The sequence below is a fragment of the Phoca vitulina genome, unplaced genomic scaffold, assembly GCF_004348235.1.
Source record: "Phoca vitulina isolate PV1807 unplaced genomic scaffold, GSC_HSeal_1.0 scaffold36, whole genome shotgun sequence".
Lineage (NCBI taxonomy): Eukaryota > Metazoa > Chordata > Mammalia > Carnivora > Phocidae > Phoca > Phoca vitulina.
The window spans coordinates 16,464,155-16,712,021 of record NW_022589739.1 but is presented as its reverse complement, the minus strand read 5'-3'; the positions used below and the strand labels follow the sequence as shown (position 1 = coordinate 16,712,021).

The window sequence follows — 247,867 nt, the reverse complement described above, 5'->3', positions numbered from 1 at the left end:
CCCCCCCCCCCCCCCCCCCCCCCCCCCCCCCCCCCCCCCCGCAGTCCCTCTCCAGCCAAGGGAGACTTTCAAAGACGCAGCCATGACCGGCCACCCACAGAACGTTGTTCCAAAACTGCCCCTCTGCCTGACTCCCCCACTCACACCCCATTGCCCGGCCTGTGCCCTGGCTGCAGCCTCCCCAGACCCCAGGCTCCTCTCGAGGCCGCCGCCTCCCCCACCCTCAGACCTTGTTCACGCCGCTCTCCGGCTGTCTGGAAGGCTCTTCCTGCCCTCTCCGGGAGGCAAGTGCTGATAATCAGGCCTCTAGAGCCAGGGCCTCCATCCCCGAGCCCAACCCCCACCTCTCCACTCCGAGGCCCCACCCCCTTCTTCAGCGTTCCCACCCTGTTGTTTGTGTTTCCTCCCTGGCCCTGAATTCTCGCTGCCTCTCTTAAGAGCCAGTGGTGGAGTCTTGGCCTCCGTCCCTGTGAGGTTGAGGCTCATTCTGGGGAAGACGGTAATACTGGGGGAAGCCAGGCGGGTCTGGCTCCAGGGCTCCTTCTGCCGGTTACCGGCTGTGTGATCCAGGCAAGTCCTCTAGCCCCTTTCCGTGATGATCAGGTACAGGCAAATCGTGGGGCCACATACGGCCCCATCATGCAGGGTGTTGGGTCATGTCTGAGAAAACATTTGCCTCAGCCTGTAAAAACAGTGGATGTTGGGTGCCCCTTTTGTTTTCAGAGTGTTGGAACCACAAGAAGAGTGTCATATGGTGATCCCAAGCATGAACTCAGGACTCACTGCCTGGGCTCCTATCAGCAGTGTGACCCGGGGCAAGTCACCTAACCTCTCTGCTTCCTACAAAATCAATCTAGTAGCCTTCACATTATGGGGTTGTGGGAATTAAATGGGCCATCCCTGTGAAGCCCCCAGAGGGGCCCCTGGCTCAGAGTAAGTGCTCGGCACAGTTCAGCTGATGCTATGTTCATCCAGTCCAACCCCCTCATTTTGTGAAGACACTGGGTCTCGTACATGTACACATGGTTAGTTAGAAGCCCAGGCATTCCAGAAGGTCAGAACTGCGAGGGCCCACTCTGAGCCCATCCCTGGCGGTACCCACCTTCTCTGACAGATGAGGAGAGAGGCCTAGAGAGAGACAGTGACCTGTCCAGGGCACCCATCCTGGCTGGGGGTGCGGGGAGGCACCGGCCCTGCTCTTGTTGAGGGGGGAGTTGTGCATGGTCTGCAGACAAGCCGGGAAGAACCTGGTCTCCCAGCAAGCTTGAGGAAGGGGTGAGGCTCTAATGATGCTCTGGTGGCACTCAGTTTTCATAAACTGAGTCATCGGCTGGTGCCGTCCCAGGGCCTGCTGGGTAGGTGCTTTTCCCATTAAATTCTCACAGCCAGCCTCTGCAGGAGCCCTCATTAGGCCCATTTCGCAGATGATAGAAATGAGCCTCAGGGAGATGCCCCAGTCACACAATTAGAAAATGGCAGAACTGGGATCCACACCTACCCACTCTTGTGCCCTTTTCCTCCCCCTCCGCCTCTTCTCTCCCCCAGGGAAAAGCCACCTCTGTAGACCCCTTGACTGGCTAGCCAATCTCCGCTTGCATCCCCCTGTAACTGGGAGCTCATTCCCTCACAGGGCAGCTCTTTCAACGCCTCTTGGAAGAGCCTTTTGTCCCCCAAAGCTAACCTACCGCCCGTTCCATAGTTCTGCAGGTCTCCATACCCCCCACCTCACCAGAGCCTGGGCACAGAATCTTCTCTGCTCCAGTCCAGAACACCCTTATCTTGACTGCTTCTGTGAGTAACAAGGGTTCCCAGGTGAAACTCTTACAATAATAATAATTTCTTTCAAAAATCTCAGCAGATCTAATTGGCTAGCTATTGTTTGAGAAACCTAAAGGAAGCCCCTTGGCATGGGGAGTGGCTGGTGTCTTGGGGGAAAGAGTCAAATAACCATGTCTACAAGTTCCCCTACTCCCATCTAGCCAAGAGGCTGTAGGGAGGACTGTAGCCAAGGATTATAGGGAGAGAGATGAGTCAGACACTCAGAACTTTCAGGTTGGGAGAGGTTGCTAATGGTATTATCCTGAGAGTGCAGGAAATGGGAAGGTCACAATGGACTTCCTGCAGACACATGGAAAATGGTGATACAGAGGACAAGATTACCTTTCAGTTGCTCTTAATCCCATGACTCTCTGAAACATGGCCTGTATTTTGTTAGTATCCTGGATTTTATTAAGAACCATCCAGAAACGGGCACCTGGGTGGCTCAGTTGGTTAAGCAACTGCCTTCAGCTCAGGTCATGATCCTGGAGTCTCAGGATCGAGTCCCGCATCAGGCTCCCTGCTCAGCAGGGAGTCTGCTTCTCTCTCTGACTCTCCCCCTCTCATGCTCTATCTTATTCTCTCTCTCAAATAAATAAATAAAATCTTAAAAAAAAAAAAAATATATGTGTGGACAGATTAAATTATCCACGAATTTCACTTCAGGATAGGGAGTATGGCATTAATTTGTTATAGAGAGGGGAAATTGGACCTGATTGGACCTCAGGTTTTGATCATGTTCTTTTTTTTTTCAAGTCATTGTATCTTTGAATCTTTACCTTGCCTTGCTGTGCTCTCACGTCTTGGACAGAAGTGGTGATGGTGGGCACATCTAGTCTTGTACCAAATCTTAAAGGAAGTGCTTTCAACTTTTACAAAGATTTTTTTTTTTTAAATCACAAATGGCTGGGGCTCCTGGGTGGCTCAGTTGGTTAAGCGGTGGACTCTTGGTATGGGCTCAGGTCATGATCTCAGAATGGTGAGGTCCAGCTCCACCACCACTCCCTGCTGAGCGTGGTGTCTGCTTGAGATTCTCTCTCCCTCTCTCTCCCCACAGCTTGCGCTCTCTCTCTGTATCTAAAAAAAAAAAAGAAACAATCACAAATGGATGTTGAATTTTATCCATTTTTTTCTCCTGCACCAGAGATACATTTCTTTTTTTTTTTTAACTTAATCGAGAATATTTATTTCTTTTTTTTTTAATTTTTTTATTGTTATGTTAATCCCCATACATTACATCATTAGTTTTAGATATAGTGTTCCATGATTCATTGTTTGTGCATAACACCCAGTGCTCCATGCAGAACGTGCCCTCCTCAATACCCATCACCAGGCTAACCCATCCTCCCAACCCCCTCCCCTCTAGATCCCTCAGTTTGTTTTTCAGAGTCCATTGTCTCTCATGGTTCTTCTCCCCCTCCGATTTCCCCCCCTTCATTCTTCCCCTCCTGCTACATTCTTCTTCTTTTTTTCTTTCTTAACATATATTGCATTATTTGTTTCAGAGGTACAGATCTGAGATTCAACAGTCTTGCACAATTCACAGCGCTTACCAGAACACATACCCTCCCCAGTGTCCATCACCCAGTCACTCCGTCCCTCCCACCCCACCCTCCACTCCAGCAACCCTCAGTTTGTTTCCTGAGATTAAGAACTCCTCATATCAGTGAGGTCATATGATACATGTCTTTCTCTGTTTGACTTATTTCGCTCGGCATAATACCCTCCAGTTCCATCCACGTCGTTGCAAATGGCAAGATCTTATTCCTTTTGATGGCTGCATAATATTCCATTGTATATATATACCACATCTTCTTTAGCCATTCATCTGTTGATGGACATCTTGGCTCTTTCCACAGTTTGGCTATTGTGGACATTGCTGCTATAAACATCGGGGTGCACGTAGCCTTTCGGGTCCCTACTTTTGTACAGAGATACATTTCTTTTGATATGATGTCCCACATTGACAGATCTTCCTTTTCTATCCATACGTGGTGATTGCTTTTCTAATGCTAAATAAACCCACCTGGAATTTCTGCGATAAACCCATCCAGATGCTGATACATTTTCCCGTTTTACATATTGTCAAGCTCCATCTGCAGGCATTTTATGTAGGATTTCGCAAGCGTGTTTGTGAGTGAGGCAGGCCCATCATTTTCTCTGCTTATGTGGTCCTTGTCAATTACCACCTGTCGGGTAACGGTTGTTGGAAGCACCCCCCCCCCCCCCCCCAGATTTTCACCTACCCAGGGACCGGACGCCAGCCTCCCCGCAGAAACCGTGTGCGGGGAGCGCCCCCTGGCGGCCCTGGGGCGCAAGAGCCTGAGGAGCCGGGCGGGGTGAGGGCCAGATGACAGCACACGAGGTGGTGCCAGGGCTCTGCGGTCTTTGCTAGGCCTGGTGACGAGAGCAGCTCAGCTTCAGAGAAGGGGTGACAAGGATCCAGAGTGACACAGCAGTCCCATAACTACAGAGTTCCAACCCTTCTGAGCTGTACAGTTCCTGAGTCTTAATCTCTTTACCTATAAAGTGGGGATAATCTATCTGCTTTCAGGAAAATAGGAGGAACCTGTCAAAGCACAGAAGTCAGACTTCCTAGAGAATAAGGAAGGTGTCCTCTCTTGGCCTCAGCATTCTTGTTTTCTTGTCTGTTACAAGCCCTTGATAAATGGCAGCTAGGGAGAAGGGGATTCAGGACTCGTGGTAATTGTTCAGCATGACAGTCTGCCTCAGGGAGGTCTGTGTGAAGGAAGAACATATGTTCATTCATTAATTGTAGTTTATTATTTAATCATTGTTCATTTATTCAACAAATATTTATTGGACACTGGTAGGCAGAATAATGATCCCCAAGAGACGTCTGCACCCTCATCCTTGGAGCTCACAAATAGTTTAGGTTACAAGGGAAAAGGGAAGTAAGGTTGCAGGGGGAATGAAGGTTGCTGATGAGTTGACCTTAAAATCGGAAGATAATCCTGGATTATCCAAGTGGATTATCCAAGTGGGCCCAATGTGATCACAAGGATCCTTAAAAGTAGAAGGAAGAGCAGGAGTCAGAATTGCTGGTTTTGAAGATGGAGGAAGCTGAAAGAGGCCAGGAAAGGGATTCTCCCCAGAGCTCCAGGAAGGGATATAGTCCTGCTGACACCTTGGGTTTTTTTTAAAGATTTTATTTATTTATTTGACAGAGAGAGACACAGCGAGAGAGGGAACACAAGCAGGGAGAGTGGGAGAGGGAGAAGCAGGCTTCCCGCTGAGCAAGGAGCCCGATGTGGGGCTCGATCCCAGGACTCCGGGATCATGACCTGAGCCGAAGGCAGACGCTTAACAACTGAGCCACCCAAGTGCCCCGACACCTTGGTTTTAACTCCGTGAAGCTTGTGTTGGACTTCTGACCTACAGAACTATAAGAGAATAAATTTGCATGGGTTTAAGCAGCCAGCTTTGTGGTAGTTTGTCACAGCTGTGGGAAACTAACAGCATTCTTCCGGGCACAAGAGCAGATGTGAAGGGTTCTGGGGAATTCAGAGCTAGAACAAGGTAGAGTGTGAGGAGCCACCATGTTGAGAAGCTCTGTGTCCCAGGACTAGCGGGTTGAGAAGGGCTTTTCCAAGGAAGTGACATTTCACCTTGTATCTGAAGATTATATCAAATGAAGCAAGAGCTGTGTCATCTGGGTCGCTCAGTTGGTTAAGCAGCTGCCTTCGGCTCAGGTCATGATCCCAGGGTCCTGGGATCAAGCCCCGCATTGGGCTCCCTGCTCCACGGGAAGCCTCCTTCTCCCTCTACCTGTCACTCCCCCTTCTTGTGCTCTTGCTCTGTCAAATAAATAAATAAAATCTTTAAAAAAAATGAAGCGAGAGTGGAAAAATGTTTCAGGCAAGGAAACAGCATGGTGGAGGGCCCAGGGGCAAGAGAGAGTGCACCGAACCTCAAGAGGCCCCAGCAGAGTGAGAAATCAAGCAGGAAAAGTCAAAGGAATACAGGTCAAACTGCCAGTCCCAGAAAGCATTTGCTTTTTATCCGAGGGCAATAGGGCTAGATTTTGAGAGGGGCCAAATTATGACCAGATCTGCCTTTCGGCTGCTGTAGGGTGGAGAGTGGATCCCTAGGAGGCTCCGGCCCACCTGAGAGCTCGTGGTAACCCAGGCCAGACTGGCGCCATGGAGAAGAAGATGGACAGATGAGAACTGACTGGAGGTAAAATCAATGGAACTTGGTGATGGACCAGATGGGTTGTGAGGGAGGAGGAGAGTTTGAGATGCATCATCACCTCCCACCTTCTGGTGTGGGCAAATGAGGTGATGATAGTGCCATCTACTGAGATGGGGACATGGGCGAGGGGGCAGGCCTGAGACGTGCCTGCAGCACATTCAAGCTGAGGTGACCACCGAGGCAGTTGGATACGCATCAGGAGTTGGGTGAAGGCCTGTTGGAGATTCAGGGTAGACTCTGGGTCCTTGCAGTGAGAAAAAGAGGTTTCTCAACCTCAGCACTATTGACATTTTGGGTAGAGCAGTTGTTTGTTTGGAGGTAGGCCTGGAGTGTTGGCCTCATCTGCGAGGTCAGAGCTGGCTCACAGGCCCACCATGTTCCAATCCAGGGGAAGGGGAGGGTGAGCACAGGTGAGGCAGGGTTCAGGTGCGCTCCCCATGGTGTCCACTGTCATCTAAGAAAGCCTGGTCACAGGGCCATGCCTATTTGCCACGGAAGCTGGGCAGTGTAGGCTAGGGAGGGGGCAGCAGATTTTGGCGGACAGCTGTAACCTCCTAAATGATGCGAGCGACGTGGGGGGGGTGGCGGTTGGAAGGCATTTCCCGTGAGGGGATGAGAGCTTGTGTGGAGACTCAGAGGCAGGAGGGAGCCCCGCAAAGCAGGACTGCCTGTGGTTCTGCCCGGATCGAGTCCGCCAGCGGGGAGGAATGGGCCTTGTCCTGAGGGCAGGGAAGGCGTTTGGTCAGCCTCCTGACTTCCCACCCGGGCTCCTTCCTCCTTGAAGTTGTGTCCTTCTTGTCGTCTCCCACAGCTGGGACTTTAATACTCCTTCCTTCCTTCCTTCCTTCCTCCCTCCCTCCCTCCTTCCCTCCTTCCTTCCTCCCTTCTTTCTCTCTTTCTCTCTCCCTCCTTCCCTCTCTCTCTCTCTTTCTTTCAAAGATTTGATTTATTAATTTGTCAGAGAGAGAGAGCGCACAAGCAGAGGGAGCGGCAGGCAGAGGGAGAAGCAGATTCCCTGCTGAGCAGGGAGCCCAATGTGGGACTCGATCCCAGGACTCTGGGATCATGACCTGAGCCGAAGGCAGACGCTTAACCGACTGAGCCACCCAGGCGCCCCTTGATACACATTTCTGCCTCACCCTGAAGCTGTTTCGTTTATTTTCCTACTTTGCCAAGATGGCTGACAGCTCCTGGAGGTCAGGGCCACAGCCTGATCCTCAGTCCTGATCACTGACTCCCCAGCCTCCTAGCTGGTGTTCGCGGCAGACTCCAGTCACCCCTGCACACCCTCTAATCATTGTCCCTCAAGGCTACTAATCGGATTCCCCACCCCCAACACGGTTCTGTACACGTCCAAATACTGTCCAGATTTCCCAATCAGCGTCTTTCACAGTTTCATCATCACTGACCCCCACACTGATCCCACCCTGAACCCCCGGCTTGGTTCCCCAAGGCTGACCAACCCTGAGGCCCAGACCCTGGCGAGGAGGCTGTCTGTGACCCCGCGCACACCCCCCGATCCCGGGAGTAAGTGCTGGTGGGGCAGGTGTGCATGGGCAAGCCTATTAGAAGAGGCCATTAGCTGGGGTCGTGAGTGTGGAGGGGGCCACAGCGGTGGGATGACTGGGAATGACCACATGACCCTGGATCAGTCACTGTCCTCACTGAGTGTCAGGTTCCCACTTTGCACAGTGGGGATTTTGACCTCACAGAGGTGTCGGGGGGTGAGGGAGTGGTGGAGAGAACTGGGTGGGAGAAAGGCTGTCAGACCCCCCCAGGCTCTGACCTGGTTGTTTTCCAGGTCCCCAGTGCGAACTGACTTCCGGGGGAAGGGAATCCATCTGCTGACCGTCAGTCCAGCTCCATCTGTACTCACTCCAGAGCGAATGATGACAACGACCACCCGTGTACTGCACCCAACAGGCGACACTGGATCCTGACTCCACCGCCCACATGGGTTCAGTGCAGGGGCCGCCCGCAGGCTCCTCCAGGGGGCAACGGAGCTGGGTTTGGAGGGTTAAAACACATCCCTTGCCCAGTGGGCTTCATTCCTAGCTGCGCATTGGGATCATCTGAGGAGCTTAAGAAATACCCAGATGTCTGAGGACACCCCAGGCCGATATAGTCAGAACTGTGGAGATGGGGCCAGGAGCCAGGCCCTTCCCACCGCCGCCCAGGCGATTCCAGTGTGTAGCTGGGGTTCGGGGGCACGGAGCTGGGTGGGGTCGAAGATATCCAGAGCAGGGAGGATGCATTCTCAGCACGGAAAGCGTCAGATGTGGAGGCGGCTCACCCTCCCGCGTACGGCCCGCCTGTCCTCAGGACACCCTCCGGCCCCGGGCACAGATCAGCCCGGCGTTGTGCAGCGCCTTCCACATGAGCAACATCTCGTAGGGCGCGAAGCCGTGCACGACCAGCAGCTCGCGGTACAGGCAGGGGTCGAAGGAGGACTTGGCGGCGCCGGGCAGCTGCAGGCCGAAGGGCCGGATGCCCTGGTGGCCGCTGGGCGCCAGGCCGGCGCGCTTCAGACACATGCCCATGTAGGCGTCATCGATGGGGAAGAGCGGGGTGTGGCGGGCGGCCACGCGCAGGGCCCCGGCCGTGTGGCGGGACAGGAGGAAGCCGCCGCCGCTGCAGTACACCGGGTAGGCCTCCCCGGGGAAGAGCTGCGGGGGCACAAAGTACTTGCTCCTGCTGTCGCGGATGGGCACCGAGCCGTCCATGAGCTGCCCGGCGAAGAGGTGGCGCTCGGGCTGCTGCGCGCCCAGGAAGTGGAGCACGTTGGCGGTGTGCACGAAGACGTCGTCGTCACAGCTGAGCAGGAAGCGCGCGTGCGGGCGTGCCCGGCCAGCCAGTCGAGCAGGTGCAGGTGTTTGAGCGTGAGGTTGAGGAAGGTGTCGGTGAAGGCCCACTGCAGCATGTCGCCGTGCTCGCGCGCCTCCAGCTCCACCAGCGCCGCCAGGCGGCCTGCGCTCTCGGCGTCCTCGCGCGGGGGCGAGCCCAGCAGGAAGAGGCGGCGCACCTGCCGCCCGTGGTAGCGGCGCTCCTGCCCCCACGTGCGGCGGATGAGCTCGCGCCGGTCGTAGTTGGCGGGCGACGACTTGACCGCCAGCAGCAGGAAGACCCCGTGGCGGCCCGCGCACTTGGCTGGCGCGTCCCAGAGCAGGGGAAAGTGGTGACAGTGGCGGTACCGCAGGAAGTCCTGGATGCGTGCGGGCAGCTGCTCGAAGTCGACCGTGGCGTTGACCGAGTCGTTGGCCACACACGGGGACCCTGAACTGAACGCCGACGGCTGCACAGCCGCAGGGGCCGCAGGGGCAGCCTCCGTAGAGCCATCCCACATCTTCTTCCGCTGGGACCTGGAGGCTTGGAGGAACCAGAGGTGCAGGGCCAAGAAACTCACACCCACCAGAACGAGGGTCAGAGTCTTAGGATTCAGGGACCTGCGGCAGGGAGAAGCCATCTGTGTGGGAAACCGAGTCAGAGGTGAACCAGGAGTCATGTTTGACATCAGTGGAAGGACACTCTGACCCCATCACGAACCAGGCCTTTCTCAACTTTGCTGCTACAAGGTCAAAGGAAACCACAATTCAAGATAACACGGAAGCATCTCGTGTCTCCCACGGTCTGGAGTGCTCTGACCTTTAGAATCTCATTGTCTCTCCACATCTCCCCATGCCACCTAGGCGGAGCAGACTCACGTCAAAGTCAAAATCTTCATCTTCCCGGGAATTCTAATCCTGCTTTTCCACCTCAGCAAATGGTACCACCATCCACCCAGTTGCTCCAACCAGAAGCCCGGGCTCTCCCCACATTCCACTTATATCCATGCTCCATATCCTTGAGTTCCTGCTTCCCAGTCTCTCTGTGCTTATTCCCTCCTCTCCATCCCTGTCAGCCCTGACTCTCTCTGATCCATTTCCCCCCCTTACCACCCTAGTCAAGGAAGCATGAGGTGATAGCATTGGACTCAGACCCAGGTCAGATTCTGGTGTCCCCACTTACTCGTATCCTCTTGAACAAGTCACTTCTGATCCCTAGGGCTGAGTGTTGTCTATAAGAAAGGGTTACTAGAGGGGCGCCTGGGTGGCTCAGTCGTTGGGCGTCTGCCTTCAGCTCAGGTCATGATCCCAGGGTCCTGGGATCGAGCCCCACATCGGGCTCCCTGCTTGTCAGGAAGTCAGCTTCTCCCTCTCCCACTCCCCCTGCTTGTGTTCCCTCTCTCGCTGTCAAATAAATAAATCAAATCTCTAAAAAAAGAAAAGAAAAGAAAGCGCTAGTAGATTCCTACTTTGCAGGGTTGTTGGGAGCATTAAATGAGCATAAAGTAGCCAATCAGCGAGTGGCACTGATATTATGACCTCTTCCACTTCCTCTGGCCCCACTTCTTTTTCTTTCTGCCTGGCGTTATTTTGTTCCCCAAACATGCCAAATCAGGTCTTCTTTGCTGTGTATCTAACTCCCCGCACCTGCCCAGCTGCACCTCAAGCCCTGCTTTCATGAAGAAAGACAAACTCCAGATCACAATAGCCTTTCCTGTATTGACTCCCTGTGAATCCCATCACACTGGGTTCTGTCCTTAAAACACACTCTGCTTTGTTTCAGAGATGCTACTCTCTCCTGCCTTTCCTTCTCCCTCTTTAACCATGTCTCTCAATTCCCTTTGCTCATTTCCTCCTCTTTCCACCTTTAATAGTGGGAGGTGCCCAGGCTCTGTCCTAGATATCTCCTTTGCCTGAGGACCTCCGAGCTCCAGTGCCATATGTCCATCCAGCCACCTATTACCTAGCAGCTCCACGTGGTGGCCCACAGCCACTCCGGGTGCAACCTCTCATCTCCATCCCCAGAGTTGTCCCAGAGTGTCACCACCCACTGTGTTTTTTGTTCATGCCCCAAACCGTGATTGACTCCCTCCTTGTCTTCATCCCCCCACCCAAGCCCAGTTGATTTTAATCCCTAAATGTTTCATCAACCTGTCCACTTCCATTCCCGCTATCAACAGGCTAATCCAAACTAGCATTGGCTGCTCAGATGACACAGCCTCCCGCTCGGTCTCTCCACATACTTCCATGCTCTCAGTAGATCCCTCCTCCACAGTAGCTGGATTACCTGTGACCCGTGCAGATTTCATGCTACACCTCATGCTCTTTTCCTCAGCTTCCTACTGTCAGCCCCCTGCCCTGGCCACCAGCCTTAGCCTGACAAAGCTCTTTCGGCCTTGGAGCTCCCCTGCCTGGATGGACCCCCTCTCCCTCCTTTGCCTCTTGTGTTCTTGTGTTCCTGCTTGTGTTCCCTCTCTTGCTGTGTCTCTCTCAGTCAAACAAATAAATATAGTCTTTTTTTAAAAGATTTTATTTATTTATTTGACAGAGAGAGGGAACAAGTAGGCAGAGAGGCAGGCAGAGGGAGAGGGAGAAGCAGGCTCCCTGCTGAGCAGGGAGCCTGATGCGGGGCTCGATCCCAGGACCCTGTGATCATGACCTGAGCCGAAGGCAGCCACTTAACCGACTGAGCCACCCAGGTGCCCCATAAATAAAATCTTAAAAAAATATATTTGTTGAATGAATACTTGGCCTAAGTATATGCTCAATAAATATTTTCAGATTGAGTCATTTCCATATAGTAGGTGTTACTAGATTGAATTGTGCTCTAGTGCTTGTGTATTGTAGTCTATGCACAATGTCTAGCACAAGACGGGCACAAAGCAGGTGTTCAATGAAATAATGGCAGTGCCATGGGGCGCCTGGGTGGCTCAGTCGTTAAGCATCTGCCTCTGACTCAAGTCATGATCCCAGGGTTCTGGGATCCAGCCCCGCATTGGGCTCCCTGCTCAGAAGGGAGTTTGCTTCTCCCTCTCCCTCTGCCACTCCCCCTGCTTGTGTGTTCTCTCTCTGTCGAATGGATAAATAAAATCTTAAAATAATAATAATAATGGCAGTGCCAATAACTACCCAAAAAAGTGAGAGATCCTTGCAGAAGTGTTGGTGCAATCACAGTCCCATTAGAAATACTAGAGGTAGGCTCCTGTAGCTCTCAGTGTATTCCTGCTTCAGCATTTGATGCACTGAGACGGGAGGGACAGCGAGATGGTCTAAGTCTACTTAATCATCGCTCTAGGCTCAGGGGCTTGTCCTGTGCCTAGCACATTTGCGGCAGGCCACATTTTTTTCAGTGAATGAAAGATTTAAAAAATGAATGAGAACAGAATTTGGAGTCTGAATAACTGGGCCTGAGTCTCAACTGCTTTAGCTGTGGGACTTTGTGTCAAGTCCTGAATCTGTGTTTGAGTTTCAACTGAGAAATCGAGAAGGTTAACACTCATCCCTCAGTGCAATCAGGAGGCATTCTCTATCTTCTTTCTCCCTGCCCAGAATCATTTCTAGAAAGAAAAATCATCTCAGTCTTTTTTTATTTGACAGAGAGAGACACAGTAAGAGAGGGAACACAAGCAGGGGGAGCGGGAGAGGGAGAAGCAGGCTTCCCGCCAAGCAGGGAGCCCGATGTGGGGCTCGATCCCAGGACCCTGGGATCATGACCTGAGCTGAAGGCAGACGCCTAACGACTGAGCCACCCAGGCGCCCCTCGTCTCAGTCTTAATGCAACAGTAATTCTTGTCTCAAGGAAACTTGCATTTACTTTGATAAAGCTGATCCAGGAAGCTGAATCAGAGCCACCTTTTGGTATGAGTAAGGAAAAGTTTGGGCCGGGTCCTGTTCCTGAGGGTGGTGCTGCTGTGTGGAACTGTGTTCCTGGATGCTGACACTGTGGAGCTTTGGGTGTCCTCTGTAGTTCTTTTTGCTGGATTTCCCCCTTTTCTCAGTGCACTCTTCCAGATCGCCTGGAGTCCTCACACCTTAGGCTTTCACGGCCTCTGCCGGCCCTGATCCCTCATCCCTCAGGACTCAGCTCAAGCACCACCTCCTGCAGGAAACCTGGTACGAGCTCAATTCAACGTGTCCTTGTTACCGTGGCTGCTGAATAACTAAGTTGGTAAAAGAGGCCGTACGTGCCACGTAGGTGACCCTTTCAAGCCTCACATTCCTCATTTGTGGGAACATGGGCAAGTCATTTATCTCAGTGCCTCGGAGGATAATAGGATTTGATTTGTGTAAGGTGACCCCTGCATGGCATGCAGTAAGTGGGTACTACAGTAACATTAGCAACTAACTAACACAGAAATGTTTATGGGGCAGAAGAGGATCATATAAAGTTCCTTTGTGACCCTGTCACTTCTTTCTCCATTTATTGTTCCATGCGTATGTTTCCTTTCCTTTGCAATGCTATTCACTCTGCCTGGGACTCTCTTTCTCATGTTCTAGGAACAGGAAAAGTTTCTGTTGGTTATTCCCTCCTCTGGTTTCATGCCGAGATGGATGAATGGAACACAGATTCCTGGGTTATCCACCAGCCCCCTACCACCCTAAGGTATTCCTGGGGAATACATGCACAGTGGATATGGCAGGCAAACAAATTTTTTATTACTTTTGGCCCCAACTCCAAGCATGGAACCTTAACCCGGAAGTTTTGTCCTGGTTCCTTTCTCTCCCTGTCCTTCCTCTGGTTCTTGCTTCCCCCTCTAAGGAGAGGGGTGGCTGGGAGGGGGAGAAAATGCACCTCCTCACCAATGGGAAGCAGCCCAAGCCCCCGTCTTACCTCGAGTGTCTGAGAGAGAAGAAATAGACAGGAGCCGTCCCCAGACTGGGACCTACGTTCAACACCCTGCTTTTCACAAGCTGAGGCCCCACCCCCGGGACTGGGCTTGGTTCAATATTCTTGAATCTGACCAGTCCAGGACATCCATCCTCCTTGGAGGGAAGGTGAAGTGGGGACAGGTACAAGCTTCCTACAGTGACAGCTTACCCTTTGTGATGAGCTAAATGCTCTCTCTTCCGGTTTTGTTGACTCCACCCACGGCTGCCTTGGCCTCTCCGGCAGTATGCCTGACGGAATCGCTTGAATGCTGTATTTTCATGATCAGTTCTCCCTGCTGGACTGAGAGCAACGCCAGGGCCTGGGGCCTGTTCTGTTAACATAGGGTATGCTCTGGGGAACGCCTGGGTGGCTCAGTCCGTTAAACGTCTGCCTTCAGCTCAGGTCATGATCCCAGCGTCCTGGGATCAAGTCCCGCATTGGGCTCCTTGTTCAGCGGGGGGCCTGCTTCTCCCTCTGCCTCTGCACCTCCCCCTGCTTGTGTTCTCTCTCTCTCTGACAAATTAATAAAATCTTTTTTTTTTTTTTTTAAGATTTTATTTATTTGCGAGAGAGACAATGACAGACAGAGAGCATGAGAGGGAGGAGGGTCAGAGGGAGAAGCAGACTCCCTGCTGAGCAGGGAGCCTGATGTGGGACTCGATCCCGGGACTCCAGGATCATGACCTGAGCCGAAGGCAGTCGCTTAACCAACTGAGCCACCCAGGCGCCCTAATAAAATCTTTAAAAAAATTTAAAAATATAGGATATGCTCTGAAATCTTTGTTGGGGAAATTGTATGTAAAATGTTCATACAGGCATATTTTCTAAAGGCATTAATGACATCCGAGCATACTGTTATTTGGCAAATGATCATGGGCTTCATGCCATTATCACTGTGAGTGGTCAATCAGACTCGGTCTTGGTCCTCAAGAGCTCACCATCTCTTGGGAGAGCCAGATATTGAATATTTATAAAGGGGTGGGATGCATACAAAACACAGAGAGGGAACTTGGAGAAGGGAACCTGAGCGAGCCAAGGAAGACTTCACATTAGAACTGGATAATATCAGTTATCTAGTGCTGTGTCACAAACCAACCCCAAACGTAATGGCTCGAAACAACCAGCATCAATTATTTTTCAAGATTCTGCGGGTGGCCTGGGGGCCTCTTGTGCTGGGCCCGCCTGGGCTCGCTCCTGTGGCTCTAGTCAGTTCATGGGTCAGCTGGGGACAGCCGGGCCTCGCACTCTTTGTGCTCCTTCATCCTGGGCTGCCTCACGGCATGGTGGTCTTGGGGTTCCAAGATGGTGAGGGCAGCGGCTACAAGGCCTCTGAGGCCTGACCTTCAGAACTTGCATTATATCACTCCCACCACATTCTGTTGGTCAGAGTCACAAGACCAGCCCAGATACTGGGGAGGCACTGTAAAAATTGATGGCCATATTTAACCTGCCACATGGGCTTTGGGATGGTAAGGAGTTTTGCCAGTAGCCAAGGAGAGGGCACTCCTGGGCAGAGCTACAGAGGTGGGAATAAACAGGACGTGTCTGGGACACATTTCAGGCTTAATGTGGTTGGAGGGGTAAATATTGGGAGTTGAAGATACACAGATAGATTAGAAGTACCCTGGGAAGGGCTTTGAATGCCATACCTGGAGTTTTAACTTGGTCCTTTGAAAGTCTTGACAAATCTCTGTTTTCAAGAGTTCATTATAGTAGCCCAAATGGTGGTACAGTGTCTGGAGAGGGCAAGACTGAAGGTGGGGACCCCAGAGGCAGATGCTGAGTGGGGTATAGGCTTGGGAGCAAGGTATGGCCCAGCCTAAACTGGGCAGGGGCTATCAGAATGGCAGGCTGGTGTCCTTGGAGATTGGTGCTTTATTGGATATTCTATGAGAGCATTCACCTCTCAAGCTCCTTGTCCTTCTTGCTAATTAAGAGGGTCCTGGGTCCGTGGGGAGTAACTGGATGAAAGAAGAGTGTGGGATGAGGATGAATGGGAAGTGAGTGGTAGTAGGAAGAAGGAAAAGGGGGGACGGGGCTTGAGTATAGGTTTCAATGGGGATGGTAAGAGATAGCTGGAGGATTAGGGAAGCCCAGACTTCCTGGAAACTGGCAGGTGAAGGCTGAGAGACGATGGGAGCACCAATTAAATCTGGGGCGTAGGAGGGCAAGAGTACAGCCCCAGGGAGGGACCTGGCTGGATTTTTTTCCCAGACTGAGAACTCCTGTCGCACTCATGGCTGAGAGTCCAAGGCCTGGCATGGAGCCGACCACCACCCAAGTGGGCAGAATGACAATGTTGTTAACTCATTTTAAGTCCCCTAAAAACGCATCTTTTCTCCTTAGCAGAAATGTCTTTTGGGAAGTTTAGGGATGAATTGAAGTGGCGAGAGAGTTAGATGGGGTAAGTTTATTGGAGTAAAATGAAGACTTTAGGACAGGCAACTATGGCCGCTCTAGGAAGGTTCTGGAATGGCCGGGGGGAACCTAGTGAGATATATGTAGTGGATATCTGTGGCAGGGTGACTTCAGAAATGTGTGTACTGTTCAGAGGTGGAGTTATAACAATCTTAACTCCTTTCCAGCCTGCCTCTTTACAGTGGGTAGATGTTTTAATCTATTGTAAAAAGTCTCAGTCCAGTGCTTGTTCCGCCACACCCTAGTCTGAAAAACTGGAGTGAGATAAGGCAGAGGAACCTGTCCCCATCTCCAAGACAAACAGGTTCTGTGAGCACAAGGTGGCATCTGACGACCAGGAAGGGGAGGAAAGTTGGATGGCCCCTTGTTCCAGGTCAAACTGGTCAATGGGAGAGGGACCTGGAAGAGAGGTTGACTCCTCAGTGTTGTCTACAAGTTTTGAGATACCCCTGGCAGGCCCAGGACAGACATTCTTACAGGAAGGATCCTATTCAGAAAGCCCATTATAATTAGATTCATGCTACACCATGGTGCTAACCCTTCAGACAACCCTACAGATCCAGAATCCAACATTTAAAGTTAAGTGACTTGGCTACAGACACCTCTTCAGTGGGGGCCCAAGATCCTAACCCAGGTCTTCAGACACCAAGGACATGAGGTATGTAACTGTACCCTGTCAGGACTTAATGCCAATGGGCTCCCCTGGGAGCCTGCTGCCTCAGGGCGGTGTTGGGTCCGGGCTACTGCCTCCCCCCCCCCTCCCCGCCCCACATACCACGTGGAGCACAGAGCTAGCCATACACAGACCCTGAGGAACTAGAACACAGGCTCTCATCCTCAGATTCCTTTCCAAGTGAGTGGTGATTCTCTTTGTTTGGAGGTGCCCTGCCCTTCATAATTCCTCTACCTAACCCTTAAATGGTTTGGTTTATAGGACTCAGCCTGAGACCCTCTTCTTTCCTTCCGTGATCTCTACTCCCATGGCTTGAAGTATCATGTATGTTTTTCTCAGAGTTCTGTCTTCAACCCAGATTGCTCAGCTGAGCTCCAGATCCACAGTATTTTACTACCTTTTAGCTCTCCACCAGGATTCTCTCTGTCTTCACATTCAATGACTCCCAAACTTACTTGCGAACTCACCCCCAATCTGCCGCTTCCCATTTAACTCAGATGTATTTGATCTTCTATCCCTGCACCCACACTGGCTCCCTTTCGTCCATTTTCCACCCTTTCAGGAGCTTTCCAAATTCAGGTTCTCAACGTGGCTTTGAAAGCCCTGTGTGACTTGATTCCTGCTCATCTCCCCAGACACTCACTTTTTGCTCTCTCTGCTGTAACCAGCCTGTCTTTCTTTTCCTAACTCCTCTCACCCTTCAGTTAACATAACATTCCTCTTTAGAGAAGTGTCCCCTTCTCCAGTTTCCTCATGCACACTCCCAAAGCTCTCTGTTCCCTCCCTCCATGACACTCACCCCAAATGTAACTGGTAGTTACTTGGTGGGCACTAGAGTGTAAGTGCCTAGGGCAGGATGTCTTGTTCTCCATCTGCTCCTAGCACCTAATATGGACATAGCTTTCCAAAGTTTGCTGAGTGGATGGCACAGTGCCATATGGTTCCCACATAGCAAGGCTCGAGAAACGAATCCTTTCTCTTTTTATGCTTTCTCCACATTTGAGAATCAGCCCTATTCTGGGGCGAGGCTGGCTTACCAAGTGAGACAGGTCCTGCTTTCTCTAGCACCTAGGTAGACCTGTATTCCAGTCCAGGGCTAAAGCAAGAAAAAAAAAAGCTGGGGGGTGGTGGGGGGAAAACCCCACCCCCGGCATGCTAGAGCTAAGCCCCATCAGCTCAATAGAAATTCACTCAAATGGTGAATGCCTGTGTTTGGAGGGTGTGTGTGGCAGGGTAGCTTTAGAAAGGCATGAACTACTCTGAGGTGGAATTAAAGCAATCCCAACCCGTTTTCAGTCCTTACTTTTACAAAGCAGAGTCCAAATCACTTTGCAAATTTGCTTGTATTCGTTGGCAGCCTGTTGATTCAGGCAAGGCTGTCCCTTCCTGACATACAAAGGAGGAACTAGTTGACCCATCTACCATATGGTCAGCAGTGATTCAGACTACCCATTCCAGAGGGTTTGGCTAGGAAAACTAATATTTGAAAAGCCATGGTTTGGATTACTGAATGAGGAGTGGGAAATTCTAGTTATGTTTTACATCTTGCAGATAGTGCTTTGGCCATTGCGAAAGACAGAAACCAGACATACCACGGCTAGTGCAGTATGTTTTTTCTGTTTTGAAGCTGTAGGGTTCATGTGTTTACTCCGGAGGCCCTAAAGTTGAGAATGCTGTGTACTTATAGATCATAAATGTTTTAGCTTTTGCTTTGCAAATTACCTAGGCTTGGAGTAGAAAGGTATTGCACTATAGTTCAAAACTCTAATGATAAAGATCCTCCCTGTGAGCAGGACTGCTGCTGGCCTTATACAGACCCTTTCACCTAGAAGCTGAAAAAAGGTGTCCCAAGATGCAACCCTACCAAGGCACATACCTTGACAAGCTGAGCACAGGTTAGATTTCGGCCTCCACTAACTCCCCTCCCTCAAGTGGGTGCCTTGTGCAGTGCACAGGCTGTGCAACTAAACACAGTGGCCCTACCTTTATATAAATGTATATATTAATATAAACCAGGGTAAAACATTACCAGAAGTCTTATTTCAAAACAGTTATCATTTTTAATACTTTCACCTAGAGAAGTAATGAAATATAGCCTAGGTTATAGCAGATTAGATAAAAATACATATTTCTACTATCTTCTAGAAAAATGATTGTGGCACTGGCAAATCAAATAGAAAAAGTGAATAAGCAGATCTGAGATCACCTGAAAATGGTTAGTTCCTCATAAAGATCCAGTACAACCTATGTTTATTAAGTAATTGCTAGTAGAACAGACATCTGCACCAAAATGAAACTAGGAACCTTAAGATTAGCTTGAACGGTTTATCTTTTGGCCACATTAACGACTCAGAAATATTAAATGTGTGGAAATGCTGGACAGTAGACAATGCCTGATCAATACATTAAACAGAAATTGATAATACCTATTTATTAAAACAGACTCACTAATTAATTGGTATTAAATAATTTAGCTCTAAAAAGAAAAGCCAAAAGGAAACAAGGACTAATTGTGGAAAGGACTTCGAACTTTTCCTTTTAGAAAGTTAAAAAAAAAAAGTACCCATGACTGTGATGGCTTATTAGTTCCCTGACAACTGCCACATGACACATTTTATATGGCATGAGGAAAGATGGTCAAAAGATCTCAGCTTTTTGGAAGTCAACTTAAAAACTGAATGCAACTAGCATTTTTGGACTTTACAGTATGGAATGTAATTCCCTTCATAATGAAAACAAAATCATGTAATTTTATTCAAAGGTTTAGGCACTTTGCAGCAGGCCGTTAATGATCTAGTAAAACTAGTATGAAGAAATAATTTTATAGTGTAAATATTTAAACACAAATCCTATCACATTCAACAAAGAAGTGTATAATGTATAAAATATTTGTATATGTAATGTATAAAATAAAAGTGTTAAATGTATAAAATATTTTCTTTCTGATGAATACGCACTGGAATCATCCCGCAGAGAAGCGCAGTGGCAAGTACTACACTGGGCTTGCATTACGGAGTTCATCTGTTGAAGACCTAGAGAAGAGGTGGCAAACTCTCACAACCAGACAGTGAATCTTTGAGGCATCACAGGCCACATACATCTCTGTTGCATTTTCTTCTTTCTTTTTGTAAGTTTAAACAACACTTTTAAAATGTAAAAATTGTTCCTAGCTCGCAGGCCATACAACTGCAGACTGAATTGATCTGTGGGCTGTAGTTTGCCAACCCCCCGTCTAGAGCCATAGATCATAAAACATTTTTATCATTTTAAGGTGCAGATGATCTCAAAACGAGTATCTGTAGTGAACTATATTTACGTGCTTATATTTATGTGACTTCCCTAAGAAATGTGCTCTGCTGCAATCTTAGTTACTTCTCCAAACTCAAGGTAAAAGTGATGTTCTGCAAAGACGCTGCCACAAGTTTCAAATAAAGCTTCTTTTATGACAATTTTGTGAATAAATTACCAGTGACTAAATCTAGTTCAAGTATCAGCGTTGTATTCTTTAAAGCAACGAAGCAGGTCTTGTTAAGAAGGGTTGAAAAGGAGTTGTGAGCGAAGTGTGACCTGTGGTTGCTGCTATAATATCGACAGCTGCTGAGCTAAACAGAGTGGGGCAATTTTAGGTTATCTGTGACAAATTTTTTGTTTTTAGGGTCGGCTAGGAGGAAATACTCTTGTGATCATTTTCTACAATAGCTGCCAATCAAAACAGGTAGTAATTTCCTGGATTTAATAATAAAGGAAGGTCTTGTGAAACAATACTGGCTATTAAAAGTGAATTAAAATGGGGGTTGGTACTGCTTATTGCAAATGGCCAAGTGTATGTCTGTTACAGTAGAAATTCTGTAGCTAACAATACTGCTTACATTCTTTAGTGCTCGGTCTTCTCCTTAGCTGCTCTGATTGCCTACCAGGGAAAGAATTGTTGCTTGGTGAAACCTGCTATCCCTTACATGTTTTCCACTTTTCCCTCAATGATGTCAAACCAACGTCAAATCCAACATCAAAGTTTATGGTCCCAAGCCAGGGTTTTATCTTCAGTTTGAATTTCAAATGAAGCAGTTCTTTGTATCTGTGTCTAGGTCATTTCCAAATAAAATAAAATACTGAAACATTAATTACTAAACATAAGTTTATCTACTTTGACTTATTTTTGATTAAAGATATTTGACTTAAAGATTATTTTGACTAAAGATATTTGGGCCTGTTAATAAACATGTTCTTTCACCACATTAAGAAATTGTATTATGAAGAAACATGTAGATCTGGATTTGAAGTGGTACATTCATAAATGTGCTAATCTATAGAATGCTGATATGTGACAGTTCACAACTGATGACTTCCTCATTTTCACTGGAAATTAAGGTTACTAAGGGTTAAAAATGCTAATCAATACATGTAAGTGAAAAATACTAGAAAAAATAAAGAAGGGAAGCAATCTCAAAAGGCCTGTAAGAAATGAAAGATGTGTTTTTGTTAAGGAAAAAAGAAGAGCAATTTTGTCCTCAAGTAGTTGCACAGAGGTTGTTTAAAGGTTGTTCCAGAATGAGGAAGAGGAAAGGACAAAATCCCACATGGGCATAAAGTTGTAAAGGGTCTGCAGAAGAGGGCAGGGGGTGGAGGGGAGAGAAAGAAGGGGGGGAATATCTTATTCATGTGGGCAAACTGGCTATGATTAAATGCATTTATTTATAATTTTTTTTTTTTTTAAGAAATGAGCTCAATAGTATATGGATGCAAAGCTAGAGGGTGAAATTCCCTATTAAAAGGACACAGTTTCTTGGATTATTGGAAATTTGTCAAAGTCATAGCTGTCCATGTCCTGGTAGAATGTGACCAATCATAACTCCAGTTATCTTAAAATGTTGAATGTCACAGAGACAACTAAATCTCCTCGTCAACTGCATTATAAAGAACTCTCATCAAATCTTTAATCATGGCCATTTAAAGCCTTTTGTCACTCATAGATACTGTTTTACTCTGATGTTTTCCTGAAAACTCTTGTAATCAGCTGCAGGTTTAATCTTCAACAGAAGATTGTCTCAGGGACCCACAGTAAGATTACAGCATTACTCTGGGGTACAGGTTTCTGATGTCATTGTTTAGGTAATTTTAAGATCATACCCTGGACTAATGATTTCTAGAACAAATAGAAAAGCTCATAGGTTCATAAAACTGCAAATCAAGAAACACCTGAATTTATCATATGGCACTGAGTAGACTGATAAAGAATGATTATGATTTCTTCTATGACCTTTGCTCAGAATATTGCTAGTTCTTTAATGTTTCATTTTCTGGGTTTAAGAAACCCCCTTTCTCTTAAGCTATCTATAACATAGCAATTTAGTAGATTATGTCTTTGTAAACAAAAATGAAACATTTATCTTTTCTCCCTGCCTGATCCATCCAAAATTTGGAAACCCTTACTGAATGGGTTTTTTTGTTTTTTTTTAAAAGATTTTATTTATTTGACAGAGAGAGACACAGCGAGAGAGAGAACACAAGCAAGGGGAGTGGGAGAGGGAGAAGCTGGCTTCCCACGGAGCAGGGAGCCCGATGCGGGACTCGATCCCAGGACCCTGGGATCATGACCTGAACTGAAGGCAGATGCTTAACGACTGAGCCACCCAGGCGCCCCTGAATGTTATTTTCATGGCAATATAGTTATTTGAGTAAGTTCAGTAAGAATTTGTTTTTCTTATAACAGGACACAATTGGAAACACTGGTTATATTAGGCTTTGACTGGAGTGTCATGTGTGAGAATGGTGTGCATAGCATCAGAGATGACCAGGTTTAAGAAACTAAGGTGGACTTTAAGGAGCCAGCGCTTATAAAACCTTCCTGGAAAATCCACCTGGCACCTGGTTTACAGGATTCCCAGCCTTATAGGTGAGTAAGGAAGGCTACCTCCTGGCAGGCCCAGAAAACTTAAGGTATTTTGGGGACCTTGAGAAGGAATTCATCCAAATCTGTGGGTACTGCAAATGAAGTCTGATGGCAAATTCTCCTAGCCTTGAGCCTTTTAAAAGTCCAATCTGATGGGGTGCCTGGATGGCTCGGTCGTTAAGCGTCTGCCTTCGGCTCAGCTCATGATCCCAGAGTCCTGGGATCGAGCCCCACATCAGGCTCTTTGCTCAGCGGGAAGCCTGCTTCTCCCTCTCCCCCACTTGTGTTCCCTCTCTCGCTGTGTCTCTCTCTGTCAAATAAATAAATAAATAAATAAATCTTAAAACCAAAACAAAACAAAACAAAAAACCCCATCAGGCCAAGTTTGATGAGACTAGACTTGCTTTGCAAACAAAAATAGTCTTACCTCAATTATCTTTGATAAAAGTGGGGGTGATTACAGATAAATTTTATGTTTCAATAGAAAACTATAACCCACCATTGTGGATTATCAGATTCTATTCCTGTTCATTGTCTTTGAGCTTTTTTCACCTCTTTGAAAGCTGAATCCTGCCATCTTGTGCATTTTGTCAGTAATTAACTTTTCCAACTTTCTTCCACCCTCCTGACTTGGCACCATTAAGAACTAAAACTGCCTGTTTCTTAAAGCCCTGCAAGCTGAAGGGAACCTTAAAGGCTTTATCCCAACAGTTTGGGCCACTCAGGAAGTTCACCAGAACAGGGTCCTCTGAGCTCCAGGAAATGCCCATGACTGTGAGATTACCACTACCATCGTGATGACTCTGCCATCTAAAGATACTTCAAGACCAACATGTAGAAATCATCTGGACTGACTGCTCTCTGAACTCAAGAAACTGAGTTTATAATCCGTTTCAACTATTAGTTTTTGTTTTTCCTTTTCTTTCTCCATAAATTTATGCCTCTTTCCCTTTGCGTATCTCTTACCTCCCACCTTCTAACCTGAATCTTTTCTCCACAACCACTATCTCAGCTTCTGCTCCTTGAAACACCCTGGGAAGTTTTAGATGGGGGAAATAAAGGAGTCCAGAATACACCACTGTGGCATAACAATTATTTTGAGCTAAGGGCATTGAGAATCTACAGATGCAGGAAGAGGCTTTTCTGAATTCCCTTTATCTGCCTAAAAGTAGAATCTCCCCCAATGAACTCAACTGTTACAAATCCTCTCCCTGGGACTTTTGGTACCACAACTAAGCAGACATTGTCACAAAACTATTATACCTCCCTTCTTTCTCCTAAGGGCCCATTTATCCTTTCTGAAAGCCATTCGTTTTCCCCTAAGTGCCCTTTCTCCCCTCCCCTAATTAAGATGGCATATGAGCCCCAAATCCTGCTTTTCTCTGAGTTCTTGTGTACAGATGTGAAAAAAAATCTACATTTTCTCTTGCTAATCAGTTTAATTCACAGGCCCCCAACTACTGGATCTAAGAGGGTAGAACAGAGGTTTTTCCTCCCCAACAGGAGAAAATGTTAAGTCAAATAGCATGCTCACATGAACCTCAGCAAAACTGGCAACGTCTCATCTAGCAACTACAGTTAGACATTTAAGTTTCCTTATTCTTAAAGGAAGTCCAACAGTTTAAAAAACAGCATTGAAGTTTCCCATTCAGGTGGGCTGTGACTTTTTTTTTTCACTTTACAGCCCCCTCTACAAAGGGGTTTAGCTTTTAGCCAAATTTTACTCATTATTTCCAAATGTTTACAGCATAGTGAATAAGCTGTAATTTTAGATACTGAAAAACAAGACAAAGTCACTAAACTAATTATATTATGGCACTGATAAGATGCAAAATGTAAGACACAGGTAGATCTACAAATTGCCACTTACTTACAAATTCCAATTATAACTGATTCTCTTTCAAATATCGGTTTTATATAAATACTTATCCAGTAGCACATCATAAACCACAGGGTTAAAAGAATTTCTTCCGTCATGTAAATGTGGAATCGAGAGCTAAAACTGTTCAACTTAGCAACAAATTACTTTTTTCAAGAGCAAAGTAATATGGAACCCATAGGACTCATAAGAAAACCTTAAGCTGGGGGCGCCTGGGTGGCTCAGTCGTTAAGCATCTGCCTTCAGCTCAGGTCATGATCCCAGGGTCCTAGGATTGAGCCCCGCATTGGGCTCCCTGCTCGTTGGGAAGCCTGCTTCTCCCTCTCCCACTCCCCCTGCTTGTGTTCCCTCTCTCGCTGTGTTTCTGTCAAATAAATAAATAAAATCTTAAAAAAAAAAAAAAAGAAAAGAAAACCTTAAGCTAAATCATTATACTTTAAGGGGCATTGGCTAAATTCTGAAGGAACTGGCATTAAAACAGAACTTAGTTTTGGGGCGCATGCCTGGCTCAGTCAGTAGAACACATGACTCTTGATCTCTGGGTTGTAAGTTTGAGCCCCACATTGGATATAGAGATTACTTAAAAATAAAATCTTAAAAAAAAAAAATAGAACTTAGTTTTTTCAGGAATTTAAAGATTTTCATGCGTTGTGTACCTAAAGTTTTTGGTCTCTTGATATTGACTCCTACCTCCTTCTCCTTAGTATAAGAAAAACCTTCTTAGTGTAAGGAAAGCCTAGTTTAACAGTCCTAGAAATTGTGCATTTAGGGTAAACCATAATATTTTATCTAATTCTGCTATACCAAATACCACTATCTGGGGTTCTCATTTGTAAATTATTCAAAGCCTAATGTTTCTCATCAATTTATCACCAATCATCAATTTATACAATATCACAAGGATAAAGGAGATCAATTCAGGTGTTGGCAACGTTTCATGAAAGCACCAAGGTGGGGAGGGGTGGGTAGAGTGACCAACCAGATTAGTACAACCACCTTTCATATAGTTTTTCCTTAAAAAAAGAGTCAAATTGCTTTCAATTTTCTGTGAAGATGGCAGGATATTAAGATGTGCAAGCAAACTGCTTCTTTCATATCCTCTTAAGGTATTAGTATTTTCTGAAAGATAATTTGCTATAGGACCCACAGAGGAGCACCTTTCACATTAGATGATATGTAAACAAACTTTCTGCCAAGAAAATAAAGGGAAGGGGGGGGGGTAGTAATTCAAGCTATAATGTCTACCCAGAATCCTAGAAGGGAAAAATAAAGCCATTGAAATAAAGTCAATTTAGTGATATCCGGAAGGTCAGCAGTATTTCCATAATACTCACTATGGCACAGAAACAAAGTCTTGAGTGAGCAAATACTTAGGCTGCTAGAAAGACAGCCACTGTGAGGCAGAGACTAACCTGGAGTTAAGAGTCTGGATTCAGTCTCTGCTTTCTGTTCAACACTTCTAAAATGCTTTCTGCTTTCATGTTGCTGTTTTCACAGCAGAAACAAGGGTCTCTGAAGAACTGGCCACAGCATTACAAACCATCCAGTGGTGCCCATGTTTCTCCACTGAGGTGTTGGACAACTTTCTTCAAGTGACTACAACTGCTCATTCAGCAAGCTGCTGAAAAGGACCCCAGCGCCAGTGGTGGTGGTGGGGGGGGGAGGGTCTCCACATCTCATCTGACTGTGACACACAGAAACTCAGCTGCATCACACCTAGCTGCACTGTCAAGAAGCTGTGCCTTTGTTGCCATATATAAATTCTTTACATAGAAGTGTAACTTGAATGAAAAGCACAAAAAGACAATGGTGTGAAACAAATGAACTCATTAAAAAAATGTAAAATGGCTGATAGCCTAGGTATCTACACTGAAATGTAGCCAGAAGTCAGAATCTTGTGGCAAAAGAACAGTCTTATGGGCTGTGTGTTGGAACGGCTTAGATTTAGATTTTCTTAAGGCAGAGCCAAAGTTCTTTAGATTTGTTTTGGCAAGTGTTTTTCTTGCTGGAAGATCATAAAAGTAGGCAGAATTATCTGCCTAATGGCATGCTGGCATGCTAAGGTAAGGAAAATAGTACTTCGACTAAAACTAAGGCTAGTAGGTGAAGAAAAATGACAAAATTTGTATTGGTTTTAAATTTGTACCAAGGAGACTTACTGGATACTGGAGAAATGACAGGAGTGTTTCATACCTTTGCATAAGAAAAAAAAAGATTTTCCTTTTGAAGTTGTAGCTTCAGGATTTAATCTGGGTCAATGTCACCATGTGGTAAAAACAATCTGGATTTTATAATGCATGAGCAGGAAAAAGTTGCAAAAATGCTAAATGGTATGGGGCTACAAATATGGTGATACATCAGCAAAGGGGTGAAATCAGGTTTTTACTCCAGACAGGTGTTATGTTTGTGAAAAGTGATTCAATTTGTTATACATTCAAACCCAAATTAGAACTAGCTGCCTTACAATGGTATTTCACTGCCATTTCTTAGCACTTTAATTTTGGTGAGTTCTGTTACAAGTTCAAGGAAGTTAGAGCTGTTCTCAACTCTTGTATCTAGTTCCTTCAAAAAATGAAGAGGCAGATATTCTAATAAGCTTTAGGTAAATAGGATCCTGATCATTTTAGCTCTAGTTAACCTGAAACATTTCCCTGGGCATAATCATAGCCTCTCTGAAAACTGGAAAAAAATGGCATAATTTAAAAAGTCGGAGTGTAACAACATTCACTGGTAACTTCAAATAAGTTAGGTGAAGAGGATGGAATATGGGGGGTAGGCCAGACCACCAATCATGTTTGCCTAGCCATAAAACCAGTGACAACTTAAAGATCTGCAAAGATCAAAGAAAACTGAGAAACCACCCTTAACTGGCTGGAGCTGTAACATTCTACAGGGGTCCTCGTGGTCTTCATAAATATTACAAGGTGACCCACCCACTCTGATTGGCTGTGCTGCACACAGAAACCCCAGAGCCCACTGCAAATCTGGGATACGGCAAATATGGAACCTAGTAGCAGGTTGGAGCTTGCTTATGACATACTGACTAGCACAAAGGCAGACAATGAAGAACTATCAGAATCCCACAGACAGCTCTTTTTCACCTTGGAAAACCATTCATGAGGTTACTATGACAAGAATATAAATCAAGGCTGACACCGCTAAGTGCTGGTTCCACAGCTGGCCATCTGGATATGCGGTTTTGCCAATACTTAGCTGTTTTGATTATTTAATCAAATATTAAGCAAAGTATAATTCACATGCAACCCTTATCAAAAAAGGGAAAAACGTTAATTTCCTATGATCCGCACAAACTGTTAACCTGTTAAGAAAAGCCTCATTTTTCCAGCATTCAAGTGTATACACACACATCATGTCTGTTTCTTTTTAAACATCTTAGGGTGAGGGTGAGGAGGAGAAGAACAATGAGATAAAGACACAAGCTAAACATCCAACAAGCCCCATTCCTTATTCTCTGTGTGACCGGCAGCATTACTCAGAAAGTCACTCCTTTACTCCGATGGTCATAATATATTTGAATGTGTAGATCTTTAAGGATTTGCTTATTCATTTGGCCAGGTCTATGGTAGGTGCTTTTTTGTTTTCGTGGTGGAATAATCATCAGTGCTTCCTGAGAGGCTCAAACAGGATCACTGGCCAGATTCCGAAGAGAAACTGTTTGGAAACAAGTTAGGACAAAATGAAAGAAGGTAACTGCTGCATGTTATCCCTGAAAAAGAACCAATGAGCTAGGTGTGCTAACAACTATCCTGGTATTAGTAGCCTGAGTATGGCATAGTCTTTCCAGACTTGCACCAGATCTCAGAAATTATTTTTATTTAATTTACTTAAATGGATTAAGCTTCTATTTTGTCAGGCATGGAGCTGGGCATTTTAATCATCTCAGATTCTGGGGCACCCGGGTGGCTCAGTCGTTAAGCGCCTGCCTTCAGCTCAGGTCATGATCCAAGGGTCCTGGGATTGAGCCCCGCATCAGGCTCCCTGCTCAGCGGGAAGCCTGCTTCTCCCTCTCCCACTCCCCCTGCTTGTGTTCCTTCTCTCATTCTGTCTCTCTCTGTCAAATAAATAAATAAAATCTTTAAAAAAAAAATCATCTCAGATTCTTAATGTAGCTATTGACAGCTCCATTTTATTGTTGAAAAAACTAAGGTTTAAAGAGAACAGACTTGCCCAAGGTCACAGAGCAGCACGTGGAAGACCTGGTTCAAGATTCGAGAGCATCTGGTTCCAAAGCTTGTACTCTGTCTACTACCTTTCCACCCCATCCCCTTCTTCCACCTGTAGCCCATCCTCTCAATACCAAACCTCTCCTAACACATCCACACATGCATGCACACACCCATACACACCCACCCCTAGGAAGGGAACTTACCTTTACTTTTGGCCTGTATCTCAGGTAAAGAGTTCTTGTATATAAACTGAAAGAAAAGGGGAGGGGGGAAAGCTCTTCAGATTAATTTTTAATTCATACAAACTTTCTTACTGACAAATTTAACCACAGTGCCTCTGTATACACACAAAAAAAGCAATCCTAGTAGATTCTTTGTTCATTTAGCAACCTTTTTTTTTTTTTTAATTTATTTATTTCAGAGAGAGAGAGAAACAGCATGAGAGGGGAGACGGTCAGAGGGAGAAGCAGGCTCCCCCTGAGCTGGGAGCCTGATGTGGGACTCGATCCCAGGACTCTGGGATCATGACCTGAGCCAAAGGCAGTCACTTAACCCACTGAGCCACCCAGGCACCCAGCAACCAGTTTTTGAGCAGCTACTCTATGCAGAACACTTGGTAAGATGGTAAGGAAGACAGAAATGAATACTCGGACTGTGACCTCAGGATGTTTGTAGTTTAGTAGGGAGCACTCCACTCATACTTGATGATTCATATCATAATTGCCAGTTTCATGTTTGAAGATAATGGTAGCAAGGATTAGAGTATTCTTAGAATGTTTTGGAAGTAGTTATATCAGCTCTACAAGGATTACAATACAGGTATGAGATAATCAGGAAGGTAATGAAAGTCTTCCTCACAGGAGCCTTTAGAATAAGTAACTTCTGAAGATGAGACTGGATTCTAAATCAGTGCATATGGCAAGTAAATCACTTGGCTCAAGATTGTTACACAGTTATGAAGTGATGGAGCAAAGTTCCAAGGTCAGATATTTTTACTTCCCTGTGTTAACTCTGTTTGAAACAAACATTTGTACAGTACTTAAGTCTTTTTTTTTTTTTTTTTAAAGATTTTATTTATTTATTTGAGAGAGAGAATGAGAGACAGAGAGCATGAGAGGGAAGAGGGTCAGAGGGAGAAGCAGACCCCCCACTGAGCAGGGAGCCCAATGCGGGACTCGATCCCAGGACTCCAGGATCATGACCTGAGCCGAAGGCAGTCGCTTAACCAACTGAGCCACCCAGGCGCCCCCAGTACTTAAGTCTTAAAAGGCACATGTGTTATATTAAATTCTCAAATCATCCCTCTGAAATATTATTTGCATGCTTCATTCAATGAGGTACCCAAAGAATCAAAATTTCCATAACTGAAGCTTGAATATCCAAGCTTCTTTTATTTTAGTTATTTACGATGAAATATGTCTAAAACATATTCTATCTTCTCTGCTTCCTTAAAAAAAAAATCAAAGTAAAACATTTTAACATTAATAGAAAACAAAACAAAAAAAGTAAGTCAAAACCCTGCCACCAAATATAGTCAAAATGCTTCATTTTTTTCTGTATTTACTTTAACCCTTGTCCCTATACAAATTAATTTTACACAGGGTTAATAATTACCTACATATGATTTTAGTCTGTTTGTTTCATTTAAAAATCCAAATAATCCAAATATCTTTCTACGTTGTTATAAAATTTTCACATTTATAATTTTAAATGGCCGAATAAAAGATATACTATAATTTAGAATTCTACCCTATTAGGTAATTTATTTTTCTTCTATCATTATTGTTGCTTTGCTAATTAAGGAACACTGTAATAAACATATTTGAGTTTACACACACATTTTCATTTTCCTTTTTCTTTAGGATAAATTCCAAGGAATATAATAACTGGGATAAAAAATATAAATATTTTATTTTCACAAACACATGTATCGAATTTCTTTCCAAATGGGTTACATCAATTTACACTGACAAGTAATGTGTGATGATAGCATTTCACTGCAATGAAAGAATACAGAAGGAAATTTCAAAATACTATAGAGCTCACTTAATGGATATAAAAAATCTCATTGTTTTATTTAAAATTTTTTTTTAAAATAGGTAATATAATCATTTGTTAAAGATTTGGAAGAGTACATAGGAAAAAGATCTGTCTCCTACCTGGTACCTTTAGCCCAGAGAGAAATGCTAGTACTTACCAGTTAACATATACCCTTACAAAGATAATTAACTATTTATGAGCATATATGTATATTTAGCCCTCTCCTTTTCACAAACATGGATAGCCTACTGTTTTAGAAGGTATTTTGATTACCAGTTAGATGATCAGTTTTCTATTTGCTTATTTACACTAAATATCTCAACCCCCTCACCCCCACCATCATCTGGAGGTGATGTTCCTCATCATACTCCCATCTATCAGCCAGAGCATCCATTGATAAATAATACATATCAACTATCTCTAAGATGGTTGCCAAATGGTGTCATATCTTCCCCTCTCCTTTTTTATTTTTTTAATTTAAAAATAGTTTCAAACTTACAGGAAAGTTGCAAGATTGATATGAAGAATTCCTATATCCCCATCTCCCAGATGCCAAATTGTTATCATTTAACCACATTTGTTTTGCACACCCACACGTGTATATATTACAGAGTCTGAATGACATGATGCCCATCACCTCTAACTATTCCAATGTGTATCACCATAAAACAAGGACAGTGTCCTAAATTACTATAATACAACCCTTCCACTCAGGAAATTAATACAATACTAACATCCAACTCAAGACTTCATTCCAATTTTTTTTAAAAGATTTTATTTATTTATTTGACAGAGAGAGACACGCGAGAGTGGGAACACAAGCAGGGGGAGTGGGAGAGGGCAAAGCAGGCTTCCCGCTGAGCAGGGAGCCCGATGTGGGGCTCGATCCCAGGACCCTGGGATCATGACCTGAGCCGAAGGCAGACGCTTAACGACTGAGCCACCCAGGCGCCCCCTTCATTCCAATTTTGTTGACTGTCCCAATAATTTCTCTTTTTTCCTTTCTGATCCAGGTTGCTATCTAGAAACATGCACTGCATTTGGTTTTCATATCTTACAATTTTCTTCTAACTAGAACAGTTCTTCAGTCTTTTCTTGTCTCATGAACTTGATAGTCTTAAAAAGTATAGGACTTGCATTCTGTAGAAGGACCTTCAACATAGGTCCATCAATATTTCCTCATAACCAGACCTAGGCCATGCATATTTGGCAGGAATACTACAGAAATGATGCTGAGCTCATTTCAGTGTATTTTATCAGGAGACATACCATAATGACCTGCTCTGTCATGGCAATGTTAACCTTAAATGCATGGTCAAGTTGGTTGCTGCCAGTTTTCTTCACTGTAAAGTCACCATTTCCCCCTTTGTATTAGTATTTCATGTGGAGATATTCTAAATTACACCAATATGTGTTCCTCATCATACTTCCATCTATCAGCCAGAGCATCCATTGATAAATAATACACATCAACTATTCTAAGATGGTTGCCAAATGGTGATCATTTGTGACCACTGTTTCTTCTACATTTTTTTTTTTTTTAAAGATTTTACTTATTTATCTGACAGAGAGAGAGAGACAGCAAGAGAGAGAACACAAGCAGGGGGAGTGGTAGAGGGAGAATCAGGCTTCCCGCTGAGCAGGGAGCCTGATGCAGGGCTGGATCCCAGGACCCCGGGATTATGACCTGAGCCGAAGGCAGACGCTTAAAGACTGACCCACCCAGGCGCCCTCTTCTACATTTGTTATGGGGCATTCTTTTGTAAGGAAGAGCTTCCCTTCTCATTTATTTGTATTAGTATGCACTCATAGATTGTCATTTTATTCAAAGGGTTATAACTTGAAATTCTTGCTATTTAATTTTGATATTCACACTATCTCAGGTTTAGAAGGCCAAAGCTTGCCTTTCAGCCTTCACAGGGGTTCACAGAGCTAAGCAATACATGTATGTGTAAGCACATGTATACATATATATTTATAACTTATACAACACACATACATCTAACTTTTTCCATATCTATGTGTACATTTATGTTGATGTCACACACTCATGAGTTCATACTAATACTATTTTTTAAGATTTTTATTTATTTATTTGAGAGAGCGAGAGAGCACAAGCAGGGGAGGGAGCAGCAGGCAGAGGGAGAAGCAGACTCCCCACTAAGCAGAGCTTGATGCGCAGCTCAATCCCAGGACCCTGAGATCATGACCTGAGCTTAAGTCCGACGCTTAACCGACTGAGCCACCCAGGCGCCCCTAATAATTTAAATTCTAATCTAACCCCCTCAAGATTCCATCTAGCTTTCCCTCTTTCCATATTTGTAAATCCCTTCTGAGACAGTGGAGAAATCGGGCTTTTGTAATCTCCAATACATTTACTTATTGTTTAATCAATGAATTTACTTGTTCAGTGTAACCCATTTCCTAACTCCAGCCACCTCCTCCACCCACCCTGCCATATCCCTTCCCCTCCTCACTCTGCTTCCCTGAACTGCACAGCAGCCACTTCCCCATCACCACCGGATCTGACCTCCTTTCCTCATTCCTCACACACTGAAAGCGGCCACCACGGCACAGCACTTCTCCCCGCTCAGTACCCCGCCTCCCTGAAGGGTTTCCATACCAGGAGGAGAGAAGGTGAAAGGGAAAGGGAAACGGAAAGGGGAAGGTGAAAAAGGGAAGGGGAAAGTGGGAACCCTAACGTTTAAAAAATAGCATATGATGAGTATACTTTCACTTCTTATTTATTATAGAACTTTACGACTGTATTGTATTACACTGCAGTAATGTCCTCAGGACTTCTTGGGCAGTGTTAAGGTGCTAAGTTTATAATTCTCAGGCTCATTTTATAGTTATTATTTCTCCTCTTCTATCATTTTTCAATTTCCTCAAACATTTCCTATCCCTTCCCTTTTAAATTGGCTATTTCTAATGTGCTATGGGCTGAGAATCCAAATAATCAATGTAGTAACAGGTTGCAAAAAGTAAAATAAATATACTCACAGTCAGAGTTTAAGAGCTCTTCCATGACTAATAACCTTGAGCTCTTCAGAGCATGAATTCAATGATTCTTATTTAGCTGCCCAGAAGTTCTTTTTCTATAATCCTCAGGTAGTTATATTTTAGATAATTCACATTCCCTAAATAAATTGATCTCCAGAGAGTTGAGATGCAAATGTTATTTTGAGGAAGTATTCTACAAATTTCAGTTGAGTAAATTTTCACATTGGTTCAAAAGAAAATTTTCTTCCCCTTTCTAAAATTTTTCAGCTCTCTCAACTCTTGAGAAGAATTTGAGATTAAACATATTCTGACCCCCTAGTAAAGAGATCAATATGGGCGCCTGGGTGGCTCAGTTGGTTAAGCGACTGCCTTCAGCTCAGGTCATGATCCTGGAGTCCCAGGATCGAGTCCCGCACTGGGCTCCCTGCTCGGCAGGGAGTCTGCTTCTCCCTCTGACCCTCCCCCCTCTCATGCTCTCTCTCTCTCATTCTCTCTCTCAAATAAATAAATAAAATCTTTAGGAAAAAAAAAAAAAGAGATCGGGGCACCTGGGTGGCTCAGTTGTTAAGCGTCTGCCTTCGGCTCAGGTCATGATCCCAGGGTCCTGGGATCGAGCCCCACATCGGGCTCCCTGCTCTGCGGGAAGCCTGCTTCTCCCTCTCCCACTCCCCCTGCTTGTGTTCCTGCTCTCGCTATGTCTCTCTCTGTCAAAAAAATAAATAAAATCTTTAAAAAAAAAAAAGAGATCAATAGGTACACATTCATTCATTAAATCATTTAATAATATATACTGAGTGCTTACTATCTGATAGCTATTGTTCTAAGCATTTGAGAGGGTAGCAGTGAATAAGATAAAGTCCCTTATCTCAAGGAACTTTAAGTCTAGCTGGTGGGGGCAAACAATAAAGCCTGGTAAGTGGAGAATGATATGGAGGCATTATTTGAATAGTGTGATCAGAGAGAATTCTAGTTTCATTTTGGTTGTAAATGATTAACCTCCAACAGACTCTTGAGCAAGGGAAGAAAACTGGCAACCAACTTATCTCAGGGAAGGAACAAATTAAGCTGGGAACTTCTGATATACATGCTTTCCCAGTCTGCTACTTAGGGGATCTGGCTGCTTTTTCCCCTCTAAATTTGTTCTCTATAAACAAAGATATGTTGACAAACAACAACAAAATATTTTGATAAAGAAATGGAAATGTTTACATTCTACTTGCTCTAAAAAGGAGATGAATGATTACTTAAAATGTAGGTCATGTGTCAGAGGTCAGTTAGTACAACTATCTCACTTTAAGGATGAGAAAACTAGGGACACCTGGGTGGCTCAGTCGGTCTGCCTTCGGCTCAGGTCATGATCCCAGGGTCCTGGGATCTAGTCCTGCATCGGGCTCCCTGCTCAGTGGGGAGCCTACTTCTTCCTCTCCCTTTGCCTGCCGCTCCCACTGCTTGCTCAGTCTCTCTCTGACAAATAAATAAAACCTTAAAAAAAGAAAAGGATGAGAAAACTAAGCTTCAGAGAGGGGAAGGGACTTGCTTAAGGTCACCCAGGGGCAGAGGCAAAGCTAGAACATAAGTCCCTGATTTTTGTCTCTGACATTTTATATTTACAACATCCTATTTGAAGGGTAAAGGAAAAAAAATACTTCAATACTATGCTAAAAAAACTCTCTCTTTCCTACCTGAAAAGGATGTGAAGATAAGAACCAAGGCCAGTTAAAATATGCCACCATGCATGAAACTGTGTGGTAACACCTATGATAGGTGGCACCTTCTTTCGAAAGTTCCTGTGTAAAGAGGGGGAAAGAAATCACCGTATTATTATTTTTTTAATATTAACAACTAATGCTGACAGCCTTTGAGCAATTTGAAATGTTATTCTCAGATAGGGCAATTATTTAATTTCCTTAAGTCTGCTGTAGTCTGCATATTGTCTTCCAAAGTATATTTTGAGGAATAGTGTTCCTAGCAGAAGTTCCATGAAGAAATGATTCTGTGTTCAAAGAAAACATAGAAAATAGTACATAGTTTATTGCTCTCTTGGAAACTGCAATGTCTATTAATAGAAAGAAGGCTTTGAGAAGTCCTATCAGAACTATACAAGAGTTATTTTCATTTTTTTTAAGGTAATGTACTAATGGACAGAACCCTTTCTTCAAGTAATATCTTACTAACACTTTATGGAACAAGTGTTTCCTGGAACACAATTTGGGAAACATTGGTCTACTTAGCTATTCACTCAAGAAACCAGATACATGCTTTTCCTTGCCCTACACACAATCATCATCTTGATGAGCACCATACAGTCTATAAAGTACTTTTGTAAATACTATTTCACTTCATAGTGAGTCTTTGAGGTGGCTATTATTAGCTTTGCTTTACAGATGAGCAACCTAAAATTCAGAGACCGAGTTGCCCAAGTCACTCAGCCAAGGCGCAGCTGAGTCTCAAATTCTACATCTTTCGATTAAGTGTGTACCATAGTAATATTCTCATTTATTAGAAGGGGAAAAAATCAATGTAAAACTATTTCTCTAGATATCCCATGAGTTTTTGAGACAATTACCATCTCTAAGAACCTACTTTATTTCTTAGTGGCTCTTACCCAGAGGAGGATGACTTATCTCAGCAGTGTAAACGCTCTAATGGGGCTTCTGCTGGGTAATATGGATTCAGAACCACTCATTCAGAACTTAGTTTTCTAAGCAAGGTATATTACTTGTTTGTTTGTGTACATTTAAAATATATATATTTACTTATTGAATTTTTTATTTTGGAAAACTTCAAACATGTGCAAAAGTGGGCAAAATTATAACGTACCCATTATCCAGCTTCAACAATTATAACTTACAGCCAACCATCTAGACTCTCATCTACTTCTCCCCCTCCATATTTTGAAGCAAATCCCAGATATTGTATCATTTTAACTTTAAATACTTCAGTATGTGTCTCTAAAAGATTAAAACCTCTTTAAAGGTGTGCCTGGGTGGTGCAGTCAGTTGAGTGACTGACTCTTGGTTTCCACTCAGGTTGTGATCTTGGGGTCACGATCTCAAGGTCATGAGATCAAGCCCCAAGTAGGGCTTCACACTCAGCATGGAGTCTGCTTGCGATTCTCTCTCCCTCTCCCTCTCGTGCTTGCTCTAATAAGTAAATAAATAAATCTTAAAAAAAACCTCTTTAAAACATAATAATACCATTTTCACATATAAAATATTAACAATAATCCCTTAATATCACAAAATATTCAATTACTGATTAAAGTTCCAATTCTCATAAGTTTAAAATTTTGTTTTGCAGTTTGTTTGCTTGAATCAAAATTTAAAAAAAATGAACACTCTGCATTTGGTTGATACAGTATATCTCTTAAGTCTCTTATTTATTTTTAGGTATTTTATTTCCTCTTTCTTTCTCTTTCCTTCTTTCTTTCTTCCTTCCTTCCTTCCTGAGAGAGAGAGAGAGAGTGCGCCCATAGAGGGAGGGGCAGAGGGACAGAGAGACTCCCAAGTAGACTCTTGGCTGAGCGCAGAGGCTGACACACAGGCTCCGTCTCACCAGCCCACGATCACGATCTGAGCCAAAATCAAGAGTCGGACACTTAACCGAATGAGCCACCCAGGCGCCCCTTAAGTCTCTTTTAATCTCTACGTTCCTCTTCCCTTTTTTACCCCCTCTGCCATTTATCTTGTAGATTTCCCACAATCTGAATTTTGCTGATTGCCTCTCTCTGGTGCTTTTCAATATATGTGTTTATGCAAAACTTTAGGGCACAGAATTTTGAGTTGGAAGGACCCACTAGTTTAACCTCTTCAACATGTTCATTTTATGTAAATTGAGGCCCAGAAAGATATTTATCTTAGTGACAGACTAAGGTCCACAGACCCAAAATTCAAACTCTAGTCAATACAAAATTGCTGACAAGATGGTAAAAGGAACACTTGCCTTTCTTAGAAAATAACATTAAGTATATTAAAGTACAAAATTATATGCATGTATCTTATATGCTTCTTACAAATTAGTATTTTTTCAACACAGGAGATTAGGCAGATTTCAGAGGCCTAATTAACATCTAATCAACTCTGTAATTCTGTGATGCATACACACAAAAATTCCTACAGATATTATGTAATAGTCTTAGGTCCAAATTTTTAGGTTAATTAAGCAAGTATTCTCAGAATTTAACTTCAACAATGGGAAAAATTCACTTCATAGCACTAATAATTCTATATGCCTATGAAATTTTCTGCTTAATAGATTGCTTCCAAAAATATTTCTTAAAGATTGAAAATATATCTTACCTCAGTGAATCACAAAAGATGTTATCTATGTTCCATAATAGAAATCCCATTAAAAATATACCCAAGGATGTATAACCCAGTCCTCTGAGCCATGGATAAACCCTGTGGGGAAAAAAAAGAAAGCAAACTGAAATTTTGTTAAGTCATGTGACGATCAGAGCTTGAAGCTACTGCTTTCATGAGAAGGAAAGGTTTTCGTTAGTATAAAATAAAGATTTTATTTATTTATTTGACAGAGACACAGTGAGAGAGGGAACACAAGCAGGGGAAGCGGAGAGGGAGAAGCAGGCTCCTGGCTGAGCAGGGAGCCCGATGTGGGGCTCGATCCCAGGACCCTGGGATCATGACCTGAGCTGAAGGCAGACGCTTAATGACTGAGCCACCCAGGTGCCTGGTTTTCATTAGTATTAAAAGCAAACTTATCTATTAAATTCTCTAATACATTTGCCTATTACATTTAGCCATTAAAAAAATGAGAAAGAATATGCCATTAAGACTGCTAAGTGTTTCAAGAAAGTAAACTGAAGGCCCCCAATAACTTTATCAGTCCCCTGGAAGAGGCAGGGGGGTGCTGGAACAGAATTAACATTGAGTCACCTGCTCTGGGTCAGGCAGGCACCACAGTCAACTGCATACACAAGCAAATGAATAAAATCTTCAAATAAACCCTATAAGGCAGGTATTAGTCTTTGCACTTCACTGATAAGAAAACTGAAGCTTAGTGAGTTACCCAAAATAAGAACAGTAGCTTATATATTTTTATAGCTTCAATGATGTATCACTGACTTACATTTAACTGAATATATTTCAAGTGTACATTTGATCGGTACATTTGTATATATCCATGAAACACTACAATCAAGATAATAAACATATCCATCATCTCCAAAGCATCCAAAAAGCTAGTTTGCATTTTTTAGAATGTTATATAAATGGAATAACACAGTATATCCTCTTCACTGTATGGCTTCTTTCACTTGGCACAGTTATTTTAAAATTCATCCATGTTGTTATGTGTATCAATACTTCATTTCCTTTAATTGCTGAGTAGTATTCCATTGTATGGATATACCACAACTTGTTTATCTGTCCAAATGTTGGTGGACATTTATGTTGTTTCCATTTTTTTCTATAACAAATAAAACAGCTATGAACACTGATAAGTAAGTTTTTGTATGAACGCATGCTTTCATTTCTATTGGGTAAAAAGCTAGGAGAGGAATAGCTGTATTGTACGGCAGGTGAACGGCAGGTGAATGTTAAACTTCTTAAGGCACTGTTAAACTGCCTTCCTAAGTGACGGGATCCTTTTACACTCCCACCAGCAGTGCATGAGTATTGTTCTGTATCCTCACCGACACTTGGTGTAACACGGGTATTTTTTTTTTTTTATTTTAGTTGTACGTTGTAGGTGTCAGCGGTATCTCACTGTTGTTTTGATTTGCATTTCCCTAATGACTGTTGTGGAACATCTTCTCATGTGCTATTTGCCATCCATGTATCTTCTTTGATAGTTTGTTGAATCTTCGCATGTTTAAAAAAATTATTTGCCTTCTTATTGAGTTGTAAGAGTTCTTTATATAGTCTAAACATTAAGTCCTTTGTTGGATATATATTTTGTATTTTCTCCAAATCTGTGATTTGCCTTTCACTTTTTTTTTTTTAAAGATTTTATTTTATTTATTTGACAGAGAGAGAAAGAAAGAGTGAGCACAAGCAGGGGGAGCAGCAGGCTCCCCACTGAGCAGGGAGCCCAACGTGGGGTTCGATCCCAGGACCCTGAGATCATGACCTGAGCTGAAGGCAGACGCTTAACTGACTGAGCCACCCAGCGCCCCTTGCCTTTCACTTTAACAACGTCTTTTGAAGAAAAAAATTTGTTATTTTGATAAAGTTCAATTTATCCATTTTTTTCATTATAGTTGTGTTTTTTGTATCCTATTTAATAACTTCGCCTAACCAAAGGCTGCAGAGACTTCTATACGTCCTTCTAGAAGTTTTATAATTTTAGCTTTTACATTTAAGGAAATGATTCAATTCTAGTAATTTTTGTAATGGCATTAACTTTTATAATGGCATGAGTTTAAGTTCATTTTTAAAATAAGAATATCCAGTTGTTTCAGCACAATTTATTGAAAAGATTATCCTTTCCCCCACAGAATTACCTTTGAATGTTTACTTAACATCAGGTCAGTATGGATGAATGGTCTACTTTTGGATGTTTTATTGATCTATATTTCATTCTTCAATTCATTCAATCATTCAATTCAATTCATTCAATCAAGACAATACCACATTGTCTTGATTAGTGCAGCACAGAGTAAATCAAGGAGTGTAAGTCCTCTTTGTCATTCTTTTTTTTTTTTAAGATTTTATTTATGCATTTGAGAGCACACGTGGGAGCATGGGGGGGCAGGGGGAAGGAGAGGGAGAAGCAGGCACCCCACTGAGCAGGGAGCCCAATGCGGGGCTCGATTCCAGGACCCCTGGATCATGACCTGAGCCGAAGGCAGACGCCTAACTGACAGAGCCACCCAGGCACCTGTGTCATTCTTTTTTAAAATTGTTTTAGTTCTTCTAGATCCTTTGCATTCCCATATAAATTTCAGAATCAGTTTCTTAATTTTTACCAAAAAGCCCACAGAGATTTTGATTATGATTGCATTAAACTTATAGATCAGTTGGGGAGAACTGACATCTTAACAATATTGAGTTTTCTAATCCATGAAAATGGTCTATCTATCCATTTATTTAGGTCTTCTTTAATTTCTCTCAGCAAAAAACTGTTCATTGTAGTTTCCCATATGCAGGTCCTACATACAGTTGCTAAATTTAATCCTTAAACATCTGATGTTTTTTGGTGCTACTGGAAATTGTATTTTTGAAATTTCACTTTTCAATTGTTTGCTGCTAGTATATAGAAATATGATTTTTGAATATTCATTTGAATTTCATGACCTTGCTGAATTCCAACTAACTACTTCTAGTAGTTTTTTGGTACATGTCCTATGACATTTTCTGTACATGATCATGCAATTTGCAAATACTATATTGGACAAGCCTTCAACCAGTGTAATGATGAATAGAAGTGGTGATAATAGATATTCTTGTTTTATTCATCATTTTAAAGATAACTTTTTTTTAAACATTTCATTACTACATGTATTAGATGCTGTAGAGTTCACAAGTTAAGAAAGTTCCTGTCTATTACTAATTTGTAAAGGGTTTTATTTTGTTTTTAGTTTGTAAATAGCTGTTGAATTTTATAGAATGCTCTTTCTAAATCTACTGCTATCTTCATGTACTTTTTTTTTAAGTATGGTGAACGACAAGAATAGATTTTCTCAAATATTTTCTTATTTTTAACTGTAAGTATTTGTATATAAATGAATGAAAAAGGGTAGTTTAAAAACCACCAGGAAAGCACAAACCTGGCTGTGCATGGAAAAAGCATTATTGCCACTGTTTGAGAAAGGTTCTCAGAGAAGATTAGGTTAAGAGAATCACAGTCTGTCTTCAGCTTTTCAGAGTTTATCATAATCCCATTTAGGGGAGGCAAGAATGAGTCCCAGGAAACACAGGGCTCAACACAGTGAAGGCATCTGGCAGGGCTGCAGTGTGGGCCAGGTGCTGAGATGTAACAGAATATGATCAATGGGAGTAGGGTACTCTCTATTTTCTGCATCTAAGCTTACTTACCAGGGCCAATCTTCAGCTCTCAGCAGTAGTTCAAAGCAAAATTCTTCTGTGGGGTGAAATGAATGTCTTTGGTTATCCAGGCAGCAGGGTACAGAGGAGAGAGCAAGAATTTCATCAGCACATGGTCCCTACAAGCTAAGTAGATAAGATTCTGGGGACAGACTACCCATTATTAACAGGTATGAGAATGTGTAATACAGAAGGCCCTCAACATATCTGGGTCTGGAGTCACACTGCTTCATTCTGGACTACCTTCCTGACTAGTGTATAGTTATCATCTGAGAAATTCTTTCCCTACCTCTTCACCCTGAGAATTGCCTTTACCTCTCTCAATGTTAGATTTCCTATGTCTTGTATCTCATGTCTTCCTCCTTTTTGGTTTACTCTCTCATTATACATCCTTCAGTAGGTTTCTGAGTAATAGTTTATGGACTATAACTTTTTTTGAGAACTCAAATATATGAGTTGATAGTTTGGTTGGCTGCAGGATTCTAAGTTAGAATTCTAGCTGCCAGTTTTGTTTTGATAAGTCGCAAACCATTCTGATTCCTGATCCTTTGTATGTATTTCTGCCTTCTAAGTCTACAAACTTGTGGAATCTACCTTGTCAAGAATTCTGAAACTGGCATGGGTCTATTTCTACCCATTGTGTTGAATAGCCAGTGGGTTGTTTCAATGTAATAATTCATGTCTTTCAATTGCAGGATATTTTCTTAAGTAATTTTGGTAATGATCCCTTCTCTTCCATTTTATCTGCATTGTCCCCTCCCCTTTTTTATGCTGGTTCTTGTATCTGGCCCAGTAATACTGAGTCTCTTCTCCATTTCTTTCTCATCATCCTGATGGCACCCAGGTGTGTGTGTGTGTGTGCGTGTGCTTCTGCCTTTTCTGCTGTGAAGGCCACAGACTTGAGGAAACACTTCACTGTTTCTACAGCAGTGGTGATGAGTGGGCCCAAGGGTCCTGAGGCCTCATGCTATCTTGTTTACTCTAGACCACACCATGGGTTTAGTGCCTTTCCTGTGGTAGATTCTTACTGGTGGATGGGGGATGATGGACCATAATGCAATCACAATGTGTGTTCTGGAGAAGGAATTCCAGTGGCTTCTTTTAACTGTAGCTTTCAAACCATTCACTTCAGTTTTCCATTTTACTGTATTTTTAGTATCTTCGGGGGGGGTGGTGGAGATTCTCTGAATGTTCTTTTTTTTATACTGCATCCTACTCTTGACTCACAGATATAGTATATTTCTAGAAATATGAATGGATTAATGATATTTGTTGTTTTGTTATTTTTGAAGTTTTCTTCTTCATGCATAAGTTGTTTGTTCTAAGTTGATTTTCTTCCCCCTTATTTGTTTTGGTCTCTTTCATACTGGATGCATTCATCATGTCTGGCACTGTTTCCTCATTCTTTTTTTTTTTTTTTTAAAGATTTTATTTATTTGACACAGAGAGACACAGTGAGAGATGGAACACAAGCAGGGGGAGTGGGAGAGGGAGAAGCAGGCTTCCCGCCGAGCAGGGAGCCCGATGCGGGGCTCGATCCCAGGACCCTGGGATCATGACCTGAGCTGAAGGCAGACGCCCAACGACTGAGCCACTCAGGCGCCCCTGTTTCCTCATTCTTAAGAATGGGAAAATAAAAAGATGACCACAAGCTCTAAGCATGTGGTTGAGGCCCTTAGACTAGTAACCTTTATTGCAGGGTTATTTTGCTGCGCCAATTGTTAGGGAACCCCCAAATCAGTATCGTTAGATCTTTTAGGCTTCTCATATTCCCTAAAAGAAGATTCTCTCAATTTTCTGCTTAGAAGTTTTTACATTCAACATTCAAAATGCATAAGGTCATCCAATTTCTCTGATTTCACCATGGTATTCACATGCTCAGTTGTGTCTGGCAAAGCCCAATCTAGAGACATTGCTCACCTTTACCAGAGAATAAACCTACAGGCTCCTGCAGTTATTCAGTGGTATGGAATAGGTGAGGGGATGTAAGCATTTAACAGCTTCTTAAGGCTTTTAACCAGTCCTCTTTATGTTAAACCCCACTTCCATCTGCTTTTCCAAACTGTCTGTTGCTGTTAATGCTTGATACTTGATACTTGAGAAAATTCTGATGTAAACTGGAGGTTCTTTGTTTAAAATTCGGCTTTCTTGGATTAGCCATAATCCATCTATTTTTCAGCTTTTAAAATTTTATTGAGTCTTCTTGTGGGTTTATGCTTTATAAATAAATTCCTTTGTTGGAGTTTTAGTAGGGTTCGAGAAGGGAGCAAAATTAGATTGAAGATGTTGATCTTTAATATTATATGTTTTCTTTTCATTAATGTCTGACCTTTAGTAGTCCCATTCTTCATTTCTATGTGGATTGATTCTATTGATCCTTTTTCTAATTATTGAAGCTGTATGCTTAGTTCATTATTCTTCAGTTTCTCTACTTCTAATATAAACATCTAAGGCATAAATTTCCCTCTAAGAACCAGTACTTTGTAGTACTTGATTTGTAGTACTTTCACTATGATTACTTTGTAAGTATTATTTCTACCGTGATTTTTTTTTTCTTACTTGTATTTACAAGTGTGGTTTTAAGTTTCCAAATATATGGGCTATTTTGACTAATCCTGTTTTGACTAATTGTACTATAGTCAGAGAACATGTTATACTTTAAAGTTTGGTGAACCTTGCTTTAAAACTAGTGTCTGGTAGATTTAATAACTACTCCATGCATGCTTGAGAAGACCAAGCTTCTTTAACTTAAATATATTACATCAACTTGTTATTGTATTATTCAAATTTTGTCTATATCCTTGTTCATATGGTTACTGTGTTAAAATATTTCAGCATGATGGAGCATTGATATACTTCTCTTTGTAATTCTGTCAATTTTTGCTTAAAATTTTCCATAAAAGATTTAGAACTGCCTTTTTTTTCCTGGTAAATCAAATATTTTAATAATAATGTAGCAAACACATTTGTTTTAAATAATGCTTTAATTTTTTTTTGTTATTAAAATAGCTAGTCCAACTTTCTTTTAGTCAGTATTTGTGTGGCACATATTGTTTTTATACCCTTTTCTTTTAAAAGTACTGTGTATTTAGGTGGATTTTTTGAGACTAATCAGGTGGTTTTATTATCAAATGTAATAATTCTACGAAAACTCAGTAGTATTATAGTAAGTATTACTTTCTTTCTTAAAGTCTTTCAGAGCTTTGGGCAGACAGCATCTTAAGCACCAAGAATAAACAACTCTACTGATCTTAAGTGCCAGTTGTCACCAATTTTCATACAAAATGGTTTTTTTGCTTTTTCCTACTGCAGTTAAATGGCCATTGCTAGTCAGGTGAAGAGAATGTCTGGCTCTCCACTCAAGGTATTAAAGTAATGCTAAGTAAATGAAAATAGCCACATAAAGCTGCATGACATATCCAAGCCAAGGATAATAACAGTATCTTAAACAAGCATTTAGTTAATCAAGTCCTGTCTTCCTCTTTGGAGTTACATAATGCAGCAGTACTAGCTAGCTAGAGTCTAGTATGGCACTTTTGTAGCATAAACATATAGTGCTGAACACTGAGAGCATCAGTACCTGCTCTAACCACTTCAGTGTTTACCTCTCGGTCCAGCATGCTGACGATAATAGTTTTAATCATTTGACAGTTAGGCATGGAGACAAAGGTTTAAGGCTATATCTTAATATATATAAGCATTCACTTCAATTAGTATATTGCTTTCTAGAATATAACTATTGAAATATTCTCATTTTGTGATATTAAAAACTATGGAATTTCTTTTATTAAAGTCCAAACCATCAGTGATGGGAAAAATACAATATAAAATAACACATATGAAGCCACAATGTTCCCTTACAATTTAAACTAGAAATTACTAACTACACATAGCTGCTTCATTTTTGGTTTCACATTTTGGCTCCTAGTTCATTCCTATTTACAACTGGTACCTGCTGAGAAAAGAGATACAACTCTTAAGCTATGTATATTTTGTGGTGGGTGTGCAATGTACTGTGTATTTATGTTTTAATCACGCTTTTTATGAATAGCACATAGCTGGATTTCTTTTCCCTGCTTGAGAGTTTTTGTTTTTTAATTGCTTAGATTTGTCCATTTATATTTACTGTGATTATTGATATATTTTGAATTATTTCTACCCCTTTAGTTTCTGCTTTGTATTTGTTCTGACTTCTCTCTGCTTCCCTTTTTACCCTTCTTTTCTTAATTTCTTTTGGATTCACTTTATTTTTTTTTTAATTTTTTAAGATTTTATTTATTTATTTGGCAGAGAGAGACACAGCGAGAGAGGGAACACAAGCAGGGGAAGTGGGAGAGGGAGAAGCAGGCTTCCTGCTGAGCAGGGAGCCCGATGTGGGGCTCGATCCCAGGAAGCTGGGATCATGACCTGAGCCGAAGGCAGCTGCTTAACGAGTGAGCCACCCAGGTGCCCCTGGATTCAGTTTATATAATTCCATTTACTCCCTCATGTTTTTGAAAGTCACTACAAAATCAACTACTGTTTCTCATGGTTATCAAAAACACACATGTAAAATCTAAAATCAATCACTGTCTGTACCTTCTTCCAAAATAAAAAGGACCTTAGGAACTATGTAACTAAGATTATCCTCTTTCATCTCATATTATTTTGTCCACCACTTCAGTTTCATTTAAAAATATATCAAAATGGATATTAAACAGTCACAATATTTTGTTCAGATAATCCCACAGGTTTATCATTTTTTCTCCACCAGCTAAAGTAGTTCCTAAAGGGAAAGTCTTTTAGTGAGGTATATTGGTAAACTTTCTCCATTTTTAAAGTTTGTTTTAAAATGTCTTTATCTTGTCCCTGTTTTTAAAAGATATTTGGGTATATAATTCTAAGTTGATGGTTAATTTCTCTCAGCATTTTGAAGATAATAGTCTACTGTGTTTTGGCTTCCATTGTTGCTGTTGATAAGTCTGTTGCTGACTATTCCTTTGTTAGTAATATATCTTTTATCTCTGGATGTTGTAAGATCTTTCTCTTTGGATTTCAGCAATTTCAGTATGCTTTTTCTACATTCAACTGCAAATAGTATCTCTATTTAGAGCAGAAAAGAATTTAATATTCAATTCCAACCAAAATGATGAATGAGCAAGGATTAGGCTCTCTAGGAATGACTCATGAACCCTACCATAGAATTATCTTGCCAAAGTAACTTTTTTCTTTTTCACATTTAGGAAGCCAAAGAATTCGGAGGCCTCTGGACCACTGTTTCACCCAGCATCATATTGTAACCTTAGCTATAATTCATATCAGGAAGCTATCATCACACTTGTTTCCAGAGCCATGATGCACACCTTAGATCCATTCTAGTAAACGAATGCCTTACATACTACCATTTCTCTTCCCCACTTAACTTGGTTCTGAATTCAATCTTATGTGAATACATGTGATTGGCAGAACCTGAATGTATCTGGAAACTTATCGGCAAAAGAAATAAGGGAAATACAGCTCTTAGCTTTCTAGCATCTACATTATACCTACTATCTCTTTGAGTATCTATTCTGTCCCAATTTTTTGCTATTCTTTCCCTTGGAACTGCAATAAGAAGTGTTATTACTCTATAATGCTTTCTGGCTTATTTCTTTAGACTTGCCTTCCAATTTAATTAATTCTCTCTTCATCTGTGTCTAATCTACTTTTTAGCTTATCCACTGAGTTTTTTATTTCAATATATATTTTTTAATGTTAGAAGTTCATTGATTCTTTTTCAAATCTGGAATTTCACTTTTGATAATCTCCTGTTCCTTGGTCACCTTTTCATTTTCTCTTTCATTTCATTAAATATTTCCTAAATAGTTACTTTATATTTCAGCATCTGATTTGGGGGGTTTATTTCTACTGATTTGTGTTTCTCCTGACTTTTACTTATGGTAGTTTATTTCCTCCTCTGGTTTTGGAATTGATTGGCACACTTGTTTGATCTCCATCCAATCTGCAGAAATCCTAAGGGGCTTACATGAAACTACATTTCTTTAAAGATACTTTGGTTTTGCTTCTCTCAGATATACTGGAGCTCTAGGAATGCCGGATCAGTTTAAGATAATTTTACACCTTGAAGTTTCCCAAACAATAAAGGTAATGTGTATTTGAATCCAAAATCTGTGGGAAGGCAGAACAGTGACTACAAATTCAGAGGGGAGTCATTTTTCCTACCTAAAACTAATGCTAAAAGACAAGGTGCCTCATAACTGCTCATGATCTCAGAACTCATTTGTCAGTTTAGTTTTCAACTCCTTCTTTGCATTTGATGCTTTAGAATTTTCTTTACATTTTTTTGAGCTCAGCTATGCATTTAAAAGGATGTTTGTTGTGGTTCATCCACAATTTCTAGATGTTTTGTTACAAAAGAAATTTTCAGATATATATTTTTAGAGTAAAAAACAAAATAAAACAAAAACAAAAAACAAGTTCTAGAGTTTCAATCTGATTTTAAAATATCTTTACTGACAAGCACTATTCTGAGTTCCAGAGGTTACCATGATAACGAAGACTTCAAGAAACATAATCTAGATGGACAAGACAGATAGGTAAACATGAACAATATTAAATGAAATGATCACCAAAAGAAGCTGTGGCAAGACAGATAAAAGAAAGATGTTTTATCTCCTAGGACTTCCACTGTTACACACTTTTTACAGATCTGTCATTTGTGTTTCTAGAAGCATTGGTATCTTATCTTTTGGACTTGATTTAGGCAAGAACTGTATTTTATGCTTCTTTACACTTCCCTAAGGTGCCTAGATTAAAAGCAGAATAAATTAGGAACTTCTGTTTCTGGGAAGATGAAACAGACACACTTTTCCCTGTTCTCCCCACTAGGTGTAATTAAAAATCCTGAACATTACATAAAAACAAACATAAGAAGACTCTGAAAGGTGGAGAAGGCCAACTGGCTAGAGACTTTGGGACCTGAGTTACACTACAGTGATAAGTTCCATGTGTTTTCTTTTTGCCTCATATATCCCAGAGTTGGAACTGAAGATGCTAGCAACCCAGAAATGCCACTAGGTACAGACAAAAAAAAAAAAAAAAAAAAAAAAAAATCCTAACAAAAGCCTGCTCTCTCTAGCCAAATGACCAGAAAAGAGGCAGCCTAGTAAGAGTGAAAATTTACATAGTGTCTACTATTCTATAGCCAAACACCCCAGAAAAAACTCTAGCCTCACCCCCATCCATGCTGCAAAGACTGAGTGGGGAGTCTAGACTTCCTTCCTCATCAGGTCATAAGAAGGTGGGACTATAACAAAAGATCTAGCATTCATGTTATTGGTGTCCTGGAAGGAGAGAAGAAAGAAGGCAGGGCTGAAAAAGTATTTGAAATAATGCCTGAAAACATTCAAATTTGGCCAAAAAAACTCCTCCCAACAACAAAAAAAACCCACTATAAACCCACAGATTCAAGAAGCTAAGCTAACTTCAAACAAGCTAACCCAAAGAAATCCACATCAAGAAGACACATCACAGACAAAATTTTGAAAACTAAAGACAAGGGGAAATCCTGAAAAGAGTGAGAGAGAAGCAACACCTTTCCTATACTACAGGAAATAAAAAATTTGAATGACAGGATCTCTCATCAGAAAACCTGAAGGCCAGAGAAAAGTTGCACAACATTTTTCAAGTTCTGAAAGAGAATTGTCAACCTAGAATTCTGTAACCAGAGAAGAAATCAAGATACATTTTCACATGAAGAAAAACCTAGAGGATATAATGCCAACAGATCTACCCTAAAAGAATGGCTAAGGAAGTTTTCTAAACAGAAAAGAAATGAGGAGAGAAGGAATCTTAGAATGTTAGAGAGGAAGAAAAAGGAAAGAGTAAAAATATGAATAAACATAATATATTTTTCTTTCCCTTTGAGTTTCTAAATTATGTTTTATGGTGGGGCAAAAACCATAATATTGTCTGATGTAGTTATAAATGCATATAAAATGCATATTTTAAGTGGTGCAGGGTGCACTGCTGTAGGTTAAATTTTTCCCCTCAAAAAGGATATGTTGAAGTCCTAAGTCCCAGTACCTCAGAATGTGACCTTATTTGGAAATAGGGTCATTGCAGATATAATTAGTTAAGATGAGGTTATACTGGAATAGAGTGGGTTCCTAAACCAATATGACTGATGTTCTTATAAGAAAACAACCATGTAAAGACACGGAAATACAGGACAACACCATGGCATAACAAAGGCAGAGGCAGAAATTATGTGGATAAAAGTCAAGGAGTGCCAAACATTGCCAGCAAATCACCAGAAGCTAAGAAGTAAAGGATGGATTCCCCTACAGGTTTCAAAGGAATCATGGCCATACTGACACCTTGATTTCTGACTTCTAGCCTCGAGAACTGTGAAACAAAAAATAAAACTATAAACCAATATCCTTCATGATTATAGATGTAAAAATCCTTAACAAAATATTAACAAGTATCATTTGGCAACATATAAAAACAATTTTATACCATGATTAAGTGGGGTTCATTCAGAATACAAAGATGGTTCAATATTTGAAAATCAATCAATGTAATAACACCATACTCAGAGACTGCAGAAAAAATCGTACGATCAAATCAACTGATATTGAAATGTCTGACGAAATTGAACAACTTCCTCAACTTGATGAAGAACATCTACAAAAACCATACAGCTAACACTGCACTTGAGTTAATGGTGAAAGACTTAATATTATTTCCCCTAAAACTGAAAACAAGGCAAGGATATCTACTATCACCACTCTTATTCAATATAGTCCTGGAAGTTCTAGAGAGAATAAGGCAAAAATAGAAATCAAAAGCACATACATTAGAAAGGGTGGTAAAAACTGTCCCTATCTGCAGCAAATCTCAAGGAATCTATAAGTCTTCTAAAACTATTAAGTTCAGCAAGGTGGCAGAATACAAGATAAACATAAAGAAAACCAACTGTATTTCTATATAATAGTAATGAACATGTGGACACCCAAATTTAAAAATAAAATACCATTTACAATTGCTCAAGAAATGGAAACTCCAAAATGTCAATGAACAAAATCAAAGATGATCAAAATAAATGGAGAGACATGTGTGTTTATAGACTGGAAGACTCAACATAGTAAAGATGTGAATTCTTTGCAAATTGATATGCAGGTTTAATACAATTCCTATCAAAATCCCAACAAAAAATTTAAATATACACATATTTAAATATATATTGTAAAATTTATATGGAAAGACAAATGAACCTAAACACCTTTCTTCAATTGTGAAAAGAACTGAGAGGAATCATTAGTCTACATGATTTGAAGAGTTGTTTTATATATAGTTACAGTAATCAAGAGTGTAGCACTGGTGGAGGGACAGAGACACAGATCAGTGTAACAAAATAAAACACCCAGAAATAGATCCACACAAATATATATGAATCATTTTTGAGGAAAGAGCAAAAACAATACAGTGGAGAAATTTCAGATAGCCTTTTCAACCAGTGGTCCTGGGGCAGATGGACATTCATAGGTAAAAAAAAAAAAATGGACCTTGACCTAAGCCTTATACCTTATATGAAAATTAATTAAAAATAAATCATGAACTCAAATGTAAAATGTAAAACTATACAGAACTTTTAGAAAACAAACAAACAAACAAACAGGATAAAATCTAGGGTTAGGGAGAGAGTCCTTATATGTGACACCAAAAGTATGATCCATAAAATGAAAACTGATAAATTGGACTTCATCAAAATTAAAAACTTTTTTGCTCTATGAAAGACTCTGAAGAGTATGAGAAGACAAGGTTTAGTCTGAGAGAGAAAATATTTTAGCTACATATTTGATGAAGGATTAGTATCTAAAATATATAAAGAACTCTCAAAACTCAACTGAAAAAAAAGAGGAACAATACCATCAGAAAATGGGTAAAGACACGAACAATCATTTCAACAAAGAGGATATACAGATGGCAAATAAGTACATGAAAATATGTTCATCTTTAGACATTAGGGAAATGAAAATTAAAACCACAGTGAGAGATTAGTGCATACCTGTAAGAATGGCTAAAATAAATAGTGACAACACGAAATGTTGACAAGAATGCAGAGAAACTGGGTTACTCATACACTGCTGGTGGAAATGTAAAATGGTAGAACCACCTTGGAAAACAGTATGACAGTTCTGAGAAAAACTAAACATATAACCGTGATACAACTTAGCAATTTCACTCTGGGCATTTATTCCAGAGAAAGGAAAATTTACATTCACACAGAAACCTATAAACAAGTGTTCACAGCAACTTTATTCTTTATAGTCAAAAACTACAAACAATCCAGATGTCATTTAACAGGTCAATGGTTAAACTGTGGTACATCCATATCACGGAATACTACTCAGCAATAGAAAGGGATGAACTATCAACACACTCAACAACATGAACTTATCTCCAGTAAATTAGGCTGAGTGCAAAAGGCCAATCCCAAAGGTTATTATATATACTGTATGATTCCATTTATATAATATTTTTGAAATAAAAAAATTATAGAAATGAAGGACAGATTAGTGAATGCCAGGGATTAAGGATAGGTGGTGAGAGGATGGGGTAGGAGAGAAGTGGGTACAGCTATAAAAGGACAACACAGGGATGCTTGTGCCAATGGAATTGTTCTGTATCTTGACTCTGCCAATGTCAAATCTTGGTTGTAATGTTGTACTATAGTTTTGCAAGACATTATCAGTGGAGAAAATTGGTAAAGGGTATAGAAGATCTCTATTATTACAATACACGTGCTTCTACAATTACCTCAAAATAAAAAGCTTAATTAAAAAAGGATAAACCCATAAATCATATTATTTATTTATTGAGCACATGCTGTATGGCCAGGTCCCATGGAAATTACTCACATGAATATTTATTATTTAATCTTCATAAACTCTATAAAGATTATGACTATTTCCTAAATCATCTCTCTGGAGTACTGATTCTTTCTGACATTGTCTTCCTTAAATAGTGTATTGTAAGAAGGGTTCTGAGTCAAGTAGTTTGAGAAACAAAAACAATTTTTTACTGTAGGGATTTTTCAAGGCAATATACTAATGTACACTACAAATATTCAAAAGGAGGCCATCATACAGTTTTCCTCAGATTAATGTTGGAACTTTTGTTTTTACAGGATGCCAATTAACACCTTGCTTAAAGAACTAATATTTATTATCTTATACCACAATAAATACTGGCCTAAAGTTTTCTATCAATATCACTGCTAGAGTTGGGTTTTATGTGTTATTTCAATTTAGGCTATAGATTTATTGCTTGAATGTAATCTAATCATACTGTTGATCCAAACCACTTACCATGTAACAATATAAATAGATCGAAGTACTAATGTGAAGACCAACACTCCATACATGACCTGAATAAGAAAGGAAAAATGAAGTTAGTAAAATCATTATTCTTTGGCAAAGGAAGTATATTTTACCTACAAAAATAGCCCTCTCAATAAAATGTAAAGATTATCTTTTGTTACATTTTAAAGAACAGACTTTTTGCAAATATCTTCTCCCATCCATAGGCTGCCTTTTAGATTTGTTGTTGCCTTTACTGTGCAGAAGCTTTTTATTTGATGAAGTCCCAACAGTCTATTTTTGCTTTTGTTTTCCTTGCCTCTGGAAACATAACTAGAAAGAAGTTGCTATGGCTAATGTCAAAGAGGTTACTACCTGTGTTCTCCTCTAGGATTTTTATGGTTTCAAGTCTCAGATTTAGGTCTTTAATCATGTTTAATTCATTTTTGTGTATGGTGTAAGAAAGTGGTCTAGTTTTATTCTTTTGCACGTGGCTGTCCAGTTTCCCCAACACCATGTGTTGAAGACAATGTCTTTTTCCCAGTAGAAATTCTTTCCTGCTTTTTCGAAGATTAATTGACCATATGGTTGTGGGTTCATTTCTGGGTTTTCCATTCCATCCCACTGATCTATGTGTCTATTTTTGTGCCAGTACCATACTGTTTTGATTACTACAGCTTTGTAATATAACTTGAAGTCTGGAATTGTGATGCCCCCAGCTTTGCTTTTCTTCTTCAAGGTTTGCTTTTGCTACTCGGGGTCTTTTGTGGTTTCTTACAAATTTTAAAATTGTTTATCTGATATAGGGTTAGTACCCGAAATACACAAAGAACTTATAAAACTTGGGGCACCTGGGTAGTGCAGTCGGATAAGCTTCGGCCTCTTGGTTTCAGCTCAGGTCATGATCTCAGGGTCATGAGATCAAGCCCCGAATTGGGCTCCATCCTCAGTGCAGAGACTGCTTGAGATTCTGTCTCCCTCTCCCTCTGTCCCGCCCATTAATGCTCTCTCTCCCTCTAAAATAAATAAATAAATCTTAAAAAAACAACAACCATAAAACTCAACACCTGAAAAACTAATAATCCAGTTAAAAATGCACATAAGACATGAACAGACAATTCTCCAAAGAAGACATACAGATGGCCAACAGACACATGAAAAAATGCTCAACATCACTCATCATCAGGGAAACACAAATCAAAACTACAATGAGCTATCACCTCACACCTGTCAGAATGGCTAAAATCAACGATACAAGAAACAGCAGGTGGTAGCAAGGATGTGGAAAAAAGGGAACCCTCATGCACTGTTGGTGGGCATGCAAACTGGTGCAGCCAACTATGGAAAACAGTATGGAAGTTCCTCAAAAAGTTAAAAATAGAACTACCCTACGATCCAGCAATTTGCACTACTATGTATTTACCCAAAGAATACAAAAATACTAATTCAAAGGGATACATTTACCCCAATGTTTATAGCAGCATTATCTACCATAGCCAAATTATAGAAACAGCCCAAGTACCCATCGACTGATGAATGGATAAAGATGTGGTATATAGAGGGAGAGCTAGGATGGCAGCATAGTAGGAGGACCCTAGGCTTGCCCTCGAACACAGCTAAGTAACTATTAAATCATTGTGAGTACCCAATAAATCAACCTGAGGACTGATACAACAAACTGCACAATTAGAAGGAGAGAGAAGGCCACATTATGGAAAGTAGGATGTGTGGAGACATGGTTTGGGGGAGAAAGACCTCATGGGTGCTGCAGAGGGGAGGGAGCCCTGGTCGCGGAGAAAGGTGAGAGAGAAAGGAGTGCACAGTGATACACACAGGAGAATACCTCCCCAAAGCTATTGGTTGGGAAGATGAGAGGGGCTGATTTTCGTAAGTTTTTGCAACCAGCAGGGCTCAAAGACTGGAGTTTTGGAGGTCCGCAGGTTTGTTTGGGTTAGAGACCCGAGGGCACTGCCTTGCTCCTGGAGAGAAGGCAGGCAAGTGTCTCTGGGGCAGAAGGCGTGATCTGAGGATTACCTGGGGCACATGGCAGGGGTGTGTGTGACTGTTCCCTCTTCTTGGAGTGCATCTGTGAGAGGTGGCATTGCCACTCCAGGGACAAAGGAGCCAACAGGTGCCATCTTGCTCCCCTTTCCCTCACCATAGGCCCAGAGACACCTGCTGAAGGTGGCTAATTTGGACACTGACTATTTAGCCTGCTTTGCTTCTGCTCTGGTGCGGCTGCCCTTCTGGGTCAAACCTGCACTGGTCCCAGCACATTGTGACCCTCACCCAGAAGCCCTGCATGGGTCCCTGCCACACCAGGTACCTAAAGTTTGGAGTTTTGAAAGTGAGCAGGCTTGGCTATGATTGACCCCAAAGTGCACTGTACTGCTCCAGGCAGGCTAACAACCTAGAGACAGAGAGTGTGAAAACAGTGATTGAAAAGACACACGGGACGCACAAGGGGAATTATTCCCTCTTCTGGGAGGGCTTCCTGAGAGTAATGAGTGTGGACTACCCTCCCAGGGGACAAAGGAGCTAGCTGGCACCATTTCCCTCCCCTACCCCTTAGCATAAACCAACTTTAGTAAACAGCACAGCACTTGTTGCCTAATGCTTACACCAGGTCCAATCTGTCTATACTATTCTGGTACTGCTTTTCATGGGCAGGTGTGCCTAAGGACCAGCACAGTGGGCCCCTTCTCCAGAAGACAATCACAATCCACGCCCCCCCCCCCCAACCAACACACACACACAACACATCTACTAACCAAACAGTTCTGCAAAGCTTTAGTTCTAGTGGAAATGGCATCAGGTCTCATTTAACAAGCAGACCAGAGCACACCTTGTTAAAACTTGCCACACTCTGGCCAAGGTCCAAACACTGTCCACTGCAGGCAAGGAGAGCCTCTATAGACAACTGACCTGAAGGACAGAGCAGCCAAAACACAGCAGCAGAGTGCACACAGCACATACCAGAGACACTTCCTGAAGTGCCAGGACCTGGACATTATATGACCTCTTCTTCATAAAGCCATTACTCACAGAATCAGTATACATAACAGGATTTTCTAACACAGAGAAGACAAAGACCTAGACAAAATGCCAAGATGGAGGAATTCATCCCAAAAGAAAGAACAAGAAAAGGTCACAACCAGAGATCTAATCGAAACAGATGTAAGTAATATGCCTGATGCAGAATTTAAAGCAATAATCATAAGGATACTTGCTGGGATTGAGAAAAGCATGGAAAACATCAGAGAGACCTTTACTGCAAAGATGAAAGAGCTAAAAAACCATCAGGCAGAAATGAAAAATGCAATATCTGAGAATCGAAATTGACTGGATGTAATGACCAGAAGGATGGAAGAAGCAGAGGAACAAGTAAGTGATATAGAAGACAGAATTGTGGAAAATAATGAGACTGAACAAAAAAGAGAAGGCAGAATGATGGATCACAAGACTAGACTTAGGGAACTCAGTGACTCCATCAAATGTAATAACATTCACATCACAGGAGTCCCAGAAGAAGAGAGAGAAAGGGAGGAAGAAGGTATATGTAAGGAAATAATACAGAAAACTTCCCTAATCTGGGGAAGGAAACAGACATCCAAATCCAGGAGGCAAAGAGAACTCCCATCAAAATCAATAAAAGCAGGCCAACACCAAGACATACTGTAGTTAAATTTATAAAATTCAGTGATAAAGAAGATGTGGTATGTGTGTGTGTGTGTGTGTGTGTGTATTACTGTATATATATATGCATATATGTGTGTGTATGTACACACACACATTAGAATATTACTCAGCCATAAAAAAGAATGAAATCTGGCCATTTGCAATGACATGGATGGAGCTAGAGAGTATAATGCTAAGCAAATAAATCAGAGAGACAAATACTGTATGATTTCATTCATATGTGGAACTAAAAAAATGAGCAAAGGGAAAAAGAGAGAGAGAGAGAGATGCCAAACCAAGAAAGAGACTCTTAACTATAGAGAACAAACCGATGGTTACCAGCGGGGAGGTGGATGGGGGGGATGGGTAAAATAGGTGATGGAGATTATGGAGGGCACTTGCTGTAACGAGCACTGGGTGTTGTATGGAAGTGTTGAATCACTATATGGTACACCTGAAACTAATACTACACTGTATGGTAACTAACTGAAATGTAAATAAAAACTTAAATAAAGAACAGAATTTTTTAAGAAAGATTTATTTATTTTAGAGAGAGAGGGAGAAAGCCTGAGTAGGGGGAGGGGCAAAGGGAGAGAATCCCCAAGCAGACTCCCTGCTTAGCACAGAGCCCCTCTCAGAGGATCGGGGGATCGTTATCACAACCCATAAGATCATGACGTGAGCCAAAACCAAGAGTCAAACACTTAACTGACTGAGCCAACACCCAGGCACCCCCAGAATTTTTTTAAAATGTGTAATTATGTAATTAAGAGTCATGCTGATCTTTGAGGAAAAATTAAGAGCCTACTTCTGAATAACCAATATCAGAAGTCCTATGCCAGTTTTAAATCTGAATGGTTACATGAAATTTTAAATATCTGGTAAAATCTGAACAGATGCTCTAATTTTGCCTCACTCCCTAGATCCTTCCTTTTTCTTTAGCTTCACTTTCAGCAAATGATTCTACTTCCCATTTTATAACAGTATAAATCTGAACTCTTCTATTTTTATTTTTTTAGAGAGGGAGAGAAGGGGGTGAGGGGAAGGACGGAGGGGGGGGGGGAGAGAGAATCTTAAGCAGGCTCCGTGCCCAGCTCGAGCCTGACATGGGGCTCAAACTCACAACCCTGAGATCATGACCTGAGCTGAAATCAAGAGCCAGATGCTTAACTGACTGAACCACCCAGATGCCCCCTGAACTCTTTTAAAATTCTCCTCCTAATTGTTTCTGCATTCATATGCAATTTCTCCCTACATTCTTTCTCCCATTCCTCATCTCCAAAGAGATGCCCATTTCTTTTTGATTGATGTTAATATATTCCCATGTTCTTTATTCTGTATGTTCCCACATCTTCCTAGACTTGGCTCCATCAACTCTTTCTCTTCTATACTGAGCACTGGATAGGTACCACTACCAGGAAAATTGAACCTAGTGGGAAATTTTAACTTTTAAAAGTGTGAAATATTATTTAAAAATTGCATAGAATAGAAATGTACAGCTTTACAAGTATTCATAAAGTCAATAGCTGGGAAAGTACCATTCAGGTCAAAAACAGACCTGTTAACATTCCAGAAGTACTACATGTGTCTCTTCCCAATCCCCCTCCCAATCCTCTTAGAGGAAACCATTCTCTTGTCTTTTATAATAAACATTTTTTTGCTTTTCTTTACATATTTACTAACTTAAACTGGTCTCCTAAATATGAATTCCTAAATACTGTTTTTTGAATTTTAATAGAACTGAATTTTAATTTACAATAGAATAATAATGCACACATTTGTTTTCATCGTGTTTTTTAAGATTCAGTTACATTGTGTATATAGCCATATTTCATTCATTTTTTTATATTAAATACTATTTAAATGGGTAAAAATACCACAACGTATTTACCCATTCTTGTGTTCAACATTTTGGGGTTATTTCCAGTTTTCACTGCTATGAACATTCTTACATATCCTAGTGCACATGTACACAAGTTTATCTAGGGGATGTACCCAGGAGTGTAACTGCCAGGTCAGAGGTTATATGTATTATCAAAATAACTAAAAAAGCTGAACTGTTTTCCAGAGTGGTTTTATCAATTTTTACTCCAACCAATATGTTTCTTTTGTGCTACATTCTCACCAACCTATGATATAGTCAGATGTCTAAATTTCTGTCAATCAATGAGGTTTTTAACATATATTTCCCAGGTTACAGGTTGAACACTGTATGTTATGTTTACTGGCTGTTTGATGTCCTCTATTGTTCAAACCTATGTTTTCATCTGGTTGCCTATCATTTTATTATTCCTTTTTTTAAGTTTAAAAAACTTTTAAAACTGAACACACACACACACACACACACATGAGTGGTCAAAAGATAAACATGGTTTGATGATTATCACAAAACAAGTACGTTTGTACTTTTTGACTTTTAAGTAAAAAAATGGACCATTGACGGCATACCATAAATCAACCTCAATACGTACCTCTCAAGCCTTATATCCTCTCTTCCCCAAGATTCACCACTATTCTGCCTTCTAATATTAGAGTTCAATTTTGCCTGTTTTGAACCTCATTATAAATGGAACCCTGTAGTATCTGTGTCAAGCTTCCTTTACTCAATATTATGTTTGTGAGCTAATTCAACTTGTTATATGAGCTGTGGTGTATTAGTTTTCACTGCTATTTAATATCTACTTCATTTGTATCTAATAATTAATAATGCCTAATAAATTAAATATAATTTATTTAATAATTGTTTCATTTAAAATATTTAAAACTAAAAATATTTACTAATAATTTTCATAAAACTAGTATTATTTGAATAAGCATATTTTATTTTTATTCGTTATATCCTTCTAATATTGAGGGACCTATTTCAATAAATAGGTAATAATTATTGCAAAAATTACTTTAGGTTTTTTTTGCTTAAACAACAGAAATTTATTTCCTTATAATTCTGGAGGCTAGAAATTCAAGATAAAGGTGCCAGCAAGTTTGGTTTCCTCTCACGGACTTTCTTTTAGGCTTGTAAATGGTCATCTTTTTCTGATGTCTTCATATGATCTTCTTCTGTATATAACTGTGTCCTAATCTCTCTTTTTAAGGACACTAGTCATATTGGATTAGGGCCTATCCATATGACCTCATTTTACCTTAACTCTTTCAAGGACCTGTCTCCAAATTCAGTTACGTTCTTTTATTCTTTTTTTTGTCCTATTAATTCCAGTATAATTAACAGTGTTAAATTAGTTTCAGGTGTACAATATCACTATTGTAATTCAACAATATCACAATTGTTGAATCACTATTCAACAATTCTATACATTACTCAATGCTTATCATAGCGTACTCTTAATTCCCCTCACCTATTTCACCCATCTCCCTTCCCCCTCCCCTCTGGTAACCATAAGTTTGTTCTCTATAGTTAAGAGTCTGTATTTTCTTTTTTCTTTTTTTTTGTTTCTTAAATTCCACATATTAGTGAAATCATATGGTATTTGTCTTTCTCTGACTTATTTCACTTAGCCTTATACTCTGGGTCCACCCATTTTGTTGCAAATGGCAATGGTTCATTCTTCTTTATGGCTGAGTAATATTCCATTGTATATATACCACTTCTTTATCCATTCATCAGTGGATGGACACTTGGGCTGCTTCCATAATCTGGTTACTATAAAAAATGATTCAATAAACAGAGGTGCATATATCTTTTCAAGTTAATATTTTCATTTTCGGGCGCCTGGGTGGCTCAGTTGGTTAAGCAACTGCCTTCGGCTCAGGTCATGATCCTGGAGTCCCGGGATCGAGTCCCACATCAGGCTCCCTGCTCAACAGGGAGTCTGCTTCTCCCTCTGACCCTCCTCCCTCTCATGCTCTCTGTCTCTCATTGTCTCTCTCGCAAATAAATAAAATCTTAAAAAAAAAAAAAAAATTTTCATTTTCTTTGGGTAAATACTCAGTAGTGGAATTACTGGATCATACAGTAATTCTATTTTTTTTTTTTCACGATTTTATTTTATTAGTAATCTCTACACCCCATATGGGGCTTGAACTCACAACCCTGAGATCAGGAGTCCCATGCTCCACTGACTGAGCCAGACAGGAGCTCCCAGTAATTCTATTTTTAATTTTTTGAGAACTTCCATATTGTTTTCACAGTTGCTGCACCAGTTTGCATGCCCACCAACAGTGCATGAGGGTTCCTTTTTCTTCACATCCTTGCTACCACCTGTTGTTTCTTATATTGTTGATTTTAGCCATTTTGACATATGTGAGGTGATATCTCATTGTGGTTTTGATTTGCATTTCCCTGATGATGAGTGATGTTGAGCATCTTTTCATGGGTCTGTTGGCCATCTGTAGATCTTCTTTGGAGAAATGTCTGTTCATGTCTTCTGCCCAGTTTTTAATTGGATTATTTGTTTTTTCTGGTATTGAGTTGTGTAAATTCTTTATATATTGGATATTAACCCCTTATTGGATATACCACTTTCAAATATATTTTCCCATTCAGTAAGTTGTCTTTCTGTTTTATTGATGGTTTCCTTTGTTGTGCAAAAGCATTTTATTTTGATGTAGTCCCAACAGTTTATTTTTGCTTTTGCTTCCCTTGCCTTAGGAGACATATCTAGAAAAATGTTGCTATGGCCAATGTCAGAGAAATTACTGCCTATGCCCTCTTCTAGGATTTTTATGGTTTTAGGTCTCACATTTAGGTCTTTAATCCATTTTGAGTTTATTTTTGTGTATGATATAGACAGTGGTCCAGTTTCATTCCTATGCAAATAGCTGTCCAGTTTTCCCCAACATTATTTGTTGAAGAGACTTTTTCCCATTGCATTGAATATGGTTATTTTATATATCCATTCTACTGCTGCTGGACATTAGGGTCCAATGTTAGATATCTATAATAACCCTGCTATAATCACTTTAATATGTATTCTTGGTATACATGTTCAGAGATTTCTATTCAACCCTAAGCCTAGGAACTAAATTGTTGGATCACAGTATGCATAATTTCAATTTTAGTAGTTTACACAAACTGTTTTCCAAAGTGGTTATGCCAATTAACACTCCCACCAATAGTGTATGATGGTTGCTTAACATCCTTGCAGTGAGCACTTGATACTGTAGTCTTTTTCATTTTAGCCATTCTGTTGGGTTTGTAGTAGCATCTCAGTGTGTTTTTAATTTTTCCTTCCATGATGACTTATAGATTGAGCACCATTTCACATGTTTATTGGCCATCTGAACACAATCTTTTGTTAAGTATCTCTTAAAATCTCTTGTCCATTTTTCTATTGGGTCTTCTACTTTTATTGGTTTGTAGGAGGTCTTTATACTAGTCTTCACTTGGTAATATGTGCTGTAAATATCTTTTTTTTATTTGTTTCTGTTGTGTTGTGAATATCTTAGTCCACTCTATAGCATTATGTTTTCACTCATGATGTTTTTTGATGAACCCAAATTCTTAATTTTAAGATAAATGATTAGTGTTGTCTGTGTCTTGTAATGATGGCATAATTATCCATTTACTTAGGTACTCTTTAATGTCTTCAAATGTTTTATCACTTCTTCCATTTATAAGTCTTAGATATTTATGTTAGATTTAGTCCAAAGTACTTCATATACTTAGATGATTATTGTTAAGTAGTACTTTCAAAAATATTTTCTACCTGTTTGATGCTGTTTTATATATATAAATACAACCATTTTTTGTACACTGTTTTTATATCATGTGACTTTTTAAAAATCTCTTCAAATTTTAGTAATTTATCTATAGATTCTTTCGATTTTCTATGTATACATTTGTGTATCACTTGTGATATTTATAGTTTTATTTCATTCTTTTAAACTTAATAATTTTAATTTCTTTTTCCTGCCTAACTAAGCAAGCCAAACCCTCCAGTACAATGTGAATAGAACTGCTGATAACAAGCTTTGCTAATTCATGCTCAGGGAAAACTTTCACTGGTTCAAGACTAAGTGTAATATTGGCTGTAGGCTTAAAAAAAAATTTTTTTTAAATAATCTTTATCAGATTAAGAAGATCTTTTTTATTTATAATTTGCTGTTTTTTTAAATAATGAATTAATATATTTTATCAAATACTTTTTTCTGCATCTCTTGAAATAATTACACAACTTTTGTCATTTAATGTTTTAATATGGTTTTTTTTTTTAAAGATTTTTTATTTATTTATTTGACAGAGAGCGACACACAGAGAGAGGGAACACAAGCAAGGGGAGTGTGAGAGGGAGAAGCAGGCTTCCCACGGAGCAGGGAGCCCGATGCGGGGCTCGATCCCAGGACCCTGGGATCATGACCTGAGCCGAAGGCAGACGCTTAACGACTGAGCCACCCAGGCGCCCCATTAATATGATTTTCTGATACTAGTTAATACTCCTGGGATATAACCAACTCAAGCATGATGTTTTATCGTGTGTGTGTGTGGTGGATTTGGTTTGCAAATATTTCGCTTAGGACTTCTGCCTAATTAATTTTAACTCTTTCCTACTGTTCTTACTGGTATTAAAGTTTTGCTAACCTCATACATGAGTTGGAGAGCATCTGTCCCTTTTGTTCTGTTCTCTATAAGAATCTGTTTAAGACTGGCATTATTTCTTCTTTTACTGTGTGGTTGAATATTCTAGTGAAGTTATATTTGTGGGAAGATTTCTGACTACTGATTCAATTACTTTTAATGGTTATAGGGCATTTCAGATTTTCTATTCTTTATTAAGTTTCTTCAGGTTATACTTCTAGAAAATCTGTCTACTTAAAAAAATACAACTTTAAATTTAATGGCATAAAGTCCTTCATAATATTCAATTAATTTTTTAATGCCTCTAGGATTTGATGTGATCTCCCCCTTTCATTTCTGATATTACTTGTGCTTGCCTTTTTCCTCCTTGATCAAATTCGCTAAGGATATACGTTAATTTTACTTGTCTTTTTGAAGAAGCAACTTATGGCTTTGCTAATTTTCTCTATAGTATATTTGTTTTCTACTGTATTCATTTTTGCTTTTTACCTTTCCCTTGTTTCTTGAAATATATGCCCAAACTCCCCCTTTTAGGCCTTTCTGCTTCTTCTTCTTCCTCTTTTTTTTTTTTGGTATACACATTTTAAGGCTAGATATTTCTCTCCAAATATTAATTTTGGAGAGTCCTACAAGTTGTAACATGTATTTATTTTCATTATGATTCAATTCAAAGTACTTTCCAATATCTATGATTTCTTTGATCCATGTGTTATTTAGAATTATATTACTTATATTTAACATAATTGCATTACAGTTAGAAATTATATTCTGATTCTAATCCTTTGAAATTTAAGATGGTACGTGGGCAAGTATATGGTCAATTTTTGTAAATGTTCTCTAAGGGTTTGAAAAAAATGTGCTTCTGCAATTGTTGGATGCAGTATTTTACATTTGGCTTATGGGTCAAGTTTCTTTTTAATTAGTTAATTAATTAATTTCAGGGAAAGAGAGAGTGCATGAGCGGGGAGGGGGGTAGAGGGAGAGGGAAGGAGAGAATCCTCAAGCAGACTCCCTGCTGAGTGGGGAGCCTGACACGGGGCTGGATCCCAGGACCCTGAGATCATGACCTGAGCCAAAATCAAGAGTTGGCTGCCCAACTGGCTGAGCCCCCATGGGTCAAGTTTCTTAAACATGCTGTTTAAATATTTTACATCTTATATCAATTACTGAGAGGTATGTATTAAAATCACCTAAAATTATAGATTTGTCTATTTTTTTCTTTTAGTTCTGTCAATTTTTGCATTATATATTTGGGACATTATAATGTATTAGAGACACATAGAAATTTTAAATTATTACAATTTTCTGATGAATTGAATATTTTTAACACTATGAAATAAACCCTTCTTAACAAGAGAAATGTTTTTCCCTTAAAGTCTATTTTGTTCTGTAATAAAACAACTATACCACATATACATATAACACAATTATGCTTAGTGTTTGCATGGTATATATGCTTTTCCATACTTTCACTTTCAACCTTTCTATATCTTTATATTTCAGGTGGACTCTTTTATAAAGCCTTGATATGACTCCTGCCTACTACTTGTAGTCTCTCTGTAACAGTAGACTCCAACAAATATTTATTAAGCATTGTATTAGACCCTGAGGATATAATGGTGTGGAGTAAAGGATTAATATCAAGCATCGTCTTGATGTAGGCCTGGTTAAGAATGACCTCAGTCTCCCAGCCTTGAATACAAGAGTTAAGATAAATGGAAAATGTTATGTCTGCTTTGGTTGTGAAGGACTGCACCTAGGTTGGAGGCTTTGGGCCTGCATGAGTACAGTATGAAAGGTGCTCATTATAAAGAATGGTAGGAAAAAGGGACTGTAGCTTCTATGTGTTATAATGACCTCCACAACACTTAGCTCTCATCCCTGGCAGCTGTACATAACTTATGTGGATGAGAGGGCAAAAGAATCTGTACATATAAATAGCTCTGGATCTCCTGATAAGATGAAAATGTTATACCTGCTGTATTCTCTACCATGTATCCCTTTACAGAGCTAAGTAAACACAGCATTAGATTAAACCTGATTAGAGGCTGACTGCCAGATTAAATCCACAAATGCAGCCATGATGCTCTAATGGTGAACAAGGAAGGCATGATCCCTGCCCTCACAGCAATTACAACCTAGTGTGGAAAGAGGTAAGTAATCAGGCAATTAAAAATGTAGTATTTAAACTCTGTGACAGGGACTGTACAGAGTACTTTGTAAGCATATATGAAAGCCACCTAGACTTACGCAGATCGGAAAGACTTTTATGGAGGATATGATTTTTAATTTTATAATTGAAGCATTACTAGAAACATCATTAATAATCACTGAAATATTATTAAGAGAAGCTAGAAAAGGGGCGCCTGGGTGGTTCAGTCAATTAAGTGTTGGACTCTTGATTTCGGCTCAGGTCATGATCTTGTGTCTTGAGATCAAGCCCTTGTGTCAAGGTGTGCTCTGGGTGTGGAGCCTGCTTGAGATTCTCTCTCTCCCTCTCCCTCTGCCCCTCCCCACCCCCTGTGCACGTGCTTTCTCTCTCTCTCTCAAAAAAAAAAAAGAGAGAGAGAGAGCGATTGGAGCTGGAAGAAGGTAACTGACATTGCTTATAGGAAAAAAGAAAGTATGTCTAGAATATATTGCTGGAGGGAAGAGTGGGAAAAATGAAGTCAGAAAGGTAAAACCAGAGGTCAAGTCTGGCTTTTCAAGTCATGTTGAGTTGAACTTTACCTTTTTTTTTTTTTTTTTAAAGATTTTATTTATTTATTTGAGAGAGAGAGAATGAGAGACAGAGAGCATGAGAGGGAGGAGGGTCAGAGGGAGAAGCAGACTCCCCGCCGAGCAGGGAGCCCGATGCAGGACTCGATCCCGGGACTCCAGGACCATGACCTGAGCCGAAGGCAGTTGCTTAACCAACTGAGCCACCCAGGCGCCCGAGTTGAACTTTACCTTATAAAAAAGGGAAGTCAATGGAAGTTTCAGTGATAGTGCAACATGATCACTCGTGTCCCTCTCTTGCTGGATGGAGAATGAATTAGAGGGAGTCAAAACCAATGGAAAACCAACCAATGACAGGTAACCTAGGTAATGGGGCCTGAACCAGGGTAATATCAGTGGGAATAGAGAGAAACAGATTAGAGAGCTATTTAGGGCTTGGACTGATAATAATTTGATATGGCAGGTGGGAAGAGTTGGGAAAGTCAACAATGGCCTGGTTTATGACTTTAGCAGTTAGATGCATGGTGAAATTGTTCCTTAGGTTAGGGAATACAGAAAGAGAAGAAATACTGGAGAGAAAAATGGTGATTTCATTTCTAGATATGTTCAGAGTTTGAGGTGTCAGTGAGATATCCATGTAGATATCTCTGAGAACAGATGTTAGATATCTGGGTCTAAATCTTAGAAGAAAAAATCTAAGCTGAAGAAACGAGATTTAGGAATCATCACCATACAGAAGTCAAGGGGAATGGATTGTTCAAGGAGTCTGTTAAACACATCAAATAATAGGTAAGTTTGAACCTATACTCTCTGGCAGTGCACTGAGGCTTTTCCAAATTAATTTTCTTCTTTCCACAAGTACCTCCACCCCATACACTCTGATTCTCTCCTAGGATCTGTGGCAGACCCTGCTAGTGACCCACTCAGTATCCAATCTCTCCTTTTATTTATTTTTTGTCTTAATAGAAGACTGATTTTATTTAGCCAACAATATGTCCAGCTATAAAAGCTTGATTTCTCAGTCTCTCTTGCAGCTAGAGGTAGCCACATGACCTTCACAACTTTTTTCTGTGCATTTTCTAGTATTAGTCATTTTTAAAATAAAAGATAATAGAATACATACTTTTTTTGCTCCTTGTAATTTTCACCTAAAAATATTTTCATTCTGATAATAAATTAAATTCCAAAGTAATCTGCTACAGGGGCATCATCATATCATAGAAGGAATATGGGCTGGGGCGCCTGGGTGGCTCAGTCGTTAAGCGTCTGCCTTCGGCTCAGGTCATGATCCCAGGGTCCTGGGATCGAGCCCCGCATCGGGCTCCCTGCTCCGCGGGAAGCCTGCTTCTCCCTCTCCCACTCCCCCTGCTTGTGTTCCCTCTCTCCCTGTCTCTCTGTCAAATAAATAAAATAAAATAAATCTTAAAAAAAAAAAAAGGAAGGAATATGGGCTTTGGAATAAAAAAGACCTGGGTTCAATTTTCAGCACTGCTAGTGACTAGGTGAGAAACACTGGACAAATTATTTAACCTTTCTGACTCTCAGTTATCTCACCTATAAAATGAAGATGGTGGGGCGCCTGGGTAGCTCAGTCATTAGGTGTCTGCCTTCAGCTTGGGTCATGATCCCAGGGTCCTGGGATCGAGCCCCGCTTCGGGCTCCCTGCTCTGCTAGAAGCCTGCTTCTCCCTCTCCCACTCCCCCCGCTTGTGTTCCTTCTCTCTCTCTGTGTCTCTCTCTGTCAAGTAAATAAATAAAATCTTCAAAAAAAATAAAACAAAATAAAATGAAGATGGTAATTTCTATACAGGTTTATTGATATTTAGTAAGATAATAGGTAAATCAATCTATATAAACTATATGAAAGAGGGGTGCCTTGGTGGCTCAGTCAGTTAAGCCTCTGCCTTCAGCTCAGATCATGATCTCAGGATCCTGAGATGGAACCCCGCATCAGGCTCCCTGCTCAGCGGGAAGCCTGCTTCTCCTTTGCCCTCTGCCTGCTCCTCCCCCTGCTTGTGCTCTCTCGCTTGCTATCTCTCTCTCTCTGTCAAATAAATAAATCTTTAAAAAAAACTATATGAAAGAATATATAATACTCAGCACGTAGCAGATACTAAAAAATGTCAGCTTCTTTTCCAAGTGTGCATACATAGTAAGTTCCTTATATCCCTAATTTGTGATAAAATGGCACAAATAAAACATAACAGGGGGAGCCTGGGTGGCTCAGTTGGTTAAGCGTCTGCCTTCGACTCAGGTCCTGGTCCCAGGGCCCTGGGATCGAGCCCTGCATTGGGCTCCCTGCTCGGCGGGGAGCCTGCTTCTCCCTCTCCCTGCCGCTCCCTCTGCTTGTGCTTTCTCTGTCAAATAAATAAAGTCCTTAAAAAAAATAACAGAATAAAATTTAAATAAATCTGCTTAAGTTCCTGTTTTTCAATCTGTTTATATAATACATTCTTTCTTACAAACCTTGAGGGTTAAGTTAGAAGGGAGAGTAGTAAAATACTGATGCGTCCTGTCTAGAAATAATCTCTAGGAGACATCTACTTTGGCAGGAAGATTTTAAATCTCATCTGAGATATTCAATTATTGATTAATCAATTGGCTTAAAGAAGGTTCACTAACTTCTTAAAAGTTCTTTTAACCTATTTTCATGTATACCTTTTTTGTTGTTGCTTTCTTACTTAAAATATATTAGTATTTCTACTGAATGTGGCTGGCATATGATTCTAGTATTACCCTTTGCAAGGCCATCAAATTAAATAAATAGCATTTGGCTCTCTTTTGGAGATGTGTGGATCACCTTGGATTTAATATAGTAAAGTAAAACTGTTAATCAGTACTTTCTCCTTCAGGGAAGCTAATCTGGTTAACAAGACAATCATCCTGGCTGTGACAGATACTTTTAAAGTGTTTATTAACTCTTTCCTTCCACCACCACTTATCTATCTAGTCCCTACTCAAATATCTCCTTTCAGAAGCTTTCTGTGATTATCATAGGCAGAAACTTAACCCCGTAATCTTACACCTTCATATGTACTTTATTGTCACACTATTACCGTATTTATTGCCTTGTGCTTTACCTTATGTAGTATTTTTATATTATCCTTGTTGAAAGAAAACCTCTCCTTGTTTTAAACATTTTATAATGAGGAAACTGAAGAACAGGCACAGCATGTGCATGGATAACAAAGTGGCAAGAAATTGAGATTCCAAACTTTAAGAAATCAAAGTGGTAAGAAATCAAAATTCCAAACTCTCAAGCCAGAGTTCCTTTATATTAGATAACATTGCTCTTCCCTCCTTTTCCATTAATTCTAAGATCTTGAAACTTACTGTAAATTTAGCCACAAATTCCAAAACAATTTTTCTAATTACAAATTTCAAAACAATTTTTCCAAATTTCTGCATATAAGATCAACAGTGATATAAAAGAATGAGAGCGATATTCCACAAACTTAGACAAAAAGAAGATTCTCAGAAAAAGCAGTTCTCTTTTCTTAAGAATGATACTCAGAAACTAATTAGGAATAGATTTTTTTTAAGCCATTAAGTATAAATAAAAAATATCAATTCTGGGGCACCTGGCTCACCTGGCTTGGATGAGTCAGTAGAGCATGCAGCTCTTGATCTCAGGGTTGTGAGTTCAAGCCCCACGTTGGGTGTGGAGCTTACTTTTTTAAAAAGAAGAAAATTAAATCTAATTACTTAACAGGACAGCAAAGAATATTCCAGATTAGACTTTGGGGCAAAGACCTCTTCAAATAAAACATTACAAATAGCGAGAAATACTACTGTATTACAATAGTAGGCCATCTTCCCTATTTTGTTTTTCAATATTAGAGGAAGTAATAATTTAGCTATATGCAATAGTTATATTTTGTAATCCTATCCTGAGTCATCTAAGCAGACAGACTGTACATGTCTACATTAGCACTGCTTTTACATACTATACTATAAATACTTTTTTTTACAAGTCTATCTATCCAGTGAGCTCCTTGAGACCAGTAACCATGTCTTACTTGCCTTGGTTTATTAATATTAGTTAACATTTACTGACTGCTTACCATGTGGTAGGGGCTTTATATGCATTATCTCATTTATTTTTAAATTTATCTTATTTTTCAAAAGATTTTATTTTTAAGTCATCTCTATACCCAACATAGGGCTCGAATTTACAACCCTGGGATGAAGAGTCATATGCTCTATTGACTGAGCCAGCCAGGCACCCCAGCATCACCTCATTTAATCTTCAGACAACCTTAGGAGATTATTATACCAATTTTAGAGATACAGTATAATGAGCTCCTCAAGAGCAGAGACCCCATTATTTTATTCACTAGTACTTCTCTTATGCCTAGTCCAGCACCTGGCATACTGAAGGCTTTAAAAAGTGGTTGTGGAATAATGAGGAAACCAAAGCTCAAAGAAGTTGAGTACTTGTCCAGGGTATACAGTTAGTAAGTAGAGACTCGATTTGAATCCAGGTCTGCCTGATTTTAGATACTGAAATTTTTGCTCCACTGCCTCTCTATTTCCAACTTCAACCTCAGAATTTGGTACTGAGAATGTACACAGTGGACATCTGTTGAATGAATGAATGTCTTCTACCTTCAGACTACTTACCCACTTCCCCCTACCATTCCTCTACTTCTTCACTTCCCTCCTGAGAGGCCTAGTATATAACCCATAGCTGTAAGCTTTCATCCTCCCTCCCTCCCTTCCTATTAGCAAACATTTACCACTATCTACAGAAAAGAAAATATGTATTACTGAAAAAACACATGAGAGTTGCAGCATGGGAAGTTAGACGAATAGTTTGTTACTTTTATTACATAAACACACTGTAAAATAGGTCTAAAACACAAAATGGAAAATTGATCATAAACTAACAAAAATTAACCCCCAATTTCCGAATTTTGTTTTTTTGTGCTTATGATTTTTCTTTCTTATAAAGACAAATAAGAAATTTATAAAAGTGAAGTATTCTTCATATAAACTTCATCCTCTACAGTGTGTCAATAAATCTTTTTTTTTTTTTTAAAGATTTTATTTATTTATTTGACAGAGAGAGAGAGAGAGAGAGTGCACAAGTAGGGAGAGCAGCAGGCAGAGGGAGAAGTAGGCTCCCTGCTGAGCAGGGAGTGGGGCTTGATCCCAGGACCCTGGGGGTCATGACCTGAGCCAACGGCAGATGCTTAACAACTGAGCCACCCAGGCGCACCTCAATAAATCTTGCTAAATAAAGAGGTAATTCCATAATGACATACTTCAAGCTAAAATAAACAGGAAAGTGAGGACGTCCTCTCTTGTAATATTGACTTTAGGCTCGCCTATAGAAAAGCAAGGCACAATAATGTAGTTTTGGAATTTAAGAAACCGGTTTCAGTTAGATGATTATTATCTAGCTTAAGTTTAAAAAGATACAGGAACACTTACTTTTTATAAAAGCACAAAATATTCTAAAACTACAAGGCTTCTGATACTCCTGAAATGTGTCCTTATTTATTGTTTGTTTGTTTGTTTTCTAGTTTGTTAAAAGAATTGTGATAGGAGTCAAACAAATCTAGGTTACAATCCTGGCTCTGCCCCTTAATAACTGTGTAACTGCTGGGCAAATTCTCAGTATCTCTGAGCTCATTTCCTTTAAAATGTGAACAGTAATCCCTGATTTGTAGGACTGCTGGGGAGATTAGAGTCTGTGCAGTAATGGTCATAGCACCAGGCACATGATAGCACTCAATTAACAATGGCTCTCTTTATTTAGGGTCTGCTACCTTATTTTCCTCTGGTGTCATTATGGGATAATCATTATTTTCTACAGCAAAGTTTCCTATGTCTGCTTTCCTCAATGTAAATAACCTCCCACATTAAAAAACTCATAAAATATTAGGAGGGGAAATATTCAAGGAATTTTCAGTCTATCTTTTCTAGAAAATAATGTCATAAAAAGGACCTTGTATGTGTATGTGCATGCATGCTTTCTCTTTTTTTCTTATAAGAGCAATGCTACACCTGCATTACTGACTACCAAAGCCAGCCGGGCCTGGGCATTGGCATCCTTTAGGCACTTGAGTTTGCAAACTCTGTTTTAAACACTTTCATAGGACATCTACCATTTCATTTTCAAAAACTGTATCACATATAATTTACCAGAAAGGGAAACACAATGCAGGCAAGTACTGTTAAACAATCAAGTGTGTAATAATTTTTTAAAATTACCTGATGGAATATAGGCTCCTTTACCTTAAGGTAAACCTACAAAATATTAAAAGAAACACATGTGAATGAAGTGCATTATTGAAGGGGAAGAAAACTTATTCCAACCATTCTGCAAATCCCAAACCTCTCTTGCTTCCCTAGTCCTGCTACTTAGATCTGACTCTAGCCATGTAAAACCAATCAGATTAGGTGGCGTGCCACAGAATGGCTAGTACCTACAGGTGGGTCTCCCCCAGTGCTAGCTTTACCATGGTAAACTAAATGTTTCAAAGCTATAGTAGATTACTCTGGCCTCTTAGCTTCTACATCAGCATCAAGGAAGGGCAAAGGTACACAGTTAGGAGGGGTGAAGATGTTCTGTTGACAATGTCTGTAACACATTTTTTCTACAACACAAAGAACACTGGACTGACAGGTGATAAATTTCAGAGTCTGCCACTTACTTGCTATAGACCTTGAGCAAATCACTTAACCAAAAGACTCATTTTTTCCTTATCTGGATAATGGGAGTAACAGTGGTGAGGAATAATAAGCTAAATAAAATACATGAAAGTATTTAGCATATAATGCATGCTCAGTAACTGAAAACATTTAAAACAAATTTCTTGTGCTTTCTTTTACTTCCAAAACCTCTAACACACTCACCTAGATGCATAACTCATCACCTAAATGCATTCCCAATTACACATATCCTAGTTTTAGGCTCCAATATCATTTGGGTGATTAAGTTCAATGCCTATTTAGGCTTTAGCATGCATTTACTGCCCTGTAGGAGTATGCCTTTAAAATGACATGGTAGAGAGGAATCAAAATTCAAATCATAATCCTGAAATGGCTCCCATCACTTACAAGACAAAGTCCAAATTTCAAAGCTTTCCATGATTTCACTCCTGACTTTCTGCCTGGCCTCACTGCTCTCCTCTTGTCCCTTTTTCATCCTAGGCTCCAGAAAGTACAGTGCTTCCACATCTTTAAACATGCTGCTCTTTAGTTTGTTCAGAAATCTTCCCCTGCTGGCAAACATTCATCTTCTAAGATCCCGCTCAAACTATCCCTCTTTCTTGAAGCCTTTCCTGGTCCCTTCTCCATTCAGCAGGAGCAGCCATTCACCCTCCTTTGTGCCCTCACTGACCATGTATAAACATCATGTAATTTATTGGTTTGTTTCTCTCCCCTGCAAGGCAGTCATCTCTTTGACAGCAAACGCTGTGCTTAGATATCTCTATATCCTCATTTAATGTAGAGCTGACCTCACAAAAATTTTATGTAATTTTTCAATTCAGCTACAAAATTTCTTATTTTGGGAGGAAGTTCCTACCATCACACAGTAAGAGCAGATTATTTCCTTTAAGCATCCATAGAGCTTTAATAGTAAGATTTATATGAGACACTATATATCTGTAACTCTAAACTCAGTAAGGAAGAATGCTTTTCATCTCTGAAATGTGTTGTTTCAAAATACTAATTTCCCTTTGCATAGTTTCATATTACCACTGCTATTAATAAAAGAAATGCAAAAGGACATGCCTCTTAAAGATATTTTTTTAAGGCAAAAGAATTATGGAGTCCTTACTGTGTGCCAGGTATTAATTTTTACAACTAATATGAAATGTATGCTGTTATTATCTTCATTTTACAAATGAGCAAATTAACGCAGGGAGATTAAGTAACTTGCCCAAGGTTCCCAGTTATTAAGTAACAGTGTTGGTCCAAACTCAGATCTGACTGACTCCCAAGCCTGTAATTCTGACCACATCAGTTCTGAACTTACAAAGGGGTCCAGTTTTGACTTTGCCACCAATTCTCCATATAAACTTGGCTGGCCAGGCAAGTCACTAAAACTCTCTGGACTTTAGTCTCTCTCTTTTTTTTTAAGATTTATTTATTTGAGACAGAGAGCACAGAAGGAGAGTGAGGAGAAGCAGACTCCCCGCTGAGCAGGGCGCCCGATGTGGGGCTCGATCCCAGGACTCTGGGATCATGACCCGAGCCGAAAGCAGCCGTTTAACCAACTGACCCACCCAGGCGCCCTGGTCACTTGGGTCTTTTAATTGAAATTTTTATAGGTCAAACTTCAATCTTTATTTTACTCATCCTCTCAGAGGCAACTAATACTGTTATTCCTTCTAGAAATCTCTTTGTACTCTGTTATATTGGGCTCTCTTGTTTTCCTATATCTCTGATTACTTATTCTAGGTCTCCTTTGCTAGCTCCATTTCTTCTACCTGACCCTCAAATGTCAGTGTTCCCATGTACGGCATGGTAATTATAGTTAATACTGGGTTGAATACTGGCAATTTACTAAGAGAATAGATTTCATGTGGTCTCATCTCTCTCTCTCTCTCTCACATACACATACACACACACACACACAAGAAGATATGTTAATAAGCTTGCCTAGAGTAATCATTTCACTATGTATCAAAGCATCATGTTTTATACCTTGAATGTATATAGTTTTTTTTTTAAAAGTGATGACTCTTACTGAAATCTTTAGGCATTATGAAAGTTTGCAAACTGACAGGCTGTGAATATCAAACAATATACTCTTTTTTAACTCTGTTAAAAAAAAAAAAGAAGTGGGGGCGCCTGGGTGGCTCAGTCGTTAAGCATCTGCCTTTGGCTCAGGTCATGATCCCAGCGTCCTGGGATCAAGCCCCGCATCGGGCTCCCTGCTCAGCGGGAAGCCTGCTTCTCCGTCTCCCACTCCCCCTGCTTGTGTTCCTGCTCTCACTATCTATCTCTCTGTCAAATAAATAAATAAAATCTTTAAAAAAAAAAAAAAAGAAGTGTTCCATAGGGTTGCATCTTTGGTCATCTTAATGGTTCATGCTATCTCTGTGCCAGTTCATCTATTCCCACATTTCTAGTACTATCTATACCCTGACAATTCTCAAATCCACATCACATGCTTAATCTGTTAGAAACAAGATATGACTTACTGTGGTCACTATTAAACTGAATAGAACTAAAATAAAAAGCAGATGGTAGTTTACAGAGTTCTTCATCTTGAAACATTCAAACCTTTTAAAAAAGAGAGAAAGAAAGAAACTTATTTTAGAATATATAACTAGTAAAACAAATAGAATGCTGTCTTACCACTTGTAGACACACCTTTGGGTCTAGTGATGCCCATCATTTCCTCCCACCCAAACTCTTATCTCAGGGAACTTGCACCACCTAGAGCCTCCAAGAGGCTGGGGAAATCAGGAGAAGGCACCTGGCTTAAACTGGGTCAATGAGAAGCTCTCTCCTGAAAACTTGGGAGTTTGGGAGTCAGAGACTGAATCAATTAAATGTGGAGAGTCAAAGTATAAAGCCTTATGGATTGAAAGTCTGATGCTGACATTTAGGCAGCTAAATTGAATGGACGAGAAGATGAATGAGCAGAGAAGTGATCTGCATGGAGGGAAAAATAAAGCAAATTCAAAGACGAGACCATGCAGAGAAGAAGGAATGGAGAAAAAAAGGGTGGGAGAGAGAAGCTGCCCTTGAGTTGTAGTAAGGCCGTACTTCCTGCTATTGGGTTTCATATAATTTCCTCATGTCCTTAAATAAATTCCTCTTAACTCAAGCTGGCTTGAGTAGGTTTCTAAATCTTGCAATGAGCCATCCCTGACTAAGGCACACTATTACAGAAAATATCACTTTATTATAATTGTCTCTTTATGGGTCTCCTCAACCAGACTGTGAACTCCTGTGTGCAGGGATAAAATCTTTTTCTCATGTATCTAATCACTAGGCTAGCAAATACTCAGTAAATAAGGAAATATGAACAAATATTTGACCATTGGTTAGGTATCCAACCTTTGAACCTATGTTTTAGTAGAAGCAGCAGCAGAGTTCTCAGTTTACTCATTAATTGGCTGTGGGAACTGGACCCAACTCCTATTTCCTTATCTCTACAGAAAGGTGGTTGGCCCAGATGATTTCTAAGATCTCTTTTACCTTCAAATTCTGCGACTTGATGACTCATTTAAAAAAGCTCACCTGAAAGTATTTTTCTAGATCAGGGGCAGCAAACTACTGCCCAAAGACCCAAGCTTGTTTTTGTAAATAAAATTTTACCAGAACAGTCACACTCATTTGTTTACATATTATCTATGGCTGCTTCAATGCTACTGTAGCAGTTGAAGAGCTGCAACAGAGACCATAGGCCCATGACACCTAAAATAATTACTACCTGTCCCTTTACAGAAAAAGTTTCAGATGAGCTCTTTTATTTTTTTTTAAAGATTTTATTTATTTATTTGAAAGAGAGAGAAAGAAAGAGCAAGAGCAGGGGGAGGGCCAGAGGGAGAGAGGGAGAGAGAGAGGCAGACTCCCTGAGGAGCAGGGAGCCCAACGCGTGGCTGGATCCCAAAGGCAGATGCTTAACCGACTGAGCCACCCAGGTGCCCCCAGATGAGCTCTTTTAAGTAATATATTTTCTCAAATGATTCTGATTTTTAGATATCTTTAGAAAAAAATATTCTTGGGGTGCCTGGGTGGCTTAATCAGTTAAGCATCAGACTCGTGATGTCGGCTCTGGTCATGATCTCAGGGTCTTGAGATCGAGCCCACATCAGGCTCTGTGCTGAGTGTGGAGCCTGCTAGGGATTCTCTCTCTCCCTCTGCCTCCCCACCCTCTCTCAAAAAAAAAAAAAAAGGGGGGGGGGAAGAAGAAGAAGAAAATATACTTGAGCTAGTATTAATGATCATATTGAAAAGAGATAACCATCATATAAAGAGTTTAGAGAAATTTTAAGTACTAGTGCTAGGGAATTAAGCGCATACTTAGAAGGTAAGTTTATTAAATTTGTAATTCAATTTCCAACTCTGACACTTACCAGCTACATGGCCTTAGGCAAGTCACCTAAGCATAAGTTCTGCTTATATCCTTAGACAAGTTACTAAATCTCTCTGTGCTTCACTTCATCATCTATATAATGGGGATAATACCCATTTATCTTGCACAACTGAAAGAATTAGAGATGATTTGTGTAATACCTACCACAATTACAGGTACAAAGTACATAAATATTTTTAGGGCATAATATATAAAATTTTTATCTACATTTATAACTCAAGGACAGGCAGATTATACAAGTCAAATTGAAGTAAGAATATTTAAACTGGCCCTAGGGTTTTGAGACCATAAAAGTTAATAAACAACATTATTATAACTTCGACAGATTATACTCCACAGGGAGATCACAGAATTTATAACCTTTTACACTATTACAATCTCCCAGTATAATGTAACAGGGTTAACTATATTACTTAATTTACTATGAGGTGAAAATGAATTTTAAAATATATTAAACAACTGAATTTTAAACATAAGTACTTACATGCAGTACACAAATATACAACAGCTATAAATCATTGGGAGTTCATCCAATAGCTATAAGAAACAAAGAAAGATAAGAGGACTTAAATATTGTAGAGGTGCAATTATTATACAAATCAAAATAAAACATCAGAATGATTATGACAGTCACCTCTTATTATCTAATATCTTTTACTAATTCTTTCATATATTTAACATCTAATTACTCTGAGTGTTGGGCAAGGTCATTGAAAGGACGTGACCATCAATTGACCTGTGAGCTGGACCCAGGCGATTGGAGGCTCCTCACCTGCTATCCTTGGAAGAGGAGTTCTGCTTGTCTTTCTTGTTCCCAGAGGCTGTTCCAAGGACAGTCTTGAGATAGTGATGTGGTGTTGAAAACACCTGTACAGTATACTTGACTAAACCAAATTAAGGCCTCTTTACAAACTTTTAAGATTTGGTGGGCAGGGGCTCCTAGGTGGCTCAGTTGGTTAAGCGGGTGCCTTCCGCTTGGGTCATGATCCCAGGGTCCTGGGATTGAGCCCCGCATTGGGCTCCCTGCTCAGCGGAGAGCCTGCTTCTCCCTCTCCCTCTGCCTGCGTCTCTGCCTACCTGTACTCTCTCTCTATCTCTCTGTCAAATAAATAAATAAATAAAATCTTAAAAAAAAAAGAAAAGATTTGGTGGGTAGGTGGGGGACCTATTGCTGCCACCCAAGATAAGCCTTGTATATAGGTACTCTCTGCTTATTAAAACTGCCACCTACCAACCAGGAGTGGCCTGCCTCTTTCTTTCACCTTTCCCCGCCCTCTGCTTATAGGGGTTGGTTTACTGTCATTGAACAAACAAGCTTGTCCATCTATCTATCCTAATGTACACACCTAAGCAGGACGCCTGACTCACTGGACCACTCAGATCATTCAGTACCACAAACTATGATATCATACCTCCAGGAAAGAATGATGTCTACCATCTATTGGTCTGTGGGTCCTATCAATATTCTTTTGCATTTTCCCTTTTCCTAGAACACCTAAGATGGATAAAATATCTGCTAATATATATAAGAAGGGGTATTAATGGCTGGGAAAGTCATTTAGTTAATCTAAGTAACATATGTTTCTGAAAAATATTGTTATTAGCAATAATAATAATAGCTATATGTATTAAATTACAAGCTAGACACTAGCTAAATGTTGCAGATAGGTTATTTCTAATCCTTAAGCCAATCCTATAGAATTTACTTATTCACTAGATATGCATTTAATTAATTATTTAATAATATATCTACTATGTACCAGGCAATGTGTTAGTTGCTGAGGATATAATGAAAACAAGATGCAGTCAATGTCCTCATAGTCCATTGAGGGAGGGAAATGAAAAACATGTGATTAAATATAAAGATTCCAAAAGAAGGGGGACACAGAAGCCAGAGAAGGTGGTGGCAGGAAATGAAATGGGTTGGTAGAGAAATACATTCTAGGAAGAAGGAAGAGAGTTTACACAAAGTAATATATTCTGATAAATTACTGGAATAATGAAATAGCAGCATATGTGCAGGGTCTTATGGTTAAGTGTCTTGCATTCATTATCTCATTTAAGTTTAACAACAATTCTAAGGTAGGTCCTATTATCTCCATCCCAAGATGAGAACTCTGAGGTTTAGACAATTTAAGTAATTTGTTCAAGGTCACAGAGCTAGTAAGTAATGGAGCCAGATTTTAAACTGAATCTGGAGCATACCTCTACATTATGTTGCCTCCAAAATGTTTCACTTGAATCACCTTCACATGTTCAAAAAAGTTGGCATGGTATCACAATATACTGCAGATAAATCTGTCACAAGGTTTATGAAATACAGAAGATTCCTCTATTTAAAAGTCTGAACCACAATTTCCTGGCTTTATATTAAACATCTTTTGCATTTATATCTTATTTCAGTTTTCATGTGTTAGCAAAATATTTGTGTCATTATTTGGCCTTTCCACAATGTAGTATGGAGGTACTTAAATGGCCCATTTTGGGGGATCTTCTATTCATGTATTTGGAGGATAGGACATAAATAGATCTGCTGTCTCCATATTATCCCATAGGTCTAGCTATACAATCTATAAAGGCAGTTGAAATAATTGTTGTCATTCTTTTATTCATTCATTCGACAAATATTTATTAAGCACCTACTATGTGCCTGGAACTATGCTATGTGCAGGAGACAAGATAACCCTTGCTCTCATGATGCTTGACAATCTAGCCAGGGTGAAAGACACTAGACAGTTAACTGCACAAATAAATATTTAATTACAATTATGATAAGTGCTATGATGGAAAAGTATAGAGTACCATGACCAAAAAACAGGGGTCCTCATGTAAAGAGTCATGACGATTTTCCCTAAAGAAGTGACACAAAAACTGAGTCCTGGAAAATATGGATATGAGTAAGGTAAAGAGGGACTGAGGGGAAGATGAGAACCCCTAAGCAGTGGGAACATCATGTGCAAAGGTCCTCTTGCAGGAAGGGAATTTAAAAAACTGAAAAATGGGGGCACCTGGGTGGCTCAGTCAGTTGAGCGGCTGCCTTTGGCTCAGGTCATGATCCCAGGGTCCTGGGATCGAGCCCCGCGTCGGGCTCCCTGCTCAGTGGAGAGTCTGCTTCTCCCTCTCTCTCTGCCTACTTGTGCTCTCTCTCTATCTCTCTGTCAAATAAATAAATAAAATCTTTAAAAAAAAAAATAAATAAATAAAATAAAAAAAAATAAAAAACTGAAAAATGTCCATTGTGATTGAAGCTTAATTAATGATGAAGAGAAAGGATATGAAATGAGACTGGAGAAATAAGCAGCAAATAAATCAGGCAAATGTTTTAGGCTGAAAGGGATTCTTAATTTTATCTTAAAAGCAATGGGAAGCCACTGAAAAGGTTTAATCTAGGTGGCGGTCTCCATCAGGTTGGGCAGCGACAAAATACCTCAGACTCGGTACCTTAAACAACAGAATTTATTTCTCACAGTTCTGGAGGCTAGGAAGTCCAAGATGATGGCACAGATTTGGTGCTTGGTGAAGTTTCTCTTCTTGGCTTGCAGATGGCTGCCTTCTCACTGTATTCTCACATGGTGGAGAGTGAGAGAGAGCAAGCTCTCTGGTCTCTTCTTATAAGGGTGCTAATCCCATCATGAAAACCCCACCTCATAACCTCATCTAAACCTAATGACCATCTTAAGGCCCCATCTCCAAATATTGTCATACAGGGGACTAGAGATTCAACATATGAATTCTGAGGGGACACAATTCAGTTCATAGTGGTGGTGGTAGTGTGTTTAAAATACAGGTTTTATTATTTTTCAGGTATGGCGAGGCCAACAGATCAGGAGATGACTGCCATTGAAAAGATAGTTATTCACAGTTCCTAAGAAGCGACATCCCATGCCAAGCAGGGCCACACGGGAAAGCACCAGCATCAGTCAGGAGGCAGAATGAGCAAGGGGAAAGCATGGATGACATGCTTTACAGTGGTTTCCCAGAGAAAGGCAAGGTAAGAGAGGGCAATCAGGCTTAGCATTGGCTAATTCGAATAATTTCAGCAGGCTCTAGGGTCTAGGGGCTATCTTTAGTTGTCTAGTACCTGGCCCTGGGGTGATCAGAGCAGAAGAATACTGTCTCCTGGAGTGTAAGAGTCAGAAAAAGAAGGTAGTTTAAAGTATGGGCTCTGGATTGGTTAGTCTGAATATGAAAGGTGCCGTCCAGGGTGAGTTATTTGCTGCATCTAAGAAATGGCCACCCCTGGAAGGGACAGTCTCTCCCTAGTCAGTGAGGCTCCAGATGCCAGAGCATCAAGAATACAAAAAATAAGAAAATATAGTTATAATGGACTGAATGTTTGTGTCCCACCCAAATTCACATGTTGAAACCCTAATCCCCAATCCAGTGGTATTTGAAGATGTGGCCTTTGGGAGGTAATTAGGATTAGATGAGGTCATGAGGGTAGGGGCCCTCATGATGGGATTAATGCCCTCATAAGAGATACCAGAGAGCTTGGAAGAACCCAGTCAGAGAAAGACAAATACCATGATTTCACTCAAATGTCGAATTTAAGAAAGCAGAAAACAACGGGAAAAAAAATAAAAGAGAAACAAATCAAAAAACAGACTCTTGGGGCGCCTGGGTGGCTCAGTTGGTTAAGCGACTGCCTTCGGCTCAGGTCATGATCCTGGAGTCCCGGGATCGAGTCCCACATCAGGCTCCCTGCTCAGCAGGGAGTCTGCTTCTCCCTCTGACCCTCCTCCCTCTCATGCTCTCTGTCGCTCATTGTCTCTCTCGCAAATAAAAAAAAACAAAAAAAATCTAAAAAAAACCAAAAAAACAAAAAAAAAAAAAACAGACTCTTCACTATAGAGAACAAATTGTTACCAGAGGGGAGGTGGGTGGGAGGATGAATGAAATAGGTGAAGGGGATTCAGAGTACACTTAATGTTAAAAATAAATAGGGGCGCCTGAGTGGCTCAGTCGTTAAGCGTCTGCCTTCGGCTCAGGTCATGATCCCGGGGTCCTGGGATTGAGCCCTGCATCAGGCTCTCTGCTCCGCAGGAAGCCTGCTTCTCCCTCTCCCACTCCCTCTGCTTGTGTTCCCTCTCTCACTGTGTCTCTCTCTGTCAAATAAATAAATAAAAATCTTTAATAAATAAATAAATAAATAAATAAATAAATAAAGAGTACACTTATCTTGATGAGCAATGAGTCATATATGGAACTACTGAATTACCATATTGTATACCTGAAACTAATATAACATGTATGTTAACTATACTGAAATTAAAACAAACAAAGGTCATTTAACACACACACACACACACACACACAAAAGGAGTGGCTACCTGTAAACCAGGAAGACAGCTCTCACCAGACCCAACCACGCTGGGACCCTGATCTCAGACTTCAAGCCTCCAGACCTATGAAAAAATATATGTCTATTGTTTAAGCCACCTAATCTACAGTATTTTTGTATGGCAACCCCAGCTGACTAATACAATAATGAACATATGGTGCCAGATCAGGTTCGTGTGGAGTGTTCTGCAGGGAAAGAGCATAGTTGTGGGAGGGCTACCTAGGAGGTTACAGCAGTCCAGGCCAAGGAAAGTTGCTACTTGGATTAAGGTCACAGAACTGGGAATAGATATAAGTGACTAGACTTGAGAAACATTCAGGAAGTAAATTAAACAGGGATTTGTGATTGATTGATACAAAGGTGAGGGAGAAGAAACTCCTAAGGATAACTCCCAGGTTTGTTGCCTAAATACTACAGTTGATGACAGTACAGTTTACAGAGATTGTGAAAACAGAGAAAATTACAAGAACAATTTCAACATGTTGAATTTGAGGTACCTTGTGAGACAGCCAAGTGGAAATGTCAATCAGGCAACTAGAAATACAAATCTGTAGCTCAGAAGAAAAGTCTGGACTCTGGGTGTTGGCTGCTTGTTTGTTTAGAGAAACTAAATTGAACTGAGCATATGTTAAAAGGGCATGGATTTTAAAATCTGGGAGATACAAATAAAGAAGTCTTATTTCAAAACCGTAAGTAGCAAAATTATGACTGGTAAAAGAGCAGAGTTCCAGGGTGGGGGTGGGGTGTGTGACTGAAGAGGAGTCTAGAGAGGAAGGCAGGGGCCAGATCGCAGCCTGTGGTGCAAATTCATGAGCCTGACCTAGGGGAAGTATTAAAGATGTTTAAAAAGTGGCATGCCTGGGTGGCTCAGTTGGTTAAGCGTCTGCCTTCGGCTCAGGTCATGATCCCGGGGTCCTAGGATCGAGTCCCGCATGGGGCTCTTTGCTCTGTGGGGAGCCTGCTTCTCGCTCTCCTCCCTCTCCTCCCCACTTGTGCTCTCTCTCACTATCTCTCTCTCTCTCAAATAAATAAATAAAATCTGAAAAAAAAAAGTGGCATGCATTCTGGAGGGCAGAGACTGCATTTTACATGTCTCATCTCTAACACTTGCACAAAGCCTAGCAAACAATGCTCAAAGAATGAAAACAATTAGTTTTGTTTGTAGGGACAGTATTTCTGTTCCCGTGTGACAAATGGATAGGGGAGGTAGGGACACCAATTAGGAAACAGTTACAGAAATCTGGATTGGAGATAATGGATTAAGGTCGTGGTTGTACAGATTGCTAGAGCTAGATGTATTTGAGCTTTCAGTGTTTTCAGAAGCGAGAAAGCAGGAGAAATTAAAGATGAATCACAGGTTTTTGGCTTGGGCTTTCAGTGTAAGGTGGTTCCATTCATTGAGATAGGGAGCAAAGGAGAAAGAAGGGTAATATTTATAACCAGAATATCTGTTGTTTACATTATAAAGTCTGAATTAGCTTACATTAATTACCTAGCATTTAAGCAATTTTTGTTTTTGTATTATAAAGAAAATTATAGGTGAACACACATTTTTCTTTGGTTTTATTTTCTAGGATAAATATATTTATTTTTACTTATGAGAAAAGGATGAATACATTTTTTTTACTAGCATCTACTTCTTTTTTCTAATAACAAACATATATGCTCAGTAGAGAATACTTAGAAAAAGCAGAAGAACACAAAGAAAAATTCCACATGGCTGAAGAAATTAAAAAATTGCCTTTAACTTTACCCACCCCAGGATTATCAATAACTGTATATATGTCAGTTAGTGAAAGCAAAAAAGAATGAGTTGAATGAGTGAATAGATAAAATCTGGGAGAAGTCTCCTAAAAACTTGAAGCTTTTACACTCCAACCACCAGCAATGCAAGACAATGTCCTAAGATAGGTAAAGGAAACACAAATAATAAAACAAAATGTAGGTCCTCATCTTGTCTCTAACTTTCTGTGTAACTTTTAGTAAATTTACTTCACCTCTCTTAGGCTGTTTTTCCATTTATAAAATTTGTAGATTGGACTACATTTTAAAAATCCCTTCTAGGGGCACCTGGGCGGCTCAGTCAGTTAAGTGTCTGCCTTTGGCTCAGGTCATGATCCTGGGGTCCTGGGATCCAGCCCCATGTTGTGCTCCCTGCCCCTGCTCAGCGGGGAGCCTACTTCTCCCTCTTCCCCAAGTTTGTACTCTCTCTCTAATAAATAAATAAAATCTTTAAAAAAATAAAAATCTCTTCTAATATTAAAGTTCTATGATTCTAAATTGTTCTTTGGCACCTTTCACCCCTTACTTGAAGTCCACTCCTAGTGTCTCTATTCCTTCTCTAATATTTGCCTCAAACCCATTCCCAAATGCATTGCTCTTGGCTAGCTGCCAAAAGGATGTGACACATTAATCATGAGAAAGGAGTTAGTAATAGCTTAAAATATTACCCTTCACAGAGGCACAGATAATAGTATTCAAAGGAATGAATCACTAACAATTAATAATGGTGGTTTCAGACATTCTAACTGGCTAAAGAAAAAGGAAGGAAACTCATACTTATTAAACACTTATTTACCAGATCCTATGATGACACTTTCAATGTGTCATCCATTGGCATCCTATGATGCCAATCAATTGATCCTCACAATACTCCTATAGGTATTATTAAATCCATTAGAATAGATGAGGAAACAAAAGCTCAGGAAGATTAAGTGGCATATCTATGCTCAAACAGCCAGCAAAGTGGTAGCAGAATCGGAACTGGAGTCCAAGCAGCCACCTAGCAATAACAAATCTGAAGAAAATACCATCTAAGCTCCAAATCATTCTTTTTTTTTTTCTTAAAGATTTTATTTATTTATTTGACAGAGAGAGATGCAGCGAGAGAGGGAACACAAGCAGGGGGAGTGGGAGAGGGAGAAGCAGGCCTCCCACCGAGCAGGGAGCCCGATGCAGGGCTTGATCCCAGGACCCCGGGATCATGACCTGAGCCAAAGGCAGACGCTTAACAACTGAGCCACCCAGGCGCCCCAGCTCCAAATCATTCTTAAGACAGAACTGTCAATATCTGCTTGTGCTCAGTTTAGGCAGAAGTAAAGAATGGGCCTCCAATTTCTTTACAGCTACAACCAGCTAAGTTCAGGTTGGTGAAATGGTTCACTGACCACCAGGGTCTAGTAAGTGGCAGCACTGTCATTTCGTACTTTGCTTCAGTGACTGTGCATAAAAAATAATGGATTAACATAGCTGAGACAACTTTATCCTGAAAGGAGACAAGAAGCCTTCAAGGAATATTCACAACCATTTTATGTTTAAATTAGAGAGATGGGGAAGTTTTTTTTTTCTAAAGATTTTATTTATTTTTTGACACAGAGAGACACAGTGAGAGAGGGAACACAAGCAGGGGGAGTGGGAGATGGAGAAGCAGGCCTCCTGCGGAGCAGGGAACCCGATGCGGGGCTGGATCTCAGGACCTTGGGATCATGACCTGAGCCAAAGGCAGACGCTCAACGACTCGGGGAAGCTGTTTTAGAAAGTCCTTCAATACTGAGGATTCTTCCCTCCTAAATCATTGGGAAATTGGGTCATATATTATTTCTATCCAGATGGGCAAGCACATAAAACCACAACTTTGTAGAACCCAAAGAGGCAAGAAATAAGGCATCTGTATAATTTGTCCCCAAAGCTGATAGAGTAGTATTACAGTAATGATAAAGCACACAATCAAAGACCTCAGGATCAAAGGCCATCTGGTCTATTGAAATGCTGTGTTATTTTGGTAACAATCTTACCAACAATTAAGTTTATATACAAATCAAAGTGTGTCCCACTTCTGCTCCAAATCTATTAATGGCTTACAGGGGATAAAGTCCAAAAGGCTTAGATCTGGCCTCTGGTTAGCTTCCCAAACCATATCTCTTACTATTTAGTTCAACGCCTACTCAGAGCAGGTACTCAATAATGTAACAAATGTTAGCTATTATCACTGTTAGAACTGTCCCCATCATCACCACATATTCCCATTCCATCCATGGCTACAACTACAAAGTACTACTTGCAGTGCCCTGAGATGCCAGACATCCTCTCAACTCTAGGTTTGAGTTGGCCTGGCAAATTCCTATTCATCTTTGAAGATGCAACTCAAACATGTATCTGAGTCACCTGTGTGAAACCCCTTTTCTCACCTCCCTTCCTTAAATAATTTCTCTTTCCATTTCCATAGGATACTGTAGGTCCCTTTACCACTGCATTCACTACCATATTACCTTCACTCCAGGTAGATTCACTCGAGACCACAGATTCCTTGAGGAAAGGACTATATCATTTTTACCTATGCAGACCTGTTGCCCAGGTACCAATTTTTGAACTAATGAAAGTATTTGTCCAGGTGCGTGGGCACCTCCAAGGACAGGGGACTCAAGATCTCTGAAGGAAGCTCTTACCATCTACTAGCTCAGAAAATTCTTTCTGATGTTGAGCAAGATGTCTCTGTACCTTTAATGCCACTAGGACCACAAAGAATAAATTGAATCTTTTTCACATGTCAACCCTTCAAACACTGATTCATAAAACATTTATGTAGTGCTATGTGCCCTAAAAGTATGGGATACACCAAGGTCAACCAGAGAGAGTCCCTGCTCTTAGGTAACTCACATTCTGATACAGAAGAAAGATATAAATATATTTATAAAACAAAAGATAAGGGCAGTAACAGAGAAGCACAGAGGGTTGTAGAAGAACATATGAGGGGTACATATCCAACCCCGGGGCCATGGAAGGCCTCCTAGAGGAGCTGCCGCTTTGGCTAAGACTTTAAAGGATGAACAGAAATTGTCCAAGGGAGAGAGGGAAGTGCAATAGGGCCAGACATGAAAAATGCATAGAACTGAGAGAGTCTGGTATGTACAGCTGAGTGAGCGGCATGTCTTCTCTTCTTCAGGCGAAATATTCCCAGTTCCTTCCCCTCAATCATCATGACTAGAGTTTTAGTTCTTTCACCATTCTGGTGTTTCTCATTTGAACATAAACCAGGTCAGTCCTCAGAACTGAAATATTGTCATGATCTATTCAGCACGCAGTAGGGGAGCCTATCCCCTCCTGAACTCAGATACTTAGTTTATCCTTGTCTTAGCACACTCATGCAGTTGCTTCTTTATATATGTGACAGACACACACTACCTTCCAGGGTTACTGTTTTAGGAATTACATGATGGACAACAGGAATGATCCTAGAAATTTAAAAACTTACCTAAGTCTTAGAAAATATGTGTTTAAGGGAATGTCAGAGGTAGCCATATGCACAGAATTGGAGTAGATATGTTTTGTATATTGTTCTGGTTCTCTGTTACTGTGTAGCAAACCACCTTAAAACTCAGTGGCTTAAAATACCAATATATATTTTGCTGATTAACACGCATTTTGAGCAGAACTGAGAGGGAGCAGTTCATCTCTCCTTCACTCAGGGTCAGCTGGGACAGCTCAAAGCCTGGGGCTGGAATCATCTGAAGAGTCACACACTCAAATTCTGGGCAGTTGATGCAGCTGCAGCCTCGGGACCTCAGGTGAGGTTGTGGTAGGAACATCTATACATGGCCTTTCCACATGGCTGACTGGCTTCCAAGGGTAAGCATCCCAGGACTAAGGATAAGGAAGAAGCTCTATTGCCTTTTGTGGGTCACTCCTTGAAGTCATATAGCTTCATGTCCACCATAGTAACAGTCTTGCCCAGATTCAAGGGCAAGGAACAAAGATCCCACCTCTTGAGGAGAGTCAGTGTCACATTGTAAGAAAAGCAGGTGGGATGAGATATATTGGTGTTAACATCTTTGGAAAATACAATAATCTGCCACATAAATAAAACTCAAAACTGAATTAAATACCCACCCCCCCAAGAACAGAAGGTAGTCTGCTTTAGGATGAAGGGTATTCAGATTGGCTTATTATCATTACTACTCCTCCAGAACACGTTTGGAGTCTTTTAAAGTCTCTTTTCTTTTAAAGCAAGCATAAACTTGTATTTTCCTTATTACAAAAGTATTTCAGGGGCACCTGGGTGGCTCAGTCGGTTAAGCGGCTGCCTTCGGCTCAGGTCATGATCCTGGGGTCCCGGGATCGAGCCCCACATCTGGCTCCCTGCTCAGTGGAGAGCCTGCTTCTCCCTCTCCCTCTGCCTACTTGTGCTCTCTATCTCTCTGTCAAATAAATAAATAAAATCTTAAAAAAAAAAAAGTATTTCATGTTTATTACAGAAAATCTGAAAAACATAGAAATGCAAGAGAGAAAGAAATATAATTCCCTGTAATCCCACAATCCAGGGATATCTACTATTTAATACTTTAATGCATCTCTTTAGTTATTTACTCATGTGTTTAATTAAATGTCCTTCCTTCCCTCCTTACACCCTTCCTTCCCTCCTTACGCCCTTCCTCCCTTCCATTTACATATTTATTGGGCAGATGCCATGTGCCAGCGCTAGTCTATATGCTAAAGTACAGTGGTATTTAAGACAGGTGGGATCTCTGCTCTCAAGAAGTTTACATTCTAGTTGGGGGAGACCAGGCCAGTGTGACTGAAGTGTAGTAAACAATGCAGAGGAAGAGTAAAAACTGAAGTTGTAGAACTAGACCAAGGCCAGATCAAGTAGGCCATAGTAAAGAATTTAAATTTCACTTTAAGTGCAAATGGATGTCTTGGGAGAGTTTTCAGCAGAAGAACAATACGATCTGATTTAAAATTTAAAAGACTACCTTGGATGGCTGCAGGGGCAATGGATGACTATTACAGTAGCCAGGAAATGAGACAGTGATGGCTTACACAAGGGTAGGCAATGTGAAAACAGAACACATTTTCCAGTTATATTTTTAAAATAAAACCAGAAGAATGGCTAACAGATGTGATGTGAGGAATGAGGAGAAAAAAGAAATAAGGATGATTCTAGGTTTTTAGCTTCAGCAATTGGGTGGATGATGGCATCACAGTGGCTACTAGGCGAGGAACTGGTATGGAAAAAGAAATAAAGAATTACATATTGCCCATATTAAAGGTTGAGATTTCTACTAGACACTGAAGTGGTATGTCAAACATATAGTTGATTATACAAATCTAGAGCTCAAAGATGAGGTTAGAACTGAAGACGGATGTTTTGAAATCATCAGCATAAATATCAATAATCATGATATTATATGAGATCACCTAGGAGAGAATATAGAGAAGGTAGCCCAGGACTAAAAGAGTGGCTAGGGCCCCCTCTTCCTCAGCACTGCCTGCAGAGGTGGCAGCCATCTCCTACTCTGCATCATGGCTGCCCTCAGACCCCTGGTAAAGCCCAAGATCATTAACTTTTTAATGGACCAAGAAGTTCATCTGGCATAAGTCAGACTGATACATGAAAATTAAGTGCAACTGGTGGAAACCCACAGGTATTGACAATAGGGTACACGGAAGATTCAAGGGCCAGATCTTGATGCCCAACATTGGTTACAGGAACAACAAGAAAACAAAGCTGCCCAGTGGCTTCCTGAAGTTCCTAGTCCACAACATCAAGAAGCTTTAAGTGCTGGGGAGCCTGGGTGGCTCAGTTGGTTAAACATCTGACTCTTGGTTTCAGCTCAGGTTATGATCTCAGGGTCGAGATCCCTCAGCCAACTTTGCACTCAGCAGGGAGTCTTGCTTCTCTCCTTTTCCCTCTGCCCCTCCCCCACTTGTGTACACGTGTGCACGCATACTCTCTCTCTCTCTCAAATAAATAAAATCTTAAAAAACAAAAAAGAAGCTTGAAGTGCTGACATGCAACAAATCTTACTGTGCAGAGATTGCTCACAATGTCTCCTCTAAGAACCACAAAGCCATTGTGGAAAGAGCAGCCCAGCTGGCCATCAGAGTCACCAATCCCAATGCAGGCTGCACAGCGAAGACAATGAATAGATAGCTTATGTGCATATCATATTTGTTTTAATAAAACCATAAAACTACACACACACACACACACACACACACAGAGTGTCCAGTGAGGTAAGGAAGAAGGCTGAGGGAATTTCCTTTTATATAAAGGAAAAGTGGGAAGCCCAAACAAGTGTTTCACAAAGAAAAAAGCAAATATTGTGTGGAATGCTACTGAGAGGTCAAATAATAAGATAGAAATGTATTTACTGGATTTAGCAAGATGAAGGTGACTGGTGACCTTGACAATAGCAGTTTCTATGAAATGAAGGGAAGGAATACCTAACTGGAACGGGAGGAAAAGAGAGGGAGGTAAGCATAGACAGAGCAGAGACATTCAAGTGGTTTTGATATGAAAGGGAACCAAAAAATGATTCAATAGCTGGACACAGGGTCAGGGAGAAGTAATTTTTAAAGGAGGGGAGTTATTTGAGTATGTGTGTAAGCTGATAGCAGTGAATGAGTATAGTGACTTTCTAAAGACTGGTGGAGCAAGTGACTGCGCTGGAGTATGTAACTGTAGGCTTGAGTCTTTGAGAGGAATTGGGACATTTCTTCCACAATAATAGGAGGAAGATGATAGTGGTAAAAAGATGAGGCAGTTTCTTACTAACTTCTTCTATATTCTTAGTGAAATATTGAAGATATCACTGAGGAGAAGGGGATATGAGGCAAAAAAGATATAAAAAGAAATCTAAAAAGAGCAGCAAGTGTGAAATAATAGTTCTGGAGAATGGAAATTGAAACTGTCAGGGAAATGTAACAGTACTGTCTTATGGCACTGAGTGGTTATTCGAGATTTTTGTTCAATAATTTAAAAGTGAGATCATTTAACAAAGGGATATAATTTCTATGAGCAATATTTATCTACTCAGTTCAGGCACAGGATACACAGATAATTGAGCTTGATCAGAGTTGAATATTGCTCAGAAAGCAAGGGGCAAGGACTTTAAGGATATTTTATGGGTGGGTGGGGGTTATTATCATTTTGAGCCACAGATTACAAACTTTGTAACAAAGGAAAAGAAGTGAGGCAAAATGTACTTCCTTCCAGTCTTTTTTTTATTGTTTATAAAATTGATATCACATTACATAAAGTTTTGTCTAACATTTTCCCATTTCAATAGTCTTCAAAATATTATTTTATTTATTTATTTTTTAAAGGTACTCAACCAGAGATCATGTTTCCTTTATTTTATTGTATGTTTTAAAGTAAGCCCAATGTGGGGCTCGAATTCACGACCCTGAGATCAAGAGTCACATGTTCTACTGACTGAGCCTGCCAGGCATCCCTCAAAATATTATTTTAAATGGCAACAGTACATTTCAACACATAGATATATCACAGTATATGTTAACAATCTCCCTTCTGTGAAACATTTAGATCATTTAAAAATCTTTATCACGTGTAACACTCTCACATGTGTAACATACTTATAAAACATCTTTTCCCTGTCTCTGATTACTTTTTTAGGAAGTATTCCTAGGAGCGCAATTACTGGAGTCAAAGAAGATGTATATTTTTTTAATTAAAAAAATAACTGAAACAGCTTCAAGGTACAGAAAAGTTTGAAGGACAATACAAAAAACTTTTTTTATCTCTGAACCGTTTGAGTAAATTGCTGACATGAAGTTCCATTATTCCCAAGTACTCTAGTGCATCTTTCCTACAAAGATATTCATTTGGATTATATGCCTTGACCAAATGGAATTTATCACAGGAATGCAAGGTTGATTCAACATATGGGAACCAATGTACTAGACCATACTAATACAATAAAGGAGAAAAACCACATGGTCATTTCAAGAGATTCAGAAAAAAAAAATCTGAAAATTCCAACATCTTTTCATGATAAAAACACTCAGCAAACTAGGAATAGAAGGGAACTTCCTCAGATTTAAAAAGGGCATCCAGGGTGCCTGGGTGGCTCAGTTGGTTAAGCGACTGCCTTCGGCTCAGGTCATGATCCTGGAGTCCCTGGATCGAGTCCCACATCGGGCTCCCTGCTCAGCAGGGAGTCTGCTTCTCCCTCTGACCCTCCCCCCTCTCATGTGCTCTCTCTCATTCTCTCTCTCTCAAATAAATAAATAAAATCTTAAAAAAGAAAAAAAAATAAAAAGGGCATCCACACAAAACTCCAGCAAATTCTATAATTAATGGTAAAAAACTAAAAGCTCTTTTCCTAAGATCAGGAACAAAACAAGGTTATCTGCTCTCTCCACTTCTATGCAGCAGTGTACTGGAAGTTCTATTCAGGGCAACTAGGCAAGAAAAACAAGTAGAAGGCATCCAATTGATAAGGAAGACATAAAACGATCCCTATTTGCATATGACATGATTGTGTACACAGAAAGCCCTAACAAATCCACATATGCACACACAAACTACTACAGGTGAAAAAACAAGCTCAGCAATGTTGCAGGATACGATAACAATATGCAAAAATCATTGTTATTTCTATAAATTAGACTTGAGAAATCAAAAAAACAAAATTAAGAAAATTCAATTTACAATACCATCAAAACTGTAATACTTATGAATACATTTAACAAAAGAAGTCAAGATTTGCACACAAACTATAAAACATCATTGAAAGAAATAAGAGACTTAAATAAATGGGAAGACATCCTATGTTCATGGATTGGAAGACAATATTAAAGATAGCAATACTCTTCATAAGGTTATAAATTAGCATAAAATCATCTAACTTAAGTTTTTAAATATTTTATTACCAAAATAATGTTTATTGTAGATCATATGCAAAATAGAAGTGAATACAAAGAAAAAAATAAAGAAAGCAATACTCTCCAAAGTGATCTGTGGATTCAATGGAATCCCTTTCAAAATCCCAGATAATTTTTGCAGAAATTGATAAGCTGATCCGAAAATTCAAAGGATGTTATTAAAAAAATGAAAACACAACCCACAGAATGGAAGAAAATTGTAAACTATGTATTCAGTAAGGGTCTAGTACCCAAAATACATAAGGTACTCTTATAACTCAATGATAAAAAGGCAAATAACACAATTTAAGAATGGGAGAAGGATCTGAACAGACATTTCTCCTACGAAGATATATAAATGGGCAATAAGCACATGAAAGATGTTCAACATCCCTGGTCACTAGGGAAATGCAAATCAAAACCACAATGAGATATCACTTCACATCCAGCAAGATGGCTATAATCAAAAGGAAGGACAATCACCAGTACTGGTAAGGATATAGAGAAAATTGATGGTGGGACTGTAAAATGGTACCACCACTTTGAAAACCAGTCTGGTAGCTCCTCGAAAGGTTAAAGGCAAAAAAATAAAATTAAAAAAAATTTTAAAAAAAAGGTTAAATGGAGAATCACCAGGTGACCTAGCAATTCTACTTCTAATAAATATATATCCACACAAAAACTTGCACACTAATGTTCATAGAAGCATTGTGCATAAAAGCCAAAGAGTGGAAGCAACCCAAAGTCCATTAATTGATAAATGAATAAACAGAATGTGGTATATCTATGTAATGGAATATTATTCAGCCTAAGTCAAAGAAGCCAGACATAAAAGGTCACACACTGTAGGATCCATTGCTATGAAATGTCCAGAATAGGCAAATCCACAGAGACAGAGAGTAGATTAGTGCTTGTCAGAGGCGAGGTGGAGGGAGTAATGAGGAGAGACAGTTAATGGGAATGAAGTTTCTCTTTGGGGTGATGAAAATGTTCTGTAATTAGATAATGGTGATGGCTTCACAATTTTGTAAGTGTACTTAAAACAACTAACTTACATACTTTAAAATGGTTAATTTTATGGCATGTGAATTAAATCTATAAAATAAAAAGATATTCACCTATGTATCCACAATACTACCAACAAAGTCAGGATATTAACATTGATTTACCATATAATCCTCAGACCTCATTTAAGTTTTCTAAGTGTCCCAATAATATCATAAATGTAAGCATACACACACACAAAACCATCCAGTCCAGAATCATACATTGTATTTAGTTGTCATGTCTTTGTGGTCTCCTTCAATCTTAAACAGTTCTCTAGTCTTTTATTATTTATTATAAATATGTGTTGAATATCAGAATCAATCCTAAGAATTAATTCTTATACATTTAAATAGCTGTAATTAATAATTCACAGATCCTTCTGGAATAGCACTGTCCAATTAGCAGCCACTAGTCTTATATGGCTACTGAGCACTTGAAATAAACCTAATCTAAATTGAGATATACACCTTATTTCAAGACATGAAACATTTCATTAATAAATTTTTATACTGATTACATGTTGAAATAATATTTGAATATATTGGGTTAAATAAAATATATTATTATAATTGATTTTACCTATTTCTTTTTAACATGGCCTTTCTTAATGTGGCTACCAAAATTTTTTAAATTACATACATACTCATATGATATTTCTACTGGACAGTGCTGTTCCATGAGTTTCTGGGTTAGCAATTGGAAATAAAGAGGTCAAAAGACTGAGGACTAGATATATGGCCTCCTAGAGTAAGGACAGTAAATAAAAATCCTTGCATAGCTCTAAAATTTTGCTAGCTAGAGGAATCATCCATTCAAATGCATGCCATAAAAGAGACATGAGGAAATACAGGCATCGAAGAATACATTATCTTAGTGAACTGTCTTTTTAAAATGTCTCCAGGGGTCTGTACTCTCTAATCCTGCTCTAACATTATGCATGTCTGCACAGAGGAGGACAAAAGCTACAGTGCTGTCACTTGTTTTCTCTATGGACAGCTAACTTATTTGCTCGCCTCTTTATTCCACCTAGTCAGTTTGAATCCTCTGGCCTAAATTACAATCTCCAGAGATTTGTAATCTCTTTTTTTCCCTTTGGTCTCTTATATCAATAGCACCCTCTAGTAATGTACTCTTTCCTCAAATCTGAAGTGTCTCTGGGTGAAGAGAAGTAAGCATTTAGTTAATTTTGTTATTACTGACCTGCATTTCATATTTCAGAGTCATGTGGAAGCACCAGGATCCCATTCCTACCACTGAAATTAAAACAAACAAATAAAAAAAGACGATTAGCATGAAATTCTTTGGGGCTGGCCAGAGTGACGTGAGAAGATAATAAGACAATGCAAAGCACTGAATTTTAAGAACAAAGTTTATGAAATCTATGGCAGGATACAGCAGACTCTGCATAAGTTCTATAATTGATGAAATTTTGGTATAGAAAAAAAACCCCGGGCGCCTGGGTGGCTCAGTTGGTTAAGCGACTGCCTTCGGCTCAGGTCATGATCCTGGAGTCCCTGGATCGAGTCCCGCATCGGGCTCCCTGCTCGGCAGGGAGTCTGCTTCTCCCTCTGACCCTCCCCCCTCTCATGTGCTCTCTCTCATTCTCTCTCTCTCAAATAAATAAATAAAATCTTAAAAAAAAAAAAAAAAAAAACCCAAGTACAGAATAAATTCTAATAAATTCCTTCCACTAAGTGGATTTATTGAATTAATTAATATTCTCCATTTTTTCTGTAAAATATACTACCTGATACTCAGAATAAGCTTTTTTTTTTTTTTTTTTTAAAGGAGACAGAAGTTTATTGACTACACTGCAAGGGAGTGGTGGACAGGGCAGCAAAGGAGAGACTGCCTCTCAGGATAAGCTTTACAGCTTAAACATTACAGGATAATGCTTACAGCTAGTTAGCTACTCTAGTACTTCCTTGCACATTTATCCAAATAGCTGAATTGTATACTTACTAAGAGCCAGACAGTTATATTTGTTCCCAAACCTGTTAATGCCACTGTATTAAGTTATCAGAAATATGATTGCAAAAAGTGAGCTGCTGTTTCTACAAAAACTATTTAAAATGCTTAAAACAGACTCAATAAAAGAGAGTTGCTAATAAAAATTGCTGTTGAATTAAGTGTGGGTAAGATACCTGTTAGGTTGAGAAAAATAGTAAAAATCTAGAGATTCCATATTTAGGTCTCAAAGTTCTTCCCAAGTGCCTCTATTTTAAATAAACTATTTTCATTTTAGGGTTTTTAAAAATTTTTGTTTTTTAATGCGAGAAAAGCTAAGTAGAACTATAATTAGGATCCCAAAGCCATGCCATATATCAAATAACTGTCAAAGATTATTTAACTATGTTTTAATTAAAAAAAAATTTAAGGTAGGTATATACATAATTTTACAATAATTCTGTTTTGAATTTTTAAAAATTAGCTGACCAAATTATCAGTCCCTATTACACCTGACAAAAAGGCTTCTACATTAAGTTCAATTCAACAAGCATTTACTGAGCACCTCCTATTTGCCAAATTCAGTTACAGTTACAAAGATAAGATCTAATCATTGGCCTTAATAAAGCATATAGTCTAACGGAAGAGACAGGCAGATAAGATGCCAGTAGGTGGAGATATGATAAAGAGATATACAGAGTACCATAGGAGAACAGTAGAGGGCACTTATGAAGGAAGAGAAAAGAAACCAGGGGCGTTAGCCTTAAGGATGTATAAGAGTTGGCCTAACAAACATGGTAAATGGAGGTGTCACTAAATAATTTGTACAAAGCCACTTGAGAAAAATTTCAAAAATTTGTTACTCTTACTTTTTAAAAAAGATTTTATTTATTTATTTGAGCACGCATGTGCAACACGAGTGGGGGGAGGGGCAGAGGAGGAAGAAAAGGGAGAGAATCTCAAGCAGACGCCAAGGTGAGCATGGAGTCCGGGACAGGGCTTGATCCCATGACCCTAAGATCATGACCTAAGCCAGAACCAAGAGTTGGATGCTTAACCGACTGAGCCACCCAAGTGTCCCTTGTTACTCTAGCTTTTTTTTTTTTTTTTTTAAGATTTATTTACTTATTTGAAAGAGAGAGCACAAGCAGAAGGGTCAGAGGAAGAGGGAGAGAACCTCAAGACTCCAAGCTGAGCACAGAGCCCAAGACAGGGCCCGATCTCACGACCCTGAGATCATGACCTGAGCAGAAACCAAAAGTTAAAAAAAAAAAAAAAAAGAAACCAAAAGTTGATGGCTTAACCAACTGCACCACCCAGGTGCCCCATTACTCTTGCTTTTTTTTTTTAAAAAATCACTAAATACATTATCACATTATTTTTTACTATTCAACATGAGATGACAGAAGTAAACAGTTACTGCACTCATTTTACTAAAGAAATAAGGAGGCAGGGGTGGGTGGCTCAGTCGGTTAAGCATCTGCCTTCAGCTCAGGTCATGATCCCAGGGTCCTGGGATCAAGCCCCACATTGGGCTCCCTGTTCAAGCAGGGAGTCTGCTTCTCCCTCTCCCTCTGCCCCTTCTCGTGCCCTCTCTTTCTCTCGCTCATTCTCTCTCAAATAAATAAACAAAACCTTAAAAAAAAAAAAGGAAAAAGAAATGAGGAAGCAGAATGGTTGATGTCTTTTTTCCAAAGGAGAAATTAGAAAGTGCAAAGGTGGGTAAATTAATGGAAGGAAGGGGGAGCCCACAAACTCTGTGAGTTAAAGTCATATAATATACTATGAAATAAAAAAAATAAAATGCAGTGGGATGACTATTCATTCTGAAAAGTAGACTGGCCACTTAATCGTGCTTTACTCAAGAACTGTTTTTGTCCAAACCTTTTCAAATATGCTCTTGTACTCTTTATTATATATATGCATTAAAAGTCTGATTTTCAGAGATCTCTACAACTTACTTCAACAATCTACTTAGAATGCAAAGAAATGTATAGAAGAGCATCACCTTTCTCTACACAATGTTTTCTATTTTGCCGCTTTAAAGCAAACATCAGTTTTTGCTAAAGTTTATCAGCTTTATTGAGATATAATTCACATACTATAAAATTAATTTAAGGTGCACAATTCAATTGTTCTTAAATGTTCAGACTGCGCAACCATCATCATTATCTAATTTTAGAACAGTTTCATCAACCCAAAGAGAAATCTGATATCTATTAGTAGTCACTCCCTATTTCTACTCAAATCTCCCCACTCCTTAGCCCTAGACAACCACTAATGTATTTTCTGTCTTTATAGATTTGCCTGTTCTGGACTTTTATTATAAATGGAATCATACAATATGTAGTCTTTTCTGTCTGGTTTCTTTCACTTAGCATTATTTTCAAGGTTCATTCATATTATAGCATATATCAATAATTCATTTCTTGCATGGATGAAGAATATTCTATGAACTTACTACATTTTATTTATCCATTCACCAGTTGATGGACCTTGTTACAAATTGCATGCTGTGTCCCCACCCCACCAATTTATATGTTGAAGCTGTAACCCCAAATGTGATAGTATTAGGCATGGAGCCTTTAGAAGGTAATTAGGTTTAGATGAGGTTATGAAGGTAGGGCCCCCATGATGGGATGAGTGTCCTGAGAAGACGAGGAAAAGATAGGACCTCACTCTCAATCTGCCTGCATGCATCAGGAGAGGCCATGTGAGGACAAGCAGAAGGCAGCCGTCTGCAAGCCAAGAAGATCTCATTAGGAACCGAATCAGCCAGCACCTTAATCCTGGACTTTCCAGCCTCCAGAACTGTGAGAGATAAATGTCTGTTGTTCAAGCCACCCAGACTATGGTATTCTGTTATAGCAGCTCAAGCTAAGATAGACATTTAGGTTTTTTCTGCATTTTGGCTATTCTGAATAACACTACTGTGAACATTCACGTGCAAGTTTTTGTGCAGACTTGTTTTCATTTCTCTTGGGTATACATACCTAAGAGTGGAATTTGTGGGTCATATGATAACTCTGTGTTTAGCATTTTGAAGAACTGCCAAAGTGTTTTTCAAAAGCAGCTGCATCATTTTACACCCCCATGAGCAATATATGAATTTCTCCACATCCTCCCAATATTTGTTATTGGCTGTCTTTCGGATTATAGCCATCCTAATGTACTGAAGTGGTATTCACTGTGGTTCTGATTGGCATTTCCCTAATGACGGCTGCATGCCCCCCTCTTTTTTTCTTGTAGAATGCTCTATATTATAGACTTGTCTATTTTTTAATGGACTTTTTAAAAGCAGCTTTAGGTTCACAACAAAATTGAGGTACAAAGATTTTCCATACAAACTCTGCCTCCTCACGTGCACAGCCTTCCTCACTATCAAGATCCCCTACCACAACGGTACATTTGTTACAACTGATGCACCTACATTGGTATATCATTATCACCCAAAGTCCACAGCTTATATTTTATGGTTCACTCTTGGGTATGGACAAATTTTATAAAGACATGTATTCACCGTTATATTATAGAGAATGGTTTCATTACCCTAAATTCTCTTTGCTTTGCCATTTCATCTCTCTTTCTATCTGAACCCTGGCAACCACTGCTCTTTTTACTGTCTTCATAGTTTTGCCTTTTTCACAATATTATATACTTGGAATCATATAGTATATAGCTTTTTTTCAGTTAGCAATAGGTATTCTTTCACTTAATAATAGGCATTTAAGGTTCCTTCTTGTCTTTTCATTGTTTGATACCTCACTTCTTTTTAGCACTGAATAAATATTTCATTGTCTAAAGGTCTAACAGTTTACCTATCCACTCACCTACTAAAGGACATCTAAGTTGCTTCCAAGCCCAGCCTTGTAAATAAAGCTGCTATAAATACCTGTGTGCAGGTATTTGTGTGAAGATAAGCTTTCAACCCTTTTGGGTAAATACCAATAAGTGTGACTGCTGAATCATATGGTAAGCGTATACTTAATTTTGTAAGAAACCATCAAACTGTCTTCCAAAGTGGCTATACCATTTTGCATTCCCACCACTAATGAATGAGAGTTCCTGCTGCTGCACAACCCCAAGTCCTTTTTAACAAATATTTACTGGGCCCTCAACAACATTCCAAGCATTTCCTCTGGGATAAATGAGTGAACAAGAGAGATAAGGTTCCTGTCCTCAGAACTTTAAGCCATTAAAAATATGAAAGGGGCCATTTCCGAACACAGGAACTACAACCTCATCTGGGGAGTCAGAAGAGGGCTACTGGGGGAAGTAACACATAAGACAGGGCTTGAAGAATAAACAGAAGTTAAGCAAGTAAAAGGATTTTTTTTTAAACAAATGAGACCATTCTATGTAGAAGGATCCTGCAGATGTAAAGTCAAGGTAGTGCATTAAAAAAACTGAAAGAACTTGGCTTACACCATGAACAATGTTGGAATAGGGATCCAGTCAGTGAGTAGATTGGCATGATTTGTAGGCAGCAGACTAAGAAGAGCATTTAAAGTCATGTTAAAATCTGATTCAGATTTGGACTTTGTATTAAAGACTAAGTTGTTGAAAAACTATACACATATACCCAAATGTATGTATACACACATATACACATGCATACATACAGGGACTAATATAATCAGTTTTGCATTTTTAAAAATATTGCTCTAATTACAAGGCAGGAAAATGTCTAAAGGAGTGGTCTCTCAACTTTGATAGCAACAAAAAAAAATTTTTAGCAACCCCATATATGATATTTATTTACAAACTGTATATACACTACTGTGTTAAGATACTACATATTTTTTAAAACACATAAAATAGAAATTTAGATGAGGTAAAGAAAGAGGTAACATATATACAAATAGAAGTTACAAAGTTTTCTTGGTGCACTTCAACAGATCATTTTCCTTACCACTTGGGCTGTGAGTATTCTACTTGGCAGCCACTAGTTTAAATGAGAGACTAAATTTGCAAGGCATACATGGAGCTTCATAATCTGGCTCTACTCATTTCTTTTATTGCAGCTTGTAGTTCAGTCACACCTGACTGCTTACCTGACTGGTCTGTTATCTCACACTATCAACTTCTAGTCTCCTCTGCCTTTGCTGGTCTTGTGATTACCCTGTCCTTTCAGCCTGGAATACTTATACCCTGCCTCCAATCCTATAATCTGTGTCTCTGGTTATTGAAATGTTATACAACTTTGGGGCACCTGGTTGGCTCAGTTGGAAGAGCATAAGACTCTTGATCTTGGGGTAGTGAGTCCTAGCCCCACGATGGGAGTAGAGATTACAAAACGAACAAACAAACAAAAAAACCCTTAAAAAAAAAACCCACGAAATCTTACACAATTTCTAGATCCAATTAACTTTTGCTCATTCCTGTTAGCTTCTTCTTTTCAAACAATTTCAAACTTCAGAAATGTTTAAAGAATAGTAAACTGCAGTGTATGTTCTACTCAGAATCAACATTTCTTTTTTTTAAGATTTTATTTATTTATTTGACAGAGAGAGAGAGCGCACAAGCAGGGGGAGTGGGAGAGGGAGAAGCAGGCTTCCTGCTGAGCAGAGAGCCTGATGTGGGGCTCAATCCCAGAACCCTGGGATCATGACCTGAGCCGAAGGCAGACGTTTAATGGACTGAACCACCCAGGTGCCCCAGAATCACCATTTCTAACATTTTGATATCTATATCCACATATGTGTGTGTATATATAAATGTATGTATATATATGTGTACATATATAATTATTTTTATGAACCATGAGTAAATTGGATACATATGTCCCTTTACCCTTAATACTTCAGTGTATACCCCATATCCATTTTAAATGTCACCTCCTAAGTCAAATCTTCCTCTGCTTCCTCCTCCATTAAGACAACCATAACAGGGCATGTAAGAAATAGTGTTTGGCTAGGCCAGTAGTTATCAGATTTGGAGAATTCTATTTTACTTAGAGGCCCTTGTTCTAGAAAATCCTGATTTAGTGGATACTCTGGTACCCGTATTTTAAAAGCCTGCCAATGATTTTGCTGAACATCAAAAGCCAAAGATCATTTTTAAATTCTAAGATTCATAAAGGCATGATCTAGGTCTCTATAGTTCACTAAAGAATCTCCAGAACCTAGCACAGTGCTGAAAATATAAAGAACACTTATTAAGTACTTGCTAATTGGTTGATTTTTTTTTTCCTCCTCAATGATCCAGCACTTCACATTAGAGTATGTGTATTGGTAGTAGAGGGTGGTAAGGAATGTCCCTGAATTGAAAAAATAATAGGGGAAATAGTTCCAAAGAGGAAAAAACGTTATTTGGGTAGAATGTGGACAATAAGAACAGAAAGGCTTGCCTCACAAGGTGACATTTGAGATAGAACTTAAGAGAGATTTGTAGGCAGATAAGGCGAGGGAGAAGATACAAGTGGAGAACATATATGCAGTCTGAGTAAAGGTATGGAGATGTGGACAATACTTAGGAATAAGCATTTCATTCAATAGGACTGAGTATCAGGAACAGAAAATAAGGCAGAAAGGTGAGCTGGGAGCACATATAGTGTTTTTTAGTTTGCACCTGTAATACCAGTGCCAGGCATGGCACTTTATACACTCTACCTCCAGTCGTTTCAAAAGATCTACAAGGTATTCCCACATTATTCCCATTTTGTACAGGAAGAAAGTGATGTCTGGAAATACCAAAAAGCTAGTAAGTGGCAAAGCTCAGATTAGAAACAAAGTCCGTCTGCCCTAAAGCCTTTCCTTCTGTCACACCTACTCCTGGAAGCAATTAAGAGAAATATCAGAATTTTGTAGGGCAGCAAATATCCAAAAGAAGAGAACGTTTACTTAGGAAAAGAATGCATGGTGTCCCATGCCACCTGTGAAGTTAGTAAGGAGAAGTCTAGGTGAAAAAAAAAAAAAAATACAGGTTCTCAATTAGAATGATGACAGCAAAAATGGAAAGAAAGAAGCTATTCTAGAGATCACAAAGATAGAACCTGAAGACTCGGCTAATGAAGGGATATGGGAGTTCTGAGAGGGGGAGTAAGGGGACTAGTCAAGGATGAAATTGTGGTTTTGTGCCCAGGACCTACGGAAACTTGTGGCACAGGAAACAAGGGCAGGAGGTGGTCTGCAAAGGGAAGGAGAAAAATAAACTAGGATGCCCAAAAGCATGCCTCTAATGTGAGCCAGATAGGAAACTCAGCCACATGCCCACATTTCACAAGAAATCAAAGGAGAGTTCAGGAAACATTTTGGTCACCTCCCCTCTAATCAATGGTTAACCCAGATGTTCTCCAGACACATTAAAATACTGGAAAGAAAATGAGGGGTGCCTGGCTGGCTCAGTCGGTAGAACGTGGTACTCTTGATCTCGGGGTTGTGAGTTCGAGCCCCATGTTGGGTGTAGAGATTACTTAAAAATAAAACCTTCAAATATATATAACAGGAAAATGAGACCAAGAGGATTAACAGTGATAACTGAGTCTCTTAAAATAATTTATCATACTGACTATACCCAGATCCAGGGGAAAACTATGATGTGCTTATGTGCTTTAATGGGGGAAAAGGGAGTAAAAACCCTTCTAGCTGTAAATCTCAATAAGTCACAAAAGCAAAAGAACGATTTTTAAAACCCCACCAAAATTAGTAATATCTATGTAGTTTATTTTAAAGACTTTATTTATGAATATGAATCCTTTTTAAATATATTTTTTAAAAGACTGTTTTTACTTACTTGACAGAGAGAGAGTGAGCACAAGGAGGCAGAGTGGCAGGGAGAGGAAGAGGGAGAAGCAGACTCCCCGCTGAGCAGGGAGCCCAATGTGGGGCTCAATCCCAGGACTCCGGGATCATGACCTGAGCCGAAGGCAGCCGCTTAGCCGACTGAGCCACCCAGGCGCCCCCTATGAATATGAATCTTAAAGTGAAAAATAAGTTTGTAATTTAAGGCTGTCATTAAATTGTCTTGACAAGATACAGCTATCTAGAAATTATTCCTCAGAAACTACTGTTTCTGGTGTATAAACTTTAATGAGTCAAGGCTGATCCAAAACTTAAGAAGGAATTATTCTGTGGTAAGAATATGAATCAAGACAGAATTAGAGGCACCAAATAAAATCCTTTCAAAAGTCAGATATGGAAATATAAGGCACATATATAAGACTCAAACTTATTTTCATTAGATAAGAAATGAGGGCAAGGTATCATTTCAAGTTTTATTATTCAACTCAGGAAAAGACAGGAAAAAATATTCTGCAGATGTTCAATATTATCTTTTTCGCAACAGAACATATTTTCTATAGTTTTAAGAAGGCTATCAAAAGAAAAATCTCCAAATCAGTTTTGGAACTTGTTTTTTCCCTTTTAAATTCTGAATTACAAAGGTGGTAAAAAACAAATTTAGTAAGCATATTCTCCCAACCACAATGCTAAAACCTGATAAAAAAAATCAATTAATGTTCCCTTAAGATTAAAGTACATGGCTAGTTCACTTAGATTTTAGGTCAGTAAGTTAGAGATAAGGGTATGTCAGGAAGAGTTTAAGACTGGAACTCGTGATGACTAGGGGGTGAAGCCCCAGTTCTGCTCAATGGGCAATCTTAAATCCACATGTCTGACCCTCAGTTCTCACCTATAAAATGTAAAGTAATATTCTCCTCTTTCAATACTATGAGACTATATATGACTATTATGTGCTCTTTAAGAAAAGTTATCAGATTTTTACAGATTAAATTCCAAAATCGATATTTAATCTAAGTAAATCTATATAAATCTGTAAGTCTAAATATAAGTCTAGGGGCGCCTGAGTGGCTCAGTTGGTTAAGTTACCAACTCTTGATTTTGGCTCAGGTCATAATCTCAGGGTTGTGAGATCAAGGCCTGCGTCAGGCTACATGCTGTGCATGGAGACGGCTTAAAATTCTCTCTCCTCCCTCTTCCCCTCCCCCCACCTGTCTCCCCCTCTCTCTTTGAATGAATGAATAAAAGTCTATATTTAGTCTAAATCTTTAGCCTAAGATAATTCTCTGGCTCTGTGTGAACACTGAAGATTCTCATTTTTATCTATCAGTATTCCATATTGCCATCACCTCAGGACCAACACTCTCCTCCCCTCCCTGAAGCAGCATGTCTCCTTCTAACAAGCCCACAATTGGGCTCTTGTGCTCTAGGATATCATCTGTTCTCCTAAATCTTCAATTTATTATCACCTTTCTCTCCTGCATCATTAATGTCTACTTCTCTAATGGATTGTTCACATATTCGCTAATATCTCCAAAAGCCACCCTTCTGCCCCATTACCTACACCTCTTCACTTTCCTGAGTTTTCAAAAGAACTACCTCCACTTCCTCACCTCTCTTTCCCATCTATTCCTCAAACCCATTCACACCAAAAACAACAGCCCTTTTCTGTCTTCATCTTACTCAATCTCTTAGTGGCATTTAATAATTGAAAACACCTTCCTACCTAGTTTTCTGTAATGCCCTATTCTCCTGGTTTTCTTATCTCATGATTGCTTCTTCCTAGGTTCCTTTGTTGGCTCCTTCTATCCTTAAGGTCTAAATCAGGGGCTGTAGGGGCGCCTGGGTGGCTCAGACGGTTAAGCGTCTGCCTTCGGCTCAGGTCATGATCCCGGAGTCCTGGGATCGAGCCCCACATTGGGCTCCCTGCTGAGCGGGGAGCCTGCTTCTCCCTCTCCCTCTGCCTGCCACTCCCCCTGCTTGTACTCTCTCTAAAAAAAAAAAAAAAAAAATCTTTAAATCAGGGGCTGTAAATTCAAATGCCCAGAGAGGCATTTGAGTAAAATAGCTAAGTGAAGAACAATAAGGGAACAGTAGAGACTGTGGTCAAATATACAGACCATTCTAAGAAGAACAGCTTGGGCTGATTTCTCCCATGAAGACATACAAGTTCAGTGATGTTGCATCTTCTTTTTTTTTTTTAAGATTTTTATTTATTTAACAAAGAGAGAGAGAGAGCACAAGTAGGCAGAGCGGCAGACAGAGGGAGAGGGAGAAGCAGGCTCTCCACCGAGCAGGGAGCCCGATGTGGGGCTCGATCCCAGTACCCTGGGATCATGACCTGAGCCGAAGGCAGTCGCTTAACCGACTGAGCCACCCAGGCGCCCCGTGATGTTGCATCTTCTAATTATTCAGAGAAGGCAAAGACCTGGATTTCTTTTTTTTTCTTTTTAAGATTTTATTTATTTGAGAGAGAGAGAATGCGAGAGAGAGCATGAGTGGGGGGAGGGGCAGAGGGAGAGGAAGATGCAGACCCCCCTCTCCCTGACCCCCGCCGAGCAGGGAGTCCCACTTGGGGCTCAATCCCAGGACCCTGGGATCATGACCTGAGCTGAAGGCAGATGCTCAACTGACTGGGCCACCCAGGTGCCCCAAAGATTTGGATTTCTATGGGAACTCTCAAATATGGGCAACTAATTTTAAAACGGTTAAATTTTAAATAGGGGCCTATTAAGATGTCTGCATGCCAGGTTCTACCTCTGGGTGATGAACTTATGGTATTTATATTAATCTTTGGCCATCTTCCCTTCCTAGATTCATTTCCTGGATGATCTCATCAGTTTCCACAGCTTTAAATACCAACATTAGGACAATGATGCCTAAACCCCGCTATGAACTCCAATCTCATATATGTTAACACCTTCATTCAATGTCTAACAGGCATTTCAACTCAACATAATAAAAACAGATGCCGGGGCGCCTGGGTGGCTCAGTTGGTTAAGTGACTGCCTTCGGCTCAGGTCATGATCCTGGAGTCCCTGGATCGAGTCCCACATCGGGCTCCCTGCTCAGCAGGGAGTCTGCTTCTCCCTCTGACCCTCCCCCCTCTCATGTGCTCTCTCTCAAATAAATAAAATCTTTAAATAAATAAATAAATAAAAACAGAATGCCAGATCTTCTCTCTAGACACTTGCTCAAACTAGAAACCTAGAAAGTAATCTGAAAATCTTTAACTCCCACATTTAACACATTAATAAGCCCTAAAGGCACTATCTCCAATATATGTCCTGAATCATCTACCTCTCTCCAGTCTCCACTGTCCTACTCTAAACCACTATCACCTCTCACTTGCGCCACTGCAACAGTCTGTTAACTAGGTTCCCAGCTGGCACTCTTACCATCCACAATCCATTCTCCACAAAGCAGTCATGGTGATCTTTTAAAAACATAAATAGGATCATGTTACATTCTTAGAATAAAATCCAGACTCTTTACTCTGGCCCTGCATGATCTGGCTCCTGCCTAATCTCTCCAACCTCATATTCTGCCACTTTCCCCCTTAACTACTAAATAACATTAGGGGAGAGTTAGAAAGTAAACAGATAATTACAATATGGTATATATTTTTTTTTTTTTAGATTTTATTTATTTATTTGACAGAGAGAGACACAGCGAGAGAGGGAACACAAGCAGGGGGAGTGGGAGAGGGAGAAGCAGGCTTCCCGCTGAGCAGGGAGCCGGATGCGGGGCTCGATCCCAGGACCCTGGGATCATGACCTGAGCCGAAGGCAGACGCTTAACTGACTGAGCCACCCAGGCTCCCCTTACAATATGGTATATTAAATGATATAAGTATGGTATATTCAATAGTTACTCTGAATGTAAATGGGCTAAATGCCCCAATCAAAAGACACAGGGTATCAGAAACTGGATAAAAAAAAGCAAGACTCTACGCTGTCTGCAAAAGACTCATTTTATTTTATTTTAAAGATTTTATTTATTTATTTGAGAGAGAAAGAATGAGACAGAGCATGAGAGGGGGGAGGGTCAGAGGGAGAAGCAGACTCCCCGCCGAGAGGGGAGTCCGATGCGGGACTCGATCCTAGGACTCTAGGATCATGACCTGAGCTGAAGGCAGTCGCTTAACCAACTGAGCCACCCAGGCGCCCCGCAAAAGACCCATTTTAGACCCAAAGACACCTCCCAATTTAAAGTGAGGGGGTGGAAAACCATTTACCATGCTAATGGACATCAAAAGAAAGCTGGGGTGGCAATCCTTGTATCAGACAAATTAGATTTTAAACCAAAGACTGTTTTTAAGAGATGAAGAAGGATATTATATCATAATTAAAGGGTCTATCCAAAAAGAAGAACAATTGTAAAATTTATGCCCCTAACAAGGCAGCAGCCAATTAATAACAAAATTAAAGAAACACATAAAAAATAATACAGTAATAGTAGCAGACTTTGGCACCCCACTCACGGAAATGGACAGAAGATTAACAAGGAAATAAGGGCTTTGAATGACACACTGGACCAGATGGGACTTCACAGATATATTCAGAGCATTCCATCCTAAAGCAACAGAATACATATTCTTCTCAAGTGCACATGGAACATTCTCCAGAATAGATCACAAACTGGGTCACAAATCAGGTTTCAACCAGTACCAAAAGACTGGGATCATTCCCTGCATATTTTCAGACCACAGTGCCTTGAAACTGGAACTCAATCACAAGAGGAAATCTGGAAAGAATTCAAATACATGGAGGCTAAAGAGCATCCTACTAAAGAATGAATGGGTCAACCAGGAAATTAAAGAAGAATTAAAAAATTCATGGAAACAAAAAATGAAAACACAATTGTTCAAAACCTTTGGGATGCAGCAAAGGCGGTCCTAAGAGGGAAGTATATAGCAATACAAGCCTTTCTCAAGAAACAAGAAAGGTCTCAAATACATAATGGAACTTTACACCTAAAGGAGTTGGAGAAAGAACAGCAAATAAAGCCTAAACCCAGCAAGAGAAGAGAAATAATAAAGATCAGAGCAGAAATCAACGAAATAGAAAACAAAAGAACAGTAGAACAAGTCAATAAAACTAGGAGCTGGTTCTTTGAAAGAATTAATAAGGGGCACCTGGGTGGCTCAGATGGTTAAGCATCTGCCTTCAGCTCAGGTCATGATCTCCAGGTCCTGGGATCGAGCCCCATGTCAGGCTCCCAGCTTGGTGGGGAGTCTGCTTCTCCCTTTCCCTCTGCCTCTTCCCCTGCTTGTGCTCTCGCTCTCTCTCAAGTGAATAAATAAAATCGTAAAAAAAATTTGAAAGAATTAATAAGATTTGATAAACCCCTGGCCAGACTTATCAAAAAGATAAGTAAATAAGTAAATAATAAATAAATAAAATCATGAATGAAAGAGATATCACAACCAACACCGAAGAAATACAAATAATTGTAAGAACATATTATGAGCATCTATATGCCAACAAATTAGGCAATCTGGAAGAAATGGATGCATTTATTCCTAGAGATGTATAAACTACCAAAACTGAACCAGGAAGAAATAGAAAACCTGAACAGACCCATAACCAGCAAGGAAATTGAAGCAGTAATCAAAAATCTCCCAACAAACAACAGTCCTGGGCCAGATGGCTTCCCATGGTAATTCTGCCAAATATTTAAAGAAAAACTAATACCTATCCTTCTGAAGCTGTTTTAAAAAACAGAAATGGAAGGAAAACTTCTAAACTCTTTCTATGAAGCCAGCATCACCTTGATCCCAAAACCAGACAAAGACCCTACCAAAAAGGAGAATTACAGACTAATATCCCTGATGAACATGGATGCAAAAATTCTCACCCAAATACTAGCCAATAGGATCCAACAGTACATTAAAAGGATTGTTCACCACGACCAAGTGGGATTTATTCCTGGGCTGCAAGGTTGGTTCAACATCCGCAACTCAATCAATGTGATACAATACATTAATAAGAGAACAAGAACCATATCATCCTCTCAATAGATGCAGAAAAAGCATTTGACAAAGTACAGCATCCTTTCTTGATTAAAACTCTTCACGGTGTAGGGATAAAGGGTACATACCCCCAATATCATAAAAGCCATCTATGAAAAGCCCACAGTGAATATCATTCTCAATGGGAAAAAACTGAGAGCTTTTCCCTGAAGGTCAGGAACGCGGCAGGGATGTCCACTATCACCACTGCTATTCAACATAGTATTAGAAGTCCTAGCTTCAGCAATCAGACAACAAAAAGAAATAAAAAGCATCTGAATTGGCAAAGAAGAAGTCAAATTCTCACTCTTTGCAGATGACATGATACTTTATGAGGAAAACCCAAAGACTCCACCCCAAAATTGCTAGAACTCATACAGGAATTCAGTAAAGTGGCAGGATATAAAATCAATTACAGAAATCAGTTGCATTTCTGTACACTAACAACAAGAAAGAAAAAAGAGAAATTAGGAAATTGATCCCATTTACAATTGCACCAAAACCATAAGATAACTAGGAATAAATCTAACCAAGGAGGCAAAGGATCTGTACTCAAAAAACTACAGAATACTCATGAAAGAAATTGAAGAAGACACAAAGAAATGGAAAAACATTCCATGCTCATGAATTGGAAGAACAAATATTGTGAAAATGTCTACGCTACCTAGAGCAATCTACATGTTCAATGCAATCCCTATCAAAACGCCATCAACTTTTTTCACAGAGCTGAAACAAATAATCCTAAAATTTGTATGGAACCAGAAAAGACCCCGACTAACCAGAGGAATGTTGAAAAAGAAAAGCAAAGCTGGTGGCATCACAAGTTTGGACTTCAAGTTCTGTCACAAAGCTATAATCATCAAGACAGTATGGTAGTGGCACAAAAACAGACACATAGATCAACGGAACAGAATAGAGAGCCCAGAAATGGACCCTCAACTCTATGGTCAACTCATCTTCGACGAAGCAGGAAAGAATATCCAACGGAAAAAAGACAGTCTCTTCAACAAATGGTGTTGGGAAAATTGGACAGCCACATGCAGAAGAATAAAACTGGACCATTTCCTTACACCACACACAAAAATAGACTCAAAATGGATGAAAGACCCAAATGTGAGACAGCAATCCATCAAAATCCTAAAGGAGAACACAAGCAGCAACCTCTTTGACCTTGGCCGCAGCAACTTTTTGCTAGACATGTCTCCAAAGGCAAGGGAAACAAAGGCAAATATGAACTATTGGGACTTCATCAAGATAAAAAGCTTTTGCACAGCAAAGGACACCGTCAACAAAACCAAAAGACAACCAACAGAATGGGAGAAGACATTTGCAAATGACATATCAGATAAAGGGCTAGTATCCAAGGTCTATAAAGAACTTATCACACTCAACATCCAAAAAACAAAGAATCCAGTCAAGAAATGGGCAAAAGACATGAACAGACATTTCTCCAAAGAAGACATACAAATGGCCGACAGACACATGAAAAAGTGCTCAACATCACTCGGCATCAGGGAAATACAGTCAGAATGGCTAAAATTAACAAGTCAGGAAACAACAGATGTTGGTGAGGATGAGGAGAAATAGGAACCCTCTTACACTGTTGGTGGGAATGCAAGTTGGTGCAGCCACTGTGAAAAACAGTATGGAGGTTCCTCAAAAAGTTGAAAATAGAGCTACCCTATGACCCAGCAATTGCACTACTGGATATTTACCCCAAAGACACAAATGTCGTGATCTGAAGGGGCACCTGCACCCCAATATTCATAGCAGCAATGTCCACAACAGCCAAACTATGGAAAGAGCCCAGATGTCCACTGACAGATGAATGGATAAAGAAGATGTGGTATATATATACAATGGAATACTACTCAGCCATTAAAAAAAATGAAATCTTGCCATTTGCAACAATGTGGATGGAACTAGAGGGTATTATGCTAAGTGAAATAAGTCAATCAGAGAAAGACAACTATCATATGATCTCACTTATATGTGGAATTTAAGGAACAAAACAGAGTATCATAGGGGAAGAGAGGAAAAAAGAAAACAAGAAGAAACCAGAGAGGGAGAAAAACCGTAAGAGACTCTTAATCATAGGAAACAAACTGAGGGTTGCTGGAGGGGAGGGAGGTGGGTAACAGACATTAAGGAGGGCATGTGACGTAATGAGCACTGGGTATTTTATAAGACTGATGAATCACTGACATGAACAGACATTTCTGCAAAGAAAACATCCAAATGGCCAACAGACACGTGAAAAAGTGCTCAACATCACTCGGCATCAGGGAAATACAAATCAAAACCTCAATGAGATACCACCTCACACCAGTCAGAATGGCTAAAATTAACAAGTCAGGAAATGACAGATGTTGGCATGGATGTGGAGAAAGGGGAACCCTTCTACTCTGTTGGTAGGAATGCAAGTTGGTGCAGCCACTCTGGAAAACGGTATGGAGGTTCCTCAAAAAGTTGAAAATAGAGCTACCCTATGACCCAGTAATTGCACTACTGGGTATTTACCCCAAAGATACAAAGGGGCACATGCACCCCAATGTTTATGCAGCAATGTCCACAACAGCCCAACTATGAAAGAGCCTAGATGTCCATCAACAGATGAATGGATAAAGATGTGGTATATAAACACAATGGAATATTATGCAGCCATCAAAAAAAAAATATGAAATCTTGACATTTGCAATGACATGGATGGAACTGGAGGGTATTATGCTAAGCAAAATAAGTCAACCTGAGAAAAACAATTATTATATGATCTCATTGATATGAGGAATTTGAGAAACAAGACAGTGGATCATAGGGGAAGGAAGGGAAAAATGAAACAAGATGAAACCAGAGAGGGAGACAAACCATAAGAGACTCTTAATCTCAGGGAACAAACTGAGGGTTGCTGGAGTGGAGGGGGGTGGGAGGGATGGGGTGGCTGGGTGATGGACATTGGAGAGGGTATGTACTATGGTGAGCACTGTGAATTGTGTAAGACTGATGACACTGGACCATTTCCTTATTAAGATATAATGTATTATTTGTTCAGGGGTACAAGTCTACGACTTGTACATATATTATATCTTATACATTATTATACAATATACATTATATTGTATATATATTATACAATTATACAATAATACATTATATCTTAATAAAAATAAATTTTTAAAAAAAGCTTCCCCTTCCCATACCATTTGTTTGTTTGCTTGTTAGTATCAGTACAAACTTGTGGATTCTTTTTTCATACCATGTATTGTAACCCAATTCTGTCATTTTTCATTTGGAAGTTCAAATTGTCCTGGCTTGGCCAACTGCCCTCTGTGTTATTTTGACATGATTCCCTCATTTTTTGGACATTTTCTTACTTTCTGGCATGACAAGATGTGCCAGACTCATCTTGTATTCTCCTTGCCTCATCCCAGAAACGATCATTTCTCCAAGAAATCTTCATTCCTTCAGTAGGAAAGATTTTTAGAAACCAAGACCTCAACACTAGATGTGTTTGCTGCTATTTAATACTCACTGCTTCCAGGAAGGTAAGATGTGATTTTATTGGAAGATAAAACATGTGAAATCTTTTTTGTTTGTTTTAATTATGCTGATACCTGACTCCAATCTAATACCACAGGGTTCCTTCCTTATCTTCCCCCATCCAAATTTATATCTTTCTTCCACATGAGAATCCTCATTCAACAATATAATTTCTATAAATTTCCTCATTTGCTTAATCCTAAAAGGCATATAAAAATAACTTTAGAATTGGTATACTCATACCACTACCAATAATAAACAGTAAATAAATAAATAAAAGTAAATAAAGTTAGTAAAGTAAGGTTCAAGATTTCATTGACTATCTTTTGTTTTCAAACTGGGGACATATAATGAAAATAACATTTAAAGTTAATTGGATAAATACTTTCACTTTCCTCCTCTGTGGTTATTTTCTCTATTTGATAAAGGGTATATAGTACTTTTTTATATTATTATTACAACTTTTTCTTTTTACACAAGATTTCATTTCACAGCAAAACTGAGCAGAAGGTACAGATATTTCCCATATAACCCCCATTCACCCACATGCATAGCCTCCCCTAGAGGTGCATTTGTTACAACTGATAAATCTACAATAAAACAACATTATCACCCAAAGTCCACAGTTTACATTATAGTTAGTCTTGGTGTTGTACATTCTATGGATTTGGACAAATTTATAATGGCATGTACCCACCATTACAGTATCATAGAAATATAGAATAGTTTCACAGTGCTAAAAACCTCTGTGCTAAAAATAAATAAATAAATAAATAAAATAAAAACCTCTGTGTTCTGCCTATTCATCTCTCCCTCCCCCAAACTCCTGGCGGCCCTGATCTTTTTACTGATCTTTTCACTGTCTCTATATGCCTTTTCCAGAACATCATAGAGCTGGAATCATACAGCATGTAGTGTTTTCAGACTGACTTCTTTCACTTACTAATAGACATTTTAGGTTCCTCTTAGTTTTTTCATACTCTGATAGCTCACTTCTTTGTAGTACTGAACAACATTTCATTGTCTGTAAATACCACAGTTTATCCATTTACCTCCACAGGACTTCTTGTTTGCTTCCAAGTATTGGCATTATAAATAAAGCTGGTATAAACATCTGTGTGATTTTTGTGTGGACATAATTTTTCAACTCTATTGGGTAAGTAACAAAAAGCATCACTGCTGAATCATATGGTGAGATTATGCTGAGTTTTAGCAAGAAACCACCAAACTGTCTTCCAACGTGGCTGCTCCATTTTGCATTCCTAGCAGCAATGAATGAGAGTTCGTATTGCTCCACATCCTCAAAAGTATTTGGATTTTGTCCATTCTAATAGATGTATAGTGGGATCTCACTGTTATTTTAATTTGCATTTTTCTGATGATATATGATGTGGAGCATCTTTTCATATTATTTACCATCTATACATCTTCTTTGGTGAGGTGTCTATTAAGGTTCTTGGTCCATTTTTTAACCAAGTTGTTTTCTTAATGTTGAATTTTATATTTACATTTTGTATACAAAGAGTTCTTTATGTATTTTGGATAACAATTCTTTATCAGATGTTATCTTCTGCAATTTATTTTTCTTTGTATTCAAAGCCAGGGTCCCTCCCCCTAATTTCCACTACTTCCTGTTCTGCCTGACCTAATTATATTTTTTGAGTATGTAAAATCATAATATGGTTCCAAAAATAAAAACAATACAAAAAAGTATACTCTGAGAAGTGTTAAACCCTCCTGTATCCTTTTACATTTATACTTTCACACTCTGCATCTTTTAAAGCATATATGGTTTTATGTTTGTTTATTTATTTATTTTTAAAGATTTTACTTATTTATTTGACAGAGACAGACATAGCGAGAGAGGGAACACAAGCAGGGGGAGTGGGAGAGGGAGAAGCAGGCTTCCCACTGAGCAGGGAGCCCGATGAAGGGCTCGATCCCAGGAAGCTGGGATCATGACCTGAGCCGAAGGCAGACACTTAATGACTGAGCCACCCAGGCGCCCCTGGGTTTTATGTTTAAAGCTTACACGGGATTTTAATTTGTAATAAATATCCATGTGTCCATTTAATTTTGAATCACTGGGTATGTATCTTCACAGAAAATTCTTTAAAATGTAAATGCTGAGGGGTGCCTGGGTGGCTCAGTCGGTTAAGCAGCTGCCTTCAGCTCGGGTCATGATCCCAGGGTCCTGGGATGGAGCCCCAAGTTGGGCTCCCTTCTCAGGGCGGGGGTGTCTGCTTCTCCCTCTCCCTCTCCCTCTGGCCCTCACCCCGCTTGTGCTCTCTCTCTCTCTTCCAATAAATAATAAAATCTTAAAAAAAGATGTGAATGCTGAGTCAAAGGGTAACTGCATATATAGTTTTGTTAGATATTGCCAAATTCAGGCACCTGGGTGGCTCAGTTGGTTAAGCGACTGCCTTCGGCTCAGGTCATGATCCTGGAGTCCCGGGATCGAGTCCCACATCGGGGTCCCTGCTCAGCAGGGAGTCTGCTTCCCCCTCTGACCCTCCTCCCTCTCATGCTGTCTCTCATTCTCTCTCTCGCAAATAAATAAAATCTTAAAAAAAAAAAATTTTTTTTTAAAGATATTGCCAAATTCACCTACAAAAATTTTGTACTCTCACTAGCAATGTGTGAAGAGTGCAGATTTCTACCACAGCCTTGCCAAGAATATGTTGTCAAGCATTTCACTTTTTGCCAATCTGACAAATGAGAAATAATACATCAGTGTAGTTCTCGTTTGCATTTCTTTTATTATGAGTGAACTAGGTATCTTTTCTTAAATATGTTGGCTATTTTTAATATATTTTTTGGAGAATTTTCTGTCCGTCTCTGACGACTTATTTCTATCGGATTTTTGGTCCTTTTTATCCTCAATATTTAAAAGTCATGCTGAAGGGTGCCTGGGTGGCTCAGTTGGTTAAGCACAAAAGTTAGGGATATTAAACCTCTACCTGTAGTGTACGTCATAAATATTTTCACCATTTGGTCTTTTGCTTTGGACCTCGCTTATGGTGTTTTTTTGCCAAGCCAAAGTTTTTATTTAATTGGCCAACATTTTCCTTTATTACATCTGGATGTTGAATCACAGTTATAAAAACTTTCCCCACACTCTGGATATAGAAGAATTCACATGTATTTTCTTCTAGTACTTACAAGATTTTAGTTTTTGTAATTAGGTCTCTGATCAACTTAGAACTTACTCCTATGTATAAGGTATACATATATCCATTCTATTCTTCATACCATGTATTAAAATATTCTTCTTTCTCCCAGTGATTAGAGATACAATCTTTATCATATACTGAACTCTAATATGGACTTGGGTCTATTTATGCCTTTTTATTTTTTTAAAAGATTTTATTTATTTATTTACTTTAGAGCAAGAGAGAGCACAAGTCGGGGGGAGGGCAAGGGGGGAAGAAAAGGAAGGATTCTGTGCTGAGCACAGAGCCCTACGTGGGGCCTGATCTCACGACCCTGAGATCATGACCTGGGCCAAAACCAGGAGTCTGACACTCAACCAACTGAGCCACTATCTATATATAAAAATATATTAATAGGAGCCCCTACTTATGCCTTTTTAAAAAAAAAATTCCAATGTACTATCTATTGGAATACCAGTACTATATATACTATTTTACCAATGCAAGTTTTAGAGTATACTTAACATAGGAGGACTAGTTTATCCTTATAGCTCTTCCTTTTTAAACATTTCCAAGATATCTTTGCATGTTTATATTTTCATACGAACTTTAGTATCCACTTGTCTTAATGAAAACAACTTACTGGTTTTTCTATTAGTATTATTTATTTCAATAAACTAACCTGGGGGTGCGGGGGTGGCTCAGTCGCTTAAGCGTCTGCCTTCGGCTCAGGTCATGATCTCAGGGCCCTGGGATCGAGCCCCTCATCGGGCTTCCTGCTCAGCAAGGAGCCTGCTTCTCCCTCTCCCTCTACTCCTCCCCCTGCTTGTACTCTCCCTCTCTCTGTCAAATAAATAAATAAAATCTTTAAAAATAATAATAAATTAACCTAGACTAATGGACATCTTTAAGTTGTCTATCCAGAAACAACTTTTTTATTTTTTCAGATTTATTTTCATGTCATCAAGTGTTCTACTAGTTTTTTTCAGAGATACTAAATATTTCTTATTAAATTTATTCCTAGATATTTTATCTTTTGAGATGGTATTTTAAATGGGGTCTTCTTTACTATTATATCTAATGGGATATTGTTTGTATGTATGAAGCTTATTGCTTTTTACAATTTTAAACCTGATACCTCACCAAATAGTTGCATTGAGTTAGCTTGATAATTGATTCTCTGGACTAGAATTTTTAGGAATACTATGGTATCTATTAACAAAGATAGTTTCCTTTCCCAATTCTTAGGTCTTTAATCATTTTCTCTGGTATAAATACACTGATTAATGTCTCTAGTGCTTCTAGTACTTCCACACTGAGTAAAATGCTGGCTTTAGGACTGAGATATTATATTACCATGTTAATACAGTATCCATCAATTCCTAATTTCTTGAGTTTTCTTTTTAATCAGAAATGGGTACTGAGGGGCACCTGGATAGCTCAGTCAGTTAAGCGTCTGCCTTCAGCTCAGTTCATGACCCCAAGGTACTGGGATTGGCCCCGCATCAGGCTCCCTGCTCAACAGGGAGCCTGCTTCTCCCTCTCCCTCTGCCTGCCGCTCTCCCTGTTTGTGCTCTCTCTCTCTCTCTGTCAAATAAATAAATAAAATCTTAAAAAAAAAAAAAAAAGAAATGGGTACTGAATTTTGACAAAGGCTGTTCCAGCATTTATGAATATAATCACATGGTTATTCTTCTTGAATTTACTACTGTAATAAATTGTATTTATTGTATGTATTAATGGATCTCCTAAATTTGAATGATCCTGCACTCTGGGGAGTAAACTCCAGTTGTCATGGTCTATTATTTTCCTAATGTGGGCCAGATTCTATTTATTATCTACTACTTTTTAAAATAAGAAAAGAGAGAATTAAATAAATTTAAATATCTTATTTAATAACTAAAAAAAAGCTTTTAAAACCAAAAGTTCTTGGGGCGCCTGGGTGGCTCAGTTGGTTGGGCAACTGCCTTCAGCTCGGGTCATGATCCCAGAGTCCCGGGATTGAGTCCTGTGTCAGGCTCCCTGCTCGGCGGGGAGTCTGCTTCTCCCTCTGACCCTACCCCCTCTTGTGCTCTCTCTCTCACTCTCTCTCTCAAATAAATAAATATAATAAAATCTTGAGTGGTGGGGGGTGGGAGGGATGGGGTGGCTGGGTGATAGACATTGGGGAGGGTATGTGCTATGGTGAGCACTGTGAATTGTGTAAGACTGATGAATCACAGACCTGTACCTCTGAAACAAATAATACATTATATGTTAAAAAAAAAAAAAAGAAGATAGTAGGAAGGGAAAAATGAACAGGGGGGAAATCGGACAGGGAGACGAACCATGAGAGACTATGGACTCTGAGAAACAAACTGAGGGTTCTAGGGGGGAGGAGGGGTGGGGGGATGGGTTAGCCTGGTGATGGGTATTAAAGAGGGCACATATTGAATGGAGCACTGGGTGTTATATGCAAACAATGAATCATGGAACACTACATCAAAAACTAAAGATGTAATGTATGGTGATTAACATAACATAATAAAATAAAATTAAAAAAATAATTAACATGACATAAAGTTTTCTGGGAAAAAAAAAAACAAACCAAAAGTTCTTCTGTTTTTTAAGTTTGGCACAAACTGATTTGACAGTAAAACCTGACGTGATTGGACATAAGACTATGATAATTATTTAGCCCAGTTAGTGTAAATATTCATGTTAAGCAGCAAGATGAATAGTTCACCTATGGTGTGCTGCCCCAAGTCTTGGTGGGCTTAGTAGGTATACTGTCTACAATCTACTAATTTTCTATAATCTATGAATTTTCTAAATCTATTACAATCTATAAATTTTCTAAAATCCAAAAGCAATCTGAATTCAGAAATATTTCTGGTTCCAAGGAACTCAGTAAGGACTTATTAATCTTTATTAGTGCTATAACTGGAAGAAATATTTTTTAAAAATTGAGCTAAAGGGCTTTCTCTGACTTTCAAAGAATAAATTTCATAAGGATGCCTTCCATGAAGAGATACTGATACAAGAGGCCCAAGAATTTCATTATGATGCCTCTATTGTGCAGTATTTTTTGTCTCCCTTAATCACCCCTAAACCTTCTTCAGTTGGAAAAAGGTTACAGGAAAAAGTAATTTAGAAAATATGTACCTCCATATATTCACAGGAATATCAGAAGACAGGAGATTACCACAATATGTGGAATAGTTACTCAAATCATCATATCTGTATAAACATAAAAAAAATGACTTTTGGTCATTAATATGCAAATGAATTCACTTAATAAGACATTGATCCCTGTTAAGGAAAATCCTAACTCAGGGTGACAAATAGGATTCATCAATCTTCAACAATTGGGAGTGGCTGCCTGGATCCTAAATGTCAGGTACAATGGGAAAAACAGCTATATCCCACCAGAGAAGAGATATAGCTTCTATACACAATATTGCTTATTTCAAGTCTTCTGTATCTATATTCTCCTCTACTGCTTTTCTTCCTTCAGCCCCACCTGAGATGTAAACACTCAATGTCTCTCATTCTCTCTCACACAGTGTGCACATTCCTACATTTCCTGTATCCACTGGTTTTTAGTTTTTAATCAAGTATTGAGATATAACATTAAATTCACTCAATGTATGACTTTATGAGTTTTAGTAAATTTAAAAAGTTGTGCAACCATCACAATCCAGTTTTTGTGATAACTGCATCACTCCAAGAAGTTCCCTTATGACCATCTGCAGTCAACATCCAGTCCCACCTTAAACCCCATGTAACTGATGATTTCCTTATCTCCATAATTTTGCCTTTTCTAGAAATTTCATATAAATAGAATCACATAATCTGTTTTCTTTTATATCTTTTAGTTTCTTTCACTTGGTGTATTTCTGAGGTTCTTCCTTGTTACATGCATCAGCAGTTCACTCCTTTTTGTTTGATAATAACTTATGATCTCTGCATTGATATTCATATTAGTCCTTAATTTTCCTTTTTTACGGCACTTATATCAAGTTTACGTAACACTGTTGTTTGCTTCATAAAAAGAATTTGGAAATTTTCCTTTGTTATTCATGCTTTGAAAAAATTTATGTAATACTGGGACTATCTGGTCTTTGTGACGTTTTAGTACAACTCTCTGTGAAACTATCTGGGCATGGTATTATTTTGTGGAGTTCCTTGACAACTTATTTTATTTTTTATACAGACATTGTTGGTCTGTTCAAAGCTTTCTATCTTTCCTGGGGTCAGTTTTGGTAAACTATTTTCTTTGTAAATTATCCAATTCTAAATGTATTTACATAGAGGTTTTATTTTTATTTATTTATTTTAGAACAAGTCAGCAAATAAAAATTCCGGTTTATTGTTGGACAACATTGTTTCACACATACATCAAAAAAGCCAAAAAGAGGTTTTAAAATTTAATTCCTTTGTTTCAGTGGATATTTCCCTTTGTCATTTATTATGTATGTTTATGCTTGCTTCCTTTCGTAAGTTAGCTAGTTGCCTACTTTTTCTTTAAAGAAAAAAATGGGTTTTGATGCATTAATTAGAACTATGTTTTTCTGTCTTCTGGTTAATTTCTGCTTATGTCTTTATAATTTCCTCCCTTGAACTTTCATTTGGTTTACTTTGTGGTCCTTTTTTCTTGCCTTTTGAGATCTTAATTAATATTTCACTTTTTGGGAGGCACCTGAGTGGCTCAGTTCATTAAGCGTCTGCCTTAGGCTTGGGCCCTGATCCCAGGGTCCTGGAATGCAGCACCACATCAAGCTCCCACAGGCTCACTCTCGGGCCTTCCTGCTCAGCAGTGAGTTTGCTTCTCCCTCTGCCCTTCCCTCTGCTTGTGCTCTCTCTCTCTCTCTCAAATAAATAAAATCTTTAGAGGTGCCTGGGTGGCTCAGTCGTTAAGCGTCTGCCTTCGGCTCAGGTCATGGTCCCAGGGTCCTGGGATCAAGCCCCACATTGGGCTCCCGGCTGGGAGGGAAGCCTGCTTCTCCCTCTCCCACTCCCCCTGCTTGTGTTCCCTCTCTCGCTGTGTCTCTCTCTGTCAAATAAATAAAACCTTAAAAAAAATAATAAAATAAAAATAAATAAAATCTTTAAAAAATATATTTCACTTTTTAATCTTTTAGTATTAAGTGTTTAAGCCTATGGATTGTCCTCTGATGGCTGCTTTATCTGATAGGCAAAATTTTTGTTACAACTCTATTTTAAGGATTTTATAATTTCACTTTACATTTTCCCTTTCAATCAAGAGTTAATAGAAGATTTTAAAATTTTGAAAAGGAAGAACCTTTTTCTGGTTTGAATTTGTTGTTAATTTTTAGCATGGATGCACTATGATCAGAGGATATTATTTTATTATTTCTTCTTCATGGAACTCACTCTTTTGTTCTTACGAATGTTTTCTGCACACTTGAGAAGAGGGTACATGTTCTATTACCAGGGTATGAAGGTCAGCATAAACCATGTGGTTTACTTTACTGGTATGTTGTTAGGTCTTAGAAATCGTTGATTTTCTGTTGTTGTTCACTTCAGCTGTCTTGTACTGAGTGTGGCATACGATAATCTTCTATTACTATATTTCTGTTTATCCTTGTATCTTTTGTAGTTTCTGCTATATAAAAATGGTATTTGTATTATTTGGTGCAGAGATATTCATAACTGTTATATTTTCATTGTGAATCATGGTTTCTAGAATTATAAACATTCAATATAACATTCTAATTAATATAGTTAATATAAACATTCTAGAATTATATCACATTTAATGCTTTTTAATGGGAATTCTACTTTATATGATATCAAGATCACTACCTCTACTTTCTTATAATTTCTAATTTTTCTGAATCATTTTGCTTTAGGTGTATCTTTTATACAAAGCATAAAGTTTGGTTTTGTTTAGTAAGCAAATTTGAAAATGTTTCTTTTGACAGTTAAGCTCATTTGTATTGACTGATATGACTGATGTGTTTAATCTCAATCATATTTCTTACATAATTGTTACACATATTATTTTATATTTAATGTATTTCTCTAAGTGATAAGTCTTTTTTGCTCTTTAAAAAACTTCTTTTGGTATGTAGAAAAGGCATTTTTTTGTTCTAAGGGTTTCTTTTGTACTTAGGCAGTTTATAGTACCCTGAGTCCCCCTTTATTTTCTTACTTGACCTTTTATAATCCAATTTGTTACTTTTAAATCATATTCTTTAGTACTCAACTTATTACCTAGGCAACAGTCAATGAACTTATTCTACTTTGCCCTTTCCTTCACTCATTTAAAAAAACTTCATTCTTTCTACTTATTACACCATATAATGTGTCCATATATTATCCTTCAACCCTATCCCACCTGTATTAGCCTTAGATCTATAGTTAAATATATTAAAGGCTCATCATCAGACATTTTGCCAAAGTTTTCCCAGTCTTGTCTTAGTTGGGTGAACATCATTCTCTAGTATAATGTAGTCAGCAGAACTTTCTGTGATGATGGACATGTTCTATATCTGCATTGCCCAATCGGGTAGCTACAAGCCACATATGAGGATTGAGCAGTTGAAATGTGGCTAGTGTGACAGAGGAATTGAATTTTACATTTTATTTAATTTTAATTAATTTAAATTTAAATTGCCACATGTGGCTAGTAGCTACTAAATTAGTACAGTGTTCACAGATTCATGAGGAAGGAGTCATGTATATAATAGTCAGTGAGACCTGCGTGTTTAAAACTGTCTTTCTAGAACCTAGATAGCTGAAAAACAACTTGATTAGAATAGAAAATCTGTGGCTGACACTAAAACTGCTGTTCCACTGGTGCCCTTCTGTGTTTTGCTGATGAGGTCAAATGCTGGCCTAATTTATTTGCCCTAGTCAGTAACTGGGCCTTTTTCATTAGAGCTTTAAGAATTTTTTTTTCATTTTTAAAATCCAGTAGTTTTACAAGGCTATGTTTCAGAGTTAACTATTCCAAGTCAGTTTTAAGAGGCAAAAATGGACCTTTCAATACAGATTCATTTCTTTCTTCTTTCATTTCTAAAAAGTTTTTTGAATTATAATTTTAAATGTAAGTTCTGTTTCACTGTTTGTTTTTTTAAGATTTTATTTATTCATTTGACCAGAGAGAGAGACAGCGAGAGAGGGAACACAAGCAGGGAGAGTGGGAGAGGGAGAAGCAGGCTTCCTGCTGAGCAGGGAGCCCGATATGGGGCTCTATGGGGCTCAATCCCAGGACCCTGAGCTCATGACCTGAGCTGAAGGCAGATGCTCAACAACTGAGCCACCCAGGCGCCCCCACTGTTTTGTTTGTCTTCTCCAGGGACTCCAATTATATGTTTATGAGGTCTTCTCTGCCTCTCTTCCATTTCAATCACTTTCTCTCTGGCCTTTTTTTAAATCTCATTTTCATTCTTTTGCTTATTTCTCTGCCTTCTTAAGTAGCCCTTATTAAATATTCAACACATTGTAATTCAGCCTCAATATCTTTCCTAAGTTGAATCAATTCTATTTCTTTTAGAAGAAGGGGGTGTTATTTGTTTCTAAATTTTGATTAATTTCTTTGAGGTTAGTTAATTTAGCTAGGAGTTTTATGCTACAGTTTCCTTCCGCTTTATAACTAGTTGTCAGGGAAGGATGCCCATGAGCCAAAAAACTTTGATTTTCATTTTGTTTTCTTTTTACAGTAATTTTATATGGTCCATTTTGCAGGAGTAAAGACTTTGGGGGGCTTAAAATTTCCTAGCTCAAGACTGCCCCCTTCTGTCAGAATAGTGAGGTTCAGTGCCCTTTTTCATATATACTTACTTGGGTGATAGAGGGAGTGAAGGGGGAAGGGTCTGATAAGTTTTACAGTTCCTTTGTTTCCACAGGATCTTAATTCCTCCCCCTAGCTTCCTTCTTCCCCTTCACTGACATATCTCCAAAAGGTCCCCCCCCTTCCTTTTTTTAAATACTTTTTTTTTTTTTTTTTTAGAAAGAGAGAAGGAGAGAGAGAATCCCAAAAAGGCTCCACATTCAGCAGAGAGCCTGACGCAGGGCTCAAATCCCAGGACCCTGAGATCATGACCTGAGCCAAAATCAAGAGTCAGACGCTTAACCAACTGAGCCACCCAGGCACCCCAGTCCCACCCCCTTTCTATTTATCTCTTTCCCAGAAGTGGTACCTTTCCAAAAATGCCACCTTAGGTCTTACACACTTTTAAGTCCTTTACCTCTAGCCAGTACTGTAATCTACCAGATCTTAGACTGCTTTCAGAAATTTTGCATTTAATGTGAAGCTTTATTTTTTTTTTCAGACTTAGGTTCTCAACCCCTCTCCTCTTTTTCATGCAGTTTTTCAAACTTCCCCAACTCTAAAACATCAAAGATAGTTCTGTTGGAAATTGGTGTTTTTACTTATTTAAAAATGATTTGAAGTTCATAGTATTTTTTCCTCTCACAGTAAGGCTGAAAGTATTGAATAAGTGTGGTACTATGTATTTTCTTTCTTAATCTGTATGGTTTTCTGGGAGGATAAGTGGACAAATTCTAATTTAGGAGGACACTATTATCCTAGGGCAACCAGGAAGTCCCTTAAATCTTTTTATTCTTATTGTTATTACTGATTGTGATTTGTCAGTATTTCATAAACATTCTTAAAACATCCCTGGAAATAGGGGCACCTAGGTGGCACAGTCGGTTAAGCCTCCAACTCTTGGTTTTGGCTCAGGTCATGATGCTCAGCATGGAGTCTGCATTAGAATCTCTCTCCCTCTACCCCTACCCGCCTATTCTCTCTGTCTCCAAAAATAAATAAATCTTTAAAAAAAATCCCAGGTAATAAGGCAAAGAGATAAGTTTGTAGACAAGTCTTCCTTTTGAAGTAACTTTCTTAAAACAAATAACTTTCTTAAAACGTCATGGATATGAGAAATGGATTCCAAAATTGAAGTCTCTCATATCTAATGATTAATTACGGTAGAATCTGATATGACACATTACAGCATCTGATATGACACATTATAGCTTATTGATTTGTAGTAATTAAAAGTCCTTTCTAGGGCGCCTGGGTGGCTCAGTCATTTAAGCATCTGCCTTTGGCTCAGGTCATGATCCCAACGTCCTGGGATCAAGCCCCGCATTGGACTCCCTGCTTAGCGGGAGGCCTGCTTCTCCCTCTCCCACTCCCCCTGCTTGTGTTCCCTCTCTCGCCGTCTCTCTCTCTCTGTCAAATAAATAAATGAAAAATCTTAAAAAAAAAAAAAAAAGTCCTTTCTACCTATATATAAATAATATTTTGGGCTAAAACAAGAAATTGTGTTTAGAAGGTTATATAGAAAAGAAACAAACTAGAATCACCTTTGTTATTTTTCTTGTTAAAATGCAAGAACATGACAGAGAATTTCCCATCTTATGCTCTCGTAAAGTTCATTTATCCATCCATCCAACACTTACTGAAGACCACTAAATTGCCAGTCAATAGGGATACAAAGATAACCAAGACACAGTCCCTGCCCCACAGACAAGGTAGAGGAATATGAGTAAGTTGCAAAAGGTTAGATACAGTACAATATTCTTTTAAAAAGTTTGAAAATATGCAAACCATATTATATATACTTTTAAGTATACATATATATGTAGTACAAATACAAAAACACCTGAGAAAATTATAATCAAATTAAGTATAGAAGTTAACTCTAGGAGGATGAGCTGGGAGGATGAGGGGAATAAAATCAGGCAGGAATACAAAGGTAGCTTCAATTTTATCCATAGTAGTTTATTTCCTTAAAAAAGAAAAAAATCTGAAACATATATTGCAAAACACTAACATCTGACAAAGCTGAGTGGTAAGACACATGGGTATATTTGTTATATTATCTCTATTCTTTTCTGTATGCTTGAAATATTGAATTTTAAAAAACTGTATTCAAAATGTAGTTCAATTTACTGGAGTTTTAAATCAGAAGTTTCAGAATATGTTCAAGTTGTGTAATAAACAACACAAAATTAAGAACCAATTTTAGGTATGAATGAGAAAAATAACCCATCCGAATACTGTACATCATTTTTAGATGAAGTGTTACACATACCTGTGAGTGCTAAGTAAGAAGCAATGTACCGCTTTTCCAGTCCATCTCTAACACTCTGAATTGCACCAAAAATTGGAGGTATAATCATAATCAGATTACTCACTGTATTCCCTATAGGAGAAGAACACAAGAAAATAATTATATTAGTCAATACCACTTTAAATAAAAAAACATGAATTTGGCCCTTAATTTAAATAGGTGACTTCCGAGAAAGATGGTGGAAACATATTTACAAGGTGCTAAAGGAAAATAATTCCCTACTCAAAAAAAAAATCCTGTAAAACGATCCAATTAAAATAAAGATAACTTCTGACAAGTGAAACTAAGATTTTTTTTTTTAAGATTTTATTTATTTATTTGTCAGAGAGAGAGAGAGAGAATGAGCAAGCACAAATGGGGGGGGGAGCGGCAGGCAGAGAGAGAAGCAGACTCCCAACTGAGCAAGGAGGCCGATGCAGCACTCGATCCCAGGACCCTGGGATGGTGACTCGAGCTGAAGGCAGACGATTAACTAACTGAGCCATGCAGGTGTCCCAAAACTAAAGATTTTTCAATCAGAACATCCACTAAAGAAAAAAAATTTTTTTTTTAAGATTTTATTTATTTATCTGACAGAGAGAGAAAGCACGAGAGACTGGAACAAGCAGGGAGCCCAATGCAGGGATCGATCCCAGGACCCCGGAATCATGACCTGAGCTGAAGGCTAATGCTTAACTAACTGAGCCACCCAGGTGCCCTTTAAGGTAATTCTAAAGATAAAAAGAAAAAGTATCTCAAAAAGAACGTCAAAGAGCAAAAAATGAGTTGGAAAAGGTAGCCATTCAGACTGAAAGAATGGTCCAAGGATACACTAATGACAAGATAAAATATAGAATTGTTACTTTTGTCTGTTGAATCAAATAGCAACAAATTGGGGTATGCATTTTGCATGTCTTTCTGAAATTTCATTTTGTGGTAATATTTTTAATTTCTTGTTTCTAGCAATGGATCTTCATCTGATTTTTGTTCCTCTCTTTACAAAAACAAAAACAAACCTCAAACATGAAAAGCAAAGAAATAATAAACACCCAAAAGCAGAAATAAGTAGTAAAATGGGGAAAGAAATGGATAAACTATTTTATAAATAGATTCTGGGTAGAATAAAGTAGCACAAAACATTCAAAATTCCAAATGAATGATTTTCAACACAGGATTTTCAACACAAGTATCAATTAATGGACATATACAGAACACTCTACCATATAGCATATACATTCTTCTCAAACACAAATGGAACATTTGGACAGACCATATGTTAGACTATAAGTTCTCAACAGACTTAAAAAGATAACATAAAAAATACCTCCTCCAAGCACAACAAAATGAAGTTACAAATGAATAACCAAACAAAAACAAAAATTGACAAGTCTGTGGCAATTAAATGACATGTTCTTTTCTCTCCTTTATTTTTGGGGGCTATTTGCCTTCCCAATATCACTCTCCCTTTTTTCTTAATAAAAGAATCCCAATGTTTAACCTGAATACATTGCTACTTAGCTAAGAAAATTACATTTCCAAGGCTCTTTGCAGCTTGGAATGGCCATGAGACTTGGAGTTCAAGATAAATGGAAGTCTGCCATGATACTTTCAAGAAAAATAGAGGTTACACCCTTCTTGTCTCTGCTTCCCCTTTTCTGCTATAGGAAATGTGGACCCAATAGCTAAAGCCATCTTGGTCTCTGAGGGGACAATGGGAATCTAAGCCCATGTTGGGGAGGAAGACCTTCTTCTGCCCTATGGTCCTCCTAAGTGGACTTAGAATCAAATTGACAGGGGCGCCTGGGTGGCTCAGTCAGTTAAGAATCCAACTCTTGATTTCCACTCAGGTCATGATCTCAGGGTCATGGGATCAAGCCCTGTGTAGGGCTCTATGCTCAGCACAGAGTCTGCTTAGGATTCTTTCTCTCAGGGCACATGGGTGGCTCAGTTGGTTGGGCGTCTGCCTTCGGCTCAGGTCATGATCCCAGGGTCCTGGGATTGAGCCCCACACCAGGCTCCCTACTCCGGGGGAAGCCTGCTTCTCCCTCTCCCACTCCCCCTGCTTGTGTTCCCTCTCTCGCTGTGTCTCTCTCTGTCAAATAAATAAATAACATCTTAAAAAAAAAAAAAAAAAAGATTCTTTCTCTCTCCCTCTCCCTTTGACCCTCCCCATACTCATGCTCTCTCTCTCATTAAAAAAAAAAAATCAAATTCACATGGGACAAATTTATAGAAGAAAATCAAATTTAACAGTTATATGTATGGAGAATCCACACAGACATGAATTTCCAAAGACAATGAGGCAGCATGAAGCTTATATGATCAAAGGAGAGGGGTACAGTCAGAGAACACAAAGGGGAGAAAGACCACCAGCAAGAAAGTGAAAGGAGTTGTTTGGAAAAACAAGGGTGCCCTATTATGCAGATCAGTTATGAAGGTAAAGGGAAGTCTCTCTTGATAGCTCTCTTCCTGTTATAGGCTCTCCTTTCTAATGTAAATTTAGGGAATTGTAGGGGGAGACAGAGAGCTTTCTTTCTTTTTTTTTTTTTTTAAAGATTTTATTTATTCATTTGAGACACAGAGATATGGAGAGAGAAAGAGAAAGAGAGAGAGCATGAGCAGGGAGAGAGGCAGAGGGAGAGGGAGAAGCAGGCTTCCCGCTGAGCCAGGAGCCCGATGTGGGGCTCCATCCCAGGACCCTGGGATCATGACCTGAGCTGAAGGCAGATCCTTAACCATCTGAGCTACCCAGGCGCCAGGACAGAGAGCTTTTTCTGTATCTGCTGTGTTGTAATTACTTTTTTAAAAATTTATTTATTTATTTTAGTGGGGGGGGCAGAAGGAGAGGGAGAAGAGAATCCAAGCAGACTCCCCGATGAGTGTGGAGCCCAACACAGGGCTCGATCTCAGGATCCGAAGATCATGACCTGGGCTGAAATCAAGAGTCCGGCACTTAACTGAATGAGCCACCCAATTTGAGTTAATTACTTTTAACTCAAAATAATCTTTATACCAAGATGGCCCATCTTGGGCAGCCTGCCCTGGGCCCCTACACCAAAAATGGCTAAGCAACAAAATGAGAGAAGCTTGTGTCCCTGATACCAAAGAGCTGCCATCCAAACCCCGAACTGCCTCTCTTCAGACTGAAATAAATCTACATCTTCTTTAAGGCACTAATTTTCACATATGTGTTACAGCCAAACCTAATCCTAACTGATGCAAAATATGTCCTTTATCAGTGCACCTTATTTCATTTGAATTAAAAATGCTAACAGCCTCTTCTCTGTGAATACAAAGCCTGATACCATCCTGAAACTGAAAGACAAATGCCTGGTCTTTGATACATTACACATCTTTGGTAAATTTAATGCTGTTACATGAATGATAAACCTAAATTAATACAAATGTTTTTAATAAAGAATGCTTTCATTTTTTATTTTAATAATGTTAAGATGCAAAGAGAAGTATAAACATGAAGTTAATATCTTATGTCAGCTCCCCCCCTTTTTTTTATTGAGAGAGGAAGGGATAGGGTGAGTGGGGGTGGGGGGTTGGAGATTGGGAGGAGGGGCAGAGGGAGAGAGAAAGAATCCTAAGCAGACTCCCCACCGAGCCCGGAGCCTGATGCGCAGCTCAAGCTCACGACCCTGAGATCTTGACCTGAGTCGAAATCAAGAGTCAGAAGCTTAAACAACTGAGCTACCCAGGTTACCCCTATGTCAGCTCCTTTTTAAATTACAGTTGATACATAATGTTCCATCAATTTCAGGTGTATAACAGTGATTTGACAAGTCTATACATTATGCTGTGCTCACTACAAGTATACCCACCACCATCTGTCACCATACAATGCTAATTACAATACTATTTCCTATGCTGTACCTTTCATCCCTGAAACTTATTCATTCCATAACTGGAAGTCTATATCTCCTACTTCACCCACTTTGCGCATCCTCCTTGGCAACCAGAGTTGTTCTCTGTATTTATGGATCTGTTTTTACTGTTTGTTTTGTTTTTTAGATTCCACATAAGTGAAATCATATGGCATTTGTGTTTCTCTGATTTATTTCATTTAGCCTAATACTATCTAGGCCCATCCATGTTGTCACAAATGGCAAGATAACACTCGTTTTTATGGCTGAGCAATATTCCATTATATATATGTTATTTATATATATATATATATATATATATATATATATATATATACCATATCTTCTTCATCTATTCATCTATGGATGGACACTTGGGCTACTTCCATCTCATGGCTGTTGTTAATAATGCTGTGATAAATACAGAAGTGCATGTATCTTTTCAAATTAGTGTTTTCATTTTCTTTGGGTAAATGCCCAGTAGTGGGATTACTGGATCATATAATATTACTATTTTTTAATATATTTTTTAATTTGGGGGTATTTTTTAAAGTAATCCCTACATCCTCACAACCTTGAAATCAAGAGTTGCATGCTCTACCAACTAAGCCAGCCAGGTGCCCCAATTTCTCTAACTTTTTGAGGAACCTCCATGCTGTTTTCCACAGTGGCTGCACCAATTTACATTCCCACCAACAGTGTACGAGGGTTCCCTCTTCTCCACATCCTCACCAACACTTTTTATTTCTTGTCTTATTAATTCTAGTCACTCTTGCCTTTTCATTTTGTTGATGGTTTCCTTCACTGTGCAAAAGCTTTTCATTTTAACGTAATCCCAATAGTTTATTTTTGCTTTTGTTTCCCTTGCCTGAGGAGACATATCTAGAAAAATGTTGCTAAGGGTGATGTCAAAGAAATTACTGCCTATATTTTCTTCTAGGAGTTTTATGATTTCAGTTCTTACATTTAGGTCTTTAATCCATTTTGAGCTTATTTCTGTGTATGGTATAAGACTCAGTGGGGAGTCTGCTTCTCTCTCTCTCCCTCTGCCTCTCCTCCTGCTTATGTTCTCTCTTTCTCTCTGTATCTCTCTGTCTCAAATGAATAAGTAAAAAATCTTTAAAAAAAAAAGAAACAAAGAAAGATGTTGGGGCGTCTGGGTGGCTCAGTCAGTTGAATGTCAGACTCTTGATTTCGGCTCCGGTCATGATCTTGGGGTTGTGGGATAGAGCCTAGCATCAGGATCCGTGCTTAGTGGAGTCTGCTTGAGATTCTCTCTCCCTTTCCCTCTGCCCCCCCCCACCACCCCACGAGCATGTTCTCTCTCTTTCTAATAAATAATCTTAAAAAAAAAAAAAAGGAAAAAGAAAGATCTCAAATAAACAACCTAATTTTATACCTCAAAGAACTAGAAAAAAAGTAAGCCCAAAGTTAGGAAAAGGAAAGAAATAAAAATCAGAGTGGAAATAAATGAATTAGATTAATGAAATGAAGAGCTGGCTTTTTAAAAGATAAAAACTGATAAACCTTCAGCTACACTAACTCAGAAAAAAAGCAAGAGAATTCAAATAAATAAAATCAGAACTAAGAGAGAACATTACAACTAATACCACAGAAACAAAAAGCATCATGAGAGACTACTATGAACAATTATATGCCAACAAATTGGAAAACCTAGAAGAAATGGATAAATTCCTAGGTATACACAATCCACCAAGACTGAATCAGGAAGAAAAAGAAAATCTTAATAAAACAATAACAAGTAAGGATATTGAATCAGTAATCAAAAACCTCCCAACACAGAAAAGCTGAGAACAAGTAGTTTCCTTGGTGAATTCTAAATATTTAAAAGGATTAACACCAAACCTTCTCAAACTGTTCCCCAAAAATAGAAGAGAAGGGAATACTTCCAAACTTGTATTCATGAATCCAGCATTACCCTGATACCAAATACTATGTGACATCATATATATATGGAATCTAAAAAAGCCAAACTCAGAGAAATAGAGAATAGAATGGTAGTTCCAAGGGTTGGGGGTGGGGAACTGGAGAATGAGGACATACAGGTCAAGGTGTACAAACTTCCAGTTATAGGATTAACAAGTTCTGGAGATTTAATGTACAGCATGGTGATTACAGCTAATAATATTATATGATATACTTAAAAGTTGCTAAGAAAGTTCATCTTAAATGTTCTCACCACACACACACACAAATGGTAATTATGTGACAGGTAATTATATGACAGGTAATTATGCAATGCTATGCTGGTAATCATTTTACAATATATGTTTATCAAATCAACACATTGTACACGTTAACCTTATATAACATTACACAGCTGACCCTTGAACAACACAGGTTTGAACTGCACAGGTCCAATAAATACAATACAGTACTCTAAATACATTTTCTTTTCTTTATGAGTTTCTTACTAATATTTTCTTTTCTGTAGCTTACTGTATTGTAAAAATACAGCATATAATACATATAACACAGAAAATATGTGCTAATCAACTGTTTACGTTATTGGTAAGGCTTCTGGTCAACAGTAAGCTACTAATAGTTATATCCTGGGGGAATCAAAAGTTCTATATGGCTTTTTGACTGCATGGGCATATCGGTGTTCCTCAACTCCATATTATTCAAGGGTCAACTGTTTCCAATTATATCTCAATAATACCAGAGACAAAATCCAAAAATTATACATATATTTCCAAGTAACTTAACTGAATCCTAGAACAAAATTCAAGGCTATTTCTGGTATACCAAAAATATCCAGCACCCAACAAGGTAAAAAACACAATGTCTGGCATCCAATCAAAGATTACCAAGCATATGGGGTGCCTGGGTGGTTCAGGAGGTTGGGCGTCCAACTCTTGGGTTTCAGCTCAGGTCATGGTCTCGGGATCATGGAATTGAGCCTCACACCGGGCTCGGTGCTCAGCAGGGAGTCTGTTCAAGGATCCTCTCTCCTTCTCCCTCTGCCCCTGCCCCCTGCTTGCTCTCACTCTCTCCCTTTGAAACAAATAAATAAATCTTTAAAAAAAAAAAAAAGATTGCCAAGCATTCAAAGAAGAAACATAACCCATAATGAGACAAATAATCCAGTGAAACCAATCCAGAATTGGCACATATGTTAAGAGTTAGCAGATAAGAATTAAAACAGTTCATATAAAAGTCTAGAAAATACAAACTAACCTATAGTGTCAGAAAGTAGAACAGTGGTTGTGGGGTAGAGATGAGGTAGAGCCAACAGTGGGATGGAAAGGGAGGACTTACAAAGGGACATGAGAAAACCTGGAGGTGATGGGTATGTTCAATCCCTTGATTGTGGTGATGGTTTCACGTGTATAAATGTCAAACCTTAATTTATACACCTTAAGTATGCACACTCTGTTGAATGTCAACTATACCTCAATAAAACTGTTTTTAAAAAAGTTTTGCTCCAGGGAGTAGAATTAGAGGGTAGAGAGAAAAAAGGGAAAGGCACTGCTTTTTGGTTTTATTACAACTCTTCTACCACTAGCTGGATTTTTATTTATTTTTTAATGTACTGGATTTTTATACTTTTAACACACCACTTTGATAAAATAAAAATTAATTAAAGAAACTTTTAGGAAAGGGAATAAAACAGTTGGGGATAGTTTCATAGATGTGAATAAGATTTGAGCTAGATACTGAAAAGAGAGAAAGGAACTAAAGTCTACTGTCGTATTAAGTACCAAGTACTGGACTTCACTTTATACATGTGCTAACTTGCTAATACATGTGCTAACTTGCTAACAACCTTGTGAAACACTGCCCCATTAAGCAAACAATAAAGTCAGGCTAAGAGATTATTTTTTTTAAGATTTTATTTATTTATTTGAGAGAGAGAGAGAGCAAGAGAGACAGAGACAAGCACGAGTTGGGGCGAGGGGCAGAGGGAGAAGCAGACCCCCTGTTGAGCAGGGAGCCTGACTCGGGACTCCAGGATCATGACCTGAGCAGAAGGCAGACACACAACCAACTGAGCCACCCAGGCACCCCAGGGAAGAGATTACTTAATTTACCCAAGTTCTCACAGTAAACAAATGGCAGAGCCAAGATTTTATTCCAGGTCTATCTGTCCTTACAGTCAATGTTCTTACCCTTAAATGTACTAGCACAATGTTTGTACAAAGAAGGTCCTTATTAATATTTTAAAAATTATACCAAAGAGGGTGTGCCTAGGTGGCTCAGCCAGTGAGGCGACCAACTCTTGATTTTGGCTAAGATCATGATCTCGGGGTTGTGAGATCGAGTCCTGTGTCCGGCTCAACACTCAGCGCGGGAGTCCGCTTGGAATTCTCTCTCTCCCTCACCCTCTACTCCTTCCCACAATCATGCTCTCTAAAATAAATAAATAAAACCTTTTAAAAAAATTATATCAAAGAGTATTCTATTAAAAATGTTTTAAGTAAATTCCCAATTGCACAAATAGCAAAGTAATTTGCCTAGGTGGAGTGTGAAAACATAAGGTGGGGAACTAGATAGATTGATAGTTATATATCCAAATGACAGTTTTCTATAGCTTTAAGTAAACCTGCGAAAGATGCTGAAACCTGCAGAAGATGCCATTCAGGAGGGCCCTAGGATTCAAACTAATGAAAATCTTTACTGATGGCTGAAATAAAGGAATTGAAATATGCCCAAAGGTACAGATAATATTAAATTCAGCTGAGAAGTCAATACTATGAAAGTCAGAAACACATTTCAAATGACCTGGAGACAGGAGGTAGGAGAGTCTTACAAACTACATAAAACTCAATTAAGGACAATGCAAAGTTTTACAAATTAGAATGAGAAACTGCAAACCACAAATATAGGCTGCTGTGAGAGACAGAATAAGGACAACTATAAGAGAAAGATCCAAAGAGAGAAAGATGACAGTAGACTATTCCTGGGGAAAATCTGAATATACTACCTCAAAGCAAAATTTAGAAGTAAAAATGGAAAGAGATGGGTAGTGGTCATCCTTCTCTCTGCTTTAATTCTGCTTCTCTTTGGAATGTTTACCTATTTATGGAACCCTACTTTAAACAAACATAGAACCTAAGTACTGAGAGAAGAGACTAAAATAAAGGAATCATTCACTTAATTAATGAAACACACCATATGAGAATGGCATGAATGCAGTCTTCAAATATCTGAAGGATTGTTAAACTACGGGTGATTGAGGCTTCCAGCAGCTGTAAAATATCAAAATTAAAATCAATGAAGTTACAGAGAAGCAGATTTCTACTCAATATAAGGCAAAACATTCTAAAATTAGAGCTGTCCAAAGAAAGCATAACAAGCTGCCTTATTAGACTATGAACTTTTTTGGACAGGGGCCGTATCTTATTCATAATTGTAATGCTTTTCACTTGGTACAATATCAAGGACAGAGCAGGCACTCAGGAAAGTCTGGGGGAATGACTAAATCCATGCATGCATGCTTGATGAAACCAGAGTATAGTAGTTTCTCCCTTATCCTCTGGTATTATTCATAAAATAATGTGTTTCTTTCTCTTTTGATTTAACAGTGGCTATAGCAGATGGCAGCTTGTTTTGCTAATAAGGTTTACATACAGAAAGAGATGAAAGAACGGATGAATTAAGAAAGAAAAGACAAAGTTTTACAGGATATTAGACATACCCTTTTTTTAAACAAAAGTATTAAAAATATCTTAATTCAAAAAAGAAAGTAAAACTGAATATAAAAATGACTAAAAGAGGGCACCTGGGTGGATCAGTCAGTTAAGCATCTGCCTTCGGCTCAAGTGTCCTGGGATCGAGCCCCACATCAGGCTCCCTGCTCAGCGGGGAGTCTGCTTCTCCCTCTCCTTCTGCCCCTCTACCTCCCCACACCCCCCACCCCGCTCCTCTGCATGGGCTCTCTCTCTCTCAGGCTCTCTCTCAAATAAATAAATAGAATCTTAAAAAAAAAAAAAAAAAGTGACTAAAAGAAATATTAGAGACCTGATTTTTACATGTTTTTTATAGCATCCTTTTTTTTTTAAAGATTTTATTTATGTATTTATTTATTTATTTATTTGAGAGAGTGTGTGTGTGGGGGGGGGGCAGGGTGGAGCAGAGGGAGAAGGGCAAGCAGACTCCATGCTGAGTGGGGAGTGTACCGGGCCTTGATCCCATGACTCTGAGATCATGACCTAAGCTAAAATCAAGAGTCAGACGCTTACCCAACTGAGCCACCCAGGCGCCCCTATAGCAAATGCAGCCTTGCTGTGAAACATAAAAAAATTCACACTCCAAAATTTCCTCCCACCTCTCTTCCCCTACTTACTTATTTTTATTAGTCATTTCCACATCGTCAAGGCCTATATATTTCACATTGTCAAGGATTTACGTTTAGTTCTGCAGACCACATTTTCCACCCTTGTGGGTTTTTTTTAATGACAGCTTTATCAAGATATAATTCACATATCATAAAACTTAACCTTTTCATGTATAAAATTCAGTGGTTTCTAACTTATTTACCTATTTGTGCAACCATCATCACTAATTTTAGAACATTTTCATCAGCCCAAAATGAAACCTCAGACCCATTAGCAGTCACTCCCCATCTCTCCTCCCCACAGTCCCTGGCAACTACTAATCCACTTGCCATGTCTATGGATTCGGCTATTTTGGATATTTCATATAAATGAAATCATATAATATGTAGTCTTTTGTGTCTAGCTTCTCTCACTTAGCATAATGTTTTCAAGGTTCATCCATTTTGTAGCGTGCATGTATCTATAACTTCATTCTTTTTTATTGCCAAATAGTCCACTGAGTGGATATGCCACATCTTATTTATATATTCATCAGTTAAGACATCTGGGTTGTTTTCCACTCTTTGACTATTATAAATAATGTGCTATGAACATTCATAATACAATTTTTTTGTGTAGACATGTTTTCAATTCTCTAGGGTATATTCCTAGGACATGAATTCCTGTATCATATGGTACTTCTATGTTCAGCCTTGTTTTTAGCCTCAAATCTCAATTTAAATGGATATTGTGCCTACCACTAGTCTTTTTCCCCATGACTTTTCTTCCCATTTTGCCTTTATGTTTTTTAACCATGATCTACTTGTTTAGATTTCATAATCCATCTTCATGTAGTTTTTCAGAGAGTTATACATATTGTATTCCTTAACATCTTGAGTGTTTGAGAATATTGTGCTCTGCCTTTATTCTCAAAAGATGACTTAGCTATAAACTGTTGGGATCTCTCCTTCCTTCAAAAGTTTGTAAGTATTGTGCTGTTGTCTTCCAGACTGAACATTACTATGGAGAAGTTTGAAGCTAGCATGGATTTTTCCCTTGTAGAAGACTTGCTTTCTTGACTAGACTCCTGAAGTATTACTGCATTATACTTGAATCTGTGTATTTGGGTAGATAATAGGCCTTGAGATCAGATAATGATGCTGTACCCGCTGTATCTCTCTATACAGCTAAGAAAACATAGTAATAAAGACATTTTTGACTCCTGAGTCAGACTGACAACTTGAATCTTTTACTGAAAGTTTTAGTGCTCCACATGTAATTTTCAGTAGCATCAAAACACATCACATACCTAGATACAAATCTAACAAAAGAGGTTTAAGACTAAAACTCCTGACAGGTTTTTTGGGTGCAAATTGAGAAACTGATTCTAAACTTTATATGAAAATTCAAAAGGCTTGGGGCGCCTGGGTGGCTCAGTCGGTTAAGTGGTTGCCTTCGGCTCAGGTCATGATCCCAGGGTCCTAGGATTGAGCCCCGCATCGGGCTCCCTGCTCAGCGGGGAGCCTGCTTCTCCCTCTCCCTCTGCCTGCCTTTCTGCTTACTTGTTCTCTATCTCCCTGTCAAATAAATAAATAAAATCTTAAAAAAAAAAAGAAAAGAAAATTCAAAAGGCCAAGAAGAATCCAGACAATCTCAAATAACAACAGAGTATTTACACAACTAGATATCAAGGCCTATTTGCAAGGATAGACAAATAGAACAACAGAAAAGACCCCAAGAACCAACTTGTACAGTCACCTGATTTATAACAAACATGGCCCTGCAGTGTAGTATAGAAAAAATAGTCTTTTCAATAAAGGGCACTGGATCGACTAGATACTTACATGGGGGAAAAAAAAATCTGGACCCCAAATTCACAATTTTTTATACAAAAATAAATTCGAGATGTACTGCAGATCTAAACACGAAAGGTAAAACAATATAACTTTTAGAAGAAAACACGGGAAAATATCTTGATGACCTTGGAGTGGCAATGAGTTATTAAAACAGGACACCAAAGGTTTAACTACAAAGGCAAAAAAACTATAAAGTCAAGAAGCTAAGATTATAAAGTCAAGAAGAATAAAAGGTTGTTTTTAAAAAGCTAATTTAAAGAATAATAGATATGAAATTGTAAATAAAGAGATATATAAATATTAGCTAATTTAACTTTACTGAACAAAAAGAATGCACATAAAATGATCACAGACTAAAAACTTCTGCTTAAAAAATGGTTTCAGTTGGGGCGCCTGGGGGGCTCAGTTGGTTAAGCATCTGCCTTCAGCTCAGGTCATGATCTCAGGGTCCTGGAATTGAGCCCTGAGTCAGGCTCCCAGTTCAGCAAGGAAACTGCTTCTCCCTCTTTCTTTCCCCCCCCCACCCACTCGTGCGCAAGCGTGTGCACTCTCTCAAATAAATAAATAAAATCTTTTAAAGAAATGGTGTAAGTCAAGGACCAATCAAACTCTAAGTAGAAGTAATTTAGCTTTTATTTTCTACCATTCATTTATATTAATATTTTAAATTATAAGAACAATATAGCCACACTGTAGAAAATACAGGGGAAAAAAGAAAAAAAATCCATTACTTTACCACCTTAAAATATCCATTTTTATCATTTTGGTGTTTGGGGAACCCTCACCAAACCACAGAGTAATTTGAACAAGAAAAGTTTACTATAAAGAATCATGAAAGAATTGGAGTAATGAGGGATTGGCTAGTAAGAAGTAAGAGAACTCTTCAGAATATAGGAACAGCAAATGTAAGGAATGGCCACTATTCCTAGGTTGGAGATAGAATACTAAAAGAAGAGGTCCCAGCCAGGACTGAGATCTACACCTTGTGGGAGAGGGCAGGACCGCAGCTCACAGAACAGCAGAAAATTTGCTGTAGTGCCACAACTGCAGAGCTTACTGAAAATCATACCCTTAAGAACTTGTTCTTCATATGCCCTCTAGGGAGCCAGAGAAAGCGGATCTCATGGAGGGGGGAGCTACTGGCCAGTAGCTGCTGATTGCCATGCTCTGCAGGAGCTATCACTGTAAAAGCTGACCAAGCTTTAAGATCTGGGCACTAGAGGAAGCTTCATGCACTGTCAGAGAGACACTAGATAAGCCACTTGTACTGCAACAGCCAGGCACTGGAGGAGCCACCAGGCCAGCACCCCAGAACCAAGAAAGAAAACCCCTCCCTCTTGCAATGTCTCTCCAGTGCCCTCTATTGGCAAAGTTTAACATTCAGCCAGCTAGCAAAGGAAACCTATTTAAAGGGTCCAGGTCCATTTTCACAGAGCATGCAATGAATCAACCTGGAGCTGATAACTAGCTGAGAAGTTGATAACGAGCGCAACTATAAAACTATGTTTTCATTAATCATGGCTGGGTATAACTATGGTTGCTGAAGGTTCCCCCAATACCAAAATGATAAGAATGGATTTTTTAAGATGGCAAAATGGTCTTTTCTCTTTTTTCTATATTTTCTACAATGTAGTTATATTGTTCTTATAGTTTAGAATTAAAATATTAATAATATAAATGAATGATAGAAAATGAAGGCTAAATTACTTCTAATTAGAGTTTACCTGGGTTTGGGATGCTTTTTTTACCAGAAGTAAAAACTAGAGATTCATTCATATACCACACAATAAGTACACTAAAACATTCAAGCAAAAAAATATTTTTTTATAGAGGGAATCCTCCTTGAATATAGACTTAAGGAATTTTTTTAAATCTGAGAACTACAATATTTTCATACCCCCGAACACAATTTCTTTGTATTCTCCCACCAAATAAAAATTACAGACGTTAACAACATTCCCATAATTTAGAGATTTCTTAATAAGTAAAAGCAAATTTTGGTAAATGAAAAGAAAACTCTAATATCAAAAGTAAAGGAAAGAAAGTCAGGGGGAAAAGGCAATATGCAAAGGTAAATTTGAAACAACTCTCAATGGATAACAGTAGGAAGATGTCTGCATGACAGGAGGTGGAGCCAGTGCGCTCAGCAGTCTTACCGGTTCTGAATTTTGCTGGATACAAGAAAGCCCTGGGGCAACTGGGTAGACATTGAGAGCTCAATTATATTTTCAAGAGTATAACCACCACCCAGAATGGAAGATAAAAAAAACGGAAGCATTAAAACCTGGTGAAGCTGAAAAAATGATAGGTATTACTTCATTGCCACTGTGAGGAGCCCTCCTGCACAGTCAGCAAATGATCTCCGTGAGAGCAGGAAACTGGTTGGAGCTTGAAAGCAACCCGACACTTTCCCCAAAGCAAGTTCATTTTGTCAAATATTTTACTGCTTATACAAATGTTCAAATGATGTTAAAGACTCCCAGAACTTCAGAGACTTTGGAGCTGAAAGAAGACAGGCAGATCATCTAATTTAATCTCCTCAATTTATATCAGGCAACATTTTATTCATACCACTTTCTAGTTGTGTTAACTTGGGAAACTTATTTATGCCTAAGTCTTAGTTTCCTGGGACTCCTGGCTGGCTCAGTTGGTTAAGCGGCTGCCTTCCGCTCAGGTCATGATCCCGGGGTCCTGGGATCGAGCCCGCATGCAGCTCCTTGCTCAGCGGGGAGCCTGCTTCTCCCTCTGCCTGCAGCTCCTCCTGCTTGTGCTCTCTAACAAGCAAATAAATAAGATCTTAAAAAAAAAAAAAAAAAAAGACTTAGTTTCCTGACCTGTAAAATGGGGGGGGGGGACCCAAAATATTGAAATTCTTTAAAGAAGTATGATGAAAACAATAAATATGACCCAAAAAGATCATTTCTGATATGACAAAGATCCACTGAACATTATACAGGAATTTCCACAATCTTGCTATGTTAAGAATTAGGTGCTGGAATTTAAGAAACAGAACAGATGAACATAGGGAAAGGAAGGGAGGGAAAAATAAAATAAAATAAAATCAGAGAGGAAGACAAACCGTAGCAGACTCTTAACTACGGGAAACAAACTGAGGGTTGCTGGAGAGGAGGTGGGTAGGGGGATGGGGTATTGGGTGATGGGCATTAAGGAGGGGACTTGATGTAATGAGCATTGGGTGTTATATGCAACTGATGAATCACTAAACTCTACCTATGAAACTAATAATACACTATATGTTAATTAATGGATATAAAATAAAAATAAAATAAAATAAAAATTAAGTGCTGCCTGGGAATTAATTGTCTTGGTACTTAGATCAGCTCAGAACAGTTGTCAGAAGGGAGAAAGTTTGCCTTCCAATTAAAACAATAATAAAGAAAAACAAAGAAAATTGTAGTATAAGCTATTCCACCCAGAGTTTTAAAAAATCACACAAATGCATATTACAGTATTAGGTACTCCTTAGTAGCTTTTAAGACAGATATCAGAATAAAAACAGGAAACCAATACAGGTATGTCTTACTTTAAAGAATTTTAAGTACAAATTCAGTTCAATTTGACAAACATTTATTAACTATTTCCTATGGGTAAGTCACTGAGATGGGAGATGAGAAGAAAGGTTTAGCAAGTGAATAACCCTGGTTCCTGTTCTAAGAAAATATATATACAATTTAGTAGGAAAGAGAGACAGGTAACCAACTAGCAAGGGAGAATGGCAGGACCAACGAGCACCCAACAACATACTCAGGGGAAGGGAGGGAACCCAAGAAGAGATTCAGTAAGGAGCTAGCACTGGAGCTATGCCTTGAAAGAAGGAAAGATAAGAAGTATTTATATCACTACTAATACAAGAGTCATTCTATTTTCTTTAGAGTACATATAATAGCTTCAAAAAATTATTTAATTTATGAAAACTGGTTTTACATTATTTTTTTGAAACATACATTTTATTTTCACTTTACTGCATGTATGTTATAATAAAAATAAAACCATTTATTATAAAATAATAAAAATGAAAATGTTCATATTAAGTTCAAGAGGAAGTACATTTTAGGTTTGGGAAGAAAGGCCAAGTACACAGTGGTCTCTTAAAGAGATAACAGAAGACCTTGGGAGCTCCACATTAGTTACGGCTCAGGTAAACTATAGTCCATTAAGATGGAGGTCACAGGGAAAGGGACAGACTCATAGCAAAAAAAGAATATTATCTTTATATAATGCTGCTTTGAAGAAGGCTCAAAGATGAGAGCTAAACAGTGAGAATAAACAATTAACAGAAAAGAATGATACAGAAGACATGAATTAGAAGAACAAGGGAAATAAGATGGTCCTGATCTCCCTGGAGAAATACTTAGTGAAATGAAGATTCCAGATTTATCCACAGGTCAAAAAAGGGGAAGTTTCCAAACCATATTCAGGATGAAGAGGCATTTTGAAATAACAAAATCAGAAAATGATTATTTTGATAATCCCTACTTCCTCTCCATTTTCATTGAAACTTTCTTTTCAGGGCCCAACTCAGTAAGTTTTGCTTAGTCACCCTACTGAAAATGATCACTCCCTCTTCTTATAGCACTGACTGTTCTAACCCCTCATCTGGCACTTAGTACAGATTGCCCCGCACAGATAGCTCTCTTTTCACTAAATCAAAATGTAAGTACTTACATCTATCATCTTATGTTAAATTTCTTAAGAGCAGCAGCTTTACATTTATTCACTCATTCAAAAACAAGTCTTTACTGAATGTCTACTATGAAAAGCACTATAATGGAATACAAAGGAAAACCAGACAGACTCTGCCCTCATGCAAATTAAACTAGTGCCAAAATTACACAATAGTAAAGATATTCAAAAACTAATAGACATTATTTTAGAAGCAATTCAATTATGATGTAATGGAGTAATTCTTTACTCACAAATTAATCTCATGTATCAGATTTATCCTTTACTCAAAACTAGTCTCACTATAATTTTTCACTCACTCTTCATTTACTTAGAGCTGAAATGCATCAGTTAAAAATCATGACTATACCAGAAGGGAACATCAACAAAACTAAAAGGCAGCCTATGGAATGAGAGAAGATATTTGCAAATGACATATCTGATAAAGGGTTAGTATCCAAAATCTATAAAGAACTTATCAAACTCAACACCCAAAGAACAAATAATCCAGTTAAGAAATGAGCCAAAGACTTGAATAGAACTTTTCCAAAGAAGACATATAGATGGCTAACAGGCACATGAAAAGATGCTCAACATCACTCATCATCAGGAAAATACAAGTCAAAAACCACGATGAGATACCACCTCACACCTGTCAGAATGGCTAAAATTAACAACACAGGAAACAGATGTTGGTGGGGATACAGAGAAAGGGGAATCCTCTTACACTGTTGGTGGGAATGCAAACTAGTGTAGCCGCTCTGGAAAACAACACGGAGTTTCCGCAAAAAGTTAAAAATAGAACTACCCTATGATCCAGCAATTGCACTACTAGGTATTTACCCAAAGCATACAAAAATACTAACTTGAAAGGATACGTGCACCCTGATGTTTATAGCATTATCAACAATAGCTAAATTATGAAAAGAGCCCAGGTGTTGTCCACAAAAGCCAAATTATGGAAAGAGCCCAAGTGTCCACAGATAGATGAATGGATAAAGAAGGTGTGGTGTGGGTATGTGTGTATATATATATAGACTAAGCCACCCAGGTGCCCCGAGCACCAGGTGTTTGTAAGTATTGAATCACTAAATTCTACAACTGAAACTAATATTACATTGTATGTTAACTAACTGGAATTTAAATATAAACTCGGCGGGGGGGGGGGGGGGGGCGGCGCGCCTGGGTGGCTCAGTCGGTTGGTGTCAGCCTTTGGCTCAGGTCATGATCTCAGGGTCCACGTCAGGGTCTCTGCTCAGTGGGGAGTCGGCTTCTCCCTCTCACTCTCCCTCTGTGCTTTCCTTCTCTCTCTCTCAAATAAATGAATAAAATCTTTAAAAATAAAAATTAAAAAATAAAAACTTGGAAGAAAGGGGTGCCTGAGTGGCTTAGTAGGTTAAGTGTCCAACTCTTAATTTTGGCTCAGGTCAGGATTTCAGGGTCATGAGATTGAGTCCTGCATCAGGCTCTGCAGTCAGCGGGCAGTCTGCTTCTCTCTCCCTCAGCCCCTCCCCCTCCATGCTCTCTTTCTCTTTCTTTTTCTCTCTCTCAAAATAAATAAATCTTTAAAAGAAAAAAAACAACAACAACATAGGGGCAACTGGGTGGCTCAGTCGGTTAAGCATCTGCCTTCGGCTCAGGTCATGATCCCAGGGCCCTAGGATCAAACCCCAAGCCAGGCTCCCTCTGTCCCTCCCCGTTCATGCACACGCCCTTGCCCTCGCCCTCTCTCCCTCTCTCTCTCACTCTCTAATAAATAAATAAAATCTTTAAAAATCAATCAATAAAAACTTGGAAGAAAAAAACCAATTAGCTAAATAACACAGGTTTCACAATAAATTATTTGACATAGTGTCTATTGAGTTGTAATCTACAGAAGACTTCTAAGTGCAGAAACAATAACCATGAAACAATACAAAAGTTGCTAGACAGGGTATATTGGTATTTCTCCTAAGAACAGGTTCCTGGCCCAATCTGTCATAAAGAATGTTTATTTCCTGAATTTGTACCTCAAAATATATCACCATGGGTAGGGGAGGGTATCTTTAAAGCGGCTGGAGAAGCTTTAAATAACTGGGGTATTAAACTGGCTGTGTAACATCCCAGTTATTTACTGATACTACAATGATCCATTCCTCCTGTAGGAACAGTTGACAAAAACAGAGAGAACTGAAATTCATTAAATATCTATTTTGTGCCAGACACTACACAATGACCTTTAATTACAGAAACTGTATAATCCAGAAAAAAGAATAATGTAACAAATACACCCCCACCTACAACTGATCATTACTTACATTTTGCCAGTCTGCATTAAGCTTTTTATTTTAATAAAGTAAATGAACTATTACTGATATAATCAAAGTCAACCATCTCTCCAGTCCAATCCCCCTTCACACATTTCCAGAGGTAATGGCTAGTGTTAATTTGGATGCATAATTGTAATTCATATGTATGTCCATAAACATATAGTTTTGCTTTGTGCTTTTTATTTTTATCTAAATAGGATAACTCTAGGGCGCCTGGGTGGCTCAGTTGGTTAAGCGACTGCCTCCGGCTCAGGTCATGATCTCGCAGTCCTGGGATCGAGTCCCGCATCGGGCTCCCGGCTCAGCGGGGAGCCTGCTTCTCCCTCTGACCCTATCCCCTCTCATGCTGTTTCTCTCTGTCAAATAAATAAATAAACAAAATCTTTAATAAATAAATAAATAAATAAATAGGATAACTCTATCACTCCGCAAAGTTTTTATCAATAAAAATTACAGTTGAGAGATCCAGTAGATAATTACAATAGTTCATTCCTTTCAACTGCTGTACAGTATGCTATCATAGGAATATACCAAATTTTATTTATCTATTCCCATATCACTGGACGTTCTAGGTTGTTTCTATGTTTTTTTTTAATTATTAAACAATACTTCAGCGAACATCTTTATGTACATTTATACAAGTATCTTGCTTACTGCTTTATATGCATATAAAACAGACTTCCGGGACGCCTGGGTGGCTCAGTTGGTTAAGCATCTGCCTTCAGCTCAGGTCATGATCCCAGGGTCCTGGGATCGAGTCCCACACATCAGGCTCTTTGCTCAGTGGGGAGCCTGTTTCTCCCTCTGCCTGCCTCTCCCCCTGCTTGTGCTCTCTCTGTGTCTCTCTCTCTGACAAATAAATAAAATCTTAAAAACAAAAAACAAAAAACAAAAAAAACAGACTTCCTAGTTGGGGAAGAAGAAAAGGAAAAGAGGAAAGAGATGGAAAGGAGTCCTGAGCTATCACAAGAGGCAGAAGGGCAATGAGCAAGGGGTGGGAATGTTCACTAGAATTCCCTTACATTCATCCTCACTATCACTGCCATATTTCAGGCCCTCTTATCTTAACTTGTATGAGGTTTAAAAAAAAAAAAAAGGTAAAGTAAGTGAAAAGTAAAAGAACATATGTTCCATGAATTACTTCACATGACGGGGGTGAACAAAAATTTTTTTCACTTTTGATAGAGAAATGTAGGCTTGATGTATTTTTTTTTTAATTTAAAGTAAGCTCATATAGAATAAAAATAGTTTATCTTCTAAATCACTTTTTAAAGAATGGAAGTATTCATTACCTTCATTGAGAAAATCAGGCCACAAAATATTACACAAGGCACAGTCATATATTTTTATTTTTAAAATATGTGTGTGTGCAGAGAAAAAAAGAGAGAGAGAGAAGACAGTATGGAGGATGTACAGCAAACAATTAACTGCTCCTAAGAAACGGTCCATGAGGTCACAGGGGTGGATGACACAGGAGTTGGGTAGCACGGAATCTAAGCCACCGCCTATGCAGATCAATAGTGCCTCATGGGCTTGCTTGGGCCAGGTCTGATTTTTACATTTCATTTTGTAATGTAATGCTGAGCAGAGTGATTACTGGTGCTTTTCATTTTCTTTTTCTGCTTCTTTGTATTTTCTACATTTCCTTTCACAACATTTTGAAGAGCTGAATTGTTTAAGTACTTCCCCAAGTCTAAACTATATACTTCATGAAGATTTCACCAGTTTCTCCCAGGCTTAGCACTGTGCCTGGCATACTGAAAGTAACCAATCAGTATTTGCTGACTGATTCAAAATTTTCCACAATAAGAAAGTAATTACTCTCTAATAAGAAAAACAAGAAAAGTGGTTTCCACAAAGGAAATCCATATGAACATAATTTTATGAACATATGAACATAATTTTAACATCAATTAAAAAAATACCACATACCATAATGGAAGTTCATAGAAAATGGTATCAATTCATTAACCCTTGGCTTGGTATAATTGATAAAAATTTCACAGAAGAGATGGTATTTCAGTGTGCCTTAAAGGGTAAATAGGAGTTAAACAAGTGCAGAGAACAATATTCGAGGCAGAGATAGCACACGAATGTACAAAGCAAGAAAGAACATGGTGTGCCTAGGAAACCATGGCAAGTAACTTTTATTAAGTCTAGGAGGCAAGTTGTATTGGGAGGTACATACAGCTACTCTGATAAAGTGGAACAAATATAAACATGGACAACATGTCTATGCTCTCCCTACCAAAGTGCACAAAGTCTGAACTCTATTCGAGAGAGAGCAAATGGGGAGCAAATGATGCAGAGGAATGATAAAGAGACAAATAACTTTAAGATAAACTTGAGAGACTGGATATGGTAGAAAGGGGACAAATAGGATATGATTGCAATAATCCAAATAAGTGATGATAAGGAACTGAACTAAGATGGCTGTGAGATGGGAGAGAGGGAAGAGAAGCCATGAATGACTAAGAGAGTTTTCTATGATGAAAAAATATATTCCCAATTGGTTACACAAAAGGCAACCAAAAGCATGCAAATACATAACTTTGCTGAAAAACTAATAAAATGTCAAAAGTGTTAAGAAAGTTACTCACTTTCTTTCCATAGAAGGAGGAAATAACTCTAAATATGCAGGACCATCATCATAAATATTCCCGAAACAGATTTTTCATTATAATGAAATAAGGTGCTTAGCATGGTGGTTGACACATAGTGCCAATAAATATGACCTGTTATGTTAATATTGTTTTTAACGTTGACAAAAAATTTTTCCCTAGAAATCTGTATATGCTTTAACAAGTAGTGGTTCCTCCTTGAAACACTTTTATTAAAATTTTAAATTTTTAATTGAAATATAGTCAACATATAATGTTAGTTTCAAGTGTACAACACAGTGATTCAACAATTTTATACATTACTGAATGCTTCCCATGCTAAGTGTATTACAGTATTATTAACTGTATTCCCTATGCTGTATGCCTCCTTAAAATCTTTTCATGAGTTCTCAGAATTTAAATCTTCCCTGTTGCCTATGGCATAAATAATTTCATCAGATCTAATTGCTGAAAAAGTCATTAAATAAAAGAGGAAGCACATAAACTACTCAGCAGTGGTAGGGAGGTCACCAATGAGGATTTTAAACATGTCTGTGCAAAGTAGGGCCCATTATCTGAAACAAATTCTATCTTCTTACTTCCTGCCAAAATACTGAATACTTTCTTGGCTGTCGGCTCCGAACCCCAACAACACACTCCAAAACACATGACTAAGACTGACACTTGTCAAGTTTTGGTATACTATCAAAGAAGAACACCCACAATTATCTAGAAAGGCTATTATTAAAACAGTCCTCCCTGGGGCGCCTGGGTGGCTCAGTCGTTAAGCGTCTGCCTTTGGCTCAGGTCATGGTCCCAGGCTCCTGGGATCGAGCCCCGCTCCGCGGGAAGCTTGCTTCTCCCTCTCCCACTCCCCTGCTTGTGTTCCCTCTCTCACTGTGTCTCTGTCAAATAAATAAAATCTTAAAAAAAAAAACAGTCCTCCCTTTCCCAACTACATATGTTGGTGTAAATCCTAAATTTCTTTATACACTTCAATTGAAATAACATATTACAACACAGATAAAATGCAGAAGTAGATATGAGAATCCAGCTGATTTCCATTAAGCCAGACATTAAAGACACCTCCAAAAACTGTAAAGCAATGCCACTCTTATCACTAAATTTTGTTTTGTTTTTTTCATAAAAATGTTATTTATATTAATGATGTAGTTTTTTTTTTAAAGATTTTATTTTATTTATTTGAGAGAGAGCACAAGCAGGAGTGGGGGGGCGGCAGGCAGAGGGAGAAGCAGGCTCCCCCCTGAGCAGGGAGCCCAACGTGGAACTCGATCCCAGGATCCCGGGATCATGACCTGAGCTGAAGGCAGACGCTTTACGGACTGAGCCACCCAGGCGCCCTAATGATGTAGTTTTTGAATGTTGGTGAGGTCTGGTGCCAAATGCCAAGAAGTTATTCTTTTTTTTTTTTTAAGATTTTTATTTATGAGAGACAGAGACAGAGCGAGCACGAGCAGGGGGAGAGACATAAGCTCTTCTAACTGAACTAGCCAGGTGCCCCAAGAGCTTTAATAATCTGTCCCTAAATCACTTTGCCATTACCACCATGTGTTCTTTGCACAGCCATATTAGATTATCTGTTCCCCAGAAAAGCTTTGCACTTTTATCATATATGGATTTGAACATATTGTTCCCTACTTTAGGTACATAAATATAATAATTTAATACATCAAATATTACTGAATGCCTACTTGGCTAGGCACTTGTTCTAGACATTGGCAAAATTTTACCCATCATTTAAAACCATCTAAATTGTTACTTCCTCAGTAAAGCCTTAAATAAGCAAGCAGGAAATCACCTAGAGACTGTGACAGAGTTAGGTGCTTACTCCCCTGCTAATACCACTTTGTTGATTTTCTGTTTTTTTCTTCACTAGTCTTTCTGGTTGTCAAGGATGATGTCTTGATGCCAATTCCAAAGGCATACCATATACCTTGTAAATAGTAGGTGCTCTGAATATAATTGTGTACGATAGGGTCAATTTACAGCTGAACTGGGAAAACTCTATCTTCATCTCTAAGGACATCTGGGTATCTGGCTCTTGGACAAGATAAGGTCAATTAGGGACACCTTGGTGGCTCAGATGGTTAAGCATCTGCCTTCGGCTCAGGTCATGATCCCAGGGTCCTGGGATCGAGCCCCACATTGGGCTCTGTGCTCAGCGGGGAGCCTGCTTCTCCCTCTCCCTCTGCCTGCCTGTCTGCCTACTGTGATCTCTCTCTCTCTGTCAAATAAATAAATAAAACCTTTGAAAAAAAAAAAGATAAGGTCAATTAGATTTATGATGTGCTGTTTAAAGTCCAAAACTCCCAGGTGACCTGTAAACCAGTTTGTTTACTGACAGGTTTTCACCTGATAGAACTGGTTAGCCAGCCTGGCTTGACTACATGACCAGAGCAACACAAAAATACCCCACTATGAACTGCCTTGAGCTCTCCACAACCCAAAATTTATTACACAGATCTTGGTGGTTCAATCCAGGGATGAAATGGACCTGTATACAAATTAGGATTCCAGACAGTTTCCCCTTGATGTCCCCCACATTCTTAATGCTTGTCCACTCTCTCTTTCTCTTGCTACACCATATCCTTTAACTTTAAATAAAAGCCTTAGGTGAATATGCTCTATGGAGACTCATGAGTCCTTTCAAATACCCAAACTTGTGAGATCTTTGCAATAGTATTTTCTGTACACTTTCATGAGTGTAAAAATAAGCCATATGGTTCAGCTCATATCCTTGTCAATCTTAATAAAATACATATCCTTGTCAATCTTAATAAAACAAAAATTTCTGTATTTTATACTCCTATATAGTCTATAAATACTTTCACATACACTAACATTAAATTCCCAAAGTAACCCTGTTAAGAAGTAGACTAGAGAAACCCAGACTTAAATGATTAAATGACTTGTCCACTTTTGCTCAACCAGTAAGGGGCAGAACTGGACTCAAGCCCAGGGTATAGATAGGTCTATCAATTAAACTAGGCTGCCTCCCAAGTCTGCAGCAATTACACGCCTGTGCTATTATTTGAGGGCTTAAGGTAATATCTCTACATCTTGATGAGACTTATTGGAATAAGTTACAAAGGCATCTGTATCCATCTATCTAGTAAAGAGGTTAATAATAATACATAATGTTGGTATCAAGAGGTTGAATGTATTCATTCCTTCACTCCACAATTATATGACCACCAATTATGAGGCTAAGACACCGTGTTAGGTAGAGCTTAGTTGTAGCAAAAAATGAGACTTTTAAAACAGAAAAATGAATACTTTTTCAGTTCATGGATGAAAAGGAAGTTTAAATTTCAGTGCATAATCTGATATTCTAAATTCTTAAGAAAGCCATTACCCAACATTTTATATGGTACTTTAGAGTGCATAAGGTCATTACTTTGTTTAACTTAATACTCAAAACCAACCTATAAGTATTTTTAATCAAATCTGACAGCTAAGAAAGTGAAATCAAAATTAAGCAATTTGTCCTAATATATACAAGATCAGACAGCTTGAACAAGGTAAAGTCAGGATTCAAATGCAAGGGTACTAATAACCTGTTTTCTTTCCATTTTTATCAACTATTTCTTATTCTTATGTTGATTTGGATTGAAATGTCCTATTACATTTTTTTAAAAATCCACAAAATGAGGGGCACCTGGGTGGCTCAGTTGGTTGAGCATCTGCCTTCAGCTCAGGTCATGATCCCAGGGTCCTGGGATGGAGCCCGATGTGGGCTTAGCAGAGAGTCTGCTTCTACCTCTCCCTCTGCCCCTCCCCTCACCACGCTCTCTCTCCCACTCTCTCTCAAATAAATAAAGTCTTTTAAAAAAAATCCGCAAAATGAGGGGCCCCTGGGTGGTGCAGTTAGTTAAGCATCCAACCCTTGGCTTTGGCTCAGGTCGTGTTCTCGGGGTCGTGAGATGGAGCCCCATGTTGGGCTCTAAGCTCAATGAGGAGTCTGCTAAGGTTTCTCTCTCCCTCTCCCTCTGCCCCTCACTGCACTCATTCTCTCTCTGAAGTGGATGAATGAATCTTTAAAAAAAAAAATCCACAAAATGAAAAAAATTAAGTAAAACATTTTATTTTATAATTATGAATAATTTAGAATCTAAAGTAAAATAAAGTAATTTAAATGTCTTAGTGATTTTATCTCTTTCTAATTGGTGGTTATAAATATGTTTCTTAAATATTTATTGAATTAAATATCTTTAACCTCCTGGGAATTTCAGTTTTCTGCAAAATGAAATAAAAATAATTCATTTCTTTTAGTCAGCTTCCAAATCAATATGAATAATGAAAACAAATCATTGAGATATGTATTTTCTAAACATGAAAAGCTATCTGAGTTGTGGAATTGTTTTTGAAAATGTATAATTAGTTGTTAATGTTTAGCAGTATCTCATTCTTTAACAGTGTAAGCAACTAAATACTTGCTCCAATAGAACACATTGAGTAAAATATAAGTTTATGAATTTATTTCATTTAAAGTCTTAAACAGTGCTTAATTTAAATCAAATTCCTAAGCAGTAGAGAAAAAATTAAAGATTATAAGACAAGTTTTTAAATTTTTTGAATTCCCAAATCTCTCAAATGAATTGTTCTAGGGGCGCCTGGGTGGCTCAGTCAGTTAAGCGTTGGACTCTTGATTTCAGCTCAGGTCATGATCTCAGGGTTGTGAGATCGAGCCCCTCATCACACTGGGCGTGGGGCCTGCCTAAGATTCTCTCTCTCCCTCTCCCTCACCACACCCCTGTTCTAGTGCTAGTTCTACCCAAATAACTTTGGGTCAATTTCCACTGGAACAAGACTTTTTTTCAGAGTATTCATTGCCCAAGTGTCAGCTTTTTTTTTTTTTTAATTTATTTATTTGACAGAGAGAGACACAGCAAGAGAGGGAACACAAGCAGGGGGAGTGGGAGAAGGAGAAGCAGGCTTCCCACCGAGCAGGGAGCCCGATGCGAGGCTCGATCCCAGGACGCTGGGCTCATGACCTGAGCCAAAGGCAGATGCTTAACAACTGAGCCACCCAGGCGCCCCTGAGTGTCAGCTTTTAAAGGTCTAAAAAAAAAACTGCTTTAAAGAAAACCAGAGAAAATGAGATAGGTCAGCCAAGACAAGTGTCCCATGTAGCAAACAAAGGTTTCTCTGTGATCCAACTAAAACAGCAATGCTCTTACAACCACACATACATATAACTGGAATATTTCCATGGTCTTTTCCATTAACCTTTCATCTAAATACTGACTTTATTTTAAAGTTGATTTTTATTTTAAAAAAGAATGAGAATGAAATAGTGAAAAAAATCACACAAATTAAATAATAAAAGAAAAAGAATAAAGCAGAAGAGTACTAGTATCTATTGAGTTTATATGCCTGGAACTAAATTAGTGACATTATTTACATAATCTTTCTAATATAAAATATCACCTTGTGAGCTGGGTCTTATCATTCTTAGTTTACATATCAGTAAATTGAGCCACAGCAAGATTAAGGAATTTTCCCAGTGTCATATCGCTCCCAAGTGGGAATATCTAGATTCAATCTCATGTCATTTCTCTTTAACAAGCTGTGTTCCTAACACCACAACATGCAAAAAGAAAAAGCAAAAGGAAAGAACGAGAATAAGAGAGACACAATCGTAAGTGTTGGTCTATCCTAATAAATCTTAAGAGCCAAGCAAGCCATGTAATTCTGGCAACTATACTAGACTCATCTGAATGTCTATAGAATTTATTCATTTGTGATCCATATGACTAAAGAAATGATACTTCTTTTTTTTTGTATTCTAATCCTGTTTATTCAACACAATCCCTTCACTCTACACAACAAAGTACAAACACAACAGCGCCTAAAATGCTATAAGTTACAAAACTCAAAAAACAACAAATTTATAGTACTGACTGTACAATAAAAGCCAAGAGAAGCAATGTACATGTTGCCCAGGTAACCTGCAAGACCACCCTGAGCAGCAGCTGCAGCAGGGGGTGGTCCGTGATGACCCTGCTGAGCTGGCTCTCGTTATGCTCACCAATTTCAGAGGAAGGGAGACATGGGGTGTGCGTGCGCGTGCGAGTACACGTAGAAACAGAACCATTTCTCGGAACTAACATGGGCCATTTGACCACAGGTGTGGGAAGAGGACTCGATCAGGGGAGCAGGGCCAGGCGAGCAGGAACGACAGCTGCACCCAGGTGCACCCTTTCCTGAGGGACCCTGCAGACCACGAAGCGAGGGCAGGACCGGGACGCCCAACGGGCCCCCAGTCATTTGTGGAAATGAAACAGGTACCCCACCCCCAGGCTGCGGCCACACTACCACCTGGAGCCCTGCTTTGTCCCTGCTGGCTCTGCCACTGGATGCACTCTCTTAGGAACTGGAAATGTGGGAGCTTTCTAGCCAGAAAACTGGAGGGCATGCTTACAGGCACAACCCCAAACCATGAATACTCCTCTGGAACTCTGCCTTCAGAGGAAACGTCTCAGCTGCTGTCTTCAAAGCCTGCCCTGAGTGAGGAATTTCTTTCCGAACAACTCTCCTTTGGCTAGAGAAGTGACAAAGCTGAAGTGGATGGGATCAAAGTCACAGGGCGCAGAGCTCCAGGGGCCCTGCTTATCGGGAGGAGTTGGAGCTGGAGCGGCTCCTGTGGCGGCTGCGGCCAGGGGAGCGAGACCGCCGGCGCATGAGGGACCTGCGCCTCGGGGAGCGCGTGACCTTCTTCTCATTCGTGGGGGCGACCGACGCCACCTGGGAGGTGGTGGCAGCATCCTCCTTGGAGGGCTGAATCGCCTGGGGGGCGGCCGAGGCCAGGGGGCCAGCACAGCGGTGGCAGTGATCTCCTGGCCGTCGATTTGTCCTCCATCCATGTGCTCCAGTGCCTTCTCGGCTTCGTCTGGGTTCTCAAACTCCACGTATGCATAGCCTTTAGCCAGATGGGGGTGCATCCTTTCTACAGGCATGTCAATCATTTTAATTTTCCCATAGGTAGAGAGCATTTCCATGATGTGGTCCTTGGTCACATTCCTGGTGAGCCTCCCGATGTGGACTTTGGTGGGCTTAGGGGAAGGACTCCGCCTTTTCCTTTCCTTTTCATCTCTTTTGGGTGGTTTGGATTTGGAGCGGGAGCACCTCCTGTTACCATGCCTGTGCCTAGAAGGACTTGGCGAGCCAGAGATGCTGCTGGAGCTGGAACTGCGGGATGTGCTGGAGCTTCCCGAGCAGCTAGACGCTGAAGAAGAGCTTGAGCTGCTGCTGGAGCCCGAGCTGGAGGTAGAGCCGGACCGGGACCCGGTGCTGCTGCTACCACTGGAAGCGCTGCGTCTCTTCCGAGTTTCATCCCTGCCACGATCCTTCTCCCTTGACTCCTTGGTGGCCCCTTTATCTTTAGAACGATCCTTGGACTTCTCATCAGAGCGGTCTTTGCGTTTGGTAGGAGAAGGAGCCATCTTCCCGCCGCCGCAACCTCCTCCCGCTCTCCTCGGCCGCTAAGGCCGGCGCCGCCAGAAATGATACTGTCTTAAGACAATTCTTTCACTGCTGAAACAAATCATTTATCTTTTCTGCTAGTCACCTTTTCACATTTTGAGTTTATACCTCATGTATCACATAACCTATTGGGAAAAAAAATCCATCAAACAACATTGCAAAGTACTATACATGTAGTAGGTATTTAGTAAATATTTGTTGAATACTTTATATATTCACAATGCCCTGAAATCAGTAAGTACTTGAATAGTTGATAATGTGATCAGCCTTCAGTGACACCGGACTTCAAAAGTTCTGGTTTTAGGGGGCGTGGCTGGCACAGTTGGAAGAGCATGCGACTCTTGATCTTGGGATAGTGAGTTCAAGCCCCACGTTGCATGTAGAGATTATTTAAATAAATAAACTTTAAAAAAAAGTTCTGGTTTTATAGTTCAGTCTGAAAAAAGGTTCTGCTTTAATATGTCATGATCAAGACATACTACTGGTTATATGAGTTGATTCATCATTTCTCTAGTATCTCCACTAGTAAGTAATGGCTTCAAAATGACAACCAGGCAAAAAATAAACCTTTTTTATTCTATAGATTACAATGGGCTGAATATGTCAAGCGATTTCTCACTGGTTTAACTAACATTTACTGAGAACTTAATCCTATCTTAGACACCGTGCTAAGTTCTATGGATACTGAGTTAAAGCTAAAAAGTTTTTTAACTTGTGGAATTATCAATATAGTGGAGAATATAGACATATACATAAATAATTAAAATACTATGTGGAACATATACACATCATTCATTCAATAAATATTTGTTGAAAGCCTCATGTAGTAAACACTGTAACAAGCCCTGGGATACAGCAATGAACAAGATCTGAGGGCCCCACCCTTCACTGACTTTACAACCTAACATGGCCTCAAAGACTTCCCAAGTCTACAGAACAATGAAATCATCGTCAAAAATCATAAGAACACATAAGGAAACACGCAGCCATAAAGGAAGAACACAAAAACAAGCAACAGAAACAAAGATGAAAGATACTGAAATTAATGGATACAAGATATTAAATATGTTTGATACATTTAAGGAAATAAAAGAAAGCAACAAAAAATAACCAAAAAATAAAAAAATTATCACAAATTGTCAGATTTGTAAAAGAAAACCTTTGGAAATGAAAAATATAAAAATTAAAAATGCTAAAGAGAAAAAATGAATGTGAAAGAAAAAAAAAATAAAAGGCTAAATTAACCAAGAGATGAGAGAAATAAAGCAGGACATTCCAGATCAGAAAGAATAATGTATGCAAACACAGGAAACTATGAGGCTGCATTCTGTGTTCGAGAAAATAAAAGCTGAATTATACTGCTGAAATATAAAGTGCAAGTGTTTAGAAAGGCAAGAGATTACATCAGAAAAGTCATCAAGGGCCAGTTTGTGGAAGTCTTTATCCATTATACTTCTCAACTCTATATTCCACATGTGCCAATACTGATTATCTGAAGTTCTTATCTTATATATCTGTAAGTATACATTTTTATGTGTATATATAGTTAATAGTATTTCTAGTTTTGAAATGTATAAATCGTTAGCTAAAATAAATAGCTATTGAGCAATATGGCAGACACCCCAAAAATCCTCACATTACAAATACCTAGACATACTGGATAAAGCTTAATAATATATATATATATATATATTTTTTAAAGATTTTATTTTATTTATTCATGAGAGACAGAGAGAGAAAGAGAGAGGCAGAGGGAGAAGCAGGCTCCCAAGGAGCAGGGAGCCTGATGTGGGACTCGATCCCAGAACCCTGGGATCATGACCTGAGCCGAAGGCAGACGCTTAACCATCTGAGCCACCCAGGCGCCCCTAATAATATATTTTTCAATGCACAGTTCAACTCCTCAAAGACTAAAGGTAATTCCCAGAGGGAAAAATTGAGAAGAACCTGAAAATCTATACGGAGGCTGGGTTATGACTGTCCTACAGAGAGAAAGAGGTAGGGCAGTGAATTGCCTGTCTCATTATCATAGCAAGTAGAGTTTCAAATGCTCGCACAGGAATAGGAGATAAGGCACTGGACCATGGAAGGATAGGAAGTGGATCTGAGATCATCTATATGAAATGCTTGAAGGACTACCTACTCAGTAGTTAAATGAAATAGAAAAGTAACCACCCAATAGCACAGAATAACAGTAAGAAAGTTGTTCCACAGTGATCTAGTTTAAGGGAAAAACCAAATAAAACAATAAAAACAATTACCTCGTTTTGGAAGTATAAACACAAGGTTTGTGACAAGCATATTCTAAAGTGGCCACCAGGGGGTGCTGGGGTGGCTCAGTCGGTTGACAAGTGACTTGATTTCAGCTCAGGTCTTGGCTTAGGTCTCGATCTCAGGGTGCCATGGGATCTAGCAGAGCATCCACTCTGCACTCAGCCAGAGTCAGCTTGTCCCTCTCCTTCCCCTTCACCCTCTGCCCCTCACCCTGCTTGTGTACACTCTCTCTCCCTCTAAAATAAATAAATAAAATATTTAAAAAAAAATAAATAGGGGTGCCTGGGTGACACAATCAGTTGGGTGTCCAACTCCTGGTTTCAGCTCAGGTTGTGATTTTTGGGGCATGGGATCCAGCCCCCCGTGGGGCTCTGAGTTCAGTGTGGAATCTGCTTGAGACTCTCTCTCTCTGCACTTCCCCACCACTTCCCTCTCACCCGCTCTCTCTCTCTCCCTCTTAAATAAATAAAGTGGCCACCAGGATCCTCACCCCCTAGTATCCAAGCCCTTGTGTAACTCCCTCCCCCTTTGTATGTAGGCAGAACTGGTGACTTGCTTCAAACCAACAGAATACAGCAAGATGACAAGATATACATATTTATGTGTATGTGATATTATATGAGATTGTAGCACCCATCTTGCTGGAGTCTCTCACTCCCTTGCTGGCGTTGAAAAAGCAAGCTACCACACATTGTTGGGTTGCCTATTTTGGGGGTCTCATGCAGCAAGGAACCCAGGGCAGACTCCAGTAGCTAAGAGTAGCCTCCATCCAAAAGCCAGCAAGAAACTGAAGCCTCAATCCTACAACCACTGGGAACCAAATTCTGCTAGTAAAGTCTTCCCTCGTCAAGCTTCAGATGGGACCACAGCCCCAGCCAACACCTTGATTACAGCCTTGTGAGACTCTAAGCAAACGACCCAGCTAAGCCAGGCCCACACTCCTAACCCATAGAAAATGTGAGATTATAAATGTGTGTTACTTTAAGCCACTATGTATGTGGAAATTTGTCATGCAGCAAAGACTAATACAAGGTGGAACTACATACTGAATAGAGTGCACTCGCTCTCTCTCTCGCTCTATCTCCGGCAAATAACATGTAAGTTAGGAGGAGCATATACAAAGTTAAAGTAGCTTCTTTCAATTACCTAAAAGAAGAGAAGAAATAAGTTTGGATTTTAAGTATGTATTCAAAAAATATTTAAATAAACACCAGAAGAAAAGAACTAGAACAAACCAGTAGCTTCCAAACCAGCAGAGGGGAGAAGGGAATAAAAAACGTTATCACTGCCAAAAGAAGGCAAGAAATATAGATGTAGAATAAAAAGCATTATAAAAAAGGGTGGAGGAATCTAAAACTAATGATGTAATGTATGGGGATTAACATAACAATAAAAAAAATTTTTTAAAAAAAAGAGTGGAGGGGCGCCTGGGTGGCTCAGTCGTTAAGCGTCTGCCTTTGGCTCAGGTCATGGTCCCAGGGTCCTGGGATCGAGCCCCACATCGGGCCCTCTGCTCAGCGGGAGGCCTGCTTCTCCCTCTCCCACTCCCCCTGCTTGTGTTCCCTCTCTCACTGTGTCTCTCTCTGTCAAATAAATAAATAAATAAATAAATAAATCTTTTTTTAAAAAAAGGGTGGAGGGGCGCCTGGGTGGCTCAGTTGGTTAAGCGACTGCCTTCGGCTCAGGTCATGATCCTGGAGTCCCGGGATCGAGTCCCACATCGGGCTCCCTGCTCAGCAGGGAGTCTGCTTCTCCCTCTGACCCTCCCCCATCTCGTATGCTCTCTCTCGCTCTCTCATTCTCGCTCTCTCAAATAAATAAATAAATAAAAAATCTAAAAAAAAAAAAAAAGGGTGGAAATATGGGGTGCCTGGGTGGCTCAGTCGGTTGGGCATCTGCCTTCGGCTCAAGTCATGATCCCAGGGTCCTGGGATCGAGCCCCACATTGGGCTCCCTGCTAAGCGGGGAGCCTGCTTCTCCCTCTCCCTTTGCCTGCTGCTCCCCTTGCTTGTGTTCTCTCTCTCTCTGTCAAATAAATAAATAAAATCTTAAAAGTAAAAAGGGTGGAAATAAAAATGTATCAGTAATCACAGAAAGACAGAAAATGAGACTGAATTTTAAAAATAAGAGAATCAGCTATCTGCTATTTACAAGATAAACACCTTAAACCTAAGGGCACATAATAGCTGACAGTAAAAATCTGGGGAAAAAATTTGCCAGGCAAAAGAAACAAAATAGATTTTAAAGCATAAATTCAATATACAACTTAAATTTCAGGTCATTTTTAGGATTAGTGCCGTTGTTTTTGTCCAATCTCGTGAAGAAGCAAACCATTTATTGATGGTACACATGGCTTTGTACTGGTCTCATAGCTGGTAAAGCAATTTTATGAAGATACCTACACAGCATGCTTACCAAATAAATAATGAAGACTTCTAACAGAGGGCAATAATAAGAAAGATAGGCTATATACAGACAGGATTAAAAGTAATGAACATTACACATCCACCCAAGATAGAGTAACAAGGACCATATTTACTCTCCTACCTGAAACCAATGAAGCAACAAAGGTGCACAAGAAAACTTTTTGGGATGATGAGTATATTCAAATCTTGGTTGTGGTGATGGGTTCACGGGAGTACATCTGTCAAAATTTAGCAAATCATACAATGTAAATATGTATAGTTTTTTTGCACTGCAAAGGAAACCATCAACAAAATGAAAAGGCAACCTAATAATGAAAGAAGATATTTGCAAAAGATACATCTTTTTTTTTTTTTTAAGATTTTATTTATTTGACAGAGACACAGCGAGAAAGGGAACACAAGCGGGGGGTCGGGGGAGGGAGAAGCAGGCTTCCCGCTGAGCGATGCGAGGCTCGATCCTAGGACCCTGGGATCATGACCTGAGCCGAAGGCAGACACTTAACAACTGAGCCACCCAGGCACCCCTGCAAAAGATATATCTGATAAGGGGTTAATATCCAAAATATATTTAAAAACTCATACAACTCAACACCCCAAAACCCCCAAACAATCCAATTAAAAATGGGCAGAAGACCTGAATAGACATTTCTCCAAAGAAGACATACAGATGGCCAAAAGATGCATAAAAAGATGCTCAACATCACTAACCATCAGAGAAATACAAATCAAAACCACAATGAGATTATCACCTCACACCAGAGTGGCTAATATCAGAAAGACAAATAACAAATGTTGGTGAGGATGTAGAGAAAAGGGAACCCTCATTGTACTCTTGGTAGGAATGTAAATTGGTGCAGCCACTACAGAAAACAGTATGTTATTTCCTCCAAAAATTAAAAATAGAAATGCCATAAAATCCAGTAATTCTCCTTCTGGGTAGAGAAAGAAAATGGAAAAACTTATTTTTTTTTTAAGATTTTATTTACTTATTTGCCAGAGATAGAGCGAGAGCGAGAGAAAGAGAGAGAGCAAGCGCACAAGCAGGGGGGAGCGGCAGGCCGAAGGAGAAGTAGGCTCCCTGCTGAGCAAGAAGCCCGATGCAGGATTAGATCCCAGGACGCTGGGATCATGACCTGAGCCAAAGGCAGACGCTTAACCGACTGAGCCACATGGGCGTCCCATGAAAAAACTATTTTAAAAAGATATATGCACCCCTCTGTTTATTGCAGCATTTACAGTAGTCAAGATAATGGAAGCAACCCAAGTATCCATTGAAGGATGAATGGATAAATAGATGTGGTACACACACACACACACACACACACAGACAATGAATAAATAAATAAATAAACTTAGCCATAAACAAGAATGAAATCTTGCCATTCTTGACACCATGGATAGACCTAGAGGGAGGGTATTATGCTAAGTAGAATAAGTCAGACAAAGACAAATACCATATGATTTCACTTATATGGAAAACCTAAAAAACACACAAAACAGATAGAAACAGACTCATAAATACTGAGAACAAACTGGTAGTTGCCAGAGGGGAAGAGGATGGGGGAATGGATGAAATAGTTGAATAAGATTAAGAGGTACAAACTTCCAGTTTTAAAATAAATAAATCATGGGGATGAGAAAAGTACAGCCTAGAGAATTACACTTAAAATCCAACATTTAGGGGTGCCTGGGTGGCTCAGTCAGTTGCGGGTCTGACTCTTGGTTTCGGCTCAGGTTGAGATCAATCTCAGGGTTCTGAGATCAAGCCCTGCGACAGGCTCCACGCTCAGCCTGGAATCTGCCTGAGATTACCTCTCCTTCTCCCTCTGCCCCTCCTGCTTGTTTTCTCTCCCTCTCTCTCTCTCAAATAAATAAATCTTTTTTCAAAAGTCCAACATTTATATATATTTATATATATGTCATGAAATACTTGTCAGATAGATAGATAAAAGAACTAGAACAAACCAGTAGCTTCCAAACCAGTAGAGGGGAGAAGGGAAAAAAAAACCTATCACCGCCAAAAGAAGGCAAGAAATACAGGAGATGTAGAATAAAAAGCACTAAAAAGGATGGAAATAAATAAAAATGTATCAGTAATCACAGTAAATCAGTAATCAGAGAAAGAAAATGTGACTGAATCTTACTGTAATAACTTTGTATGGTGACAAATGGCAACTACACTTTTCATGATAAGCATTTCATAATATATATAAATGTAGAATCACTACATTGTACACATGAAACTAATATAATACTGTATGTCAACTATATACTTCAATTAAAAAAAATCTTTCAAAGACAACAGGTTTTTTTAATGGGCAAAAGACACTTCACAAAAGAAGATACGGGAAAGTTCAAGAAGCAATGAAAATGTGCTCAATATCTTTATTCATCAGGTAAATGCTAATTAAAACCACAATGAGAGGGGCTCCTGGGTGGCTCAGCTGGTTAAGGCCTGCCTTCAGCTTGGGTCATGGTCTCAGGGTCCTGGGTTTAGGCCCCTCGATCAGGCTCCCTACCCAACGGGGAGACTGCTTCTCTTCTCCCTCTACTCCTCACTCTCCCTTTGCCCAATCCCCCTCCCCCGATCATGCTCTGTCTCTCTCTCTCAAATAGATAAATAAAATCTTTAAACACAAATACACACACACAATGAGATACCACTACACATAGTCCAGGGTGGATAGAATTTCAAAAAGAGTAACAGCAAATATTGTTGAGGATATGGAGCACCCAAAACTTCTATGATAAAATGATACATCACTTTGGAAAAAAGTGTTGCAGTCCCTTAAAAACTAACACAAACCAACTCTATAACCTGACAATGCCACTCCTAGGAATTTACCCAAGAAAGATGAAAATATATGTCCATGAAAAGATTTATATAAAATGTTCATAGGTTTGGAGTGCCTGGGTGGCTCAGTCATTAAGCGTCTGCCTTCGGCTCAGGTCATGATCCCGGGGTCCTGGGATAGAGCCCCGCATTGGGCTCCCTGCTCCGTGGGAAGCCTGCTTCTCCCTCTACCAGTCCCTCTGCTTGTGTTCCCTCTCTTGCTATGTCTCTCTCTGTCAAATAAATAAAATCTTTAAAAAAATAAAAATGTTCATAAGTTTATTCATAATAGCCAAAAACTGGAAACAGTCCTGGTGTCCAGGAATAAGACAATGGATAAACAAACTGTACTATATTCATACAGTGGAATACTACTCAGCAATAAAAAGGAACAAACTATTGAGGCACCTGGCTGCCTTGGTTGGTAGAGCATCTGACTCCTGGTCCTGGGATTGTGGGTTTGAGCCCCACGTTGGGTGTGGAGATAACTTAAAAATAAAAAAATCTTTGGGGTGCCTGGGTGGCTCAGTCAGTTAAGCATCTGCCCTCAGCTCAGGTCATAATCCCAGGGTCCTAGGAACGAGCCCTGCATTGGGCTCCCTGATCAGCAAGGAGCCTGCTTCTCCCTCTCCCTCTACCATTCCCCCTGCTTGTGTTCTCTCACTCTCTTTGTCAAATAAAATAAATAAAATCTTAAAAAAATTTAAAAATTAAAAAATAAAATAAATCTTTAAAAGATTTGTTTAAATTTTAAAAATTAAAAAGGAACAAACTACTGATACAACAGCATGGTTAAATCTCATTTCTCAAAAGCATAAATCTTTTGTTTGTTTTTACTCAATTCTTACACAAGCATGAATCTTAAATGGATTAATAAAAATTTTATATCTTTTCAATTTTAACTTTTAATACAGTAAATACCAAAAGATTTAACTCACAAAGCTCTTCAGGGTCCTCAATAATTTTCAAATATATAAAGGAGGACATGAGACCAAAAAACGTGAGAACTTCTGATCTACTAAAAGTTGAATATGAGCATGCCCTACAATCTAACCATTACACTACTCAACAGATACACAAACTCTTAATTTGTGTGTACTAGAATATGTACAAGAGGGTTATAACGTTTGTAATAGCAAAAACCTGAAAACAATATCCAATAACTGAAGAACGGATAAATCAATATATTCATACAGTAGAATTCTAAACAGGAAAAATAAATGAACTATGTCTAAACCCATCAACAGAGATAATTCTTGGGAATATGGATGATATATATTTGACCACAATGAGTGAGAAAAGCAAGTTGAAAAATAAATACACACAGTACAATTCCACTTATATAAAATATAAAACAAGCAAACCTAAACAGTGTATTTTTAGAAATGCACAGGGTAAAAAGCTAGGAAATGACAAACACTAAATTAAGGATAGTGGTTATCTCTGGAGAAAAAGGAAGAAGATGGGATGAGGGAAAGGCACAGAGGGGGCTAAAAGTTTATTTAATGAATGCTCTTAACCACAGAACAGTCCTCCTTTATCAATGTCATAATTCTCTTCAATTGTCAAGCTTTAAGTTGGACTTTTTTTTTTTTTTTTGGTGGACAGCAAAGCAAAGTTTATTGAGCAATAGCAAAGTGATCTACAAAACTCCCGAGGAGGGAGGGGACCCCAGGGGTTTGCCCTAAGTTGGACATTTTTTTTTAAAGATTTTATTAGACAGAGAGAGAGCGTGCGCGCGCTCGACGTATAAGTGGGGGGAGGCGCAGAGTGAGAGGGAGAAGCAGACTCCCTGCTGAGCAGGGAGCCCAAGATGCGAGATGCGGGGCACAATCCCAGGACCCTGGGATCATGACCTGAGCCGAAGGCAGACACTTAAGTGACTGAGCCTCCCAGGCACCCCTAAGTTGGACATTTCTAGAGTAGTGAAAGAACAGAGAACATCCATCTGATTGGCAAAACTAACTAAATGAACTCCAGTGATCAAATGGATATCAGACAACAAAACCAGACTGTCCTCCTGTCTGCTTTAAAAAGGGGGTGGGGAGAGGTGGGGGAGGGATTGCTACCCAGAAGGTCAAATAGCCTCAAACCATATTTCATTTTGCGAAGACTATCTTTTTTTTTTTTTTTTTTTTTAAGATTTTATTTATTTGTTCGACAGAGAGAGACACAGCGAGAGAGACACAAGCAGGGGGAGTGGGAGAGGGAGAAGCAGGCTTCCTGCCGAGCAGGGAGCCTGATGCGGGGCTGGATCCCAGGACCCTGGGATCGTGACCTGAGCCGAAGGCAGACGCCCAACGACTGAGCCACCCAGGCGCCCCTTTGCGAAGACTATCTTACCTAGAATGTCTCCTTATCATTTTGTAGAAATAAATGAATTCCAGTCATAAAAATTTTTACAGCAGTATCAAGATTTTAACATGCACAATTTTAGAGGTCTGTTTTGTTTTCTGAGTCCCTTCAGTCTTTCCTCTTGCTGTTAAATGCAGCTTGCTCTGAAAAGTTAGAAGAACTTTAAGATGGAGTCCACACCTATAATGAGTCAAAGATTTTTCCAGTCATGCAACTGAATTATTTCAACCTTAAAGTACTTATTTATTTTCATTGGGTAAAATGCCTCTTTTGAGTCTTATGAGTGCATTATAGGGATAAATAAAATGATGCTTATAAAAATTCTTCAAAATTTTCAGAGAGAGGGCCTATATTAAACTTTATTATTATTTTTAAAGTTTCATCCTCTAAGAATAAAATGTATGGTGTAATTTGGCATACTCTAGAGTTTACACAACAGGAAATCAAAACTGCTCAAAACTCAACTTTAGACTATTTAGAGGGACTATTACTCTCTCCCTCTATTTCAGTTACTTATTGCTGAATAACAAACCACCCCCAAACTTCATGGCTTTAAAAAACAATTTATTATTATCTCTCATGGGAAGAACACAAGCAATGAAAAGTGCACCAAAATATAAATGTAATACATAAACGGTCTGTTTTGGCAAGAGTACAGTATACGCAAGGAAAGCAGGAATTATAGGGAAAAGGAGGAACAAAGACTGAAGAGTTTAGAATACACTGGATCACACAATGAGTTAAAAAACTACGTAACTACCAGAAAGGCAAAAATTAAAGACACACCAAATGTTAGTGAGGGAGTGGATGAAATGCTGTAAATGTAAAATACTACAATCACTTTGAAAAAAGGTCTGGCAGTTTCTAATAAAATTGAACACACAACTACCCTCTGACTCAGTTATTCCAATCCTGAGTATCTACCTATGAGAAATGAAAATATATATCCACAAGAAGACCTGTGCAAGAATGTTCATAGCAGCTTTATTTATAATTGCCAAAACCTGAAAAAGCCAGGTGTTCAGCAATAGGAAAACTGATAAACTATGGTATATTCATATAATGGAATACTACTCAGCAATAAAAAGGAACTACCAAAACATGCAACAACATTGATGAAATCTCAAAAACCACATGCTGAGTGAAAGAAGTCTTATACCAAACAGTAAATACTGTATGATTCCACTTATATTCAGTTTTAGAACAGACACATCTAATCTATGGTGGGGGGAGAAAAAATCAGAACAGTGGCCACCCTAGAGAGAAGGGGAAGGTGGAGGTGAGGATTAACAAGGGGCATGAGGAACTTTCTTGATAGTAAAGTTCCATATTCTAATAGAGGTTTTGGTTACACAACTGTATGCATTTCTCAAAATACTGAGAATATACCATAAGATCTGTGCATAACATCAAATATAAATTTTACATCCAAAAAAACCCACAAAGAATTGATCTTTAAGGGTGCCTCAGTGGCTCAGTCAGTTAAGCATCTGCCTTCAGCTCAGGTCATGATCCCAGAGTCCTAAGATTGAGTCCGCATCAGGCTCCCTGCTCAGCAGGGAGTCTGCTTCTCCCTCTCCCTCTATCCCTCCCTCCTGGTCGTGCTCTCTCTCTCTCTCAAATAAATAAATAAAATCTTCAAAAAAAAAGAACTGAACTTTAACTGATGATATGCATGTTGAAGGATTTAGGGGAAAATGTACAGATGTCTGCAATTTACTTTGAAATGTATCAAAAGATAAAATGAATTGATAGAAGAATGGATAAATGGACAGACATGCAATAAAACAAGCATAGGGGCGCCTGGGTGGCTCAGTCGGTTAAGCAGCTGCCTTCGGCTCAGGTCATGATCCCAGGGTCCTGCTTCTCCCTCTCCCTCTGCCTGCCGCTCTCCCTGCTTGTGCTCTGTCAAATAAATAAATAAAACCTTTAAGAAAAAAGGTGTAAAACAAGCATAATAAAATGTTAAAATAGAATCTAGGCAATAGGTGAACAGATATTCACTGCAAAATTCTTGCTGTTGTGAAAATATTCATTTAAAAAAAAAGAAAGGAGTTTTCGTGCCATGTTAGAATTTGGCCTTTATCCTTCAGTTAATAGAAAGTCCTCGAAGGGAGGGGTACCTGGGTGACTCGGTCTGTTAAGCGTCTGACTCCTAATTTCAGCTCAGGTCACGATCTCAGAGTTGTGAGATGGAGCCCCGCATCAGGCTCCGCACTCAGTCGAGAGTCTGCTTCTCTCTCTCCCTCTGCTCCTTCCCCCTCTTGCACACGTGCGCGCTCTCTCTCTCAAATGACTAATCTTTAAAAAAAAAGTGCTCCAAGGGAAACAGAAGTACCTAACTCTGTAAGGAGTAATCACTCAAGGCTTAAAGAGGTATCCACTGAGAGAACGTAGCTACAAATGACAAGGAAACATCATGTGCAAAAGCAATCCCACTGAAAACATCTAAAAATTCTGGTATATTCTCAATATATTCAAACAATGAAAGAAAGAATGAAAGGGAGGAAAAGAAAAGAGAGGAAAAGTCCGTTAAAGTGAGGAGTCAAGTAAGTCAAGAAGGAAACCTCCCCCAAAAAAGTTTAACCTTCCCCCCACCCTCCCCAAACTCAGTGGTGGCTCCTAAGGCCTTTCAACTGACTGGATGAGGCCCACCCACATCACTGAGAGTAATCTTTACTTAAAGTCAACTGATTGTAGATGTTGACCACATTTATAAAATACCTTCACAGAAACACCTAGATTAGTATTTGATTAAATTAATGGATACAACAGCCTAGCCAAGTTCACACATAAAACTAACCATCACAGATGAGGTGGCCACAACTATAACACAGCATGATTTACTTTTTAGACTTATTTTGACTAGATTTCAATTCAACTAGTATTTATTGAGCACCTTGTATTTGCCAAGCACTTCACCTCACTGTGCACTTTCACACGTATCTTGCCATTTAATTCTCATAACCCTCTTGGATATCATTATTCTCATGTTATAGAAAATAAACTGATACAAAGAATGATTAAGTGATTTGCCCAAAGTCACAACATTCAACTGAGCAAAGTTCAAATAGAAATCTTGATTCTGGCTCCAAGTCATTATACCATGACCTTTCCCTACAATAAATATGTAGGACTTTTGTGTCACTATTAACTGCTTCTGCTGTCTCTTTTGGGCTCTATCATTTTGCTGGGTCCTAAAATGTTTCTCCATGCCTCTACTTCTTTTAAAATGCTCTTCTGCACTACCTAAAACTCTCCAGGTCAGGTTTTTTTCCCCACTAATGGGGAAACAGTTGGCAAAGGGACAGGGTAAACCCAAAATCAAAGGAACAACTTAAAAATTTAACCTGAGATAATAATGCACTGGGCAAGACTTTCATTTTTTTAAAGATTTTATTTATTTATTTGTCAGAAAGAGAGACAGAGAGGCAGGCAGGGTTAGGAGAAGCAGGCTCTCTGTTGAGGAAGGAGCCCAATGCAGGACTAGATCCTAGGACCCTAGGATCATGACCCAAGCCGGAGGCAGACGCTTAACCGACTATGCCACCCAAGCGCCCAAGACTTTCATTTAAATAGTCACTATTCTATGTATTCTGGCTTAGTAAAGTTCCCCAAATTACCATCTGAGGTATTCGTTCTTCTTATTTACCCATATACCAATTACTGTTCCATTAAAAAAAAAAAAATCTATCATTTCTTCCAATATGTGCTACCAAATGACAATTCTTCCTAGTTAATATCTTGGACAACATGGGTAAAAACTAAGTCAAGATGAGACTTCAAAATGCTCTTTGCCTTCAAGTATTAATAAGTTCTAATGACTAACTATAGACCTAAGTGTGAAAAGTGGCTTGAGGGGCTCCTCGGTGGTGCAGTCAGTTAAGCATCCAACTCTGGATGTCGGCTCAGGTCGTGATCTCCAGGTTGTGAGATTGAATCCCGCATCAGGCTCTGCACTCAGTGGAGAGTCTGCCTGAGATTCTCTCTGTCCCTCTCCCTCTGCCCCTCACCCCCGCTTGTACACTCACTCTCTAAAAATAAATAAGTAAATAAAATCGTTAAAAAAAAAAAAATCAAGGCAAAAACTGTTGGTGATTATTCACTGCACTCTGTTATTCAGTTCATGTACAGACAGCCAAGTGTGTAGCTCAGTTGCCTCCTTGTCTCCTGGTGATGAACGTATGTGATATTTTACAAAAATGAATAAGCAAAATAGGGAAAGAGCCAACAATGATGAAAGTGTATCAAAGAAACAAAAAGTGATAATATTGGAAGTGAAATTCCAATCAAACATAAACAAAGTTATCAAAGAAATAGCTGACAATGACAATGTTGACCGCTGCCATTCAAGGGACTCTAGATATACAGCCGGAGGAACTTAGTAAAGGCAAACTTATCAACATAAATGAAAAAAGTGGTTGTGAGAAAAGGATGAAGATGGACCGGAAGAAGTAACTACAGCAAAAAAACTCTGCATTAGAAGAACTCTCAGAGATATTTCACAATACTGAAAGTGCAAAGAGTAAAATGTTGAAACTGAACCAAACTTAGGAGTATGACAATTCATGAAGGCATAGAAAAATTACTCATTCCATATCATATGTTACATGACAAGAAAGCCAGCACTGTTCAAACTACTCTTGATCAGTTCTTTTACAAAGAAATAATACATTTTAATTCTCAATGTTTTTAATGTTTTAAATTACAGTGTACTAAATAACAGTTTCGCTATTTTTTCATTTCTCTATATATGTTTATAACGAACAATAAGAGGGTTTATGGTGTTTGACAAAGAAATTTGAAGGTCACAGAACAATTTTAACTTTTCCCATTGATTATTAAGACTACTTTGCCAGGTTTTAACTTGCATGGTCACTACCATAAAGAGTGAGGACTGCCTGTATCTATAACTTCTGCCACACCAAGGAACATATTATTTCACAATTATAATTAAGAGGAAAAACTCTACGTTTTCCCCTGTCCTTACAATCTGATCAAACAAAAAAGCAATTTGGAAAAAAAAAAAAAGAAGAATTTGAACTGATCTTGGGTGATATTAAAAAGGCAGATTTTCAGGTATTTCAGTGACTCAGAACTGCTGCCACATCTGAACATGCAATTCCGGAAACTCATCTTTTTATTATTCAAAATATACATAGCCTAGGGCTAAAAGATAGGATTCTTGAATAATTATTCAATTTGTCCTTTGTGATAGTGTACTATCTCACCTGTCCTCATACCTTGCATGCAGGGACAAAACGATGAAAGTGTGATAGAATATGGCATATAGTAGCTTTAGAATCAGACCTCAACCTGAATACTCTCTCTACACCATATTTTGCAGCCTTAGGTAAAAAAATCAAAGAGGGGCACCTGGGTGGCTCAGTCAGTTGAGCGACAGACTCTTGATTTCTTGAAATCGGCTCAGGTTACGATCTCAGGGTCTGAGATTGAGCACCCCCATTCCAAGCTCAACAGGGAGTCTGCTTAGGATTCTCTCTCTCCCTCCCCCTCTGCCCCTCCCCCATCCCCACATGCAAGTGAGCACTCACTTGATCTCTGTCTCTTTCGCTCTCTCTCTCTAAAATAATAAATAAATCTTTAAAAGGAAAAAAAAGAATGAAAGAGAGAAGATATATGAAGTGCTTAGCAAAGTGTGGTACACAGTAAGTACTTAGATATGGCTATTATCTCCATTATTATCTTTAATATTTCTATCATTAATGTAAATATTGTAAGAATGATAAAACTACATTTTTTTTCAAAGATTATTTATTTATTTGACAGAGAGAGAGACAGCATGACAGGGAACACAAGCAGGGGGAGTAGGAGAGGGAAAAAGCAGGCTTCCCACGGAGCAAGGAGCCTGATGCGGGGCTCGATCCTGGGCTTAATCCCAGGACCCTGAGAACATGACCTGAGCCAAAGGCAGACGCTTAATGACTGAGCCACCCAGGCGCCCCTTAAACACACCATTATTAACCAGCGTATTTTTGGAAGATCAAGTTCTCTTACTCCAAAATATGACATATACCCACTGCCTCCTGGATAAGAAGACTTGACCTCAACTTCCTCCCAATAATTTTCTCCCAAGGTACATGTGCAAAGGACAACCAACATTCACTTACCCTCTTCTTGCACCCCCTGATTCCTATGTCAAAAGCCTCCCTGCAGTCTGCTCAGTTTCCTCCTCTGAGGACGGTAAGACCAAAAGCCATTTCCCATTTCTCAGAGCTATCTGGCAGAACAGTAGTATCTTGCACTCTCATAGGTCACATGACTTAACTGTCAGTTTTCTCTTGATTCTAATCCTTGGTTCTAAACTAAGAGCCATTATTACCTATATCCACCCATAAATATGCAAAGGACCTAAAGGCCAACTAAAGTCAACCCCTTTTTTTTACTCAACAATTCTCCATAAAAAATTCATGTGAGTTAGTTGAGCAATGTCTGTTTCAACACTTTCAGTGACCTCTAGCTCTCCTCAATCCATCCGATGATTTTTGGTTTAAAAGTTCCCTTATGTTGAAGCAAAATCTCTCCCCTTACAGTTAGTTTCCACCCATACACTCTAATTCCACATTCTAGAGAAATCCAGAAAGTTTAACTGCTCTATATGACAGCCCATCCAAAATTTGAGGACCCCTGAGTTTCTCTTTTCCATGTTACACACTTCCAATTCAGAAAGCATGGTTTTAAGTCTCTTCCTCTCATGGACCTTCTCTGGACCACGTATGGGCTTGCCAACATGATCTAACAGCAAATTGGTATAGCGCTTCCTTGCCAACATTTGGGCTGCCAAGTAATTACACTACAAATGATCCCTTTGCCCATATACTTCCATTACTACGTAAAAATTATTACTCTAAACTAGTAGTTCTGGGTAAGTGACTCTCAGCCTAAATCATGGTTTAAAAGGAATGGTTTAAAGTCTTGAACACTACTAGGAGTTCGGTGGTTTTTTGTTTTTGTTTTTGTTTTTTTAATTTAGTCAATTACTGTGAAAAGAATAAGGTAGGATCAGCTGGCATGAAACTCTTGCCTCTTTCTTACAAAGCCAAACAAACGCCTGGGGAAAGGACCCAACAATGGGTAGGTTAGCAAAGAAGAGTTGCTTCCTGTCCTGAGAAAGTGGATCCAATTAAAAGAAGAAACAGCCAAAAAAAATCCTCTGTACTTTGCCAGAAGCAGATAGGTACCCAAAGAAGGATCAAACATTGTGCTCTCAAAACTTAACCAAAGTACACTGCATTAAAAAAAAAGTGGCAGATTTTTCCTGTGCTTCCCTAGCCTAATGGAATAAGACACACACACACACACACCCCCCACACACACGCCCCCAGGGGGAAACGGGGGCCTGTCGGGGGCAGCACCTGGAGAAGCATGTTCCCCGAGTCCTCAGAGGGTACAGTCAGTGGAAGTAGCGCCCTCAGATGAACCCTAACCCTTAGGTAGTCGTAAAGGAGGCAGAGTGGCGCAGGGACTTGGTCCCTTGTGCTCTTGAGAGCCTGGCACCTTCCCTGGAGGTGACCGAAGAGGTCCGACGAGAACAGACAAAGAGGAAGGGAAAGATCTGGGAGTTTTCATGGTTGGGGTAAGACTAAGCTAGGACCTGTTCCTTTCTCCTGTGCCCTTAGGCCGAAGGGGGTGGCAGCGACAGTAAGAGCAGGTGTCCCGGGCCCTCATTCTAACGAGCCGAGTCCTCCACTCTCCCAACCTCCTCTTGGGCCGCCCCAGCCTGCCCCACTCCTCCCCTCCGACAGGAATTCCCATCCCAGCCCTACCCTTCAGGCCTCCCCTCAGGTCCAGCGGGGGTTCCCCACTTCTCTTCCACTCCCCCAAACTCAACCCCCCCCACACCGTCCAGACCACGGCACGCCTCACCCGACACACTGGATTCCCCCCATCCGCTCCCCTCCTCGGCAGCGCTCCCATTCCTGCCCCCAGACCAGGGCTCCCCACTCCACCTCCCCGGCCAGGCCTGGTGCCTCCCCTGGCGGCCAGGTCCGCCCTCCGCCTTCCTCACGCGGCGTCTCCCCTCAGACCGGCGCCCTCCCTCCCTGCCTCCCGCCTCAGGCCCGGGCGCTGGCGCCCGCACTCACAGAACTCGGCGATGTACCAGGTCACCGCGTAGTTCTCCTCGCACCAGTCCAGCGTGGACGTCGTGGGACCCCAGTAGCCCTCGCGGTCCGCGGCCGGAGCCATCGCGCACGCTACCGCTGCCGCCGCCGCCGCCGCCCAAGCGCTCCTCCGCTCGCTGCGCTCGGCTCCGCAGGCTCCCAGGCCGGCTCTGGCCCTGCTCGCGCGCTCACCGCACGCCCTCCCCGAGGGGCGGAGCCGGCGCCGTCAGCGGCAGTGCCCGGCGGGGAGACCCCGCCCACCGGCGCCGCCAGGCCGCCCGAGCCCTGCCGGCGCCCCGCCCATCCCGAGGGCGGTGGGGTTTCCCTCGGCCCCTTTCTTCCCAGGGAAGGGCTGTGATCTGGCCACGGGGGCGATAGTTCCCCGGGCTGCCTGTCCCGCTCAGCCACACCGCTGGCTGTAGGTCCGGGGCTCCTGATAAGCCTGAGGCTGCTCTCTGTCTGGACGTGTCTGAGCCTCTATCTCTGTGTCTGTGTGCGTGGTTTGATATTTAACTTGGGCGGGGTGGGTTGAAGACTTCGACAAGCTCTGGCTTGATAAAACCTGTGCAAAGATGCACTTCAGTGTCTTCCTTTGAGGGCAGGCCTCAAACGGAGCCCGGAAACAGAACTCTCCCAGCCCCGGGGAATTCTAGGGAATAGTGATTTTCTGATAAAGGTATAGGTAAGTGTCTCTTGGGAACAAAGGGAAAGGGCAACAGCCCTGGAGGGAAAAAAAAAAAAAAAAAAGGAGGGGAGTTGAAATCCTATAAAAGAATGCAGCCAAAACACTAAAGCAGAGCTGCTTCAGTTTGGGCTTCCAATCCCAAAGGTTTCCACAGGCTACCTATAATTTTACTCTACTCTCCAGGCAACCAACAGTCTCCCCTACTTCCAGCCTCAAGACTCTTAATACTACACTGTGCGGCCGGAGGGATCTTTAAAAAAAACACAAATGCAACCGTTCCTGCCCTTGTGTAGTGTTCAACTACACGAACTCTTCCCTAGCTCAGAATGTGCTGGGGCCATTCCCATTTCAGCCATTCCCATCTTTGTCCCTGCTGTTCAGCTGGGACTGCCTTCCTCTCTTCTCCATTTGGCTAACTCCCACTGGCCCTTTAAAATCCAGCATCCTGGGCGCCTGGGTGGCTCAGTCGGTTGAGCAGGTTGAGCATCTGCCTTCCGCTGGGGTCCTGATCCCAGGGTGCTCAGCGGGGAGTCTACTGCTCCCTCTGCCTGCTGCTCCCCTGCTTATGCTCTCTCTCAAAAATAAATAAAATCTTTAAAAATAAAAAAAATCCAGCTTCCTGAAGCACTTCCTAATTGTCACCCCCAAAAGCTCCCTTGCCCTTTGTTCATAACCTCCAGTGATACATCCTGGTAAGAAAGCTTGCTGTTCATTCTTTATGGTCAAGGCACCCAGGACTCCGCCTGACCAAGCAGTTTGAAATGAAGATTATAGTTAAGGATGATACAATTGCTATTTTCTAAAGGAACTAGTCAGGGGCGCCTGGGTGGCTCAGTTGTTGGGCGTCTGCCTTTAGCTTGGGTCGTGATCCCGGAATCCTGGGATCGAGCCCATGTTGGGCTCCCTGATCAGCAGGAGGCCTGCTTCTCCCTCTCCCACTCCCCCTGCTTGTGTTCCCTCTCTCGCTGTCTCTCTGTCAAACAAATAAACAGAATCTTAAAAAAAATAACAATAAAAGAACTAGTCAGATAAGGTGCAATCACAGGTAAAAGACAAAACAAGGGGAGATGTGCCCACAGCCTCTCAGCAAAGTGACCCTAGCGGATGGTAGATGCAAAATCTTTACTTTCAGGGTGCTGAACCTAGGAATAGAGGCAGTATGTATTAATAGAAATAGCAGGATATCTGAAAATTTTCTTTCCAATAGCAGACATTGAGCTTCTGCTATGTACCTGGCCCTTGGCTGGGTGCTGGAACACACTGAAGTGAATAGGAAAAATCCAAGAGGGCCAGTCTCCAGAGAAATAAAAGTCACTGAAGTGTGGGAAAACTTCTATTTCTAAGCATTTTTAAAATCTCAACCTCTAAAATGTTTTGTGTATGTTTTTAATGTGTATAATAATCATGTATATATAAGTTATAAATGAATAAATATACATATATTTGTATATTCAAATTGAACCTGCAGAAATACATACTCAAAAGTGATTTGCTGGAGTTGGAGTGCCTGGCTGGCTCAGTCAGTAGAGCATGCGAGTCTTGATCTTGGGGTTGTGAGTTCAAGCCCCATGTTAGGTGTAGAGTTTACTTAGAAAGAAAATCTTAAAAAGAAAAACGTGATTTGCTGATGAAATTACAATGAAAACAGCGTAGAGACCACAAAAGTAGAGTGTGATAGTATTTTGCTTGGACTAAATAAAAAATTAGGGTGTTGTGGGGTACCTGGGTGGCTCAGTTGGTTAGGCAGCTGCCTTCGGCTCTGGTCATGATCCTGGGGTCCTGGGATCAAGCCCCGCATCCGCATCTGGCTCCCTGCTCAGTGGGGAGCCTGCTTCTCTCCCTCTCCGGCTCCCTCTGCTTGTGCTCTCTCTCTCTCTGTCAAATAAAATCTTTAAAAAAAAAGATTTAGGGTGTTGTGGAAAGAACCCCTGACCCAGCCAAGTGATTCAAGACAGGAGATGAAGTCTTGACTAAATCAATACCCTGCACATTTCATCACATTTTCATCAACAGTGAAAAAAAAATCTACGGTGACCAGGACAAGATTTAGGAGAGAAAAATTCCCCTGACCAAGAAAACAGGTGCACAGCAGTAGTATCACTCTCAGAAAACAAAACGGATTTCATAGTACCATCAGCAATGTCTATCTTTCTCTCTTTCTAACAAAATTTGCCCAATTATAAAAACAATGCATAGAAATGTAAGGGACCCTGAAAAGCCAAAACTATCTTGAAAAAGATCAAAGTTGGAGGACCCACACTTCCCAATTTCATTACTAAAAAGCTACACTAATCAAGGGAGTGTAATACTGGCATAAGGATAAACATGTAGATTAATGGAATAGAATGAAGAGTCCAGAAACAAACCCTTAAGGTTTTGGTCAGTTGATTTCCAAAAAGGACGCTAAAACAATTCAACAGGGAAAGAATAGTCTTTTCAATAAATGGTGCTGTGACAACTGGATATCCACATGCAAAAGAATGAAATTAGATTCCTTCTTGCCACAGTAAACAAAATTAATTCAAAATGGATCATAGAGTTACATGTGAGCGCTAAAACTATAAAACTCTTAGTTTACATAAAAGTAAATGCTTGTAACCTTGGGTTAGGCGGTGGTTTCTTATATAAAATAACAAAAGCACAAGCAATGAAAGAAAAAATAGATAAATTGGGCTTCATCAAAATTAAAAACTTTTTGTTGCAAGTAATACCATCAAGAAAGTAAAAAGACAACCCAAAAGTGGGAAGAAATATTTACAAATAATATATCTGATAAGAGACTTGTGTTCAGAATATATAAAGACCTTTTACAACTTAATAAAAACACACACAAAAAATTAAAAATGGGCAAAGCATATGGCTAGACATTTCTCCAAGGGAGATAAATGCCAATAATCACATGAAAAGATGCTCATGGGGGCACCTGGGTGGCTCAGTCATTAAGCGTCTGCCTTTGGCTCAGGTCATGATCCCAGGGTCCTGGGATTGAGCCCCACATCGGGCTCCCAGCTCGGCGGGAAGCCTGCTTCTCCCTCTCCCACTCCCACTGATTGTGTTCCTTCTCTCACTCTGTCTCTCTCTGTCAAATAAATAAATAAAATCTTTAAAAAAAAAAAAGAAAAGATGCTCATGTTTGCCATTAGAGAAATGCAAATCAAAACCACAATGAGATGCCACCTCACATACACTAGGGTGACTGTAATCAAAAAAACAATAACAAATATTATCAAAGACGTACAAAAATTGGAACCTTCATACATTGATGGTATGTAAAATGATACAACCACTTTGGGAAACAGTTTGGCACTTCTTCAGAATACTCAGCAGAGTTACCATAGGACCTAACAATTACACTCTTAGCTATATACTAAGAAATTTGAAAACATGGCCGCAAAAAAATTGTACAAGAATGTTCCTAGCAGCTTTATTCATAATAGTCAAAGAGTGGAAACTGATGAATGGATTAATAAAATATAGACTATCCATGCAATGGAATATTATTTGACAATAAGAAGAAATGAAATACTGATGCATGATACAATATGAATGAACCTTGAAAACATTATGCTACATCAAAGAAGCCAAACACAAAATGCTACATATTGTAAGATTCCATTTATATAAAACATCCAGAATAGGCAAATCTTTAGATAGTAATAAAGTAAAGTAGATAGAAAGTAAATCAGTGGTTGGCTGAAACAGGGAATGGGAAGTGATTGCTAATGGGTACAAGGTTTCTTTTGGGACAATGAAAGTGTTCTAAAATTAGATGTGGTAATGGTTGCACAACTCTGAATATGCAAAAAAATAAAATAAAATTGTATACTTTATATTTTTTTAAGATTTTTTATTTTTTAAAGTAATCTGTATACCCAACATGGAGCTCGAACTCAACCCTGAGATCAAGTCTCACATCCACCGACTAAGCCAGCCAGGTGTCCTCGAATTGTATACTTTAAAATGTACAATAAGTATTCTAAATGACTGAACAGTATGGTAGATTAATTATATCTTAATTAAGCTGTTTTTCTTTAAGATTTTATTTGAGAGAGAGTGCACATGCATGAGCATAGAGGGGCATGGAGGCAGAGGGAGAGGCAGACTCCCCGCTGAGCAGGGAGCTGGACATGGGCGCAATCCCAGGACCCTGAGATCATGACCTGAGCCAAAGTCAGACACTTAACTGAGCCACCCAGGTACCCCAATAAAGCTGTGTTTTTAAAGAAAGTAATATATTCTTATATTGGAAAATTTAGAAAACTCTGAAAAAAGAAAGGAAATCACTCACAATCCCACCAACCAGCAATAACCATTGTTAACATGTAAGTATATTTTTTTCCAGCATTTTATCTATGGATTTTTTACGTACTAGAACTAATATTGCCTTTCTATTTCATATTTCATAAGCATTTCTCATGCCATTAAAAAATCCTTGTAAACATATTAATAGTTATATCATATTCGATATTATAGATATAACACAATGTACTTAATTGTCATATATCCATGTTACTATTCCTTTATTACTGAATATTTATGTTATTTCCAATCCCTGTATTTATTTTTCAGCTAACAAATGAGAACCCAAATTTCGGGAGTTTCAACCAGATTCCTAGTGAAAACCCTTTTTACTAGTTCCCAAGACAAAAGAAATCCAAGCTGTAAGCCATTTTTTCCACACGAGACCTGTTGCATCATTTCATAACTGCAAAGGAAAATTTGAAAGCACAGAAACCAAATGTGTAGGCTTACCACAGATTAAGTGATTGTATGATCTACACGTTACCTCTTGGCCTCTCTTATGGCAGGGCACATCTATGGTAGCCTGTCAACACTTAGCATGTCACCCACTTGGGGACACGGTTGTGTCCAAGCCTCTGTGGGAAGAGCCCCTGTCCCCAGGCTGGCTGGGGGCCCATCTATGCTCCTGCAGCTCCAGGTTTCCCTCCACGATAACTTCTCTCACATTTCATGGTAGTCTGTTTAAGAATCCATCTTCCAGACTCGGTCTCATTCTATCTCTGTATCACCAGTCCCTCATGGGGCCTGACACAGAATTGGTGCTCGGGAAATATTTAAAGAACAAAAACAATAACAATAGGTATCATTTATGGTACATTTACCACGAGCCAGGTCCTGTCCTGGGTTCTTTACATTAACTGAGTTAAATCTTACAACAACCCACTGAGGTAGATACTACTCTCTCTCCCATTTCATAGTTAAGGACATTAAAGTACAAAGAGGTTAAGTTACTTGCCTAAATATGTGTAACTAGTTAGTAGCAGAGCCAGGATTTGAATTTAAGTGGCTAGCTTCAGAGCACAGGTACTTAACAGCTACATTAACAAACATTGCTAATGAATTTGTAAAATATTGATAGTGAAAGCCAAACTCTGAGAATTTTACAGGGACACAAAAGAGCACCCATGAGGGTAAGCTCCATGAGTGTAGGAACTATGTAACATCCTTGTATCCCCAACATACAGCTTAGGACAGAGTAAGTCCTCAGTGAATATGTGGTGAATGAACAACATAAAGAGGCCAGGGTAAGAAAAGCTACAAGAGAATAACAATTTTTAAAATGCCATTACATTTGTTATCTTTCTGTTTAATATAACTGACTGTTTGTACTCATGTTCATTATGGGAAATTTCAAAATATGGATAAAAATAGTTTTATTATGAAATATATAATATATAAAAATAATACGTAACTGAATATATTAAGAATAGTAATGAGATAGAGCCTGATTAAGATAGAACCTATATGAGAGCTAGAACCTGACTGATGCCTTAGCCCCGTGTATCCTTCTTCAATCTCATTACTTCTCTCCCTCCAGAAGCAACCACCTTCCTGACTTTTGTTTGTTTGTTTTTTCAAAAGATCTATTTATTTTAGAGAGAGAGAGCATGAGCAGGAGGAGCAGAGGGAGAGGGAGAGAGAATCTCGAGCGGACTGTGCGCTGAGTGCGGAGCCCCACCCTGACCCTGAGATTACAACCTGAGCTGAAACCAAGAGTCGGACACTTAACTGACTGTGCCACCCAGGTGCCCCCTGAATTTTGTTTTTATCATTCTTTTACCTTTGTATACTTTTATCACATGAATGTATCCCTGAGCATATATTTTGCATGTTTTTGAATTTTATAAAAATAGACTCATATAGTAAGCATTCTTCTTAGACTTGCTTTTTTTTTTTGGCTCAATATTATACTTTGAAGATTCATCTGTGCTGTTGATTAAAGCTTGTAGTTTCTTCATTTTACTCTTTTATGATGTCTTCTATTGCACGACCATGCCACACTGTATTTATCCATTTCCTGAGATGGGTATAAGTTGTTTCCCATTTTTGCTATTATAACCAAGGCTACCTTGAACACTCATTTGCACACATCTGATACACATGTGCAAGAATTTCTTTAGCATATTACCTGTGAATGGAACAGTCTGCACATTTTCACATTTATTAGATAATGCCAAATAGCTTTCTAAAGTGGTTGTACCAATTTATATTTCCACAATAAAGTTATATTTCACAATATAAAATGTATTTATACAATAAAAATATAATCCACAATAAAAATATATATAAAGAATTATCTGAAATTTCATCACTCAGTAGTAAGCACTGATAATATTTTGGTATATGATGGGCCAAACAGCTTTCCTTTTTTTTTTTTTAAGATTTTATTTATTTATTTGACAGAGAGAGACACAGCAAGAGAGGGAACACAAGCAGGGGGAGTGGGAGAGGGAGAAGCAGGCTTCCCGCGGAGCAGGGAGCCTCATGTGGGGCTCGATCCCAGGACCCTGGGATCATGACCTGAGCCAAAGGCAGACGCTTAATCGACTGAGCCACCCAGGCGCCCCAGGCCAAACATCTTTCTGTGTGTGTGTGTGTGTGTGTGTGTTTTATTAAGACATATACATGTGTATGTTTTATTAAAATAGAATTTTAAAAAAAAATTTTTAGTTTTTACTTATTTATTTATTTGACAGAGAGAGAGAGAGCACAGGTGGGGGAGCAGCAGAGGGAGAGGGAGAGGGAGAAGCAGATCTCCGCCAAACAGAGATCCTGATGTGGGGCTCAATCCCAGGACCCCGGGATCATGACCCTAGCCGAAGGCAGACGCCTAACCAACTGAGCCACCCAGGGGCCCCTATTAAAATAGAGTTTAAAAACACAAATCATTTTGGAGTTTCTTTTTTTTTTTTTATTTAAGAGAGGGAGAGAGACAGGGTGGAGGGAAGAGCAGAGAGAGGAGAGAATCTAAAGCAGACTCATCAATGAGCAGGGAGCTCAATGTGAGGCTCAATCTCATGACCCTGAGATCATGACCTGAGCTGAGAGCTGAAACCAAGAGTTGGATGCTTAACTGATAGAGCCACCCAAGCACCCCTTGGGGTTTCTTGTTTTCACTTACAGTAGATGACAAACATCAAATGATAAATTTTTATGCACCTGCTGATACTTAGGCTTCCAGAAACATCACTAGAGTGATCACCACCCTCAATCCCAGACTTTGAGACTCAACTGCGGCCTCTGTAGCTGGACCCCAGGCCCCACTCTTCAGGCGGAGTCAGTGCTTTATTTTCCTTACTCCCTAGTACCTGTGCATTTCCCACACTTGGCCTCACGGCCTGTTGACTAGCTTGTACCCAGAATGCAGCTATGAGTTCCTGGAAACAAAGGATCACCCATATGGATCTCCATGTTCCCAGTGCAGGAACTAACATGTGAGCAAGTCCACAGATATTTCTCAGATGAAGTAAATCATCCACTTGTATGAAGCAATCTGGCATAGCAGTTAAGAGGTTAAGAGTATTGGCTCTGGGGCGTCTTGGTGGCTCAGTTGGTTAAGCGTCTGCCTTCAGCTGGAGTCATGGTCCCAGGGTCCTAGGGTCGAGTCCCGCATCGGGCTCCCTGCTCAGCAGGGAGCCTGCTTCTCCCCCTCCCTCTGCTGCTCCCCCTGCTTGTACTCTCTCTCTCTCTCTCTCTGACAAATAAATAAATAAATAAAATCTCAAAAAAAAAAAAAAAGAGTATCAGCTCTGGGGGCACCTGGGTGACTTAGTCAGTTATATCCTAACTCTTGGTTTTGGCTCAGGTCATGATCTCAGGTCATGGGATCAAGCCCCGTGGCCAGCTCCATGCTCAGCAGGGAGTCTGCTTGAAGATTTTCTCTCCCTCTGCCCTTCCCCCCACTCACTCCCACTCTCTCTCTCAAATAAATAAATCTTAAAAAAAAAAAAAAGCAGTGTCACCTTTGGAAAGTGGCAAACGTGACCTTGTATCCCTATAAGATGGGAAAGCAGGGGCACCTCTCTGGCTCAGTCGGTGGAGTGTGTGACTCTTGATCCTGCCGTTGTGAGTTTGAGCCCCATGTTGGGTGTGGAGATTACTTAAAAATAAAATCTTTTAAAAAATGGGGAAGCAATAGTACCCACTTTATGTTTGGATTAAATGAAAAAAATGGTTGCAAAATACAGTCCCTGGGAAATGAAATGAGATCAAAACACTTCATGGTATTGTGGTATTATTATCACTTTGAAGGAAGGAGAAAGCCTCCTTGGTGAAGCTCAGGGAATCATCCTGTCCACCATGCACAAGATCTGGGCCTGATTTTCCTGTGAGATCTATTTTCTAAACTAAGCTAAGGGGGTGACTGGGTGGCTCAGTCGATTAAGCGTCTGCCTTCAGCTCAGGTCATGGTCCCAGGGTCCTGGGATCGAGCCCTACATCGGGCTCCCTGCTCCGTGGGAAGCCTGCTTCTCCCTCTCCCACTCCCCCTGCTTGTGTTCCCTCTCTCGCTGTGTCTCTCTCTGTCAAATAAATAAATAAAATCTTTTAAAAAAATAAAATAAAATAAAAAAATAAACTAAGCTGAGGCTTGGGTTAGAGAACAAAAAGTCAGATTTTTGTTTGTTTGTTTTTTGTTTTTCAGAAGGCTCTACACCAGCATGCAGCCCAACCCAGGGCTTGAACTCATGACTAGAGATCAAGGTTTGAGCTGAAATCAACTGTCAGATGCTTAATGGACCAAGCCATCCAGGTCCTCCAAAGTCAATTTTTGTTGACTTGAGCTAAATAAGCCTCTTTGGTCCCTAGTTTCTCAGCATTTCCCCCTCACTGCTCCCTGCACCCCTTATCCTAGCCATAAGCTATCTCCTGCCATGTCTCCTGCACTATCCTAGATAATAGAAGAAGAGAAAAAGATAAATTTCAAGGATCAAAATGAAATGTAATAATTATAATAGCTAACGCTTATATAGGATTTACTCAGTTCCTGACACTGTTCTGAGTACTCTTCCGTATTACCTTTTAAAATCTTTTTAACAACCCCAAGGATGAAGGCAACCTTTAGCCCTCATTTACCAATAACGAAACTGACACAGTGAGATTAAATATTTCACCCAAGGGCATCCAGCTAATAAGTAGCTGAACAGAGACTGGAATCCAGGAAGTCTGGTGCCAGAGGCCATGTTCTAAACTATTGTGCTATGCTAGCCCCTAGGAGCGCAGGAGAAGAGGGCTGTGCAAGATAGAGGGCTGAAGGTCAGCACTGGGTTCGATTTCTCTCGGTACTTGGAGTGTAGGAAATGAGGCTTGAGAGGTCTGCAGGGAAATTGCCATCAGGGACGGAAAGGGTTTTTAGGGAAAGAGTGACATGAGTAAATTGGATTGACTGAATTGGGCAAGACTGACGACACAGAGGCTCTTGTAGGGACTTGCAGTGATTTGGTTAGTAGCAATTGTGACAGAGAGGAGGGGACGAATTCACAGATGTTTAAGGGGTTGAGTCAACAGGATTTGGAAAAATATTGGGGACAGGGATCGAGGAGGTTGACCACTCCTGGGTTTCCAGCCATTCCCAGCTGCCCAAAGACCAGAAAACTAACCTGGCTGCTGTAGGTGGGTGAGGATAGTCCTTCAGAGCAAGAGGCAGAGACAGCATTGCTGGGCAAGGAAAATAGTTGGCGAGGACTTGAAAGGGCGAGAGAGGGCGCTTAGTTTGCTGAGCTTCTGCCTTTGGCTCCAGTCCCTGGTCTCAGGGTCCTGGGATAGAGCCCCACGTCCCTAAGCAGGGAGCCTGCTTCTACCTCTCCCTCTGCCCCTCCGCCCAGCTCATGCTTTCCCTCTCTCTCAAATAAATAAATAAAATCTTTAAAAAAAAAAAAAAAGGGATGAGAAAAATGTGGGCAGAATGAGACATTCAGAGTGGCTTACCAGTGTACAGAGATGGGGGAGAGGTGAGGACATTTATCAGGAACTGAGGATGGAAAGATTGAGGCCTAATACACTGGGATAAGGAGTTTGGGCTTCATCCTAGAGACAATAGAAGTGTTCAAGAAAGGGAATAACATGTTTCCATGTGTTAGGGTAAATAGATTTCTGGTTTTCGGATTTTTTTGTAGGGGGCAGGGCAGGGAGAAGAGAGGAATCAGGAAAATTAGCCTGATCAACCTTCTAATTAATTAGGACACTGTGGCAAATAATCTTGGCAAAAGATAGGACCGTCAGGTTAAACTGCAATACAGGTCCTGGGCAGTCCTCATACCAGTCTTTCCAAAAGGAACTCCAAGCGCACTTGCTTCATGGAAAACAGAGAACTGAGGTTTACCAGGTCACCTCCTGAGCGCCAAACACACCACACCCAGGGAGGTAAGTTGCCACGCATATGAACAGTCACTGCCCTTGGGTAAACACCTGGAAAGTTGTTGAATAGTAATTGAATAGCCCTAAATTTATTGTTTTGTGTTGAATGAGGTTATGGAAACATCAACAATAAAAAAGTAACGTAAAGACACTCCCTATGAACAGGAATTCCTCCTTTCAACATTGCCTACAAATTGAGCCCTCTGTCCTTCAATTTATAAGAATCATTTACATTTGTGCCTATTCCGGTGCTGGTTTTCTTGTATCCACCCAAATACTGTCAGTTACCATCTAGATGCTGACCCAAATCTCTTATCTAACCCAGATCTGTCTCCAGAGCTTTATCCCTGGGCCTTTTAGCCCTAATCAATTAGGATCATGTTTTGCTACAGGTGACAGAAAACCAATCCTGGTGGCTTAACTAAATTAGGGTTTATTTTTCTCAGATGGTAGACAGCCCAGGGCCATACAACAGCTCCACAATGCCCAAATCCTGTTTTTCTTCTCTTCTTCCCTTAGTACGCTAAGAGCCTGCATCCTCATGGTCACAAAATGGCTGCATCTTGTCCAGGCATTACTACTCTGTTTAGGCAAGAAGAAGGAAGAAGGACAGGGGTAAAAGGCAATTGCCAGCTGGACCTGTCCATTGTTATCAGGAAAACAATAGCTTTTCCGGAACCTACACCCAGTGATGTCCACTTAGAGTTTATTGGGTGGAACCGAATCTCATGACCAACTATAGAGTCTGGGAAGACTGGCAAGAGAGTCTAGGAGGGTGGATGTTTTAACTAGCACATCACTGTCCCAAACAAAGTTGGTTTCTGTTAGGGAAGAAGGGGAAGAGGATGTTGAGTGGGCGACTAGTAGGATACTCCATACCTGCATTTCCAACTCTCTTTTGGACAGCTCTCTATATTTCAGGAGGATCTCAAATTTAGTGTGTCATAAGGTGATCTGATTGTTTTCCCTCCAAATTGGTTTCTCTTCCAGTGGTTTCTTACTACAGTGAAATTCACAACCATTGACCCAGTTTGCTAAAGTAAGAAGGCTTGACTTCTCCCTATCCCTGTCCAGCCATATCCAATCAGTTATCACTGCTGTGGGCTCTTCAGTCTGTCCACCTCTCTCCTTTTCTCGCTGCCATTGTCTCTGTCCAGGTCCTCATTGCCTGTACCCTCCCTTATAGCTCTGAGGAAACCCTTGCCCTGTTCAGGTCCCACTGCTATTCTTTCCACTGCAGCTGCCAGAGGGCTCTTTCTTAAATTCAAAACTATCAAAGCCCTCCTCTGAATCATCACTCAAATTTCAGTGGTTTTCCACTACCTGTGGGGAAAAAGTCCAAACTCCTCAATGTGACTGACAAAGCTCTCTGTGACCTGGACCTTACCCATCTCTCTGGCCTTGTTGCCACATCCCACACTCCGGTCACACTAAAATACTTTTTTTTTTTTTAAGATTTTATTTATTTATTTGATAGAGAGATAGAGAGCACAAGTAGGCAGAGCGGCAGGCAGAGGGAGAGGGAGAAGCAGGCTCCCTGCAGAGCAGAGAACCCGATGTGGGGCTCGATCCCAGGACCCTGGGACCCTGACCTGAGCCGAAGGCAGACACTTAACCGACTGAGCCACCCAGGTGCTCCTAAAATACTTTTATTTATTTTTTTTTTTAAAAGATTTTATTTATTTATTTGACAGAGAGAGACAGTGAGAGAGGGAACACAAGCAGGGGGAGTGGGAGAGGGAGAAGCAGGCTTCCCACTGAGGGGAGCCCAATGCGGGGCTCGATCCCAGGACCCTGGGATCATGACCTGAGCCGAAGACAGACACTCAACCGACTGAAGCACCCAGGCATCCTTAAGCCAGCATTTTTATATGCATTCTTTCATTTAATTCTCTCAGTCTAGCAAAGTAAGATCATTATTCCACTTTGCAGACTAAAATACCAAGGCTTAGGGGCGCCAAGGTGTCTCAGTTGGTTGGGCATCTGCCTTTGGCTGGGGTCATGATCCCGGAGTCCTGGGCTTGAGCTCCATGTCGGGCTCCTTGCTCAGCAAGGGAGTCTGTTTCTCCCTCTCCCTCTGCCCCTCCCCCTGCTTGTTCTCTCTCTGTCTCTCAAATAAATGGATAAATAAAATTGTTAAAAAAAATAAAATAAGGATGCCTGGGTGGCTCAGTCGGTTAAGCGTCTGCCTTCAGCTCAGGTCATGATCCCAGGGTCCTGGAATCGAGCCCTGCATCGGGCTCTTTGCTCAGCAGGAAGCCTGCTTCTCCCTCTGCCTGCCGCTCCCCCTGCTTGTGCTCCCTCTCTCTGACAAATAAATAAAATCTTTAAAAATAAAATAAAATAAAATAAAATACCAAGGCCTAAAGAGGCAAAATAATTCATACAAGGTTAAATTGAGGGCAAATGGAAGAGATGAAACTTGAACTTGGTTAAAAAAAAAAACTTCTTAAGGCTTTATTAAACATAAATCAAGTTTGGGGGCACCTGGGTGGCTCAGTTGGTTGAGCATGCCTTCAGCTCAGGTCATGATCTCACCGTCCTGGGATCGAGCCCTGTGTTGGGCTCCCTGCTCTGTGCGGAGTCTGCCTGTCCCTCTGTACCACCCCACCGCCACTCGTGCTCTCTCTCAAATAAATAAATAAATAAAATCTTTTTTAAAAAAAGAGATAAATCAAGTTTGGCAACTGTGTAGAACATGAACATTCATACACTGCTGGTGGGAATGTCAAATGAGAGACAGTCACTCCAGGGAGCAATGTCTGGCAAAGGGGAAGATGTGCATACACCACGATTCAGCATGATTCACGCACTCCTAGGAACATATCCTAAAAACCCTCACATCTATGTATTAGGAGGCATGTACAAGGGTGTTCATTGCCATGATTATTTATTGAACAGAAGGATGTTTAAATGAAGTGGAGTATAATCACAAAATGAAATCATATATAGCAAGTATATTGAATGAATCCCCAAAACATAAGATTGAGGGGAAGAAAAAGGAAGTTTGCAGAATAGTCACAGTAGCATAGGGTTCATATAAAGTTTAAACCATACAAAACAAGCCATCTATTTTTGTGGCTTAATACATATGTACTAGAAGCGTTGAAAACACACATTCAGTTAATAAATTGATAAGCCCCAAATTCAAGATGGCAATGGCCTCTAGGCATAGATAAGAATGGAATTAGGGAGGTTACACAGACACTCAACTGTATACTTAATGCCTCATTTTTTTTTTAAGATTATTTATTTATTTATTTGACAGAGAGAGAGAGAGAGAACAGCAGGGGGAGCAACAGAAGGCGAGGGAGAAGCAGGCTTCCCACGAGCAGGGAGCCCGATGCAGGGCTTGATTCCAGGACCCTGAGATCATGACCTGAGCCGAAGGCAGACGCTTAACCGACTGAGCCACCCATGCGCCCCTTAATGCCTCATTTCTTAAAGAACAAAAGAGCTGAAGCAAATATAGGAAAATACTAAGATGTGTCTAAGCTGGGTAAAGAGTACATAGAGATTAAATACATTATTCTATTTTTGTGTATGCCATATTTTATAATTTTCTAAAGGCTTCAATAAGAACACATAGAGCAGGCACTTTGGGGTCCAGCAACATCCTAAATCTTTCGGGTCATTTCACCACCATCCGTGATGACAGCCGCCTCCCCAAGCCCATTGGCCTTCTGGGGGGCCTCCCCTTCCAGGAACCTCGGTCATTGTCACAGGGACTGACCCACGCCTGTGGACGCCCTCAGCTCTGAAGTCCAGCAAGCCCTGGGCACTGGCATGACCTGGTCTGTCACTCCCCGCTGGCTGGGATGCCTACCCGCAGGTGCCTCTGAGTGTAGAGCCAGAGTAGTAGGGAGGTGGCCCTCCAGGAGCTGGGTCCATCCAGGAACCTCTGCAACTGGACCTCTGCTCTGCCCAGCTCTAGCCCAGCAGGAGAGCTCTCCGCGGGAATCACGCGGACACCAGCGCCTGCCCGGGCCCAGCACGCCCTGCCCTGAGCCTGCGGTTCCTGCCTCTGCGTGAGGAGAGTCAGCCCGAGCTGAGCCGGGCGTGCACAGGATTCCTATTCAAAAAAATTCATCTCAGCTTTCTCCTAGTGTTAAGGGCTTGTAAACCACCTGAACGCCGTCAGTACCATCAGATCTGTATCGTGCACATGAAAAGATGTGGTAGTACGTCGTAAGACGCAGACAAGCGGGCGGAGGGGTGCGGCGGGGAAAGCAGGTTACAAAGCAGTATGTGTAAATGTGATCCCATTTTAAGCGCACGCTTAGAAAAAAAGTCAGAAGTGAGTATTTATGTAAAGTGGGATTAAGAACTATTTTTTTAATTACTGGCTGTATTTTCTAAATGTTCTACTGTGTTTTAATTGGTTTTTAAAACTGCTATAAGGGTGGGAAAATAATTATTCCTCTATTCTTCTAGGTTCTTGGCTGAGACCCAACCTACAATAAAAAGATAGCTTAACAGGAGAAAAACAAGTCCCCCAAAAGATACGAGATTCAAAGGCAACCACGCACTTGAGGCTTCTATACCTTTCGAAGCTAAGGACAAGGATAGGGGCCTGGGATTTCAAAAGGGAGAGGCTGAGGAAGGCAATTCACAGAAAGGGGAGAAGAGAGGGTGCCTGGGTGGCTCAGTCGTTAAGCGTCTGCCTTCGGCTCAGGTCATGATCCCAGGGTCCTGGGATGGAGCCCCGCATTGGGCTCCCTGCTCTGCGGGGAGCCTGCTTCTCCCTCTGCCTCTGCCTCTCTCTCTCTCTCTGACTTTCATGAATAAATAAATAAAACATTTAAAAAAAATAAAAATAAAAAATAAATAAATAAAAAAAAGGTGAGAAGAGCAAATATTTGGTAAACAAATGTTTGCCCTACCATGCAGGTAAGTCTCTCAGATGAAAATGTGATCTTAGGTAATAGCTCTCTTCCTGGTTACAAGCCCCCTTTCTCAATTCTTTTAAGCAGTTGCGGGGGGGGGGGGCGGCGGGAGGGCGCGGTAAAAAGCTTTTCCTGAGTCTGCTGGGTCTTGATTGCCTTCAGCATAAAATAATCCACTTGCCAAAGTGGCACATTTTGGGTGGCATATTCTACCCCCCAGCCACCTTTGTTAGGTTAAAAAAAAAATTACACAGGTAGAAAAAATGCACCAAGTACAAAAAAGTACTCAAAAAGTAAATCTTCCTGTCATCTCAGTCCTTAATCCTCCTCCCCCAGAGGAGGACTTTTGTATTCAGAACCAGATTTTATAATCAGAAAAAAGGGACATTTGCAAGGAATGACGCATTTGTTTCTGGGTTTGTATCTTTCTGTTAACAGACTGGGGAGCTTTTCTTTTTTTTTTAATTTTATTGTGTTATGTTAGTCACCATACAATACATCATTGGTTTTTTGTTTTTTTTTTGTTTTAAGATTTTATTTATTTGCGAGAGAGAGAATGAGAGACAGAGAGCATGAGAGGGAGGAGGGTCAGAGGGAGAAGCAGACTCCCTGCCGAGCAGGGAGCCCGATGTGGGACTCGATCCCGGGACTCCAGGATCATGACCTGAGCCGAAGGCAGTCGCTTAACCAACTGAGCCACCCAGGCGCCCCACATCATTGGTTTTTGATGTGGTGATCCACGATCCATTGTTTTCGTATAACACCCAGTGCTCCATGCAGTACATGCCCTCCTTAATACCCATCACCGGGCTAACCAATCCCCCCTCCCCCCTCCCCTCTAAAACCCTGTTTGTTTCTCAGAGTCCATAGTCTCTCATGGTTCATCTCTCCCTCCAATTCCACCCCCCCCCATTTTTCCCTTCCTTCTCCTAATGTCCTCCATGCTATTCCTTATGTTCCACAAATAAGTGAAACCATATGATAATTGACTTTCTCTGCTTGACTTATTTCACTTAGCATAATCTCCTCCAGTCCCATCCATGCTGATGTAAAATTTGGGTATTCATCCTTTCTGATGGCTGAGTAATAGTCCATTGTATATATGGACCACATCTTCTTTATCCATTCATCTGTTGAAGGGCATCTCGGCTCTTTCCACAGTTTGGCTATTGCGGACATTGCTGCTATGAACGTTGGGGTGCATATGGCCCTTCTTTTCACCACATCTGTGTCTTTGGGGTAAATACCCAGGAATGCAATTGCTGGGTCATAGGGTAGCTCTATTTTTAAATTTTTGAGGAAACTCCACACTGTTTTCCAAAGTGGCTGTACCAACTCGCATTTCCACCAACAGTGTAAGAGGGTTCCCCTTTCTCCACAACCTCTCCAACATTTGTTGTTTCTTTCCCTGTCCATTTTTGCCATTCTAACTGGTGTAAGGTGGTATCTCAATGTGGTTTTGATTTGGATTTCCCTGATGGCTAATGATGATGAACATTTTTTCATGTGTCTGTTAGCCATTTGTATGTCTTCTTTGGAGAAGTGTCTTTTCATATCTTCTGCCCACTTTTTGACTTGATTATTTGTTTTTTGGGTGTTGAGTTTGAGAAGTTCTTTTTTTTTTTTTTTTTAAAGATTTTATTTATTTATTTGACAGAGAGAGAGAGGGAACACAAGCAGGGGGAGCAGCAGAGGGAGAGGGAGAAGGAGAAGCAGGCTTCCCGCAGAGCAAGGAGCCTGATGCGGGGCTCGATCCCAGGACCCCGGGATCATGACCTGAGCCGAAGGCAGACACTTAACCGACTGAGCCACCCAGGCGCCCCGAGTTTGAGAAGTTCTTTATAGATCTTGGATACCAGCCCTTTATCTGTAGTGTCATTTGCAAATATCTTCTCCCATTCTGTGGGTTGCCTCTTTGTTTTGTTGACTGTTGCTAGAAGAGAACATAGGCAGTAACCTCTCTGACATCGCCCACAGCAACTTCTTTCAAGATACATCTCCAAAAGCTAGTGAAACAAAAGCAAAAATGAACTTTTGGGACTTCATCAAGATAAAATGCTTCTGGGGAACTTCTTAGGGCAGGGAAAGAAGTCGAGCTTTGCAATCAGACAGGGTTTTGAACCACGGCTCTGCGACTAGTGTAGGCTTGAACAAGTCACCAAACCTTTCTAATGCTCAGTTTTCTCATCTTTGAAACGCAGATAACCACCCATCCCAACGTTTTGTTGTAAAGATAAGGTGAGATCATGTGTATAAAACACTTAGTGCACTTAGTGCCTTATACACATGATCTCACCTTATAGATGCCCAGTAACTGCCAGATGTAGTCATTATAGTAATTATTACAGGTGAGAGCCACATGACTTTGTGAGATAGGGAAACTGAAGGACTGCATGAAAACCTGCTTTTTGCACCTTTCCCTGCTTCTGTTCTTGCTAGAACCTGCAATCCCACTTTACACATGCCTCCGAATGCAAATAGTGCATGTCCTACTTGTAAGGGACAAGGAGTTAATGCCTTTTTTTAAACAGATAACATCTAAGGAAGGACTGGGTGGGAATGAGCAGAGGCAGCTATCAATTTGTATCCCAGACCACCCGAGCTGGGCTAGACATCTCCACGATCACGCGCCTGGGCTCCAAGGAGTAACACCTGGGCCCCTGTCTTTGTTCTAAGGGGTTCCAATGCCTGAGAGGACAGGTATACCAGACCACAAACCTCAGTAAAAACCCTGAGACCCCGAACAAAGACCAGACTCCCTCCTTTCCTTTCTGAGTCTCCCAGACACTCTGTCTGTATCTGCACTCTCTGTCTATACCTACAGTAAACTCCGCTCTCACTTCCTGCTAGCTGGCGTTTCATTTCCATCCTGTGCGCAGTCAGGGATCCTCTTGACTAGTCCTGCGGGGCCGCCTCTGGGTCCTAGGACCTGGCCTGCCCCCATCATTTACACTTAGTTAAGTCTTCAGAAATGGACTGATAGACCATTTGTCTGGCAGGGAATAGTTTCTGAGATTAAAAACAGCTATAAAAAATTTCCTTGAGGGCGCCTGGGTGGCTCAGTTGGTTAGGCGACTGCCTTCGGCTCAGGTCATGATCCTGGAGTCCCTGGATCGAGTCCCGCATCGGGCTCCCTGCTCGGCAGGGAGTCTGCTTCTCCCTCTGACCCTCCCCCCTCTCATGTGCTTGCTCTCTCTCATTCTCTCTCTCTCAAATAAATAAATAAAAAATCTTTAAAAAAAAAAAAAAATTTCCCTTGAGGGTGATGTGGGCTTCAAGGAACCACAGACTCCTTTGTAGATTGGTAGCTGGTGGGTGGGGGAAAGAGTTCAGTATGGCAGAAGAAGGCTGAAACCATGCTCTGTAGCTAAAGCGGGCCACATCAGGCTATGGGCAAACCCAAACATATATGCTCTTAAAAGTCTCAGAGAAGGCAAGCAACCAACCAGAGGAAAATAAAGAACTGCGCCCAGGAATGAGGAAATTAATATGCATTTGTCCTTTGTGCTGAACCCAGTGTCCTCATCTTCTGTGGGTGAGCACTCCTCTGCATGCAAAGACTAATAGTTTAGGGCACAGAACTTGGAGTATTGGATTATTGTCATAGAGATTTGGGGTGGGGGACAGGCATGGTGGGGCCAGGTAAGGCTCTCATGCTTACTGAGTCTTGACTATGTGTAAGGCAATTTATACACATTTTTTTAAAAGATTTTATTTATTTATTTGACAGAGAGAGACACAGCGAGACGGGGAACACAAGCAGGGGGAGTGGGAGAGGGAGAAGCAGGCTTCCCGCAGAGCAGGGAGCCCGATGCGGGGCTCGATCCCAGGACCCTGGGATCATGACCTGAGCCAAAGGCAGATGCTTAACGACTGAGCCACCCGGGCGCCCCTATACACATTTTTTTTATCCTTTGAATCTTCATCACCTTGTGAGGTAGATGTTACTGCCTCATTTGGAGATGAAACACTCAGGATTAGGGAAGCTAATGACTTGATTAAAGTCACACAGTTACTAAGTGATGAAGCTGAAACTCAAACTCAAAGGCTGACTTACACCAAGCCAGCAGCCTTTCCCTCTACACCATACTGACTTGTCAACCGTCATGAAGATTTCTGTAGTGGAAAAGCAAGGGCTCTCGCTTTAGAAAAGTTGGATTCAATTCTGGAGACTTTCTATGTGGACCAGGGTCCATCATTTGATATCTCTGGACCTCGGTCTTCATATCGGCAAAATGGGGATCATGACACCAGTAGCAGTCACTGAGTGGTGACTCAGTGGCTGGGCAGATCAAATGGGTCTGACAGTGCTGCTTTAACTTGAAAGAGCTATGTGAATATTAGTGCTTATTATTAGGGGCCAGACTTTCAGGAGGTTTCTGAAGGAGACTATGCCCAGGAAGGTACCAGATGCATGGTAGGCCCTCTGCTTGAGCCTGGAGAATGAGATGGAGGGAGTGGCTTGGCTGGCCCAGAACAGGAGGGCTGTGCACAGTATTTGGTGCTTTATAGCAGATCAGTAAACATTAACTGAAATTAATCCAAGCACAGCACGGGAAGTGGTTTGGGTGAAAACGGATTCTTCCATTAAATATTTGTTACTCATTCTGTGCAAGGTCCTGAGCTGAGATCTGGGGAGATAAAGGCGAATAAAACAGGTCCTTTATAACACAAGATAGAGGGGTGCCTGGCTGGCTCAGTCAGTAGAGTGTGAGACTCTTGATCGTGGGGTTGTGGGTTTGAGCCCCACATTGGGTATAGAGATTACTTAAAAATAAAATTAAAAAAAATTTTTTTTTTAAATAACATGAGATAGAAAGTGCTAAATACCACTAGGGAAAACTTCTCTGGAGCTGCTGGGGAAATAGACATGAAAGACCAGACTCTTGCTCAAAGAGCTCCCATCTGGGAGAGGCTTATGCTAAATCCCAGGCTAAGCAATCAGGTTCATCAGAGTAGGGAAGAGCTGTGGGTGGTCAGAGGGGGAGGGAAGACTCTTGTCTGGGGGCAAGAGGCTGAGGGATAGGGAAGGTGGGAAGAGGCGGGTGGGAAATTAAGGTCCTTGGCTCTTTGTTCTAATTCAGTGGGTGGTCAACATCAATTTGAACAGTGGACAATGGTGGGTTTAAGGGGTGGAGAGGAGGGGACAGGGAGGAATGAGGTTGGGAGGGAGGGACTGGTGATATGCTGGGAAGAATGGGATATGGGGGTGGAGGGAACACGGGTAGGAGTTGTCCGGAGAGGAATTCTTTGCTGAAAGAATGGGTCAGAGGCTGGGTTTTTCTTCTCATAGACCACTTCATGATATGGGGAGATACAATGTATAAAATCTTGCACTTATTAGATTCATACCCTTAGTCATTTAAATTTTCTGAACCTCAAGTACTTTATAAAATGAGGCTAAGTATTTGTACTTCATAGGATTGTTGTAAAGAATGAATTAGACTGGGCTGCCTGGGTGGCTCAGTCGGTTAAGCGTCTGCCTTCGACTCAGGTCATCCCACATCGGGCTCCTTGCTCAGCTCTCCTCTGCCTGCCGCTCCTTCTGCTTGTGTTCTCTCTCTGACAAATAAATTTAAAAAATTAAAAAAAAAAGAATGAATTAGACCAATTCCATATCATCTGTGCCCCAGGAGACATATCCAGGAATCTTCCTAGCAACACTATGTGTAATAGAAAACACTGGAAGCATTGTAAGTGTCCCTTAATTCAACAAATACATAAATTATAATGTATTCATAAAACAGATTACTATATAGCCAAGAAAATGAATGAATTAGATTCTACATATCAGGGGTGCCTGGCTGGCTCAGTTGGTGGAGCATATGACTCTTGATCTTGGGGTATAAGTTCCAGCCCCATGTTGGGTGTAGAGATTACTTAAAATTAAATCTTTAAGGGGCACCTGGGTGGCTCAGTCAGTTAAACCTCTGCCTTCGGCTCAGGTCATGATCCCAGGGTCCTGGGATTGAGCCCCACATTGGGCTCCCTGCTCAGTAGGGAGCCTGCTTCTCCCTCTCCCTCTGCCACTCCTCCTGCTTGTGTTCTCTCTCTCTCTCTCTGTCAAATAAATAAATAAAATCTTTAGAAATAAATAAAATAAAATCTTAAAAAAAAAGAATTCTATACATCAACAAGAATGAATCTCAAGAATATAACATTGAATGAAAAAATAAGTTACAGAAAAATATATATACTCTAATTCCTTTTATTTAAAGTTCAAAAACACACAAAACTAAGAAAATACTCTTTGAGGATACAAATATGTAACTATAAAGAAAAGTGAGGGAGAAAGGCAGAAAATTTAGGAGTGTGATTATCTCTGGAGTGAGATGGAAGTTGACGGGATGTGGGAGCGGCACTAGAGTTTCCAAGGTAACAGTAATATTCATTTTAAAAAATTTGTTTATTTTACAGAGAGAGAAAGAGAGAGAGTGTGTGCGCATGCAGGGGAGGGGCAGAGGGAGAGAGAATCTCAAGCAAACTCCCCACTGAGCGTGGAGCCCGATGCAGGGCCTGAGATCATGAGCCAAAATCAAGAGTTGGACACTCAACTGACTGGCCCCAATAATATTCATTTTTAAAAACTGGTTTTGGGTGCAGGAGTTTTGTTGTATCATTGTTTTTTATACCTTATGCATATTTGTATAAGTATTCTTTTTTACATACTTAATACAAACAATTAAAAAAAACCCTGTCCCATCTAATACCAACTGCTATAAATTACACAATAGTGTAATAATAGGGCGCCTGGGTGGTTCAGTCAGCTAAGGGTTTGACTCTTGATTTCCACTCAGGTCATGATCTCAGGGTCCTGAGATCAAGCCCTGTGTGGGCTCTGTGCTGAGCATGGAGCCTGCTTAAGATTCTCGTTCTTGCTCTCCCTCTCCCTCTGCAACAGCCCCCACCTGTGCCCCCCTGCTCGCACGCATGTGTGCTTTCTCTCTTAAAAAAAAATAAGGGGCGCCTGGGTGGCTCAGTCGTTAAGCGTCTGCCTTTGGCTCAGGTCATGATCCCGGGGTCCTGGGATCGAGCCCTGCATCGGGCTCCCTGCTCGGCGGGAGGCCTGCTTCTCCCTCTCCCACTCCCCCCTGCTGTGTTCCCTCTCTCACTGTGTCTCTCTCTGTCAAATAAATAAATAAAATCTTTAAAAAAAAAAATAAGTAAATAAAATAAAAGGAAACAAACAAATTTAGGAATTAGCTTTGAATGATTTGGCTTATTATGAATTAGCTTCTGGCTTATTAGCCTTTTGGCAAAGTGATGGTTTGAGGAATTATTCACTTGGACAGCTGGCTTTCTGTGATGTGCTTGTTGGAAAATGGGCCTGGAATCTGGTGTTGAGTAAGATCGGGGCTGTTAGAAGGAAGCAAGGTGGCCAAGGCTGGAGGAGCCTAGAGGAGGAGGGGAGGTTTGTGGGAGGCCTGGCTGAGTCCTGAAGAATGAGTGAGCGCTAACCAGTTCCGTCAGCTCTCCTCGATAGCCCCCAGAAATGCCCACTTCTCCCCACCCGCACAGCCAGCCCCCAGGTCCAGACTCCTGGCATCTGGCCCCTGGTCCCCTACTGTGGAGGCCTCCTGATGGGTGTCCTGGCATCCACTCTGACCCCCTTCGGTGCACCACACCAGAGCCAGAGGGAAATTTCGCACATATAAATCTGATTTATTTTCCCTGCTTGACACCATTCAATGGCTTTCCGTGGCTCATAGGATAATAATCACAATTAACCTCATTGCTTATTGGGACGATGAGAGGAGTTAACGCATGGGAAGCATCTAGAAGAGTGCCTGGCACACAGTGAGTGCCACGCCCACGTTAGCTCTTACTATAGTGACGAGGCTGTGCTCCTCCCCGTACCTCCACCTTGCACAACGTGTCCCGTTTCACCTGGGATCTTTCCCCTAATCTCCAGGTACCCTCCACTTGTCTTCTTGCCATTCTTAGAATGCACCATGTTCCTTCTTCCTTCAGGAAGTAGCTCTTTGGGACTTAGCCATGTGGTGACTTACTTGTTCCGAGAAGTGTCTTGAAACACGCTGCCCGCTTCCACAGACAAGGTGCTCCTCCAGGGCGGGGACAGGCTGATTTGCCTCCCCGTCCTCAGTGCCAAGCACAAAGTGAGCATCAGCAAGCTTTGCTAAAGAAAAGAATGGACACACCGAGGCTCTGAACAGCGGAAGCCAGAGCCTGAGCTTACTTATTTCCTGCCACCCTCGTGGTGACAAAGCTGATTTCGCACTGTGTGGGCTGCTGTGTGACCTGGTCACTGGCCCAGCATTCTGGGGGCTGCAGGGGGAGTTTCTTGAGGACTTGGCCCCTGGGAACCACTCAGCCAAAGCCTGAGCAGGAGTCCCAGGACAGCTAAAGCGAAAGCATCTTTTCGTTAGTGATTGGCAAGATTGCAAAATAAGAGGCAAGAGACCATGTCAGCCTTGGCTAGATCTTGGAAGTTGTCCTGCTCCGTTCCACGCTTGCCTTCCTCAGTCTTCAGAAAGGGACTGACAGACCATTTGGGCCCGCGGTGCAGGTCGTTCATGGGTCTGCCCCATGTGTGAGCACCGAGTGAGCACTCGGTGAAGAGGGGGACTAAGAGGCGAGAGCCAGGAGCTGCTTGGAGCTCAGCGCTCCAGGGGAGGAAACAGGGCAGGTAGGAGCACCATTCACATCCACACGGGGTGCCGACTGCACTCACAGGGATCCGACCAGTCTGGTGCACAGAGAATGCCCGATGTTTCTAGGGCAAATGTATGGTGGTGGGGGGGGGCTCACGTGTCAGCCGTCTCCTCCTGCACAGACGACGCTTTCAGCAGAACTGGGTTTGGAGGCATGGGCAGCTGTTTATCATGTGACGGGGACAGGGAGGGCAGGCGGGGCGTCATTTGAAGAAGAGGGAACAGCATATGCTAAGACACAGAGACCTGAAGCAGCACAGGGTTGCTGTGGTATTATAAGCAGGTCTGGAGGAGTATAAGGAAGTGTGGAGGGCAGAAGGGGGCGTGGGGGAGCAAAAGACCAGGCTGAAGAGGAAGGCAGCTTTATGCCATGGCAGTGGGGAGCCAATAAAAGGTTTCCAGGAGGGGAAAGGCATGATGAGATTTTCGTTTTAGCAAGGTCATGCCTGTAGTCTGTGTGGGGCTTAGAAGGAAAGAAGGGAGACAGCTAGGAGGCTGTCATATCAGTCCCAGTGAGGGACGACTCGGTCTGACTTAGGGCTGAGCACAGGAGACTGATTTAAGACACCTTTGCTCACTAGAACAGACAAGACTAGGTGACTCATCTGTCAAGTAGGTATGCTCCTTAATGTTTAAGAAAACATGTACATGTGTGAGGGAGGAGGGGTATGGAGGTGAAGGAGGCCCATCCTTACCCTTATAGGGGTGAGGTCAGCACACAGCTGTTCATCACATTGACCGAGTACCCACTTGGCTCCTGCACACAGATGAATACAACACAAAGTCCGCAGCGGCACGTGGGCACGGAGCAGCACTGTGAAGTGCTGCAGCAGCAGGTGCGGGAGGGACAATTCTAGCTTGTGGAAACGGGTGAGGCCAGATGGAGAGGTGGCACGACAGTGGTACCTTGCAATATGGGGTGCATGATGCTTTGGGAGGCCACTCCAGGCCAGGGGAAGAGTATGAGCAAGGGCACAGTGCTGTCAAGGCCCAAGGAACTGTGATCTGGGCTGCTGCTCGTGTGTGTGTGTGTGTGTGTGTGTGTGTGTGCGTGCGTGCGCGCATGTCTAAGGTTAGAGAGGGAGAGAGAGAGGACCTGGTGAGGGCAGCCACGGGTGGGCTATGGTGAGCCTCCACCACCAGCCTAAGGAGCAGGGATGGGTTGGGTCAGCTCTAGAAGGTCACAAAGGCTTCTGTGCAAGGCAAGGGGCATGGTCTGAGCTATGCTTTAGGAAGGTCAGTCTGGTACTGTGTTCAATACAGCAGGAGGGTCAAGCCCTTGCCAGAGTGGGGAGGTCAGTAGGTGGTCTTCGGCATAACCACCATGAGAGATGATGATGCTCTGGACAGCTTTTCTAGAAAAAAATGAATCCCAGGGGACAGATATGTGAAATATTGCCAAGGCAGCCTACGTAAGTAAGAGTCCACAAGTGTTTATTGTCTGTTCGCTGTTTTTGTCTGTTTGCTGTTTATTGTCTACAGGGCCGGGCTGTGTGCTAGGCACCGAGGGTGTGGGCAGCTTCAGGCCCATTTAACAAGGATCCCTGGCTGGGCGCTCTTGCTGAGCTCACAGGCCGGTGGGGAGAAGAAAGGAAACAGTTGTTGCCTTTTGAGTAGGTACCAGGTCCCGTGCAGAAACTTGATATACATAATCTCGCTTAATCTCAAAGCTATCTTCCAATGGGGGAAGTCAGATGATCTTCCTTTTTTCAGATTTGGAAACAGATTCTGAAGGGTGAAGTGACTTGTCCAAGTTCATGCCAACTAATTAGGGGAACCCTCCAAAGACAGGGCTTTGACTCCAATACCAGGAGTCGCCATGGAAGCCATCTAGACCTTTCTTGCATTCATTTTCCCCACTACATATGTAGATATCAGTAATAATATCAGTGACTAGTAGTCAGGAGGTACCAAGAATTGTTCCAGGCACTTCATATATCCTGACTAATTTAATACTCGCAACCACCCTGTGGGTTAGATGCTATTATTATCTGCATTATATAAACAAGGGAACTGAGACACAAAGGGGCTAATAACCTATCCAAGGTCCAACCATTTGTAAGTGGAAAAGACAGGTTTTCAACCTGGGCAGTCTGGTTCAACACCCATGCTCTTCACCAACGTGTTATACCTGAGGGATAACCAGACGACTCTACAGGGCATAAAGCAAATCACCTAGTGTGCTTGCTTGCACGATTTTATATCTGTGCATGTTTATTCCTTCAGCAGTTATTGAGGGTTTTGTTTTGTTTTTTTTTTAACATTCCAGAGCTTATGTTCAGCACACCAAGGCTCCTGGGATATCCAACAAGAGCCTGCCCTCACGTCTGGTGGGGACACAGAAATGAACAGTTACATCGAGGTCCAGGGAAACCATCAGAGAGTTTGAGCAGAGGTCTGACATGATCTAAACTAAGTTTTAACATGCTCATTCTGCCTGCAGTGTAGACAATAAACCTTAGGAGGGTAAAGGTGGGAGTCAGAAGACCAGTGAAGGTTGGTGCAGTTGAACAGGACAGAGACGTGACTGGCCTGGGCAGTTGCATTACAGCTAGGGTGTCACTGGATTGGCCAAGAGCTCTGTTTCAACACCCTGGGGAGTAGGGAGACCATGGTCTTCTACTAACTCTTGGTTCCACCACCCGCTGACTTTGTTGGGTCTCCGGACGGGTCTTTTCAGCTGGACCAATGTGAGATGCTTGGGTCAGAGTGTCTCTAAGGTTGAATATCATGAGCCTGCTTACCTTCTGCTGGTGATTTTGCCTAGCCGTGTAAACTCCGTACCACGGCCTCATGGTGCCATCTCCCACCTTTCGTTTCTGCCACTTTCCCAATTGTTGATCTCCTCCAGCCACACTGGCTTCCTTTTTCTTCCTCAGATAGTCAAGCTTGTCCCTACCTCAGTGCCTTTTCACTTGCTGTTCCCTCAGCTTAGGAAGCACTTTCCCTTGATAATCACATGGCTGGTCCTTCTCAACCTGATCTCAGCTCAAATGGCATCTGCTCGGAGAGGCCATTTTCTAACCACCTCACTTAGGTAGACCTGCAATCTGCCATATCGTTTCTCCTAGTTTACATTTCTCCTAGAATTTACAATAAACTGAAATCATCTTATTTAGTTGTTTGCATCTTTATTGGGTCTTCCCAATACAACGTCAGTTCCATGAGAGCAGAGACCTCGTCTGTCTTTGTTCATGACGCTTACCCAGTGCTTTGAACAGTGTGTGGTCCATACATAGACATGCGATAAATATCTGTTGAACAAATGAGTGAACGAATGGATGGAGGGATGAGTGAGCCATCTTTCAGCTTTTTCTAACATATAAGCTAGAACAGGACATTATCCATTTTCAGAGTCAGAATCCCTTTTTCATTTATTTATTTTTTATTTTTTATTTTTTTTTAAAGATTTTATTTATTTATTTGTGTGTGAGAGAGCACAAGTAGGGGGGAGCGGCAAGCAGAGGGAGAAGCAGGCTCCCCACTGACCAAGGAGTCTGATGCAGGACTCGATCCCAGGACCCCAGGATCATGACCTAAGCCGAAGGCAGACGTTCAACCGACTGAGCCACCCAGGTGTCCCTCCCTTTTCCATTTAAAGATTAAAAGCCCAGATCTAAGGGAGGGGATGAATATACATTCTCAGGAATTATTATTTTTTTAAATCATGGACTCACAGACTGTTCAGGTTGGGTGGGAACCGTCTTAATCTTTAGTCAGGCAGACCTGGGTTCCAATTCCAGCTCTGTTCCTTGCTGGTTCCACAAGCACATATAAGTCACTTAAACTTAACCTCTTTTTTTTTTTGAGAGAGAGAGAGAGCATGAGCCGGGGATGGGGGGGACAGAGGGAGAGAGAGAGAATCTTAAGCAGATTCCTTGCTGAGCATGGAGCATGGAGCCTGTTGGGGGGCTCCATCTCATGACCCTGGTATCATGACCTGAGTCAAAATTAAGAGTCCGACACTTAACCGACTGAGCCACCTAGGTGCCCCTAAGTCACTTAACCTCTTGAGCCTCCATTTCTGCAGCTATAAAATGGGGATAATAATGCCTATCTTGGAGGAGGCATTAAATTAGATATTAGATACAAAGTGCCTGGGACATCGTTGGTCCCATCAGTAAAGGTTACTTCCTCTTCTCTCTGAGGAGGCACCACATAGGTCCTGCAACACATGTCGAACAAATGGTGGGACCTACTCCAAGGCCTCCTGCAGATGAGGAAACTGGAGCCCAAAGAGGCAAAGTGGCCCTCCGGGTCCCAGAGCATGTGAATGTCAGAGTGTGGCTTGGAGCGTGGCTTAATTCACAGCCCCGTACTTTTTTATCCTCCCTATGCTGTCCTGCTTCGGTTTTCTCCACTGTTCTGCGCAGCGTTCTGGTCCCATCCTGGGTTTTGTATGCATCCGCACAGCGCCTCAAGCCTCGGGGGGATTTCTAGGCTGGGAGGAGGCCTGTGCCAGAGCTAGTAAACAAAGCTAAATACTTCACGAACTTTGCAAAAAGTGTTTACACCCAGGCTTACTCCTGGCTTAGAGGGGTAAACGATCTCTGCAGTAAGTTCTCACTGGCTGGAGATACAGGCAGAAGCACACTATTCTACTCACCAACCCCAAACTGTGTTCCCGGGTCATCCTGCTCAGCGCGCAGTGCTTCCGGATGCCACCCAAGTGCCTGGCCTTGTGCTGGGCCCTCGGCCCCCAAGGACCAGCGAGACCGGGGTGGAGGCAGTGACCACACAACGCACTCTGAGCTGAGACAGAGAAATGCAGGAAGCTGAGGGAGCCCAGAGGAGGGCCCCTAGCCCAACCTGGGAGAAGGCTGCAGAGAGGGCTTCCTGGAGGGAGATAACATCCGAATTTTACTTACATCTGAAATTTACTTTTTTTTTTTTTTTTTCTATATGAGGAGTATTCTCTTGTTCTGGTAACATGGCTTTCACCAAACCTGGAAAACATGTGGCTGAGGGGACAGGAACTACCCCAAAAGCACTTTAATTTTTGCTTTCTTGGAGGTTTGGGTAATCCTGATTGGCCCATGGGATCCTAATGTGGGCATTTGTATCCTAATGTGGTCATGCCATATGTATGACCCTGAAAAGAAAATAAAACAAAGAAAATCCTTTTGCAAAGATCTCGTGGTGGAAAAATTATAGGGTTTACCAAAGATACAGATGTAGTGAAAAGAAGGGCCACATGCACCCCAATGTTCATAGCAGCAACGTCCACAATAGCCAAACTATGGAAAGAGCACAGATGTCCATTGACAGATGAATGGATAAAGAAGATGTGGCATATATATACAATGGAATACTATTCAGCCACCAAAAAAATGAAATCTTGCCATTTGCAACAACTGGATGGAACGGGAGGGTATTATGCTAAGCAAAATAAGTCAGTCAGAGAAAGACAATTATCAGATGATCTCACTCATGAGTGGAATTTAAGAAACAAAGCAGAGGATCACAGGGGAAGAGAGGAAAAAATAAAACAAGATGAAACCAGAGAGGGAGACAAACCATAAGAGACTCTTAATCATAGGAAACAAACTGAGGGTTGCTGGAAGGGAGGAGGGTAGAGAGATGGGGTAACTGGGTAATGGGCATTAAGGAGGGCATGGGATGTAATGAGCCCCGGGTGTTACATAAGACTGATGAATCACTGACCTCTACCTCTGAAACTAATCATACACTATATGTTAATTAATTGAATTTAAATAAAACAAGTAAATTTTTAAAAAGGAAAAAAAATCAAGGAAAGGCTCAAAGGATGATAATGCCCCACTAGCCAAGTAAAGGCTAATTTGAGCATCAAAATAAATAATGGATATGATGGATTAAAACCCCTTGAATAAAATACAATTCTCTGGGGAAAAAATGATAGGGTTTAGTCACAACCGAAGAGTAATTTTGGGGCAGATCACTTAAAACCTGTGGGTCTTTGTAAGCAGAGCTCTAACAAACCAGCACCAGTCCTAGTCAATGGCGGCTCCGTGGCTGCCCGCGCTCCCACGCCCAGCATCCTGGTCACTGCGTGCTAGCAGCCTTCAACCCGAGGTCCCTCCTCCCAGATGGGGGTTTTTTACGGCATTTGCCTCTAACAGAGCTGGAGTCACCAAAGTGAAAAACCTCAACTGAGGTTTAAACTTCTTCAAAAAATAAAGCGAGTTTTCATCAACACAAGAGGAAGTATCTCCACAGCTTCTTCATCCGCACAATCCACTTCCCCAGAGAGCCTCCCAGAGTGGAGAGGACATTGGTTCCTGAAGCCATTACGGCAGCAACAACGGGCACCAGAGAAAAGCACTTTTTCAGCTTTTTGTAAGATCTTCATAAAATGCTGCAGCTTCCTCTTTAGTCGTGAGAAAGCTTGTTCCTAATTGCTTCAAGACACGGACATGCTAGAATATGTTACCTAAGAATCAATATGGCGAGGGGAGGGGGGTGGGGGATGGGCTAACTGGGGGATGGGCGTTAAGGAGCGCACGTGATGTGACGGGCACTGGGTGTTATACACAACCAGGGAATCACTGAGCACTACATCTGAAACTGATGATGTACTGTATGTTGGCTATTTGAATTTAAATTAAAAAAAAGAATCAATATGGCTCCCATGTAATCCGGACACTGCACCCCCCTTTACCAACCACGTACAAACGATTCCCGAGAGAAACAGACATTTCAACAGAACAGACTGCTTTGAATCTTCCTTGGGGAGCAAAATTTAAAGTGGCTGCTTCTTCAGGAACTATTCCCAGAACTGCTGGTCTCTTCTTTCTTCCTGCTAATGGTCAGAGCCTGCTCACCCTTTGCAGTGCGGGTGACCTGGTACAAGAGACTCTTTTCTTCAGCCGTCACAACTGTTTTGTGGATGAAGACATGCAGGTGACAGACACCATCCCCACTGCTCACTCGCAGGGGGAGGAGGAGGGAATTAATCACTGCTGAGGGCTCCCAGGCCGCAAGGCTTGTGCCAGACACCTGCCATATGCCACTTAATTTCATCCTTATAATAGCCCACTGAGACCAAGGAAGGTCTATTTCCAGAACAATTTGATATTGTCTTGACTTTTCAGGAGTGGGACCAGGAGTTCAGAGATATTTAAGGTCACCTAGCTGAGAAGTGACAGGGTAGAGAGGGAACTCACCCGGTGTGAAGATAACACCTGTGATGTTTCCTTACCACTCCTCAGGGAGTCAAGCTGGCAACGGGCAGAATAATGGATGAGCTTATCCCTCTGCAGAGCAGCCCTACAAAGCCTGGATGCCTCCCAGGCCCAGAGCAGGAAGCTCACATCTGAGCAGGACCATGTGAATAATGATTCCCATTTAGTGAACATTTATTATAAGCCAGGCACTATGCCAAATGCCCTGCAATATTGTTGGTCTAAACTTCTTCCAAATTCTGTGAAATAAGGATTTTAAAACCCAATTTGCAAGTAAGGAACCTGGGACCAAGAGAAGTTCAGCAACTTGCCCAAGGGACTTGTTAGACAAAGGGTGGGGATCTGAATTCACATCCCACAGACTCCTTGTGTATCTAGAAGCTGTTGGAATCAATGAAGCCTGACAGGGTTGAGGCAACTTCCTGTTTGTCTCAGAGAGTTCAAGGAGGCACCACGGGCCAAGGGAAGGACAATCTCCATGAGACTTACTAAGACACTAAAACCCCCACTGAAGATACACAGAAAGCCGGATAAAGAAGGGGGAGGTGAGGGTTTCACTGGAGACTGGATAGTATTGTCCATCTCTGTCCCTGCCTGTGCCCTACCCTGACCCCAAGATGGGAAGGCCAAAGGAAGCTTCTTCCTTACTTAAGCCAACTGAGGGGGGCTTCCTGGAAACCATCCAGAGAATGTAGCCTGTGTGCCTGGACATTTAGTGAGAGTACAGATGGGTACCTGACTGGCACCTGAAAATGTCTGTTGGCTAGAGGCTCGTTTAGGGCGCCTACTGGTGGCCAAATCAGGAGATGGTGGTGCTTTAGGAACAGCCCAGCAAGGATGCCTGAGGTTTTCCCAATGGGCCAGATGTGCCCCCATGGAGAGGAGTTGGATTAAGACGACCTCCTAGAAGGGCACGTGGCACCTCAGAGGGGATGAACTGGAGCTGAGCTGAGGAAAAAAGTATAGCTTCAGCCAGAGAAGGCAAAGCCAAATCAAGGGACTTCCCCAGGGATGGGGAAAGGTTGCGAGGGACCCACAGACCTTCCTATGAGACAAATGCCAATGATTTTGCACGGCTATCTTGAAGAAGGACCCAATGCCACGTTACATCTGCAACAGTCAAGTTAATCCTTGTCTGCCCCTTATCCTCCTGTCCACTTGCACCTAATAGGGTGTTGGAGTGGGGTGGGGGTTGGGGGTCAACAGCAGCTGGAGAATGGGGGTGGAGGTGCCCAGCCCACCAAGGGGACCCACTTAGAGACGACTAGCTAGATGCCAAATCCCTTTATTTTATTTTGTTTATTTTATTTTATTTTTTAAAGAGTTTTATCTATTTACTTGAGAGAGAGTGAGAGAAGAGAGAGAGAGAAGCAGACCCCCCCAACTGAGCAGGGAGCCTGATGCGGGGCTCGATCCCCAGGACCCCAAGATCATGACCTGAGCTGAAGGCAGACGCTTAACTGAGTGAGCCAGCCAGACGCCACGCCACATCCCTTTAGACGCTGGTCTCAGTCACACCCTTCTGAGGCCAAGGGGACAACCATTCAAAATAGTTAATTTTCTTATAATGATGAAATACTCCACATCTGGAATGAGTCATATTTTTTTTGTATTAGAAGGGTTCAGCCTAATCTCCCTTTAAGTGTTGTCATTCCTGGGGCGCCTGGATGGCTCAGTCGGTTGAGTGTTCTACTCTTGGTTTCGGCTTGGGTCATGATCTCAGGGTCGTGGGATGAGCCCAACATCAGGCTCCATGCCCAGTGGGGAGTCTGCTTGGGGTTCTCTCTCTCCCTCTCCATACCCTCCCATCTACCCCCCCTGACCCCGCTTGCATGCACACACTCTCTCTCTAAAATCAATAAATCAATCAATCAATCAATCAATCTTTAAAAAAATTTAAATGTTGTCATTCCTTTGCTCTGGAATAGGAGTGGGAGGTGCCTGTTGCCTTAAATAAGCACCTGGTTACACTGTGGCTGCTCAGGTCCATCCCTCACCCACTGTGAGCACAGATGTTCCCAAAGGAAAAGGCCTACTCTGCACAGGAGTGGCCCAAGCCACGGAGGGGAGGAGGGGGCGGCACAGTGGGACCCAGCACTGAGAAGACACTTTGTGCTTTGAGCAGACACTTTCTCGTGTTCCTGGGGAGGTGGTTAAGGAGCTCTGGACGTATAAAGACGGGAGGGAAAATGCCTGTCCCCTCAGACACGGCTCACAGGGTCACTGTGTTTCTCCAATGTCCCCAGGGGGACTGTGCCAAGCTAAGCAAGCCCAGGGGAGCCTGCCCAGCAAGCATCACTTACTTTGGGATCAGTGGGAGGCATGTTGCTCTTATAAAAAGATAGATATTACTTTTTTCCTTTTAATATATGTATTCATTTATTAAGAGATATTTATTGGCATCCACTGTGAGCCTGACACTATGCACATTCTGGGTATAACTTGCAGGTTTAATAAGAGCCTTTTGGGAAAACAAGAAGTGTCACCTCACTAAATGTACTTGTCAATTCCCAGATGTTGCCCTCCATTTCAAAAATCAATACAAGGAGGGCAATGCATGTCTTGGAGGTGAGGAGCTATGGCAGCTCTCTTGGATGGAAGTGTTCTGGCGCCATCCTGGCTCTTAGCAGGCCTCTCTCCAGAGCTGGACTCTGTACCTGCTTCCCGCCCGCTGCCCCCCCTTGGCCAGGGTCCAGCTCCAAAGCTGCCTGGAACCCTGGGAATCCAGCGCTCAGGACCCTGCCAAGGCCCTACCAGGCCATCTGGGTAAGCCCTGGGTGACAGAACAGGGTGGGGTCCCTGTCTCCAGACGGCTCCTGTAGCCACACTAAAAGCAGTCAGTGAGCATTCTTCCACTGACACAACAGACTAGGCTAGCAGCTCACTCATAGCATTTGCTGGGACTAAGGGATTCAACGTGGATGGCAATGAAACACAGTGAATTCCTTTGAATTTTTTTCTTTTTGTTGCAAAAGTCATATATGCCCTTTGTTGAAAAGTTGAAAAATGTAGAGAAGGCAAAAGAAAAAGAGCTATTAACTTCACTACCCAAAGATAAGCTTATTTATTTATTTACTTACTTACTTATTTATTTTAAGGAAGCTCTATGCCCAACATGGGGCTTGGACTCATGACCTCGAGGTCAGGAGTGGCATGCTCTATCGACTGAGCCAGCCAGGAACCCCAGCACTTTTATCTTTTTTTTTTTTAAGATTTATTTATTTATTTTAGAGAGAGAAAGAGACCACGCGTGTGCGAGCAGGGGGAGGGGCAGAGGAGAGAGAGACTCCCCACTGAGCATGGAGCCCAACATGGGGCTTGATCTTACGACCCTCAAGACCTGAGCCGAAATCAAGAGTTGGATACTCAACTGAATGAGCCACCCAGGCATCCCCCCAGGACTTTTGTCTTTCAATATGTTGTGTGAAAAACTGATCCAACTTCCCCCTGCCTGCCTGTTGCCCTCCCAAGACACACACATACAACACATGCACACACATCACACACACATACAACACATGCACACACATCATACATACGATTCACACATGCACACACATCATACATACGATTCACACATGCACACACATCACACATACTATACACACATGAACACACATCACACATACGATTCACACATGCACACACATCACACATACGACACACACATGCACACACATCACACATACAATACACACATGCACACACATCACACATACTATACACACATGCACACACATCACACATACGATTCACACATGCACACACATCACACATACGATTCACACATGCACACACATCACACATAGTATACAAATATGCACACACATCACAYATACGACACACACATGCACACACATCACACATACGATTCACACATGCACACACATCACACATATGTTTCACACATGCGCACACATACGACACACACATGCACACACATCACACACACGATTCACACATGCACGCACATCACACACATATATTACACACACACACTGCCTATGCTTACACACCACATATTCATATATGCATCATATACACTCCCCTCATACACATACACACACCCTTCCACATCATGAGGAGAGCTAAAGAATTTTGTAAAATCCTTTGACCAGAACTGTCCATAAGTCTTTCCTTTGTTTGAAAGAGAGAACCAAGGGGCGGAATTTTCCGAGACTTGACAGGCCTACAAATCACCTGGGAACTCTATTAGGAGCACAGATTTCTGGCTTCACCCCCCCCCCCCCCCCCCCCCCCCCCCCCGCCGCCAAGGGTTCTGACTCAGCAGAGGTGCAGGTTTGGCATAAGGCTAAGACAGGTTAGTAAGCACTCAGGTGACTCTGACAGAGGACTTGGGAAACCTTACCTAGAGAGACACTGTGTTCAAGGGTGATGGGGCACATTTTGGTTCTTCTGAAGAGCAGGAAATAAACTCACCTCATCCCTCTCAGCAGGACAGGGGCTGGGGCTGGGGGCTTGCAGACTCAGGCCCTGCTACTTAAATAAGACTATCTCCTCTCGGCATTGCCTTTTAGGATGGTCCCAACCATCTGTGTGGAAAGGTACATCCCCTGCCCAGCTAGGCGTGTAATTGGGGCAGGGCGGGGACTGAAGGGACAGAACAGTGAGGAAAAGGAGCCCCATCCCTCCAGGGCTTCTGTGGAGAACAGTGTGGCCGGTGGGCAGCAGGACCAAACAGCCAAGGGTACTTCTCCATCGACGCCCCAAGAGACCCAGGAAGACTGAAGCTCCTCTGGGGGCACCTGGGTGGCTCAGTAGGTGAAGCGTCTGACTCTTGGTGTCTGCTCAGGTCTTGATCTCAGGGTTGGGAGTTCAAGCTCCACACTGAGCTCCACACTGAGTGTGGAGTCTACTTAAAAAAAAGAAGACTGAAGTTCCTCTGACCCCTGCCTGATAGGAAGAGTTTCACTTTTTTTTTTTTTTAAAGGTTTTATTTATTTGAGAGAGAAAGAGACAGAGATAGTGAAAGAGAGCATGAGCAGAGAGGAGAGGGAGAAGGAGACTGCCACAGAGCAGGGAGCCTGGTGCTGGACTAGATCCCAGGACCCCGGGATCATGACCTGAGCCAAAGGCAGACACTTAACCGACTGAGCCACCCAGGCGCCCCAGAGTCTCACTTTTGAAAACAGAAAGACACCATGGGTGCCAAGCTACCTGGCCTTTGTGCAAATTAGTAAAAGACAGCCCTCCTCATGACACTTTACTTCAGTCTGTCACAAACTGTCACGATACTTTGAGAAAGCAAGCACGTGACTACCATCTGCCGGAAAACTTTCCTGAGAAGGTGCTCTGAGACGTACTGCAGGCTGCATGCGGCCGCCTTCCTTACATGCGGGCGCCTGTGAAACTTACAGAGGAGAAACTGAGCAGAGAGAAGATGAGTGACTTGACTAGGGTCACACAGAGGTGGATTCAAACCCAGCTGGTCTGATTCCAGAGCCCAGGCTCTGCACCAAGAGGCCACTGTTTTTGTTGGAAATGTTTGTTACCCCCACATCTCCCTGACACACCCTCGACTATTATCTTCAAAACATCAAGTTATAAATTCCAAACCTCCCCTCTTCCTGTGATGCCTTCTTTGATCTCACCAAGTGCAATTGGCTTCTTCATTTCACGCTCCTCTCTCCTGGACTTTATCCGGCCCTCTACGGAAGCCTTATTTTTCTGAATGAATTGGATACGTTTACAGGGTCTCTCCACCCTGTCAGTGTGAGCAAATTCTTCAAGGGCTGCTGGGGAGACTGCGGAACACCAGCTCTGTGCCCCCAGAACCTGGCACTGGGCCCAGCACAGAGAAGCAGCTTGGTAATGATGGATGAAAGGAATGGAAATGAATTCACACATGAGATGATTGGACCCACTGCCCCCCCCCCCCCCCATCCCCCGGGACCCTTCCAGCTCTGACCTTCATGAGTCCATGACTCAGAGTTTGATTCTAAGCCTCTGGCAACTTTAAGGGGCAGAAACCACAGTGGTGCAGAACAGAGGGAGACAAGACGAAGAATAATTGCCAGGAAATGGTAAACTCGTCTGCTCAGAAGATGTCAGGGTGATTGGATGGGAATTGGTCTAGAAATCGTGGAGCTCCTTGGAAGGCTTATGTGAACCTATGAAATACCACTGAATGCCCGAGGGCACCGCAGACAGAGCGGCTGCAGAAACTGTCAAGGTCATTGCCAACTTTGAAATCCCCCAGATGCTCCTACATTAATAAGTTTTCAGGGAAGGCAGAAAAAAAAAAAAAAAGCAGTAAGCTGTCATTCTGGAGTCAGAGAACATTAATAATGCTCTCATTAGGAAAAGGTCAGGGGCTTTCTGCCAATTTCAGGCAAGTGTCCAAGGACATCCCGTGTGTGCAGAACTTCTGGAGGGAAGTGTGAGAAACTAATGAGCTCAGGGCAGTAAGAGTACAGCTAGTGAGGCCCCTGGTTCCATCCTTTTCCCTTCACTTAGCGGAATGTAACCAAGCTGCCACCGTGGACTGGGCTCGGCCACGAGGGAAGAACAGGATTCAGTTGGATCTCAAGGGGCCAGTGGCGTGTCTCACTAGGACTTACTCAGATCTTACTGGGACTGAGCACTACTAATCTGGGGCACCTGATAGACTAGCATTTGGTGTTGAGTTAATTTTTTATAATTCTGTTCAATTTACTTGTCATTTGAAGAAAGAATTCCCAAAGTATCCAAAAGATTCACAAAGTTGATCTTGCCGCTTCATTAATTCATCCAATACATTTTTATTGAACAATGTATTGATTTTAGTTATCATGTGCACCTGGACCAGCTCAACAGCACCTAACCTTGTTCTATTCCTCTTCCAGGCTCTTGGCCTTGGCAGGTCGGCCTCACCCCACTTGGAGTGAGCTCCCAGGGCCTTTCTAGGCCAGAGGTCCTGATGCAATTTATTGGTGGCCTCTGTCCTCCCTGGACTGGGACCCAAGAATCAAAACGGATTGTGCCACTTAGAACCCAGACAAGCAAACACTCAGCTGCTGCCTGGGGCCAAGGGGCTGCTTCCCCACATGACAGAACTAGGTTGGGTGGGACACACACACACGGGGAACAGAAATATCTTCAGACTCTTTGTTATTGCTTTAAGGAACTGTCAGTCCAGACTCCATATCTTCCTCAGAATAGAGCACATAGATAAGTAACACTTGTGGTTCCTTCTGAAAGAATGGGAAAAATACACAAAGGAGATAGCAACAATCCCCAGTGATTCATCATCAAGAGATAACCACTGGGCACCTGGGTGGCTCAGTCGGCTAAGCGTCTGACTCTTGATTTCGGCTCAGGTCACGATCTCTGGGTTGTGGGATTGAGCCCCTCATCGGGCTCTGTGCTCAGCACAGAGTCAGCTTGGGATTCTCTCCCTCTCCCTCTGCCCCCGTCTCTTTCTCTCTAAACAAATTTTAAAAAGAAAAGAAAAAAAGAGATAACCACTTTTAATGTTTTGATGTTTACTATTTCAGTTTTTAGAAAAATTCATATACAGAGACATACATCTCTTTTTACAAAACTAGGGTTGTTATGCAATACTCTTCTATGAACCACTTTCAAAACATAATTTACTGTGGCTCTTTCCCCTTTCTCCTATTTTATAATACTGCCTAGTACAGATGTAACAGTTTATTTAACTTACCTCTCTGTCAGTCATTCACGATTTTTTTTCCTATTATGCAGAAGGTGAAATTTTAAAGGAGATGATGGACATTTCCTGCTAGCTCATTATGTAGCCCTCTACCCTGGCTTTCTCTTCTGCCTTTCCACCACTAACACATCAGCCAAACCAGCGTCCGGAGTTAGCCCTGACCCCTCACTGCTGGTCACCCCCACGTCTAATCCGTCAGCAAGTCCTCTGTCCTCCATGGGCTGGGACCCAAGAATCAAAAGGAATTGTGCCACTTAGAACCCAGACAAGCAAGAGGTGGCTTCCTCTGTGGTCCCTCAGCCCTAGCTCAGACGTTCTCTGGGGACCTAGCCTCCTGGAGTTGCCCCCCCCAAAACCTCCTAGTCTCCATTCTGACTCATCTTGGAACGGGGATGATGTTAAGTTTACCCACCTACCATCCCTGAGGGCAGAGAGAGAAGCCAAAGTCTCCTAGTCTTGGCAGAGGAGGACAACTGTGACTAAGGGGATTGCTGTACCTGTGTTTTAAGGGGACAGGGGAGAAATGGGTAACTGGGGGTCCATGTGAAAGGACCTCTGTACCACTTGGGTGCGAGCTGGGAGTCTGGCGGCCAGGGCGCTGGCTGGGCTGCTCTGATCCTGGAGGCTCAGCCCCTGGCCACCCACCCACGGCCCTTCCAGGTCCTTCCCCACCCACAGCTCTCTCACAGGTCTTCTGGCAGGAGGTATGGGGCCCAGGCCCTCACCGGGGAACTTCAGAACAGGATGCTGAGAGCTGAATTCTGGGAAGATGAGGGCCCCCAGGCCAGGAAAGACACCGGCAAAGGCATATGGATCCACAGAGGGTTTTGTAATCGTGTAACTTCGGCTCGAGATCCTTCTTTAGTCCTGAAATGAGACACTGAGCTTCCCTTCTAATCGGGGTCAGCTCAGACTCGCCAACCTTAGAAAGACCTGAAAGGCCTTTTATTCCAGCTTCTCTGTTCTCTGCTTCAGGTTGTCTCTCCGGAGCCTGGCAAACAGAGGCGGCTCCTTCCCGGGGAGTTTTTGCAGGGATCTTTAGAAAACGCTTCTCCTGGGGAGAATCCATGCCTCTGCTCTATGCCCTTCTCCGTCTTGTCCACCAGCGCAAAGCTCTTATTTGTCCTCCTTCAAAGTCCAGCCAGAGGCCACCTCCTCCTCCTTGTATCTCGCAGACTGAGTGGATTCCGTTTCTCTGGATTCTCTCGCCGTGCCCCGAGCTTCTCGTTATCATTTGCAGCTGTTGGTTTACTTGCCTGTATTCTGAGCCCCTTCTCCACCCACCTCCTGCCCCCCCTCCTGCCATCATGGGCTCCTGAGGGTGGTACCCTGGCCGATGCATCTCTCTCTCACCAGTGCCTGGCCCAGGGCTTGGCCAAGAGAGGAGGCTTGAATGAATGAGAAGGGAAGAAAGGAGGGTCTCGGGTCACTTTAAACAGCCCTAGCTCCTGCACTGCTCGGTTATCCCAGGTCCCTGATCTGTCTAAGCCCTCTGCTAGCCTGGCTCCTACCAGCTCCTCACAGCAGGATCTGTGAGGATTTGGTTTAGAGTGGGGACCTGCACCTTAGTGGGCAAATGAGGAAGCTGAGATCCCAAGAGAAGTGACTTGCTCAAGGTCACCTCAGAGCCCCCTGTGAGAGAACAGGAACTGTTTCCTTCCTTCCTCACATTCCCTTCGTCAGCCCCTCCCGCCTGACTCATTTCCTCGGGACTGCAAGGGCAGAGCTGGGACTTCGGTGGGATCTGAGGGATTTGGGAGGCCTGGGAGTAGTTCCGGGCAGTGAAGCGTGTGGGTGGAGCGCATGTAGACTCTGGTGTGTGCGGGGTGGGGGGAGCGGGATTATGGCTCCCAGAGGACCTGGAAGCAGGTTTGGCACGGAGATCTGTCTCCTTTCCATTCCCCACTCCTGAAAAGGGGATCCCAGGTTGTCCCCCAGTGTCCAGGTAGCTGCAGCCACATCAGCAGAGTAACAGGATGTGCTGCACCATGGCAGATAATCAGTAAGCATCTATTGAAATCGCTGTGTGACCTTAGGTAAGTTATTCAATTTCTCCGGGTCTCAGGGTTTGGGTCTAGAGAATTAGAAGCTTAAAGTCCTATCCTTAGGAGTGAGGGACAGGGACAGATTGTTGTCTCCCAAATTCCGCAGGACTGCCACAAGAAAGAGGGATCATATGGATTCCTGTAGCCCAACGAGCAGGATGAAGATGGGTGAAGGAAGGTGGAGGAGTGGGTATAGATTTGGGGTCAATGAAAATGCTGGGCAATGCATTGAGCATAGAGCAGCTCTAGAATGGAAGGGGCTGCCTTAGGAGACAGCGAGTCCTCTGTCATTGGAGGTATGCAAGGAGAGACCAGGTGGTCTCATTCTGGGGAATGATGTAGAGATGGTGGGATTGGACTGAATGAGATGTGAAGTCCAACTCAGACAGCTATGATTTCAATTACCTTTGAAGTCCCTTTGTGCCCAGCATGGTCTTTTGCCATGTTAACAGTTAATGGGGACAGCTCAGCGTGGGAGCTGGGAGACCTGAGGTTAGCCTTCCCTCCATGGGTAACTGTGGTGAGGCCTTGGGTAAGTGGCTCCCTCCCTGGGCTACTGTTCCCTGATCTTTGAAAGGGGAATAATCATCTCTGTCCTGTGGATCTTTCTAAGAACATGGTTATTAAAAAATAACTTATAAACTAGGGAATTCCCTACAAATATCGAAGGCTAGCTTTTAAAACAACTTTGTGTGTGTTTTTTCAAAAGTGATACATCTTTATCATAGCAAATATGGAAAATACAGAGCCAAGAAGTGAGTTTAGATGAGGCGTAATTCCACCAGACAGAGACATCCATTGTTAGCAACCTGGCATATCTTCTTACTCACTTCTCTACACGTACACACATTTATATAATTTTATCTATCTATCTATCTATCTATCTATCTATCTATCTATCTATCTGCCTATGTAGGCTTCATGCCCAATGTGGGGCTCGAACTCACGACCCTGAGATCAAGAGTCGTATGCTCCACCAACTGAGCCAGCCAGGTGCCCTTACATTTATATGATTTTATTTATTTACTTGAGAGAGAGAGAGCAGAAGGGAGAGAGAGAGAGAATCTGAAGCAGACTCTGTGCTGAGCACAGAGCCCCACGTGGGGCTCGATCCCACAATCACAAGATCATGACCTGAGCTTAACTGACTGAGCCACCCAGGCGCCTCTATGTTTATATAATTTTAAGCCAAATATTGTGTCAAATAATATATATTATTTTGTGCCCTACTTTTTTTTCTACTTAAGATATTTATATATATGTATGGACATTGCCTCACATCTTTAAATGTTCTTCTGTAGGTTTAGCCTTAAAAAACCCCTTTGTACTGAAGTTTAATATAGATACAGAAAAGCACATGTATCAAAGGGATCAGCTCATTGAATGTCACAACTCATCTGTGTACCCAGCGCCCAGATCAATAGGACAGGATATTACTGTCCTGTCCACCCCCGGAGGGTGCCCTCAAGTCCCCTCCCCGCCCCTACCCACTCCCTAGCTGGGGTTGCAGCTTCATTTACAATTTTTATTTTGAAATCATTATAGGACATTGGGTACGTATTGCCAAACTGCTCTTCAGGAAATTTGTGCCACAGTTCTCTCTCTCGAGCTGGGCGTGAGACAGCCTATCTTCCCACCCTGTCCTCTAAGGAGACACCACCTTCTAGAAACAGAACAACAGTGCAAATGGGATCCCACAGTGTCTTCGTTTGTATATTCTTTTATTACTAAGGGCAATTTTGGGGGGACCGACGGGAGGATTCTGTGCTCCCAAGTCCTTCCCTCCTTCCCTGTGTCTTCCCACTTAGCAGTTCTTGCCAGGCCAGGGGACCAGGCCCAGAGTTTACTCTCTTCTCTGCCACCGCGTGTATGGCCCTGGACAAACTACATACCTCCTCTCTGACCCTCGGTTTTCTCTTTTGTAAAAGGAGCTAACAATGCCATCCTAGCAACTCACAAGCTTTTTGTTAAGATCAAAATTGCACGGACATGCAATTGCTCTGAAACTTTACACGCTAAAGATGGAAGATAGGCATTACTGATTTTGTTGTTACTTTTAGTTCCTTTTCCTCTGTAATTTCAGGCTACAGGTCACATTAATTGGTCTTATCAGTGCCCCCTGCTGGGTGTCAATGACATAATGACCCAAGCCCCCCTGGGGTCCCCGCTAGGCCTAATGACACAGAGAGTGACACTTCATGTACCAGCGTGGTACCAGTACTGCCCAGTCAAACCCAACAGGCCTTGATCCTGGGATATGCGCCCTGAATCTCGGCCTTGGGAAGTGGAGGAAGTTGCCGGTGCTCCCTGAGGCCCCCAGTGTGCCAGGCCATGTGAGGGGGGCTCTGCGGGTGGTGCGGATGTGCTGCAAACAGGGTTGGTATCCCCCCTGTCCGGTGAGGGACCCGGAGCTCCAGCGTCTCGGCTGGGGTGCTGCGGCTCCAAAGGGGCAGGAGCAGCTGGGATGCACAGTGCCCCAGCTCGCTCTGCCACCCGGATGCCAGAGGCTAAATACTCCCCTGCTGACCTACCTTAGTGCCTGGGTATCCCCACACGACCGGACATTTTTAGTTAAATCTCTGAGGTCCTTGTTAAAGTGCCACGGACATGGGCATGGGACCTGGGACTACGCCATAGCCTCGTCCACAATTGGCGATGGCCCACGAGATGTCCTTGGGTACGCCTGATACTGAACAAGGCCCCGGGATGGGCAGGGAGGAGGCCTGGACAGGAAGGTCAGAGGACCTGGGTTCAAATCCAGGCCTACCCGACTGGGCAGCTTTGAGCAGGTTACCTAAGAAGGGGAAGAATGAAGGCTTGGGCCCACAGGGCCTTTCTCTGAGGGGGCTTCCCAAACCCGGAGTAACTGCCCTTGGCCAGTAGAACAACCAAGCAGGGGTGACTGGAAGTTGCTCCCGACTGGCCTTGCTCACAGGTCGGTGGATTGGGCTGGAGCCCAGATCAGAGCAGTTGGATCACCGGCCGCAGGACCTCAAGTCCCTTCCAAGGTCCCCACCAAACCCCAGTCTCGGCTACTGTGAGGAAGAGCCAAGGAGGCTGACACTCTAGGATTCTCTGTTTCTGATTCTGTATGGTTAGCATGTTTCCCATCTATGCACTTAGTTTATTTATCAGCTCCAGAGTCAGACAGACTTGCTTTTAAAATCTGAAATCTGGGGGTGCCTGGCTGGCTCAGTTGGTGGAGCATGCAACTCGTGATCTTGGGGTCATGAGTTCAAGCCCCATAACGGGGGTAGAGCTTCCTAAAAAAAAAAAAAATATCTGAAATCTGTCACTTACCTTCTGTGTGACCTTGGGCTAATCAGGTAATCTCTCTGAGCCTCAGTTTTCTCAGCTGTCAAACATCTTTCTGCATAGTGAGGATGAAGTAAGTCAGTATGTAAGCAGCAACTATTCAGTGAATTAAAAAAAATCACCTGAATAAATGTTAGTTTTTAAAGATTGGAAGTTATTTTCCCAGAGGGGAAGATGTGAAGGTAATGAAGTCCTTGGTGATGGCCAACAACCACCGCTCACGCAGACTTCTACTTGTCCGAGCTCCCCCTCTGCTCTCTCCTCGTGGGGAGGCCTCAATAGCCCCCTGCGCCCCTGTGCCCCAGGCCTGGGACTAGAGCATCAACACCAGGAACAGGGCTGTAAGAAAAGGGGGCCAATGGGCGGGGAAAGGCAAGGGGCGTGCTGTTGGCCTGGCCTTCTGGTGGGGACGGCACTGACAGGTCAGACAGGGCTTCTGCTCCGGCCTCCTCCAGGACCTCCATGCTTGCACGGACCCCCGGTGGCCCCGCCGTCAGGTGGGAACTCAAGCTCCAGCCCCGCTTAGGTAGCCATTTGCCACCTTCTACTACAGTCCACAGGAGCCGCCAGGGACAGGGCTGGGGTTGGAACACCCCTGGGTGCCCAGTGACCAGGGCCGTGGCGTCTTTCTGACAACTGCAGGGCTTCCGAGTGTGTGGGGGTGGCCCCTGAGCACTGAGGCCTGCACGCTCACCCCCTGGGCCGCCCGAATCCTTTGAGTCACTCTCTCAGCATCCTGTTGCCTTTGTCCCAGGGTTTTATTATTCTTGTCACCTCTCACCCGCATCTCCTAGAAAATGGGCTTCCCACCAAATGATCTGGCTCCCTGCCAGGGCTAAGCAAGCCCTTCGGGCAGGTCTCTCAGCGAAGTAATTACCTTCGTCCTTTTTTTCTTTTCCTTTTTCTTTTCTTTTTGTTTTTGAAATGGAATCACTCTACGTGGAGTGCGAAGAGGACAGAACTGGGAATAGGGCTCCTGAGTACAAGTCCCAGGTTCTGCCGCCTACGCTCTGGGCTTCGTTTTCCCCATCTGTGAAACGGGTTAGGTGGCAAGCCCTCCCTGCTTTCCTCATGAGAAGGTTGTGAAGAGCAAACGAGGTACGGGTGTGAAAGGTAAGCTCTGTGTAAACTCTGAAATGTTGCCCAAACCTGATTATGCAGTAGAATCATCTGGATTTGTTTGTTTTTAAAACCTGAAAACTGGGGCGCCTGGGTGGCTCAGTCGTTAAGCATCTGCCTTCGGCTCAGGTCATGATCCCAGGGTCCTGGGATCGAGCCCCGCGTCGGGCTCCCTGCTCGGCGGGAAGCCTGCTTCTCCCTCTCCCACTCCCCCACTGCTTGTGTTCCCTCTCTCGCTGTCTCTCACTCTGTCAAATAAATAAATAAAATCTTTAAAAAAAAAAAAAACCTGAAAACTACCACCACTACCATTCATGCGCACACACACACACACACACACAAGTTAGAAACTTAGGTAACATTGAAGTGAAATTTTGGTGCATTTGGAAAAAATGAGATTTCTGGGTCTTTCTGGTGAAGTTTTGTGCCGTGTGCCATGCTGCAAGCATGATGGGGCAGGCGCGACAGCCTTCTTTAGTCTTTCTCATGGGGGTTCCCAGACCCTCTGTTAGAAGGAGCCCTTGATCTTGGAGCCTATGTTACAGCTGCGGAAGCAGGCTCAGAGGAGGGGGAGCTCGCCCTTCGATTGCTGGTAGGGCTGCTGTGGGGGATGGGTGAAGCAGAGCACAGAACTAGTCACCCTGGGGAGAGTCAGAGCAGGGGCGGTTCCCTGTCAAGGAGCTGGAGAGAAGGAGGGGGACACTCACAGGGGACTCCTTCCCCATCCCAGCTTCAGGCAGAAGCACACAGCTGCCACCTGAGGGAGAGAGGAGGGGAGAAGGAAGGGAGGTTCCTATTGCAGAGGAACTGGAAGTCTCAAGAGCTGGTTTCGGCCATGAGCTTGCTGTGCAGCCTTGGGAAAATCACTTAACCTCTCTGGGCCTCCACTTCACGGTCAGTAAAATGGATGCAACAGACACATTTACTGATTTTCAGGAATGTATTGACAAGCAACTACGTGCCAGCCTGGGTGCCAGGGACCCTTTGGGAAGAAAGGTAGGCACAGTTCTTGCCCTCAGTGTAAAGTGTGAGCTGGAAAAATAAACAGAAAATAAATGTGATCATTGTCCCTCTGGAGGGAAGGTGAGGTACCAGGTTGGCGCAGAGGAGGAACATCTAACCTCATCTGGGGAGGGACATGGCGAGGTGGGGGCATGGATGCTGAGATCGGAAGGGTAAGTGGGAGGTAATCAGGCTGGTGGGTGTGAGGACAGGGAAGCGTTTATTGCCCCCTCCCCCACTCCTTTGAGGGTGATCTTGTCTTTAAAACATGTTAGCGAAGGGAAGTTCTGTGTAGCCACTGCCGAGAGGTCTGCTCAGAGCCGGAGAGAACACTCCCTGCAAGCACCCATCCTGGTCCCTACCCACTTCTCACATGTCCACACATGACGCTGGATTTAGCTGGTGGGTGGGGCAAGTCAAGGGAATTACAGGGTTTGTGTCTGCGTGTGGGGAGAGTATTTTTAAAGCTTGTGCTAAGTATGACTTTGCCCACAGTCTGTGGGAAGAAACAAAAAGCTCCGCCTTTTCCAGGGTCTGCGCGGGGTGGGGGTGGGGGGCTGCATTCCAGAGCAGCGTCCCTCTCGTGGCCCCCCGCCTGTGACTGGCCTCACCCCAGCCCTGGTGCCCCTCACGGAAGTCCCGCTGCCTGGAGGAAAGCCGCTGGGGGACAGGGAAGGCCTGTTAGCCGGACAGGGGGGTTAGGTCTTTATTCTTCCAGGTCTGAGCTAGCACTGGAGGTGAGACAAGGGGAAGGGCCTGCTTGAGAGGTGCGTCTGTCTGGGGACCTGCAAGTCTTTGGTCTGGGCTGGGGTAAGGGGCTGGGAGGAGAGTGTGAGGCTGAGGGAAGACTGGCCAGGCCCCTGGGAGGCCGTGAGACACACACAGAACAAGAGATGAGCTCACGTGCAGGGCGGCACTTCAAAAACTCGAGAACACCTGGTACATGCGTTTCCTCTCAGCTGTGCCTTTCTGCCTGGTACCCCCCACCCCCTACCCAAACTGGCTGTCCTGGAGCCTACGACTTGATTGTTTTGGTTATTTATCGCCACGGAAGAACCCACTCCGAAGAATAATGGCTTAGCATAACAATCGTTTTATTTGCTCACGATTCTACAAGGAGGGCTGAGATCCCCTGGCCGGTTCTTCTCCTGCTGATTTTGTTGGGGTCACTGGCCTGTTAAGCTGGGGTCCAAGATTTGCTGGGCTACAGGATGGTTGAGCTTTTCTCTCTCCATATGGCCTTATGGCTTCTCTACATGGTCTCACAAGAGTCCACATGTGGCAGCTCCCTGCTCCCAAGATTGTGAAAGTGAAACTTACCAGGCCTTCTTAAGATGTAGGAACTGACCCTGAGCCACTTCTATTGTGTTCTGTTGATTAAAGCAAATCTGGATCCAATCGAGATCCGAAAAGAAGGGTGATAATACTAGGAGGTGGGTTGTGGGGGTCATCAATAGAACAGGACATCACACTGGCTGGTAGAGAAGGCTGCACATGTAAGAGAACTTCTCCTTCAACTACCTTCTTTTTTTTTTTTAAGATTTTATTTATTTATTTGACAGAGAGAGACACAGTGAGAGAGGGAACACAAGCAGAGGAAGTGGGAGAGGGAGAAGCAGGCTTCCCGCGGAGCAGGGAGCCCGATGCGGGGTTCGATCCCAGGACCCTGGGATCATGACCTGAGCCTAAGACAGACGCTTAACGACTGAGCCACCCAGGCGCCCTCCTTCAACTACCTTCTTTATGGATCTCACGATCTGGCCTCTAGCACCATCGTCTCAGCAACCGTCATAATGTAGCCCCTTAAAGTCATTTTTTAGGGTATATCACATTTGAAGACAGCGGTCAGGTACCCCTTGCTCCCCAGTAGTTAGCAAATGCCCTAATTTCCGCACAGACCCTTGTTCATCTCCATAGCTTAAGCCAGAGAATAATGGCGGAATTTTAGGCAGAGTGAGGCTGTCAGGGACAGTGACAAGAGTGGAAGGTTTTCCCTGCATCTCAAATCACAGCAGGTTGGCCATTCCTTCTGTGACCGCCAGACCCGAGGAGGATGGTTAGGAGGATCTTTCCTAAGCACTGTTCCATTACGAGCATTGGGTCAGAAAGAAATTATACAGTGAGGGCAATTTTGAAATGTCCTGGTGCAGAGGGTCAAACCTCCTTTCAGCCAAATTCCTGAGCATAACACCTTCTATGAGGTCACCTGCTGAGAGCCGATGCCCACTGAAGAAACTCTGCCTGAGAATATTTTCAGTCACAGCATGCTTCTAAGTTTGACAAAGAAAGAATTTCAAGAAAATAGTATTTTATATTATTTATTATTACTTATTCTATGCCAGGCACTAGTCTAAGTGTTTTGTGACGTTGACTCGCTTACTCCCCACCACAAGCCTGTAAGATAGTTACCAACTCCATTTCACAGATGTGGAAACTGAGGCTCACAGAGAGATTAAAGGGCTTACCCCAGGCCACTTAGCTGTAAGCAGCAAAGCTGGGCTTCAAGCCTGCCTTCACTGATGGTTATGGAGCTTTAAGGGGCCCTGTGTCAGGTCCTTAACCTTATTAGGAAACCTGGCTTTTTGTCTTTCTTCACCTGAGCAGGAGGGCTGATACCTTGAATCATCACTCAACTTTGGAAAATGTTGCTGCTTCTAAGAAGCAACTCATTAGAACATTTTTCTTGGCTTGACACTTCTAAAACCATGTTCTCTTTTTCTCTGTCTTCCTGTATCGGGTATATAATAATTACATATACATGTTACACATATATACATGTATATATTGAGAAACATAAAGTGTATTCCTAACTCAGAATATTTTGACTAACAGGTATGCAAAATACAATAAGAAATCACTTTTGGAATTGAACAGGAAACACAGGAAGGATTTCCTGCTTGGCTCAACAAACGCAATCACATCCATAAATACAGCCACTGGCACTTTAATAAATAAAAGAATAAACACAGGACACGTGACTTCACTGGATGGCCATTTGCTGTTGCCAGATGCTGAGCTATGGACTGACATTAGATACGGATGCATAGAGCAGTTATCACTGCAATTAGCTGTCCGCAAACACTGGTATTTGTTGAGTAATAGTGGACGTTACCGCCACTGGACATTTTCCCTTTGTGGATATCAGCCGTTGGTGGGGCTGTCACTGACGGACATTAGGTATCGATAGATATTAGGTATCAGTGAACATTTGCTCTCTCATGAGCGTTAGCCAACACAGAACGCTGAACATTGATGCACAAGGCCCTATTAGCCTATGATGACCTCTACTGTCTTGGTGGACATTAGGTAGGAGCAGAGTGTAGGCCTCTGGCCCAGGCATGCTTGGCGGTCTTGGGCATAGAAGCATCCTGTGAGCTGGTTTGGAAGCAGTTGGTGGGTGCTAGTATCTCTATCTTCATCTGTCCTCTCTGAGAGTCCTTTGGCCATGACAATTTGGGGACGTCAGGGGGTGGTATGATAACACCCATGGAGGGAAATTCCTGGATTTGAAAGAATAATTGGCTCCCAGAGGGATGACATTACATACAAATTTACACAGACTCTCTTCTGCCATCCTGACCAACACTGGGTGTTTGCCCCTTCCTTCTCTGTAAATGGTGTGATTAAAGCACAACGGGGCTGGCTTCATGGGCAGTGGGACCTTAGAAGGGCCTTGGGCTTGGTTTAATGCTCTGCTCTTGCCATCTTGACATTCTCAATAATTTTGAATGAGTCTCCTTATTGTCATTTTACACTGGGTCCCACAAATTATCCTGGTCGCCTGCTATGCGACCTTGGGCTGATCTCTGGGTCTTAGTCTCCGCATTTGTGAAATAGGGTCACGGGGGAGGGGGGAGGACTTTGACTTTGATCTTCGGCTTTTCATGCTCAGTGATGTAGAAGCAGTGGTCTGATTGGAAGTACTTAGAATTGCATAACTTCCCTGATTTATTTTCAACAGAAAAGGAGATGGAATCCCAGGGTTTTTTTCGGTTTCTCAGAGCACCTCTGCTCTCTGACGTGTGGGATCTGCACAGCTGGGCCAGCCACTGAAGTAGGACACGCAAGATTGACTCACCATTGGTCAGATGAAGCCAGGCCCAGGCTGGTATCCTCATCTGTATGGTGACAATATTACCTGGGGCAGTTGTGGTGAGGAGGAAAATGCTATTTGCACACCAAGTGCACGGAACACGTGTCCAGTGAGTGGCAGCCGTATTGTCAGTGGAATGCAAGGAAATGTGTGGGAGCCAGTCTGTGCCATGATGACAAACTGTGCCTCAGTTGTCTGCCCATCCCTAAAACTCAACTGACATGTGCTGAAGGCCTATTCTACGTTCGGCACCCAGAGCAAAGGTCCTGTGCAGTAGAGTATTGTTCTGCAACTCTACGATCCGAAACCTTTATGACATTCTTCAGTCCTGAGTCAGTTATCGAAATATGAGTCTAAGACTACCTGATTCTGTAATCTATTTCCGAATTCTGTGGTGCGGTGAAGCTGGGACCAAGCATTTATTTGTGCCAGGCACGCACTGTGCTTGATTCTTTACAAACGTTACTTCATTTACTCATACAATCCCGTGGAGGGAGATATTTTCATCCCCCTTCTCCAGGCTCAGAGAGGTAAAGTGATGTGGCCAAAGTCACACAACTGGTTCGTGATGGACCCAAGATGTTTAATTAATCCTTTTCTGTGAACTCTAAAATGGAATCTTTGCATTCATCTCTGTAATTCTGTGAGGTTCTAATGTCCCCATTCTCGGCCCCAGGATCCCAGGAGGGCAGACTGCAGCAGCATGAAGACGGTGTGGCTAGGGGATGGAAGTGCTGGGCAGGTCCGCTTTGGCCTCCAGGGGCCCTGGGCCTCGCTCCGCAACCCCTCAGACCGGGGGTGTCTGGCCATGTGCGGCCGCATGGTGGCGCTGCGGGCTGGGAGCGTCCGGAGGGGCGCGTGGATGCTGGGTTAGGTGAGGGCCGCCCGCCCGCGGGGCTTCTCCTCTCCCTAAGGTTCGCAGGAGGCCAGGGCTGCGGGATGTGCGGGGTGATGCCCCCACAGCAGGCACGGTGTGACGGTCCCATCCTCGCCCACGGAGCTTCATCCCCGCCGCTTTTGCGGATGTGAAGCTGCAGCCCAGGGCAGAGGTGACCTGCCCCAGAACTCCCGTGTCTTCTGCAGGAGGGCCTGGCCTCCCCACCCTGCCTGTAGCACCGCTTTGTCCCCATTTTAAAGACACCTACATTCCATGACCCCCAACCCCCCCCCTTCAAGGAGGACTTCCGGAGGGCCCAGCCTCACTGGGTTAAAGTCCCTAGGATCCCTCCCCTGACCCTGCATTTGAAGGCTTTCTTGTCCCAAGGGATGAGGGAGGGGTGCACAACCAATCTGAGGACTGTGAGTGCCAGGGTCTCACCCTGATCCTTACTCCCATATTAACTGATGGGTGATAGCCTCCTGCTCATGGAGCCCAAGCCTGGGGATGGGGGCAGGGGTTAAGCGACATGATGGGCAAGCTTCCCAGACATACCTGTAGCCTGAATGTTCTGGGTTCTGTACCATTGTTCACCCATGACCCCCTCCTCCTAATTGTCATCGCCCTCAGTCCAGGTTCACTGTCCTCAGCTCTGTGGACCTGCCTCCTCCAGGAAGCCTTCCTATCCCCACCACAGGGCTCCCACAGCTCCCATGCAGCCTTTATGGTCAGGTGTCTTCTGTGTGTCCTTCCCACTCACACCTCAAGAACATGAGTCCCGCAGCACAGAACAGATAGCAGAAAAAAGCTTGTCATTGTCGGTGATGATGCTGATGGATGTTCCCACAGACCTTGGCCAGTTAGAACGAAAAACTTAGAGACAGCAGAGGCATTCAGATGAGCTGCAAGCAAGTTCCCGGGGCTGGAAGTATGCAAACGGGAGTTAGGGTACCGCAGCAGGAACCCCGTACTGCTGGAGCTGGAGCTCGGGAGGGAGGGGAAGGGGGGCCTTAGGGAAAGCTTCTGAGGAGGTGAGGGAGGAACCGCGTCTATTAGAGTGGGAAGGAGTTGAGCGGCAGGGACAGGCCAAAGGGCAAGGCCCCCGAGGAACAGCCTGGGCAAAGGCAGAGGTGTGTTCCTGGAGCTGGGGCAGCAGGGAGAGGGGAGATGAGGCGAGACAGGGTACCAGCCACAGGGAAAGGAGCAACCACTCCCGAGTAACTGCCTCCCTCGTGTCAGCTCACCGTCCAAATCCCACGAGGCTCCTGGGCTTTTCTGGGAGAACAGGCTGCCCAGGGCTTGGCCATGGATGCCAGTCAAAGGATGGAAAGAGGGACTCTTAATAGTGTTTATTCAGTCAAGGACCAGTTAGGTGTAGGGTGGGGTAGGTGGCGGAGGACAGAGCTCTCCTTGTCCTGCGGGCATCTCTGTGGGACCAGCCCCCTGAGGCCCAATGGGCCACATACACCCCGGCTTCCACCCCACACCTCCTCCCTCAACGCATCCCCAGGACACAGTATTACAAAAGTTAACAAACGCAATGTTTTTCTTCTTTTTACAAATGACACGTTTCCATCCCCTGCCGGCAGGGGTGGGGGGTGGGGTGGTTGAAGGGACAGTCCATTACAAAGGCAACAACTTTCATAAAACAAAGACTAAGGAAAGAGCCCAGGGCTGGGAAGCTGAGATGCCGCCTGGGGTGGAGCATACACTCTGATGGGGGCACCTGCCTCCTGATGGGTGGGGGAGACAGGCTGTGGAGCTCAGGGCCAGTGGGGGAGGAATCCAGGAGGCCCCTGCGGGTTTCCAGGACTGCATCGACTCCTTGCCGAGTCCATGAGAGGCAGTTTACCTCAGGGGTCAATGGATGAATTTCCAGTCTTGACGCCGGGGACCCCACGCCAGAGTGGGAAACTGGTAGGGCTGGGGACTGGCATGCCTGAAGCTTCCAGAGGCTCCGCGGTGAACTGACAACGTGTGCCACACTGCTGGTTATGGGGCCCAGAGTCCCACCGCCGAGGCCCTCGCCTGTCCTAGGAATGACAGGGAAAGGGCGCACATGGCAGGATGGAGGAACCCAAGAAGGGGACAGAGGGCATGATTTAGAGAAGACAGAAAAGTGCAAAGGGCCTCGCTGGGAGGCAGGCTGCTGGGGCCAGCTACGCCTCCGCTCTAGTACCTCAGTTAGCCATGTTCCTTCTCTAGACCTTAGTTGCCCCATCTGTCACATGAGGAGGCGCACTTGATTTTTTCTCTAGTCCCTTCCATGACTAAGGTTCTACCCGGGGTTCTAGAGGAAAAGAAAAGGATGAGGTGGGTCTCATGTGCCCAGAGCAAAGAGGGGGGCTACCTCGTAAAAGCAGCCCATGCCCCTGAGTGACTGGACCGCGGGCCCAAGGGGATGCTCAGCCGTGGGCCTGACCTCTGCCCTGTCGCAGTGGCTTCCTTCCAGCCTCCTCCTATCACGGGTCGGGCTGGCCCAGGCCTGAGGGAAGGCACTTTGGGGACAAGTGGGGAAGGACAGCAGGGGACTGCTGTCTGGTTTGGCATCGAAGACCTTCTACTTATGGTTTGGGGGACAACATAGACAGAGGGGCAAGACTTTGCTCCTGGGCGCTGGTCCCAGCTCCAAAGCCTCTCCCCAGGTCCACGGCTCTCTTCCGATGATGCTGCCACAGAGGCCTGCTGGGTCCCCCCACCCCCCGGCATTGGCACATGAAAATATAAGTTACCCAGGACCTGAGGGAGCCCAGGGCAGCAGTCCGTTATGTGGCCCCAGGCTACGCCATTTGTCACAAAGTGTCGGGGCCCTCAGCAGCCGATTCCCGGGTGTCTACGCAGTGCAGGGCCACCTTGGGGCTGGAGCCAGGCTGCCGAGGGTAGGTGCCCTCCCGCACGAGCCGCCGGCAGCGCACAGCCTGGCCCACGCTGATGCTCTGCAGCGCTGGCAGGTGGAGGAGCAGCGTCTCGGGCAGAGGCACCAGGCCCGTGCCCGACAGGTCCAGCTCCTGCAGGGAGCCCAGGCCTGAGAATACCTCGGCTCCTGCCCACTTGAGCTTCGGGTTGCCTGACAGGTCCAAGACCTGCAAGCTCTGCAGCTCACGGAAGCCGTGGGGCGCCAGCTGGGGGAGACCTTGCAGGCTGCCCAGGGACAGGTGCGTAAGGCCCGCCAGCCCCCGGAAGGCGCCCGGGCCCACGGCGGCCAGCGGATTCCCATCCAGGCTCAGGTAGCGTAGGGGCAAGTCCCGGAGGTCGGGGACGGCGCGGAGCCGGTTCCAGGCCAGGTTCAGGCTCTGGATGGCGGGCGTGGGCAGGCCGGCCCCCGCAGGGTGCGGCGCGACGCGGTGGATGAGGTTGTGGGAGAGGTCCACGTGCAGCGCCCGGGCCTGGCTGTGGGTGCTGAAGGCGGACACCGAGACCTCCCGCAGCCGGTTGTGGCTGAGGTTCACGTCGCTCAGGGGTGAGCTGGCGAAGCTCTCGGCCGGCAGAGCCGCCAGGCCATTGTGGCTGATGTCAAGCGACTCCAGGTAGCGAAGGCGGGAGAAGGCGGTGGGCGAGAGGCTGGTGAGCAGGTTGCGGCTGAGATCCAGACCGGCCAGCGTGGTGTAGCCCGGCCCGGCCAGCACCGACTCGTTCACGGTCTCTAGCCGGTTGGAGGACAGGTCCAGGTGCGCTGTGTCCAGAGGGATGGGCACGGGCATGATGTGGGGGCCCAGGCCACTGCAATCCACGCGGGTCAGGCTGAAGCTGTCAAAGAGGCCGAAGGTCTCCACCTCGCACTGGCATCCGGGGAAGCATGGCCGGGTGGTCTGGGCCCCGCTCACAGCCAGCAACAGCAGCGGGGGCAGCAGCAGGGGCCACGGCATGGTGGGGGCTGGAAAGAGAGCCACAGGTGAGGGACGGCAGCAGGCACCCCATACCAGACGGTTCTCGCCCGACCACAGAAGCCACGAGCCAGTGTGTCTAGGCAGAGCTGAATGTTGCCACCACCGGTCCTGTCCTCCCGGGATGCTTCCCCCGAACACTCTTCCTCATATAATTCCTGCTCCCCGCTCCTCCCTGGCCTTAGTCTCTCCATCTGTGTGGTGGAGGGGTTAGGCCACGTGAGGGGAGCAGCAGAACACTTTCTTAAAAAAAAAGATCAGCGGGTAAAAGCAGGCATGCTCTGGCCGATGTGAGGGTGGGGACTTGGAACCTTCCAGGCCTGCTTAAGACCCTGCTGGAAACCTCCTGGACTGGATGGGTCTTTGGCTGGCCTCTCCCGCTGATGGGCTAGGGTGCTCCATCCGCCTCGGCTGAGAAAGTGCTGGGTGCTGGGGACTGCGCTACCTGCCTCCCAGCGCGGTCCTACTTAACCCTCACAATGACAGAAACTGCAAGGTAGCTGTTCCCGTTGCCGCTTCACGAAGAGGGAACTGAGATGTAGAAGGCTCAGAAAGCTATGCACGGCCACACGTACGGGGGGAAGGACCGGGATGGAGTACAGAGAAGCATGACTCACTGTCATGGTGTGGCAGTGGCTGAGCCATGTCTGAGACCCACACTCCAACCCCCAAGACTGAAGCCTCTCCCTGCAAGGGGGGCCCGCAGTGACCATCCCCACCCTACCCCTTTTGTGGATAACAACATTTCAGTCCCTAGTCCAGAGCCCCCTCCCTGGCCTGGCCTCCAGAGGCAGGATCCTTATTCCAACTGGGGACCCTGTGTCTAGACTTCCAGTTGGGCTCTGGGGACAGCTGTCCCAAGCCCCTTCCCCCTTCCCTGTCCCCACCCACAGCTGATACAGCTATTACCCCTTGTTGGCCCTTTCGTTAGCGGAGGGCAGGCAGCTAGGCTGGTTCCTTCATTATACGGATGAAGAACTAGAGGCTCAGAGAGCAACAGGGTTTTTTTCCAAACTAGTAAAAGCAGAGCAGGATCAGAACCTAGGCCTGCTCAATCCCAATTCCCCTCTTTTCATCTGCTTCCTCCAGCAGGACTGGTGCGGTAGACAGCGGAGACAGGCCCAAGAGGGGCTTTTCCCACTGACACATGCTATGACACAAGCCACTTCCCTCCCCGGCCTCAGTTTCCCTCCCCGTACAATTGTAACAGGAGCTGCCAGCGATGCCAGGCACTCCGTGTATGTTGTCACATTCATTCCTCACCCCCAGCCACACCTGTGTGACCCAAAGCCTGAGTTCATGCCCACTGCAGCTCCGAGGACAGAGGTGCTGAGGAGGGAGGGGCTCGCAGGGGGATGAGAGAGGGCTGAGTAGTGAAAGCCTCTCAGTCTGAGGTTACCCACTCCTGCCACAGAGCGGCCACCCGCCCAGGGGACAGAAGGCACCCAGCCCCACCCCAGCAGGTCTCTTCTTCTGGGGTGGCCCTGCCCTGCCCTCCTGCCCAGTCTTCCCACACCCATCCCTCCCACTGGCCCTCAGGGAGCGGGCAGCAGGATACCATTACTAGCCCTACATGGAACTTTAAAGGGGCAGCCATCTGATCTGCACTCTGGCTCTGCGCAGGGGCAGCGAGAAGTGGGGCTCTTCTCTCCGTCCCCGCTACGTGGGCCTCTCCTCTCCCACCCCTTTCTTTTGTAGAGTCCAATTTGAGGATTAAACTGGGCCCAGGTGCATCCTGGGCTTGGGCCCCAACTGACGCAGGACAGAGTGTTCCAATGTCTGGAACCAAAAGGAAAATATTGAGTTGCTCCAGGCCCCCTTTGTTCTGCTGGGTGAGCTTCTCACCACAGGGGTTCATTACCACTCAGAGCCCCACCTTCCCTGCCAAGCCGATCTGCCCATACGCACCCTTCCTGGGGTTTAAACAAACACTACACACACACACAAAGGCCCCAAGGTTGCCCTGTGGTTCCCAAAGGTGATTATACAATGTGCCTATTAAATGCCAGATGGCCCCTCGTGAGCTCCTGCTTATGTAACCGGCAGCCCGAAAGCTGCCCAAACCCTCTCCCCTAGAGCAGGGGCCTCTGACCGCGCTCCCCAGGCCTCCGCCTGTCCTGCGTACCGCAAGGCAGTCATTCCTGCCCCGCCCTCTTCACACGAGGTGATTCAACTCCCACCAAAGTGCAACGCAAACTGTGAGGAGCTGGGCACGAATGCGAGGTGGTCATTACCACGCCACTGGGGACAGGACAGCTGACATAAAGGGAGCACGAGTATAGACCGAGACCCGCCTGCATAACTGCGCTTGTGGGTGCTCTCTGAGCACCCTGGACAAGGTGCCCCCCCCCCCCCGCCAGCCCCACAGCGGCCACCTCTGCCAGGGGCCCCATTCTGTGCCAGGCCTGGACATCCCCAGGGGCAAGTGCTGACGGGGACAGTCCGAGCCGGTCCCCACGATGGGCCAATGCTGGACCCACATTCTCTCCCACATCTGCAGCCACTCCAGGAGGTCTGCAGTCTTAGGCCTGTTTTAGAGGAAACGGAGAATGAGAACTGAACTCAGGCCTTGGTAACCTCCTAACTGGTTCGGTTCAAGTGGAACGCGCACTTCTGTCCTTTGCTGGGAAAGGAAGAGGGAAGCGGCCAGAGAGCTCAGGCCCGGTGCCATGGTCTTTAATACTCAGTGGCTCCGGGGCTTTGGTGAGCTCGCAGCAGAGCCCAGAGGCCTCTCCGGGGTGTCCCGGGCAGTCGAGAGAAAGGAGGAACCCCCGAGGTGCCTTACAACTTCGGAGGTGTGGGCCGGTGTCTGAGAGTCGGTGGTCCTGTCCTGCCCAGAGGAGACCCCCCTGGGGTAACATCAGGAGGGGTGCCTTTGTAGGAGTGTGTCAGAGATGCTAGGGCCCGGCCCTGTGGCTCCAAGCCCTTCGCACAAGGCTCAGGAGCCAAGGGGAAGGCAGAACTTTCTCAGGGGGAGACTGAGGGAAGATAAAGGATATTTGGGCCAGGGGCGCGGCTCTTTATAGTTCACAAAAGGCCTTTGCTCATTGGATGCCACGAGGGCCGCAGAGCGGGGCGTGCCACCTGGCACTGGAGTGATGAGGAGCCTGTGACCCATTGTGCAGTGACTTGTCCCCAGCCTCCCAGCGAGGGGGCAGTGGCCCATGTTCAGGCTCTGGTCTCCTGATTCCAGGCTAGGGCTTCCCAGCCCACTCAGAATGGCTGTTGAAGTCTCTTAGGGATTTTATGGAGTCCATAAAAATCATGCTCAGAAAAGTCCGCAGCCTCATAGAGGGGGCTGATGCCATAACGCTAGGTATCATAAGGATAAATTGCATGTCTAGGAAAATTATAACTATGCATTAAAAAAAAAAAAAAAAAAACCACAACAACCAACCCAAATCCTAATTTTGGAAAGTCTAGAAAAAAATATATCCATGCAACAGTTTTTCTTTAGATGGTAGAACTTTGAGTGATTTAAACATGTTTTAATCTCCTTTTCTCCCATTTCCTCTCTTACAGGAGAAGTATATATAAAACACACTGACAAACACACTAACAGAGCCTCCTAAAAGACCATGGCCATCTCTGCTTTCTCTGCTCTTGGCTAGCCACGATCCGAGCCTCAGTTTCCCCATCTGTAAAATGGAGATGTGAATAGCCAGCTCACGGGACTGTGGTGAAGACAAAATAGAATGGTGGCGGTGAGGCCTCTGGCAGGCTTCCTAGCACATGGGAAGATGGCAGTGTGGGCTACCCTGCCTTCCCCCACAGACTGGGAGCTGGTGGGTGGGGGCCAGTGGGCGGGCCTGACCCATCTCTCTTCCTCCTTCCTTTGGCACACATGTAGGAAACGTGTCAAAGCTCTTATCGGCACCCTCTGGGAGAGCAGTTCTTTCCTGGGAGGCACACTGTTTCCACAGGGCTGCTGGATCTGTGAAGGGATGAGTAATGTTGAGTTCCCCTTGACGGAAACCACCAGCCTCAGCTCCGTGGAGAGGAAAGGCCTTCACAGAGAGCCAGAATCCTTGGACGCTAACTTGCAGTGTGAACCAGGCAAGTCACTTTACCTTTCTGGACCAGTTCCTTAAACTATGAATCTGGGATGGTAATGATGGTCCCATCGGCCTCAGAGGGGACAGGTGTGAAGATGAGACTGGGAAGCTGATTATTCCCACTGAGAAATGAGGCCCTGGGGGGTGGAGGCCACGTGATGGAAAGATGGCACCTTTTAATCTGACCTGTAGCCATATCCACTGTGGAGGTCATTGCTCAATCACAGCACTGCTTCCTGGGGAACCTGCACAGGGCCTCAGAGCTTTTCCTGACATGGTGCTTTGGAGGCCTCTGCCCACTGGTCAGGGGTGGCCCTCCAGATGAGAACTGTCATTCTGGGATCAATTCCCTGCTCTGAAGAAGCTGTGATCCTGGGAACTGGAGTCAAACCAGGCACCTCGGGGAAACGACTTCCTCTCTCTCAGCCTGTTTCCTCACCTAAAACGGAGACAACAACCCCTTCCTCAAGGGATCGCTGTGAGGACCTGAGACCACAGGGCCGGGAGCTGACGGAGTGCAGCTGATGAGTGCTGGTGCCTCTCCTCGGCTTAGGGCAGAAGCAGCCCCCTGAGGGCCCTCCCCCATCCCCTTCTCCACTCTCTGGGGGCTGAGGGGGAGGCGACAGGATGACTGTGTGTGGTGACAAGACAGCCCCTGGAGGACAGTCAGGAGCCCCAGCCTGGTCTGCTCACACCCGTGGACGAGTCCCCTCTCCTCTCTGCGCCTCAGCTCCTCTGGCTTCACAGTGAGAGGTTTAGCCTAGACCCTGCAGCTCCAGCGTCTCAGGAGGCAACACGTACCAGAAACATTTACTAAATCTCTACTGAGTGCAGGCGCCGTGCAAGGCCATGGGAGGTGCATGTGGGGCGGGGGTGGGGGGGCCAGGCCCCTGTCCTCGTGAGGCTTACAGACCAGCAGCGGGGACAGGAGAGCAAGTCGGATCAAGACTGCTAACACCTGCCTTGTATCCAGAACAGGACTCCAGTGCCCAGCGTGCCACCATCTGTGTGACCTTCACAGTTTTCTTTCTTTCTTTGAGCCTCGGTTTTCTCATCTGTAACAGTACGGACCCTGCCTCCCACTGGGACCTGGGATCTACCCTGGGGAGGAAGGGAAAGGCAGACATGTGGCCACCATCGAAGGCAAGGGAGGAAAGGGATCTTTGGCCCAAGACGTATCACTTCTTTTCCAAACCCCAGCCTGCAGATAAAAGACACTGGTCAGCCAGCCTACAGAACACAGGGGCTTAGAAACTACCCACCCTGGGTTGGGGGGACACAGCATAAGGTCCTCTGGGCAGGGGCCAGGAGTTATTCCTTGGTGGGACCACTGTGGCTCTAAGGAAAGTTGGGCGATGGTCTGTGAGGTCAGAAGACAAAGCCGCATGGCTATTTCCTAACAGACTCCAGGCAGTATTCCCTCCCGTGTCAGCGAGAGCCTGCTCAGACAGCCCCCAGGACAGGTGTGGCCACATCACTCCCCTTCTCAAAACCCCCCCAACCTCTCCTCTTACCTACAGACATCAAGTTCACCGTGGCACAGAGGCACGCTGTCCCCACGGTCCTCCCTCCCCCAGCTGAGCCCCCGTCTTGACCTGAACCTACGGTGGGGCGCTCTGAACAACTCTCGGCCCTTGCTCGCACTTCCTCAGACTCAGAGAGTTCAGGGTGGGGAACTGGAAGGTCCCCCAGAGATCACCGGTAACCGAGGCCCAGAGGGGGCAGTGACAAGGCAACCGCAGAGCAGGGCCCAGGACCCGGGTCCCCGTGCCTGAGTGTGACCAGCGGCACCCGCACCCACCCGGCCTGCAGGGCCCTGCCTGCGGAACAAAGTTGTTCTGTCCACTCGGGCCCCAGAGCCGGTCTCCTGGCCTGGGCCTCTCACGCCGTCTGCGAGCTTCCTTCGGCTGCATACTCACTACATCCTCTCCTGTGATTTACCTGCCTGTCTCCTGACTTCAAGTGTGAGCGGCTTGGGGCAGTGACTCTGCCTTCTTCACCTGTCCATCCCTCCCCTGCGCTGGTGTCCGAGCCAGGCCTGGAGGCCATGGCAGACCCTGTCGGGTGAAGGAACAGGCCTGCTGGACTCAGACCCAGGTGTAAGGCCAGCCCCGTGCCTGCGTGCCTGAGGCAAGTGTCAACCTTCTTGGGTCTCAGTGTCCTCAATAGGGGCAACGACGCAGGGTTGGTCAAAGCATTATGGGAGAGCGTGTGAAACACTCAGCTCCATGTCTGCCACACGCTAAGTGCTCCATGCGTGGTGGTTGATGACGGCGATGACTTACGAAGCTTCCAGAAGGCAATGACCGTGTTACTCTTCTTTATGTTCCTCCCTGCCCAAGGACCCAGCACAGCGCCAGGCACCCGGCAGGTCTGGGACTGCTTGTACTAACATTCTCTGGACAGTGTGCTGGTGTTGGCTGGCCAGGGCCCAAACTCCCTCCTCCTTCTCTGAGACCCATCTAGAGCTCGGGGTTCTGGCTTAGGCCTTCCTGGCCCCAGGTGCCTGCCCCTGGTGCCGCATCACAGCATTTCTGGGCCAAAGATTTGCCAGCTCCTCACCACAACTTCAAGAGGGAGCCCCTGGCACAGGAATGAGGTGGGCAGGAGGCTGAGCCTTGGGCTGGACCAGGGCCCCTGCCCCCACCTGAGACAGGCCGCTCGGAGCTGAGCCGCCTCCCACCCTGCTCCCTCCGCCATGAGCTCACTTGAGCGGATGCCAACGAAATCCCCAAGTGGAAATTCCACGAACACCCTGCCGCCCCCTGCTCCCACCACCACTTAGCTCTGGAAATGCAAGGCAAAAAGAATTTCAGGGCCCTGAGGGCTGACTCTCCCAACAGAATCGCTAATGCCACACGTCTGTACAAACACGTCAGCTCACCGCGCACCTTCTAGATCACCATCTCGTTTCTGCCTCATCACAGTCCTTGACCACGGGGATCACTGTCCCTATTTTGCAGACGAGACTGACATTACTCAGCTGGGTGGTAGAGGAACCAAGTCTCAAAACCAGATGTCTGAGCTCCAAATCCCTTGTCATACCACTGGGACTCAACTTACAAATGGGCCCGTGTGGGTGACGGCCAGAGCTGATCGTGCTGGAGTGTCATTACATTCACCTGTCTGTCCTGTGAGCAGGGATGGGGTCAGACTGCTCTTTATGCCCTTGGAGCTGGGCACTGGGGCTGGCACAGAGCGGGTACTACAGGAAGATGTATCAGGCATTCAGAACGCTACCACTTCACCAAAGGACACCTCTTAACCTTTCCACTGCCTCAGCTGTGATCTGTTCAGTCACCCCGCAAGATCAGCTGGTTAGGTGGCCCTGTGTCTATCTTACAGCTACGTGAAGAGACCCAGAGAGGTTCGGTGATCTGTCCAGAGTCACACAGCCTGTGAGGACAAGGGCTGGACTCAGGATCCAGGTACTCTGACACCCAGTGCCTGGCCTCCTCTATGACATTATCCCTGGTGCAGTTGGGCCCAGCAACCTTGGCCAAGGAGGATGATCTACAGGGAAATGGGCAAGGCTCCTAAGACTATTTCCTCCGTCTGGCGTGTCTTCTTCCCAAAGCTTGCCGAGATCCCTTCGGTGGAAGGCAGCGTGTGTAGACTCACGGGGAGGCAGTTTGGGGCAGAGGAATGCATTTTGCAGCCAGGCAGACCAGGCGCCAACCCCAGAGTGCCTCTCCTGCCAGGAGGCTTGCGTGAGCCCTCACCCCTGAGTCTGAGCCTTCCTCTGTAACATGGTGAGAATTCTGGTATTGCTCCCAGCAGGTCACTGGATGATTACACAAGGTAAGATGAAGACTCAGTCCCAGGCCTGGCACGTATTGGTGCTCACTGCATGTGGGTTCCTGTCCCCTAAAGGCTGCTTTCAGGGGCCAGGAAAGAAAAAGGAGCTGCAACACCAGCAGATCTGAAGGTGAGGCAGGGGCAGAGTTTAAAGAATCTAAAATGCACCTGGGAGCCTTGGATTCTTTCCTAAGGCACCGTCCAGGGCCCTTCCTGGGCTACAAATGCTGACTAGGATTTAGCAGGGAATTGGGAAGGGGGTTTTGGAAAGGTTGCAGAAGCCAAAGTAGGCTGAAGCAGGTGTGTCACCTATGACAGAATGAGGACAGAATGAGAATCGGGTAGGTGGGTCACCATCTTCCCCTCTTTCACCCCCCAAGCCAGGCAGTGACCTCGCCCTGCCCAGGTTCAGCTCAGGAGGCGTCCTGGCCTGGACTGCTGTAACAGCCTTGTTCCTAGCCCCTGCCTCCAACCGTCAGCCTTACTGGGCAACCACAGTACAATCCCAACAGAAGAATAGGACCTACCATTGCTCCCACTTAAAACCCATCCTACAAAGATGGCTTGCCAGACTAGAAGCCCATTTTGCTTCCAGGGCCCCATGCCTTTGCACAGGTTGCTCCCTCTGACGAAGACGACAGAGATGCCCTTCTTTTCTTTGACCATGCATCGTCCCCCTAGGCTCCCATGGCCTCTGGGTTGCTCACATCAAAGTATGATGCACTTTGTGGTTTGTGACCATCTTTGGATCTGTGTCCTGCTCATCTCCTGTGTGGGGCCTGGCCACGTGAAAGGGGATAAACCAGATGAATGACATGTCCTGGACAGAAAGCTTCCTCCTGCTTGGTGAGGACAACACTGGCCCCAGCTTGCAGGAGACTTCGGGCTTTGCCAGGTGGTGAAATCAGGTTTAGGACCACAGTTGAAGCTGTCTCTGCTTTCTGTTGTCAGTGCAATCCCACACCACAGGCACACCACAAACCTCGTCTCATTTCGTTAGCACATGTAATTCATCATCTTATTTGGCATTCGCCACAGATCAGTGAGACAGGAACTACTACTCTTCACATCTGAAGGATGAGAAGACTGAGAATCAGAGGTAAAGTTACTTGGCCAAGGTCACAGAGCTAGGAAGCGACGGAGTGGGAGTAAAATCTAGGTTCTTGACTCTAACTCTGCCTGCAGACTGGTCTCCCAGTCTCCAGCACCGCCCACAAGCCAGAGGAAGTTTTCTTGGAATTACCAATCCCACGCTATTATGCCTGCTTAAACCCACCAGCAGCTCTCCACCACCTGCAGATTCAAATCCCAGCTCCTAGGCCCGGCATTCAAGGCCCTCATATCTGCCCCCTCCCTTCCCTCCCAGGGGAATTCCAATTCCCACCCCACCCCAACACCCACCTTGCATTGAGTCCACAGTGCTGACCACCTCTGTGCTGTTATCAGAATACACAGCCACGCAGTGCTGTCCCCTCTGTGGGAGACACTTCCTGCTTACCCCTGCTGCTGCGTTCCAGCCTTCCCTTCCCGGGATGCAGGGGCTCCAGGCCCACCTCACCTCATCCCTCCCTAACTTCAAAGCCACCTCCCCTCCCCCCATTCAATACAGCAAATTACTGCCCGGGGAAAGCTCGAGACAGAATGGAGGTGCGTGTCAAACATCAAAGTGTTTCCAGGTTCTGTGGTCTCAAGCAGTCAGCCACAACAGAAAGGGAGGGGTGAAGCTGTCAACACCTTCCTTTCCAGAAGGGAAACTGAGGCAGAGAAAGGAAAGCGCCAATGTCTGCCTCCTTCCCAGATGAGTGGCTTGTGGCCCTCCTTCACATCTGCAGCATCCCCAAAACTCTAGGTTAAAGACTGGGTGGAGGGGGGTTGGGGGGGCAGGGGAGGGAAGGTGTTAGGGCTGTATCTCCGAGACTCAGGATCAAAGGCGCAGCAGGCTTCCACTGAGCGCTCCCTCTCGGGTCAGACCTAGGCTCCGCAAGTCTGGACTTATCTGAAGGGTAGAGCAGGCAGGAAGGAAGGATGGGGAAGTTCCTGAGTCACCTCCTCGTCCCGGCCAAGTGTGGGCGGCACCGCTCTCAGGCCGAAGCCCGCAGCGCGGGTAATCCCGACTGCACGCTCGGCGCCCAGAGGGAGTTCTCTCGCCCCCATCCAGAGCAGGGCGACCGCGACTCCGAGGGGCTGAGCAACTCGCCCAGGGCCGGACTGCGGGCCCGTGGCCGTCCCATTGGGAACCAGTAGGTGCCGGGATCCCAGAAGCCGTCGCCTCCCCACCTACCGGATCGGAGGGCTGGTCCCCCCATCCCCCGGGGGCGGGACGCCAGCGGAGAGCGGATCTCAAAGCGGAGCCGGGGGTTGGGGCCGGCCTCTCGCCAAGCAGACACGTCTCTCTCGGTCACATACACTCCCTCGGAGAAGCGCCCGGCGGGCAACACCGGCTGCCGTCTCCTCTCCTGTCTCCAGCCCCCACGCCGGGGCCCAGGACTGGCCGCTTACCTCTCTTCTCCTAGCTGGGTCGGCTGGGGTGTCCCGTACGCCCCGCCCAGCCGTGGCCTGGGCGAGTCCCCCAGCGCGGCTGACCCCCGCCCCCATCCTATCCCATCCCCTCGCGGCTCTAAGAACCCCAGGAGGTGAAGGAGGGGCGGGCTGCCAGCGCCCCGGCCCCGGCTGCAGCGGGAGGAGGACGGGGGCTGTTGCCGGAGGAACCAGGAGAAAAGTTTGAAGTCAAGTCGGGGGCCCGGGTGGACAGCAGGGGAGCGAGGAGTTGGGGCGGTGTCTGGCTCTCGGCGCGCACACACTCCACGGACATCCAACCCAGACACGTCGACAGGCACAGACCACGTACACGGACACACGACGATGAGCCCACCCACACCCACAACCAAATGCGGGCCCACAAAACGTGGACATAGGCACTAAACAGCCAGACAAAGCCACGGACACACAAAGGCTCAGGCAGATGCACGTCCCCGGATCCAAATCTACAAAGACCCACAAACGCGTGATGCACGTGTCCGCACAAAGACCCCAGAGGCGCCGGCCCCCGGCCCGCGTCCAGAGCCTTTGTCTCCTGGAAGCCCTCACCCCTTGGTACGTGTTCCCTACCCCGGCCCAGCGCCAGGCACCCCGCAGCCGCTGCCGACGCCCTGGATCCAGGAAAAGTTGAGGGGCCCGGGGCCCGCCCCCAGAGTCCAGCGCCGCCCGCCCGCCCGCCCGCCCGCCGGATGGGGCGGCGAGGTCGGGGTCGGCGGCTCCGGACCTTCGCCCTCAGCGCGACTCCCGCTCCTCCCGGGACCCACACCCACCTGGAAGCCTGCACCGCAGCCGCCTCGGCGCGCTCACAGAGGCGGCCCGGCCGCGGGCTCTCCGGCCGGCGCTTTTCTCCGCGCGGCGCGGCCCGCCCCTCGGCCCCCGGCCGCCGCTGGGAGCCCCCCGCCCCCGCCGGCCCGGCGCCCAGTGGCGGCTTGGGCCCGCCGCCCGACGACCTAGGGAGTGTCGCCAAAGTGCCGGCTTTCCCGGCGCGCGCCCGCCCCGCCCCCCGCCCCCCGCCCGCCTGCGGAGCCCTAGCGAGCCCGGGTTCCACCCTAGGGAGCGTCTCAAAAGTGCGCACGCAGCTCCCGCCCACTCCAGTCGGCCTCGCTCCCAGCTTCCTGCAACCCGGATCCCTGCCCCCTTCCCCAGAGCGCCTGAGCAACCTCAGCAGATGGCCGCACGGTCGGGAACATCTGGAGGTCGCAAGAGTGCGTGTGTGCGTGTGTGTGTGTGTGTGCGCGCGCGCGAGCCAAAGAGAGGGTGGGGGGACGTTAGTGAGAAAGAGATTGGGTGGGTAAGGGTTCCCTCTTCTCGAGTTCATCCTCTCGTTTTTTTAAATGAGTGAAAGAGGTCCAGAGACATTGGTGAGAAGTAGACCAGGAATCTGAAACCGAGCAAGACTGGCTGAAAGACGAACCCGCAGAGGGGAGAGAGACAGGCTTGGGCAGAAAAACTAGCAGGAGAGGAGAGGGAGAGCAGCAGACTTATTTGCTCTGAAGGGAACCGTGCACTTTGGTTGGATTTCTAAGAAGGGAAACTGCGTGTGTGACTAGGCACCACTTATTCCTCTGCAGCTCATCCTCTCTTCACACCTCTTTATGTTTATAAGGTCAGGAAGACATCCAAAAAAAAAAAAAAAAAAACCATTAAAACATGGGGATTGGGAGAGGAATTGCCTGGTGGATGCATTCCCAATGTGGGGCTTGCGTGAGTTTGAGTCTCCCAGTCTACACACCTAGACAGGGGTAGGGGGCAGTTGTCAGGCAGCCCAGAGCTATTTGGCCCAGGGCTGGAGGGAGGCTTTGGTCTTGAACCCTGGACCTCCCAGGAACCCCCTGTTGTGGAGAGGGCCCCTGGGTGCAGAGATTGGGCAGTGTTCCCCCTGCAGTGGCCCAGATTTGCACTCCCAGTCTTTTTGCTTCTTATTGATTACCTTTTTTTTCTTTAAATTAGAAAAGTTGCTTGGGCTTGTGTGTATGTGCCTGCCTGTCTACCTGGAAGGAGGGAGGTACGTAGAGGGCTGGGGAAGGAGGAGTGGGGGCCGCGACCCCAGCCTCAGGGCAGCAAAATTGAATCTGCTACACGGAGCCAGGGTGCTCTTGCAAGTCCTCCCCTGCACCCAGTGACCGTGCAGGTCCTGCAGACGGTGCTCGCCTGGGCTGAGACCCCCAGACCCTGCCCGTTAGGGAGGGGAGGAGAGAAGGCTGGGAGCCTGGTCTTCTCAGTGTGGGACGGGAAGAGCTCTCCTGTCTCCTCTGCCTCTGGCCCTTGTCCTCCCCCAATTAGAAACCCAGCTGCCAGAACCGGGAGGCCAGAGGGCCAAGCAGCCAGACTCCTCATCAGTCTTTGAAATTGTACCCCAGGCTCCTTTGCATCCAGTCACCTCCTCACAGTCGAGCTCAGAATAAATGGGCCGCTGAGATTCAACTCTGCACCCCGTAATCGTTCTCTGTGCAGCCTGGTGCCCTCAGCAGGAGATGGAGCCCTTCCCAGCCCTTCTCCCTGCCTGGGGAGGAGACCCCCAAAAAGCATTTGGTGAGGGCCCTGAGCTTGGACAGGGTTTGGGTTCCAGCCCTGCCACTTCCCAGCTTTGGGTAATCTTAGGCAAGTCACCTATCCTCTCTGAGGTTCTGCGCCGCAAGAGAGGCTGTGATGAGAAGTAAACAGGGTAACTTAGTAAAGCAGTAAAACTTGTCACCGGAAGCACCATCCCGCAGTGTTAATCGCCAGTAGTATTATACCTAGATGTCTCCCACCAGGGATGGTGTAGAGGCTGGAAAGCCCAGCAGGCTTGAGGGGGAGGGGCGCGGGGAATGGCCATCTGACTCTCTGGCCCCCTTCCCTGTGGGGGAGAGGGCTTTCTTTCAGTGCAATCTCCCTGGGCCCTGGCCTGGAGACTTTCATCCTCCCCTCCCTTGATGTGGAGCTCTGGAGTGAGACTCCTGCTGAGCATCTGAGAAATGGAGATAAATACTCAATCAACTCCCAGGGAACTCAGGGGGGTGGGGGGGAGGGGGATGCTAACTCCCACTGCCCTTTGTATGCAGGGTCTACCGGCTGGGCTGGAGAATCCAGGCTCCCCCAAATGGCTTTTCCCCTAACGTACACATGATGAACAGCCCTTCACACCTTGGTTGGTGGCTGCAGGCAGTTTCGAAGCACTTCTGCATTCATCATTTCCCTGATCTTCCCTAACTTGGGCTTTGAATGGGAATGTCCGTCAGCCCCACCCACCTCCCTTGTCTGCTGTCTACACTGCAACAAAAATAACCTTCCTAAACTGCAAAACTCCAAAACTGATCATGACACTTGTCTACTTAAAACCTTTCAGTGGCAACAGCCAAACTCCTTGGCTTGGCATTCAAGGCCCATGAGATATGCCCCCCCTCTTCAGCCTCGTTTCTGGCCACCCCCTCTTACACATTTAAAACTCTAGTCCTCTAGTCATCTTGAACTGGGGGAGGGAGACGAGGGAGGGGAGCACCTCTACATTCTTCAAGTCTCTACCAGATTCTCCTCCCCCAGGAAGCCCTCTGCCTGGCGAAGTTGGTCCTTCATTCTATTACGTTGCCCCTCCCTTTGTACATAGGCACTATCACTTTCCCGTTCCCTTCACCCTTCTGTAGTCATCCTGACCGTTGTCACAGGCCAGGGACTGTGCTGGTTGCTTTAAAGGTCACTACATCACTTAATCCCTGTGTGGTTGTTAATCACTTAACAACCCCACAGATAGATAGTGGTGAGGCCCAGAGAAAGAGATCTGTCCAGTGTCACACAACCTGTTTTCTGCAGAGCTGGAACAATAGTTAGGGCCCCAGTGCTCCTTGTACAATCCACACAAAAGCAAAATGTGGTATAATAAGACAGACCTCGGGACCAAAGTGTCCCAGATGCAAACCATTGCTCTATCCTCGGCTACCAATGGACTTCCTTCGCCTGAGCCTGTTTCCTTACCTGTAAAATGGGAATAAATAAGAAGCCCTACCTCACTGGGATGGAGGGAGGATCAAATGAATTAACACAGATGCAAAAATGTTGTACTCTGTCGGGTGCTGTGTACTTTTAATTGATTCCCTTGACCAGCCGTACTGCAACTGAGTTCTTTTTTCTCAGACCTCTCCAGACTGGAGGTCAAAGGCACCAGTAGTCCCTTCGATTGCCTTGCTCATTTCCCATGTTTTGAGAAAGCTAAAAGGTCTTTTTCTTTCCCTTATCGTAGCTGTCAAGCCCTGACCAGAAAACCCGCCAAATCCAATGTATTTCCATGAACCTCCCAGATCTCTAATTATTTTTCTTGCTGCATTTTCTTCTTTCCAGCTGTCAGAAGCTGGCAGATCTAAAGTTAATAGAGCCACGCGAGGCAATAATAGAAAAGAAGAGCTGGAAGACAAAGACTGCCTGTCCAAGCCCCTTCTGATTCCATAGGGCTGAGTTGGCTGGTGCTATGCTGTGTTTTTTAAAAGCTCGTGTGGTGATTCTGATGTTAGTACAGGGACTGGGGGACATGGCAGAACTCCTTAGGGTTTGCCAAGTCCTTCCACACACGTTTTCATTTTTGAGCCTCTGAGCACCCTTCTTAGGTCGTCTCTTAGCTCTGTTTTACAGATGTGGAAACTGAGCCTCAGAAGTGACCGCCCCAGGCAGTGGGACAGAGCCAGGGCCTCAAACTGCCTCTGACAGAACTCCAGCCAGTGCTTGGCGGGGCAGAATCCTGTGCCTGGCCTTTGCCGGTGTCTCAGCAGTCACTGTGCCATGAACACTCTTCTCCTCCTGCCAAATCAAATGCTTCCCTAAATATTTCTCTCCCACTCTCCCACCTCCGTGCTTTTTCCCCTGCCTGGAATGACTTTCTCAGCTCAGTCTGCCAGCTGCAGTCCTCATGGTCTTCCAAGCCCGGCTGCCTCCTCCACAAAGACATTTTCATTTCCCCCAGTTTCTCTTCCTTTGAGCCTGGAAGCACTTGGTCTGTGCTTCTACGCAGCCCCTTCTCCAGCCCCGCCCCCTGCTGCCACTGGATGCCCCAACATCCCCAGCTGTTGGGGTTCCCGGCAGGTTCTGGCCGTGCCTCGCTGCCTCCCTGACTCTGTTCCTGCTGCGCCCCCTTACAGAAGTGCCCCTTACTCCACCCCATCTCTCACTGATTCAGAGTCCAGCCGAGTATCACCTTCTCCAGGAAGCCTCACCTGACTTTCCCAATCCTTGACTTGACCCTTGGAGGCCCTCCTTGGTGTGTCCTGGCATAGCGAGGTTACCTCTGCCATGAGCAAGGTTGTTCTTTCATTTGTTTATTCATTATGGCAAGGGGCAAACTTCTGGGCTGAACTGCGGAGGTATGAATCCCAGCTTTAGAGTAGGGAAGTTCTAAAACTTCTCTCTCTGCCTTACATTTCTTCTTTTTTTCAAAGAGGATTTTATTTTTAAGTAATCTCTACACCCAATGTGGGGCTCAAATCTACAACCCTGAGATCGAGAGTCGAATTGAAGATTTCACCGACTGAGCCAGCCAGGAAGCCCCTGCCTTACATTTCTTATCTGTAAAGTGAGAAAAATAGTCTCTACCTCAAAGGTTATTGTAAGAATTAAATGAATTAATCCATGTAGACTGTGTAGAACGGTGTCTGGAATATAGTGAGCCCTTGATGAATGTTGGCGACTACTATTATGATTTATTCATTCATTCTTCAGCAAACGTTTGTAAAATGAGACAGGGAAGCTGAAGCGGGAGTCTGATTGTATGGCCCAGGAGAACCCAGTGTGCGGTATGGGAAGTTTGGCAGGCACAAAGATTTGTTTTCCCCCTGCAGAGGAAAAAAAAAATGGAAGGTGGCATTGGCCTTGGGAGTGGGGAGGGGACCCAGTAGAGAGGGAGGCTCCCTCTACTGGACCCATGGATCTCTGGTGGGCCCTCTCAGCAGGAGACCCTGGTTTGCACAGAGGCCCAGGACTGTTAGTGAAACCTGCCAGGGCCTCAGCCTCCAGAGTTCCCAGTTTGGTGTTAGTGGTAAGGGGTCAGGAACAAATTGTCTCCTGAGCAGCTGCCAGAGTTGGTCTTCTGCCAGGAGGCCCAGTCCACATCTCAAGCGCTGCCTTTCCCTGCCATGGCTTCCAGGCTTCCTCTGACCCCATCCCTGCCTCCAGGGGCTAAGCTGACCTGCATGTTCAGACAGAAGGTGATGCACCTGTCACTGGAGAGTCAGCATGGAAGCCGAAGGGCCCTTGGGGATCAGAAACCAGGCATTCTACCCTATTGCCTCCCTCATTTTACAGGTGGGAGACTGAGGTCCAAAGAAGGGGAATGACTTGTCCAAGGTCACAGAGCTAATGAACAGGAAAGCTTCTAGACTCCCAGTCAGGAGTCTTTTAATCTCTTTACATTGCCGCTATAACTACATATTTTTCCATTGCCCGTGCCATCCTTCCATCCCTCTATCCTACTGTCTTTACTCTCTGTCCATCTGCCCACCCACTGTCCATCCAACCATCCATCCATCCACCCATCCAGCCAGCTAGCCAGCCAGCAAGTGTTTACCTATCGAACTGACACATCAGGTCTGGTGCTGGGCTCCAGGAACCCACAGCTGGGGTGGGGAACACTGACACAGACATCTTTTGTTCCAAAGAGTTTTGGATGCTCTGATAGAAATCCGTGCAGAGCATTCACAGCAGAGGGGGCCAGATTCTAGTTGGAGCAATGAGGAAAAGTGTCATCAGAGAGGGGATGGTTGAGAGAGCCCTGCTGGGGATAGAGGGGTTGGGAATATGGGGTTCGGGAAGAAGTTAAGGGCATTCCAGCTAGAGGGGAGAGTGTGAAGCAACAGTGCTTCAGTGTGGCTGGGGTACCAGGCATGAGGGGGCCTGGTCTGAGGTCTGAGAGAAGGCAAGTGAGTCACAGGGCCTGGGGCCCTATGTGTCGGCCAAGATGTCAGTCCTTGGTGCCACATGCATGGGAACCTCAGATGGTCTATTCCATTGTCAGGTGCTTATCTGAGAGAGCCCCAGTGAAGGGTGCTCAGGGAGGAGGGAAGTCTCTGGGGACTTTGTCCCCTTCCTGTTAGCCTATCTGTCTCCTTGACCTGCCCTACCCCCCATACTCATTTCTTCCTCCTCCTCTGCCCTTCTCTGTCCCTCTCTCTCTCCTTTTAGCCTATTAGTCCTTATCAATGACCTGGACCCTCCCCCCTTTCCTCTCTGTCTTCCTGACAAGAAACAGGTTGTATCCCACCACCACACTGTGCCGGCAAAGAGCCCCTGCCTGGAGGTCAGGACATGGGATTCCAGTCCTGGCTTTGTCACCAACCGACCTCTTAATAACAACATATTTGCAGGGCCGTTATCCAACCGGTGTCTCCTGGGCCCCTCGCTACAGCGCCCTCTATAGGGAAGATGTCTCATTTACACCAGGGGGCAGAAGGCTTCAGGACTAGGTCCTGTCCCTGAGGGCCAGTGAACTCTGGAGAACTTTGTTATCAGGCTTGGGTTACATGATTACGTTATTGCGTGCAAAGGGCTGTGTGCACAATTTATTACCTTCTGCCCCAGGACAAACAGAACTACAGAATGCTACCCCCACAAGTTGACTCTCAGAGAACATCAGAATCGTTCCTATCCATAAGC

The 247,867-nt window shown here is 42.6% G+C and overlaps 5 protein-coding genes across 12 annotated transcripts in view; all 5 read right to left on the bottom strand.

The window, feature by feature from the left end:
* CAPN5 (calpain 5) overlaps positions 1-336 on the bottom strand; it is a 52,174-nt gene extending 51,838 nt beyond the window's left edge. Inside the window, exon 1 of the mRNA XM_032427276.1 lies at positions 230-336. The gene's annotated coding sequence lies outside the window, so the exon portion shown is untranslated. The remainder of the gene's footprint in view (positions 1-229) is intronic.
* Positions 337-4,313: 3,977 nt separating this feature from the next.
* B3GNT6 (UDP-GlcNAc:betaGal beta-1,3-N-acetylglucosaminyltransferase 6) lies at positions 4,314-10,088 on the bottom strand. The gene is given in 3 exon segments (XM_032427213.1): positions 4,314-4,557; positions 7,820-8,872; positions 8,875-10,088. Coding segments are annotated over 2 exon segments (1,191 nt in total). The 5' UTR covers positions 9,545-10,088; the 3' UTR covers positions 4,314-4,557; positions 7,820-8,351.
* Positions 10,089-25,152: 15,064 nt separating this feature from the next.
* ACER3 (alkaline ceramidase 3) lies at positions 25,153-173,980 on the bottom strand. Of its 8 annotated transcripts, XM_032426966.1 has the most exons (12): positions 173,776-173,851; positions 160,604-160,700; positions 126,658-126,768; positions 95,415-95,467; positions 77,646-77,698; positions 75,255-75,336; positions 72,313-72,348; positions 53,176-53,234; positions 38,114-38,215; positions 35,498-35,602; positions 28,976-29,021; positions 25,153-28,257 (listed from the first exon to the last, which is right to left on the bottom strand). In XM_032426966.1, the coding sequence occupies exons 3-12, from the start codon at positions 126,743-126,745 to the stop codon at positions 28,204-28,206; spliced, it is 678 nt and encodes a 225-aa protein (XP_032282857.1). In that variant the 5' UTR covers positions 126,746-126,768; positions 160,604-160,700; positions 173,776-173,851; the 3' UTR covers positions 25,153-28,203. The 8 variants fall into 8 exon arrangements, with proteins under 8 accessions (XP_032282857.1, XP_032282858.1, XP_032282859.1 ...); XM_032426967.1 differs by lacking the exon at positions 160,604-160,700 and having other exon boundaries at positions 173,793-173,856; XM_032426968.1 differs by lacking the exons at positions 126,658-126,768; positions 160,604-160,700 and adding an exon at positions 148,641-148,648 and having other exon boundaries at positions 173,776-173,843.
* Positions 154,827-156,118, bottom strand: LOC116646340 (RNA-binding protein with serine-rich domain 1-like). Its single transcript, XM_032426963.1, is given in 2 exon segments — positions 154,827-155,005; positions 155,008-156,118. Coding segments are annotated over 2 exon segments (831 nt in total). The 5' UTR covers positions 155,743-156,118; the 3' UTR covers positions 154,827-154,909.
* A 53,305-nt stretch (positions 173,981-227,285) lies between the features above and the next one.
* TSKU (tsukushi, small leucine rich proteoglycan) lies at positions 227,286-241,106 on the bottom strand. The gene is made up of 2 exons (XM_032427390.1): positions 241,027-241,106; positions 227,286-229,855 (listed from the first exon to the last, which is right to left on the bottom strand). The coding sequence occupies exon 2, from the start codon at positions 229,845-229,847 to the stop codon at positions 228,774-228,776; it is 1,074 nt and encodes a 357-aa protein (XP_032283281.1). The 5' UTR covers positions 229,848-229,855; positions 241,027-241,106; the 3' UTR covers positions 227,286-228,773.
* Between the last annotated feature and the right edge of the window lie 6,761 nt (positions 241,107-247,867).

Bases quoted from the DNA above. Each gene is read 5' to 3' on its own strand.
- ACER3 (XM_032426964.1), bottom strand. From the start codon at position 173,878: ATGGCTCCGGCCGCGGACCGCGAGGGCTACTGGGGTCCCACGACGTCC. The intron at 77,699-95,414 runs GTCAGTAATAAC...TGTTTCTTATAG, and splicing joins CTCTGAAATATGAAATGCAG to CTATTGGATGAACTCCCAAT. The intron at 53,235-72,312 runs GTAATTTTAAAA...TTTCTTATTCAG, and splicing joins AGGAGCCTATATTCCATCAG to GTCATGTATGGAGTGTTGGT.
- TSKU (XM_032427390.1), bottom strand. From the start codon at position 229,847: ATGCCGTGGCCCCTGCTGCTGCCCCCGCTGCTGTTGCTGGCTGTGAGC.